Source organism: Dermacentor variabilis, chromosome 6 (genome assembly GCF_050947875.1).
Source record: "Dermacentor variabilis isolate Ectoservices chromosome 6, ASM5094787v1, whole genome shotgun sequence".
Taxonomy (NCBI): Eukaryota; Metazoa; Arthropoda; class Arachnida; order Ixodida; family Ixodidae; genus Dermacentor; species Dermacentor variabilis.
The window spans coordinates 16,445,046-16,688,838 of record NC_134573.1 but is presented as its reverse complement, the minus strand read 5'-3'; the positions used below and the strand labels follow the sequence as shown (position 1 = coordinate 16,688,838).

General features: G+C 47.0%; 1 protein-coding gene across 1 annotated transcript; it reads left to right on the top strand.

Moving 5' to 3' along the window:
* The first annotated feature begins 678 nt into the window (after positions 1-678).
* On the top strand, positions 679-162,877 carry SamDC (S-adenosylmethionine decarboxylase). Its single transcript, XM_075694810.1, has 10 exons — positions 679-949; positions 79,239-79,325; positions 110,631-110,757; positions 117,023-117,097; positions 117,334-117,361; positions 117,424-117,466; positions 122,914-123,154; positions 126,262-126,336; positions 142,506-142,586; positions 161,056-162,877. Exons 1-10 carry the CDS (start codon positions 834-836, stop codon positions 161,188-161,190), a joined length of 1,008 nt encoding a protein of 335 aa, XP_075550925.1. The 5' UTR covers positions 679-833; the 3' UTR covers positions 161,191-162,877.
* Positions 162,878-243,793: the final 80,916 nt, after the last annotated feature.

The window sequence follows — 243,793 nt, the reverse complement described above, 5'->3', positions numbered from 1 at the left end:
AGCCTCTAAACACTAGCTAGGCATATCATTCGAGGGCGAACGGCAGCGAACGGCACAGGCCAGTTGGGGGAAACGACCCACCGCAGAGATCACATCGCAGGAGTAGACGACGCGCGCTGCGTGAGAGATATATACGTCACTGTAGCGCCGATAGTGCACAGACACCGTGAAGTCACCGTTACTTAAGCGCGGCAGGTTTGTCACAAAACTCAGACTACGTATCTAAACTACATTTACCGACGGATAAGCGTCTACAGGCCAGTTGGTGCAAACGACGCGACGCAGCAGGAGCAGACGACTCGCGGCTCATGACATGAGATGCGACCGCAGCGCCGGTAGTTTCAGTGACACCCGTTGCGGCCCCGTCGGCCAGTGGGCTCGCATAGGGAGCTGCTAAACTGAAGTATGCTTTTGCTATTATACGACGCTAGCGACGCTATGACTGTCTATGACGTCACCTATGAGCCGTGGATTTAGACACCACCTGTATAATTTATAGCATCTATTCATATATTGCACAATCTAACTGAATTAAAAAAAAAGAGAGAAATTAGGAGTGCTTTAAAAGAGATCATTTTGTAAGTGACAAAGCCTTCGCGACATGAGCGTGTTTTTCCCTAGGATGTGACGCACGTCAACTGATCGACTTCCGGCGATCAGTCGTCTGCTCAGTGTGTTGTTGCTGCCCGCACATCAACCGGCATTGGAGCTTGCGCACTCGGTTCGTCCAGACTCGTGTGCATCGCCGTCGTTCCACCGCCCGTTCGAACCTGCGGCCGCAGCGGCAGCGTGTGCTCCCGTCCTGAGCCCGTCGCACGCTTCAAGCTGTCGAAATGGATGTGCAGAACAATTATTCTGACTTTTTTGAAGGAACTGAGAAATTACTGGAGGTGTGGTTCAGCCGCAGTGACGGAAAGGATGATAACTGCGACCTCCGCAGGATCTCCAGGTAAACCGTTTCTGCGCATTTGAAGCTTTCTTGTTGCGTTATTTAAGCAGACCACATCGCAAATGTACTAATTAAATCTCGGCAGTTAAAGTAGGCTCACGAGGCGCATTGAGTGCGTGGATGCATAGGCCTACGCCACTGCTCTGAAGCCGTGCAGTGGAGAAGTCGGCGGGCGCTCTGCCCTACGCGGCCCCCATTCATTACTGGCGTTTACGTACCTGCACACTGCAAGGCTGGGGACCTTTCGAGTGCGCAGCCTTTCTCGTAGTTACAGTGTGCGGTTGATAGCGGACAAGACTTTCTGTGCGCGAACGTCAGGCCTTCCGCGCATATATCACACGGTCAGTGCATGCAGCTACGAACCCGTCCGACTTGATTCACGTTTCGATGACCGCCGTATTCCTACGTAGGCAGCCGAGTACTGCTATCGCGCGCTGCACGTGCAAGCTTATTTCCGAGTCATCGTTCTTATCGTCTGCGAGAGCAACACGGCCGCCTGAACAAAAAAAAAAAAGTATTATAAACGTTGGCCTGAACGGCGCTGCCCGTTTTTTTTTTTTTTTTCACGCACCGGCCTTCGCCGGCCAGAGTCAAATCTATAACTATTCGCTGGGACACGTAATGGCCAATCGCCGACCGAACCGGTGCTGGCGTCATGCGTGGCGCTTATCGCCCGCCTATACCGAAGGGATCACTGCCCAAACCAGCTGTTTCTAGGCTATACCTTGAAATGTGTATCGCGTGATGTCCGCATGATTGCTCGTAAGCTTGCCGCTCGTCTCACGGCTTGCACGCTTCGTGTGGCATAGAGACAGCGCTCCCGGTTTCACTATTCGCATCGTTCGATAGCCAGCAATCGCGAGCTCGCTGAGGAAATTATCTACGAGTGGCTTTATATACTTGTACTGATTACGGCTATCGGCATTTATTCTCGATAAGGAACGGCCCACCATTGTCGTACGCTGCTAGCCTTGTGCGTGAGGGCCCATCCTGAATGCAGCTGCGCATTGCTGACACAGGGCGAACCACGAAGCGCGACGCCGTTCTATCTCGTCGCGGGGATCATGCGCGCTGGCGGGTCCAGAGGCAGAACTCAGCCCCCGCGAGTTTCGATGCGCCCTCGCACCTAGGTGACGGCGCTTTCAACAGACTGCACTAAGCCTGCGCCCCAACAAATTTCAGGTCGCGTGTGCTATCAGTCTGCAACGCCAGAAAAATGCGTTTTCAAGTTGGTTCAACTACTGGATGTCTTTCTTACGCTTTCAGATAACCACCATCTGTATATTCCGCCATATCATTAAGTCATTTTGCTGTGGACCTCCCTATACTGTCCTGCCTCGTCTGTAGGTCTTCCTTGCGTACCCAGAGCTAGCCTTCCAGCACCCCTTTCAATAAAATCCGGACCAGTTTCGGGTATCTCGCTAGATGCGTCACGCCATCTTGCGACTGGTGGACGCCTTCTCGTGTTACCGATGAAACAAAGGCGAGGGCTCGTTGGTACAGGTGACATGTGCGCCTGAGAAATACGCAAAGCGTCAACAAAGAGCAAACGCATGGTAGTCTGCTTAGGTGCAATCACACGCTGGTGCGGGCACGCCATGTCTCTCATTGGCGTATACCAGACGATCGCCATAATGGATCCGTAGGAGCGAATCTGTTGCTTTCCTGGCGCGCCTTTGAGTCCGCACTTGCTCGGAATGGCCGGTTTTCCCCGCTCATCCATCTGCGCCCCTCGCACGCGTGGTCTGCGGGGGGGGGGGGGGGGGGGGGGAGGGCGCTTTTGGGCTCCAGGAAGTCGCCTGCCCGATCTCGCCGACTGTGGGACGTAATGTTTGCTTCGGGCGGCGCACGGTTGGACCAAACCGCCGTCAGAAACATGGTGCACGTGACTGCCTCATTTGAGTGCCAACCCGATGTAAACTTGCGAAGTGAAGTCCTTTTCTGTATGGAATGCCCTGGTGGCGTCTATACTGCTGCTGGAAGGGTTTGTCGGCGATGTCTACTCGATGCACACGTGCAGTGTAACAACTGCTTTCCTAGTATTGGACCCTTCTTCCGCGCCGCTCGTTAGTCGGTTTACACGAACGACATAAAAATTGTAACAGCGCCAACACATGCATCCACAAAGTTCCAAGGACGAGACACAAGCGCTGACTGTCAACTAAATTTTATTGACGGAAGACGGATACCTTATATAAGGGGAAAGGCAGAAGTAGTTTGAATGAAATTACACGAACGAGACGCAAGAAATCGCTCGCAACTATTTCTTCGCCATATTACAAACCAAGTTGATTTACGTATTAATAAGGCGCGCAGTGCGGCACCGTTAATGGTGATGGCTCACAGGGGCATAACCACGGGGGGGGGGGGGGGGCTTATGGGGCTTCAGCCCCCCCCTCCAGAAATTTTGTCGTGCTGTCATGCACTGCCGACAAAAACAACCCCGGCGCCGGAAATCATTCTGGGTTTTGTCTAGAATGGGTCTTTTTGATACTCGAAAAAACTCGAAAAAGGATTTCGTCCTTGCACCTGCGGTCACATAACTCAAGGAGCCCCATCCGAGCACAGTTTCAGGGGCGTTTAGATGGCGAGTGGGCTCGTCGCGGCATCTCGCAGAGGCCGCGGAATCTACGGAGAGCATGGATTTCAATTTGGAAACATTATGGGCATAAAGTTCTCAAACTTTTGATGCAAAAGGACCATTGACATTTCCAAAGTCGATATTTAGATTTTTAATTCCGGAACATTGGAGATTTAATGTTCTCATAAAACATTTGATGCCAAAGGTTGTTGATACTTCGGGGTGGAGGAAGAAAGACGGGCTCGTTCCGCAGACGAAGAAGAAACGAAAAACTTTACATAATAGTTACGGATAGTGGATGATAGCGCACAGGCAGCATCAGACCGACTGCGCGGCTGGAAGCGACTCTCCCTCCTCACAATGGGCCGGTTCTCCCTTAAATCCCTTCGGCGACCCCACGTCGGCAGGAACCAGTGTGGGCGAGTTCTCGTCGGCAGCAACCAGGCGGGGCAGGGTGATGACGTCGCCCGCGTGGAATTGATTCGTCGCGGAGATGGCTGGGCGCTTCTTGAAGTCGCCTCCCGTGTCGAATTCTTTATTCGTCGCGGAGAAATGGGAGCTCCCGTCGCCTCGTGGTAGCCACGTGGTTCCATAAATACTTCGCAAAACAACGGACACAAGAAAAGGCGACAGGACATTGTGTCCGTTGTTTTGCGCTAAACGAAGTATTTATGGATCCGCACCAACTAGTCCGCCAACACATTGTGCTGAGCCACGTGGTGCTGGTAGTATGGCACAAGGTCCATTGACTTTTCTAAAGTCGTACATCGGACCATACAACGAGACAAGCCCAATCAACACACTATCAGACAAGCTGGCAAAGCACGCAGAGAGGTCCGATGAGACGAAGTGTTGTGGTGGTTCATTTGTGCCGTCATCTCACAGAAGTGAATATCATTCTTTTTTTCACCTGTGCCAAAGCATACATGGCAATACACTAAAGCTAGGAGAGGTAACTACACTTTTTATCTCTTCAATTTTCTTGTTCTCGCTACCCGCGGGCTGCCAGAGACAGCTAGAGCGCATGCGTTTTTCTCGTGTTACCACCGCGCGGCGCACTTCGGTACGCGTTTGTTTTTCTCTGGCCAAGGATATTGTTACCTGGCAGAGTTTTGGACGCTTTCTGGCTAACAGATCAGAAAAAGAAACAATGGTCGCTCGCCGTCATGACTGTGGGGATAAGACGGATTCAAACGTGTTCGCTTGAGGGCATCACCTTCACTTCGATGTTATTGCAACCTCTCCGGAAGGTCTTTTGTCGTAGGCCACTCATCAGTATGCGTATGGATCTCTGTGGGCCAAGCGTCTCTCGTTTTCTTCGATATTCCTTCGGTAGCCACATCAGGTGCCCACAGTAGGCATTCGATTGTGGCCAACATGCGTTCCTTTGCGTTTTTTTTTAAATCCCGGTGTCCCCGCCTCACAAAAGAAGAAAGGACATTGTTGCGGCGCAGCAAATTGGGGCAAGCTTCAATTTTGTTACTTCTTCTTTTGCGGAAAGTGACGGGCCACGGGGCTCCCCATTTGCTGGATACTCTTTTATTATTGCGATAGTAATTATTCGTACAGTCCAGGCGCGTTCCTGCCGTCGTGTCATGTTGAGTATAAGCTCCAAGGGCGATAACATCATGTATGCGCGAGTGAAACCGTTGGGGGGGGGGAGCAGGGGGGGGTGAGCCGACGATAGTGGCTGTCTTGTGTCCGCAAGAGGGAAAATTTGGAAGACGTTTGAGATTCGCCTTTAAAAGTGGAACGCGATAACATTTGAATATCTCCGACTGCTTCGCACGCTTCCCGGCAACTGGAGCGTATGTAACCGTAATGTTTACCGGGAAATGCTGGCCGCGATGCATCAGGGAGGGGGGCGGGTATAATGATTCTTTGCTCTGTGATTGCGCAACGTTGGCCTTTTTTGACGCATTATATAAACTGGCTTTCGCTTAGATACATCGGTTTATTGGAAACTTATACGTATATGTAAATATCTTGCTGCGAGGTTTTGTGTATGCATGCATTGAACTTTGTTTCCAGTGAGACCTTTTTGCCATTTATCAAGCTGTATCTTCACATTTGTATATTCCATTGTATATTCGCATTTCTAATGTATATTTTGCAGAACTCCTTCTTTCTGTATGTGATCTCTGTTGTGACCATAATTTTGGTGCAGTTACTCGCAATACACGACCGGTGACAGCTGCTCCTGCGCAATACATTCGAACAAAGGATAGCGTCATTGAAATCTTTCCATGGCCGTTGCATATGTACAAAATGCGAAGGGAAGTCAAAAAGTGAAGGGACTTTTGCAACTCCTCGCACTAGGGTTTGGTAACACTGGCAAAACTTTTATGGAACGTGTCACTCTTATTCCCGCGTCGTTAAACATGGCGGCTCCATTGTCGATCTGCACCATGGAGGAAGTGAAGGCAGTGATTCGTATTGCGGAAGGTGTTAAACCTGCGGAAATTATTCGTCGAATGCAAGCGCAGTATAGTCGTTATCTCGAAGCGATATCTAAGAATGGATAGAGCGTTTCAGACAGGGAAGAACTTATTTGTGTGACGAGGAAAGATCGGGCAGGCCATCGATGGCAAAGACTGAGGACAATTTGAAAGTCGTTGAGAGTATAGTGATGGAAAACAGACGCATCACACTCGACGAAATCGCCATTGCTTAACATATCAGTCATGGTTCAGCGTATTCCGTCTTGCATGACAGGCTAAATTTTCTGAAAGTGCGTGCAAGGTGGGTCCCGAAAGAGTTGTCAGCGCAGCATAAGGCACAAAAGTTGGACTACTCTCGAAGCATTTGGCCCGTTATCGTGCGTGGGAGATGCAATTTTACAGCAAATTGTTAATGTAGATCAAACTTGGATACATCATCATGAATCGGGAAGTAAGGCCGCGAGCATGGTTTGGAAACACTCATCATCACCAGAAATCAAGAAGTTTAAACGTCGACCATCAGCTGGTAAGTTTATGCTAACACTATTCTGGGACATGGAAGGTGTGGTAGCCGTTCATTTCACCCTACTGTGGACAGTGAGAACTATTGCGATGTGTTGCGAACTAAACCGAAATCTGCAATCAGATCCAAACGTCGTGGAAAACTGCGAAAAGGTGTTATCCTGCAGCAAGATAACGGTCGGCCACATTCCGCCATATGGACGGCCGAAACAATAAAGGATCAAGTTGGGATTCGAATTGCTAGAACACGCGCCATACAGTCCAGACCTGGCTGCAAGTAATTTTCGCATCTTTGGACCATTGAAGGGGATTTGAAGCCGATGCAGAAGTCATTGAGGCGGTGCAAAATTGGTTACAAATGCAACCAAAAAACTTTTTTTCCGACGGAATAAAACATTGTGGAATGTTGGGCAAAGCGCGTTGAAGTGCAGGGTGTTTACGTGGAAAGATAATGTATGTTTCAGTTTTCTATCGTTAAAGTAAATGTACCTTTTCTCCAAAGTCCCTTTACTTTTTTACTTCCCCTCGTATAAACAATTAAGGTTCTTGAATTACAACCTTCTTTAAATATTTGTCCTCAATTTGTTCATTTCATGGCCTTGACGTTTTTCATATCAGCTTTATGCACTGCCTTGCTGGTTTCGAACTTGTATAGTTGTAAAGTTGGTGTGATATTTTGTTTACTTATTAAATAGGCAAAAAAGGTGGAAGCATTGATATCAGTTACTTCTAGCACAATTTTTGGGACGTACGAATATATTCTTCTATGAAAAAATACATATTTTATAGGTCTTGACAGTGCGTAGCGTTCAAGAATTCGTTTGCAGCATCTTTGGCAGTGACGATGCAGTTATTATTCATGTATTTGATCCCTCGACAACGTCTATAAGGAGCAGGCCCAGCTGGAACGTGTGAGCCCTTCCGGATCGGAATGGCCGGCTCTTGTGGGCCACCCCGTGCCGCTGTTTCTGAACGGGATGTTTGACGCTTAGTGACGCAAAAGGCGAGCGCCAAACTGTTTCTAAACTCGGCCGGTACGAGTCTACGCCGGCTGGGACAAAGACGCTGATTGGCACTACTCAAAAAGGGGCGTAACACAATTCGTCCGTGCGACATCGTGTCCCAATAGTCGTGCAGCGTTTTGTAGACAAATAGGACATCCGTCCAATGCCTAATTTGGGGTTTATTCCACTACAGACGTCCCCGGAACGTATTTCGGCCAACGCTTCAATAGTCGTGCTTCCAGATGGTTCGGCGTTCAGTTTCTTTGTGAAAGAACTGTTTTCTACCGTGTTAAAAAGCTGAACCAAAGCTATCCTTCCTGCAGATATCGTGGACATCGTACCTTGCCTATTTTTTCAACTAATTTACCTTAATTAATAAAGGGAAAATTAGACATCTACCCAATCGTAGCAATTGCTACAAAGCAGGCACGTATCCAGGATATTATTTCGGGGGGGGGGGATCATCATCATCAGCCTGTTTTATGTCCACTGCAGGACGAAGGCCTCTCCCTGCGATCTCCAATTACCCCTGTCCTGCGCCAACCGATTCCAACTAGCGCCCACGAATTTTCTAATTTCATCGCTCCACCTAGTCTTTTGTCGTCCTCGATTGCGTTTTCCTTCTCTTGGTACCCATTCTGTAACCCTAATGGTCCAACGGTTATCTAACCGGCGCATTACATGACCTGCCCAACTACATTTTTTTCCTCTTGATGTCAATTAGAATATCGTCAATACCAGTTCGCTCTCTGATCCAAACCGCTCTCTTTCTCTCTCTTAACGTTATGCCTAGCAATCTTCGTTCGATCACTCTTTGCGCGGTCCTTAACTTGCTCTCAAGTCTCTGCCCCATATGTCAGCACTGACAAAATGCACTGATTGCACACCTTACTTTTCAATAATAATGGTAAGCTTCCAGTCAGGAGCTGGCAATGTCTGCCGTATGCGATCCAACCGATTTTTATTCTTCTGTGAATTCCCTTCTCATGATCAGGGTTCCCTGTGATTAGTTGACCTAGGTAAACGTACTCCTTCACAGTCTCCAGTGGTCGACTGGCGATCCTGATCTCTTGTTCCTTTGCCCGGCTATTTATCATTATCTTCATCTTCTGCATATTAATATTCAACCACACTCTTACACACTCTCTGTTAAGGTCTCCAATCATTTGTTGTAACTCGTCTGCATTGTTGTTGAATAGAACAATGTCATCGGCAAACCGAAGGTTGCTGAGATATTTGCCATCGATCTTTAGTCCTAAGCCTTCCCAGTTTAATAGCTTGAATTCTTCTAAGCACGCAGTGAATACCTTTGGGGAAATTGTCTCCCTGTCTGACCCCTTTCTCTATAGGTATCTCCCTGCTTTTCTTGTGTAGAATTAAGGTAGCTGTAGAACCTCTGTAGATATTCTTACGCGAAGGACGAGTCAGTAAGACGAGAAACTATTTACATATTATATTTACAACAACGGTTGCAGCGAAGACCGGTCAGATTCACAGCGCGAGCCCAGTTCGTTCTTCCTCCTCTTTTCTGGAGTGATGGCGCCCACGCACCTCGGTCCAACAAACAAATACCACACGCATGTAGCAATATTTTCGAAGCTTTTTATGTAAGCGTTCTGTACTCCTTAAATACGTAGTGCCTCTATGACGGCTGGTAACTCTACTGAATCAAATGCATTTTCGTAATCAATATAAGCCACATAGAGAGGCTTATTGTACTCTGCAGATTTCACGATAACCTGATTGATGACATGGATGTGATCCATTGTATAAGGTATCTCTTCCTGAAGCCAGCCTGTTCCCTTGGTTGGTAAAATCGAGTGTTGCCCTTATTCTATTGGAGATTATTTTGGTAAATATTTTGTATAATACTGGGAGCAAGCTAATGGTCCTATAATTTTTCAATTCTTTACCGTTTCCTTTTTTTTGTGGATTAGTATAATGTCTGCATTCTTCCAGTTTTCTGGGACCCATGCAGCCGATAGATACTTCGTATCAAGAGCCGCCAGTTTTCCAAGCATTATTTCTCCTCCATCTTTGATTAAATCGACTGTTATTCCACCTTCTCCTCCCGCTCTTCATCGTTTCATGTCTTGCAGGGCCCTTCTGACCTCATCGCTAGTTATAGAAGAGTTTCTGTATCCTTTTCATTACTGTTTCTAAGTGAGGTATCGTGACTCCTCTGGGTACTGTATACAGGTCAGCTTAGAATTTTTCCGCTGTTTTCACTATATCTTCGAGATTGCTGATCATATTATCCTTCTTATCGTTTAGTGCATACATCATGGTTTGTCCTATGCCAGGTTTCTTTTTCACTGATTTCAGGCTGCCTTGATATTTTACGGTTTCTTCAGTCTTTCTCATGTTTCGAATATCAGTTATTTTCGCCTTGTTGATCAGTTTTGACAGTTCCGCGAATTGCGTAACGCTATGCGGCCGCCAGCCCCATACGACCGCGTAGAGCGCAGGACTCTGCGATTCTAGACGTACTGCGCTCACCGCGAAAGGTTAGAAAAACACCCACATAAGCACAGCAGAGAAGTGGCTACGTGAGGCGACTCGACCGATAACTGTAGAAGCGTTATTCAAAACAAGTAATTGTTCTCCACTTCCGGCGGCGTTTCCTCTACTTCCTTCTTAAATAAAAAGATGTTGATCCATAAATATTCTCATAAACAATGGTTAACTTTTCTTATTATTCGCTTTTCCTTGCAGTTTGGTTGTTGCCTTGGCTCTCTCAGTAGATCGCTTAATTTCTCAACACCTTGCGATTTTTGTTTCCAGTTGCCAATTTTGCACGAAAAGTGCTATACAATAAGGGAAAAACAGACGAGGTAACGGGCGACAGTCATCTTGCTTATGGGTTTAAGGGTTATTGCAGGGTTATTATTTTATTTTATTTATTTTATTTATTTATTTAGGGTATTATTTTAAATTATTTTATTTCCCAACTCATCTAACCTATATCACGTGTATATGGTTCCCGGCATCTGCCAGCGTCGCGGCGAGCCGTAACTCGAGAAAATAATGAAGCAAAGGGAAAAGTTAAACGCAATTGGCGTTTTCTCCGGCCGCAACTCGTTCCACGAGAGTACAGACCAGCTGAGTAACAGCCGCATCCCTCTCCTGGTCCCAGGATCAGCCTAAACAAAGAAGGTTGAACTAACAAAAGCAACAGGTATGCGCGTGACGGTTGAATAGATGGTGACAACTGAACGCATCTCGAGTTAATCGCGCGGGTGCGGAATCTATGAGATAAGTGTCCTTCACATTACAAGAGATGCCGATAACTACCGCCATCTAAAAGGAGTGAAAAAGGCAGCATAATGCTGACCGATGAATAGCTGCCAAGTCTCAACATTGATCTGGCGGCGCTTTAGGAATGTGTGAGGAGTAGTGGCCTGGGTGGGGAGGGGGGTGGTATGCCACTTGATTTCGGGGGGGGGGGGGGCGGGCCCCCCCGGACCCTCCCCCCCTGGGTACGTGCCTGCTACAAAGGAAACCCATACGGGTTCCTCGAAAGAAAAGCCTCGCAGTTGAAGAAAAATTCATCCTGATGCGGTACTCGAACCCGGGACCACCGCCTTTCCGGAGCAGCCGCTCTACCATCTGAGCTAACCAGGTGGCTAGCAGATGGCAGGGCGAAGTCGAATTTGTCAACTCGAAGCAAAGGCAAGAGTTTGACGTAATAGTTATGCGGAAACGCCCCTTAAGCAGTGTTCAAGCCAGGTAAGCAAGCTATTTGGGATTCCGATAGATGCGAGTTTTTGAAGTAGGTGATTGTGCGAAACACAGTCGAATGCTTTCGAGTAATCGAAGAAAATGGCTTCAATCTGCAAATGAAGGTCCATGAATTGCAGAATGTCATGGGTGAACTCGGCGAGTTGGGTCTCGCATGAAAATAGTTTTCTGAAGCCGTGCTGGTGAGGGTAAAACAAGTTGATAGATTGCAGGTTAGCCATCAGGTTGGATGAGATAATATGCTCTAGTAGTTTTCAAGGAATGCTGGTCAGAAAAATGGGGCGATAATTTATAGCCTGGGAGTGGTCGCCATTGTTAAAGATTGGTACGACATGGGCCTTTTTCCAGTCGTCCGGCAAGTTCAGCAAGGTCAGACAATGCAGCGGTGGCGTGGAAGTAGAACACCCGGCTCGCGTGCAAGAGGTCCGTGGTTCGAATCCCGGTGCCGCGCAATTTTCCACCGGACTAAGAAAAAAATCCGCGTGTTGATAAAATTGCATAAACAGGCCTGGAGTGCGGCCTAATCCCGGTGACCAGAACCGGTAACGCACTCCTTCACCAGAGCAGGATTGGCCACCCTGGTGCAGTACTTGGCCACAACCTCCTATATGAACACAATTAAACCCCGGCCCTCAGTCCCCAGCAGCTGCGAAGCAACTGACTACAGCGGCAGTCAGACCTGTGACGCAGCAGATGGTGTTACGAATCTCTGGATCCGGACAGGCCGCCATTGGAATCTGAACCTGGCAACGTTTAACGCTAGAATGTTGTCTAGTAAGGCGAGTCTTGCAGTGCTATTGGAGGAATTCGGGCATTAAATGGGATATAATAGGGCTCAGTGAGGTTAGGAAGACAAATGAAGCATATAACAGTGCTAAAAAGCGGTCACATTCTGTGCTACCGGGGCTTAGTGGAGAGACGAGAACTAGGAGTCGGCTTCCTGATTAATAAGGATATAGCTGGTAACATACAGGATTTCTATAGCATTAACGAGAGGGTGGCAGGTCTTGTTGTGAAACTTAATAAGAGGTACAAAATGAAGGTTGTACAGGTCTACGCCCCTACATCCAGTCATGACCAGGAAGTCGAAAGCTTTTATGAAGACGCGGAATCGGCGATGGGCAGAGTGAAAACAAAATACATTATACTGATGGGCGACTTCAATGCCAAGGTAGGCAAGAAGCAGGCTGGAGACAAGGCAGTGGGGGAATATGGCATAAGCACTAGGAATAGCAGGGGAGAGTTATTAGTGGAGTTTGCGGAACAGAATAATGTGCGGATAATGAATACCTTCTTCCGCAAGCGCGATAGCCGAAAGTGGGCGTGGAGGAGCCCGAACGGCGAGACTAAAAAGGAGACTTCATACTCTGCGCTAACCCTGGCATCATACAAGATGTGGACGTGCTCAGCAAGGTGCGTTGCAGTGACCATAGTATGGTAAGATCTCGAATTAGCCTAGACCTGAGGAGAGAACGGAAGAAACTAGTACATAAGAAGCCGATCAATGAGTTAGCTGTAAGAGGGAAAGTAGAGGAATTCCAGATCAAGCTACAGAACAGGTATTCGTCTTCAACTGGGGAAGAGGACCTTAGTGTTGAAGGTATGAACGACAATCTTATGGGCATCATTAAGGAGTGTGCAATAGAAGTCGGTGCTAACTTAGTTAGACAGGATACCAGCAAGCTATCGCAGGAGACGAAAGATCTGATCAAGAAACGCCAATGTATGAAAACCTCTAACCCTACAGCTAGAATAGAACTGTCAGAACTTTCCAAGTTAATCAACAAGCGTAAGACAGCTGACACAAAGAAGTGTAGTATGGATAGAATTGAACATGCTCTCAGGAACGGAGGAAGCCTAAAAGCAGTGAAGAAGAAACTAGGAATAGGCAGGAATCAGATGTACGCCTTAAGAGACAAAGCCGGCAATATCATTACTAATATGGATGAGATAGTTCAAGTGGCTGAGGAGTTCTATAGAGATTTATACAGTACCAGTGGCACCCACGACGCTAATGGAAGAGAGAATAGTCTAGAGGAATTTGACATCCCACCAGTAACGCCGGAAGAAGTAAAGAAAGCCTTGGGAGCTATGCAAAGGGGGAAGGCAGCTGGGGAGGATCAGGTAACAGCAGATTTGTTGAAGGATGGTGGGCAGATTGTTCTAGAGAAACTGGACACCCTGTATACGGAATGCCTCATGACCTCGAGCGTACCGGAATCTTGGAAGAACGCTAACATAATCCTAATCCATAAGAAAGGGGACGACAAAGACTTGAAAAATTATAGACCGATCAGCTTACTGTCCGTTGCCTACAAAGTATTTACTAAGGTAATCGCAAATAGAATCAGGAACACCTTAGACTTCTGTCAACCAAAGGACCAGGCAGGATTCCGTAAAGGCTACTCAACAATAGACCATATTCACACTATCAATCAAGTGATAGAGAAATGTGCGGAATATAACCAACCCTTATATATAACTTTCATTGATTAAGAGAAAGCGTTTGATTCAGTCGAAACCTCAGCAGTCATGGAGGCATTACGGAATCAGGGTGTAGATGAGCCATATGTAAAAATACTGGAAGATATCTATAGCGGCTCCACAGCCACCGTAGACCTCCACAAAGAAAGCAACAAAATCCCAATAAAGAAAGGCGTCAGACAGTGAGATACGATCTCTCCAATGCTATTCACAGCATGTTTCCAGGAGGTATTCAGAGACCTGGAGTGGGAAGAATTGGGGATAAAAGTTAATGGAGAATACCTTAGCAACTTGCGATTCGCTGATGAAATTGCCTTGCTTAGTAACTCAGGGGACCAATTGCAATGCATCCTCACTGACCTGGAGAGGCAAAGCAGAAGAGTGGTTCTAAAAATTAATCTGCAGAAAACTAAAGTAATGCTTAACAGTCTCGGAAGAGAACAGCAATTTACAATAGGCAGCGAGGCACTGGAAGTCGTAAGGGAATACATCTACTTAGGACAGGTAGTGACGGCGGATCCGGATCATGAGACGGAAATAATCAGAAGAATAAGAATGGGCTGGGGTGCGTCTGGCAGGCATTCTCAGATCATGAACAGTAGGTTGCCATTATCCCTCAAGAGAAATGTTTATAACTGCTGTGTCTTACCAGTACTCACGTACGGGGCAGAAACCTGGAGGCTTACGAAAAGGGTTCTACTTAAATTGAGGAAGACGCAACGAGCTATGGAAAGAAGAATGATGGGTGTAACATTAAGGGATAAGAAAAGAGCAGATTGGGTGAGGGAACAAACGCGAGTTAATGACATCTTAGTTGAAATCAAGAAAAGGAAATGGGCATGTGCAGGACATGTAATGAGGAGGGAAGATAACCGATGGTCATTAAGGGTTACATATGGGATTCCAAGGGAAGGGAAGCGTAGCAGGGGGAGGCAGAAAGTTAGGTAGGCGGATGAGATTAAGAAGTTTGCAGGGACAACAGGGCCACAATTATTACATCACCGGGGTTGTTGAAGTATGGGAGAGGCCTTTGCCCTGCAGTGGGCGTAACCAGGCTGATGATGAAATATTATGCATAGTACCTGGCTGGATATGTTACCTGTGTTAACACGTAATTTGGCGTTAATGCCATCACACCCAGCTGAGGTGGTTAGTGAATTAATGAGGCTACATTTAACCGAAAGTGGTGGTGGTGTTGGTTCAATGGGAGCCCCATTAGAGTTGGAGAAGACTGAGGCGAAGTAGTCGTTTAGAGCTGACACGCATTTCTCAGAGTTAATGAGATCCGAATCGGTTAGTTCTGTCTGCCTAGTATGTGTCTTCACTGAAAGTAAGCGCCAGAATTTATTGGGATTTGATCGCAGAATAGTCAGAAGGTCATGATTAAAGAAGTTATCTTTGGCTATCGTCAGCTCCTGAATATATTGGTTAGCGCAAAGTTCGTATTTTCCCGATGTTCCTGAATTATTTGTAAGTTTGGCTTTTCTCTAAAGCCTTTTCTTTTTAGTATAAGCAGAGCTTTGAGCCGTTTATCGAGGCAAAGTTGAAAACTACCGCCCTATATCAGTTTTACCTTGTATAACACAAATCTTAGATAAACATATGCTGCTCACTATGAATAGCTTCCTTTATACTAGCAACATGTTATCTCCGCAGCAATACGGCTTTATGAAAGGCACTCAGGCACGTTTGGATGATTTTTCCGATTTCCTGAATTTGTTTCGAAACTAACCAGGTAGTGTGCGCATTATTTCTTGATGTAAGCAAGGCATTTGACAGTGTCTGCCACGACTTGTTGTTAAGGAAGGTTTCGATGATCGGATTCCGTGGTTTGTTTCTGTCTCTTTTCGATAATTTTCTCCGCGACCGGTTTCAGTGCGTCCCACTTGAAAACATTCACAGCAGCCTTTCGCCAATCAAAGCCGGTGTTCCACAAGGTTCAGTATTAAACCCTCTTCTATTTAACATTTACGTTAATGATCTTTCTAATGCAGTCCGCATTAAAATATTTCAGTATGCAGACGATACAGTGTTTGTTTCTCCTGCAAATCGGTATTCTGATGCAGCTTCTCATTTACAAGAAGCAGCAACGAAGGCAATAGACTGGTTCGCAACAAATTTAATCGACGTTAACGTATTAAAAACGGAACTTGTCTGCTTTCGAAGTCCTTTAAAGAGAGTACACTTGACTAGGGAAGTAATACTACATAATTCAAATTGCAATCCTTGTTCTTGCGATCCTATCGACTATAAATAATCCCTATAACGTATGTTGGCTTGCGTTTTGACAGCGATCTTTCATGGAATTCGCATGTTTCTTGTGTCTGTCAGAGGATTCGCTCAGTGCTTTGCTTGCTCTATAAAATCCGTCGCCTCATGCCGATATCAGTCAGAAAAACCACAGCGCATGCGTTGTGTTGTCCGATACGGAATCCGCCTCTTTCATGGCGCGACGGCGCATGCGCCCTGCCCTGGCGGATTAGTCGTGGAACGTTTTGGCTCGCCGGGAAGTCCCCCGAGAGAGAAAAGCGCTCGGACGCGCACTGCTGCAAACACTGGTGCCGCGGACCGCGTTCAAACTCCGCTGGCAGCTCGACGTCGGTGCGGTGCCGAAAACGTGCGTAGCGTCAGACCGCAACTCCACTTTCCAGGGCATCGTCCAAGTTGTCCGGACTGCACCGTGAGCCAGGTAGTTGCCGCCTTTCATGAATGGCTCGCTAAGTTAACGAAAAACCCGTGCGTTACACTTGGGCGACACTTAAGTACATCAAGTTGCTGACGAAGTCTTTTTGCAGCGTCCGTCCTCACTTGCTGCTGGTGGTGGCAGCGCGTTCCTGACTGCACGTACTCGTAAGGCGCGGCAACACTGGGTCGATACGAGACCGACAAGACGCTCACTCCAATGATTGACCGACTATTGTGCGTCACTGAAACCTTTTTATCATACCGGCTCGACAACGACGCAACCGACGAGCGCAAGTTGTACTGTGACAGGCTTTCTTGTCGAAGGCACCGGCAAAATCAGCGTGCCGACCATCGTTCGACCGAACCCCGCGCGATCGGCCGTCGAACGGACAACCCAACAGCGGCAGCGTCTTCGCTTGTATGTATAATTAATCGTGCTCAAAATGAGTCGAGCACGCCTACCAAGTTGAAATGCACAAGCTTTAACTCTCTCAAGCCGCGCCCACGAAGTGTGAGCCAATGTCGATCCTGTTCAGCGAAGGTTAACCTGGCGCCGTCGAGTTCGTGCACTCGCTACCGGCGGACCGGAACCGAAATGTAAGCAGTTAGGTCGAACGAAACTGCTTTTATAGTTCAATTCTGGCCTTAGCGATTTGAAATCAGCTACAGTTCACTTCGCACGGCGCGTACACAATAAGCGGTAAGCGGCGACACAGCGCTGTGCCAACATCTGTACGTCACCGTACCTGCAAGCTGTCGGCCGCATTCACTACGTATATGGGTGGGCCTGTAGTTGTTGCTTTGCCGACACATTTCTCATTTTCAGAGATGCACTGTTTGCCTCTGCGTCAAGCGGCAAAAAAGAGACGGTGTATTCAGTATACAGCCGCATAAACAACCGCCTCGCTCATTTATACCAACGCCGTGTGCGCGATGTCATCCGCGCGTTTTCGTTAGAGAACAACATGGCCTGCAAATGAGCACTTATGCGAGCACAGTTTTCTCTAATATTGCTCTATGGCGCGCTAAAACTGTAAGTATGATGGAGTTAAAGAACAGCGAGAATGAGTTAATTAACCGCCCGTAATATATGTATCTGGATCGCAGTTGCTGTTGTTTAAGTGGTTCGGCCGCTCATATCGACTCGTCTCAGGGTGTAACAACATGGCATATATGCTCAGCTATGCATGTTTTGTTACATTTTGACACTATTTCATATCAGCGATGGACCTTTTCCACAATATTTGACGATAACAACGACCTGCGGCCGTACACGTCGATGTAAACAAGTGCACCGCTTTAATAAATCCGACGCAGAAGGCAGCGCTCGAAGACTTTTTGAATGCGCGTCTAAATAATGTGTAAAAAAGAATACAAAGAGCGATGTCCAAGTGCAGAAATCAGTGACAAATTCCAAGGCAGCCGTGCCGCCAAACGGAACTCGGCGTGGCTTTATCGGCCTTTGCAGAACAGCGCACTGAGGCCTGCTCGCCCAGTAGTCATTGCGTGCTACATGGCTTCAGCAGCGACGTGCTGTCCAGCAGAAGCCATTAATAATGATTTGCGAAACGCACAACCGGGCGCAGCTACACGAATAAGCCGGCGAAAGTCTCGGGACCCTTCCAAAACATATTCAGCGGCAGAGGGCAGCACAGGAAAATGAAAGAGGCGGATTACTGCCTGCGGGCATTGGGCTCTTAGTTGGCAAAAAAATAACTCACTAACGCTCCCTTTTAAAAGTTATGAGTTGTCTTGAAGGCAACACCGACATTTTTAAGGTACTATCGATGCCAGATTTTTCTTCGGTTTTACTGCATACAATAGCCCTGCGACATTCCTGCGACAATCGCTTTAAGGTACCTTATGTAACTCCCCGTATCCTTAGACCAAAATGCCGTTATCAAATACCTCGTCGTGCAACAAAATACCGCAAAAGAATGCGCGAGTACTATGTTCCTGCATTGTTTAATTAATTACCTTGTAACGTGCTGCAGTCCACATCAAAATGCAAGCTCAACAAAGCACTAAAACGTGCGGATTCGAGCGGTTATAATATGCGAGGAAGTAGTCATCACTCCTCCTGTATTACGCCTATAGAGTGGCTTTGGTCAAAAATGTGAAGAGACAGTTTGTTTCTGCAAAGGTTTCATTGGAACCTTTCCGTTTTTTTTTTTACTCATTCTGTTTATAATCATGTACTCCTTTTTAGTGTGCCGTGCAATCTAATCGTGTGGCATGGTGCTAATCGTACGCGCTAGATGTGCTTCTCAAGCCTATATGTGTGCGTATACGTACATCTAATTATAAATGCGTATAATGTGTGTATCACTGTATGCATTCACATTTATCGCTTCCCTGTCTTTCTATTTTTTCTTGATATTGTAACAGTTTGTATGCTGCCTGTCATGCTGTGTCAGTAAGCCCAATGTGGCTTTGGCAGGCCTGATGAATGTATTAGGTTTAATAGAAATACTAAGAAATTATTATTATTATTATTATTATTATTATTATTACTACTACTATTAAACCATTGATTGTTAGTCGGATTTCGCGAGAACTGTTGGTATGTACTTAGCTTCCAAGTTGAGCAGTACATTCTTATAAAGCTCCCAGTTGCTATGAAAAGTTCTTTCGTTTCACTTTATTACTTTAAAGATCCCTTGCGGGGTATTACGTAAGGGGTAGGTGTACAAAAATAATACAGGAGCTTGCCCACTATGTAACACTTCTTGCTTCCATGAAGGCAGATGAGGTGGCGATGCCAGGCGACGCGGAGGGTGTAGAGGGCGTTCTATATGTGTGGTTGTCCAGTAAAGCTGTGGGGTTCGGTCAACGCGACTAGCGCCCCGCACGGTGTCGGAAGCCGTTCGCTCCGGCGGCGAACGAGCGTTTGCCGGGCACTCCAAGCAGCCCTCGAGCTCCGACCCATGTGCATGGTCTACCTGGATTGAGCAGTTCGAGGACTATGCCTAGGCTACAGGATTTCACCAAGCTTATCGACGAGGTTCGGGTACGAACGCTTCTTTACTGCTCGGGGGTTCAAGCTCGACGCTTGCTGGCGTCTTTCAACTTGTCGGCCGAAGTTCAGTAGTACAGCGTTGTTAAAAGCAAGTTCACCTCGTATTTCGTGCACCCGCCAAACGAAGTTCGCGAGAGTTATCGTTATCACAAGCGGACGCTGCAAGGAGACGACAGCGTCAACGCTTTTGATTCCGCGTTGCGAAACATGCCAAGAAGACGCAACTACGGCTCAGCGTCCATCGAGGACCGGCTCGTTCGAGACCGATTTATCGTTGGTCTGCTGGACAGCAGGTTATCGGACCAACTCTGCCGCACTTCCGACTTGACGCTTGATAAAACGCTTCTGCATGCATGGCTGCACGAACATGCCAAACGAGAAAAACGTGAACGAGAAAGCCAGATATCTGGGCCAGTCGCCGTTGATGTAGCGAAACACAGGCCAACGACAAGGCCGTCACGTAATCAAGCATCGGGATCAAGAGAAGCGCCCCTTGCTGGCGCACATAGGTCGTGTCACTTCTGCGGACGAGAAGAGCATCAGCGTAAATTTCGACCTCCCAACAAAGCTGTCTGCAAGTTTTGCAAAAAGGACACTTCGCAGCAGTTTGCTTAGCCAAACAACGCTCGCAAAGCCGACAGTCACATGCCATCGAGATGCATGCTATCAAGAGCTGTCGTGAGACAAACGCTTTGTTTGGGTCCACGTGAATGGAGTCCCACTCAAGTTCAAGGTCGACTCAGGAGTGGACGTTACCGTCGTTCCAAGCACTTTTTCAGGAGTACCTTCGCGACTCGAAAAACCGGAGGGTCATCTAACCGATCCAGAAAATGGCCCTTTGAATGTAACAGGCCAATTCACAGCTACGTTGGAGTGGAAGAGCCGCACCTGGTGTACAGTCAGTATACGTCATGCCTTCGCAGTCTACACCTCTACTATGCTACCCTGCTATCATCGCATTGGGAGTGGTGAAGTTTATCGACGCCGCACACCGACCTGAAAAGCAAGCTAGCGCGGCAAGCGACGTAACCCCTGGCCGGGACATCTTCGAAGGGCTTGGTACCGTAGGGGAGGAGTACACTAATCGACTCAAGCAAAATGCCACGCCATTTGCTCTCAATGTACTTCGCAGAATTCCCATTCCTCTGTACAACCAGGTAAAGGAGGACCTGGACCAGATAGAAAAACAAGGTGTCATCAGGCGCATTACGAAGCCGACGCCATGGTGTGCCGCTCTGGTCGCATGCAATACCGAAGGCATCAGGCGGCATACGAATATGTGTGGACTTAACGAAGCTCAACAAAGTTCTCCGTGAAAAGCATGTGCTTCCAACGGTCGAATGGGTGCTCGGGCAACTGGGCGACGCCAAAGTGTTCTCGAAGCTGGACGCGACAGCATGATTTTACCAAGTGCGATTATCCCAAGAACGCCAAGACTATACCACACTCATCACACCATTTGGACGCTACTACTACTGTCGTCTACCTTTTGGCTTCACTTCAGCACCGGAATATTTTCAGAGAGGAATGGCTCGAATTCTGGAGGGGAAACCAAACGTCGTCAAGATGATAGCGACATCCTGGTTTTTAGCAAAGATCGAGAAGAGCACGACAAGCGAGTTGTGGAGATTCTTAAACGTCTGAAGACAGCCGGAGTTAAACTCAACAAGTCAAAATGCTGCTTCGGTCAAGACAGAATTTCTGGGTGTGGTGATCGACGCCAACGGTATCTCGGCAAGTCCCAGCAAACTCGAAGCACTGCATACCTTGGAGCCACCCGAGGGCGTTGCTGGGGTTAGGCGACTCCTCGGCATGGCTAATCATATTGGTCGCTTCCTGCCCAACCTTTCGCAGGCAACCGCCCCTATTCGCGCCTTGCTAGGTGAGCAAAATGCATGACAATAGGGACCGCTTCAAGAGACCGCTTTTAATCGGGTAACAGCGATGTTCACCTCGGACCTGTGCGTCGCTAAGTATCATCCTGGTCGTAATACCATTGTCTCATGCGACGCGAGCTCGTTTGGATTGGGCACAGTTCTGCAGGAACAACCATCAGGCGAGCGACTTCGCATCCAAGTCGCATACTGAAGCGGAACAGTGCTACAGCCAAACAGAGAAAGAGGCGCTGGCGGTAGCATGGTCAGTGTACCGTTTTAACCAATACGTGCGTGACCTAAACTTCACGGTAGAAACCGATCACCAGCCGCTGGTAACACTTCTTGGAAACGCTGACTTGGACACGATGCCCCGCTTATTCAAAGGGTTCGCATCAAACTTATGCGGTACCAGTTTAGCGTGGTCTATGTTCCTGGAAAATAGCTAGCCACTGCGGATACTCTTTCAAGGGCTCTGGATGAGAAGCCGTCGGTCAGTCCGGTAGATGTGGTAGAGGTTGAATTTCAAGTTGCTACGGTCACAGACACGAAGCTGGTTACTGCAGATGATGTTCGCAGGCACCAAGAACTGGACTGGGAATGCAACCAGCTCGTCAAATACTGCACTCAAGGCTGGCCTCGTCGAGACAGGCTTCTGGAGCACCTCAAGAAGTACTGGAACCATCGAGGCGATCTCTTTGTGCAACGGCGTCCTGCTAAAAAGTAATCGCTTTGTCGTCCCGGCTTTGCTGCAAAAGGATACGCTCGAACTTATCCATGAAGGCCACCAGGGAATTAACCGATGCCGACTAAGGGCCCAGGATTCCGTGTGGTGGTATGGACTTTCGCAGCAAATACGTGAGTCACTCGCTGCAGACAGTGCGCAGTCAGAAGAGCGCAAAGAAGTGAGCCATTGGTGGCAACGAAGACTCCAGAACAACCGTGGCAAGAAGTAGGAATGGACTTGTTTATTTACAAGGCACACAACTATCTACTAGTAGTTGACTATCGTTCTCGCTGCCTTGAAGTCATATACATGCGAAGCACGAACTCTGAGGCGGTCATCAATGCAGTCAAAATCATTTTTGCTCGTTTTGGCATTCCCGCAGTAGTACGAAGTGATAATGGACCGCAATTTTGGTTCACATGTCTTTGCAGCTTCTGCGAAGCGCTATGGCTTCCAACACATCACCTCAAGTCCAAACTACCCGCAGTCAAATGGGGAAGTTGAAAGGATGGTGCGTACGATGGAAGAATTGTTTGCGAAAGCAGACGATCCTTTTCTGGTTCTTCTGTCGTACAGAGACACTGCAGGCGTAACAGGGTTCAGCCCAGCGCAGCTACTGTTGGGTCGCAGCTTGTGAACCAGGCTTCCCAAGACAATGGACCGCCTGGAAGCGAAGTGACCTGCGCCAGACAATGTGAAGTGCCAAGGCGAAGAGGTGAAAAGGCGGCAGAGGAAAGACTTCGATCGCCGTCATGCCGCGACCGGCCTTCCTCCGCTGCAGCCGGGAGATAGGTGTGGGTTCGAGACATCAAGGATACGGCGTGTGTTCTCAGCCCAGCCTCCAAGCCCCGCTCGTACGTCGTGGAAACACCCAACGCGGTGCTTGTGCGTTATTGGATACATCTAGTGCCCTATTCAAACACAACGATGAGCCACCTCGGAGTGAAAACCGCGGGAGCACGAAGAGCAGACCACGGCAACAGACGCCACGGCAACGGCAACACTACAAGTCTCCAATAATTGTGGAGTGAGAGTCACCAGGTTTGGCCGTCGAGTCAAGACTCCAAGAAGACTTGACTTGTGAAGTGTTTGGTGTTTCTTGTGTGCATATCTCGGGGGGAGAAATGTAGAGGGCGCTACGCGCCATGCGTTCTATATATGTGGCTGTCCAATAAAGGTGTGACCATTCGTTCGGTCAACGCGGCTCCGAGTCACTTGGAGTCTGTCAGTACCCCACATCGTACAGTGGTGAATGCCGTTCCAGTCTTTAGCTACTTTAGCTACCCACTAGCTACCCACTTTAGCTACCCACTAGCAACGTTTAGTGGGTGGCCTGTGCGCAGCGATATGCTTGAAGGTGGTAAAATGTAGGGTGCGTGGCGAAGCGAATTCTGGTGTAGAATTTCTGGAATGATAAACTCGCGATACGGTGACGGTGCGCTAGTGTGTCCAGTCGAGACTCCACTTTTAATGGTGATACGCTGATATCTTAGAGTATGACGAGTGAATGTATCTTGTGTGGATTCTAATGCGCTGGCTGAGGTAAATCTGGTGAGGATGCCATATGGGTAAAGCGTATTCGAGTTTCGGCTTAACGAGTGTTCTATGTGCTAGTAATTTTACCTGTTGAGGAGCATTGCGGAGGTTGCGTTTCAGAAATTCCAAGGTTAGGTTTTTTAGCAGATGATATGTTAGTTACATGTGAGCACCAGTTTAAATGACGCGTGATCGTAATACCTAGGTAATTAAGTTTACAGTGCCGATTGGGATGTCATTAATTGTGTGGAAGTCATGCCGATTATGGCTGCTGGAAATTGACGTAGATTTACTTATTAGTGTTTAGGACAGGCACGTACCCAGGATTTTCCGGGGGGGGGGGGGGTGTGAAGAGAAGCAGAGAAGTGGATACGTCGGGTGACTCGACTGATAACTGTAGAAGTGTCATTCAAAATACACAGAATTGTTCTCCACTTTCAGCAGCGTTTTCTCTACTTCCTCTTTAAGTAAAAAGAAGTTAATCCATAAATATTTTCATAAACAATGGTCAAATTTGTTAATTTTCGCTTTTCCTTCCTGTTTGGCTGTTGCCTTGGCTTAATTTCTCAACTCCTTGCGACTCTTGTATCCAGAGGTGGCGTGGGCGGGGAGGGGGGTATGCCGCTTAATTTCGGAGGGGGGGGGGGTCGCCCCCCTATGTACGTGACTGGTTTAGGACCATCAACCAGTGATTACACTAGGCTGTGATGTTGTTCAGGTTATTTTGGAGATAAATGCAGTCATTACTGTTAGTGATAGTTGGATAGACAACGCAATCATCAGCAAACATACGAATCTGAGAGGAAACATGCAATGGAGGATCGTTAATGTATATTAGGAACAGGAGGGGACCTAAAACTGAACCTTGGGGGACGCCTGATGTTACGGGAAGAAATTCTGAGGTAGTGTTGTTAACACTGACGGACTGTGATCGGTTACTAAAAAATTCTTTATCCATGTTAGGATATTGGGGTGGAAGTTCAAGCGAGAAAGTTTTAATAATAAGCGTTGATGAGCTACGTTATCAAACGCCTTTGCAAAGTCAAGAAAAATATCGATCACAGTGTTAGTATAGAGTTTGAGTTATGGTCTTGAAGAAATGTAGCTAATTGAGTGTCACATGACAGGCCTTTACGGAAACCATACTGCGACGGATGGAAAAAAGTTATTACTGTTTAGGAAATTAATTACGTGTGAGTTTATGACGTGTTCCATTATTTTGCAAGGGATACTAGTTATGGATGTGGGACAATAATTTAAGGGTGAATTACGGTTACCTGATTTGTAGACTGGAACGACCTTGCTCTTTTTCCACTCGTTTAGGAGCGTGCCTGATGATAGTGATTGGGAATACAGCAGGGTTAGACACATGGCAGAGATGCGCTTCGTCTTTTTTAAAAGCTTTGAGGTGATATCGTCAACATCGGCTGATGAGGATAATTTATGATTATCAATGAGTGCGAATATACCATCTGGTGAAAAATAATATCCGGCATTGGAGACATGACAACAGGGAAAACAGGAAGAGGCACGTGTAGTTCGGTAGTGAAAACAGATAAAAATGCATGATTAAACAGTTTGGCACAGTCAATATCAGGTAAAATTTCACCACCTTTAGAAATTCTGACACCAGGGGATAACTGGGGATTGATTACCTGCCAAAATTTTTTTGGGTTACTGCTGAGCATGCGGGGTAGGTGTGAACGAAAAAAAGTGCTTTTGTTGCCGGATAGCTATCAGGCAGGCGCGTTCAGATACGTAGTATTTTTCCCAGGAGCTGGGGCTTGGCCTCAGTTTAGCGGAGCGAAATAGACTTTCTTTTTTTAACGCGACAGCGTTAAGGAGCCCATGTTGCAGAAAAGCCGGTGTCGTCGGCGTCGGTGTCGGTGGCGTTGGCCGTGAGCGATAAATCCCAGCAGGCACTTCATGAATAAAAAACAACTTGCAAGATGGGCTGGGTGGGAATCGAACCAGGGTCTCCAGAGTGTGAGACGGTTACCACTGAGCCACGAGTTCGATGCTTCAAAGCGGTACAAAAGCGCCTCTAGTGAACGCGGTGTTGCCTTAGAAACGAGCTGCTTCTAAGGCTCAGGCGTGCGTCGCTTGCTCAGGCGCACATTTCGTTGTCGCGCCGAACGCTGCGTTGCTCGACGCTCACCGCGTCCGATGCGGGGCGCGTAGTCGCTGCGCCGTAGCCCATTGTCTTACACCCCTTGGCGGGTCGACGGGAACGCTGTCGCGTTCCACTCTTGAAGGCGAAGGTTAAGCGTCCTCCAATTTTTTTTCTTTTTGACCCGCCGTGGTTGCTCAGTGGCTATGGTGTTGGGCTGCTGAGCACGAGGTCGCGGGATCGAATCCCGGCCACGGCGGCCGCATATCGATGGGGGCGAAATGCGAAAACACCCGTGTACTTAGATTTAGGTTCACGTTAAAGAACCCCAGGTGGTCCAAACTTCCGGAGTCCTCCACTACGGCGTGCCTCATAATCAGAAAGTGGTTTTGGCACGTAAAACCCCGTAATTTTTTATGACTTTTCTTTTTGTTTTCCAGTTTTTTTAGTGCGTTCGTGAACCATGGTTTGTTGCGGTTAAAGCGAAGTAATATAGTTGGTATAAACTGCACAACGAGGTTAGTCATCTTATTTTGGAAGAGCAACCTGTTTTCTTGTATCAAGCTATTTTCAAAACCCAATTTAAGTAATGATTGATAGAATGCGACTAGTTCGTTGTTTATCGTGGTATAATCCCCTTTTTCGCACAGGCGGATTGTTTTCCGATCCCAATGGTAGGTGAGAAAACAGCATGAGTCACTTTGTGGTCACTCATTTCGCGCATAGGACGCGCTTTCCGGACGTTGGCAGCAGCGCCACGAGTTGCACGCGCTGGCTGCTCTGTTGTCATCGGGGAGAGGTGGGAATTAAGGCGAACAATTCCCCTGCAGAAGGGGCAATTGAGATCCCCGAAAAGCAAGATGCAAGCGTTCGGGAATTTTTTTGTTAAATGGTTCAGGGTGTTGAGACCGCGGGGGAAGTCAGGATTACTGTTGGGGGGACGGTTAAGAAGTAGTAGCTGCCGATTAGCGCGAACGATAAGCCATAGAATTTCTAGGTCAGTGGCCACATGGACTTTGGAGCACACTAGATGTTTTTTTACTGCGATAAGAACGCCACCGCCCCGAGTACCCCGCCTACCTTTACGAAAAAAACATCGAAATTCGGTAGTTCGCTAAGAAATTCATTGTCAGCGACATCATTGGTAAGCCATGTTTCAGTTAGTATAAGTAGATCACTGCCAGACGAAGATACTAGATCTCATTCTTGTTCTCTTTTAGGAAGAAAGCTTCTTATGTTAGTAAAAATAACAGATTGAAAAAGATTCTGGAGGGGGGGTGCAGCCAGAGCACGTCGAGACGAATGACAACGCGGTAGCCATAGTTCTTCTACGCATTGGGATGCTCCATCAAAACTGCAGCGTTTTGAACCTATGAATGTTTTAAACCGAAGAGAAAAAGGAACCGATTGGCTTTGTGCAAAAGCGACTAGATTTTTTCGCGCGTTCCGTACCGGCTTAGAAAAACCCGTGCTGTACGAAGTGTGTTTAAGCTTGCGGCCATTCGGCAAGGTGGCTTCTTTTGTTTTAAAGAAGGAAAGTTTGACAATGATGGGCCGGTTACGACCAGGGATGTATCGACCAAGGCGTCGCGCTCGCTCGATTTCTCTTGGCTCTAGGGAAACATTTAATTGGTCGGAACACAGCCGAATGACCGGTTCTTCTGGCTGAGCAAATGCTTCAGATATGTTAGCATCCGTAATGCCATAAATGATCAAGTTATTAAGCCGAGAGCGGTTATCGGCATCATTAAGGCAAGTTTCAGGGTTGCAAACTCGAAGGACCGTCTCAGCGGTGTTGGTTTGCACGGTTCCGAGCTGCTGCCTCAAGGGCTCAATTTGCTGGCAGTTTGTTTCAACGCTCGTTAGGCGTTTACTTAGCTCGATCAGGTCGTTATTAGTTGCCAGGAGCTGATGTTTAAGGTTCTGGACTTCCGAGAGACGTTTGGACTGCCCAGAAGATAATTTCTTTAGCTCCTCCAAGACTGCCGCTGTATCGGGTCCAGGACAATATCGCCTGATTGCAGCAACAGGAAATCCGCAACAGCAAAGCACTCACACACCATAGAAAACACACTGGTGGCTCGGCAGCTGTACTAAGAGGTAATTGCTCGTCCCTTTAGCATATAAACTGTGTGGCGGACCAACCTGCATGGCGAAGAGCAGCGGGTTAGTGGACTCGCCAAAGGCACACCCACTGAGTCCAAGTAAGGCTGCCGAAAATAATTTTAAAAAGTTTCAGTGCGTTATTTATGGCGTCTGCACTTCTGTAACCTTTGATTATTTTTGTCGTGGGTGACTTTTTAAGCGGTATTGTCATGCAGATATGGATGAGGTTATGATCGCTAAGACCGAGTGGTGTGGCAACGCTCTTTCAGCTATCACAAGCTTTGTGCTTCGACGTTGCCTTTTTTTTCCCTGTAAGATATCCGAAGGGGATCGCGTAAAAGGAATCCGACGGTAATTTTTTAAGGACGTACTTTCTGCAAAACGGTTGAGTGCGCCACAAGGACGGGAGGAACAGACACCTCTCCCTTCAGGAAAAAAAAGAGAACACGCTGCAACAAGACCTCGCATGATGCGTGCTTGGTCTATACAGAAGCACACCTATAACCCGAACACGCGCCTTTGCACACTGTATACGGAATAGCTATTTTATTTGTGGCTTGAAACATTGTCCGAAAACGAGGTAATCGCACAGTGCATCTCAAGACCACAATTTGAACGCTTGTCAGCATAAACTGTCAGCAGTAAAACAGCACAACTTATCCCGCATCAGAACGGTACTCACATGTTACGATCGTCATCCGTTTTGCAACTGCCCACTTCTGCTATACCACAGCTTAAAATTACTGCGAATGCTACAGCAAGGTCGCATTCGTGCCACGAATTTTCAGATTGATCTCCGAAGCTGACACGCGCATCGCCCGCAGAAACTGCCCGCTTGAATCGGGCGCCTCGCAGAAGCGTTTGCGAGAGGCTGCACGAGCGCGTGTATCAATTAAGCCAGCATGCGCCCGCAAATGGCGCCACTGCGCACCAATATGGCGGCGTCCACGAGGCCATTCTTGGGCGGAATCGTGGCGATTCGAAAAGTGAATGGCTCGCCGCTTGCGCTACCAAGAGGGCCGCTCCCAAGACGGAAGGACGCCATAGGACGCGGCCAGTAGACGAGACATTTCAAGTGCGCGTCGTCATATCGCCAGCTGGTCCAAAAGCTGCGCAATGTTTCTGATTGCTCACTAAATATAAAACATGAATGTTATCTGGAAAGTTTTCAGGTGTAAACGTGCGGTGCAGGCGTTTACGCAATGCTTGCAGTAATTTATTAATTTCATTCTTCTTTCATTCACATACACTATCGCAAGCGTAAATGAGTTGATAGAGCGCAGCGCTATGCCGTCTGCTACGATGAGCTCGCACGCACCAGGAATGCACTGCCAGTACTTCCTGAGTAGCGAGTGCCACAGAATCGTGAACTGACATGAGCCGCCTTTACGAGCGGCCCGTGTCACTTTTCCTCCGTTGTTCGCACTTCGTCATCGGCTCAGACATGACTCGCTCGCCGCTGCTGCGATCTGCCTCGCGGCGCGTGGTAGAGCGTGAAATCGAACATTGCCATATATGGGTCCTGCGTTGCCTGCGCCAAGTCAAATCGAAGAGCGTGGTGCTGACGGCGCGTGCTATACTGTGACGACGAAAGTCGTGCATTGCCGAACTATAGAGCAAAGAGGGCAGCCAAATAAGAGATCTCCACAATCTTCCTGTCCTGACTCTGCAGTTTTATCAGCCGAACAAGTGAAATGCTGGAGCTGCCTGGGTGAGACCCTTTTGACGCTGGCGATAGCACGGGCAATTCGATTTCGCCATGCAAATATCTTCTTGGCATTGGCTTCGACGCCGGGGTCACAGGAAAGCTGACCCTTCTACCGGCCGACACAGTAATTGCAGGAGCAACGTCGTGGACGACGAGTGACAGGCCGGTGGCGATGAACCGCAGCGCGCTCGTCCTTCCTCTCCGTGCAACGGCCGCCGGTACCCGAGTCTCCTCCAGTTCGTGGCGCGTATGGCCGGCAAAAGGTCCGCTCAAAAAGCCGACCGGCGCAAATAATTTTCCGTCATCGACTGCGCCTGTCGCACTTCAGCCGTGGGCGACACCGAGACTGCCGAGCCAACGCGTGACGCCCGCGTGCCGCAAGCCAAACCACTGCAATCGAACCCAAAGCGAAGTTCGCTGGTTCCGCTCTTAGCCGACTATGGGTTCGCTATGATTGGCAGGTGCGTGACGTACTTCATAATTTGCGGCGCCGCCCCGCGGTCTCCGACAGCCGTTGACGCGAGCGAACGGTTCGCTTTCCGAACGATTGCGCTCTCCTGTGCGCACGTTTAAATCGAATCATTTGATGTGCGGAGCCCGTGGAGGCGGAAAGTTGTGCAGTTATCCTGCTACAGGACACACTGCAGGGCAGTTCGGAGCGGTGCATACAGTTAGAGGGAAGGTTATTTCGAATACGACGGTGGAACCAAGTGGCCCGATTTTTGTGGTGTCTGAAAGTGTAGAAATATGCGGTATTCAATCGGTGAATATACACAAGTGCTCGGAGTGTGTCTAGATGCACGACATGAAACCCCTGAAAAAGAAACCTACTTTTTATTGCGGCCTTTAAACTGACATGTCGATAGTGCGGTTTCACTGTTTTAGGGATACACCCTGTCATGGAAGTGCTTTATTTAACTGAGCAACACGCTTGCACTGCTGGCAAAACCATCCCCGTAAGCAGGCATCGGCCTTTGTATAGCACCACATTACATACACTAGTTACTCCCAGACAAGTTACAAAAATATACTGCTTCAGAGCTCTTCCTTATGTTTGTTCAAGATCATCATCATCATCATCAGCCTGGTTACGCCCACTGCAGGGCAAAGGCCTCTCCCATACTTCAACAACCCCGGTCATTTACTCATTGTGGCCATGCCATGCCTGCACACTTCTTAATCTCATCCGCCCACCTAACTTTCTGCCGCCCCCTGCTACGCTTCCCTTCCCTTGGGATCCAGTCCGTAACCCTTAATGACCATCGGTTATCTTCCCTCCTCATTACATGTCCTGCCCATGTCCATTTCTTCTTCTTGATTTCAACTAAGATGTCATTAACTCGCGTTTGTTCCCTCACCCAATCTGCTCTTTTCTTATCCCTTACCTTAACGTTACACCTATCATTCTTCTTTCCATAGCTCGTTGCGTCGTCCTCAATTTGAGTAGAGCCCTTTTCGTAAGCCACCAGGTTTCTGCCCCGTAGGTGAGTACTGGTAAGACACAGCTATTATACACTTTTCTCTTGAGGGATAATGGCAACCTGCTGTTCATGATCTGAGAATGCCTGCCAAACGCACCCCAGCCCATTTTTATTCTTCTGATTATTTCCGTCTGATGATCCGGATCTGCCGTCACTACCTGCCCTAAGTAGATGTATTCCCTTACGACTTCCAGTGCCTCGCTGCCTATTGTAAACTGCTGTTCTCTCCCGAGACTGTTAACCATTACTTTAGTTTTCTGCAGATTAATTTTTAGACCCACTCTTCTGCTTTGCCTCTCCAGGTCAGTGAGCATGCATTGCAATTGGTCCCCTGAGTTACTAAGCAAGGCAATATCATCAGCGAATCGCAAGTAACCAAGGTATTCTCCATTAACTCTTATCCCCAATTCTTCCCAATCCAGGTCTCTGAATACCTCCTGTAAACACGCTGTGAATAGCATTGGAGATATCGTATCTCCTTGCCTGACGCCTTTTTTTATTGGGATTTTGTTGCCTGCTTTATGGAGGACTACGGTGGCTGTGGAGCCGCTATAGATATCTTTCAGTATTTTTACATACGGCTCGTCTACACCCTGATTCCGCAATGCCTCCATGACTGCTGAAGTTTCGACAGAATCAAACGCTCCACAATTCGAGCTGTAACTTCTAGTTCGCTCAAGTTTTATTTCTAACTTCCACTAGGGTGACGTTCGAAAGGCAGATACAGGGCACCGTACACTTCAATTCAGGGAAATGGAATTCGTTGTGGATCTACTGCGCTCGCCGAGCTGCTGTGGCGTCGCGCCGGACGCGTCTGCTGGAAGCGCTGCTTCGTGGACGAAGGTCGGGAAGGAACGTGACGCGGCCAGGTCTTGGCGAGCGAACGCTCCGCGAAGCCAGCCCGTTGCTCAGTGGCGGCCCAACACGTGAATGGTTGGGTCGAGATCACGGAGTCGTGATTTAACATGGACGAGTGTGGGTGCAGGCTAGTTGATGATCCGTTATTTTGGGAAGTTGCCGCAAGCGAAGCTCGAAGGAAGCGACGACGCGCAGCGCCACCGACAGCGGGCCGACTCGCCGAGACCTCACAGACCGGGCACGCGTGTGCGCCCGGAGAGCAACGCAAAAGAACGCAGAGCGACCTTAAACAGGGGCGCCATACAAATGCCAAGAAAACGCTGACAGACTACTGACGCACCGAACACTCGTGTGTCACGTGGAAAGGAACAAAAGTACTCTCTGAGAAACCGCCGCTGACGGCGAGCTAACGCCATCGCTAAAGCGCCGCATGGCCTCTGCCATCTCGCTTTCCAGATGGGCATTTTTTTTTTCTGCGCATAATCTCAGTCTAGGAAAATAGAGGAGAGCAGCACAAGCAACTACGGCAATGAATATCCAAGTTCGACCCTCCAGCAGCAGCCCCCAGAGAACGTTCGTGCCCACGCGGGCAAATGCACCTTTGTCCAATATGCCGCACTTCAGTGGATGCTCATATTATACGACACGTGTCCTGCCAGGCACGTGCGAATTTGTATGCTTCGCTTCACAGGAGGCCGAGCCCGCGGTTCCCTTTCCCGCCGTGCTGCACAACTTCGAAAGTTTACAAGGTGCTGAAAGGACAATATCGACCCCATCCAGAAATCTTCTTTAAGATTATGTGAGACCTTATATATGTGGGGAAGTACTGTACAATTTTTCTTACTAGCCTGTTCATTAGAAAGTGTTGGTTCTTTGTCCTTTTTCCGAAACTTTACAAGCAATGATTCGGCAACTGAAAGTAAGAAAGCTCGGAAAGCACGCCTTTTCCAGACGTCCTACTTCAAGTTGAAAACTAGAAAGCTGTTTGGTGTTGACATGATTTTAAAAGCGCTGATCTCAAACATGATGAGGCTATACCCCGCTATCACCCTAGTAATAAGTGCAGTAATATTTCATTGAAGGATAAAAACTCGCCTATTCCTGACAGTCAATGTCCGACAGCATTCAACTCAATCTTCACATCCGTCTTTACAAGAGTAGTTCTAACATACCCTTTTGTACACGATTTTGATTTCCAGTGCATGGATCCCATCACTATCACTTTGAAAGGCGTAGTCGATCTTATAGATAACCTTAATATGTCTTCATCCTCTGGCATAGATGGTAAAAATTCTAAAATACTAAAATACGCAATACTAGCACACAATACACACAATCGTGCAATATTCTGCTACACCTATTTAACCAATCAATCCCTCATAACCGATGTGCTTCCTACAGGCTGGAAGATAGCAAAAGTAGAGCCTGTCTTTAACAAAGGTAACAAGAGTTCTGGTGAAAATCACCGTCCTATATCACTAACGTGCATTTGCTGCAAAATGTCAGCACACATGATCGCATCCCACATATGTTCTCATCTTGAATATAATAACTTTTTTTATCCGTAGCAGCATGGTTTCCGAAAAGGATTTTCGTGCGAAACCCAGCTCCTATAGAATTCACGTCATACTTACATTTTGACATGAACAGCGATAAACAAATTGACTGCATATTTTTGGACTTCTCTAAAGCAATCGTCGTGTAGCCCATAGTCGCCTGGTATCAAAGCTATCTGCAGTTAAACTTGACTCTCTAACCCTATCATGATTTCGTAATTTTCTTTCTAATCGCGAACGCTTCACTGTAGTTGGTAACTTTTCCTCTGCCCTGTCTGACGTCACCTCCGGTGTACCTCAAGGCAGTGTACTCGGACCTCTTCTCTTTTTAATTTACATTAACGACTTACCGAATAATTTATCCTCTTCTGTCCGACTATTTGCTGACGACTGCATTGTATACCGTTCTTAACTGTTCTGCTGACCACGCAGCCCTGCAAAATGATCTTGCACAGTGATTGGTGTGCTACGCGGCTCATGTCCCTAAACGTGTCCAAGTGCAAAGTAGTTTCCTTTTCTCAAAAAAACTCTCACTTTTCTCATCACTTGCATTCTAACATAGTTGCCCACACCACAGAATATAAGTACTTAGGAGTGCTCCTTACGCACAATCTTTCATGGACTAATCACATTACCTCGACTTCAGCTATCGCCTCTAGATCATTAGGATTTCTGTGCCGCAACTTAAGAACTGCGCCTTCACCACTAAGAAAACTAGCATACAAAACTATTGTACGGCCACAAATTGAGCACGGCTCTTGTATATATGGTCTCCTCATCAAAAATACCTCATCGAACTCCTGGAGAGCATCCAGAATAGAGCAAGCCGTCTCATTAAAAAAATTATAGTAACCGTTCAAGTGTAACCCAAATAACTACTCACCGTGACATTTCCCTTCTATTATTTGATAGATTAATTCACATAGTTGCCCTATCCTTATCAAACATGAAGAAGAGCATCCTCGAGGTCACAAAGACTGAACAATCAGTTCAGCTACACCTGAATTTACGGCAATACACACTTAACTTTTCAGCTTTGCGCCGTGCGGTCCGTTTATGGAACGCTCTACCAGATAACATCGCTCGCCACTAAACACAGTGCATTTCGCAATCTTCTAATCGATCAACATGCTGTTTACGTGTTCTTTAATTTCTTTTCTGCATCTTTCTGCAAGCTAGCAAAATGATCTCAGGGATCCGAATCTTTTACTATAGTTATTACTGTTCACATGCAAAGACGTTTATAATGTTATGCTATTATGTTTACTGTTTTTTCGTCGATTTTTTAATCAGACGATTTTCTAATCTAGACACTAGACACTTGCACTAGACAACCTTGCAGAAGTGGCTCTCGAAATTTTGTCACTCTTTTCCAGTTGCTCAAGCTAGTAGAACTTACTCACGAGCTTCTGCACAATGGATTAATACAATTTTTAGATTTAAAGTTAGATTTTTCGTCCGCTGACCCCGCTTGCTGCGCCTTCGAGCCCAGGTCCAAAAAAAAAAAAAAACACTGCTGCCTTTCGATTAATCTCATTCATAAAGCTTATAAAGCGGGGTATAGCCTCATCATGTTTGAGATCAGCGCTTTTAAAATCATGTCACCACCAAACAGCTTTCTAGTTTTCAACTTGAAGTAGGACGTCTGGAAAAGGCGTGCTTTCCGAGCTTTCTTACTTTCAGTTGCCGAATCATTGCTTGTAAAGTTTCGGAAAAAGGACAAAGAACCAACACTTTCTAATGAACAGGCTAGTAAGAAAAATTGTACAGTACTTCCCCACATATATAAGGTCTCACATAATCTTAAAGAAGATTTCTGGATGGGGTCGATATTGTCCTTTCAGCACCTTGTAAACTTTCGAAGTTGTGCAGCACGGCGGGAAAGGGAACCGCGGGCTCGGCCTCCTGTGAAGCGAAGCATACAAATTCGCACGTGCCTGGCAGGACACGTGTCGTATAATATGAGCATCCACTGAAGTGCGGCATATTGGACAAAGGTGCATTTGCCCGCGTGGGCACGAACGTTCTCTGGGGGCTGCTGCTGGAGGGTCGAACTTGGATATTCATTGCCGTAGTTGCTTGTGCTGCTCTCCTCTATTTTCCTAGACTGAGATTATGCGCAGAAAAAAAAAATGCCCATCTGGAAAGCGAGATGGCAGAGGCCATGCGGCGCTTTAGCGATGGCGTTAGCTCGCCGTCAGCGGCGGTTTCTCAGAGAGTACTTTTGTTCCTTTCCACGTGACACACGAGTGTTCGGTGCGTCAGTAGTCTGTCAGCGTTTTCTTGGCATTTGTATGGCGCCCCTGTTTAAGGTCGCTCTGCGTTCTTTTGCGTTGCTCTCCGGGCGCACACGCGTGCCCGGTCTGTGAGGTCTCGGCGAGTCGGCCCGCTGTCGGTGGCGCTGCGCGTCGTCGCTTCCTTCGAGCTTCGCTTGCGGTAAACATCGTCAATCGCGACGTTTGGCTGCGCCTCCTTCAGGCGCTTCTAGCTGGCCAGTGCGCGTCCCTGGCGTCTTTCGGTGCCTGTCTTGCCGCCTTCAGCCGGTCCTCTTCTAGCTAGGCAGCGTCCGTATGGACCTGTGCATCGTGGCGCGACGGGTTGTGCCGTTGCGAACCTGCACGGCGCCCATTAAGATTGTGGCTGTGGTATCATCTCCAGCCAGTCTGCTATGCCGGTTGCCATTTCATGCTATCTACTCTCGGTTACGGGAGAGCCAGTTTTTAGAAGCCCAAGCCTGCCGTGACTCTCGCGTCTTCGTGGACACCACAGAGGCGCTGCTGCTAGGAAGGAGGGATTTCACACGCCCCACTGTGCCTTTGTCCAGGACTGGCGTGTGGTAATCCGGCGTTAAGCACGTGGGTGGTGGTGGAACCAAGTCTTTTTCGCTGACCGGCTGCCATCGCCTGTAGCCTGCTACGCAGACTCAACATTCGAACATCTGCCACTTGTGAATGCAGTTGCCTTTTGTTTTGAAAACGTTCGTAACCATTAAGCTTATGCAAGAAGCTCACTGGTAAACGTGTTGGAAAAATCGTCTCCCTGTGATGAAATGTGGAAGCAGCTGCGATCGATCACCATGCGAATATGTCCAACCGGCGTGCCTCGGAACCTTTTTCTCGGTCCTCAGATTAGCACTCTTTCGTTGAAGGGAACGAGGTGTTCATTCCATCGTTTCCGCATCCTCTGCGTAATTGTCGCACGTATTTAAGAATGCGTTGCATGAATAATAAATGTAAGCTATTTTTACTCAAGTTGAAATTTTTGTGTAAATTTCAAAAATTTCCTTTAAAAAGGACGACAACTTCTTTTTCCCGGACATCCTTATGCAGGAGACCTTAGGGTGCCTCGACGTCCTCCTCAACCGTAGTGCAGACAACCGCGGCGTCTTCTACGGCGTTGGGCACGCGAATGGCGGATACACACGAGCGCCGGCAACGCGTCCCTACGGCGTCCGCCAAAGGCGACGTCGAGGCACCCTAGCCTAAGGTGCTCTGTGGCGCACCCTGCACGTCGCGTCACTGCGGTCCGGGTGGCGTTCGATTCACGTCTTCCCAATGGTGTTTCGGCGTATGGAACGGCACATACATGCCTCGCTTATGTCCGTCATATGATAAACAGAAATCACTGGGAACTATAATGGCAGAATTAATGCGCCCATGATATGTGCCGGGGGCATCGCTAGTCGTCACGTGGCCGCCCTCAAGACGTTGGCGCGAACGTGTTGCTGCGTGTGCGGGTATACGCGGGGAGGAGGAGACGCTGGCGGCCGTGTGCACCGCAGCAGCTGCTCCTCCGTCAGATGTTCCCCACGGGCTCCTCGTCGTCTCGCGGTGCGACGTGAAGGCCGGCGAAATTTCCTCATTTCATTGTGCGCCTGTTTCTTTGAAGGACAGGTGTTCTCGATGGCGTGTGGGCGTTTTTCTGCAGCTGCACAGTGGCGCCAAGTGTCGGCGCTCGCATTCCCCAGCGGAGTAAACTGCGTGGGCATGGCCTCCGAGATCTGCGCGCGCCGACAGGTTTTGCTCCGGCGGTCCCATTCGCACGGTCAGAGCGTAAGTTCAGTGGTGGGACGTGGCCTGCTCCGCACCGCGGCTCTCGCAACTGATGAAAAATGGCTGAAAAATGGAACTGATGAAAAAGTTTACGTCTTGCCCGAAACTCTTCTACGACATTAGCAGCAGCCGCCTGCTATTGGCAATATTGTATGGGATGTGTGCAACACAATGACTGGGTCAAAGAAATGCGTAGGCATGCTGATTAGGTTAGGTGTAAAGGGGCAAAGGGCAAGAGGCTTGTAAGGAGCTGTGGAGGAAGGAAAAAACAGAGGCCCTCCGCGCGCTCGTAGAAGAGTGTGGAGGAAGTGACGTGTAGCTTCTCCTTTGCGACTTCTTTATTTTGCTGTATCGGCCATGTTCTCGGGCCACAATGGCGGCTTTGCTATGGTTGTATGCGCTCACACGGGTTGCTCCGTAGGTTTCGTCCGCGGCAAAGGCGTCGTGTGGGCAGGTGAAAATTTGCAGCTGGGAATGCAACTGGTTCATGGAACATATTCCCAATCCCCGTTGCAACTGGTCCCAGTTGGCCCCTTTGCAACTGGTCCGACTTAGTCCCCACCGGAACAGGTTTCAGTTGTTCCTGTTGCAAGGTATCGATTGGGCAGTAGGGATAGTGAGCTATGGCCAGAAGGAACCACAAGTAAACGTTTACCTACAAATGGGATTCAAGCTGGCCATAGCTTGTATGCTTCTTTATGGTTGCCATCGCATGTCGCAAAGGACGAGCGGGTTTAGTGAACTTTATGCAGCCGGAGCAGCTTGGTGTAGAAGCTTGACATTTATTGGAACACTTGCTGCTTGTGTTTAGCGATGAAGCAACCTTAATGCTCCCATGAAGACGTGGAACACGTTTACGTATTTCGTAGCTTTTGCACATCACAATCTGAAAGAAACGGTCGTTGTTCGCGGCCTCCAGTACGCGATCTTCATCGGCAGCTTGCGCTCGACGCGGACGGTTGCTTTCGTATCTGCTCTCGCTGACATTCTTCGAAGGCAAAGCCACTGGCCACATTCTCTGCTTCCGCACGGGCACGTTGTCGTTGGTTGTAGTCGTCTCTCCTCGTACTCGGCTTGTTCTTCGGCCGTGCGCACGATGCGTGGTCTTCCCATCCTTGTTGGAGTTGCAATTCCTGCAATAGCACAATCCTGTTCTTGCACACACCGCGCGGCGGCTACTGCGGCGCACTTCCCGCGTTTTCTCGCCACAGCTGCCGCGCACTTGCATTGAGGGCAGACGACCGCAGCTGGCAGCAAGGGCGGCAGCGCGGGTGCACTCCCCCACTCCGCACTTGTGGCGCGCGGTAAAGCCACGTGCCCTTTTGTTTATTCTACGCCATACTATCGTTCATTCTACCCTATTCGGCGCTCGCGCCGCCATATTTCGTTCACTTTACGGACGTTAGCCAACCTAGATAGCCCCCTTACGAGACCACGCATGCGGCTCATTCATACAGGTCCGTCAGGTAAACAGCTTCGCTGTAAAAGGCGGATTGCTTTACTGTATTGAGAACTCCAGAAAGCGTTACTTGTGGTGGTTGCACTAATCAAATAAGGATGGCATCCAGGTTCACGGCGGCTCTTTCGTTTGGTGCTGTGGTCACGTTTCTCTTTTGTATCGTCTAATTGAAGTGTTTCGTGGAAACCGATAGGGTGCTTGCTACCGAGAACCATATTTTTGATCGCGGTCTCGAGGAAGTAGTCTCAATTTCGCCCGATAGGCGAAGCATCTGTTGCGATAGCAAATTAGCAGACAGCCATACCAGGTAAGAACAACACTTCTATCGGCCGTATCAAGTGGCAAATATTCGCTTGCTAACTAATTTAACAAGCATGGTTTCAGCGCGCACAGCAAACACGAACACATCATACTCGATGACCGCGGGCACGCGCTGTCTGAACTCTGGGGCGAGCAAGCGCGGCAGCAGCAGCGAGCGAAGTGACCTCCGTGCCGTCCAGCGCTTGAACGCACTCGGCGCCGAGAACAGACGGCACGCGCGAAGCTTCGAGCCGCTGACCGACGCGACTGGCCAGTGGGACTGACCAATGCAACCGACCGGGCTGCCACATGCAGGAAATGTAACACGGCTACCGTGACCAACTGGGATAGCGTTGAAACGAGACACTGCAATCAAATCGCCTAAATGTACCTGGCACAAACCCAGGCTATCGAGCAAGGAGAGGAATGAGACTAGGTATGAAATTCGGGAATAAGAAAGCTTACGTTCAACAAAGAAACCACTCGGCTCTGCAAGCACTGAAGGACAAAAACAAGAAAATCAAATGCCATATAGCACATGGTGCAAAGGTTGATGCAAGACACATGCTGATGCCGCATCAGCTATTTTGGGAGCGGAATTGCACATGGCAATATACACTAGAGCATACTGCTGCAGATATGTTACCATGCTACTAGACATTCATGGGTATTAAGGATGAGCAAATAATTGGTTGACCTTTATGTTTGGATGAGGAAGGAGGATGATTTCGAATGAGAATGGGGAATGAAAAAAGCTTGCATCTAATAGAAAAAAAATATACTTGGTACAAATTGAATAATTTGACAAGGCCAAGAAGCTGATTAAAGAAAGGAAACCGAAAACCAAGTCATTGAAGCAAAAAAGAAAGGAAGTATTACGCTTAGTTTTGCAAGGAACCCTGACAACTACCTACTGCCGCTTCTTCAGTTTTCTTTTGGCAGATCATTTAAATGCTGTTGGCAATCTTAAAGAACCGCAGATTCCAATGAAGCCGGAGGCGGACATAGAGCTGCAGAAATTGCCGCTTGCAGTCCGAACTGCAAAATGGGGCATCGCCAGTCTCTTCGCCCACAGTGGAGAACAATTCACTTGTAACACCATGAAGGTGTGCAATAGCATCCATTGCATGTGTAAATTTGTTCTCTAGCGTCACGACATACCGTGTCGTAACTTCATGAAGTGTGTTTGTGTATGCTTGCCGTACTTACCAATTAACGTCTCGAAGAACTTGGTCTCTGTGAGAACACTTGTGAAGCGCCAAATTCGGGGGGGGGGGGGGGGGAGGGATGCGATGACCACGCATTAAGGAACATTCCGCATAAACACAGGAGAAATATTGCTACGGAACAGCCGCCACAGTGTGGCTGCACCGAGGAGGACGAAGACGTGTGTGCCGGCTTGATTTAGCGACGCCATTTTGGCCTCCGTGAGCTTCCCTGTAAATAAATTGTAAATAGTATTCGGCCTCAGCTTCACGTAACAATATTCCTTGAAAACCTTCAAAGTCTGCGTCTTCCGACGCGCTGTCAAAAAAAAATTCGCCGACGATACTCACTAATGCGAATTTTGAGCTCAGCTGTTTTGAATTCGCGATATGTTGCGGCAAAGAATTCGATTCTGAACGACACAGTCCGCTTGGGAAGCTAGTTTAGCAGCTGCGGCAGGCGCAGCACTTTCACCGGTTGTGTCGCTCATTGTTCAGAAAGAACCGGCTGGCACTATTTTGTATTATGATTATATTGACACGTGGTATTGAAAGTGAAGAAAGGCAGTGTCGAAACTGTGGGTTCTGCAGGTCAAGTGCGTCGGCTTTTATACATGAATTGTTGAAGGTGCCAGTGTAATCGGTGGTGCCCGCGTGGCTTCCAGAAAGTACTAAACAATTCGCTTCGCGTATACAATCAGATTACAAAAATCGCAAACCATGTCAATCGAAACAAGCCCGAACGGTATCCAAACCAAAAGAAACGCGAGCAGACGATAGTACGAAACCAGTGGTCGGGCGAGTCCGCATGACACCAGTTTCCAGTCACTGAAGCTCGGCCTCCGACGTTCGCGGCTGGCGCGTTTCATCTCGCTGCGCTCATTCGCGACGCCGCCGACTCTCGCCGTAGGAACGGGTGCTGCCCGAACGGCGGCATGCTGCGGCGCTGGGCAGCCGCCGTGCTCACAGTTAGAACTACTGTATATGCTACCGTAGGTAGCAGAGTTGCGCGTAGGTCCGCCATCTTGCCTGAGAAGCAACCAAGTCTATGCGGCGAAGCCGCACTCCGTTTTTGCAGGCGACATGCCTAGCGTATCGTCGATCGACCGTGGGCGCTTTTGCATCGCTGTGCACCGCTTTTCCGCCTAATCGCAAACAAAGCGCATCGAAACAGCTGACTGGATTAGATTGTGAAGAAAAAGGCGCTGCCCTTTTTTAGCGCGCGCCGTAAGATGCAGCGCGTATATTAGTTGTTTTTTGGACTTGCATTCACCTGTGCACTTTCTCCGCCCTAATAACGCATGGGCACTCGCGTATCTAGAATAGATTGTGTACTCTATATACGCCGATCAGATGCAGCATTCGTGAACCGCGACGGTAACGATTAGATCGCACCGAATAAACTTAGGGAATATGGTGATGTTATTTTATAGATTCCGGAAATCCTACAAAAAGTTTTGTGCGAAAAAGCTACTTCACAAGGTAGTATAAGGTTCGAAATAACATAGCGTATTAAAAGCTGGACGAACGTTAGTAATTGAGGTGAACAATCAGATACGTTAATAACCTTCATTCGCTTGAATACTGCTTGGCACTCAGGTTTTGTTTCAACAGAGATAAATACGCTACTAAGAGCAGTGCTCTTTTAGCATGTAAACAGTAACAAAAAGCACCGAGCCGCAACTGCCTCTTTTTTTGGCAATAAAATCACAATGCGAATTTCAGAGAAAAAAGCAAAAACACTAGTGTATGTGCGTGCAAATATTTTGATGTAGTGAGCTTTATCAAGTGGTGCTCTTTTACAAAGGGAACTGTACTAAATATAATGAGGCCCATACTTGCTTATGTGCCATAGCTCTCAACATGTAGCCAGTCTAAAATATTACTGGTCAATCAATGACCAACCATTGATATTTCGACTCTGGTACCCCATTAGATCTTGTGTAGGAACATATCCATCTACCAGCAAGCAATGGTTATCAGCTACACCTGCAAGTGTGATTTCATTATGTGCCTTTTCACTGCAGGGATTCCAAAAGTAGCCTTCTGTGGGAGTATAGCGAAAGTTTTTCTCACAGGATTGACATAGCTACATTATATAGGGAATAATTCAAAACACAGTTAGGCCCTTACCGTATATTAAATGACGACATTCATTCCTCTTGCATCCTGCTTCACATAAGCTGTAGTAGATTAAATATATTTACTTAAGTAGTAACCTCTTTCATATTCAGAAACAACCCAAGCAGTGCATAATCATGAAAATGTGAGCTGGCTTTCTTACGACACTTCTGTGAAAGCAGTGTGGTGCATCACATGCAGAAAACTGGTAATTCCAGCTAAATCTCCTGTATAACTCTACGTGCTTCCATTATTTAAAAAAAATCCAGACTTGCAGTAGCTTTTAATATTCCAGCTGTGGATTTTTTAGCACAGCCCAGAAAGCACGTAGCTGTTAGTCAAGCAATTTCATCTCATACACACTTGACGCAATAGGCAGTTGACTGAAAATTTGTTTGTTCAGGTGTCTTTACCTGAACACCCTTCACTAGTTTTACAAAGGAAGAAAAACAATTACTGCAGTAAGGCGTCACGAGGCAGGCCGACGAAACAAACGTGAGATGCGCTGCGCACGTTGCGTTGTTGCTACGCAGCTAGCACGCACGTGAACAGCGAACGGCAAGATCGGCCGGATTGGATTTGAATTTGACTGGCGATAACTTGTGTCAATCCAGTTCGCTGCAGCGGCGGCGTCGGGAAATACAAAAATTGGCCCGAACATCTGCTTCTCCGCAATGCACGGTTGCTTGGCTACCACGTGATGACGTTCTGCCAATAGAGGCGCTAGCGGCGTGATAAAACAGACGCGCAACTCTGCTACCTGCGGTAGGGTGGCTAGAGTAACTCTACTCGATGGATGGATGGATGGATGTTATGAGCGTCCCCTTTGGAACGGGGCGGTGGCTTGCGCCACCAAGCTCTTGCTACTATGCTGCCTAATATCCTACCTAGATTCACCAATGAAAAAAAAAACCACTATGAACTACCACGTCCAAATTTTCTGATACCCTATTGCGAACTGTGCTTTTGTACGTCTCCGTCTTTTGTCGTTTCCCTACTTTTCTTCCACCAATCCTCCAATCGCCTCTTACTGATGTCTATTGCGGACCTGTTTGCTTTACCACTGCTCCCGCTGAACCCAAGGGCTTCAAGGAGGCCAGTGGTGCCTAAATCGACCGCTGGATAGACGTCTTCACATTCTAATAAAATATGCTCCGTCGTTTCCCTAGCTTTACCGCAGCAAGCACATGCTTCTTCTTCCTTCTTATATCTCGCTTTATAGGTGCGTGTTCTAAGGCATCCAGATCTCGCTTCGAAAAGTAATGAGCTTCCCTTTGAGTTATCATAAATGGTTTCTTTCCTAATTTCGTTTTTTCCCCTTAAGTAGTTACTCATGGCAGGTTTCTTTTCCATTGCCGCCACCCATGAGATTAATTCAGCCTCTCTGACTTTCCGCTTGACCTTCTTTGTTGCTGTGTTGCCCACCCCACAGGCCGCATACTTGCTGGTAAGCTTCCTAGTTCTTTTCCTCCACTGTGAATCAATGTTTTGCCTGTACAGATACCTGAACACTCTCCCAGCCCATTTACTTTCTTCCATATTCCTCAGCCGTTCTTCATACTCAATTTTACTGCGAGCTTCCCTCACTTCAAAACTAGTCCAGCCCATATCCCCTTGCACAGTAGACGGCGCGCACCACCTACCGGCGCCACCTACAAGTGAGCGGGTCCCCCTTCGGACTCGACGGTCGTAGACGCCACCACCGATGTGGACTTCCTCGCATGGTGTGTGTGGCCTCGGAGAACAAGGATAGGTGGTCCATGTCGTGTCTCGCCACTGATGTCGACCTCGGCAATGCTGGTGGCCATCGCCTGCTTGAGTGTCGCGGAGATGGGTCGGTTGTCGTGATCCTCGTTGGCCGTGGCTCCGGATCGGAGCCCTGGGTGTTGGTCCTCATCCACGAGAGAGCGGCCGGAGGTTCGAGCGAGCTGTGTCGCAGGTTAAGGTGGTCCATTTATGTTCGTCACAGCCAGAGATAAGGAAGCCGGAGAAAGCTCACTGCTCGACAGTTCATCCTCGACCTCCACTCAGGACACAGCCGGTAGCGACCTCATATTGAGGTCTGGTCTTCGGCCTCATTTGAGTCCACTATCTCTAATGCAGGTACGCCCAAGGTCATGATACATTCTTTGACCAGGCGCCTAATCGAGTATACGTATCTAAATGTGTACGCGTATATTTCTAAAGATGCGAAAATGTACAGCATTTAATATTGTCTGCACCACGGACTCGTACTTAAAAACACAATCTCGCTGAGCTGCCTTGCCAAAGTCTGAAATTGTTGACCTCACCCTTCGGGGTTGCACGGTTGCTTGAGCAGAGCGGAGCACGCCTGAATGCGCGATGGAAAAAAAAAAAGCGTATCGTGTAAAATAAATGCCGCCGTTGTACCCGCAGTCACGAAGGGATTGGTCTAATTGCCAACGCTTAGGTCATAAGCGAGATCATTGCAGGCTTTCGTAACAACATTCGATGAAAACAGCGCCAAAGGGTATGAAACAAGTTCTGGCACATCCAGTCATGAACCATCGTAACCACATCCCGTGGCAGTCCACCCTCGTCATTTTCATGGAATCGCTGTGAAGCGATGCGCGAGTGTCGGCCGGAGTCGGAAAGGGGGCCGCCTCCTCTGTCTTATCGACCGTCATAGAGTGCGCCACTTCCGCCTGCCGCTCGATGGTTGGCATTTCGAGGCACGACAGCTGTCGCGACCTGTAGAGCAGTGGCGCCGTGGTTGCCTCACAGGCGCGCCACTGTCGCCACGCGGCCGTAGTGTTGGCGAGAGCGTACACACCGAGGTGTACTTTATATGTTTTTATTTATTTTTACTTGGAAAATACTGGCAATGTGGCCAAAGCGGCGCGCAAATGCATGGGACAGCGTTTTCCGATAAACAGCCGCCAGCGGCGCTGCTGTGTCAAGTCTCAGTTTTTCAACGAGATAAGAAATACCGTTTGCGTTGAATGGGAAGGGATGAGGAGCGAGAAGCAGCTTGATATCAACAGGGGACTGAGGCAAGGGTGCCCTCCATCCCCACTGCTGTTTATATGATGTACACGGTAAGGATGGAAAGGGCACTAGAGGGAAGTAATATCGGGTTTAATCTCTCATACAAACAGGCGGGTACTGTAGGAGAGCAGCAGCTTCCGGGTTTGTTTTATGCGGACAACATTGTGTTGCTAGCTAACAAGCGAAGTGATTTGCAACGTCTGGCTAATGTCTGTGGACAAGAAGGCAACTATTTAGGTTTGAAATTTAGTGTTAGAAAATCAGGTGTTATGGTATTCAGTGAAAACAGTGAACAGACAGTGGAGATACAGGGCCAAGAAATACCTCGGGTAACAGAATATAAATACCTTGGTATATGGATAAATGAAGGCAATGGATATATGGAAACACAGGAAGAAACCATAACAGTAAAGGGGAAGAAAAATGCAGCCATAATGAAGCACAGAGCGCTATGGGGATACAATAGGTAAGGTACGAGGTCCTCCGAGGTATGTGGAAAGGTGTAATGGTTCCAGGACTTACTTTTGGAAATACGGTTGTTTGCTATAAATCAGGCGTACAATCAGGACTCGACGGGAACCAAAGGTCAGTGGGTCGCCTTGCATTGGGCGCTGGCTGACGGGAAGACTACAAATGAAGCTGTGCAGGGTGATATAGGCTGGACTAGCTTTGAAGTGAGGGGAGCTCGCAGTAAAATTGAGTATGAAGAACGGCTGAGGAATATGGAAGAAAGTAAATGGGCTGGGAGAGTGTTCAGGTATCTGTACAGGAACAACATTGATTGACATTCGAGGAAAAGAACTAGGAAACTTACCAGCAAGTATGCGACCGGTATGGTGATTAACATGGCAACAAAGAACGTCCAGGGAAAAGTCAAAGAGGCTGAGGTAATGTCATGGATGGCGACAGTGGGAAAGAAACTGCCATGAGTAACTACTTAAGAGGAAAAAACGAAATTGGCAAAGAAACAATTTGATAACTCAAAGGGAAGCTCATTACTTTTCGAAGCGAGATAAGGATGCCTTAGAACACGCACCTATAAAGCGCGTTACAAGGAAGAGGAATGTGCTTGCTGCAGTAAAGCTAGGGAAACGATGGAGCATGTTTTATTAGAATGTGAAGACGTCTACCCAGCGGTCGATTTAGGCACCGCTGGCCTCCTTGAAGCCCTTGGGTTCAGCGGGAGCAGTGCAAAAGTAAGCATGTCCGCAGTGGGCATTAGTAAGAGGCAATTGGAGGATTGGTGGACGAAAAGTAGGGAACCGACAAAAAACGGAGACGTACAAAAGCAAAGTTTGCAACAGGGGGTGGAAAGGTTGGTTGTGGGAGTTAATAGTGGTTTCTTTCCTTTTCTATTTTTCACCTTTTTTTAACACTGGTAGGACGTTAGGCAGTATAATAAGAGCCTGGTGGCGCAACACACTGCCCCGTTGCAAAGGGGACGCTCATAGCATACATCCATACACACTGGGATGCATAGCGCAAAAAGTGACACAGGGACAAGCAGGAACACAGGACGAGCGCTAACTTTCAAAAATTGATTTATTGCAGCTGGTGAGTATATATATACTTACTGGGACGCCACTGCAATAGAACACACTGAAGGGAAGGAGGAAAAAACAGTCACGTGACTAATATGCCCAAAAATTCAAGCTCTTTCCTTGATAAAAGTATAGACGGCGCACTCGTCACCTGCTCTGGCTATCTCAGCTGCTTCCACAATTCCTCTCGCAATCTTATTCCTGTGGCGATAGACAACATCAGTTTTTGTTTTAATAGCGGGGAGCATGGTGCCTTCGCGTCACATTTTCTACAATGGGCAGCCAGATGCCCATCTATTGCGATGCTCTCCACTTTGTTACTATGCTCCGCCAGACGCACGTTTAAACATCTGCCCGTCTGGCCCACGTAGTACTTCCCACACGAGAGTGGGATCTTATACACAACATTGCGAGTGCATGTAACAAAATGATCCTTGTGCGCGGTAGCGCAAACAGGCTTTCGTTTCCTCATGGGACAGCTCAACACACTCAACCTCAAGAGTTTGTTAGGTGCTGTAAACACAACGTTTACACCAGAACGTTGCCCAACCTTTTTTAGGTTGTGGGAAACCTTATGAAAGTAGGGAATTACCGCCACTTTTCGTTTCTCTTTCTTCTTTCCTTTCTCTTTCGTCATCCGCTCTCTGCTCATCGCTCATGCGTGAAGTTAGTTTCCTTTGACGACGCAGGCCTTCAGCAACCGAGATAATGATATGTCTCGGATAGTTCGCTGCTTCCAGACGAGCCACCTGCTTACTAAGGCCTTCATCTAGCAAGTAAACACATGACTTAGATAGAGCGCATGACAGGAAAGAACGTACGATACTTCTTTTCATGAGTTTAGAGTGTGCAGAACCGTACCTCAAGGGCGGCTGATTAGCTCTGGGCTCATATATCCAACACACGTGTTCAGCTTTGAAATGCAAACGCAAGTCTAAAAACTTGATATTGCCCTGCGCTGGAAATTCAGTGGTGAACGTAAGTGGCCTATAATACTCATTGAATGAGGCAAGAATACAGCTAACAGCAGGGTTTGAACAGTCAAAACGGCAATCTACAAGCACTCGCAATGTTGTGTATAAGATCCCACTTTCGTGTGGGAAGTACTACGTGGGCTAGACGGGCAGATGTTTAAACGTGCGTCTGGCGGAGCATAGGAACAAAGCGGAGAGCATCGCAATACATGGGCATCTGGCTGCCCATTGTAGAAAATGTGACGCGAAGGCACCATGCTCCCCGCTATTAAAGCAAAAACTGTTGTTGTCTATCGCCACAGGAATAAGATTACGAGAGGAATTGTGGAAGCAGCTGAGATAGCCAGAGCAGGTGACGAGTGCGTTAGCACGCCGTCTATACTTTTATAAAGGAAAGAGCTTGAATTTTTTGGGCATATTAGTCACATGACTGTTTTTTCCTGCTTCCCTTCAGTGTGTTCTATTGCAGTGGCGTCCCAGTGAGTATATATATACTCATCAGCTGCAATAAATGAATTGTTGAAAGTTAGCGCTCGTCCTGTGTTCCTGCTTGTCCCTGTGTCATTTTTTGCGCTATGTATCCCAGTCTGTATGTATCCCACCAACACGCCCAAACTTCTTCCCTGCTAAAGTGCATACATCCATCCGTGCAGGTAAGAGATTGATACGACCGGATCCATTACAGGCATAGATATCGACACAGAAGTTAAGGAGATGAATACAAAAATGTATACAAAATGAATACAAAAAGCAGGCTAGGTGCCATCGCCTCGTTTCAAATGCGGTGCCAGTTAATTTAGGCACTGTAAAGGGTAACTTATTTTAGGTCAGCTCATCTGAATTAAATTTGCTGAGTGCGGGCACGCTTCCGTAATGTCTTGAAAACATCAGGCTGTAGTTGCGCAGATTTTTTTTTACGACTGAATTTCGTTGATTCCCTCGTTGCCTTGCCTGCTTCTCAGTTACTGACCACATTGTGTTGTGACGTTAAAGGCGGTATGCGCAGAGAACGCTGGCAATTAATGGCAGACAGCGGGGCCCAGGAGTGAGGTAACGCGCCACTGCCAACTGATGTGTACCCCCGCAGGTAAACGGGCGTCGCGAGCGCCAGCTTATCCCCTGGTGGATGCAAAGGAAGTCCCGCTGTCACGGTCTTGTTGGCGAGCGCGCGTTTTTCTCGGCAAACTTAAAAGAGTTGTTTGCTGTTGCAGTCTGTCTCGTTCTAACAGCTGTCATTTTCAGCCTGTTTCGTCGTGTAATGACAGTTTTCGTGTTTGTGTTGTTTCAAGTACAAGCAGCGCAACCGTGCCTAATATACCCGTTCAAAATGCGGGAAGCAGCACGCCGTTGTGTGCGGCCTTCGGCGGGCCATTATTAGGCCGAGGAATGTGCTTTATTCTCATTTTTATTAGCAAATTTTGCACAGCAAGACATACGATACACAAAACAATATTGCGCAGCTGGCTATTTTGTCTCTACAGTACCAACTGCACATTCTATAGGCGCATCAGTACATACAAACTTGTTGCAATTTCTGGGTAGCCAAGTCATATTATTTTGCTTTGCCTGTGAGTCCTGCAAAAGCAAATAGTTTGCCGTAACACTTGTTTGTCATTAATTGTGCAAAAAAATTACCAGTAAACAAGACGGGTTGAAAGGCTGGAACATTTCGCATATCCAGTGAAAGACGAAAGGTTCAGGGCAGGTGCAGTTGTCCGTTCTGGGGCTGAAATGAGAAACACATGGAAGTTATATAGGCTTTGACTCGGTACGATTGCTGGAACGAATTTCAGTGCTGTTACCACGAAATGGGGTTTTCAATTCGTGCAGGTAAACTCTCATTATATTTTATTGATTGAAAATGTGGCACAAAAATTTAACCAACAAAAATCTCATCTAGAATATTGAAGTAACATGTTTGCTAATGCTGCTTTCTGTCTATACAAATATGCAGATGAGCGTTGTCATCCATTCGATTTTTATTCACTCGTAAATGAGGCACTGGCGCAGGCACGTACCCAAGGGGGGGGCCCAGGCCACCCCCAAAATTAAGTGGCATACCCCCCCCCCCCATATCCGCCCAAGGCACAACTCCTCACGCATGTTCCTAAAGCGTCGACAAATCGATCTACTCGGCGGTCAACATTTTGCTGCCTTTTGCAGCGAAAGCAGTGTCTGATCAACTTCCGTAGTTTTTTTTCGGTGTCCGTTAACAGAAAAAATCATCATGTGGGCCGGTCCTGGTGATAGCGCAAAAAGGGTCCGAGATCAATGGCACATACCCCTTGGACTCGGTAACCTATAACGCGCCCTTCGGAATCTTCGGAATGGGCCCACATATGGGAAGTGCTTAACGCCTGCTTCACCTCCACCGCGGGTCGGCCCGGCATTGCACTGCCTTCGTGGTGGACCCACATGTGGGGTGCGCTCAACACCTGCTTCACCCCCGCCGCGGGTGGGCCCGGTATTGCAATATCTTAGGGATCGGTCTACGTATGGGGAGTTCTTGATGCCAGCTTCACCTCCACCGCGGGTCGGCCCGACATTGCACTGTATACCTTCGGGATGGACCCACGTGTGGGGAGCGCTTAACGCCTGCTTCACCTCCGCCGCGGGTGGGCCCGGTGTTGCAACATCTTAGGGATCGGTCTACGTATGGGGAGTTCTTGATGCCAGCTTCACCTCCACCGCGGGTCGGCCCGACATTGCACTGTATACCTTCGGGATGGACCCACGTGTGGGGAGCGCTTAACGCCTGCTTCACCTCCGCCGCGGGTGGGCCCGGTGTTGCAACATCTTAGGGATCGGTCTACGTATGGGGAGTTCTTGATGCCAGCTTCACCTCCACCGCGGGTCGGCCCGACATTGCACTGTATACCTTCGGGATGGACCCACGTGTGGGGTGCGCTCAACACCTGCTTCACCCCCGCCGCGGGTGGGCCCGGTGTTGCAACATCTTAGGGATCGGTCTACGTATGGGGAGTTCTTGATGCCAGCTTCACCTCCACCGCGGGTCGGCCCGACATTGCACTGTATACCTTCGGGATGGACCCACGTGTGGGGAGCGCTTAACGCCTGCTTCACCTCCGCCGCGGGTGGGCCCGGTGTTGCAACATCTTAGGGATCGGTCTACGTATGGGGAGTTCTTGATGCCAGCTTCACCTCCACCGCGGGTCGGCCCGACATTGCACTGTATACCTTCGGGATGGACCCACGTGTGGGGAGCGCTTAACGCCTGCTTCACCTCCGCCGCGGGTGGGCCCGGTATTGCAACATCTTAGGGATGAGCTTTGACTGTCGTCAGCTTTCTCTGCCATTCCATCTTCACGGAGTGGAATAGTTGTAAATTCTTTTGCATGGCAGTAGTTATTGGCATCTCCCGGGGTGTGGAAGCCTGTGTTGTAATCGATTCGTGCCCGCGCAATTAACTCAAGATGAATTCAGTTGTCGCCATCTATTGCAGCAGGCAGGGCGTAGTTTGTTGTTTTAATTATATTTTATTTTATTTATAATGCCCAACACAATTTTTATGTCGCGATCTATTCAACGATCACGCGCATCCCTGTTGCTTCGTTAGTTCAACCTTCTTTGTTTAGACTGATCCAGGGGCCAGGAAAGGGATTCGGTTCATAGTCGGCTGGTCTGTATGCTCGTGGGACGAGCATACAGACCAGCCGGAGAAAACGCGGCCGGAGAAAACGCCAGTGGCGTTTAACTTTTCTTTTTGCTTCAGTATTTCCTCGAGTGACAGCTCGCCGCGACGCTGGCAAATCCTCGGAACCAATATATCCGCGATATGGGTTAGATAAGGTGGAAAATAAGATATTGCGAAACAGCGTCGATTATCAGACCCTGCAATAAACCTTAAACCCATAAGAAATATGGCTGTCACCCGTTACCTCGTCTGGTTTTTTCCTAATTGTACAGCACTTTTCGAGCAAAATTGGCGACTGCGAACAAGAGTCGCGAGGAGATGAGAAATTAAGCTATCTACTAAAGTAGAAAGCCAAAGTGACAGCGAAACAGGGAGGAAAAGCGAAAACTGTTTGTAAAATATTTATTAACCAACATCTTTTTATTTAAAAAGGAAGTAGAGGAAACGCCGCCGGATGTGGAGAATAGTTCGGTGTGTTTTGAATGACGCTTCCACAGTTATCAATCGAGCCGCCTGACGTAGCCACTTCCCTGTTGTGCTAATGGGTGTGTTTTCTTAACCTTCCGTGGTGGGCGCAGTACGTCTAGAACCACAGCGTCCTGCGCTCTACGTTGTTGTACGGGACTGGTGACCACGCATCGTTACGCAACTTCCCAAATAACACGAGCCGGTTTGGCTACTTGGTAGAGCAGTAAACGAGGGATGCAAAAGAACTGTAGCCGTTCCGCAAATATACGTTTCTCTAATATTCTTCCAGAGCTAATTTAAAACACGTTACTAGAAATCTTTATTTTGCACTTTCGCTTGTTAACTTGTTCTTGGCAAGGTTCTTCCTGCGCATCTTTCATGCTCGAGTCCATTTGATGTGGTGCTTTGTTTGCCAAGTAAAGAGGAGGTGTATCTCACAGGCGTACCTGTGAGGTCCAGGTTATTTCAATTCTATTTTGCGGTTTTACGCGTCTTTATGCCAAATGGTGGGCATTATTCACATTTGTACTAGTAGAAGTACCCTCCACCTCATTTGCATAGATAAGTTACCTTCGGTTGCCCCCCCCCCCCCCGCGAAAAAAAATCCTGCGTACGTGCCTGCACTGGCGGATTAGTTGGTTGTTGAACTTTCCTCGTTTGGCGAATGCCAATTACAGGAAGACTGGCTTGCAAGCCGTGAGCCTCTACGGCACCGAACAACGCATGCTGACCAACAACACACCTGAGCGCGTGGCTCCTTCATAGGCGTGTGTGTGCAGCCATCACTGAGCGGTCGTATCCGGCGACGTTCATTTCTTTTTCAGATTTCGCTTCGCAACGCAAAATGCGCCCGGCGTCGTCAGCAGACAAGTGGGAGGAAATCGCGCTTGCAGTGCTTTTTTGCGTCGCGCAGTACTCCTTCGATTGGTTGCCGAGAAAAGCTTCAGGCATATAAAGAGAGGCCGCTTGCGACGTCGAACCAAGAACAGGCAAGCACAGTGTTTTCTAACCTGACGGCCTCGTCCGTGCAGCACGTATTCAGCAAAGATAAATTATCCTTAAGAAAAGAAACGCGAGCGAAGCGCAATTTCCGTCATTTAGCTCCAGCACTCGCTCGACTTGGCCGGAGCTGCTGCCGCCCATAGCTTCGGTGTCCACGCCACCGACAAATATACCACGTACGGTAAACTCCTCATTTCGTCCTTTAGCCCTTTCAATAAGGCTATTCGCTGCATATAACGACTGCTATAAAGTGCGCTTACCTTTCGTTTTCTTGGAAACGAAAAAAAAGGGGGCTTTGCTGTCCCGTGTTGGCGCCAATCACAGAGCCGCGTACAGAGGGTGCCCCACGTAACGAGAACCAAATACTACAAATATGCAATTACCACGTAACTGGACAGAACCATGGTAATGTTGTTTGCCGTCGCTTGGAGTTGCAGATATTATTTTTTTCATTCCGCCTAATTAGATGGTAAGTCTTAATTAGATAATCAACTTCCTATTATTATAATTAGATTAAAATTGTCAGTGAGAAAATTTTGGAGAAACACAAGAAACTCCCGGTACAGCTTTCTATTGCTCGATGCGGGCTACATAAAAGCGTTTCCATCACATCACCAATCATGGCATCACTCCGCTGCCTGACGAGGTTCAGGCCATCGTCGACTACCCGCCGCCAAAGTCCACACGTAGCTTGAGACGTTTTCGCGGACTTTTATCGCCGTTTCATCCTTGCATGCTCTTAGTGCAGCCTCTTGAAGCACTCCTCTCCATTTGGAAATCTCCTTCTTTTGCCGGTAGTTGCGTGACAGTAAACGCCGATACAATACTCTCGGACGGGAGACAAATTGTAATTCTTGCCGACCACAAACCACTGTTTTGGCTTTACGTTCCTGCAGTGCCACCCGTACTCTTGGAGAGCTCCGGCATCTTGCTTTTATTGCTCAATTCACGACAGCCATACGCTACGTCAAAGGCAGCCTTAACAGCGGATGCTCTCATTACGGCCGCCACAAGTTCTGTCCACCTTACCTTGTTTTCACTAGCGGCCGCTCAAGCATCTGACAATAAACTTCCACAATTCTGATCTTCTATGTCCCTCCGCTCGAGCAAGTCAACTTTCCCGACCACGACGTCACTCTGGTTCACCTAACAGTACCCGCATTTATGTTCCTGCTCTTCTTCGTCGTGCTGTTTTTGATACACTGCACTCAATGTGCCATCCAGGCGTACGTTCCATGCAACATCTCACCACCGAACGTTACGTTTGGCCGCGCGTACGCACTGATATACGCGACTGGATTCGCACTTGTACAGCGTGTCAACGTATCAAGGTACAACGACACACCAAGCCTCCATTGGGAAAATTCCCTCTCCCCGATACACGTTTCGACACCATTCATTTGGACATCGTTGGACTTTTGGCACCATGCCGTGGTTATACGTATTTGCTTACGTGTATTGAGATGTACACACAGTGGTCTGAAGCAGCTCCAGTGCTTGACATAACGGCGGGGACAGTTGCTCATACTTTTCTGCCTACCTGGATTAGCCGCTTTGGTGTGCCATCAAAGGCGAACACTGATGGAGGCAGCTTGAGTCTGTAACATCCCTTCTGTGTGGTGCGCGCATTCGCACAACTGCTTACCATCCTGAATCGCAACGGCGTCGACACGTCAAAGCTGCACTAGCCGCTCGGCCTCACGCAGAGGATTGGGTATCGCGCCTTCCAATCGTGCTGCTCGGCCTTCGGTCAACTATCAGACCAGAACTCGCCTGCTCTGTAGCGGTTTACGGTGGCACCCTCCCGGTGACCTCGGCAACCCCGTATCTACACCGAATGTTTCGGATCCATCATTCGTCCAGCGTCTACGCATTTTCATGCATAAATTGCGTCCATCGCCAACCTCTGCTCACACGAGTGATTACATTTTCCTATCCTCAAACCAGCAAACGTCCTCATACGTATTTGTCCATGTTGAAACGCCTCGTTCTCATCAGAGCCGCTACGACGGTCCTTTCTCCGTCATTAAGCGTTCTCAAATACATTTCGCAATCCTGCGATATAGGCGTGAAGATACAGTTGCCATCGCAAGGATCAAACCGGCTTCCATTATCAACATCTCCGTCTGACCACCGCATCAAGTGACCACGCCCACTTGTCCGGGGGGGGGGGCATCTGCGGAAAAATTTACTTCTGGTGCGTCGCTGGTTTTAGACACGAGCGATAGTGGGGTACGGCTTAAAGGGCCCCTGAAACGGTTCGGACAAACGAACTTGTGTGAAGCGTCTCATATTAAGAGAGCTATGGACGCTTACAAGTTACCTTCCTCCATAACCATGCATTTTCTCCTCAACTCGTTCGCCGAGTGATCGGGGCTAAGCTCCGCCTTCACTGGCTCTGCGTCATGATGGCACGTCGTGTGGTCTACTTCCGGTGATTGCTACTGTGGATGAATGGATGGAACGTAGGAGCGTCCCCTTTGAAACGGGGTGATGACCGTCAAGACATCTGAATGGGCCGCTCCCATCGCACCAGTCCTCATGCGAGACGGCAGTGTCAGAATCTGCGGGGATTTCAAGGTTACAATCAACCCCGTCGCTACCGTCGAGAAGTACCAGTTGCCCCGTATTGAAGATCTCTGGTCAGCGTTGTCTGGTGGACAGAGTTTACCAAGTTTGACCTCAGAGATGCTTACCAGCAGCTGGTGCTCCAGGATGCCTCCTGGAATTACGTCACAATATCGACAACTTTGGGGCTCTTCCAGTACACGCGCTTACCGTTTGGCGTGGCCTCAGCCCCAGTCATATTCCAGAGGGAGATCGACAACCTCTTCAAGGGCATGAGGCACGTGGCGGTGTATTTGGATGACATCCTGGTTACTGGCAGCGATGGCGGGGACCACCTGCAAAACCTGCACAACGTCCTGGCACGGCTGCAGGACGCCGGTCTCAAGCTCAAGCTGGAAAAGTGTTTTCCTGGCCCCCAGTGTTGAGTACTTCGGACATGCCATTTCCCAGGTTGGCCTAGCCCCGGCTCCCCGCAAAGTTGATACTGTGATCAAGGCGCCTAAGCGCCGGAACAAGGAGCTTCAGAGCTACATCGGCCTCATCAACTTCTACGGGAGTTTCCTGCCGAACCTGTCGGAGCATCTACAGCCGCTCCATCTTCTGCTTCGAGAAAGTCAGCAACGGGTTTGAAAGAAGGAGCAGGACCGGGCCTTCCAGCGCAGCAAGGAGCTAATCATCAAGGCTCCAGTGCTGGTACACTTCGACCCTGCCAAGCCTGTCATCTTGACCGTAGATGCATCGCCGTACGGCGTGGTAGCCGTCCTGATGCACCGGGACCTGGCCAGCACCCTCGACTGCCACTTCAGAGTCCCAGCCCGCAGGAGGACTAGCGGCAACACCAGTCGTTTCCTGCTGAGGACCGCCTACCTCAGAGGCGGCAAGCGTTGCCAGTGGTGCGGTGCCCCTTGGGCCGATGTCAAGCCCGTCACCACTCACAAGGCCGACCACTGCGGACCCCCTCAGATGGAGCGAGGCTGTGTCAGGCAGCACGCGGTGTTGCCACACCCGGCCCGTCAACACCGGTGCCCAGGCGGAGTACTCGACGGCGGAGGCCACCGGACCGTTACTCGCCTGGGTAGCAGGCACCGTTGACCCGGCTAGGACGGAGGCAGAGCCTCGTACATTGAACTTAGAAGTTTTTTGTTGGCGACAAACAAACTGAGGGTAAGCGGGTGTAGCAAGCATGTGACGCCCCCTCGAGCATTATGCCCCCTCGATTATGCGCCCTCGGGCATAATTTTCGTTGGCCCGCCAGGCTCGGTGGCCTGCCAGGCTCAGTTAGGCAACATTGGTCACTGCACCAGTAAACACCGGCGAGCACAGCTGGAGAGGTGACGCCAACGGCGGATGGAAACCGCTCCTCCATTTCAAGCCGGGCGTAGGTGGCGCTGTTGGCCGTAATGCGATGCATCGTACGCGCCGCTGGCTTTGAGCATACGCAAGGACGCAGGCCTGCCGTGCACGCAACGCGTAGGCCTTTCAGTGATGTTGTTGCAAGCAATGGTTTAGCTCATTAAACACTAGTCGAACGTGACTACGGCTGGCAGAATGCAATTTTAAGCCGTGGTGGTGCAGTGGTTAGGGCGCCCGATTGTTGTGCCCAAGGATGAGGGATGGCATCCCGGCCGCGGCGGCCGCTTTTCGATAGAGGAGAAAAACAAGGCGCCCGTTTGCTGTGCAATGTTAGTACACGTCAAAGAACCCCAGGTGGTCGAAATTTCCAGAGTCATTCATGCCTCCACTACGGCATCTCTCATAGCCTGAGTCACTTTGGCACGTGAAACCCCTCAAACAAAACCATTAAAATCGAGTGGTTGCCTCTGCAATACATCTGCTGTGTAACACATCGGCGTATCTAAAACGTTATTCGCGAATCCTTGCAGTTTCAAGAATTGAAGGGTCCGAATGAGTCCCATGTGGTCAAGATAGTGCATGACGACAGTGGGAGACACAGACCAAAATAATTAGGATGGAAATATGTTTCGGGTCCATGCGATTGCATTTTTTAAATAAACTTGTTTATTGCCACAGAGCATAAAGGAATATGTAAAAAGGAAATTAAACAGGGTATTAAATGAGAGAAAAAAAGGTTGGCTGTTCTTTGGCCGGTGTCTTCCACTCCCTAAGTTTCAGTAATATGAAGCGTCAGCTTCCTCCTAAAGAATGTGAACGGAGTTCAGAACAGGTAATACAAAGCATAGCAAAAATTTATTGCACATCGTAGTAATAGTGAAGCACTGCACATCATACATTCAGCGTAATTCAAAATACAAGATATCACATTTACACAAGCTTCTGTGTAATTTGAAAGAAAAACTTTAAACATTGAACACCCGCTAAGAAATGGGGAGGCAAGGATCTTGAAGAAATATGCAACTTAGAGCACCCGCCTAAGTTTCAGCATTTTCATTTTTTCCTGTTTAGCGTTTCGCTTGCAATTCTGCGCCTTGACATAGAAGTGGAGCCTAGTAAGAACATAAAACTTGATAATTTTGTTTGTGAGGGACACACTGTGATTACGGCAGCCAACAAGGGTCAGCTTTCTCAACTGCAGGAACGAAACCAAATCCATGATGCTGTCAGTGTTGATTTGCCTTACACTAAAGCAATGGGTGAAAGTGTTCTCAAGAGAGCTCACGAGAGCATTGAGCTTGGCTGATGGGTAGAGCAAGCCTCCTCGGTCAACAGCAGCAGTGAGGCATGCTGCAGCTGGAGCTGCTTCGTCCTCCCCTTGTAGAAGCTGCTGGCTGCACTCTGCACATTTTGTGTTTGTAATGCTCTTTCTTGCTACGTAGCCAGCCATGTAATGAATAAGTCTGGAATCGCTGGCTTGAACCACCATGGCAGCATGCTGGATGCCGTGGCCGCATTCACTTAGGACTTCATGTGCTTCGGCAAGGTTGCCTACATCCAGAAGCTCATCCAGTCTCCTTTGAGTGGTCTTGTAGTTTCTGTTTTCAGCTCCCAGCCGGCTCCTTAGTAGTCCTGAAGGTACATTGCTTCCCATTGGTGACTTAGCCAAATTCTGGAAGCTTAAAGCATTCACAGATATCGGAAACTGGGAGGGAGTTGGGTGGTCATTGCACCCAGACATTTGCCGGATGACTCCAAACAGTCTCTCCAAAGGGTCCTGACACAAACGGGAAGTCATCATGTAGCGGAAGTTCAACTTCGTTGTCACATAGCGGAGCAGGTGCAAGGTACTTGATAAGGTTACACGAAATCCCTCTGCTGTACTGCGACTAAGGAAGCCTTCAGGGCCAGCAGCTGCTTCCCATGCGTCCAAGTAAGCCAAAAAACTTTCAATGCACTTCTCGTGCGTCCCTCCAGGCCTGAGTGCATCTAAGCTGCACCTTGATGTCATGGCCTCAATCAGCCTTCTCATTTTTTCTACAAAGCTGACTGTTGCAGCTGTGCTCCCATGCTTTTCTTCAATCTGTTCATTATACAAGAAAAGACCTCTCAGTGTTTCATCACTGAAAAGCCTGAATGCGTAATTAACCCTCATTTTCTCGAAACCATTCGGCCGCACGACTGATTTATTAATATGAGGCATGGCTCTGAGGGTTGTGTCGTGCTGTTCATCAAGGTTTCGGGCACAATCAATAGGATCAACACTGGCACGGCCTTCTGGTAGTTTCAAACCTGTTCGAACAAAAACATTCCTCACACACTTCACGAGGTGCGGAAAGTCAGATATGAAGAACAGGAAGCGTTCTGGGTCAGTGGGGTGCTGCCTTCTACAGACCGTGTTTCCTTTTCGGCCATGTATGCCAAACGAGTGCCACATACACCTGTTCCACGCAGCTCCATCAGTAGTGATGAAATCTACGTGCAAGCCGGCATTTTCGCACATGACCACAGCTTCGAGGATTATTTTGCCTAAAGTGTCTGACTTCACATTGCTGTGGGATGCAAACACGCCAATAATCTGGTGCCACATTCCAGTAAAAGGCAAAAACAAAACGACAAGGCCATGATCGCATGTCATGGAGCGCTCACTTTCAGGTGTGAACTTTCCAAGATCCACAAAACCTTCGATGGTGCCATTGGGTACTAAGCTCAAGCTTTCGGATAGCTTGATCTCGTCAATTAGGAGTCCGCCATGGCGCTGGAATGAGTCCATTGATTTTGTTTTTTCTGCCACGGCACCAAACACCTTCTCGCTAAGGCCGAACCCACTCCTGTAATTCTTTAGATATCGGCGTAAGGATGTTCAAGAAGGCAAGGTCATTATTTTGTTTCTGCGTATGTGCTCATAGAGTCCGGGGCTCTTCATGCACATTATCAAGCACTCCAGCGCCCACTCACTTTCGTACTTCATTCCTTTCGTACATTTTCTCTTCAACGCTGCAAAGCATGCCTTGACCTGCTGCTGCTGCTTCATGGGTAAGGCCTTGACTGCTTCCTCAAAGACTGCAGAATCAAGCTGCGTATTCTTTTGCTTCAACTGCTGAATGCGTAATTTGGCTCGAAGGACACTTAGCCTGCGCCTTTTCGCTTGTGTTGTTCGCAGCTTCAACCTATACGAAAGCGACTGGACCCCGGTTTTTACTTTTCTTCTTCTGTAGGATGCCTGATTAAGCAGCTGTCTCCTGAGGTGCTTACAGTGTGTACAGGCTTTTTCTGGCGTCTGAGCAACTCCGCGGCAGGATGAGCTGAAAGTTCTGCTACCACAGGTCTTGTCTTTGCGCTTGGCGTTTGCTTCAAATTCGCCAGTTTTACCAAATCCTCTGCATGGGATCAAGGAGTCCACGTTGCGAAGCAACTCTTCTGCCATTTCCATGTCACTAATATGAACAGTGTTGACTTTTGTGGCTTGCACAAAAACCGTCGCCTGAACTGTCTTCTCATTTGATGTCATCAGCACATACTTTTCAAAATATATGTTCTCACCTTCTAGAGCGCATACGCTAAACACCGTGACGTTGCCGGCTCCAGCAATCAGGTGTCTAGCCCAGTAAGCTCTGGGAAGATTACACTTGCGAACATCAGGAATTTCTGGCACTTGGTTAAAATCGCTTTCTGCACTACACGAGTCCGTTGGTTCTGCACAAACAGACACGCTTGATTCCTGGCGCCGGATCTTCGAAGGCAAACCGCAGGTTGAAGTTCTTGATGTCCTTTTCTTTGGCACTTTCTTCGAGATATATGCGGGAACATTGGGGTATACGGTTGTAACTGCGTCGGGTTTCAGCACCGGCCGCTCTCGCAGAATCTGCACAGTTTCACCGTTTATCACGTGCGTGAAACAACGCTCAATAAACTGCTCGTCAAAATGACGCTCACATAGCGCCGACTTCGCGTCCAATGATTTGTCGGCACGGGGGACGGCTCGTCGCCAAGCTTCGAAGCGTGCGGGGTCCTTTGGCACAGAAAAGAGAGACACACGCTGACCCTGCTGCCTCGACGACACATAGCCGGACGTGCAGCCAGGGGCGAAGCAGTGACGCTGCCTCGCCTTTCTTGCGTTGGCATTCATCTCTTCGGCGAAGTCCGGCACTCACATTAACATGTCAGCAGCGAAACACATGTTGCCATAAACGAGAAAACACTCTCGCAGCCGCGAAGAAACAGGAACGCTGTCGCACCGGCCAGACACCGCGGGAAGCTGCACACGCTCGCAACCGCGTGACTGCATCGCCAAGCTGACCGCAGCGCCACCGCGGTCTTTGCGGCAGTGCATGAACGAGAGGATCGCGTTTTCTCGGTGGATATGCGGGCGCTGGCGTCACCTCTCCCTTCTAGCCACCATAGCACAGCTGCTCGTCGGTCAGTCATCGTTTACCACCACGCTGGGGAGCGTCCGTCTAACGGAGGGTGCCTCGAGCCCTCCTTCGTTCACGAACCCGGGCGGATCGTGACAGTTACCACCATGCTCAGCTTTTTTTGTATAACTATGTTGTAACTTATTGGAATTCGCCATTTTCTTTAAATACTTCTTCCTACACTTTTAACGTGATGTCACCTCTCTGCTTTTGAGCCACCAATCTTCCAATCGCTTTTTGCTAATTTACACCGCATATTGATTTACATGACTATTGTTATTTCTAAACCCTAGGGCTTCAGGAAGCGTGACTGTGCCCGCATCGACATCGGGATGGATACCACCACATTTTAGTATGAGGTGTTCTCTTGTTTCTCCAGATTTACCACACAGTACATGTCTTCGTCGTTAAATTTCTTTTTATAGCTGCGCGTTCTAAGACATCCTGACCTAGCTTCAAAGAGTAGGGCACAGCCTCTTGTTGCGTACTCCAGGGTAGCGTACCGTACTGCTGCCGAGAAGTAGCGACGCCTGCCTATCGAAACTCGACCGACATTACTTATTGGGTAGCGTGGCGTTGTCGGCGGGCTGCAGGCATCCGGTAGATCATGGCGACGAAGCAAGGGCGAGACGATTTGCTAGTGCGAAACTTGCACTGTTTATTCAAAGGCAGTTGAAAGAAAATAAGAAGAGCATGAAGTAAGAAGTATCAAGTAAGAAGTCTCTCAAGAGTACATTTCGGAGCTCCTTAAATAGGCTCTCTACAAGTGTGGGCGGGATCTTGCGTCCGTCGAAGGACACGTGACAGGCACGGAGAGGAGGCCCCTCCTCCTGCAATACCAAGCACGGGAAGGAGAGGTCGATCCTCTCATCGACGAATCCGGGGAGAAGGTCGGGTGAATGACCTCTCCGGCGTCGTGGGGTCCGGCCAAGAGAAGGTGAGGGGGATGAGGTAAGCACACACGATGCCACGACCATAAGAGGAGTGGAAGAGGTCGCCCGTGGGCTCCGGCTCAGGGGGTAGGGCGAATGACCTCTCCGGCGCTCGTGGGCTCCGGCTCAGGTGTAGGGTGAATGACCGCTCGCCACGTGGTGTCAGACGCCAACCCTAACACTCTTGAGTTATCATAAAACGTTTCCTTCCTGATCTGCTGTTACCAGTATCGATATAGTTCAACACTATGCTTCTTTTCCATTGAATTTATCAAATTTTTACCTTCCGCGTTTTTAACCGGTCTTTTAATGCTGTCTTTCTCCGTCCTCGTGTCTGGCATACTTACTGGTCAGCTTCCTAGTTCTTTTCCGCCATTGTGAGTCAATGCTCTTTCTGTATAGGCATTTAAATACCTTAGCTGCCCACCTGTTGTCGTCCAACTTCCTCAGGCGTCTTTCGTATAGGATTTTACTCTGAACTTCCCATGCTTCGAATGATGCCCAGCCCGTATCCAATATGCCCATATGTTTGGTTGAGCTCTGTGCCACGAGGTGGCTGCACCGTGCAGATCATTCACGTTTGCGCTTCTGCTCATCCCGTGAAACGACACGCAAGGGGATACGGCCAGGCCCTGTCCCCTAGCGCTTGCGTTTACCCTAATACCGGACTCGCGAAACGATATTGCGTTAGTAATCTTCCGGTGTAAAATGACGGCCGCAAACGCGCAAATCCTGGCGCCGATCGCATAGCGGCAGACCAATGCGCTGCAGCCGGTCCGCTCGTCTGCTGCCTTGCAGAGGGACACAGTGTCGCAGCTTGACATACTGCCAGTCTCTATGCTTGCAGTCCACAACGCAACAAAGTCGAATCATAGTGCTCGCGAAAAGACAGATTGACCGCGGAGCTCTCGTCAAAATGGAGCACGTTGTAACACAAGCAGACGACGCTTGCTGTGTGCCGGAAGTGCTTAAGTGTAGTGAGGAATTGCTGTTGTGCATTCTTTTTCAGTTACTTTCTGTTTATAGAAACAAATTAACTAACATTCCAACTATTACGAACATCCTTTGTTCACCATAAAGGTGGAAAAATTATAGATGACGTGGCCTGGGCAGCCAATCTGATATCTCGCCCTACTGACGTCAATTGGGTGATTTACGTCATATGGATATACGAGCGGCTGAAAATTCCGCCGAGCAGTGTGCTGCGATCGGTAGCGACGTACATTTTTAAAACATAATAAATTGCACGCTTTACGCGGAGCACTTAGATGCGTCAATGAATGATCAGAAGGACCTACTCCAACGACTCAGTACGTTTGTACAAAATAGTCAAAATCTTTCAGGGTCCCTTTAAGAGACGATCGAAGAGGAGTTAGAAACGATGGAGCAGATCAAGTGAAGGAACGTACAAATAAAAGCCCTGTTCTCTTAACTATGCTTAGTTGTTCCAGACTAGTGAACACACCTGACCACCATGCCCTCAGGCGAATCCTAGGGTTGCCTGCTGGGCGTGATGATTTCTCAAATAACGTCGGTGCCCCTATGGACCGGTATGGAATCACTTCTTTCAGAAGGAACGTTGACGTCTCCGCCGACCGTTATGCAAAGCACGGCCACAACAGCACCTCAGTACCTACTTCAGAATGTACAAGTGCCGATATGTTCCACGGAGATAGATATCTCCAGAAACTGAGCCAACCATAAAACTTGTTGGCTCAGTTTGAGCGCATTGCAGATATCAACGAGTGTGGCGACGTGACGAAGTTGAGAAACGTGTACTTCAGCTGGGAGGACCCGCTGCTCGCACTTGGTACGAGAACTGGAAAGCGCTCATCAAATCGTTGCTCTCGTTCTGCCGTTCCTTGCTGGAAACGTACACTGATCGCCGCAGACGGGCCAAACTGGCGCGTCCAATGAGAGCATAACGTCGTACGTGGAGGATATGACGCGCCTCTTTCGTCGACTGGGCGCCAGAGGAAAAGCTGCGCCATTTGATGCGCGGAGTTAACGAACAGCTTTTTGCTAGCCTTATTCGCGCGAGGCCCGTGGCTTAATCCTTGACCGAAGCCACCACGATGGAGAAGACGCTACAGCAGCGCTGAGCTCCGAACGCTGCTTCACCGACGGACCGGATTGCCTTCGGAAACATAGACTTTCTTCGGAACCTTGTACGCTTTGTGGTGCGTGATGAGCTTCAAAGATTCTGCTGTCCGCTTCAGCCCCCGCCTGGGTTCCATTTCTGCTCTCGCGAGAAATGAAGTTCAGCAAGCGACCCAACGCCCCCTCCAAGCAGCTATACGCCGCCTGTGTGAGCACAGCGTGCGTCGAACGCGGAAGTTTTGGGGCGAGCCTCTGTCCCCACTGCGAAGCCTTTCTTCGCCGTACGTCATCCGGCCCGCTCCCATCAGTGCAACCGATGCACCGCACGGAGGATCGGCGCCAGAGGAAAACTGACGTCATATACACCGCCATATACTGCGGCCTCGGACTCGAAGGTTTTGCCGCAGATTCACAAACGCCCCGATGTGGCGAAAGGCCTAGGGTCATTGAGGAATACTTGCACCAGAGTATGCCAATGTTCCAACGGCGTCAGTCGCGCTCGCGGTCTCCCAGGCGATCTTCCCCAGCACCTCGAACGCGCTTCGGGTTTACGCCGACATTTACCACCACGCATCCTGGCAGCGGTCATGTGCGACGATCCACGTGACGGCGAAGCTGAGGGCAGTTTCTCTCTTGTGCTGACTCGTGGTGTGTGTGGGCAGCCCGTTGTCTCGTCGCGCTTGCACGTTCTGCGCTCCTCGTGACGAATTTCAGCCAGGAACATGGGCACCTATTTCTTCGTACTTCTATCGCTGAGCCCATAGCAGACGCTGCTGAATGCTTTGCGTCTACGACAGTGGGCAGCCCAGCCCCGGCACTAGGCAATATCGACATCAGACCTTTCGCAGGAGAAGCAGAAAGCGCCGCGCGGATTGCTACTTCGGTGCTTCGCATCAAGGTGCGCGAGGTGCCCGTCGCGAGACACTGCAATAATCACGTACTCTCGTTCTATACGACAACTGCTTTACCGCGTTCCGGCGAAGGAGCGCAACGTGATTAATGCACAAGTCAAATAAATGCTTGACGGCGACAACCATCCCAAAGCCCTTGGTAGTTGCGGTCAAAAAGAAAGACTGAGCGCTTCGGTTCTGCATTGACTACAGAAAGTTGAATAACGTCACACACAAAAAAGATGTTTATCCGCTTCCGCACATCGATAGTGGCTAAAGATGTTTTTCATCCATAGGTCTGAAGAGTGGATATTGGCAAATCGAAGTTGACGAACTAGATCGCGAAAGAACTGCTTTTCGTAGCCCAGACGGACTGTAAGACTTCACAGTAGTCCCATTCGGCCCGTGTTCTGCACCGGCCACATTCCAGAGATGATGCACACGCCCAGCACGCTACGCCGAGACGATAGCTGTACAACGTGCCACGGCCTGCGAAGTCGCCTAGTTTTTTATAGATTGCATAGGTCCTCGGACATGGAGCCCCGTTATACGTCACCACCGACAAAGGAACTGCTTTACAACCCACCTGATAGAGGACATCTTGAAGTTGAGCTGCACGCAGCATCATCCACAGACCAACGGACTGACGGAGCGGTTAACCAAAACCATTACTGACATGATGTGTACGTGTGTGTGTGTCTAGACGTTTAGCGCAAAATATCGGATCAGGTCCTGCCGTACGTTATATTCGCGTACAACACCGCTGTTGAGGAAACCACACGATTCACGCCGTTCTGTCTTGTCTACGGGCGCGAGGTCCAGACCATGCTAGGCGCAATGCTTCTGGACGACATACTTCCGACGCCGAGCTACTTACTCAACACGCAGAAGCAGCTCGTCAACTCGTGCGCATACACATCACGATGCAGCAAGGTACAGACACCCGACGCTACAAATTTCGCCAAGTCAAATAAATGCCGGCCAGGTGACCAAGTCTGGGTGTGGACGTCGCCAGCCTGACAAGCTGCTTAGTCGATACTTTGGACCTTCCAAAGTGCTACGCCCCCCGTTGGAGAACGAGGCCATTCGGGCGTCGACTGCATCGTTCGGAGATGGTCCACGTTGTTCGCCTTAGACCGTATTTCGTGCGTTAGAATGTGGGCGCAGTCTCGCGCGACTTCGCAGAATGGGGCTTCCTGTGCGCGCACTGCTTTGTGCTTTCTAGTTTAGTAAGCATAGGGTCGATATTTTTCTTTTGGCGGCGGAATAATGCCACCAGGTGTCACGAGCCAGTTACGACTGAGGACGCAGGCTCTAGCGGCGTATGTGCAGCTCTAGTGACCCGTGATTGAGCTAAAGCGTACGACAGTGTCATACTCCGAGTCTTCATCGGTATAGTATAAATTGGATATGAATTTTTAAACTATTGGAAATTTTATTCTTATCAACGTGGCTAATTGACGGAAAAATACAATCAATCAAGACGAATTCCCCATTGATCTGTCCTTTCTCCTATTTTGTTTAACGTTTTATTAAGCTCAGTGACATTGTGCGACACCGTACAAGTATGTCTATGCAGGTGACACAGCATTCTTTGCGTCTGCGAGCGATATTCACTCATTACAAAAAAACACTGCAGTCACACTTAGGAATGCTTGAAGCTTGGTTCGCAAATATTCTGGCATTGCTTAATGTTAAAAGTTCCTTGATTGTGTTTCCATTGAATGTACCGGTTTATATATCTCCAATACCGTCAGGAAATCATTCCGCAAGTTGACTTTATCACATATCAATAAGTGTAATATACGACGCAAAACTGAGCTGGCGGAATCGCATTGATCATGCCAAATCCAGGGTAGCACGCGCCGTTGGCATAAGTAAAATTGGCCATCACCACCTTGGGCTACGCAGGGAAACTCTAATAATCATTTATCGCATGTACGTTCGACCGATACTGTTAACCCCCTGATTCTTCTAGGCTCTTGGTATATAATTGTCCTGGTATACCAAAATTTGTTGCTAACAATGTCTCAAGAAGCCTGACTGCCTAATCTTCCCCTCCGATTCCGCATTCTAACAATAAACGTGTATGTAAACATCTACGGATCTTCTTTAAGATGAGTGAAATGAGTGCTTTTTTCGATTAGCATTTGAGCCGCTCACACAAGCTGAGCTGTGTAAGCGAGACAAGCCGAGCAGATACACTTGAGATCATTTGCCCATACAATCCCTTGCATAGTAAAGGTTGAATTCCATCGAATGTCAAACTCCTGCCCGCTACTTATCATGCTACAAGATCATTTCAAGCAATTGGGAATAGATCGTGTGACCGTCACCGACGCGTCAATGAGTGAGGAGAAAGCGGGTGTGGGTATTTTCTCCTACTCACTGACCTCGTCGTATGCATAGCGCCTTCCGGATTTCACATCCATATTTTTGGCTCAACTATCGGCTGTTATCTTAGCTCTTCGAAAACTTCCTTCAATGTACTCAACAGTGGTTGTAGTGACTGATTCACTGTCAGTGTGCACATCACTCAGTTCATCTTCAAGCACTGCAGTTGCCAATAAATCATTAACTCCTCCAAACTTAAGCCTGGTGTGGTTAGTATGGGTTCCAAGCCATCGTGGTGTATTCTTCAATGAAATGACACACTTGTGCTGATATCTCTTGATGGAACAGTTATGTCCATTATGCCTACTTCGGCTTATGTCACTGCGGCTAGGTTTTTCTCTTCAAGTTTCTACAAAACTTAAAATCAATGTAAGAATTTAATCATTTGTCCTTTTCATGGGGACAATAAATGGTGTCCCACACGTAAATTAGAAATCTCCATAACAAAATTACGCTGCCGCATCCCACCATAAAAGGGACCCTGAAACGATTTTGACGATTTTGTAAAAACGTACTGAGTTACTGAGTCTTCTGATAATTAATTGACGCATCTAAGTGCTCCGCGCAAAGCGCGTAATTTATTATGTTTTAAAAAATGTGGTACATCGCTGCCGATTGCAGCACACTGTTCGGCGGAATTTTCAGCCGCCCGTATATCCATATGACGTAAATCACCCAATCGAGGTCAGTAGGGCGAGATATCAGATTGGCTGCCCAGGGCGTGTCATCGATAATTTTTCCACCTTTATGGCGAACAAATGATGTTCGTAATAGTTGGAATGTTAGTTAATTTGTTTCTATAAACAGAAAGTAACAGAAAGAATGCACAACAGCAATTCCTCACTACACTTGAGCACTTCCGGCACACAGCAAGCGTCGTCTGCTTGTGTTACAACGTGCTCCATTTTGACGAGAGCTCCGCGGTCAGTCTGTCTTTTCGCGAGCACTATGATTCGACTTTGTTGCGTTGTGGACTGCAAACGCAGCGATTGGCAATATGTCAAGCTGCGACATCGTGTCCCTCTGCAAGACAGCAGACGAGCGGACTGGCTGCAGCGCATCGGAGTGCCGCTATCCGATCGGCGCCAGGATTCGCGCGTTTGCGGCCGTCACGTTACACCGGAAGATTACTAACGCAATATCGTTGCGCGAGTCCGGTATTAGGGTAAACGCAAGCGCAAGGGGACAGGGCCTGGCCGTATCCCCTTGCGTGTCGTTTCACGGGATGAGCAGAAGCGCAAACGTGAATGATCTGCACGGTGCAGGCACCTGATGGCACAGAGCTCAACCACACAAAGTAGCAGTAACAAAATGTATTCTTTGCTGCTGGCGTACATTTTTTGCAGGAGTGCTATCGTTAAAGGGACCCTGAAACGCTTTTGACGATTTTCTACAAACGTACTGAGTCGTTAGAGTAGGTTCTTCTGATCATTAATTGACACCTCTAAGTGCTCTGCGTAAAGCGTGTAATTTATTATAAGGTTTTAAAAATTCACATCGCTGCCGATTGCAGCGCACTGCTCGGCGGAATTTTAAGCCGCCCCTACCCATATGACCGAAATCACCCATATGACGTCAGTGGGGCGAGCTATCCGATTGGCTGACCAGGGCGCGTGATCGATAATTTTTCCAACTTTATGGTAAACAAATGATCTTCGTAATAGTTGGAATGCTAGTTAATTTGTTTTTATAAAAAGAAAGTAGCATAAAGAGAATGCACAAGAACAATTTTTCAGTACACTTAGGCACTTCCAGCACAGCAAGTGTCATCTGCTTGTGTTACAACGTACTCCATTTCGACGAGAGCTCCGCGGTCATAGTTGGTCTGTCTTTTCGCGAGCACTATGATTCGACTTTGTTGCCTTGTGGACTGCAAACGTAGCGACTGGCAATATGTCAAGCTGCGACATCGTGTCCCTCTGCTAGGCAGCGTACGAGCGAACTAGCTGCTGCGCATCGGACTGCCGCGATACGATCGGCGCCAGGATTTGCGCGTTTGTGGCCGTCACTTTACACCGGAAGATTACTAACGCAATAGCGTTTCACGAGTCCCGTATTAGGGCAAACATAAGCGCAAGGAGACAGGGTCTGGCCGCTTGACTGTGCCGTAACGGGATGAGCCGAGATGAGCTGAAGGCCAAATGTGAATGGTCTGCATGGTGCAGCCACCTGGTGGCATAAAGCTCAACCATACACAGTAGCAGCAACGAAGCGTATTCTTCTTTGCTGCTGGTGCGTATTTTTCGCAGGAGTGTAATCATCAACACTTTGTTTTTATAAATGTTTAAAATGTTTTACACTTGGTTAGAGCAATATTAGCGCTTTGTTTGGCTGGTTAAGTGCTGCGCCAACAAGTGTCTGGACCGTGCAGACCGATCAGGCCACTCACGTACGTCTACGCCAAAGTTCCTTCATCAGCTTGAGTTTATGCCTCCAGTCATTTGCCGAAATGACCAGCTTGCCTGTGGTTAACGGAATACCAGACACGTTCGGCGCTACGACAGAATGCTCGCAACGCACGCTGCTTCGATAGCTCTCGCTTGGGGTCGACAGCCAAGCGACTAGTGGAGAGGTTTCGCGCAGGCGGGCTCCAAAACAATCGGAAGTGGACGATGTGACGTCGCATCGTGACGCGGGACCAGTGAAGGCGGAGCTTAGCCCCGCTCGCTCGGCGAACGATTTGAGGAGGAAAAGCGTGGCTGGGGAGGAGGGTAACTTCTAATCGCTTGTAGCTCCATTAATACGTAACGCTTCACTTAAATTGTGGTGCGAATGTTCTACTTAAGCTGTACCCTACGCGTCTACAAAATTTGTCCGAACCGTTTCAGGGGCCCTTTGACACGTTGTTTTTGTAAATGTTTAAAATGCTTTACACTTGGTTAGAGCAATATTAGTTCTTTGTTTGGCTGGTTAAGCTCTGCGCCATGGGTGGCTGGACAGTGGAGACCTATCAGGCAGCTCACGTACGTCATCAGCTTGAGTCTATGCATCCACCGTTCCGTAGAAACGCCCAGCTAGCCTGTGCTTACTGGAATACCAGATGCGTTCGGCGCTGCGACAGAATGCTCGCAACGAACGCTGCTTAGATAGCGCTCGCTTGGGGTCGACTGCCAAGCACCTGGCGGAGAGTTTGGAGAGGCTTTGCACGCTCGCTCCTAGATAACCAGAAGTTGACGACACGACGTGCCATCATGATGCAGTGCCAGTAAAGGCGGAGCTCGGCGAACCCGATCACTCGGCGAACGAGTTGAGGAGAAAATGCATGACTATGGAAGAGGGCAACTTGTAATCGTCCATAGCTCTTAATATGAGACGTTTCACACAAATTGTGGTGCGAATGATTAATTTTAACTGTACCCTACGTGTCTACAAAATTTGACCAAACCGTTTCAGGAGCCCTTTAAGTTTCTGCCTATACAGGTCTGTGGCACCGTCCCCTGTCTCCTGCCTGCTCGAGAACATTGATCACTTTCCGCTAGCATGCCGGTGATTTAGGAATCAAAGGAATTGGAATTTTTATTCCGAAAATTGGTTATTTAACTGTTCAACATAATCCTCTCCTTCGGGGCTTCTTCATTGTGCTTTAGCCAAAGGAACATGTGCGTCACCATTTGCGACTACCTCTGACACAATAACTGGATAGCTCATTAAATCGCTGATTGTGTGATCGAATTAATCTAATGCCACCAACCCCCCCCCCCCCCCCCCAAGATTTGCTGTTCATATATAATTAAAGATATATTTCTTTCTGTGTCCGCCAGGTAAATCTATTTCCTAATTATCATAAACTTCACCCTGATGTACTTCTTCATTTCGGTTTTCCTCTCTTCCATTTAACCTCTAACCGTCAGCTTCTTGGCACCGTAGTGGGTACGCGCCACAAATGGAGGCACAAGCAAGCAAGTATCCACGCCACCTAGTCTGTCTTGCCGGCGCTGTGCACATCTTCAAGTGTCATTTCGTGACCATGCATCAAGCGAACGAGGAGCGGTCACTGTACCCGCCGATATGAACAAATGTACCGGTCAGTGCTTTTGGCTAGGCGTTCTTGAGGCATACAATTCTGAAAGTCGGGCTCCACAACACTTTGTATGCGAAGCGCTTCCATGAGAAGGGGTAAAACACTTAAAATAGCAAGTGGCACGTATAAAATCGGTGGTTACCCTTGGTCTTCATGTTGCGCATGGGCGCTGGCTTCCGTGGTGGCGGGTCGACTGCGAACAGCGATTCGTGGTGATTGAATTTGTCAGAATCGTAGCTGTCACTGCTCCGAAGAGCTGGTGCAGTCTACATTGTCACCCGAAGGTCTAGCGCGGTCATGAATCGGCTGAGCGCCTGTTGCACGGTACGCATGGTAGCGAAGCTGCCATAGAAGCCCGCATTTCCTGCAATGCAAGCTTGATGATTTATTGGCATCCCCTTGGAAACGGGGTCGAGACAGTCACCTAGCCTGCTTGAGTTAGGTACGCTATGCATCGTTCTAGTATTTTATTGCGACAGCAGTTACATGGACGCTCCAGGCGCATTTCTGCCGTCGTCGTCGCCGTGACGTTCCGCATAAAATGCAACACCGTTGCCACGCGCCCTGTGCTGTGTGGGTGTGCGAGGGCAGCCAACGATAGCGGCTCAATCTCGCCCGCGCGAAAGGGAGGAGAGCGGGGAGGAAGCGCGCAGTCTTCCATTGCGTAGGAGGCACCCAAGGTTTCGAGGCTCCGGGGAGAGCGGAGGAGGGAGGCGGCACCCTACTCCAAGGAGGTTTAAAAAAAACTCCGTGCCCTTCCACTCTGTAAAGAAGGATGACCAGACAAGCTGCATATGTGGGCCCCTTAATGGCGAACTGCACCTCCGCCGCGGGTCGGCCTTCATTGCACTATCTTCGGTATCGGCCTACGTGTGGAGAGTGCTTGCGTCTCCTGCGATAGCTTACCGGTATCCTGTCTAACGAAGTTACCACCGACTTCTATTGCACACTCCACCCGCCGTGGTTGCTCAGTGGCTATGGTGTTGGGCTGCTCAGCACGAGGTCGCGGGATCGAATCCCGGCCACGGCGGTCGCATTTCGATGGGGGCGAAATGCGAAAACACCCGTGTGCTTAGATTTAGGTGCACGTTAAAGAACCCCAGGTGGTCAAAATTTCCGCGGAGTCCTCCACTACGGCGTGCCTCATAATCAGAAAGTGGTTTTGGCACGTAAAACCCCAAATATTATTATTATTGCACACTCCTTAATGATGCCCATAAGATTGTCGTTCATTGCTTCAACACTAAGGTCCTCTTCCTGAGTTAAAGCCGAATACCTCTTCTGTAGCTTGATCCGAAATTCCTCTATTTTCCCTCCTACCGCTAACTCATTGATTGGCTTCTTATGTACCAGTTTCTTCCGTTCCCTCCTCAAGTCTAGGCTAATTCGAGATCTTACCATCCTATGGTCACTGCAGCGCACCTTGCCGAGCACGTCCACATCTTGTATGATGCCAGGGGATTAGCGCATATCTATAAAGTCTATTTCATTTCTAGTCTCGCCGTTCGGGCTCCTCCACGTCCACTTTCGGTTATTCCGCTTGCGGAAGAAGGTATTCATTATCTGCAAATTATTCCATTTTGCAAACTCTGCCAATACCTCTCCCCTGTTATTCATAGAACCTATGCCATATTCCCCCACTGACTTGTCTCCAGCCTGCTTCTTGCCTACCCTGGCATTGAAGTCGCCCATCACTATAGTGTGTTTTGTTTTTACTTTACCTATCGCCGATTCCACCTCTTCATTGAAGCTTTCGACTTCCTGGCCATCATGACTGGATGTAGGGGCGTAGACTTGTAGGACCTTCAATTTGTACCTCTTAAGTTTCATAACAAGACCTGCCACCCTCTTGTTAATGCTAGAGAATTCCTGCGTGTTACCAGCTATGTCCTTAGTAATCAGGAATCCAACTCCTAGTTCTCGTCTCTCCGCTAAGCCCCGGTAGCACAGGACGTGTCCGCTTTTAAGCACTGTATATGCTTCATTTGTCCTCCTAACTTCACTGAGCCCTATCCCATTTACTGCCTCTAATTCCTCCAATAGCACTGCTAGACTCGCATCACTAGATAACATTTTAGCGTTTAACGTTGCCAGGTTCAGATTCCAATGGCGGCCTTTCAGGATCCAGAGATTCTGAGCACCCTCTGCTGCATCACAGGTCTGACCGCCGCCGTGGTCAGTTGCTTCGCAGCTGCTGGGGACTGAGGGCCGGGGTTTGATTGTTGTATTCATATAGGAGGTTGTGGCCAATCCTTGCCCTGGTGAGGGAGTGTGCGTTACCGGCTCTGGTCACCGGGATCAGGCCGCACTCCAAGCCTGTTTATGCAGTTTTATTACCACGCAGATTTTTTTTAATCTGGTGGAAGATTGCGCGGCACCGGGATTCGAACCACGGTCCTCTTGCACGCGAGGCGGATGCTCTACCTCTAAGCCACCGCTGCAGCTATTACAGGAACACTACTAGCGGCAGGGGACGGGACGCGTCGGGCGACCGGACGCATTTTCTTAGACGATGATCCCAGATAATCAGTCCCGGCTCTTGGTGCCGCATCGGATGACACCGTTTCCAATGCACGCGACCGGCCGCTTGTTTTTTAATAGCGAAGCTGTATACGGCTAGGTTTCCGTTACATTGCGTGCGTATAAGAGGTTCGCGTAAACCAAGAAATCGATATAGTTTTAAGTCCAGCACTCTGACGCGCCCGGCGTCGAACGACGCTCGCCCGCGCGCCGATAACATCTGACAAGGAGGCATTGGTCGGACTATAAACGCTAAAGGCGCGTTTATAGTTAGACCTTATGTGTGCACCTCTTTACTGTGATGTCGACATTGCCTAGCGACATAATCGGCAATGGCACTCTGGCCGTGTATTGTGCGAACCAAGGAAGAGCAGCGTGCCCTCCGAGAGCGACGGCGTGAGCGGGAATGGGCGCGAAAGCGGCGGGAAGCAGCTGACACCGAGTGTGCGTCGGTCGACGGACCTGGACCGTCGCGTAGCCGCCTACCGTCCGACGAAGAATAGCAGCGTGTCCGTGAAGATCGCCTTCACGAACCGAAACAGCAGGGCGGAGGAAGGAGGCCGCCGCCGACGAGCAGGCGGCCAACGCCAAGCAATACCCGTCGGGACCCCGGATACTGCGACGAGGATTGGTTCGGCATTCAATGCTCTACACATGCCAATGTACGAACTAAGCGTCATCGGTCATGTATAGACTTGACGTTTGCTAACACCCCTGTCACACGGGCACTCGAGTCTTTTGAACAAAAAGACTCATAGGCGCCGACTACGGGGGGGCGCTCGCTTGGAGGCCCGAGTCCCCTCCGGACTTTTCCGGGGGGGGGGGGGGATGAATGCTGGAGCCCCCTTGCCCCCTCCCAGTGACATTACCAGACCTTTGTCCTCCACATCATTTGAGGTTTCGTTTGACTTTCCTCGACCTTTTCACTTGAAATTTTATTGGGGCTAATAGCTTACTGCATCATTGTTGACATGAACGTTAATATGGCTTTTAAAGCATACTTTAGCTTCATTTCTGCAAATCGTCATAATAGTAAGGCAAGCGCATTAGAAGCGCTAGCGGCGGCTGCCTCATCCATACTTTCTAATTTCTACATTGTTCTAAATTTCCATTGTAAATACCATGCACGTATACAATGTATATTTAATTATACACACAGGACAAAATTTATTCTATTTTTGAAAGAGATGGAAGTAGCCAATTAAAAGTTATCTCTAAAGGTATGGATAGCCTATTCCTAGAGAATGAATATGTTCCTCTATGTCCACCACGCTTCATATTGCTTTGCGTGCTTTTTTTGACCATGAAAAAACCTATAGACTTCAGTGACCCCTTCGGCAGAGTCTTTTATCAATGGCATGTGAAATGCATGTGAATGTTGTGTGTCTCAGTATTGATCCTCTTTCCTGTAAGCAATACTTATGACTCATGAAAAAAAGTCATTTCTAATAATGTACAACATTTATTAGGGATGGAAACATCGTCAGTAGCATGCAAAGGTCATAAATATATACAGGGTGTTCGAATCAACTATCATGCACCAAAATAAAAAAATAAGAGCAACACGTTACTAGAAGAAAACCTAGTGCATATTGTTTACACTACAGTGGAGTAGCTGCCAGTAACTTTTTCATTACTGAGATTTAATTAGGTAATTTTAATTATGTACCTTATGACATACTATCCTAATTATCAAATTGTCAATGAGGGTCAAAAGCGTAGCAGTTTGGGCAAGTTGGTATGTCATAACTGTTTAAGGCCAGTAGCGCAGCTCAGGACGAGCAAAAAAGTAAAGAGGTAGGGGTAATCAAAGGGAGCGGAAAACAGGGTGAGCGTTAACTTCCAACTGAGGTTTATTTTGTGACACAAGACTACTTATACATTCGCAAACCATGTGACATCAACAAAGAAAACCAAGCAAGAAAACCGATAGCAACCAAGTGGTAACACATTCATACAGCCTGTGGCTGCAGTCGGAGATACGCCAATTCATTTCTTGATAATGATAATGAGGGTGAGCTTACACATGCATGGCCCAGACCAATGATAGCCTTTGCTTCGATGATTTCTCTTGTGAGTTGATTACGACTGCGACCAAGAATGACGCATTCCTCTAAGACAGGTACGCAACCACACGTTTTGCAGTACTGCGCGAGAAACCCCCCAGCTGGTCCTAAACTCCTAGAACTTCCCAGACAAGAATGCTTTAACAATCAGGATGCAGATTTTGCAGCCACTTCACATCAAATTATACGATTATCTTACACTATTTTTCAAAATGACATTTAAATCAAACTAAAAGTTTGTTTACATATTGATGCATTTATATAATGTATGTCAATCACCTAGCTGGTACATAAATTGAAAAAATGAACAGCGCTAAAAACGGGGCGATACAAAACCAAGACAGTGCGTGCCTCCTCGTTTGCAAACCTGGCTTGTTGCAGCCCAGGTAGCAGTGAAGATCGCCGTCCACCCAGGTCCGTTGAGTGGCGCGCCAACGGCCATGTGCGGAAGAGGGTGGTCACTATTCTGCAAGCTGCCTATCACTCAGTCGTGTTTTCGGTGCTTTGGGCAGGCTGTATCATTCTAGATTTTAAAAAACGGGAGCAAAGCTTTGCGCTAGAACTTCGATAGTATCGTATATGCAAGTTTCATTCACTTTTGGTGACCTGCTGCCTGGCTTGTTTGAAGAGATGCTTGGAAGTAACTTGTGATCATGGTTTTGTAGTCGTCACGCAACGCATATTGTTACTTGATCACACTCGGGAACTGATGCGGCAGACAGTCCAAAGCAGGGCTGCTTCCTGTTCAGTAGCCTTGATGAAAATTCTGGCATCCATTGTTAACAGTAAAATTCATTGGAAACAGTAAAGGGCCAGTGTGGCCATGCCTTTTATACTTTTTATAACATCTGTGATCCTTCCAAAGTAGCGTCGTGCTGCGACTGGTCCATGCAAATGGGTCACGTGGAGAATGGCCTCTGAGATCGCAATCTAGGAGCACTTCAACTGAGACTGGTTCATTTGGGAGGCCAGCACCCCAGATTACAGCTCCAGTAATGGCCAGGATGGGGCTCGGTCATTTTTCGACCATTTTAAGAGTGCAGCTTCTACATCAGAATGTCTTTTCAGTCATGGACGCACAAGTTTCCTCAGCTAGACATTCGGCTCAGATTGGTGCAGCACATCTTGCTCTTTCAAAACAGTCGATAGTATTGATGATGAAACATCAAATTTCATGATAGTGTTATGTTTAGGGCAGTCACCATTTTTCAATGTCATGAATTAAGGCTACTTTCTCTTCAAGGGACAGACATCTTTGCAATGTCTTTGGCAATGGCTTGGTGTCGGCTTGACTGTTCTCATAAGAAGCAGGCAAGCTGTGTCGTTACATTTTAAAAGCGCCCACAATAGTACATAGTATGTGGCCAAATGTGTCTTTCAAAGTAGTCTAAATTGTGCCTCTTAAATACCATCCAAAAAAGAAATACAAAGAGAGAAAGAGGAAATGGATTGGCACCGCTTGCACTATTGTAAAAAAAATTTAATAGGCAAGACTTCATTGTCTGATATGTACAAATATACAGTACACAAAGAAACCAGGGTTAGACAGCACCCCCCCCCCCTCTTTTCACACTCACACACACATCGTGTGTGTCTCATGGGTGATTTTGGTCAGTTTGCAATAAGTGGGGCCCCTGCCAGTGCACTTTTAAACTTTGTTCAAGACCATATATAATTTAGATTAGTGACAATTTGAGTAAAGTGGTTTCGGTGTAGTTAGGGTTGTACAAATATTTGAAGATTTCTAAAAACAAATCAAATAGTGCCTTGTTCGATCTGCTCTTTGAATTGAATGCACTATTTGTAAGTGCAAATATTTTTCCAAAAGTTTTGAAATATTTCTTGACATCAACTGCGCCCAAATAAACATAAAATTGCAACAAAAGTATGGTCAATTTTCATGCTCGCGGGCATAATAGAGAAATAAAACATGAGAGCTTGCATACTGGAACAGGCTACGTCATTTAGCAGGCTGAAAAGTGATAATTCGCACTCTGAAGAGCCCTGTGCATGTGAAGAAATGACTTGTTTGCTCCTAATGCTGCATTTGTGCTTTTAATAAACAATGCTTCATAACATACTTTGTAATGACAGAAACTTAACTTTAAGAATAGTACTGCAATGTGAACATATTGTGATAATGGCTATTCATTATTAGAAAACTATTTGAAAAGTATTTGATTCGATTCACTTCTGGCACTATTCGATTAGTGTTCAAGTCAGTCTCAAAAACGACTATTCGCACATGCATAGTTATAATGGATAAATGTACAGTGCTCAGCGATTGAAACGCGATACTCAGACGGCATGGCAGCCAGCCCTTTATGCAGTTATGATGCTGAACGCAGTTATGATGCGTCAAAACTTGTAACTTTCATGTGATACAAAAATGCATAACCTCAGTGTCGCCAGCACCTACCTGTGGAATAAGAAAGTACCGGCCGCCATGTTGTCTGAGTATCGTGTTTCATTTGCTGAGCGCTTTCCAAGTGTTCTTGTTATAGTAATGAAAATATCTTCAGCAGCTATTGGCACTCAGTTTTTTTGGGCCCTTGGTGAATGTTTGCTTCTATATTGTCATGAGATTGACTGGTCTTGCATGCATTCTATAGAAAAAACGCCATGTGAATGATCCCTGCGGCGTGCATTTCAGTATTTGGATGTTATATGGTTGTGGAGTAACATTGCGGGAATTGTGTTAAACTGCAGGTATACAAAGTTCTTTTTTTTGTGTAACCGTTTTACTGTGGTGTTCTAACACCTACAGAAACATGCACTAACTGACCCCCCCTCCCTTCTCTTTTACACTAGAGACCATTGGGAGTCGCTGCTGCAAGTGGTCAAGTGCGAGATCATCAGCTTCAAAAAGAATGAACATCTTGACTCGTATGTGCTTAGGTATGTCCATCCACAAAGACCCACTGAGCCATATATGTCATCTCTCCTAGACTAGTCTTTAAGCAAGCCTTCACTTTATTTCTAGTTTGCCACAAAGCAAATAGGTGCACCCCCGTGCTGTATACATCCCTGGTTATTCCTGTCATTTTTGCCTACTGTTAGTGACAAATCATGAATGCAGGCCCACAACAGCACTCTGTCCATGAGTAAGGCTACAATTGTCTATGGCCATTAAGTGCTTCTGGCCAGTGCTGTTGTGAATAGTGTATTCATCCTTTGTTCTTGTAATCAATTCATCACAATGTAATATTAAGCTGTGGCAGTACATGGGTGACTTCAGGATTCAATCTTGTTGTACCATAGTTGGTCATGTATGCCAACCTGCTGCATGAAATGCATTGCATGTCATTTTTGTAAATACAGAGAGAAAGTTACCCGTGCATATAATGCATTCCAAGGTAAATGAAGTGTTGGCCAGTGCTGCAAGATAAGCACAAAGCAAAGAGGGCAAGCAGCCCATACATTCAGCCTAACTGAATTAGTCTACACCTGAAAATTGCTACCACTACTTATCAGTATATTTGCTTGGCAATTTCTTTGATACTTCCTTTCGAAGCATTTTTTTTGCCAAGTTCGATATAGCTGTCATGTGCCTGTTACTCATGCATTGGTTTTTCATGTCTTGTGCCTCCATGTCATGTGTAATAGATCTCGGGGGCAGGCGGATGTTACGGGAGATGGGGTTGGGAGACGCAGAGAAGCACAGCAAACAAATTTTAGTTACCCTCTACCCCAAACTCAAAATAGAACTCACTCAAACCAAAACACAATGAAGAAATACCAACACTTATGCAACCTACTTAATAATTACTAAACATGTCCTTATTACTGGCTACGTTAGTGCTGAGCATTTCCTACGCGAAAGTTGGGACACCCTAGCCTATGGCTGCGACACTACTAGAAAGGATCGTTCTTACTGAATTTTGTCATCGCACGTATCTTCAGAGTCCGAAGTGTGTCTGATCTTCATCATAGTCAGTGTTCTCACTGACTACGTAAACATTGCTGCTTTGGTGTTGGTCAGTCAACTCATCCGTCTCTGATGCCGGTGTCCTGAACTCGATCAGTGACTTGGTACCCCAGCCTACCAGTTAGTCCTAACTAACCATGGGTAATCATGGTTAAAAGTGGGTTCCGCCGCTACTTCAAATGCCAACGAGACGTCCCGGGGGCTGTCATACATGCTGGTCTGCCTCTGAAGGGGGATCCTTGCTGGAGTGCCCGACACTGCCGTGAGAGGCTGCAGCAAGTCCAAGGAGCCTCGCTTGAACGTCGCCTCGAACATGACTCGAACATGACTTTCACATCATAATGCTGGGCCACTGTCAAGGTCTCAAGGTGTAATAGACAACGCAATGAACATTCAAACCAGGAAAAGAAGTTATGGAGCATGAACATAAAAAAAAATATCAATCTACAAGGAACACACACTACAAACCAAATAGCAAAACATACCAAACAACAAACTATATACAGAGCGTGGTAATTAAACGTCTAGTAGACCCTTTAGCAAACTTGTTAGGTCCCAAAAGTGTGTACTTTGAGATTTTATACGTTATTTATGTTAAATAAACTTTCGAACTTTAAAAATCCTCACACACGATGGGTTAGGAAGTTCAAAATATTTACATTGTATCCATTGATGTGGCCATGTTACCTCATCGTCACTGCTTCTGACAACACATTGATAGGCCAGCCAATGTGCCATGGATTCGACGCCTCTGTCCGACGTTTGGCCCATGGTTGACCTGGTCAAGCGGTCAGGGCAGCGTGGTGACAGAGGCACCTGGATCGCCCGGCCGGCTCTGCTAGCCTGCGGATCGTAGTTGCAGGGAGTCTTGGAGACGGTGCCGTCAGCCTGAAGCTGCGTGCTCTAGTGGGGCACCCACTTAGCTCACGGGTCATAGCTGCGGCAGCTGAAATACAGCTTCCACTAGGTTGTCGCTGTCTCCACAATCCTTCTACTCCGTTCGGCCTCCAGCTCCTTCTTTCCCCATCATTCCAGAGCATAGCTGTGCTGCTCTCTCTTTTGCTAAGTGTCCTTTTTGTCTGTTGTCCACGTAGCTCCGCATACGTGTTTGTGCTCCTTCTTCTTTCATATATTCAATTCTATATATTCGGACACTTTCTTATTTTCTCACTGTTTTTCTTTTTTTCTTCCACAGCCTGCTCATGCTTTCTTGTCCTCTTCATATCTCCTGCTTTTTCTTCTTCCCTTCTTTCTTGGCTCATGACAGCCACCTTTTTCAGATTGTGCAATAGCTTATGAATGTAAGGTACCACAGCTACCTTCTGCCTAAGCTGTGCATGAGCTTCACTCATTTGCAGCTTTGTGCACATCTTTTTTAGAAGGCCCTTGGCGGCCAAAATGAGGTGGTTCTGAGGATACCCGGCGCTCGGCAGTCTTTCGGCTTTATTATTTACTGCAACTGAGATACGATGCAGGCAAGATTTGCCAAGAACGTTCTTTAGAGAGCAATAGCTTGTTTAATGAGCTTAGTGTGGGCAGACTTGAAAGGCAGAAGTGGTTTGTTGGCGTGCAGTCATAGCTCCAGCAGACACCAACACATTTGATGTGCCTGTGGTAAACTTTTCTTCTTCTTCTGGTGCCTTACTAGTGTTAGGCATGAGCGAGTAGTGGGGTATGGCTTAAGATATGGGGAAGAGGAGTTAGAAACGACGGAGTAGAGCAAGTGAAGAGACTTACAAATAAAATCCATGTGGTCTTAACTGTGCCTAGTGGTTCCACATTAACTGGTGACCCAGACTTTGAATGCGACCTTCAGTGGATCAAACCCAGACTCCAGACGACCTCAACTCCGCTCCTACTACCTCTGCAATTGGTCAGGTACCTTCTACAGGTGTTATAGGAGCTACAGCTACCATTACGCTACTACAGCTATGGCTAGTCAATCCCTTTGCTGTAGGTCATACAAGCTGACAACAAGTTCCACAGTCATCGTGTCACGTTTGAGTTTCGCAAATAGGAACTCCTGCTTGAAGCTTTGCCACTACAGGCTATGGCAAAGATACGCGACATCCTTGTTTAGCCACATCAGGAAATGCCATGTATGACAATCAAAAAGGTTCTTCTTCACTGTCTCGTCCCGCCTGCACATTGGCATATTCAGCAGCTCTTGAACCATGAAGAGCATGGTGACCGACGTCCAACTCAGTTTCTATGTCACCTGCAATACCTCACTGGTGACCAACTAGACTCCTTGGACATGGCCGTATTATGCGAGTTGTTTTTACTTCCAGCCAATGTACACATGGCTCTCATCACAACTCAGCATAAGCCCTTGTCAGAACTTGCCGAACTTGCCAAACTCGCCGATGATATGGACGTCGCTGTGGCAGTCATAAAAGTTGTCCATAGCTCGCCACTTCCTGAAGTGGATTCAATTCAGGAAACAGTAATGGAGCTTGCTACTCAAGTTACCGACTTGTGTCAGGAGTTGCACAACACACGCAACTTCAGTGACCGACCCTATCCAACTCGTCAGCCGCTCATGCTGCTTTCTATGCAATGCCCATTTCAACAACCTGAGCACAGTTTTTCGTCACAGGGCCTGTGTGACAATCACCACCATTTCCATGCCACGGCTCGTCAGTGTGTGGCACCCTGTTCGTGGCACATGGGAAATGCTGAGGCCGGTCAGGAATAACATTGGCGGATAATCATGGCCATACATCAGGCCACCTTCTCCTTATAACCGACCGAACCACAGGACTGCGTTTTTTGGTAGACACTGATGTAGAGGTCAGCATAATTCCTGTGTCCAAAGCTGACTGGCGTCTCCGCGCAGTCAACCTCCCTACTAGCTATCGACTCTTCCTTCATCGCAACTTACAGACAGAAGTCTCTTGTCCTTGATCTGTCTTAAGAGAAGGTTGCGATGGCTATTTTGGATAGCAGACGCCAGCTATGCCATCTTAGGGGCTGATTTCCTGAGCAATTTTAATCTGCTCGCAGATATGAGCCGCTGTCGCCTGGTGGATAACATCACGGGTTCATCAGTGAAAGGTTTTCTGTCGCACGCTACTGCTGTCAACCTTACTTTCATCAAACTGGCTACCTCGCCATATACAGCTCTACTCAACGAGTTTCCAGAGATTACTACACAGTCTTTGATGGCTAAAACCCCTAAACACACTGTAACCCATTGTATTGTTACTGCCCATTCACTGCTGCCCCCACCGAGTCGGTCCTGATAAACTTAGAGTTGCCCACAATTCATTCAAGCATATGTTTCAACTAAAAATCATTCATCCGTAATCAAGCTCGTGGTGGTCAGCAATACACATGGTGCGTAAGAAGAACAATGACTGGTTTCCCTGTGGTGATTATCGCGCACTGAATGCGGTCACTGTTCCTGACCGATATTGCCAACCAACCCAATATTCAGGATTGCGCTTCCTTTTTAACTGTCACAACAATATATTAGAAAATCGATTTTGTGAAAGCTTATCACCAGATACCGGCTGAGCCAGCCGACATTCCAAAAACTGCTATAACAACTCCATTAGGCCTTTTTGAGTATTTACGCATGCCTTTCAGTTTGCACAATGCAGCTCAAACCTTTCAGCGTTTTATAAAGAAAGTCGCCAGAGGCTTACCATTTTGTTTTGCCTACATGAATGATCTTGTCACCAACAGCACTGCTGAAACCCACGAAGCACATCTACGTCAACTTTTCACTCAACTCGTGATTATGATCTCGTCATCACTGTTGACAAATGTCAGTTTGGGGTTCCGGAGATTGATTTTTTTCAGACATCACATAACCAGTCATGGCATCACTCTGCTGCCTGACAAGGTTCAGGCCCATCATCCACTACCCGCCACCAGAGTCCACACGTAGCTTGAGACATTTTCTCGGACTCTTCAACTTTCATCACCGTTTCATCCGTGCATGCTCGATGTTGGTGCAGACTCCTGAAGCACTCCTCTCCATTTTGCAAGCAGGGTCTACTGCACTTCCTTGAGACAGTCATTGATCACGCTTTCACCGCCGTTAAGAGTGCACTTGTACAAGCCGCTCTCCTACATCACCTTCCACAGACTGCTCGCACTAGCCATTTGGTGGACGCTTTTTTGGAAGCCGTGGGAGCCACTCTTTATCAGTGGATTAATGGCACATGGGCCCCCATCTTCTTTTCCCACAAGTTTTGCAACACTGAATGCCAATACAGTATTTAAGACCGGAGATTCTCATAGCCTACCTCGCAGTGAAGATTTCAGGTACTTCCACGAAAGGCAACAATCTATAATTCTTGCCGACTACAAACCACTTATTTCGGTTTTACATTCCTGCAGTGCCACCCATACTCCTAGAGAGCTCCGGCATCTTGTTTTTAGTCCCGAATTCACGACAGACATATGCTACATCAAAGGCAGCCTTAACAGGGCAGCGGATGCTCAGTCACATTACCACCAACGCCATGACAAGTTCTGTCCACCTTTCCTTGTTTTCACTCACACTGCCTCAAGCATCTGACAATGAACTTCCACAACTCTGATCTTTTATGTCCCTCTGCTTGGAGCAAGTCAACTTTCCTGTCCATGGCGTCACACTCTGGTGCGACGTTTCACCTAGCAGTACCTGCATTTATGTTCCTGCTCTTCTTCATCGTGCTGTTTTTGATACACTGCACTCAATCTGCCATCCAGACATATGTGCTACGCAACACCTTATAACTAAACGTTACATTTCCTACCCTCAAACCTTCAAACATCCTTGTACATTTTTGTCTGTGTTGACACACTTCGTCGTTCTCTTCAGCCCCGCTAAATGGTCTTTTCCCCGTCATCAAACGTTCTGAACACCATTTCGCAATCCTGTTCAATGCACGTAAAGACACTGTTGCTCTCTCAAGGATCAAAGTGGCTCCCATTATAAACACCTCCGTCTGACCATCTCTTCATGTGACCACAGCTACTTGTCCACAGGGGAGGCCCACCTGTGGCAAACTTTTCTTCTTCAGGCGCATCGCTGGTTTTAGACATTAGCAAGTAGTGGGGGTACAGCTTAATAGATGAGGATGCCGTAAACGTTCAAAGCTCGCGCACAGCGTAGGCAAAAGGTAGCTGATACCTTACGTTCACACGCTATCGCACAATCTGAAGGTGACCTAGCGTTACAAACTGAAAGTCGTGTTCTCTGCCCCCTGCAAGCTGAACCCAGCAGCGTGACTGCGGCACACAGCACAGGCGGTCTTTTGTTGAATGCACAGAAGATGTAGTCTATCAGATTCTTTTATAGTGCAGCAAAGTGTATGGCCAAACTGGGAGATGCATTACTAGTAGGTTAAGGGAGTGGGCAAACAACTTAAAAGATGTATGTGAAGGAAAGGATTTTGAAGGTTCTCTGGCAAGTCATTGTCTGACTTGCAAGGACTGTTCGCCCGACCTTGAAAACACTTCCGTTATCAAGAAGAGTAAAATGTGTGTGACATAGGAAGTGCTGGGCAGTACAAAAATACATGTCTTAAATACTCTTTGGGTACCTGGTATCTGTATAGTGATATGTCTGGCAAGACTTGTATCAGTATACAACCTGCACATTGACTTGTACCTTAAGATACAATATAGTGCTATCGCGACATCACGGTGCGAAACTATAAACGTTGGCTGAACTCCATTTCTCAAGCTAATACTGCTACCACTAAGCCGCCTGAATTTCCACATGCAGTGCATCTTCTATTGCCTGACCTTAACAGGTAAGATGACAATACTGCATGCTTAAGTGTCATAGCTATTAGTGGTGCTGCCTGTATCGTGTTTCTATGTATTCACTGTGATATTGCGATACGGAACCACCTTTCTATTTTACATAGATATACTTTTTTTTAGCTCGCCTTAAATTTCCTAGTGTTACAAATCACCAGGTAATCAGAGCTATAAGTGGCAGTAGTGTGAATAGCGGCGGTATCCTGCGATGGCTTTGCGCCACTACAATACATATGAAACGTTTTTCGTCTGCACAAGTTTTATAGTAGAAGAAAAATCATAGAAGGATTGCACATTAATGAATATGTCTCTAACAGACACTTTACGCCAGCAGATAAGTAGAATATGAAAAGTAATTGCAGCTTTATGTGCTCTTTAGATACACAATGAGTCACAAAAAATCATGTAGAAACTCCTGTGGGAGTTGTCTAAGTATGCATAAGCATTCTGCCACTTGCTAATCCCTGCGCAGCCTGGCGTCATTATCAATGTTATGAAACTTGATCCGGCCAGCGCAAATGACAGCGCTGCAGTGACATGAACTGGTGCGGACAGCGGCACAAGGTGCATTGATAACACAAGGAAAGTACTGCAGGTGGGGGCGCCTCATGCGCTGATTTCAATTTCAATTTATTTTCCCATCTTACAGTACAGATGGAGGGGTTGCAGAAAAAAGCTACACCAGGGTAGCTTGACAAGTCTACAAACCTAAAATTCAGCAGGGAGGCAGTACTGGAACTTGTACAAAAAACAAACAGATAATCACTGAAGGATACACGAAACAGCAATACGTGCACACAAGTAAACTCAAGCCATGTTATTTAAACACATAGTACGAAGCTCCTCGCGCGAACAAGAAAACAAATTAAAATTAATGAGACTATAACCATTAAGAAGAGATGGAAGAATATAGTGAAGGCGTTCTTGTCCAAGTTTAGTCGAGGTGTCGGTACTATCCGTTCCTCGCCATGTCTTGTTGGATAGCCTAACGTTTTTTTCTTTAGTTCTGCTAATTTCTTGAGATTGGTTATATTATTCCTAATTTCCGATTTAAAGACGACACTGAGACGATATTTATAGAGATTATGTACTTTAATTACTCTAGAATGACTAAATAAAGCTGCACTTGGATGTCGGTATGACGTATTATACACATGCCGGAGATACCTTTTTTGGATTAGGTGAATGCGTTCAAGGTTAGTGAAGGTTGTGGTACCCCAAACTAGTTGGCAATAATTCAAATGCGAGTTGAAGATTGAGTTGTAAACGAGCATTTTAGTTTGTGTAGGTAGGATGTTTTTTAAACAACCTATAGCGCCAGTGATTTGAGCTATTTTGTTTGAGACGTAATTAACGTGATGATCCCACGACATATTGGAGGAAAATATAACCCCTAGGCATTTGAACTGCTCTACTATTTCTACAGGACGTGAATTCAAAATAATATCTTCATGCGGAGAGATAAGCTTGTTTTTTGGTTTGAAAATGACTGCCTTAGTCTTACCCTCATTTATCTTCATTGAATTAGAAATGGACCAATCCTCGAGGGCAATCATTGCAACGTTGCATTGATCAATAAGTTCGGAAATGTTATTACCGGCAAAAAACAGACTTTTGTCATCCGCATATATGACAAACTTTGCATCATGGTTAATATTTATTATATCATTTATATAAATGTTGAAGAGTAAAGGTCCTAGCGTACTTCCTTGAGGGACACCGCACATGAGAGGTTTCGGTTCAGACTGCATACCATTAATTAATACCACTTGTTGCCTAGAGGATAGATAAGAGTTCAATAATGATAGTGCTTTCCCTCGGATACCATAGTACTGTAATTTATTAAGCAGTATTTTATGGTCCACCAGGTCAAAAGCCCTTGAAAAGTCCACAAACAGACCAATCACAATAGCTTTGTTTTCTAGCTGTGTTATTATGTATTCTTTTTGTTCGAGCAAAAATTGCCGAAAATCATCAGAATAACATCGCCGTCAATAACAGAAAAAGAAGGACAGAAAGAAAGAGCTTGCCATGCAATAGGCTACGTAAAGATGCAGAGCGGCAGAAGAAAGGAAATGTGGGCAGAGATTGAGCAGCACTTAAATAGAGAACAAATAGGGGTGTATGCGGTTACAGAAACGCACCTTAGAGATACGGAGGAGCCGCCAGTTATTGAGAATTATGTTTGGGAAGTGTGCAACATAACTAAGTCGGAAAGAAAGGGAGGGGGAGTTGGAATGCTCATCCATCAAGGAGCCAAATGGAAAAAAGTAAATTCAAATTGTCAAGAGCATCTTTGGTTATCAGGTACATTGAGTGGGGAAAAAACTTAGCTGGGCGTTACATATTTGTGGACTGGAAATAATTGCACAGCGAAGAATGAAGAGTTAGTGGAATGCATAAATGCTGATATTAAGGATTTCGGGAATGATGCTGAAATTATCGTAGTAGGTGACATGAATGCCCACATGCAGGTGGCTATACCCACATACAGATGGCTATACCGACAACAACGGGAAGTCAATGATAGACCTTTGTGAGCAACATAACCTTGTTATCGTGAATACAGGGCCTAAGCGTGAAGGGCAGTTCGTGAGGGAAATGGGAAACTGGCAATCAGCAATTGATTACTGTTTGATGACAGAAAGAATTGAGGACAAGTTGAGAGAAATGGTCATTGACAAGGAAGGGTATAGCAGTATAGGGAGTGACCATAAATGCATCATCTTGAGAATGGGATATATAGTAGCGAAAGAGAGCTAGGAGAGCAAAATGGCCAGTCCAAATTTGAACGCTGAACAAATAGCAAATATAGTCACTAGAGTTGAAGAACTTGGCCAATGGCCAAGAGTGGGAATGTGGTGAGCTTCTAAGTGTAATAATGACAGAAATACAGAAAGAGAAACATGTTCATTGGAAAGGAAAAAAGAAACAAAAAAGCTGGTGGAACAAGGAGATATGAGAAGCGATCGCCAAAGGACAGAAAGCACCTCGAGAGCACAGGCAGGCAAAGAAGGCGCAGTTGCCACAGGATGAAGTAGCCAGTAAATGGGAAATATATCAGGAAAAAAAAGTCTATGGTTCCAATACTGGTGCAAGCAAAGATAAAAGTTGAAAGTGAACATTGGTTGTCAGAAATACGTGAGAAAAAGAAGGCCGCATCTGAAATATTTTGGAACCACAAAATATTATTACGCAGGAAGTCAACAACAATACAACACCATATCCTAGACGAAGATGGAAACAAACTGGAAGGGGAAGCGGCAATAAATTACATCCGAAAAATGACAGCCGAATCTTTCCAAGGCAATGACGATGTTGTATTTGAAGAAAAGAAGAGCATGAAAGAGACACGGGTAGAAAAGGAGCTGGTGCAGACAAATTTCAACTGGAAGAAAGCCAAAGAGAAAATTCCTTAGCGCACAGCCACAGGGCTAGACGAGGATCCCGTTAGGCTGATTATCGAACTAGGACCAAAAAGTAAGGAAGCTCTGCTGAAAGCAGTGGAAAAAACTTTAAAAGATAGACGAATACCAGACAGTTGGTGACAAAGTAGAATGAATTTAATTTATAAAGGTAAGGGGGAGAAAGATAAAATTCACTCCTATAGACCGTTGACCATTACATCAGTAATATACAGGCTAGCAATGCAGGCAATCTAATTAAAGCTGCAAGCATGGGCAGAGAATAATGGCATTTCGGGAGAACTTCAGAATGGCCTCAGAATAGGTAGGCGTTTAGATGATAACTTATTTGTTCTTACTCAGTGTATTGAAATATCAAAAGTAGAAAGCAGACCATTATATGTGGCCTTTTTAGGCATTACAGGAGCCTATAACAACGTAGACTGCAACATTTTGTGGGATATTCTGAAAGGGGTAGGCTTAGGTGACGATTGTCTATAGCTTTTGAGAAAGATTTACCTAGAAAATACCGTTTGCATTGTATGGTAAGGGATGAGAAGCGAGGGGAAAGTTCATATTGACACGTGTACTCGTCTTTATCGGGCGACATGTTTTGCCGCCTAAGAAATGTTATCGCACAGCGCGGGACGCGCCTGCATGTATCCGAAGTTTCTGGAAAGTTATCGATGCTTCTATCCACTGTCTGTTGTCGCCAAACCTTGTGTTAACTGATTTCATCGCTTGACACGAATGGTGTAGAACTTTGTAGAAGGCATGCGGGTCCCAACGATTAGTCTGGAACATTCGATGACTGCTGTATAAAAGCCGACGTGCTTGACCCGCTGATCAGATTTTCAACGATCGCCGAGCGTGTTCGCCGCTATCGTTGTGCTATAAGTGTAGCCTGTTTTGTGGGCACAGGTTCGCCCAATAAAAGTTAGTTTTGTCGTTCACAGTATTGCTACTGTGTTATTCAACGTCACCACCACGTGACATCTGGTGGAGGTGCTTTACGTTCATGTACCGGACGCCCCCAACAAGCCGTAATTCAAGCCCGGACCGCAAAGACAACACCAGCGCCGTCCATGAACATCGAGCAAGCTGCCGTCTTCAACAGCTGCCCCCGGAGCACGGACTTCTACCTGAGACCAAGAAGATTGTGTCCAAGGCAACTCCAATGGCAGCCCCAGCGTCCCCCATTGTGCTGCAGCAGCCCAGGGAACCACCGACATTCCGCGGTTCCACATTTGAGGACCTGGAAAGCTGGCTGGAAACATATGAGAGGGTCGCTACATTCAACAGCTGGGCAAGCGACGACAAGCTGCGACATGTTTATTTCCCATTGGAGGACGCCGCCAGGACGTGGTTCGAGAATCGAGAAGCCACCTTGACGACGTGGGACCTGTTCCGAAGCGACTTTCTGCAAACATTTACAAGCGTCGTGCGAAAAGAGCGAGCCCAAGCTCTACTGGAGACCAGAGCGCAGCTGCCGAATGAGACGATCGCGATCTTCACTGAGGAAATGAACCGTCTGTTCCGCCACGCCGATCCGGAAATGTCCGAGGAGAAGAAAGTCCGCCTGCTGATGCGTGGTGTAAACGAGGAACTTTTCGGCGCAATGATACAAAGCCCACCGACGACCGTAGAAGAGTTCCTTCGCGAGGCCACCAGCATTGAGAAAACACTCGAAATGCGGAACCGGCAATTCAACCGCCGCACGAGCTCGACAAACTACGCCAGAGTTCAGTCACTGGCCACCGACGACCTGCGCGAGACCATCAGGGCAGTCGTATGAGAGGAGCATCAAAGGATCTTCCCTTCATCGCAGCCTCAAGTGTCCACAGTCGCCGAAATTGTCAAAGAAGTTCAGCGATCGCTCGGAGTTCCCGAGTTACAACCACAGTCATCACAGCCCCGGAAATGCGTGGATCGTCGTGGCGACGGACTACCTCACCCGCTTCGCTGAAACTAAAGCACTGCCGAAAGGTAGCGCCGCCGAAGTAGCGAAATACTTTGTCGAAAACATCCTGCTGCGACATGGCGCCCCAGAAGTCCTCATCACCGACAGAGGAACGGCCTTTACAGCGGAGCTCACCCAGGCCATTCTGCAATACAGTCAGACAAGAAACAGGAGGACAACTGCCTACAACCCACAGACGAATGGTCTTACGGAGCGGCTAAATAAGACCCTCGCCGACATGCTAGCAATGTACGTCGACGTCGAACACAAGACTTCGGATGCCGTCCTGCCGTACGTAACATTCGCTTACAACACGGCGATGCAAGAAACAACACAGATCACGCCGTTCAAGTTGGTTTACGGCAGGAACCCGACGACGAAGCTCGACGCCATGCTGCCGCACGTAACTGACGAAGAGAATCTTGACGTCGCTACCTATCTACAGCGCGCCGAAGAAGCCCGACAGCTCGCCCATCTGCGGATCAAAAACCAGCAGCGTACCGACAGCCGACACTACAACCTCCGACGACGCTTCGTCGAGTACCAGCCCGGCGACCGTGTTTGGGTATGGACCCCGATACGCCAATGAGGACTGAGTGAGAAACTATTGCGACGCTATTTCGGACGCTACAAGGTCATCCGACGTATTGGCGCACTGGACTATGAGGTCGTGCCAGACGGCATTTCGCATTCACCTGCGACGTCGCGCACGACCTGAAGTGGTCCACGTGGTGCGTCTTAAACCGTTTTACGGACGCTAACAAACTTTCCTTATATTGTTTTTTTCTTTGCTACGAGTGCTTATTTATTACTTTCGTTTGTTTGCAGCATCGGGTCAATGCTTTTTAAGAGGGGGTATTGACACGTGTACTTGTCTTTATCGGGCAACCACGTTTCGCCGCCTAACAAATGTTATCGCACAGCGCGGGACGCGCCTGCATGTATCCGAAGTTTCTGGAAAGTTATCGATGCTTCTATCCGCTGCCTGTTGTCGCCGAACCTTGTGTTATCTGATTTCATCGCTGGACACGAATGGTGTAGAACTTTGTAAAAGGCATGCGGGTCCCAACGATTAGTCTGGAACATTCGATGACTGCTGTATAAAAGCCGACGCGCTTCATCCGCTGATCAGATTTTCGACGATTGCCAAGCGTGTTCGCCGCTATCGTTGTGCTATAAGTGTAGCCTGTTTTGTGGGCACAGGTTCGCCCAATAAAAGTTAGTTATGTCGTTCACAGTATTGCTGCTGTGTTATTCAACGTCACCACCACGTGACAATATCAACAAGGGACTGAGGTAGGGGTGCCCTTTATCCCAGCTGCTGTTTATGATGTACATGGTGAGGATGGAGAGGGCGCTCGAAGGAAGTAATATCGGGTTTAATCTCTCATACAAACAGGCAGGTACAGTAATAGAGCAGCAACTCCCAGGTTTATTTTATGCGGACGACATTGTGTTGCTCGCAAACAAGCAAAGTGATTTGCAACGTCTGGCTAATATCTGTGGACAGGAAGGCAACAATTTAGGTTTGAAATTTAGTGTTAGAAAATCTGGTGTTTTGGTATTCAATGAAAACAGTGAACAGGTAGTGGAGAAACAGGGCCAGGAAATACGTCGGGTAACAGAATATAAATACCTTGGTATATGGATAAACGAGGGCAATAGATATATGGAAACACAGGAAAAAACAGTAACAGTGAAGGGGAAGAGAAATGTAGCCATAATGAAGCTCGGAGTGCTATTGGGATACAATAGGTACGAGGTCCTCCGAGGTATGTGGAAAGGTGTAATTGTTCCGGGACTTACTTTTGGAAATGCGGTTTTTTGCTTGAAATCAGGGGTACAATCAGGACTTGATGGGAACCAAAGGTTAGTGGGTTGCCTCGCTTTGGGCACTCATGGGAAGATTACAAATGAAGCTGTGCAGGGTGATGTAAGCTGGACTAGTTTTGAAGTGAGGGAAGCTTGCAGTAAAATTGATTATGCAGAATGACTGAGGAGTACGGGAGAAAGTAAATGGGCTGGGAAGGTGTTGAGCTATTTGTACAGGGATAATATTGATTCACAGTGAAGGAAAAGAACTAGGAAGCGCACCAGCAAGTATGTGGCCTGCAGGGTGGGCAACACAGGCACAAAGAACGTCAAGCAAAAAGTCAGAGGCTGAAATAATTTCATGGGTGGCGGCAATGGAAAAGAAACCTGCCATGAGTAACTACTTAAGAGGAAAAAATGAAATCAGGAAAGAAACAATTTATGATAACTCAAAGGGAGGCTCATTACTTTTTGAAGCGAGATCAGGATGCCTTAGAACACACACCTATAAAGTAAGATATAAGAAGGAAGAAGCATGTGCTTGCTGCGGTAAAGCTAGGGAAACGATGGAGCATGTTTTATTAGAATGTGAAGACTTCTGCCCAGTGGTTGATTTAGGCACCACTGGCCTTCTTGAAGCCCTTGGGTTCAACGAGAGCAGGGGAAAAGTAAACATGTCTGCAATAGAGATTAGTAAGAGGCAATTGGAAGATTCATGGAAGAAAAGTTGGGAAACGACAAAAAACTGAGACGTACAAAAGCAAAGTTTGCAACAGGGGTTCAGAAAATTTGGGTGGGGGAGTTCATAGTGTTTTGCTTTGCACCCGCTTTGCACCTTAACGCCCGCTCGGTAGGCAACAAGCAAGACGAAATCGTTCTACTTCTAAAACAATTCTCTTTTGAGTTTACGGTTTTTATGCTCACCGAAACATGGTATCAATCTGATAGCAAGATGCTACAGCTGCCTGGTTACAAAATGTTTTTCCTTAACAGATTTAACAAACGCGGTGGCGGTGTTGCTATCTATACTCTCGCGTGCAAAAGGTGCCACATTCTGCCTAACCTTAGTGACGTTACCGATGATTATGAAGTTCTAACAATACAAAATCGAAATCAAATCATTTCAGTGGTATACCGCCCCCCAAATGGTAACATGAAACATTTTACGGATTATTTTGACCAGATTCTAGAATATGCATCACTAAACAAATGTTCGTTTTTGTGCAGCGGTGATTTTAATATTAATATTCTAGACCATAACGCTACTGTACATGATTTCAACATGAAGATTCTCTCCTGCAGTTTTGTCAACTTAATAGAAACAGCAACACGCGTCACATGCGCTACTGCGTCGGCACTAGATTTAATAATTACGAACATTGAAACGAGTGTGCTCTCTGCTGGTACAATTGCTTCTGATGTGAGCGATCACTGTCCGGTATTAGTCATTTTTCGGCATGAGCATGCTAAGAGAAATACTGTTAAAGAATCTGTTACTGTGCAGCGCATAACCGATACCTCTTTGGAAGCCTTTAAGCACGACATTATGAACTTCGACTGGTCCTGTGTGCTGCAGAAAAGTGATGTCAATGATGCGTACGAACTTTTTTTTTCACCATTTCCTTCGTTTCTATTCCAAGCACTTTCCACTTGAAACATACACGAAAAATACGAAAAAGATAAGAAAACCATGGGTAACAAGAGAACTTTTCAAAATGATAAAGGACAAAAATCGTCTCTATCAAACGTTCCTTCGAACACGTGCAGTGGATACACTACTTCACTTTAGAAAGTTCAGAAACCGATTAAACTGTGAGCTACGGAAAGCGAAGACATCATATTATCAGGAGCTCTTTTGTAACGTCAGTTCAAGGAGACCAGATATTGCCTGGAAAGTTTTAAACGATGTCCTAGGTCGCCGTGCGAATAACTCTGTCGCAAAATCTATGCTAGTAAATGGCAACAAAATAAGAGGGAGGGCACTTGCAGAATACTTTAACAAGCATTTTCTTAATAACGTTTCATCTCAAGACCTCAGCGATATCACAATCACCACTTATCCTAGTCAGCTTAGTGACACTATATTTTTCAAGCCTACTGATGCAAATGAAGTTTATAACGTGTACATGGGAATTAGTAACAGTAAAGCCTTAGATATCAACAGTATGCAGATGAAACCATTGAAATATGTGCTACCCATAATTTGTCCCTTGATTTCACACATCTGCAATCTTGCATTTGAGTGCGGGGTTTTTCCCAATGCAATGAAAACTGCAAAAGTATCAGTCATTTTTAAAGGGGGCGACCAAAACGTACCAACAAATTATAGACCAATTTCAGTACTCCCTGTGTTTTCCAAAGGTCTGGAAAAAGTCATTTCTTCAAGAATAAGTAAGTTTTTTGACAAACATAAAGTAATATCTGAGTCACAGTTTGGTTTCAGAACCGGTAAATCTACAGAAACAGCGTTATTAACAATGAAGGAAATAATTTTGAATAATATTAATAAGAATTTGTATATGGTGGGCCTTTTCCTTGATTTTAGTAAAGCTTTTGACTGCTTAAATCACACCATTCTTGTTAACAAACTTAAAATGTACGGAATCCGTGGTAGACCACTCACATTGCTTGAAGGATATCTCCAAAACAGAAGCCAGTCGGTGTCTTTAGATAATGAACTCTCATCTCTTTTGCCTATCAGTTGTGGTGTCCCACAAGGGAGCATATTAGGATCCCTTTTGTTCAATACGTATATAAATGATATTGTAAGCATAGATCCTTCCATTGATTTTGTAATATACACGGATGATAGCACACTACTACTTTCAGGCCCTAACCTTAATGATTGAATGGTGAAATGTAATGACCTACTGATTAAATTGTCTAGGTGGTCAAGGATGAATAAATTAAGAATTAATCCTACAAAGTCCAAGGCTATAATATTTCGCGCAAGAAACAAACCGATAGTACCGCATTGCATGCTTCACTTTGAAGATCACCAGATAGAAATAGTTGAAGTGCACAAAATACTTGGAGTACATTTTTCCTGCTATTTAAACTGGGATGCCCATACTGACTTTGTCTGCAAGAAACTCTCTTCCGTCTGCGGGGTTCTATCGCGATGTCGTGAAACTTTACCTTTAAAATGTAAATTACAGGTTTATTACGCACTTTTCTCACCTTAACTACTGCAATTTAGTTTTGGCCACAATGACCAAAACGAACCTAAATAAGATTCTCGTACTGCAAAAGAAAATTGTTCGAATAATCGCCAATATTGATAATACAACTACCTCCAAGTATGCTTTTGAAACACATAACATTATCCGGGTCAACCATTTGTATCACTTTAAGTTGTTACAAAAAATGTATTTTTCGACGGCATCCATTGCCGATTTTTATTCGACTCTGGCATCTTTGGACATGCATCATGCTAACATACACACAAGAACTATTAATACTTGGAATATTCCACGTTTTCATACTAACTATAAATTACAAATGTTGTCTTACAACCTGCCCCATGTACTAAACACATATAAACACACAATAGGATATACTAAAGCTGAGCTGCGGAAATATTTTGTTGAAATGTGATTTTATGTCCTTTATGTTTTGCTTGATTATTCCTATTTTATTCTGAACATTTGTATGACCATTTGAGCGTCTCTATTTACGATTTTATTGTTTAATTTAATTTTTTTTTTGCAATAGATTGTTACACTCTGTATGTATAACTGGTGAATGATTTCTCTTTATTGACTACAACTATTGTATGTGTGCGTCTGATTTCTGTACCACTCGTGTGCTACTGCTTGTAGGGGTTTTCTGGACATAGTCAAGCTGCTCATGCAGCTTTTTGCCAGAAAACCCTCCAGTTGAACCTGGAAAATAAACTTACTTACTTACTTACTTACTTACTTACTTACTTACTTACTTACTTACCTTTTTTTCTTTTTTTCTTTCTTAGGTAGGACATTAGGCAGTATAATAGCAAGTGCTTGGTGGTGCAACCCACCACCCCAATTCAAAGGGGACGCTCATAACATCCATCCATCCATCCATCCATCTGCCTGCTCCGCTAAATGCATAGTTTCTCGTAATTTTACCTAGAGTGAAATCTGGCGCTGCTGCACTGTGGTATGCATGGGAATGCCAGTATATTGTGACTTTGGATTGGCATTTTTCTCGGAGAGCAGGACACCTGCCTGGCAAGCACCATTCCGTCTGTAACAATAATTCATTCTATACTAAAACAGCACGTAAAAAGCTGTTTTAGCTTTATTATTACACAAAAACATGTTTTGTTCAACTTTGAGAAGTTGTTATTGCATGTACAATTATACGAAACGTAAAAACTATCAGTGGGCCGCTAAAGTTGGAGGACAGACGACAAGATTCCCACTTGCTTTGGAATAGTTTATCGTGTGTTCGTGCTTTGTTTCGCTTGGTTATGCATTGTAGGTAAGTAAACTTCACTGGAAGATGTAATATGCATGAATGAACACCTTTTATGAAAATTTTACTTTAAGAACGGATTATTTGTGTAGCCATATCCTCATTTTAGACGAAGCCTCTTGTAACCCCAACCAACACAAGACGTTCATTTGAGGGATCGCCAGCCGTTTGTGCGCAGGTGCAAGTAAGAACGGCGCGAGAGAGAAAATCTGGAGGCTTTTGCTTCTTGAATATACGGTTCTGCCTAGGCACTACCGATGAGGTTTCTTAGCACGTGTTGTAGGCATTTGTCTCTAGGCATGCCGGCATTGTGTAGTGGGGTCAAGTTTCTTTATGCTCAGACACTGGCTGCCAGCGCGGTGAGGCAGTGGGCATGGACGCCCCTTGGTGATCGCTGTGTCTGAAGGGGCAATGTCCTGTGTCGCGTTGTATAAGTCACAGGTTACTTTTTCGTTGGACGATAGATTGGATTTTTTACAAGCACTGCCCCAGGAAGGCACATGTAACATGGAAGTAGCATGTAGCCGGCAGTCGAGTTGAACGCGTCAAACTAAGAGCATTATAAGAGCTACAGGGAAAGAGAAATGCGAGAGCAGTGTCTGCTCTTCCATGAACTATTGATACTGCCTGCAAGCATATGCCTGCAAGCCTGCAAGCACTGCCGTTCTGGGGGTGCCGCCGTGAATGGAACAGTGGCACTTCCATCAACTATTGACCCCCCCCCCATGAGTGTTGTGTGTGCTGTAAAACTGTAAAAAATGTTGAAAAATCCTTCTGAGAAGCGAACACACACGGGATAGGAAAAACTACGGGTAAGGTCATAGAGCAAACATAAAATTGTAACTACGTTGTAGTTCCACTGATATCTTGTTGGTCTTGCTTTTTTGGCAGTGACATGTTTTGGTTTCGATTGTAAGTTGACCCCCTACATCAGATTTTCAAATAAAAAAAAATAGGTCGACTTACAATCGTGTATTCAGGCTTCGTATGGCACCGTCGCGCGGACCATACCTTAAAAGTGATCTGCGATGCTGACACACAGTGCCGACTGCTCATAGCTTCACATGCTGTGTTCTCGTCACTTACTTAGCGTTGAGAGATATGCGGGCACATATCTTGAAAGTGATCTGTGAAAGTGGTAGTGTGTGGCACCTGCTGAGAGCTCCGTAAGCCCTGCGTTCTCGCCGCTTCGTTGCTGTTGAGGCAAGATGCAACAGGAATGTGAATTTGCTTGCTGCTGTAGGTGCTATCTTAAACGTGGTCATTTTACGAGATGGATGGAGGGACGGCTTTTCTCATTAGGTAAGCATAGAAATGCTTATGAATTAAAAATGTTGCTACCAGCATTGCTGCTGTACACCTGTCTGGTGATCTGGCATTGCGCAAATTGTATTAAGTTTTTGGGCAAGGTAAAATTCCCCAGCGGTATTTGTGCCATTGTGCTGAGGCTTCTTATAGACTTAAGACTCTGCCGAAGCGGCGTTGCGGAAAAACCCGTCACTAGCGTCCCCATCGCATCCTTGGCGCAAACTGAGTAGTGCAAGAAGAGCTGTCTGCAAGCGAAGGTACATAGGCCACAATGGACCGTCCTCTTTCGTTTGTGTTGAAGCACGGTTTCCTAAATATCAAGGACCTGGAAACCTTCTTCCACCCATCAACGCTTCGGAAAGGAAGCTCAGCAGGGCGAAGTACGTGTACAATATAAAAGAAGTCTCGGGTGTTATTTCGGCATGCTGCAACTCGCAAGTATAGAGAGCATCAGGTTTGTTTATAAGCATCTCAGCATAAAAATCTAAGTATTTCAAAGTGGTTCATATTGAATATGTCCTTAACACAAGACTTAAGTATCTCCTATATTTTCATGCATTTTATTGTAATGTTTTTTCTCGCAATTATTTAGAGAGCAAATCCTTCCATAGCCTTTTTGAGGGCAGCAAACAGAAAACGCTTTCCAAGGCAGCAAACAGCATGCGAACATAACGAAAGTAAGCTTCCTAGATGCCTGCGCGCTGCATCTTTCTGTCTCGCAGGAGCTACAGCGTCGCTCAGTACCTTTGAACTTTTCACAGACGCTTCAAGCAACACACGTGCACAAGTAAATGTAAATAAACACGACATGTTTCTTTTTACACACGTGCATTACTTCGCAATTACTCATCCAGTGCTCCTGCAGCAACTTTATTGCTCATATTTGAAAAACGCAGTCGAGCAGGCTCAGCACATTGCGAAACGTGCTTATTGTATTGGCGCAGGACATACAAAATACTGAAACTAGCAATAAGCTCGCGATACAGCGATGCTTTAGAACAGGATTTTGAATTCATAAACGAACCAATATATTTGGTTAAACTGACCAGCCAAATCTCTCCGTTCCTCTTGTTGAGTCAAGCGTAGGTGGACGGAAAATATCGATGGCCTATTGGCGGCGAGGAGTTAGTCGCCATCTATTGGAAGCGCCTCGCTGGCGTAGTATGAGGGATCACGCGGCGCGCTCCTCATAGGTTTTGCTGTCAGCACTCACTGAAAACACCACGCACGAGCCCTTCTGGACATTTCTGTAAGTACTTTCGAAACGAGAGAAGTTTTTTACTGTCTAAATAATAATCTTGGGCAAACTGAAAGCACAGAATCGTTTACAGACGCTATCCCTTTACCGAATACGTACAGTGAACGCCACTGCGTGCGGTTGCTGCGATGGAGTCTCCCGAACCGGCTATTTGCATGAAAGCTAGGTAAACACTGAGAGCAAACTATGTGAAATATGTTTTTATAGTGTTTGTATAATTAAATGGAGTGTAATAGAATGAAGCCTCAATGCAGCAACCGCAGAGATTCGCAGCGACCGACGGGGCGTCTGCATGCCTGTCCGCGCACTGTTTCAGTTTCGCCGCGTGCGCGTTTTCGCACCGTGCCATGAGCATTTATGAGCAGAATCAGAATCGGAGCAGAAACAGAATATGAGCATTTGACGGTGTACAAGCAACGATTTTTGCATGGGCGCTATGAAAATAATTTCATTGTAGAGACTTCAATGCCTACGGGGACTGGGATGTGCCGTCGCGATGATTCAATCTTTTTTTTTTCTTCTAAATTATTGGACATTTCAATATTATTTCTCGAGTTGCGTCGCACTGTATGTTTATCTGTGTTATCAGCGTGCGATTCCTCGCTGCTTCTTTCTTGTAATCCAGTGCATTAATTCATAACACACGCATGACCATATGCCATGCTTCTTTTTAATGTGCTTCTTACCGCTGCCTTTCCACCCCAGTGAACTTGACAAAGTTCACTGGGGTGGAACTGGGGTGGATCTATAGCATCGACAAGCTCATAGACCAAACCGTCATGACATTAGTCGGGCAGCGGACTCGGGCGAGCGTCTCAGTGCGCGTTTTCCGAACATCGCAGACCCGGCGCCCTAGCAGAAATCCTCCTCGGGTCTATGCTTGCTCCATACCCGAGTTGTAGCCGATGACTGTTTGCCGGTATTATGTTTCGCGAGCCAAGCTTCACGCAGCTTCTTGTCCTGCAGCTACATGTGAATAAAGCTGACACCAGGCTCCGTTGCGTACGTCCATCACTGTGGCACCGAGCAGTAGCCTACCATGTTGCGCGCCTTCAAATGCAGCCACTACCTATTGTAGTGCTTTCAAGCTTTGTAAAGGAGACACTCGAAGTGGGAAAATCTCGCCACTAAATGAGGACCGCAGTGTACGAGGAAATTTAAACTCTCGTTTTCAGCTCGCTTCGGCGCTCCCGAAGCAGCCGACGCAGTTGCTATGTCCACGTGATCCCTAATACCACGTCACACCGACAGTGGCGCCAGCTTTTTCAGTGGTGGAGCTCAAGGCCAATGGTTCGCAACATTGTTTTTTCTGTTGCCGATGAAGTGGTGGCTGCAGATTCTTGAGTTTTCGCTTGGTTGCCACGGTCCTCCGTCAGGGCTACCCAACGCAATTACAGCAGGACAACAGTATCGCGCTTTCTCATGCGAGTCGCTGTGTGGTGGGGAATGCAAGTAATTTGATTACCCAACACATTGAATGGCCCGTATCCAGCGCTTCGCCTTTCTCCTTCATACGATCGCAATGGAAATCAGTAAAACTGAACGTTGTTATTCAGTCCTTCACGTTCATGGCAATTTAGAACACAACAGTATCGTCAATTGTGGCGTTTCTTCGTAGTGCTCGAAGCTATAGAGGATGCCGTCACTTCCATCATCAGTGTGACGAGTGATCCAGCAAGCGCTTTATGGCAGTTTGGCGGTGCGTCCGACTAGCGGAGAAATTCATAGCTCTCTGTCTGGGTGTTAAATGTGCAAAACACTCGCAATATGAACCAAAATCTAGTTAAATCGTTGTTTCACAGTCGCTAGCTGCATAGGCAACTTAGCAAGGGAGTCGGGCTTCACACTACTCAATTACTGCCTCTTCGCACCGGTAGGTGGCGCTACGTGTCTTGCAAAACTCCAGAGTCTGACGTCTGTTGACGTTCTAGTAATTAGATGGCGACCCACTAGCTGGTCGGCCGGCAGAGCAGCGACTCCCATCAGTTACAAGCGTGACAAACAAAAACCGCTGCCAGCGCAATGTATAAAGAGCTTTCATGTTAAACAGCTAACGCAATCACAATAAGTTGCTTCAGCATGAAAATATACTTCTAGCAAGAAAGACAAATATTGAGATGCTAACACAGTCATTCAAATGAATCAAAATTGGTCAGTGTTAGGAAATTTCCAAGCAAACATTGTTGTGCATACACTTTTGCTAAAACATTATATAGATCTGTAATAAGAAATTTGCTAATGTATCGAAGCATCTTAACATTCAAATGGAAAGTATCATATCGGATACAATAATTGCAGTAGTATCTTGTATCTATCTCGTATATGTGTTAGCAGAGTATCTTGTATCATATATCATGATAGAATTGTAGAGTAGCTTTGTCCAGCCCTGGACAGGAGAAATCGCAGAATCTGAATGGATTTTTAGGCTTGGGGAGAGATGTGTCAGCATGGCCTTTGTCATGCTTTCAAAGAGCTGGCATACTTTCCCATGCGCAGATGGTAACCCTGGGCTCAGACAGCATGTATGTATTTGTGAACCATTCACATTGTGTTGTTCCCCGCAGGGGCGTCTGCGTAAGCAGGCGTTTGGTGTGTTGCGACACCACGTACCCGAGCACATGAGGGTTGGACCCTCCCGCGTGTAGCTGTGTCTGGGGGAAAAGGGGATCCTGGGGGTTGAGCCTATGCTGGGTGTTTGGACCTTTGAGGCCCCCCGGCGGAGGCAACACACCTCTTCGGCCTCTGCATCGCTAGATGGCACCTCCAGACTGACCCACCTGGAGGAAATCGGCAGTCGCCTTTTCCTGTCTCTCTCTACCCTCATCTTCGCCTTTCTCTTCCACTTTTCCATCTTTCCTGTCTTCTATTCATTTCTTTTAACTTCCTATTTTGTGGGCGGCAAGGGTTAACCTTGTGTAATATATCCAGTCTCGGGTATCTCTATATTAGGTTATAGTGGGAACGTACCGCTGGCGTACGCAGAATAGAATTTTCCTAATCCTGTGACGTCCCCAGGTTGGGCTCCGAGGTGGGCGGCGGGCATTCCTGCCGAATAAAGTAATCCTATATATGGCTTCTAATTTCCCTTCACTCCCTGATTGCTCCCTGAAGAGGGGGTACACCGACGAAACATTAAACTTTCTGATGAAACCAAAACAAATATTTCCCAAGTACCACGTCAACATGAAACCAAGACAGTCCGTACAATATCCCCATTTGTGGTTGCAAAATGTCTGACAGAAGCAATCGGCTCTGGTTACAAGATGGGAAGCGGCGACCTTCTTCTGGAAGTGCGTGACAAGCTTCAATACAGCAAACTGACTAAACTTGTTGCGTTTGGTGACATTCCTGTCTCTGTGGGCCCCCGCCGGTCAATGAACACTGTGCGTGGTGTCATTTCTGATGACGACCTCCTTGAACTCGGTGAAAGCGATTGGATGGATGGCAAGACCAAAACGTTGTAAAGGTGCAATGAATTAAGTTAAGACGTGATGACAAGGAAATCCCAACAAAGCATGTAATAATAACGTTCGGAACAAGTGAACTGCCTGATTCGATAGAGACCGGATATTGTAAACTTCGCATACGACTATACATCCCCAATCCCAATCTCAGAGCTGCCGAGGGCGTGCTGCTTGGGCAAAATGTGCATCTAAAGACCACACATCAGATAACTGTTCTTCCGCAACCCACTGTACTAACTGTGACGGAGACCGCCCCGCCTATTCGCGATCGTGCCCGTCATGGAAGAAAGAAAAAGGAATAATCGAACTGAAGGTCAAATTAAACATTTCTTTTCAGAAGCGCGCAAGCGTTTTTCTGTCCACCACCAATCGAATCCATCCTACAGTGATGTGACACGCCGGGGGGCAGTGCCACATCCTCTAGCGGCCGCGCAAGTCACACGGAGTGTGATGGCGGTTACGCCATCAGCCCCCCTGGCGGGAGCAGCTACTGCTATTCCGCCCCCTACCACGAAGGGCCAGCAGACCCTGAGCCTGCCAGTCCCAGGGCCACTGCTTGTGCAGACAAGCCCCAAAAACCCCAGAGAGTGCCCGCTGAGCGGGCGTCATCTAGCGCCTCTGAAGAGGCGATGGATGTAACAAAACTTCTCCGGCGTCTCAGACGCTGAAGGAATGGCGTTGCTCCCTGGAGCGCGTCAACAAAAAAGAAATACCCCGCATCAAGGGGCCTGCAAAGGTCTCTTGAGCCAACCTAATTGATCTCTTGACACACACCATAAAACACTTCCAATATGGACACACAGATAATGCATTGGAATGTGAGAGGTTTAATATACAATCTTGATGATATTAAGGAACTCCTTCGCAAGTTTAATCCAAGCGTGCTGTGTGTGCAAGAGACACCTCAATCCTTCACATACTAACTTTCTCAAACAATATGCCATTTACCGCAAAGATTGCAGTGACGCTCTCGCCTCGTCAGGCAGTGTTGCTATTATAGTTGATAAAGGTATCGCCTGCCAACATTTACATCTACAAACGCTCCTTGAGGCAGTGGCAATCAGAGCCGTGCTATTTGATAAGTTAGTCACGTTTAGCTCTCTGTACATCCCTCCATGCCATCCACTTTCCACAACAGAATTCCAGAGCTTTATCGCAGAACTCCCCGAACCTTGCATTGTAGTAGGTGATTTAAGTGCAGATAACACCCTCTGGGGAGATTCTCGTTGTGATACGAGAGGGCGCTTATTAGAAAAGTTCCTTTTATCCTCCAATGCATGCTTACTAAACAAGAAAGAACCCACATTCTACAGCGTGGCGAACAAAACGTTCTCATCCATTGACTTAAGTATAACATCAAGTACACTAGTTCCATACCTGGAGTGGGGCGTGATCAAAAATCCATATAGGAGTGACCATTTCCCAATTTTCTTAAATTTAGCAAAAGGCGATAAGTGTTCCCCACATCTGCCACGTTGGAAGGTTGACTGTGCTGACTGGAAATGATACAGAGAGCTGACACATTTGACGTGGGATGACAACTGTACTCTCTCAATTGATGATAGTGTATCATATTTGACGGGATTTATAACTGATGCTGCATCAATATGTATCCCTCAAATGAATGGATTACCCTCTAAACGGCGTATTCCTTGGTGAAATGAGCAGTGTAAGGCTTGGAGTCGCCTTTGCGACTGCCCAACTACCGAGAACTTGATCAGCTTCAAGAAAATAAAATCAGAAGGTAGAAGAATTCACTGCCTTGCCAAAAGAGAAAGCTGGCAAAAATACATCTCTTGTATTAATTCTTATACAGACGAAAGAAAAGCCTGGAACAGGGTAAACAAAATAAAAGACCGTGAAACTCATCCTCTACCATTGGCAAATACACAAGGAGACACACTCATTGACCAAGCCGACTCTCTAGGGGTACATTTTGAAAGGATTTCTAGCTCATCCCACTATTCAGATACATTTCTGAGATACCGGCAACAAGCGGAATGACTGCCTCTGGGTCGGAAAGGAAATAGCAACCAACCTTACAACTGCCCATTTAGCATGGCGGAATTTCAGGCTGCGCTCAATGGCTGTAACAAGTCCGCTCCAGGAAGTGACAGAATATTGTATATAATGATCAAACACCTACACCCTGAAACCCTCAAAACACTACTGTCACTTTTCAACTGTGTTCTCTGCCGGCTACATTCCATCCGCCTGGAAGGAAGCAATAATTATCCCAATACTAAAAGATGGCAAGGACCCAACTTCGGTCAACAGCTATAGGCCTATAGCGTTGACAAGTTGCCTATGTAAACTCTTTGAAAAAATGGTTAACCGGCGTCTCCTTCATTTTCTTGAAAGTAACAAACTGTTAGATCCCCTACAGTGTGATTTCAGGGAAGGTAGATCCACAACTGATCACCTTGTCTGCATCGAAATGAATATTTGCGATGCTTTTGTGCATAAGCAGTTCTTTTTGTCAGTATTTGTTGACATGGAGAAGGCTTACGACACCACATGGCGGTTCGGAATTCTCCGTGACCTGGCCGAAATGGGAGTCCGAGGTAACTTGCTGAATGTCATCCAAAGTTACCTGTCTAAGCGCACGTTCCGCATCAGAGTTGGTAATGTGCTATCTCATCTATTTACACAGGAAACAGGTGTACCACAAGGTGGCGTGCTTAGCTGCACTCTATTCGTTATGAAAATAAACTCACTTTATACTATCATGCCACGTACAATGTTTTATTCTGTGTACGTAGATGACATACAAATAGGTTTTAAATCATGTAGTCCTTCCATCTGTGAGTGACATCTACAGCTTGGGCTAAACAAATTGTCAATGTGGGCTGACGAGAATGGGTTTAAATTAAACCCACAAAAAAGCATATGTGTTCTCTTCTCGAACAAGAGAGGTAAATTATCTGAACCCGCTATTTGCCTTAATCGACAACAGCGCCCAGTGAGCCATGAACATAAGTTTTTGGGCCTCATGTGAGACACTAAATTAACATTTATCCCCCACTTGATATATCTGAAGGCGAAGTGCATGAAGACAATGAATCTTCTGAAGCTCTTGTCCCATACATCCTGGGGAAGTGACAGAAGATGCCTTTTGAGCCTGTATAAAAGTCTGATAAGGTCATGCCTTGACTAGGGTGCTATAGTGTATAGCTCTGCTACGCCTAGGGCCTTGAAGATGTTAGATTCGATTCACCACTTGGGTATCAGTATTGCTACAGGTGGCTTCAGGACTAGTCCTGTAGAGAGCCTGTACGTTGAATCCAATGAATGGTCTCTTCATCTACAAAGAGCATATTTATCTTTCTCTTACACCTTGAAAGTTAGATCAGATATTCAGCATCCATGTCATTTTGCAATTAGCGACTTGTCCACTGCCAGGCTATTCCGTAACCGCCCAGCCATCAGGCCTCCTCTGTCCCTCCGAGTGGAAGCACTGTCAGAAGAAACAGGCGTCCCTTTTCTAGACAATATCCCAATGGCTCCTACTCGGTTCCCACCGCCTTGGGAGTGGCAAACTATCCATTGTGACATATCTTTCATAGAAATATCGTAATGAGCTCCTGAGGCACATATACAATTGCATTTTCTTGAACTAAAAGAGAAGTATTCCTGTGCTGAATTTTACACAGATGCTTCGAAGTGTGCTGATGGTGTTGCTTACGCAGCTCTTGCACCATCATTTTCAATATCTGGGACACTAAACCCACACACAAGCATCTTTACAGCGGAAGCGTACACTATACTCTCGGCTATTAAACACATCAGGCTCACAAACGTCGCTAAGGCTGTTCTCTTCACAGACTCATTAAGTGTCGTGAGAGCACTAATTAGTTTATAAAAACATAAGAATTCCATTTTGAATGAGCTGTATAACTTATTGTGCGCCCTATATATGTGCAATCAAGGGATTGTCATATGCTGAGTACCCAGTCACAAAGGTATAAAAGAGAACGAAGCAGCTGACGAAAGCGCTACATCAGTAACTTTTAGCAACAGAGATGGAAATATTCGCATCTCTGCCACAGACCTAAAGCCTATTCTACACCGTTAATTAAGGAATCATTGGCAAGGCAAGTGGGATACACAAGTAATGAATAAGCTTCACATAATAAAACCAAAACTGGGGAACTGGATAAGTGGGAAAAAAGCACGTTACAAGGAAGTAATTCTTTGCCGATTAAGGATAGGCCACACATACTCTTATCTCTTGACTGGAGGCGATCCCCCGACTTGTGGTAAGTGCGGCAATAGTCTGGCAGTACTCCATGTTCTTATTCAGTGCCCTGCAATAGAAACAGAGAGCAAAAAGTATTTTCCTTCTGCATATCGTGAAAATACACCTCTTTACCCTGCATTTTTTTTTAGTGATGAACCGCTTTTTAACCTGAAATTAGTCTTACAGTTTTTATTGCAAACAGATATTCTCAAAATCATTTGGACAGGTAATTTTTAGCACACGACTAACAGCCCTTCTAATAAAAGGGCCCTCTTGAGGTTCTAATCACTGTTATGTGTTGTCTTGTTCCATCATGTTTTTTAACGAAACCCAATTGCCATCGTCCATGTCCTAATCAGTGTCATTACTTTAGTACCTATTTATTTTACACCAGTTACAGCGACAGTTTTTAGGCCTTTCTACAGCCATGTCACATTTACCATGATGAATCCGCTGCTTACTGCATTCGCGATACATTGTTAAAATTACCTTTTGGCATGACGCTCTTTGGCCATACTTGGCCCTTGCGCCATTAAAGGGCCCCTGAAACGGTTTGGACAAATTTTGTAGACGCGTAGGGTACAGCTTAAGTACAACATTCGCACTGCAATTTAAGTGAAGCGTTACGTATTAATGGAGCTACAAGCGATTAGAAGTTACCCTCCTCCCTAGCCATGCTTTTCCTCCTCAACTCGTTTGCCGAGCGAGCGGGGCTAAGCTCTGCCTTCACTGGTTCAGCGTCACGATGCGACGTCACATCGTCCACTTCCGGTTGTTTTGGAGCCCCCCTCGCCCGCGCGAGACCGCTCCGCTAGCCGCTTGACCGTCGACCCCAAGCGAGAGCTATCGAAGCAGCGTGCGTTGCGAGCATTCTGTCGTAGCGCCGAACATGTCTTGTATTCCGGTCATTTCGGCAAATGACTGTAGGCATAAACTCAAGATGATGAAGGAACTTTAGCGTAGACGTACGTGAGCGGCCTGATCGGTCTGCACGGTCCATACACTTGTTGGTGCAGAGCTTAACCAGCCAAACAAAGCGCTAATGTTGCTCTAACCAAGTGTAAAACATTTAAAACATTTATAAAAACAACGTGTTCATGATTACACTCCTGCGAAAAATATACACCAGCAGCAAAGAAGAATACACTTCGTTGCTGCTACTGTGTATGGTTGAGCACTGTGCCACCAAGTGGCTGCACCGTGCAGACCATTCGCATTTGCCCTTCTGCTCATCTCATGGCTCATCCCGTTACGGCAAAGTCAAGCGGCCAGACTCTGTCCCCTTGCGCTTGCGTTTTCCCTAATACCGGACTCGGGAAACGCTATTGCGTTAGTAATCTTCCGGTGTAAAGTGATGGCCACAAACGCGCAAATCCGGGCGCCGATCGGATAGCGGCAGTCCGATGCGCAGCAGCCAGTTCGCTCGTACGCTGCCTTGCAGAGGGACACGATGTCGCAGCTTGACATATTGCCAGTCGCTACGTTTGCAGTCCACACGGCAACAAAGTCGAATCATAGTGCTCGCGAAAAGACTGAGACCGTCTCTGACCGCGGAGCTCTCTTCAAAATGGAGTACGTTGTAACACAAGCAGACGACACACGCTGTGTGCCGGAAGTGCTTAAGTGTACTGAAAAATTATTCTTGTGCATTCTCTTTATGTTACTTTCTTTTCATAAAAACAAATTAACTAACATTCCAACTATTACGAAGATCATTTGTTTACCATAAAATTGCAAAAATTATCGATCACGCGCCCTTGTCAGCCAATCGGATAGCTCGCCCCACTGACGTCGTATGGGTGATTTCGGTCATATGGGTAGGGGCGGCTTAAAATTCCGCCGAGCAGTGCGCTGCGATCGGCAGCGATGTGCATATTTAAAACCTTATAATAAATTACACGCTTTACGCGGAGCACTTAGATGTGTCAATTAATGATCAGAAGGACCTGCTCTAACGACTCAATACGTTTGTAGAAAATCGTCAAAAGTGTTTCAGGGTCCCTTTAAACACCACATATCATCATCATCATCACATTGTGTTGTTGGAAGTTCAGCACTTGTCCTTGTCGTCTTGTCTCTGTCCATGTCTTTTTTGCACTGCCCCCTTTTCAAATATGTACCAACATGCCCAATTTGCCACATCAATCCCCGAACAGAGCTTTGCTCATGTGATCGGGAAAGAGGGGTGCTACTTATGTGCTAAGCCTACAGGTAAATTTTTGCTAATAAAGTATGTGTGTATTTTGCAAAAAGTATGTGCTCAGAGCAAACATAACGGTGTGCTTTAGCCGCCTACCCTGGTTGTCAGCCGAGCAAAGTGCACAGTGGCATTTTGTTTGGTGTAGGGCACTACTACATACATTATGATGCAATACTTGAAGCTCCCACTTGCTGTGTTTAAGCTGCGTTCCTTGGCCCATAGCTAGCACCTCATTGCAAGAGACAATGAATACCTTTGCATTTAGCAGTTCCTTTTTAATGTGATGTCCCATTGGCGCTTGCTGGGCAGCGAGTGAACAGAGGTGCTGGGAAAATTGGTTGCTCTGAACTCGCTTCTTTTGGCTGTTAAAGAAAATGGCGTGAAACAGAGTGTGGTGCCTTATTTCAGTGAGAGCAGCATGTTTGTGTCCAAGAGGTGCTTCATTCTCAAGACCTGTGGCTCCACCACATTGCTGAATGCAGTCCAGCCTCTGCTCTATATTGTCCAGGAGCTAACAGGCTTCAATGAAGTGCTGGTGAGTAGGATAGTCTACGGTATTCCTTGTGTCCCAACTTTTACAAGTTCACTATGAGATGCGTAATTTTTAGGGTTCCCTTACAATGGTTGTGTGAAACTAATAATTCTAAGAATTTTCATTGGCATCCAGTTTGGGATAAGACTGATTTCAATTTGGCCTACACTGATTCTTAAAGAATAACACTCTTTGACTGGCTTTTAGAGCCTTTCTTTTTTTACTTGCTTGATTATTCTGACCTAATCGTAGCAGCTCTATCTGCAAATAGAAATATATCAACTGAAATTTCTGCTGTTGTGTCAATGCTTCATGCATAAACTTAATGTTTCTGTTTGTCTGTGGCACAGATCCAGGGTGTGCACCAACCAGGAAAAGAGGGAATTCTCGGCGATTTTGAATAGTCTGGAAATACTCTGGGAAAACTCATGGAATTTGTGCTTGTATCAGGGAAAATTGGGTGTAATTTTTTTAAATAGAACGAAAGTTGTGGTATTGCTGGCTCGAGTAACAGAGAGGAATTGTGAAGAACCTACTTTGACGCCCTTTTGTCGGCTGGAGGAGTTTCTAGTGCACAGTCAACGATCGGCTTTCCGGATGCCCGATAATTCGGACAGTTTCACGGCACCATCACCTACCCGATAGTCAGTGTGTAAGAACATCTGAAATGCCAGATGCAAGAACCCCTAGAGTTTCTAAATAAATACCCCAGAGGGAAATGGGGCACTAGTGTCTATGGGGGCTTTCATGAGCGTTGCCTCAACCTACATGGGAATGATGGGAAGTACAGGCTTCGGATTGACTCCGGTCTTTCAAATAGCGGCGTTTGCTTGTGGTGCAGTAAACGAAGCTATACTCAAATATTATCACTTAAAATGTAATTTTATTTCTGCAGTGTCTTATATAATGCACAACACGTTACATAAATTTGTATGACTTTGAGATTGAAGTACGGTTTACTATGGTTCTTTTACCAGGGCACACCAGGATATGCATTCTTCTGCGACTCTATTCCAGATTTAGCGCCAGAAAATAATTATTTATTTGTTTTTACAACAGCAATAACAGCCGTGCATGTACTTATATAAAAATACTTGTCAATTATCTATGGAAATACAAATGTTGCATTGTGAGAAAGTGTTGCGCCCTTGAGAGGAATGCTACAAGTGTCGTCTGCTACGACGCCTGCTCGTTGCAAACGCGACTTTTCTCGCAGATGACAGGCACTTGCGAATTCTCTCGCTCTTTCGAAATGCTGCCTCGGCTTTCACGATTGCTGAACGTATTCATGTACTTTTAAGCACATCTGCTGCACTGCTAGCAGGGATGCTTGAGGCCTCCTACGAGTATGCTTCATTTTATTTTATGTTGACGTACCGCTTCCAAAGTGTTATGGCTTGGCTTTGCACTTAACTATTTTGTGACACCAGACTACAGCCAGGAAGCAGCAACCTTTCCTACCACAACTAAGCTTGTGTTCTCAAAGTGCCGAAACACGCATTTCAATGAGCACATAAATGAGCAATGCATAATGAAGCCCTCAATAAAATTTGATTGTCAAGCCACTAGAAGTACAACTGTCTATGTCTTGTATATGTAGTGCCTTCTTTTTCCTGTTCTGAAGTTTCATAAAGCACGTAACGCTACAGCGCCAACCTACCACACTTAACAAACCAAGGTCCAAATGCTCAGAACATGTTCTTTCAACGTTTACGATGCCGTCGCTCTCTGGTCAGGGCTTTGACACCATACCGCGACACAAACATCCCAGCCGCTGGCCCAGTGCACTATCGCCACTTCAAGCAACAGAACAAAAGCAGAGAGCTTTCCGTTGCACTGTCCCACTGTGGATTATAGCAACTGCGCTTGGAGCGAAACCAAAACTGCCAAAAAATACTTGTTGACTAGTTTGCCAGTCAACAGAATGCCAATTCGTAGCCTGTACTTCCCATCATTCCCATGATGGTTGAACGATCGCAGCACCAGATTTCCCTCTAGTTATACTAATATGAAACTCTATGCAAGAACCCTTTGCCATCCAGTTTTACAGACTTTTTGCCATGACCGCAGGTCCGAAATCGCATTAATCAAAGCCACGACCTACTGAACTCCAGACCTGCACAGATCTTTCTGCTACAGCACGTCTAGCCTAGTTTGCCCCTTTTGCCGCTAGGGATAGAGTGTACGAGCAGACTGGCACTTGTTATAACCTGTTTGCTGTAGTCTGCTTCTGCGTTCGTGCTGCCATTTCGGCAGGCACAAGGCGCTTGTATTGGTAGTAAATGAATAAATTCACAAATATAAAAAGAAAACAAAAATGTGCCAATTCCTTGCATTTGAATAGTGAAATTAGAGGAGGGGAAGGAGGAGCGGTGCAAGAAAGGTAAACAACGAGCATAGGTGGTGGCTGCAATGCTAGATGGCATAAATTTCCCTTTCCTAGTCTCCATAAGAGACTGGAAAAAGTGTTTTAAAAGATTCATAGGATAACCTATCTTTCTTGAGTTGAGTACAGATAGCATAATGTCGTAGATGACATTAGAATTTACTGCGGTATGCTGTAGTGAAATGCAGATGATCTGGTAAACGTGTTTGCAAGTAAGACCTGCGCCCGATATGTGCAATAGGTTGATGGAGTCTGTTTCAAGGAAAGGCGAGCATAGTTTGTTGTTAATGTTTTTGGCTGTCTAGCTCAGTAGAAAGCTTGCAAAAGATTCATCCCAGTGCTTTAAACCTACTACACCCGTTCTCTGTCACATTTTGGCATAAAAACGACTTGCGGCTCTTGCCAGCTTTCAGTGTGATCAAGAAACTCGTATGGGTCCCGAAACGCCGGTGTTATTTTCACCTTGACTTGGTTAGTGACCCCAATTTCTTCATCATCGTGTTACCTGACCAGACGAACTTTCATCGAACTCTTTACTACTGCTTCGGATGTGCCTGTGGCGATTTGAGTCCTAAAGGACTCCTCACGAGGTCTAGCCATTTTTAGCTGACAGGCTTCACACCGCAGCAAGAGAGAGGCACTTCCGTGTCATCTGCTTATTCCCACGTTGTGCAATCACCCACACAGGCACCAAAAGCGAGGGATCATGCTCTGTGATCTGCTTGTGTCTGCCTCAGTATTCATGTAGCACTGACTTGCACAGCTAGTCAGGTCTCCTCGTACACAGTGCGCAAAATCGTGCACTGTGTGACACCATCAACGCAAGTGTGCAGCATCACAAAAAAGAAAAAAAAAAGCGAGGAGAAAAGAAAATGAAGGCACGGCCTTTGTCGTATGTGTCGTGCAATCCTCAAGGTCCGGTATGGGAGAATGCAGGGAAGGAATTTCTCTTGCAGAGGTTAGATGGGGTGAGCAGAGAGAGTGTCTTGCTTGGCAGTGGAGCTCACCCTCCTGAAATCATGGGTTGGCGGCACTAAAATATATCTCTCGGCTATTAATGAGCTGATTTAAATTTTTCTTTCTGGCAGAATGGCTCCCTAGAGGACACGTAACTTCCAGCATATAACCAAAATTTGTTAGGGGACCTGGTGAAGGGCCCTTTAAGGGCAGTAAAATACATGCATTCATTTTTTTCGAACTGCCCTATTTTTTTCGGACGTTTTCATGGCCCCTAGGGAGTCTGAGAAATCGAACGTTGACTGCACAACTGACCAAGAGGATACTTCAAATGGTCTGTGGGGTGAACACACGGCAGAAGGAACACGAGAACAGAAAGGACCTACACATGAAGAATGAACGGGAAAGGAAGCGTGCCACCGTTTCTTTGAAGGAGCTTGAGCTCGCATAAAAAAAATAAAATGTTGGCTGATGCCGAGGTGCAGGTGCCCCTCGTGCAAACAAAATAAACTCTTTGAAGCAGTGAAACACAACACTGAGGCATTGTGCACGGGCTGAGAATGTGTGAGAACAGTTGAGGCTTACTTAAAAGCTTTTGTGAGGGAGAATATTACGTGAAAGTTCTGACCTCATACGAATGAGCTTGCTATCAATTAATAGAAATAGCTCATATTGAAAATATTTGCTTCTACATGCATCTCCTTTTTATTCGTATTTTAGAATGTTCAAGTCGATTCGCAACGGATTTTACGTTTTTTTTTCGAAGGTATTTTATTTGCTATTTATTTCACTAACCCCTCTCTTCTGTTTTCTTTACACTTCTCCTTACTATTAAAACTCTATTAAGTAGTTTTTCTTTGTTTTTGAGATACTAGAGAGTGACAGCATCGGGTGATATAGTGTCAGCACGTCTTGAAATAAAACAGAGTTCTCTGTCACACTGGGAATTTTACGAAGCCACTCAGGGAAAACCTGGAAATCTCAGGGTATTTGGAAATATCAACTTGGTAGACACCCTGCAGATCATTCTTGCTGCAAACAGAATGCCTGTTCATAGCATCTGTACAGAAGAAAGTCTGCAAATTTTTTAATAAATGGAGATTTGAATTGTGAAACAATATTTAGTGTTCTTTCTACAAATTTTAATACTTCTTGGCTTTGACTGCAGTATTTTACAACTGCTGTGGTTGCTAGGTCTGGTTTAACAACAGCAGTAATTTTCCAGTTTATTATTTGCATTCAGTTCAGGGAAAATCTTAATTCAAAAGAATAAAAACACAGTCCCGGAGTAATTTTCAGGGCAGCTTTTTTTTTTCAGCTATTGGTATTTTCCACCAAATGCTTCTTGACTTCAACTGTAAAGTTTGGTAGGTCTGTTAAGGCAAAGTTAAGCACCCCATCACTAATGATCGTCAGAATAGTGTAGTGTCTTTGGTTCATTCATTTATTCACCACTCTTGAGCATTAGTGTGAAGGTATACTATTCCTGCACGTAAGCAATAAAATATATATACAGTAAACTCTCAGTTGTACGAACGTCGGTTTATCGAATATTTCAGAATAACGAACTTTTGAAAAATCCCCGGCAGTTTTCTTATAGATTCTATGCAAAAACGTTTCACTTAAACGAATTTCAGAGCAGTCAATATTTCAGTTTAACGAACTCGCTCAGACGACCAAGACTCATTTTTACGATCAGAACTGATGCCCGCCCTCATCAAACCGCCGCTCCAGCGGCAATATAACGTCACTGGCGCTACAGCGCCCCTGGGGCAAAGCGGTGGCGTGGAAAACGAACAGCAACGAGGCATGACCTCCGAGATTGCCTGCACAAGACGAGCAAACATGTAATCTCGGAGGCCACGAAAAAAGTAACATCGCCGGCACTTACAACGCTGCCAGAGCAAAGCTGCGATCTGTCACACCACAAACTATGTGGTGGGTGTTTCTTTCTGACCGGCTAGTCGTGGCATGGTCGTCGTCTCCTTCTTTTGAAGAAGAGGCGAAGAAGACGGAGAAGAGGCAGCAGCCTAGCCAGTTTCAAGCCCTATAACTCTAGCTGAGGTTGGAGGGTGCATTGGAAAGTTGAGAGACTTTGTGCCTCAACAGCAAGCTGTGCCAAAAGAAGTGTACAAAAACATTGACTCTTTGGACAGTTTTGGTGCTTCCTGTGCTATAAAAGTACAAGTGCAGAAGAAGGTTACAAATTTTTTTCTAAGTGAGAAAGGCAGCATTATAACTGTTATGCACCTTGTACTTGTTGATATGGACAAATTCCATTTCACACATTTATAACACTATGGATGCAATGTCTTTTCCTCCATGAATTTCACTTCAAACTTTTGACTCTGTATGCCATGTCTTATGTTGGTCTAGTGAATATTCAGTTTAATGAACTTTCAGTTAAGTGAACTATTTCCTTCGGTCCCTTGAAGTTCACTTAAGTGCGAGTTCACTGTATATATAATGCAGGTACAATGTAGATTCAGTGTTAAGGACATGAAAAAAAAAGCAAAAACAAATGTAAAGCTGAAGTGCATTGATAGCACTGAACAGTGCCAGAAAGCAGTTACAAGGGAACAAATGCTGGCAAGAACTTCGAACTGAGCATGCCAAAGATGGCCACAAATTTCTGTCATCACTGCATCAGAAAGTGCTTTGAAATTGAAGAGTTGCTGTTTGTTTGCTTGTGCCAATTTCTTTAGTTACATCAGGCTTTGCTTCGTATAAGGAAAGTGTAGGAGTCAAGTAAGCATTTGAAAACCTTATTATTTGTCCACCTGCATGTTGGTTGCATAATTTGTCTCTGCATTCTTTCGCAATAATTTTTTTTTTTTTAGTGCTGCAGAACAAAGGTTCGCGCAGCAGGTTCTTGTTTCCGTGTGTGGCAGTTTGTTTGTGAAGTTTGTTGTCAAACTCTTGCAGGATATTTTCTACTCCCGCAAGAACTTCATGAGACCAGAATTGCAAACCAAGCCACACACCAGCTTTGAGGATGAGGTGAGGCACTTTGTGGCTAAAGAATAAGTGCATCACTCACTGCTATCCGAGTTGTTGCCTGGATACATATGCATGCGAGGCACCATTTGAATACTGGGTTACTCGCGTAACTTGAAAAGCATATGCATGCTTTTTTTAATGCTAAGCAGAGAGAAGGCTTCAGTACATGCAGCGAAATATGTGCACACACTGGGTGGTGCTGTCATAAAGCAAAACTGTTCTCTTTTTCATGACAGGTTGAGGTTTTGGATCGCCTTTTTCAGGGTAAGTTGATTTTGCTTCATGATCCTGTTGTTCAGACTGATGTGATGACCTCCTTGTCGCAGATGGTGCAGCCTACTGCATGGGCAGAATAAACCACGACTGCTGGTGAGTGCTGCTGTTCTCAGTGCTGCAATATCAACGTTGGTGCCACAAGTATGATTTGCAATACCTTTTGCTAGCACTTGAATTTATGTTGCAGTGATGAAGTGAAAGATATGAGCAGTATTGTTCTTGGCAATGCATTAGTGAGCTGCCACTTTTAGTTGCTGCTGCAGGAGCATGCTCCTTGTTCCCACGGACAGGGTATTTCCTGTCAGTGCAGTGGTGGTTTGTTGTGAAACCAAGGTAGGAAATAAAGGGCATCATAGCTGTCTCACTTCTCAGTGAGCACCTGAGCTGTCCTGTAGAGATAGAAGAAAGTTGCAATGAAATAGATGTAGACAAAATAAGAAATAAGCGGGAAGGGGACTTGCGTTAAATGCATGACTATACATGAAAGAAAGAAATACTCAGAAATGTAGCTGGTGCTCTCCATAATGGCGTTTAACTTTGAGAGCAGATTTGGCTGAATGTAGAATCGGGGTGTCTACCAGCCGGGAAAATCGGGAATTCTCAGGGATTTTGATTACTCTGGAAAAACTCAGGGAAAACTCAGGGAATTTGTGCCTCTATCAGGGAAAATTAGCTGTAATTTTATTGAAAGGGTCGAAAGTCGCGGTAATGCTGGCTCAAGTAACAGACAGGAATCGTAATGAATAGTCTTTGACGCCCTGTCATCGGCTGGAGGAGTTGCCAGAGTACAGTCAACGACCGAGTTTCTGTATTCCCGATAATTTGGACGGCTTCTTGGCACCACCACGTACCCCATAGAGTCAATGTATCAAAATGTGTGAAATTTCGGACACAAGAACTCTTTGCCGTCCGATTTTCCGGACGTTTTGCTGTGGCCACATGTTCGTAACGGTGTTAATCAAAGCCACCACGCTGCCATTTTGATTACCTCGCCACCTCGAACCGGCGCTCTCGCATGCAGATTGGCTGGCAACCATAGCAACCACTGTGGCAACGCTAGGCCTAGCTGCTTCAACGTTCGCTATGAAGCTTCTTGCCATTGGGTGCCTTGTTTTTATTAAAAGAATTCGCTGCTGTCAGCAATGGCACGGACTCCGCCTTTGTGGTGCTCGCGATTGGCTTAGAAGCTTGGAAAGCACAGTGCGTTGCATAATGCCGGTTCCCAAAAGTCAGCTTTGCCTCTGTACAGAAATCTTGGTGAAGCATACGCAAAAGTATTGCAGTGAAGCATAAGAAGCATGGGAATGGCTATTGCCACTGAACACAGTAAGTATTCCTTAATTATACACACGTGCACACCGTTTTTCCTGTCACAGTACGAGCACCGATATGCCTAATACGTGTACCGACAGGCCTTCAGAGCGTTTTCGAATGTGCCTGTGGCGGTTTGAGCCCTTAAGGGCAGTAAATGACATGCATCTATTTTTATACAACTGGCCGATTTTTCGCACGTTCTTGCGGCCCCTAGGGAGTTTGATAAAATTGGTGGTGGACTGTGCAAAGGACCAAGAAGATGCTTCAAATGGTCCGGGGGGCAAACGAGTGGCGGAAGGAGGACAAGAAGAGAAAGGACTTACGCATTGAGGAATGAACGGGAAAGAGGAGGCATGCTGGCGCTGTTTTGAAGGAGCTTGAACTCGGAAAAAAAAAAAGCAAATAGTTGGCTGATGCCGAGATGCAGGTGTCCCTCGTCCAAACCATAATAAACTCTTTAAGGCAGTGAAACACAACACTAAGGCATCATGCGTGGGCTGAGAGTATGTCAGGACAGTAGAGGTTGACTTACGAGCTGGTGAGAGAGAATCTCAATTTTGACAAAGCTCGGGCCTCAAATCACTGAGCCTGCTATCAGTTGACAGAAATAGCTCATATTTGAAAATATTTGCTTCTGTATGCGTCTCCTTTTTATTCGTATTTTAGAATGTCTGACTCTATTTGAAATTTTTGCGAAGACATTTTATTTGCTGTGCATTTTACTAACCCCTCCCTTCTATTCTCTTTTTAATAACATAAACAATACTACTGAGTATTCAAATTGGATTAGGTCATTCTTTTTAAAATTTTCTTCATATGCTTACTAGAGTGACAGCATCGGGCGATATGGTTTCAGCCTGTCTTGACATAAAACATAGTTCTGTGTCACTCAGGGTAAACCTGGAAAACTCGGGGAATTCGGAAATGTCAACTTGGTAGACACCCTGAGAATGTTTTTTCAGCCACTGTTGCATGTGCAGGCAACTGCCTCAAATAGGGACACAGTCAGGCTGTTGCAGGTTTTTTTTTATATCTGCAAGTAATAAAGGCTAACACTTGTCTCAGTCCTGCAGAAGCATGTTTGTTGCAACATCATGGCCTGGAGCCTCTGAGCCATCTTTGCCTTAGCATGTTTGGGGGGGGGGGGGGTTATCCCGGTTGTTGAGCCAATGATAGTATAGCAGTTTATTCAAACATTCCTAAAATGGTCCAAGACCACAGCTTTGCCTGACGAGGCCCTTTAAGCACTCGTGCAGTCATTCTTGCACTCCTCAAGGTGTTGCAATGATTGTGACCAACAGCGAGAGCCACATTGCAAATTATCATAATGTGAGAGTTTGATAACAAAGAGTATGGTTTTATTACATTTAATTTGGAGATTTCATGTCATGAGACATAATGTGTACAAAAGGGAAATGGTCAAGAAAGATAGCCATAGCATGTTTGCTTGAGAACCATGCTGAATTGCAGTACAATAAACCACACCTCCCTGAAGTTTTAAGCATTACATTCCACATTTATGCATAAATGCCCGAGGGTTGGTGGAAATTTGAGTGAGAAACAACCCTAGATAAGCACTGTGTATTTTGCTGTGCCTTCAGTATGTAAACGTGAGAGGCCTTACTGTAATCATCATCATCAGCCTCGTTACGCCCACTGGAGGGCAAAGGCCTCTCCCATACTTCTCCAACTACCCCAGTCAGGTACTAATTGTGGCCATGTTGTCCCTACAAACTTCTTAATCTCATCCGCCCACCTAACTTTCTGCCGCCCCCTTCCCTTGTAATCCAGTCCCATAACCCTCAATTACCATCGGTGATCTTCCCTCCTCATTACATGTCCTGCCCATGCCCATTTCTTTTTCTTGATTTCAACTAAGATGTCATTAACTCGCGTTTGTTCCCTCACCCAATCTGCTCTTTTCCTATCCCTTAACGTTATACATTTATGCTTGCACAATTAAATTCTGCACTGAAAAGTGAATTTCACAGGCCTCCACTGTAACTAAATGTGCCAGTGAATAAAGAGTTCCTAGGCATCATATTTGATGGGATCTTGTGTTGCACTGTAGCTGCTACAGATTTATCTACTTCTAGTGTAGCTATGGTGCTCAGCTTTGATTCCTAGTCATCGTGCTTTCAGTTACTCATACAATCAGGTGCGCATTGAAGGTGGTCAGAACTGATCTGGAGCCTTCTAGCCTCTGTGTTTCTTTAGAAGCTTATGCGCACTAACAATAACAGTGCTGTAGTTTGTGGGTTAGCAACACATCTGTTGAGTGCACTACATCGCAACTACAGTTGTCAACTGGTGCCTCCTTACAGCAACCACAGATGACAGCGTACATCAACAGTGCTTGAACAAGAGACAACACCTTTGTCAGGGCAACCACTGCCAATCATTTCAAGTCCTCCTGTGAGCTCTGTTACACTTTGAGCTGTTTTAAAGACGTTGTTATCAAGACAACTAGGTCTTGCTCTGCAGGAAGTGGAATCTTGAGTGCATAAGTTGTCGGGAAGTTGTGTAACTAAGTGGTGGATCACTACTATTTCTACAGCCAAGGTATGCACACTATGGCTAGGAGTAACCACACCTTTGCATTTGCGAGTTCAATTGGGCTGGTTTGTACATTACTGAACTTGAAGGAAACAGTGCTATGAAACAGGATGGTGATGAGAGTAGACAAACTCGGTGCTGACAAACAACCAATTTTTATTGCGTGTCAGCTGCATTGATATATACTGGAAGTACAATCTGTAGAAGGGGAAAGAAAGCAAGGGCATAAGATACCATAATCGTGGTCTGCTCGTATTCTTAATCTGTCCTAGTAACTCACCCCTGCATGTAGCCTGTAATACTATACACACATTTGCCAATAAGCATATTATCATACGATACTCAATGCCATCATCTCAGAATGGTGTAACACTTGGGTAATGGCACTAATTGTTAACAAATGCAAAACCATGTTTATCTGCAGTTCCAATTCTCTCAGGTTTTTGTATTCAGTAAATAGGCTCCCTCTGGAATCAGTTGATATGTGCATGTTTCTAATATCACTTTATCTGCTGCCAAAATGCTAGGCTTCCGGAAACATATACGCAACAGTCCAAAACATGCCTGCACTTGTATGACCTAAACTGGAATATGCCTCTGCATATGTCATTGACATTCTCGAATCTGTTCAAAACTGCATTGCCCGTTGATTTTCTTAATACTGGCATGACAGCAATGATGCATCACGGAAATTAGTATTCGGTCTTCCAGCACTGCCTCTCCATCAGTGCATTGATAGCCTTTGTTTTTGTGACAAATTATTTTGCAGTACATTGACACCCTGTATCACCCTTACATTGCACATATCATATTGGACCTGCAGCTAGTTTTGTGGCCACAAGTTGTGGGGAGCATATGCATGTTATGAACGCATTAAGAACTGGCATAGACACGGGAGAGGTGCACTAGCTATGCCCTCTCCCAGTTCTATCCCATGACGCACGCACCCTTCCCCCAGCCTGCAGGAGAGGAAGAGGTCCCCGGCACATGAGGACGACACTCCTCTCACAGAGGTATCAAAAGCGTTGCCAGGGGAGACGCTCTCTCTGGCGCCCCAACCTTGAACCTGGCCAACAACCTCTGGGTGTACCTGCTGTAACCCTTTAAATGACCTTGTTGCCTGACTATCATTCGCAATGATGCAAGCGTATTGCCTATTGCAGAGTGGACTTTCCCTCTGTGTTACTTTCAAGCAGTTACTTTCAAGTTCAAACATTCTTTGCCTTTTTTCCTTTATTTTTTGGCTTGGTGGCAGACTGGAACGGCCTCCCTTTTTCCATTGTTGACATCACCTGCCCATCCTTATTTTAATTTGTAAGCATTCTTTGCCAAATACCCCAGCCCTGTCACGTAAAAAGTGTAATGCCTTGTATCTGCACAAAAATGCACGATTTGCAAAGTGAAGACATTTAATTGTTATAGTAGTCTAAATGTAGATGATTGGTAGCTTTGTAAGTGATAAAGAATGATTTAAGCCAAACATATAAATAAACAGAGAATACCCATAGGAATACATAAGGCTCCTTAGAAAATGCATGGGGAAGCTTGTAGGGTTGGGCCAACTTGAAATTTACGGGTGGATCAGCTAATGGCTTGAGGGTGGGCCAACCAGAAGTTTGGGGTATGCTTAAGCAACTACAGTTGTAGGCAGACTTACATTGGTTGCGCAGGTACCTGTACACTTTGAACACTCCTCTGGGCTACCGTGGATTTCAAGTGGCTGATCAGACCCTGGAGGTGATCATGCAGGACTTGGATCAGAAAGTGATGAGTATCTTCACCCGAGAGGGCTCTTCAGGTGCCAGGGATGCGACGCAGAAGTCTGGCATTGACCGATTGTACCCAACAGCCACACTTGACGAGTATCTCTTCACTCCCTGTGGATACTCGGTTAATGGTATTCTCAAAGGAGTACGTACACCTTGTTTGCTTAACTGCACTACTGATTGCAGCTGGAGTTTGAATGCATGCCATGCCAATGTTTCCCACATACAAGTGAGGTATTTTTACTGGCTCATGTCCAAAGAAAGGATGGACATTTCCCATGATTCATCAGCTGACCTCTCTATCCAAGTATGGTGACAATACGGAGACTGTTGTGTATCATCCTGTTGAACAATGTGTGCTCCTACAAATGTAAATTTGAGTGCTGAGGTTCAATCAAGTACTGTTGTTCCAAAAAGAAAAGCAGTCCTTCCAAGGAAATTCATTGCAGAATTAGCAGATGTCAGATCTCTCCAATCACACCCTATGCAAAACATCCCATGGGCCACGTGCTTCAAAACCCAGACACGGTGATTAGCAAATGCAAAACTTACTGGCTGTTGTGTCCTCTTTTTGACCACAACAGAATAAGATGTCTGCACACACTGTAAGCAAATGCAAATATTTTCAATCTGTATAAATTGCTGATCAGTACGAGTATCAATTTTCAATCACCCATAAACTCTCAGCGTCTGAGCAGACTTTAAGAAGTGGCCATGGTGTATGTTAGTGAATGCCCTTTCAGAGTAGCTCGTTGGCTCACAAATTTAAATTCAGTTATGTTCGCATGCATGACTCATACTGTTTTTCAGTTTGCATAATAATGCATACCAAACCCACATTCGTACATTGTGCTAGCATTCACTGCAAATGCTTGAGGCAATCCTGGAAAGGCAGCAGGGATTGCTGGCAGCAGGCATCCTGCCGCACAGTATCCCAGTTTCTCACATTGCCCAGGCTGCCATGTGGAAATGCAATTTGGGAACGGATCTGGAAAGCAACCTCAAGGTTTCTAACAATGTGCTGCAGCTTAAAACTCGCTGAACATAGAAGCGATTCAGCAAGCAAGAGGAAAGTTTTTTTTGCTGAGTATCCGAAATGTTGCCTACAAATAAAGTAAGTCAGTGCGTTTTAATAGTGCCATTTTCTTTTCCAATACACAAACATTCAAGAAAAATTACCTTGGAATGTTGAATCAAGTACCAAACATTACCTACCTGTCTACACACTGATATTGGTGAACAAAAATTGATTGGCCAGCATAGGGTACCTGCGGATATAGTGTCTTGTTTTTGGCTTGCTGTGCCGATACCTGGCAGGGGGACGTTAAATTACATTCGATTTGTATCATTGCTAATATGCAAGAAGGATAAATTGTTGGGCTAGTTGGTTTTGCATAGTTGAGCAGGTAAATTAGCGGGATAAACATAAGAAAGGAAGGCAAAGACGAGCACTACTCGGAGCTGTTTAATGGCAGGGAAAGGTTCTAGATACTGTATATCCTCTGGTCAAGCTTGCACATACAGAACAATATAAATGGGCAAATGTACATCAAGGGCGGTTGTGCAAGAAGTAGAATTTAGTTTCAAGTAATGCGATAAATGGCTCACTCACACACCATTCTTTTTGATATATATCATGTCGTATATCAGCTAAACCGAACATTGTGTGAACGACCTCTTAAGGGAACATGTGCAGAAAAAAAATGTTAGGCAGCATGTTATGCTGCTGTAACACGTGAAGGCAAAATCCTGCTGCACACGTGTTAGTGCATTAAGTTGTACGATCGGCGGGATCAGACTTCTTGCAAGGCATTACGAGTTGCAGTGTGATGCAAGAGAATGGCGCTGTAGGTTGAACACCTCGACTGCACAATGCACTACCTAAAGGTTCTTTCTTTCTTCTTTCGTTTGTTCTTTTACAGCAAAGCTGTTTACGGCTGGAGTTCCATGCATATTTTGCGCCTGTCAACAAATCTGTAGTGACTATGCATGTTCAGTCGTATTGGCTTCTGCATTTAGATTGCTGTATAGATTGCTTTGCAATGTAGGCCAATATAAAGGCAGATAAACTGGCATAAATTAGAAAGCCACAAATGCGAATATTGTCAGACCATCCCACGTAGTACTATCCATTTGCATTCAGCTGAACAATTGCAGCTCCAGAGTTCCCTCTAGTGAATATGAGTACAGGAAAGTCAAGGGGTAAGCCACAGGGGGAAATCTACATCATTGCACAGGTCTGAAAAAATGAGTTGGTGAATATATTTGCAACTAGAATACATTTTTTGAGCCACATGCAAGCCAATATTTCATGATCATCAGCAGCGGCCTATTTTATGTCCACTGCAGGTCACCAATATTTGCTGCTTTGATGTAACTGATCCCACATCGTCAGCATTGCTACAGTGGGAGTCATTATTTCTAGCAGCATAGCAGCAGACTAAATAGGTGCAAAATGAGCAATAAATCTTAATGATGAACCCAAAAAAATTTATGTAGTATCCATTTATGGGAAATATTCAAATTTGATTTTAAATGTTGGTTTCTATGAAAAATTCAAGGGAAATACAATTACTTGGTCATATGTTATAGTACTGCATTTCTTTATTACATGGTTTGGCTGCACATACAATTTGTAAAAAGTGCAATTTTCCATTGCTTGTGCCTCTTGTGATCGAGGAAGAACTCGGCTTTGTCAGAAAAACGAGTTTATAACTATGAGAAGATGCTTTGTAATTCTGCAATTATCCTCTTGTCTGGCATAGGCGCAGGCATAGGCCAGATATAATGTGAGGTATGTTCGTTAAGTCATAATTATACTAATTTGTACTGTCATTGTAGCAATAACTATTCTGATCTTTTAATCGAACATGCCCTACCTCAGTGTAACAATGTTTCAAAGCCCAAGTGTCTAGAGCATTACCTGTATGCAAACTAACACACATCACATCTACACCAAGCATAAAAGTGGTGCTTTGATCTACATTTGCTTATGGCATTTGTTACAGCCTGCAGGCAGGAACACATACTGTGTCAGTCACTTGCATGACAGCTGGTATGCAGAAAGTGAAACTTTGGGTCCAATGGTTTAAGTTGATCATGCCTTGTTTTCTTTAATGCAACCTTTAATGTTATGCTTGCCTCGAAGAAAGCCATGATTCTGAAACATTAAAATAGAAAAGCATCTTTCCCCCTCGTACTGCAGTTGGCTTGTTACATTTAGTATTTCAATTGAATGCAATTTCTTTTCAGGGTTATTACTTTACGATCCACATCACACCCGAGCCACACTGCTCCTATGTGAGCTTTGAGACCAATGCTCCACAGGTGAGCTATAGTAGCTTGACAAGAAATATGCAATACCTTTGACAATTGTGTAATCTCTTGCACAATCTTGCTATAATAGCTCCATCCTATAGAAGCGGTAAATGAAATAATAAGTTCACCTAGATTACAGTTGTGGAATCCCAAATAGGCTGCACAAGTCTGGAGGAATGCTGAAAGCAATACAGCAGTAGTGGTAGTGCTTACATCATTGTCATGTACTGCATTTATTTGAATCTAGGCCGATAGTTTCTTTCAAATAATCGTATGCCAAACTCTAGGGTCGGCTTAGGTTTGAGAATTTTAAACAAATGCGCCAGGTTGTAATTTAAGATGATAAATATGGCGCATTGCTATATAATGAACTAGAATATTTCTAGTTCACTACAATAGCTAGCATCATCTAGAAAAGTCAGTATCACAGCTGCTATTAGCTTTGCCAGTAACCAACTGAAGTACACGAGCAACGCCGCTATTTTGACCTGTGTTGTATCGGTGTGTGGCGTGGCCCATAGCGTGGTGTTATCATAACGGCACCAAACAGGCGATGTCACTGCAGTGCTGCTTTCAAACCAAAAGTTGTGTTAGCCGCAGAGGCATCGTCAAACGTTCCAGCCGGGCGAGACTTCAGCATCGATGAGAAAAATTTGGAGGACACTTAAGCTTCGCATTCAAGAGTGGAACGTGATAGCATTCAAAGAACCCTGACTACTTCTCACGCTTCCCGGCAACTAGAGCATATGTAACCCTAATGTTTACTGGGAAGTGCTTGCCGTGAACGCTATGTATGAAGGCGGGCTTTGTGGTGGAACCGCGGCCTCTTGCGTGGGCCGCAATGTAGCAGAGGCGAGCGCCAGCTGGAGTTATTGCAAGGAACCGGTTTCACCGCTCTGTGGGCCCCAAGACACCCATCGCGCCTGCACACGCAAAATGTGAAGGGGTTTCTTTGAGTTTTTACGTGACAGAATCATCTTTTCTCGTATAGTCAAATTACAATCCGAGAGCTATCATGTCTGTAGGTAGTGTGCAAGTCGTAGTTTACGATTTTTCTACGTATTGTCACGGTGCCACGAGAGGGACAAAGACGACGATCACTAACAAGACGAAAGAGATGACGTAGTGGGGCTAACCTTACGTTCGGCCATACTGGTTGTACTGGCCATATCTTCTGCAGAGTAAACATGGTCCCATTTAACCTTATATCTATGCCCGTTTCATTTTTGGTGGAGATGCTGGGTATTGCACAATACGGAACTCCGCAGTGGGCTCATCCTCGGCCGTCCTACCACGCTGACAGACGACCGGGCTGCTGGATTAAGTATGGCGTCGGCACCCGGTGCACGTGGGCTGTCAGTATCAGCGACACCGCAACCGTTAGTTGTCTTGACCCATCCGTGTGACCTCGGCACCTTCTCTGGTAATGGCACCGACAAAGTCAACATCGAAGAATGGCTTGGCATATACGAACGCATCGCTGCACACAACTGACGGGACCCGACAGTGATGCTTGCAAATCTTCTCTTCTACCTCCAGGGACCAGCATGCACCTGGTATGACACACACGAAGAAGGGTTGTCCAGCTGGGACTTATGCAAGCAAAAACTTCGCAACCTCTTCGGCAAGCTCGTTGGTCGTAAGTGCGCCACTGCGAAAGACCTATCCTGTTGAGCTCAGACAGCTACCGAGTCTTACGTTGCATACATCCTTGCTGTCCTAGCTCTTTGCCACCGCATCGATACCAGTATGCCCGAGGGTGACAAAGTGAGGCACATTCGGAAAGGCATCGCTGATGATGCGTTTAACTTGCTCATTTTTAAGGACTGCTTTATGATAGATGAAATTATCCGTGAGTGCAGACGTTTCGAAAACTCGGAGCCGTCGCATTGCTGGACAGTTCATGCGGCTTCCCATCACCGGCGCCTACCTGTCAGTGCCCTGATCAACACTGGCGCACACATCTCGGTCACGAGCGCTGGTCTCTGGAAGTGGCTAAAGAAAGCGCTCACTCCTGCCGAGTCCCACGTCGTACGAGTCGCTGATGGGGGAACTCCCACTGTGCTGGGAATGTGTGCCGCTCGTGTCAGCGTCGCCGGTCACCATACATATGTATTGTTCCATGTACTTGACCATTGCCCTCACGACGTGATCCTTGGCCTTGACTTTTTATCTGCCCACTCGGCCATAATTGACTGCTCGGCTGGTGAAGTCAAACTTGATTTCCCTGATGTTACAGACACCGTACCGATCCAGCTCCATTGCGCTGACTTTGTTCGTCTATCTCTGCAGGCACTAACCTATATGACTGCTGTGCCCAACCCCTGTGTACCGGATGGTGACTATGTCGTCACTCCCTGTGTCAATGCCTTACTTTCGCACGGCATGTCATTTCCTCATGAAGTAGGGACCATATCGGCTAACAAAACTTCCCTTCCACTCCTGAATTTCAGATTTTGCCCTCAGATTTTGCCCTCAGATTTTGCCAACAGAGGTCCCAAAGGGACCTCTGTCGTCACACTGTCGCTGTCGTGCGAGTACAACCTTTCTTCCCTCTCGCCCACCCGCCATGGTTGCTCAGTGGCTATGGTGTTAGGCTGCTGAGCACAAGGTCGCGGGATCGAATCCCGGCCACGACGGCTGCATTTCAGCCCCACAGAAATGCGAAAACACCTGTGTACTTAGATTTAGGTGCACGTTAAAGAACCCCAGCTGGTCGAAATTTCCGGAGTCCCCCACTACGGCGTGCCTCATAGTCAAAAAGTGGTTTTGGCACATAAAACCCCATAATTTTAATTTTTCTTCCTTCTCACCCCTTCCATCTTCCTCCAACTCTTTCACCGCCTGCAATTCTCATTCCGCCACATCACCTGCAGCGCGCGACAACATTACTAAGATGATGGCCCCGGACGTTACCCCCACACAAACCCAACGATCTTCATCATCTGCTCACATCTTATTCCGACATTTTTTACCTTGATGGTCGGCCTTTGGGACAAACCTCCTTAGTTCAGCATCGCATGCATACTCGCGATGCACCGCCTATTCAGACAGCCCTATCGCATGTCACACGGCAAGCACAGAGTAATACAACAGGAGGTTGATAAGATGCTTGCTAAAGGCATTATTAAGAAGGGTAAAAAAGAAGCACGTCCTCTATTTCATTGTGAAAAAGGCTCCCGTCAGGGGAGCCGAAACATCTTTTTCTTGTATTCTTTCAGTGGTCGGTGTCCTTCTTTTTACCCTTCTTCATGATGCCTCCCAACCAGACGGGCTTCCCTCAAAACCTTGACTTCAAGGGCATTATTGAACCATCGTTGAGCCCGTGGGCTTCTCCTGTTGTCTTGGTAAAAAAGGACAGCACCTGGCGATTCTGCATAGATTACTGCCATCTAAACAAGATCACAAAGGATGTCTATCCACTGCCATGCATAGATGACACATTCGATTACCTACATGATGTGACATTTTTCATTGATAGGCCTGTGCTCCGGTTACTGGCAGATTGCCATCGATGACATGGACTGTGAGAAGACTGCATATGCTATGCCAAATAGGCTTTATCAATTTCGAGTCATGCCATATTCAGCTTGCGCAACGCTCCAGCCATCTTCGAGTGCATGATGGACACGCTCTTGCACAGCTTTAAGTGGTCTATATGCCTTTGTTACCTCGACAATGTCATCGTGTTCTCGCTGACCTTCGCCACACCTTGAACACCTTTTGTCTATTCTTTCCATCTTCCGTGCTGCTGGGCTACAATTAAATTCTTCGAATTGCCACTATGGTCGCTGCCAAATTACTGTCCTCAGTCATCTGGCGTCTGCCCCGATCCCGCAAAAGTTTGTGCTTTTGTCGATTTTCCTTTGCCGACCTGTGCCAAAGATGTCGACAGCTTTGTAGGCTTATGCTCTTATTTCCGTCTATTTGTCAGAAATTTTGCCTAGATTGCTCGGCCTCTGACTGAACTGCTGAAGAAAGGCGCCCCCTTTTCATGGGGTCCTGACCAAGCTGCTGTCTTCCAATGCCTTATCACCCTGTTCACTACTCTGCCAATTCTTGCTCACTTCGACCCATCTGCCCCAACTGAGGTCCATACGGATGCTAGTCGCTATGGGATTGGCGCGGTTTTAGTTCATTGTCAACGTGGGTACGACAAAGTTATTGCATACCCAAGTCACCTGCTTTCACACGCTGAATGCAATTACTCCATTACAGAGAGCGAGTGCCTTGCACTCGTATGGGCAGTGAGCAAACTCCAGTCATACTTATACGGTCAACCTTTCACTGTTACCACGGACCATCATGCTCTCTGTTGGCTCTCAACACTTAAGGATCCAACGGGTTGTCTAGGTCGCTTTTCACTACATCTTCAAGAATTCACCTACACAGTGGTGTGCAAATCTGGTAGGCTACGCTAGGATGCCGACTGTCTGTCTCGGCCCCCCATCGATGCTCCTGACTTTAGTGATGCAACTGCTGGAATATTCACGCTCTCCACCTTTCACCACGTCGGTGAGGAGCAAGCACGTGATGCATCCTTGCGTGACCTCATTAGCTGCCTCCGTTCTGGCCTGTCAGACCCCTCGCTTAGCTTTTTCCTCGTCTTGGATGGCATCTTATACTGTCGAAATATGCGCACAGAAGGACGTGAATTGCTGATAGTCGTTCCTTCTCATCTCCGGGCAACTGTACTCGTGCAACTCCATGATGACCCCTCCGCTACCTGGGTGTTTCCAGCACATGCGACTGTGTCCAGTGACCACTTTCTGGCCTGGACTCTACCGTACCATACGACGTTATGTTGCTGCTTGCAAACTATGCCAACGTCATAAGCAGCCTGCTTTACTTCTGGCTGGAACTCTCCAGCCAATTGTTATACCCACCGCACCGTTTTATCGTGTTGGCCTCTACCTGCTGGGTCCTTTCCCTACCTCCAGAGCTGGAAATAAGGTCATCGCCATTGCAGCGGATTATTCAACTCGCTATGCCGTCACACGAGCGATCCAGACCAGTTGTGCTACCGACGTCGCAGACTTCCTGCCCCAAGATGTCATCTTACACCATGGAGCTCCTCGCCAGCTTCTTACAGACAGGGGCCGCTACTTTTTATCTCAGATTATTGAAGATCTACTTTGCTGTTGTGCCATGAAACACAAGTTCACGACAGCATACCACCCTCAAACGAACGGCCTCACTGAATGCCAGAACCAAACACTTGCAGATATGCTCTCGATGTATGTCTCCTCAGACCAGTGTCACTGGTACGCTGCGCTTCTGTTTGTGACATTTGCGTACAACTCGTCATGTCTCGACACCGCTCTCTACTCCCCTTTCTATCTCCTCTTTGGTCGTGACCCGACATTGCCTCTCGACACTCCCCTGCCAACTGCTCTCGCGTCCCCGTCTGAGTATGCTCGCGAGAGTATAGCTACAGCTGCCCAGGCACGTCAGATTGCCCACCATCGCCTTTCTGAGTCGCAGGCAAGATAGAAGTCTCTTTATGACAACCGTCATCGTGTTGTCCAGTCTGCTGGCGACCTTCGGACTCCTCCACGGCGTGTGAGCCTATCGGAAAAACTGCACCCTCGGTACTCTGGCCCTTACCGCGTCATCTACAGCTCAGTGACTTATGGAGTAGGACTTGTGAAGTAGCTCCAGCCGATGCTTTCCCATCGTCCATGTCAACTGATATTGTCCACGTGGGTCGTCTCAAGACATATCATGTGGCCGCCATCTAGAAGGCGCCGGGTGGGCGCTTTCACCACCGGGGGTTATGTCACGGTGCCACAAGAAGGACAAAGACGACGATCACTAACAAGATGAAAGAGATGACGTCCATATCTTCTGGCCATATCTTCTGCAGAGTAAACACTGACCCATTTAACCTTATATCTCTGCCCGTTTCAGTATTTTAGCTTGAGAAATTCAATTCCTGCAGTCAATTCCATGCGTCACATGGAAGGCCTGGGTATATGTGGTAGTCCCGTATAACCTTACTATATCTCTGCCCGTTTCAGTATTTTAGCTTGAGAAATTCAATTCCTGCAGTCAATTCCATGCGTCACATGGAAGGCCTGGGTATACGTGGTGGTCCCGTATAACCTTATATCTCTGCCCGTTTCAGTAATTTAGCTTGAGAAATTCAATTCCTGCAGTCAATTCCATGCATCGCATGGAAGGCCTGGGTATATGTGGTTCGAAAATCTTTTCACCGAAACAACGCCGGATGTCGGCACAGGATTCCGCCGCCACATTTTCTGCGACATGGGCTCCTCCTGGTGAGGAGCCCCCTCACCAGGCCCCATAGCAAATTTTGGTTATACGCTGGAAGTTGTTATGTGTCCTCTAGGGAGCGTCCGTCCACAAAAATTTTTAAGATGAGCTCATTAATAGCTGAGGTAGGAATATTTCAGTGCCGCGAACCCATGATTTCAGAAGGCGAGCTCCACTGTATAGCGAGACACCCTCTCCACTCGCCCTGGCTAGAGTCTGCAAGTGAAATTCCTTCCCTGCGTTCTCCCATACCGGACCTCGAAGATTGCATACGTCACGGGCCCCGCCTTCATTTTTTTTTTTTTGCTGCTCGCTTTTTCTTTTCTTTGTTTTTTCTTTCTTTTTTGCCACTGCATATGAGCTGTTGTGATTGTCTAGTTTCACGTTGCGCACGATTTTGCACGCTGTGCACAAGGACACATGACTAGCGGTATAATTCAGTGCTACGCGAATACTGAGGTAGAACAAGCGTATCACAGAGCATGATCACGCTCTGGAACATTGTAGAAAATGGCATAGTTTTTGTGCCTGTGCGCATTACTGCACGACCGTGGCGACAAGTGGACGGAGTCGAAGTACATCTCTCTTGCTTCGGTGTGAAGGAAAGCAAAAAACACACAGACATTCCACTTGTGTGTGTTATTATTTCTCTAAACTTCAATTCGTCAATTCAAGCAACAGATCATACAAATAACAGATGTTCCCTTCAATAATTCTCGAAGTCACTTGTCACCACGAGCGATGTCACACTGTGGACATGACTACGTAGGCGCAGGGATGTGACTATGTCATCGTCCGGCTTGGAGTGCGGTCCCCACATAGGAAAGGGAGAACTGCATCTGGATTGAAATTTCAGGCCTTTCCGCGGTGCGTAGCGATGTAATTCTTTGCAAACATGATCGTTAGTGCGCATTGTATGCTCTGCGCTTGTACGCTCAAAATGGCCAGACCTGGTGAGGGGCCCTTTAACGATCTCGCGTTAAAACGTCAGTCGTTGGAGGGGGGCAACGGGAAATGCTTTTTGCATATGCTGCAACAAGAAAATGGCAGCGATAAGGAAAATAAGCGCATGATAACAGAGAGGAGCTGTTCACCGAGATCGCGCAACGTTTTGATGCATGCGAGCCATGCCACACCTGCATCTGCGCATGCATGGGCGTGCGAACGCGAGCTTGTGCCCGTCCGCAAGCGTGCATGTGGTTTGAGCTGCAGGCTACCTTCAGTGGTCGGCAGGCGCAGTGATCAGCTCAGCCGTCAGCGCCGCCGTGTTAGTTCCGCAAAACACCGAGGCGGCTACTGCTACAGAGGTATACTTATACGGCACTCATTTGAAACATATCGATCGTTCTGAATTGGGGTTTTAAGGCACTCGAATGCGTCGAGGCCCATTTTGGACCATCGATGCTTCAGAAAGGATGTCAAATTTACGACTGCAACCATGTATATCTTGCCAAAGAAGTAAACAGCACATACATCCCAGCGAAGCGCTTAAATTAAATTACGGGGTTTTACATGCCAGAACCATAATCTGATTATAAGGCACGCTGTATTGGGAGACACCCGAATAACTTGGACCACCTGGGTTTCTTTAATGTCCACATAAATGTAAGTACACGAGTGTTTTTGCATTTTTCCCCCATTGGAATGCAGCCGCAGTGGCCCGAATTTGATCCTGTGACCTCGCGCTTAGCAACCCAACGCCACAGCCACTAAACAACCTCAGCAGGTCGCGAAGTGTTTGTCACAACAAAGCAAGCATGCTTTCATCATTGAACTCAAAGGAAGTTAACAAATCGTCATTTTATTCCACTTAAGTGAGCAAATGCAGCCGTAGACATTTTTCACCTGTCATTTGTAGCTTCATTACTTGGAGCCTGCCTTGTACCTCACAATTGTAGAGGTTTTGGCAAATTGGCAGGTAAGTGCTTTTTCTCAGTTGACAAAGTGCCTTGAGCATATTCTCTTATTGTCGTTTGGGCTCCAATGTGAGAGGTTGTCACCACTTGAAAATAAGAGAGAAATTAGCTGAGACTAAACAACGTGAAGATTGAACAAATGTGCACTAGCATGCGTGAGAGAAATGCTAATTTGCATACACTTGACGTCTGCTATGGTGCATTCTGTCAGACGCGCATCGTAGGGCGGTGATAAAGGGAATTCCCCGTTTATTCCGATGTGCAATATATACAGAAGCGCTAGCCACATGACTTTTGTGATAAGTGCGGGATGACAGCCAAAGAAGTGTGCTCGTGTTTTATCTGCAGGCTGACGTCACATCTTTCCCTTTTTGCAAGCTAAGTACATTCACAATAACTCAACAACACAGTTCATAGTTAATCATTTACTCCAAGTCGTTTCGGCGTCTTGATTATGCGACCGCAGCGGGTGGTTCTACGATGTCCGGTGGTTTCGCTGGCGTGACCATCCGACGGCTGCTGCACACCAGCATACTTCACTGGCGTTGTAGCCGGTAATTTGGCGGGCAGTTCGGGAATTTGTGGCTTCGGTGTTACGTCGATCTCTTCTTGATGGTGATCCCGTTGAACCGCCGATGGAACACTGTCATCGTCTCCCGTCTCTGGCAGTAGGAGGAGATGGCGTCTGTTCCGGCGAACGGCGCATTTGTTGGTCCCCACCCAGTAGGACCATGGCGTTTGGGACGGCTGCAGGATAGTTCCGGGAGCACCCTTGTCTTTCAGCCACACTCGATTTCCTGCAGAAAGTCTGGGCAAAGACCTGGCAGCATGACGCTTGTCAAAGTATCTTTTCTGCCTGTTTCTGTCATGTCATTTTCTGCCATGAAGAGCTAACGACACAGGGTTTTAGCAGAGATTGAACGCAAGGTATTCTTGAGCGCAATCGACGGCTCATCAAAAGTTGTGCTGGACTGTAACCTGTGGGACCCGGCGAGTTCCGGTAGTTCAGCAAAGAAATGTAGGAGTCCTCTGCTTTTTTTCAAAAGTAGCTTTATCGTTCTTACCATGCACTCAGCTTCGCCGTTGGCTTGCGGGAAGAGCAGGCTAGTTGTGACGTGCTTGAACCCGTACACGCTTGAAAAATGCTTGAAAGCAAACGAGACAAATTGTGGTCCATTATCGGATACCACGGTGTTTGGGATGCCGTGCCTGGCGAAGATGCTCTTCAGATGGTTGATAACCGCTTCTGATGACGTATCGCCTTTCAGCAAGGCCAGCTCTGGATATCTGGAATGATAATCCACAACAACAAGATACACGGCGCGTTTTATTTCAAATAAGTCCACGCCGACTTTTTGCCATGGTAGCTCTGTCGTTTCCGAGGGAATCATTGGTTCCGCAAACTGAACACGTTCACTCGCACACACATGGCAATCGGCTACAGCTTTTGCTATCTCTTTGCTGAGCCCTGGCCACCAAACAGATTCCTTTGCTTTTGCTCTGCAGTGAACGATACCTTGGTGCCCTTTGTGTAGTCGTTCGATCATTTCCTTCCGCAGACTTCGCAGAACAATAATGCGAGCATCTTTCAGCAACAGGTTCTTGCAAACTGAAATGTTAGCACGGACGGGCCAAAATTGCCTCAAAACGTCTGGGAGCCTTTCTTTTCTTGGCCACCCGTGGTGGCAGGCTTTCAGCAATGACAAGCATTCCTGGTCTTTTTGTTGCTCAGCTCGTATGAGATTAAGCATGCTTTCTGTAGCCGGTAGGCCCTGAACGATTCCATCAACGAAAGCAGATACGTCTGAGTCTGTCAAGGCGCCTAGAGTATGGTTAGTAGCGTTTGCTCGTGCTCTTGATAAGGTGTCGGCTGTCGCAATGCTTTTGCCGGGAACTTGCGTTAGTGTGAAGCAGTACCTCATCAAACGCATTCTGAATTTTTGGATGCGAGGCGGCATAGCGTCCAGAGGATCACGACCGAGCAATGGAAGTAGAGGCTTGTGATCTGTTTCGAACAAAAATTTCATACCTCTTAAAAATTCGTCGAAACGTTCAGCTGCCCACGTCAGAGCTAACGCCTCCTTCTCTATTTGAGAATATTTTTGTTCCGTCTTTGTCAGCGATCTCGAGGCATAAGCAACCGGTCGTCGTTCCCCGGATGGTTGGATCTGAAATACAGCACCAAGACCATACGATGAAGCATCAGCTGAGACTATTGTCTCGTAGAGAGGGTGGTACATGGCGAGGCACCTGTCCGAGCTGATGGTTTCCTTGATTTTGCAAAACGCTTGTTCCTGTAGCGGTCCCCACGACCACTCATTGTCCTTGCACAGAAGGCTGCGTAGAGGCGCGCTCATAGACGCTGCATCTGGAAGAAACCTAGCAAGATGGTTCATCATTCCCAGAAGAGAGCGAACTTCCGTTACGTTCTGCGGCCTCAGAAATTCTGTGATGGCCCGCACTTTTTCAGGATGCGGCCGCACGCCACCAGCGCCAAAGATCATGCCAAGGAAGGATACTTCTTGCACTGAAAAACAGCATTTTTCTTTGTTCAGCGTCACTCCTTCCCGCTGTAGTCTTCCGAGCACCTTGTGTAAGCGAGAGTCGTGCTCTGACTTATTTGTGCCGAACACAAGAATATCGTCCATGTAGTTCAAAACACCGTCTAATCCTTCCAAGACTTGCGTGAACTTCCTCTGAAAAACTTCTGGTGCCGAGGTTGTACCAAACGGTAGTCTGCGATAGCAGTACCTGCCGTATGGTGTTATGAAAGTGGTGAGTGTTTGGCACGACTCCGCAAGTTGGATTTGGTAAAATCCTGAGCTTGCGTCTAGTTTCGAGAACACAGAGGCTTCCTGAAAGCTTCCCATGATCTGCTCTTTGGTTGGCAATTGGAGGCGCTCTCTTCTTACGAAGTTATTTAGTTGAGTGAGGTCGACGCAAATTCTGACTGAGCCAGATGGCTTCAAAACCGGCACAATTGGCGCACACCATTCCGTCGGATCCTCGACCTTCCTAATCATGCCTTCCCGCTCAAGCCTGTCAAGTTCCTCCTTAACCGCTTGCTTCATCGGGATAGGAATCCTGCGCGGGGTTGACACTGCGTAGGGGATTGCATTTTCTGCCAACCGTATCGTGTGCTCTCCTGCTATAGATCCGATTCCTTGAAATAGCCCTGGGTACTGTCTCGTGACCTCGTTGGACGTTTCTAGTTCGTCTAAAAATCGAACTACCCCAAGGGAATTTATTGCAGGTAGCCCTAGTAAAGGCATGTGCAAGTTTTTTACGACATACACTGTCTGCTCGCAGCGATTGTCCTTCCATGTGATTTCAGCTTGAAACTTTCCGCACGTGTCAATGCTTGCGTCACTTGGTCCCCTTAGATTTCCTGCTTTCTCAAGATAGCTTGGCATTCCTGGGAAATTTTCCCCCACGACCGTGACTTCTGCTCCAGTATCGACTTTCATTTTTACTTCATGGCCGTTTATCTGTACCGTCACGAAGTGCGCAGACAACTTGCTTTGTCACGGTGTAACTGTGCCGAGGAATTGGCGCTCGTTATCTGAGCAGCCCAGTGCCGTTACCCCGTCAAGTTTTCTTTCTCTGTTTTTAATTCGACAAGCCTTTTCGAAATGCCCTAGCTTCTGGCAGTAAAAGCATTTTTGCTGCTTCGCTGGGCAACTAGTTCGCGGGTGCATCGAACCTGCGCAATAAGTGCAGCTTTTTACAGAAGCGGTCTTCTTGCGACGTGCAAGTGTAGCATTCCATTCTCTCTTCTGTTCTGTTTTCTTGTTCTTTACCACTGCAACATGTTTCGGCACTCGTACCTTCCCGCTGTTTCAAGTCTGCTTGCTGCTGCTTTATCGTTTCGCTTGTTCGGGCCCTTGCTAATGTGGTGGCCAATGTTAGCTTAGGGTCCATTTGAAGCTCTTCCGACAGCGCTTCATCTAGAAGGCCAACTACAAAGCGATCCCTTATTAAACGGTCCTTCATGTTATCGAAGTCGCATCGCTCTGCTAACTTGTGGAGGTCGGTTGCAAATTCGTCTACAGTTTCCCCTGGCTGTTGACGACGTCTGTTAAAATGGGCGCTCTCATACACTGTGTTCTTCGTGTGAACGAAATAGGCTTCAAACTTTGCCTTTAAGACCTTGAAAGTCTTCAGGTCTTCGTCTTTTACCGCTGACGAGCGAAGAATCTCTCTTGCCTTCCGGCCCACTGTGTAAAGAAGGGTTCTTACTTGAATTTCTTCCGATTTCTCGCTGAGACCAGATGCGAAGCTGTAGTCTTCGAATTCCTCAATCCAAGAGAACCAGTCTGCTGCGTTGTGGAAATCAAATGGCTGCGGAGGCTTTATCCCAGCCATTGTTGCTCGTTGCTGGACGCTCGTTGCTGCCGTGCCTTCAGTGAAGACTTGCACCACTTGCAAGCTATTGCTCCGCTCTGTCGGACTGCATACGCCCCTGACGGTCTATTTCGGGAACGGCCCATCCCACTTCTGACACCATGTCAGACACGCATCGTAGGGCGGTGATAAAGGGAATTCCCCGTTTATTCCGATGATGTGCAATATATACAGAAGCGCTAGTCACATGACTTTTGTGATAAGTGCGGGATGACAGCCAAAGAAGTGTGCTCGTGTTTTATCTGCAGGCTGACGTCACACATTCCAACCTTAGTTCGGTTGTTTTAAGGGCGAGGAAACATCAGCATGAATGATCCCGGTTCCAGCATCCGCGTCTTGATCTTGCCACAGAAAAAAGCTCTGCATTGACTTATTAATGCAGAACAATAAGCACAGTGCAATTAAGTTCCAACACGGAGTGCTTTCGAAGCTGGATTTGACAAAACCACCACTGCACATTTGTATCGGAGCAAGACGAGCTAAACAACTATTTCAACCAATTTGCAACAGCGGGAATCAGTTCTTGCATTTTTATGCAGTTGTCGATTTATTGCACCTTTTTACGGATCCTGCTAGTAACAGCGCAAAATGTAGACAAGGGACGAGACAAGAAGACACCACAAGCGCTGACTTTGTTGAAAGTCAGCGCTTGTGGTGTCTTCTTGTCTCGTCCCTTGTCTACATTTTGCGCTGTTACTAGCAGGATGGAAAACCAACAAGCCCAAGCTGCTATTCTAGCGAAATACATTTTTACGGATGCTGCCTGCTGTTTTTTTTTTGTTTTTTTTTTTTGCATTTACGTCTTAGTTAGTTCAACAGAAATTCGCAAGAGCGACACGAACTGCGATGATCCACTTCAGCCGCCAGGTTGCTTCCCATGGTTTTGACAGGAAGCGGTAACATTTGATGCCGATGTGCATCCCCTTTGCGACTGTAACAACCCTTAAAGCAGCAGTATCTACGCTTGTTCTTTCTGTTCACACTTATCATGGAGGAGCTGCCGAGAGGCCGCGGTGAATCCATTAAAAAATTGGAAAAGGAGACTTTCAGGCGGGTCTGAGCGCAGTAGGGTTAATGGTGAAATGGCAGGAGCGGCCTACTCGCGGGTGCTAACCGGTGCTGTTAAGTGGCGCGACATGTATGGCCAAACTTTACTGCAGTGTGCCTATAGCGACGAGGCTAGCAGCGATGATAATGTAGTGAGCTCTGCATGTTCATATTAAATACATGCTGTTTTCTTTTTGTGAACACTGCCCTCACTTTTTTTGTTCAGCCTATATTTGAGGTAAGTTGTTTTATTCGGCGGTCGGCTCAGAATTGGGACTGGCTTGGATTCAACTAGATGTGGTATGCTTCGACAGTGCATGCTCTACACTAGCCAATCGTTTACTAAAACATTAATGGTCAGAGAGTGTTCAGAAGTAAGCAAGGACTCAGTGGAGGCTTCTAGAAACTGTGTGCACAAAAATGTTGTAAATGTGTGAAAATACCATGAAATACATGCAGATATTGGCAATTCTATAGGTTGTACTTGAAAATCAAGATGATTGGCCATCATATCCTGCATTAATAGCTTACTTCTCCCCCCCCCCCAAAAAAAAATATACAACAGCAGTTCCAAAATGATTTTACTAGTCTAAACTGATTTAGTGTTTCTTTTTAGTGTAGTGTGAATAAAGGGAAAATCGGACATCCACCCGCTCGTAGCAATTGCTACGGACGGGTGGATGTCTGAAGACACATGCCAATTTCTGATTTTGGCATGCTAGCATCATTTCAGCACCGTTGTTGCTGTAACTTTTAACTGTCACTTTCATGTGCTGTCTTGCCATCCTTTCACTGTTGATCTGTTCAGTTAACTGCTGATGCAATAAGTTCACTGGACTGTGTAGGGTGGAAGCATTTCAGTGGGACAGCTTCTTAGAACATTGCATATTGGTCACTGAAACCACTCTGCACAGACATTGCGCGTAATCTAAACCCCTGTACTGTTCAACATAATCTTGCATTCAGGGTGTCAAACTGGGGCGACAGTTTCAGTTTCACTTCACTCTGCTTTGGAGAAATGAAACGGAGAGTGAACAAGTTCAGTGCAGTGCACTTGATGCTGAGCCTCAAGAGTGGCATGTTATACACTGCACACGGTGAGCAGTGCAGTCATGCAAACACAGGCTTCTTCCCCTGCTTCTCTGCTGCATGCCTGCCATTCAATGGTAATGTGATGTGACAGACAGCAACATTTCCAAGGTCGTATTCTTAGCAGCCATGCACTGCTTTTGAATGCAGCATAGCTGACACATTTGTTGCACTGTAACCAAGCTCCTGCAGTCGAATAATGCATGCTGTGCTTTAAATGTGAATACCCGAGTGCACTGACCATAGCTGAGTTGTGCAGAACATTTCAATCCTAACTCCATTTTATTTCACTCGAGTTTTGGTTTGGGTTCAAGCACATTCAGAATATCAACTCAAGTTCAGTTTGTGGAGATGGGTTTACGCAAGGTTCGCCCTACGAGTGGGAATGAGGAAAGGGCATGATGCTCCTCCACTCTCCAGTGCACAATGGATGCTACTGCTTGGTTTTTCAACTCACTGAAACAGTGTGGAGAATTCTCCGGAGTCAGATGGCCAACAGACAGCCTTGTTAACCTAAGGAACATCACACTGTGACAGTCGCGGATGGAGTGTGTACACCCACTGCACAGCCTGTGTTGGGTCCACCAAACACTTTGACGTAATAGTTGTGCAGAAACCCACAAGGTGGAGAGAAGTAATTAAGGAAAAATTAGACATCCACCCAATTGTAGCAATTGCCACAAAGGAAACCCTTACGGGTTCCTCAAAGGAAAAGCCTCACAGTTGAAGAAAAATTTGTTCTGGTCTGGGACTTGAACTTGCGACCACTGCCTTTCTGGGGCAGCCGCTCTACCATCTGAGCTAACCAGGCAGCTAGCAGATGACAGGGCAAATTTGTCAACAAGTCGAAGCAAAGGCAAGAGTTTGGCATAGCAATTTGTAACAATTGCTACGATTGGGTGGATGTCTCATTTTTCCTTAATTAAGTTCACCAAGCATGAAAAGTCACGGGAGTCCCATGTAGCCCACTCGTCAGTGGGCCTGTGAACATTTGCTGTGGTGAGGAAGCACTCTACAGTGGCCAGTCGGGGTACATCCCAGTGGCATGTGCTTTCACGTGTGGCTCAATGCCAGGAGGGAGGATTTGTCCTGGAACATGGCACAGTAGGCGCTAGCCGTTTTGCCACCGGGGCACCTGGAGCTTCTCAAGTGGCCATCGCCACACTGCAGAATGTGGCATGGGGAGGCAACTTGTTCGCCACAAGTTCCGACTAAAACTCCACTTTAGGTTAAACACTGTGCTTATGCATTGCCAGCCATCTGCAATGCTTGACTTGCTCAGGCAAGTGTACCAGTAAAATTCTTTTGCCTGTTTACCCTGCCTGTGACTGGCCATCAAGTCAGAATAACCTGCAATGTTTTCACATCTTGCAGAAAGTGTATCATGTGTGAGTCATCACTGCATTGTGTTAGAATGGTACTGATACATCATTGCTATTTTTTTAGGACAACTACCATGACTTGGTTACTACTCTGCTGAAGATGTTTCTTCCAGGCAAATTTGTGATGACACTGTTTGCAAACAAGGTAAGTGTACACAGGAGCAATACTCTCTTTAGAACAAACTTCTACGTGAAGCTGTGCATGGTACAAATGAATGTCAGAATGAGGACTTTGCACCAAACCCGGTCTTTGTGAGCAAAATCCATAAGAAATGAGGTAATAATTTGGAGCATTATAGACCCATTTAGCTTGCTTTCTGTATTATGCGACAGTCGGCTGACCCTCATGCTGCTTGCGAAGCATTGTGTCCACATGGGGACTTTGGGAAGTTTTGGTGTAATCGAAGAGCTCTGTTAAAAGCTTGGTTATTGCTGGAAAAGAGGGGTTAGTTGTCGGAGAAGCAGATATGCTTGTTTTAGTGGCTCTTGAACTTCTGGCTCATCTGAAGCAAGGAAGAAGACCAGGAAGAGGATGCATAAACAGCACTTGAGCTGTGTGCAGTAAACAGAAGAGAAGCAAGACAGACCAATGTTTACACTCATTTTATAAAGAAATAAGGAAAATATAATTACGCAGAATATAACTGTCAAATGAAAACATAAAAACTATTCATGTTGCAGAATAGAGTTCATTAAACAAGCTTTGTTCTGACCAGAGGGCATAGGCACTCTGGTATACATTTTCATCATTAGCAAAAGAAAGATTCTTGAGCTTCCTTTGAAGCCTGTGGATTGCAAGGTATTAGAACTTGTGGGTAGGGCATGGCTATACTTTCTGTGGCTAGGAAAATGAGTTCGTCAGCAGGATCCAATGTATAGGGATTCCCAGCTAAGTTTAGCCCAGCTGTTCAATGAAAAAAAGTACAAAAAATCACAGCACAAGATACGATTATAAGACCTACGGTCGTCAGAACGACCAACCACCGTAGGTCTTGAAATCGTGTCTTGCACTGCATTTTCTTCAATCTTGCAGCAAATGCAGCAGAAATAGGGCAGACTGTGATGTCACCTATATGTTTGTTCGAGATACCTGCAGCCAATGGATAGTGCATGCTTGCAGCCATATCACGATTTCAGTGATCCCGACAACTTCACAGACAGGCTGTGTTGTGCTACATTCAACCTGTATCATGTGATAACAAAAAACATCGACCAACAACAACAAAATATACAATGCAAAAACTTATGCCGGGAACTAGCAGCATATCCTATAAGAAAGTTAGATGAAAGAAGGCATGTTGTGTTGAAAAAGGCAGGCCAACTAAACTGTTTATTTCCGTGATGCTACTCAAGTGTCGGTACTGCTTTGTTGCAAATCTTGCTGTGCAGTTTTGAATGACTTCCAAGTTCTTCAGTACTTTAGTATGTGGTTCTGAAACTGCGCAAACATATTCAAGAATGGGCTGAGAAGAGTGTTTGAAGTTTAATTTAATAAGATTCACGACTCAACCAGCTTTAGCTGGTTATATATAATGTCCATGTGTCCAATGTATAATGTCCATGTATAATGTGTCCATGTATAATGTCCAATGAAAACATTGCGTCTAAATAAGTTGTATGGTTAAATTATAGAAGTCTTCTATTACGTAAGCAATACCCTGAGCTCGTAGTGGTCTGTTTGCAAGTGAAATGTGCCTATTTTCACTTTTGTTTTACTTCATGATCCATTTGTTGCACCATGAACAGATCTGATTTAAATTGAACTGTAAAGTAGTTGTATCAGAGTAATCCTTAAAGTTGCCCTGAACCACTTTTTATCGAAGTGGAGAAAGGCACTTGAAGTAAAAGTAGGCTACTTTTACTTGCGTTACCACAAATGCATTACCACAAGAAGCGCACCAATGCGTTCAGTTATTGGCGGTCAAATACTGCCTCTGCCATGCTCCCGTTCTTTCTTCAGTGCCTTGCACTGCAAAGGCAGAAGGGGGCATGCCCACACAGCTCTTCCTTCTAGATGTCACCACGGGGCGCAGTTCAAATTTCATTTATGATGTTAACAAAGACGTCATGACTTGCGCCTTTGGTGCCTACGACGTGCTAAACATAAGCCAAATGCGGTTTGTGGTTGTCCCTAGTGAGCCGCAGTGCGCTTCGCCGATGGACTTGTGGCGGCACCCCATGGCGACCACAGTATCTACGCCATGTAGCCGACCGCAGCTTGATGTCAGCTATCGGACAATAGCAGTCGTGTAAGGGAATGACAGAATAAAGCGTCCAGAGGGGAGTGAGGACAAGCATTTGAGAGAAAGGTGACTTACAATCCGCTTGCGAGGTCCACGCACCGCGTACCACAGCAAAATTTGGCTGAGATGTTCACAGCAGCGTATGCTACCCGCGAACTATGTTATTTGACCAAGCCCAAGGGGTGGTTCAGGGCCACTTTAATCTCATGGTATACAATGCAATCATCTGCGTGTAGCCTAATCTTTGAGGCAACTTTATTGCTAATATTGTTATGTTAATATAATATAATATAATATGAATATATAATATTTTTTATATAATATAAACCATATATATAAATTATATATAATATAAACATTAATATAAACCAAGAATAACAGTGGACCGAGCAGGTATTCTCACGGGACCTTAATCAGTACCTTTTGAGATCTATTAGATAATTATGGAGCTCAGAAAGAATGCTACTGGGCAGACAGATAGATTCGGTAAAAGATTGGTGCGAGACCCTTGATCGAAAGCTTTATGAAAATGCAGAATAATGCAGTCAGCGTGTAAGCGCTTATTAGATGAACAGGATATGTTGTGTGGAAACTAGGGGTGTGCGAACATAAAAATTTTCAAATGCGCATCGAATACAAATACTTACAGTCGGCTACAACTTTAGAAAAAAAGGGGGCGTTTACTCCTCCGAGGCGGATGCACACGAGCATCAACCAATGGGCGCGCACTCAGGAGTGATGTCATGAGCTGGGTGGCCGGTGACCCTGCCCACGGAGAAGATGGCCGGCGAGCTTCGAACTGGGCCAAGTCGCGTCAGCTGTGAGCATCAGCCCCTCGTCACAGTGAATTCCCAAACTGTTTGTGATTGTCTGTCATGCCGGAAATATTACTGCGAGCTTACGATGCAGCATTTGTGCCACGTGCATTTATTCTAAGCTGTGATCAGGCGAGGAAACCCTGCAGCGAGCATCCCTGACGCTGCACTACGCTTTGCCTGAAAACGGGATCCCGCGGCGACCGCTACGAACACACATCCTGCGTGTTTGTTCCATGTTGTTTTATTTCACCCCAAGTGAAGTTACGACGAGAAAAGTTTTCCAAAGACTGGTGCCTGCTGTCAGCGGCGGGCGTGTTCGTATACTGTGTCGCTGCATTTTTCGTCGGACGGGGTGAAGTGATGGAGCAAAACCATTCTCAGGAGAAATGAGAAAAGCGTGCGCGCATGGAACAAACCTACGAGCGACTCAACAGAAAATGTTTGCAGAAGAAGCCTTCAACGCAAAGATTTGTCGCCGTCAACTTAGCGTGAACGATCATTGTCAGCAGTGAGATAGCCGAGCGTCTAGCGACGGTGTTCGAGCATTGTGCAGCACTGCCGATTGATTGCTTTCCATCAGTGCTCACCGCGCTCGCAAGCTGCAGAATGTGCGCTGTGGCACAGTCATGCATAAGTTTTGTTGCCAGCGCTAGATATGATGGTTTCCCACAACACAGCTTCGCGCTGCTTTTTGATCCTCGTGATATGTTGCAATTAAAAATTCCCAAGACACTGTTAAGAGAACGGTAAAAAGAAAAAAAAAACATACAAGAAGGTTAGCACAGCAGCTTGTGAACCCGCTCCTAATACCTCTACCCATGTCTGTTTTCTTGCATTTGTCTAATTATTTTTATTTCTCTTTTTATTTCTTTATATTTGAAATTTTCTTAGCTTTCGCATTTGTGTGTGAATGTTCCTGCTTCCATGTGTCTTTGCACTTACTCTTATTTCTGTCCTTTTATTCTATATTAGCATTTGCTTTTGCTAGTTTTCTTTCAGCAAGGTCTTTTTACACATTTTCATTAACCAATCTCATTCAAAGCACTAACTCCTGTAGACTGCAGGGCTGGCCTCTTCCATCTCGCTAAAGCCTTTCCCACTGGTCTACCTCGTCTTTTCAATCTGCCTACTCTCTGTGTTTTCTGTCCTTGCTTCTTGTGTTGTTGCCGCAATGTGATTAACCAACTGGGTCAAAACAAATTTTTACCTATGAAAACAGAAAGGCTTACAGATACATTTTGATAAAAGCGTCATGTGGGTTGCAGAGTAACTTTGCCTTTTACCTCTCTTCATGCTTATGCATCAGTGCATGTGGCAGCTTGCCAGAAGTGCACATGAAAGGCTGCATATTGTGAAACACCTTGCTATGCTGTTGCATTTTTCATGCTTTCAATCTTAGTAAACAGACGGTTTCGCTGCCCATCACATATGCCGGTAAAAATTTTCAACATGAATAACATTGTCAAGTGGGGTGTCATTTCCTGTCTGACGCTTTCATCATTACAAAGACATTTTTCAGTGAATGGAACCCAGCAAAGCAGTGTACTGAGAGCTTTTGCAACTTTCACCATTTATTACTTCACCAATGTCATTGTCTGAACCTGGCTGTCGATCGCTATGCTGATGGCCTGTGAATGCAATAATTGCCTCAATAAAACACATTCAACTTTACTCAGCATTTCTTAGTCCAAACAATGCTTGGAGAGCTATTCAGGGTGAAAAATTGTGCTTACATTTGTGTTACTTGCCCGGTCAGATCAACAAATACAACAATGGCTGCGGCATGACTGTGATTTGATGTGCAGACTGCAAACGGTGCCTTTCAAGCCCGCCCTCGACTACTGCTATTAGAGCTACCCAAATGAGTTTTCTGGGCTTCACTAAGCTAATGATGTTTGATAATTATTTTCTTATCTGTATGACTTGCCTGAGCCATTTAACCAAAATAAGGAATGCGACCACATGAATGTTCTTTTGCATGCAAAATGCCAAAGTGGCGGTCAATTTCGTGTTGCCTACTGCCGTTTCTCCAACAATGGCTACGCATGGCTGCGCTTTGACGTGCAGACTGCTAATGGTGCCTTTTAAGTGTGCCCTCGATTACTGCTAATAATAGCTGCCCGAATGAGTATTTTGGGCCTCACTAAGCTAATGATGCTTGATAATTGTTCTATTATTCGCATTACTTACCTGAACCAGATAACCAAAATAATGCAACCACATAATTATGCTTTGGCATGCAAACTGCCAACAGTGGCTGTCAGTTTCGCATTGACTGCTGCTATTTCACCTACAATGGCTATGCATGACTCCACTTTGAAATGCATACTGTGAAAGCGTGATAGCGTGCCCCGACTACTGTTATTTCATAACAGGGCCCGTCATGCTCGATGGTGGCTGCCCAATAGAGTATTTTGGGCCTTCTGAAATTGGCATTATTCATCTCAACAGGCTGGAACAACTACCTGGAAGCAGGCCGCCTAACAGGGTCGTTTTACTCTGCATTGTTCTTATTTGTTCAAGTGGCTTGATGAAATTAAATGACTGTGCGGTGGAGTAAACCAAGCCGACAGTATGTTTTAGTTATTGCTTGGCTGCATGTATTGGCCTTTAGGGGCTTGTAATCTTGACGATGGCTTCAACACGACTGCTATTGTTTTCCTTTCGACACGCAGGCTGCCAATATTGGCAGTCAATTTCGCCTCAGTTGCTGCTACTTCACCATAGGGCCTGTCAACTCGAGAATGGCTGCCCTAGTGAGCACTTTGGGCCTCACTAAGCCAATGATGTTTTATAACTGTTCTCTTATTCATATTATTTGCGTGAGCCAGATAACCAAAATAAACAATGCAACCACATGAATGTGCTTTGGCGTGCAGGCTGCTAAGAGTGGCTGTCAATTTCACGTTTACTACTGCTTTTTCGTGTGAAACTGGACAGTGGCTGCCCGAGTGAGCATTTTGGGCCCCCACATAGTTATTCAGGGTTAATAATTGTATTTGCATTCAGATTTTCCAGCATTTCGGCACGTTTACATGCCAATACTTATATTGAGCACAATCTGTGCAGGACGTTGCTTTTTCAGAATTGAGCTTCCATTAAAAGGAATATGTCGCCAAATGAACTGCTTATTTTTTTTAGATGTAACTAGAGAATGCTTGGCTGCTACGAACCCACCGGCAAAATTTTGGTAGCCCTAATAAGGGCTGTTTAGTTAATAAGAAGCTGTTAGGCTTCATCGAGTGGCTCAATGCCGGACAGCTCGCAGTCGGAGTCTCTTTCTTCACCCAGTTGGATGACGATGGGTTCGATGTGGTCACTTCCAGACGTATCAAGCCCGAACTTTGCCTCCACGTCCGTCACGTGGTGAATGTTTTTCCTCCAGTCTTCCGCCGTTACATGCTTGATTATTTCTCTCGAGATGTCTTCAACCGCGGACAGCTTGAAGTCGCTGTTGTCCGCAGCGATGCCATTTTTCACCTTTGCCCACAAGAGCTCAATAGGATTAAATTCGCAGTGGTACGGTGGGAGCCAGAGTACAATGCAACCGGCCCTTTAAGCTGCATTGTCTATGATGTAGCTCAGAAAGTGTGGCTTTACAGATGCTACCTACTCAAGCAGCTGCTTTTTAACCATCCTTTCGCTGTAGGTGATGTTATTGCTTTTGAGCCACTCCTGTATTTTTTCCTTCTTCCAAGCTCTCGTTGGTAATTTCTATTCTCGCCGGGAATGGAAAGGTGCATTGTTCAAAACAATGACGCTACCAGCAGGCAACTTCTGCAGAAGGTCATTAAACCACCCCTCGAAGCAATTGCCGTCCATTGCCGGCTTCGGAATGTATCTAAGCAGCCATTGATGAAGCCATCCTCGCTGCCGATGTGCGTCACAATCAGGCGCTGGCCTTTTCCAGAAGATTGTTTCAGACCCGTCGACAGGCCATTTGCTCGAGCGTATAGGTGTACGCACTTCTGCACCACGGTGTCTGTCCACACGATCGACCAAGTGTGTCCCGCCGTCACCCACGTCTCATCCAGGAAAAAGATCTTTCAGCCTTCCGCCCGGTAGCGCTCCACGTCACGAAGGTAGCGATTCCGCCATTCAGCGATGTCATGCCGGTCGATAAGCAGCGAATTGCGGCTCCTCTTCTCGTGCTTGAATCAGATCTCTACAAGCAGGCGATGCACAGTACACCACTTCAGTGATGGGAGATCCATACACTTCGAGAACTCGTTAGTTATCTGCTCGATCTTTGGTATCTCGTTGCGGTGAAAGAAATTGTGCACACATGACCACAGCGCACACAACGTGAAGCTCTCATACTTCGTGCTGCGTCTTCTTTTCTCCACATTTCGTGGGTGCTTTTGCGAGGGCTTTGACAGTTTGCCACCCGAAATATGCGACTCTTTGACCTCTCTCCTCATCTTGAACACTGTGCTTTCGCTGACACCGAGCATCTCAGCGACAAATTTTGACGTCGCCTCGACACTGTGTTCAGGCTCCCTGTTAAGCCAATACACGTAGCAGTGGACGATAATGTTGCGTGAATCGCTGTTCAGGATGTGGCCACTCTTGTTCTTGACGAGGTTCCTTGATGGTGTGGACATTGAGGCGACACAAGGCTAGTTCGGCAACAAAGGATCGCATTCCGATGTCACCTCGCTGGGCTCCATGTCGGGAAAACTCGCACGGAATGCCTTGCACGAACTGGCGAGATTGCAGGCTTGCAAAAAAAAAGTGAGAAGGAAAAAATTTGTCAATACACAAAACCAAAAAATATAAATTTTACGTTATTTAAAGCCAAGAGTACTTATTTAAAACGATGAATGAAGCATTTTTGCACCTTTCCTGCCTCCAGTATTCGCGCCCCAGGTTTGTAATGGTTGCAATAAATGCATTGTTTTATATAAGTACTTGTTCAATAGCAACTGATTCATTTTAAGCTCTTAAAAGGAGTATTAAAGGTGCCGTGTACATGTAAACAAGCGCTAAAGCCATACAAAGCTGCACTTTCTACTTTTGTCACTTGCAATGAAGCTAAAGAGCAGACGACAGGCAGTGTTGTGGAAGGCACAGGGTTATATTTCTATCGCGATCTGGCATGGTGCTGTAGCATATGAGAGCTCTACTAAACCAGTCATCAAAATAAAAAAGTCTTTATTTATACCGAGAATTGCGTATTTCAGAAGCATGATTTTTTGAGTGGGATTATTTTGGTCACGGAGGCTGTCGCACTTCTGTAATCTGGGCGGGGGCTCCCCTTTCTTCTAAAGTTGTACCCAACTATAGTATCGAATAATGATTTGCACATGCATTTTTTAGGAAGTTGGTTTATTTTAACATGATGTTGAAACATTGCAAATACATAGTCCTTGGTAAAAAATTAAACTAGTGAGTCGTTATGCTAAATTTGGTATATTTGGCTCATGTTAGCTTCGGAAAATTGAGTAATTTCTGCTAGTTGCCTGTTTCCGCTAATCTGTGCCTTATTATACTGCATCAGTTTCCCGTAAACTCGGAGGTATTTGACTCTCCATCACTCATCGCATTTGCTGTCAAGCGATAAGCTCAAAATTGGGGGTGGAACATTAAAAAAAAAAAAAAAATGCACCCTCGCTGTTTGCAAACTCGTGCTCCTTGCTACTGAGAGGCTGGTTTTTTTTTGCGGAGCTTAGATGCCAGTGGCTAAGCCTGTTTCCCAGACGAGATTTTGTTAGCAGCATGAAATTATTGTAAGATACAGCACAAAATCAAACACACTAGACAGTTTTAGTTTAGTGATTGCAACCGAACGTAAAAGCATTAGGTACGTAAAGAAATAGCGTCGTCCTAACCGTGCATGCTCTAAACGTTGTTGGGTTTCTGCAGCTTATGTGCGCTATGGTGACTTGTGTTATTTGGCGAGTTTAACATCTAATGTTTACAGACGCTAAGAAATAATGTTGTCAAACATGGTGGCCCCCATGGCTCCCACTTCAGTGTGAATTCTCGTGATGGCTACGTTCTCACTTGCATTGATTGCCAGTAACTATTGTAATGAGCTTTCGCGTTCTCTAAATTCACCTAAAAGGTTAATTATGAGCGCATAGTATGTCCATTTTCTGAGATCGTTTGGCGATTCTGGTGCCCATACGCCTAACAAGACGCGTCCACATAGCAACAGCAGGATGGTTCCTAATGGATCGTCTTGGCTTGGATACGTTTGGCACGAGACAGAGCCCTGTTTGATAACGTTTTCTTTATGTTTGTGTTTCCATAAGGTAAACTAAAAGACTTGAAAGGACATGCACCGTAACGTCCCGCAAAGGTGTTACATTCAACGTACGTAAGGTGGCAAATGCTATTCTAAAACTGTCTACTTTCTTAGACCGGCACTAATTCCTGCCTCCGCCCCTAACCCTTATGAACGGGCGCTGCATTCACAATTTCCCATCAAGAGGCTTGTCATGAATTAACTTGCACAGCAGTTATATCTGAATTCTGTCAGGCATTGGAGAAGAGTTGTTTTATTTCTTGAAGTAACTTATATATTCCATTGCTAGGTAACAGTAATTTTGGAGATGGAATGAAAAGTGCAACTTTTCGGTAGATTCGGTAGATCAGTTCGGTAGATCAGTTGCCCCAGAAGTAATGAATACTAAAATGTGTACTTAACCCATTGGACCACCGATGTCCTACAAATGTCGACCACATGTCCCAAACGGGACAGTTCAACATCCCTAGGACATACTTAAGAAGCCTGTGGATGATTCTTGGATGTCCATGGGATTTTCAAAGGCAAGGCTCTCCCTTCACTTGTCAAGGTGGGCCACTTTACATTCCCTGTGCGACCATTTCTCCCAACGCCACTCCAATGCCACAATTGTATGAGGCTGGGACATGTGAGTGCCGTGTGTGAGAACATGAGAGTTTGCTCATGCTGCAGCGAGCCCCATGCTGCAGACTCTTGTGCAGCCACAGTTCTGAAATGCACCAATTGCCTTGGGTCCCATGATCCTTCCTTGAAGGACTGCCCCAAAACGAAGAAGGGAAACGCGGTCTTGAAGCAGATTGCGAGAGACTGCTCATGTTGTAGGAAAGCTGTTGCGGCCGTTAGAAAGCGACACTCCCAGCACCGTCAGACTTCAAAGAACGCTGATGCCTCTGTGAAGAGTACGCCCCATCCGACAACACCACCTCGTTTGCCCCCTAGGCCTGGCGGAATTGAATCTAAATCTGACAAGGTCATGGCGGAGACTAGTACAACTTAGTCTGCCCTACTAAAGCCACAGCCAATGCCACAGCCAATGCCACAGCCGGAGACACGTCAAGTTATACAGCTGTGCACCTCTGTAGAGCGCACAGCGCAGGTTCCTGACAAATTGCCTGAAGAAAACCGGCAAGTGGTTATGATGTTCCGGTCTCTGATTAATACTTTTCGAATGCTCTTGAATAACCTGCACACTTCGTCAGTGCGAAGTGCAATGCAAGTGCTGGGGGGGGGGGGGAGGTAGCTCTCAATTCACTATTTGCAAGTCTTGAGTAGACATCATGGCTCACCCGCAGCATTCTATTCGCACTGAAGTCAAGAAAGCTGGGTTTTACTTTAACAATATACTGCCATGTCCAGCAACATACTGCTGATGACCAGTGGCTCCTTGGTCTTCACAAGTGACTTCAACATACATCACCAGCTATGGGGAAGCACCAAGATTAGCATCAGACAGCAGAATGATGGCAGCCTAATGTATCAGCAGGGCACTTGCTTGGGCTTGAGTGATTTCCAGGCGCTTTGCTGTGTGCACACAGTGTTCCCTCTATCCCGCTTTCCTCTTTCTTTTCCCCTTTCCCAGTGTAGGGTAGCAAACCAGACGTTCGTCCAGTTGACCTTCCCGCCTTTCCTCTCTTTGCTATCTTTCTCTCCATGGGATCGTCTCATGCACACAAATCAACATTCCTAGAAATGTCTTGTGAACATCATAATGGGATATTGGGGCGTCCAAGAGATGTTTAAATATAGATTATCCTTACTGTATAATCCAGAGTACATCTGAAGGACATTTTTGTATGGATGGAGGGCGCTTCTGGGACATTTTGTGTCAGCAATTCTCCAAAGGACGTTTGTTGGACATTTGGTTGTGGATTTAGGATATCTACAGGGGATCCATATTTACTATAAATCAACATAACAGGGACCTTCCTCAGATTGTACACTAGTAGTGCAGCAGGCCTGCTGCATTTTTACATACCATTAACAAAGTATGCTTGGCCTGGTTTTGTGTTGGCTTGTGGGGCAATGATGAAACGGAACTGCATGGCTCATGAAGATCCATCCTAGCAGTCCAATAAGGCGACCAAACATTTTTGTCATTCTAAAGCTGAAGTACCGAGAAAGGCCAGGAATGCAGCCTACCGCATGTCAAAGCAGGCTAAAGAAGGCTGCAGTGCATCTAAGCACTGTACATAATTCCCTGCTACGGTAAACTAATACATCACATAGAACTTGATAAAAATGCATATCGGAACATATAGTATAAAATATAATCAGTCGGGACATGCAAGCTGTACCTTTTTTGTTCTAACACAAATGAAGCTACAGAACTAACTTCCACAGGCTGCTGAATCATTGACAATCTCTGTAGAAGTACAACATTTAGTTCAATAAAACAGCTGCAGGAAGTCGCAAGTTTCACTCCAAATGCACTCATTTGTTTGCATTGATGTGCTTAACTGAAAACTGCTAAGACTCAATAATTTGATCATACAAGCTCAGCCATTAGAAGTTATGGCACACCATGGCAGGTAAAAGAGTGAAGCAATTTAACTTGCAGAAGCACTTTGGCTAGCAAGAAAATTTAAAAACTCGCGGTGAGGCCACTACGGAAGTTATCGCGAGGCTTGCTGCGGGCTCACTTCAGCGGTCTAGGCACATAAACGAAAAATTTGCTGGAAAGTTCAGATATGTCAGCCACTATACAGAACTTACAAGAGCCTTTCTGCAGGCTGTCTTCAGTAGTTACACACACTAACATAAGTTATGCTCAAGATGTCACAACTACATTAGGTGATAACGAAGTTACTTGATACTAGTTCAGCGGTAGTAGAAACACAGCTGCTGTGTGGTTACCCATTTATAGTGCAAATTCACTCTGCATCCCTGACACATTCCGGTGAAGGTCACCAGAGAAAACATTTTGGAGTAGTGATGGGACTATTCAGTTGAGCTAATATTTTGCAGATGAACCTCGACCAGTAAAAGAATATTAAAATCTCTTTGTAAGGGTGGAGAACAAAGATAGTTCATAGGAGGCCTACTGCAGGCTGGCTCACTTCAGCGTTTGAAGGCACATACAGTCGATGACCGATTATTTGGACTCCTGAAAAAGGCTTCAAAGTGGGACACCAGGATGGACAAACACAATCATTCGAACGTGAAACCATTCACATGACTGTACAGGTAAATGATTAGTCACTGGTGTCCATAGCAGCGAACATATTAGTTCGCTAACATGGACGTCTGACTTTGATTTGTCGTGCCCCCATCAGGATGTTTTATGGGTAGTCATTCAGCTACCAGGCATTAGTGTATGAAAAGTGCAATGAATGCCCTTTTGATTGTTTGCACTACTGTGTTGTTGTTCCTTTGTCCCAAGAGCATGTTTGGCACCCCACAAATTAAAGGCAGCATGCAAAGAACAAGAAAAAAGTACCAATGACTTGTCCTTCCAGTGAACGTCGGGCATGTTAAAGTCCCCTCTAAACAGAAAGTAGTCTGTTGGTACCCTTTGTGTCAAACCAAAAAGCAGATTGAAAGACTCACCACTACAGTTGCACCCACTTACAATTTCAAGTGCCATGAAAATTCCATTGTTATAACCAGTAAATTTTGTAGCTGGTTTGCATAAAAAGAAAGGAAAGGAAAATGGGGGATTGCAGAGCTGTTGTGAGAAAACTATAATAGCGCTGAGGCCCGCGCCCATCCCCAACACCTTCCTCCATCTGGCTGCCGAATGTGTTGACTCATTTAACTGCTTAACTCTGCTTCCTGCATGCTCCAGTCGCATGTAACAAGCCTTCGCGGCTGTTGGCATTCAAAAAAATGGCACTGCTGTAACAACTGCAAAGAGGTGTCATGGGCGGCAAGCGACATGCAAGCTTCGCCGTGGTATTGGTTTGGGGGCCGCAAAAGTGGCCCTTTAAGAAATGTAAGAAAGTTGCCACAGCAGCCTCTCAGATCGAGAAATGCAGAAAAAACGCTGGGGCAAGATCACCACAAGCACCTCGCCGTGTACTTCTCACTGGCTTGCATGAAAAAACCCCATGGCCTTCGAGCTTGCTTGCTTTATGCAGAGCTTGCCAGCATCCTTCTTCCAAGGCTTCCAACTGGTCCATGTAGTTCCATGCTCCATGTAGTGCAGCGAAAGGTCCCCTCGTAAGACGAAGCGCCAGAGGGACTGAATCATCTACAACTCTGAGTCTTGGAGCATCCTCATTGACTGCAGACTGAAGTTTGGGCATCACTTATCGGTGGAAGCACATAAGCCACTGCTGTCTTAGACAAAGTGTGCTTTCCTAAAGCAGTCCCGCACCGTAGACGCGCTTGCTTTGGACCATGCACCAAAGATAAACTGAATGGCCATCAATAGCTTGATCTTTGTTTGGTTGCTCCCGGCTTATGTGGCCACGTCCATCAACAAGACTAGCTTAACTTGTTCAAGAAATGGTGACAATACATGACCTCAAATTTGGTGATCACGCCGGCATCCATGGGCTGCAAGCCTGCAGTCATGTTCAGTGGCAGGAAAAAAAACTTCCACGCTTAAGAGCTTATGGCCATGGAATGGTGGGCACTACAATTACCTAAGATGAGTGCCACCTTCATCTTAGATCCCTCAGCATGTTGGTTGAACTCCAAGAGCCACTCGCGAAAAAGTTCTCGCATCATCCATTCCTTGTGGCTGTGAATGGTAGTGTACCGGCATCCTGGCAGCAGTGGGTGTTTTTCTATTTCCGAATGACAAATGCGAGTCACTTGTCACTCCCGTTCATGTTGGTGCACAAAAAGAGCAAGGCACAGCTAGCTGTTTTTTGCTGCCTTTACAAGTTTCCTGTGAGTGCATGTGTCTTGGACAGCAGCACCTGGAAAAAGTCCTGTTTTGTTGCCATTATATTCGTCGGTGTCAACGTAGTTGTCGAGGATGCAGGGCAGCGTTTCTTCTACTCACTTCTACTTTCACCTCTATGTCAAGCGAAGCTCCCTCACCATTACAGCTTCCTTTGAAGCGCTGTACCCAACCACCAGCTGGCTGGAAGTCCACATTGTTGATGAGTAAGGGCAAACCGCTTTGCCTTCGTGGCCAGAATTGGCCCAGTGATGGGCAAGTTCATGGGATGGGCACCAAGAAACCACTCGTACAAGGACTTTTCCAGCTCCTTATAGGCACCTTGTTGAATGTGTTTGCGCCTGTTGCCTATCGAGCAGTTTGTCAAACTTCTCTGCTGAGCAGATGATTGTCGACACTGTTGGTTGCGATAGTCCGTACTTCAAGTCACGCACCTTTTTATCGTCTTTGTAATCTTTCACGATACTGCACTTCGTCCCCAAATGTATAGCAGTGCACATTATTTTCACTGGCAATGTCGTGCATTGCCAATGATCAGTAGGCAGATCAGCCATCTTTCATTTCGGCGGTGAATTAAGCGAGGCAGAGGGACCACATGGCCAGGAATGACTTCAACACAGCCAGCAAAGACGAGCACAAGCGACTTCATCTGTTGAAACAACTGTGCAAAATGAGGAGTGAGCAATCTAGGAGCGGTGCTGTCGGCGTAGTACATGGGTGTTTGGGTGGGCAGCGCGTCACATAGCTATGGGCCCACCCCATTTGTGTTCTGAGGGGTGAAAGGGCAACGGAAGAGAGGCGTGCGAGGCTGGAAATGCGGAGAAGGTTGGAAAAGAGGTTCTATTGTAAGAGTGCGCGGCAGCCGTTCGGACAGCGGGCGAGGCTACAGCGGCTTGAAATTCATTCTCTTTTCAAGGATTTCGCATTCCATTACCTTTCGGCTCAGACACCCAGCAGCCAGACTTAATTGTTACAACCGATAATGCGGCTTGGGGGCATTGTAATAAGCAGGTTATTCACCATAGAAAATATACAAACGTTTATGCTGCAGCAGCTTTCTCATTGTTATGACCGATATGTTGTTAAAACCAGTATCGTTATATAAGCAGGTTCAACCGTAGTGTCACTGTGTGTAAAATCGAATACAGCAATATTAAGGTCTTCTGAATCTATTTGGCACAAAGTAGTTCTGGGAAATGAAGCTAAAGTCAAGTGGCAAGTGCTTTCGCAAGCAAAAAGACTCTGCCACCACCATGCAGATTCCTGTCTTATTGAAATTTTATTTTTTATTTATTTCAATACCCTAAAGGCCCAGAGAGCATTACATAGGGGGGGGGGGATTATTATACAATCAAAAAGTACAACAAGGTTACAGACACCAAGGAGAATAACAACTATAACGAGTACAATAGAAATGGAGCATTTACAAATCAAAGCAGAAGAGCACTACAGATGTCTCGCAATCAAGAGGTATACCATATAAAATATCGATTTCATGCATATTAACGGATTAGGGTTACTTGACCCAGATACATCAGCAATTCAGTCTTAAAGTATGACACATCAGTAAGAATAACTGTTTGTTCCAGCAGATCATTCCGCTCGTTTACCGACAACACAATGGGCGAGTTCTGATACTTCAGTGTTCTCGGAAAAAATTAGTTGTACTTTCAGACGATCTCTGCATGAAGAGATACAATGCACCAGGAGAATATTCCTAGTCACAAAATCTGTATTGCTGTAGTACATTGACTCTTAGAATGCCAGAAAGCTGAGCTGGTTGGCTGAGCTGAGCTGTCTAAAAATTTCTAGACATTTCTTTGGTCTTCAAACAAAATCACGTTTGTTGGCAGTACTCCCCAAGATCTTCGACACCGTTGTTAGAATTTCAATCCAAGCATTCCAAAGTAGTAAAAGACAGAATTGCCATGTCGTGCCTTAAGTCTTCTCTCACCAGATCCTGCATGCACAAAATGAGCGCCAGTTTTAATGCACAGGTCTGGCGTCTATTAGAAGCAGGTTTTCCTAGCATAACAGTGGCCACTGTGGCTGAACGCCTAAAGAAGTCCGGACGTGATTACAGAAAGCAGCAATAGCAAAAAAAGAGTAGTGGCTATTCCGTACATTCATTCAGTATCGCACAGGCTTAAAAAAGTTGCAAGTAGATATGATGTTAATGTTGCTTTCACTGCTCCCATTAAGCTAGGTAAGATATGCGCTGCCATGCAAAGGAAAAAGGAGCAGGTGAAAGGCAAAAAAAGAACAGAATTTTGTCCAGTGCAGCACAATAAGAACAGTTTTACTGACTGTCGTATGGGTGTGGTTTATAAAGTTCCCTTTAGCTATGGCCAGTTCTACGTAGGGCAAACGGGGAGGTGTATCAATCGGAGGCTAATGGAACATAAAAGGCCGTTAACCGGTGGATCACCTTCTCATCTTTCCTTTCATTGCCAAGATTGTAACTGCACGGCAGAGTTCGATGAATGCGCGATATTGTACAGGCATAAGAATGAAGATACGCGTCTTATGGTAGAGGCATGGCATATCTATAATGGTGGAAGTGCGTGCGTGAGTCAACCTTCGATTACTTTACATAAGGAAGAGATTAAGTGCCTTAACAGCTATCTCTCGCGTGGACACATGTACCTGACTGACAGGTTGTGATACCATTCCAGAGCTTGCGCAGATGACTTTTGTGTCTTCTTTCTTTTTTTGCCTCAGTGCTCCCTTCAGTTGACAGTTGGCGTTCATGTTGTCCACTTCTCTTCTCTTGTGTCCTGTCTGCACGCCTCACCTTTTTTGCATAATGAATACATTGACTCGTCGCGTGCAAGAAGGACAAACGAGATACCCTGCGTCGGGTGTAACGCTTAGAGAGTTTTTAGAATAAAAACCAGAACAGCGCAACTCAGGACGAGCTAGTAAAGAGCACAAGGCAAAGTTCTGGCTAGCTAGTCATCGCTCTGTTCTATGCTCTTTACTCACTCGTCCTGTGTTGCGCTGTTCCTATTGTTACGTATTATAAAGATGAACCAACCAGCCCCATTGAACACACTGCCAAGATTAGAGAGATTAAGATTAAGTGTAAAAAACAGACTTTGCAAAAAGCAACCGCGTTTTACACTACGATACAACAAACTACATCTTCACAGCAAGACTTACACATCTGATGCGCTTTCACAAAGTCTAAACCGAATAGTTGCACAGGGAGGGTGTCATGAACAGTGACAGGAAATTCAATGCACAGTAGAAATAAAGAAACGGTAGAAAGTTATTATCCTCGCCAACTTCTGCAGCATACTCCCAAAAACTGTTTTAGTAAATGCAATGATAAACAGGTGTTCTGAAGATATCATTATCTTAACTAAAACGTGGTTTTCGGCAGATGTTGAAAGCAGCGAGCTATCTCTGCCTGACCGCTTCTCAATATTTTGTAAAGATAAGAACAAGGGTAGAGGAGGTGGTGTGATGGTTGCCATTGTGGTTTGCCTCAATATCACCTGTGCGAAGAAGTAACAAGGCAAAGAACGCGGCTGAGAGCAGAAAGCATGGTTGTGGCAGTAGCAAACTAACGAGCGCGGCGGCTACGTGACACTGATTGATTCCAGTGCCTTTGCCGCACTGCCATAGTCCGTGGGGAAGGCATTTTTGGTTCATACTGATTCGTCTAACCATGTCTCGCAGCCAATAACAACATAAAGATGTAGAGAAGATAAAAACCCTTCAAGTTCATCTGTTTTATTTCTGATACTTCGAGAGTTTATCTATAGTACGCTAATATTGACGGCATGACATAGAGAGGGGCAGCGGAAATGTGATGTTGGATGAGATGCTGAGGCTGCTTTTGTGATAAAACAACGAAGTTCGAAGAAGCGCCATATATGTAGCGGCCACTGCCAACAAGAACCTTGTAAACACGCAGTTTGAACTGCGAAAACTGCCTCTTGCCAAGTTCAAACAGTTCTTCTTGAGCGTAGCAAACTGACTTCGAAAAGTAGTGGCGAACAGAAAAATCTGTTCCCTTCAGTCTATTACAGGTCGCCAACACCACTTGCGTTTCTTTAAATCTGATTTTTATTTCACTTAAATGTGCCAAGTCTGTATGGTCATTGTTAAAGGGATCAATCGATACTTCAAGAGTGGTTTCCTTTTTTGCACCATCTGAAGTGGCCTTCAAAACAAATATTTCTGCTTGCTTGTCATGGAAAATGATGGTGCCAGTGATGACATCATTGCCTTGCTCTAAAGTAATCACTCTGTCGGTAAGGTTTTCAGTCTTGCTGAACAGATCGCATGTTAGATAGGTGACATAAAATTTTGACTTGTCCTGCCTCAATCGTTGCTACAGCCAATATAAAAGCAGGTGTATCAGATGATTTGGTACAGCAAAGTATGGTGTTTAAGTGCAAAGGTATGGTGACAACACAAGAACATGTGCTGCTTGTTCTTTACAGCTTTCAGTGGCTGCCAAAGGGATGAAGGAGAGCTGCAACACAGAGTTCCGCAACTACAGCCGCAAAGAGCTGCAGGTGTGCCGCTTCAATGCGTACGACCTGACATATGCGCTGTTTGCCAAGGCCCCTAGTTGAGGCCCATCGAGCCACCTTGTCTGGACATGCCTCTTAACTGCCAGGTGGCAGCCTTTTCTTGTCACCACAGCAGATGGGTGGTGAGTGTCACCCTGCTGTTCCAGCTGTAAGCGACAAGCACTGGCGTTCCTCACCCACCCCAGAAAGACCCAGGACCATGTCCGTAGGATTTTGGACGCCGTGCTTCAAGGACAGGGCGGGCCTTGGACAGGCTCGGCCTCATTCTCTTCTCGGTCCTTTTCTCCTTTTGCGATGTTACTTTCGGGCATTCCATTTTGGCTCTGAAGATGCTTGGCATGGTAAATGAATTGGGCATTTGTGAGAATGTTCATGATGCCCAGTTAAACCATCCCGTGGTCTTTCACTAGGCTGTTTATAGCAATCTGGCCCCACACTTTGTGTAGTTCCTCTGCATGTGTCTAATGCGGGTTTCTCTCCAGCCACAATGTGCTGGCTGTGGTGCTGACAGGGACTGCTGCACCCCAGTCCCACGTCGGAAGCCCCTGCTGTGTGAGCAGCCTTCTACTATAAAGATCTAAAAACCAAAGAACCTTTTATGTGTCTCATGCCAAGCTCTCTGTGCCAGTTACAAAACATTTGTTTCTCTACAGTGTATCTTGACATCCCTCCTTTTGGTTTTGTTTTCTGCATCCAAGCTGTTTCTGTGTGTGCGTGTGGGTGTGTGTGCATATATATATATATATATATATATATATATATATATATATATATATCCTGCAGCAAGCTTTCTTTATTTACGTGTATCACCTTTCCTTTCTTTGACTCTTTTTTAATGAGCGCAATTTTTGCCCCACTAAAGCTGTTCCTAAGGTTCACGAGGAATAGCAGCAAGGCAAGCATTGTGTGGCTGCAGCCAGCGTCATCCCATTTGCTCACCAATTACCTTTCAGTCTAACTTGAACGAGATGCAGATGCCTGGCTCACGAAGTTGCCAGGTCATTTTGCGAGCGCACAGTTTCCTCACCTGTGCAAACAAAGCAAATGATGGGGATCCACATAAAAGCCAGAATTAGCATTGGTCGGGCGTTATTAGCAGGTGGACTTGCATATAGGGATTTTCCATGGGGTACATTGATGGATGCAGCCATGCACTGTCAGCATTGACCAAACTACTCAAGAGGCACGGCTTTTTAGATGAAAACCTGTGGAGGATGTCAGCAGAGCAGTAGGGGCCTTGAGACAGTCCAGCGCAAAAACAATGCCCTCAAGCGTAGCAGTTGTTTTCCAGGTTTTTCTGCTCAGTCTTGACGACCTATAGCTGCATCAAAGCTGTTCCTAGGTACACCGTCAAGCAATAAAACATAACATATAGGACATCTTGATGCTGACTGTGCCGACATTCCTCCTGACACTTCTTGAGATCATTGTTCCTAGATTTTTAGCTTGTGTGTTTGTCTGTAATCTTTTCAACGTGAGTGTTCTGAAACGCGAGGCATGTCCAGACGAGGTGATGAGGCTGATGAGGCATTTTCGGGGAAGCTTAATGTGTTCTTCCTTCTCGAATAATTCTCTTACTCTTAATGTGGTATTTTTATTTTCTAGTGATAGTGCATTGGGCCTGTATATGCATAATGCTTATATACAAGTGTAACCTTGATGATGAAAATCAAAAATGTTCTCCATGGTACTTGTATGAGCCTTGTGTTTCAATAAATGACAAAAGCAACTCTGTGCAATTTTTTATGCTGCAACCCAATATGGCATTGTTAGATTAATTGCATTGTACTGCAGGTTTTCCTGCTCAGTTTAATCCAAGCGCCATTGAAAATCCATGTGCCGGCAAATTTAATCTGAGCACCAGCCTTTTTAATCCAAGTGCCAACAATATAATCCAGATGCTACATTTAATCCCAGTGGCCTCCAAATTAATCTGCGTGCCAATTGATTTGATCCTTGCACCAGCCATTTTAATGCAAGTGCCACTGGTTTTAATCCCAGTTCCACTCAATTTGATCCTGTTGGAAACTAAGGAATGAATAATTCTTGCTGAAGAGGTCGTAACAGCCGTCATGAATGCCATTTGATGTCTTCACTGTATTGACGTTGGCACTATGGGAGCACAGTACCCACGCTACCAGTGTTGTCATGGCTGCCTTACAAACACTCACGTGTGGTGTCTCGCTAATTTCGTCCTTTTGTATAGTCTTGTTTCCAAGTGACAAGAGTTACTTGCATTGTGTGACTTGGGTTGCAATCGTTGCATGCGATTTCCTTCCGTATCGTCATGCATCTTGATCAAAATGGTTTGCAAGGGTAAAAACTTGCTCATCATTACTCAGGCACTTGACATAATCGCTAAGCGACTCGCAATAGCTTTCTAAGCTTGTACCTTAGCATGCACTCCTATGCTCCTGACACGCATATCAAACTAGATGTTTCTGAGTCTAACGTTTTATTCTTGAGTGACATGATTGGGTCACTAGTGACTTGCTCAACGTCGCCACCTTTGCATCATTGCTAGCCTTCCCAACTAGCATATCAGACGAAACTACTTTTAAAGCCGAACAACCTGTTCACTATCAAGCAGTCGAGTGACATGATCGCTAGTGACTCGCGTGATGCTATCACGGTTCTCACCCACGTATGCACTGTCCTGACCTGCTGACGTGCATAACAAAATGGCTTTCAAAGGATAACAATCGGCTCACTATCACTCCCACGACATGATCGCTAGTGACTCGTGTGACGTCACCACAGTTGCACGCGAGCATGTATATCTAAAGAAATGGTCTTGAAAAGACAGGTAGCTGCTCACTTGCTCATTAACGTGACATGATCACTAGTGACTCGTGCTGCGCTATTCTGGGCACTCGCGCTTGGGACCGGGCTAAAGGAGAGGCGAATTGACAGGTGCAATCCGTATTATGGGGACTCATGTGACGTCACATTGAATACTTGGCATGCACTCTCCCATAAGGGTGGCATTGATATAAAACTAAGTTATTGTTAAAGGACAACATGCAACACGTTTGTCTTACAAATGAGTTGGTCATAATAGAACCATTGTTTTAATATGACCAGTAACCTTTTTATGCTACAAACCTGATATCAAAGCGAATGTCTGTGCAATGATATTTTGTTGATTGCCGTGTGTTAGTCAAATACAAATGGAAAATTAGCTGAACTAGCTGAATGTTGGATGTGTGGGATTGAGTGCGCATTCTTGCAACGCTCAAGGATGGACTGCAAGAAGGTCAACCTGCAAAATAGCATAGTGATGTGTTTATCGAGACATCTCCCTCGACACCAGATGTACAAAAATATGGTGAGGTCTCCTGAACCAAAACGTAAATTATTAAATGCGGTATTTGATTGCATGAGAGACCAGGACACTTCCTGGATAAGTTTATACAAACAAACTAAAAACGACTATGCGTCCTCCTCTCTGAATGCACCCTGAACAAAAGAAAAGTGCCTATCAAATGCCACACAATCCACGCATTGAACAAGTGTCATTACGTGTTGTGCAGCATTCACAAGCAATGAGCACCTGCGCTCCTTTTGTGCGACTCTTTGTGGAGTCGCTAGCACTGCGTCGCGCTGCTCACTAAGGTACTCTTTAACTTTAACTTTAGTTTAACTTTAACAGGTGCTTGATGGAATGGTTCGAGTCTGTCAGGTTTGCCTGTCCTGTGCGCTTGTGAGCAGGAGAGTTGTCGAAAATGAAGACAGTCTCTGTGTCCAACTCCTCAGAATCAACATAGGCAGACATGTCGGCGAGAAAGTCATTGAATGCAATCCAACAGACCCTTTCAACAATTTACCAGTGCAGCACACTGTTAGCCGACATGTAGGTGATGATATTGATGTTCGTGCTTTTCGTCGAAATTGTCATCTGGAGTGCTGCAGTGCCCTTTTATTTTGCGGCCGAAATTTCTTGAGCACCATATATTGTCATTTCTACCGTCGACATAAAAGCAGCAAACGCGGAGCCCATTCGTCTGTAACCATTGGGCATACTTCTTCACATCGGAGCAGTTGCAGTCCACCGGTCTCCGAGTCGCTAATTTTATGGAGTATGTGTGTGTGTCGAAGAGGAGGTCGGCTGAACTGGTGCCGATTGTGAGGCCAGGTATTTCTTGTTAAACAATTCACATTATCTGTTTTGGTGTGAACGTTTGGTTGTTGTCGACAGTTCTTGTTCACCACGGTGACAACGTTGAAGCCAAACTTTCTGACAGAGCCCCCAGTTTTCAGAGGCACTTTACTGTCTATTGCGACAATTGACCTGGCAGTTTTTACGTTTATACCGAGCGTCTCGGTGAGTTCTTCCACATATCTGCTGCACCTAGAAGCATCAACAATTCTTGCTCATTCGACATCGGACACCCTGCTGTTTTTCTTTCGCGGCTCATTTTGGTCCTTGAACGGAGTATCCCACTTTCGTGCGACGCTCGCATGTTTGTCTGCAGGAGTCCCATCTTCTATGGTGGTCAGGTGAGGCAAAGAGCAAGCACAGAAGTAGCACCGGGAGTACAAAAGTAGAGGTCAGACCGCCAATATTACGGAGGCACCATGAACGCCATCTGATAACTCCCCTGTTTTTGTCTGAATGCCATCGCGGGAGAATGGCGGGTGCAGTTTTGTCCGCAGTGATGCACACAAGTTCCCAGGAAGCATGCAGCTAGCTAGTAGACGCCTACCTTCCAGCTTGATCTAGGCAAGGCCATAGTCAGTAGCCACCTTTTGTAAGCTATACTCTAGACCTAGACATCTACAAGCCAGCTGGTAGCTCAGCTAATGCTCCCTCCACATATGGCTAGTAGCCACCTTGGGAAGCATTGCTTAGCTGCAGTGTAGACATTCAATATGCAGGTTTGTTTTAGCTTCACAGGTGCTATAATTAGCTCTGCTTACCATGTTGACTGTCCTGAAAGGTTGAATTCTTATTTTACATGACACTACGATAGCACAAGAAAGGCAATGGCCACAGTAAAATTTTCACTTTGACTGTGGTCAGTGTTTTGTGCCAAGTTCATTCCCAACCAGATGAGCTGTTGTTTAGCTCTTGATTTCATGCCGCTGAAGTGTTACACAAATATCAAATTTATAGTCATTTAAAGGAATAGTAGTGAAATAGTTATCCCAGCGTCCCAAAGAAATGCATTTGTGTATTGTTCTCCCTCTCCTTGTAAACTGCAGGACAACAGTTTTTGCTTAAGTTCGTGCAAGTATATGCATTTCTAGTGATCAAATGTCGTCAGCACTAACCAACTTTAATGTGTAGCAAAGTTGCTATTGAAACATAATTGGAGGTCTTCATACAAAGTATGACATCTGCCGCTACACATGTGCAGCAGAACAAGCGACTCTACATTATGCTCTCTTAAGGGGAGATGCAGGGCTAAAATGCCGATTTCGGTGGGAAAAAAAACGTTTCTTGTTCCGAGTTCGGAATTGCTTGTTTAATAAAAAAAAATCTCACCACTTTCGTCAACTAGCTAAGCCGGGAATCAAAATTCTTGATGAAGCTGGTCAACTCCCTATGCAGGCACCGCTCAACCGAAACCCCCTGTTTAAATTAGCCCGTGAAGGTATAAAGGTTGAGCCCGTGCCGAGGAACATCCACCCAATATATAACGAAGGTCGCAGAAGAGCGCGGGCTAGAGTCGTCCTTCGACGAATCGATCCTTACGGGGCAGATGCATTCTTCGTTGACGCCGCGAAATATGGCAGCGACGACAGGTTTGCAATCACGGTCGTTGACGCGCGCGGAACACTTATCAGCGCCGCATCAATCTACGCCAAACACGTGAACGAGGCGGAGGCAACCGCGATAGCCTTAATTGGCTCTTCAAGCCGCAGAAGGCCCGGCGTCCATTTTCTCCGACTCGCGCACGGCGGTCAGGGCTTTCTCGTCCGCTCTAGTTTGTAAACACGCAGCCGACATCGTTAACAGATGCTTTCGTATTAATACGCGAGAAGAAACTGCAGGTCATACCATAGCATGGTTCCCGGCCCACATGGCCGGTGCAACTAACCGAGCGGGTTGCAACCCTAACGAGCGGGCCAACTGCCTGGCGCGTGAATTCACGAACCGCGCCCGAGCTAGCGGTCCGGCGCTCCCGCAGGATTGCCCCTTCAAATATAAACTTACCTTTCACGAAATTACGTCACATTACAGACACAGCAGGAGAAAATTCCCTCCCCCCAGCCCGAAACTGAACAGGGCTCAGGCTGTTACTTTCAGGCTTTTACAGACGGGATCTTACCTCACGCCGAGAGCGCTTATAGTAGGATAGACCCGAACTTTCCGCAATCGTGCTCCAAATGCGGTCACGCGTGCTGCTCCTTCGACCACATGCTCTGGCTGTGCCCGTACAACGCGGGCTCCGGCTTTCATAACAAGTCCAAGTGGGACGCCTTGCTGAAAAGCTCGGATTTCCCAAGCTACACAGGCCAAGCTACACGGCTAAGCTACACAGGCTAAAGCTACACAGGCTAAACTACAGGCCGTCCAGAGGGCCCGCGACGTCGCGGAGAGTCACCATCTCCCTGTCCCGTCGTGGGCGGAGCCACCAACTTGATCGGGGAGCCTTCGGTTCCCCCCACTCAAGTTCCTCAGGACACTCTAATAAAGTTCTTGTCACTGTCACCAAGATTGGTAGTTATCTGAGCAGTAGAAAGGAAGAAAACGAATTTTTTTCACAAGTTGGTGGTGCGCATTTCCCGTCGAACACGACTCTGAACGCTGTTTTTCCAGACGCGGTCGCATAGTGGGCAAGAAACGAAACGCAAAGTGAATGCAGACGTTAGGAAGTTTGTATTTCGCGCTTTTTAGGAACGGAGTACCTTCTATCGAGAGTACACCGGAGCACTAAGGAATAGCAAAAAAAAAAAAGGAAAAAAGAAAGCCTTATTTTTGGCCGCGGCAACTGCAGAGTGGCTGGGAAATCGAAAATCAGATTGGCGGAAACACGCCACGTGACCACGCAGCGCTGTTTTCTGGCCATTCGACTTCTCTCGCTTTGGATGCGTTCTGCGCTGGTTGTATGCTTCTTTTTTCCTCCTACGACTTTGTTTGAATGAGTGGGTGGTTGGTGGTTTGACAGAGGTAACCATAGGCAGGTAACCATAGAGTTTCATATTAGTATAACTAGAGGGAAATCTGGCGCTGCGGTCGTTCGACTCTCACCCGAAGTGTCTGCCACGTTAGGAATGAGCTGATGAACTGCCGGAGGCAGCCCACGCCAAGTTCATCCAGTGCGTTCTCGATGACTTCATGCCGCAGTCCATCGAATGCACTCTGTACATCCAGCAGGATGACGAGGGCTACCACCCCCTTGCTTCTTGCCTCCTCCAGGGTGGAGATCACGTCTGCAATCGAGGCAACGAGGCATATGGCATCGGTGGCGATGGAGGCCTGTTTGTTGCTCCGGCAGGTACCCTATACCGCTTCTGAAATCCAGTTTAGCCGTCCGAGTGCTATGGTCTTCATCAGCTTGCAGACTGCTGAGGTCAGTGATACTGGCCTGTAGGAGGTGATGGCCGTGGCTGGTCGCCCAGGCTTTCGGAGGAGTACCACAACTGCGGTCAGCCAAGTCTCCGGTAACGAGCCGGTCTCCCAGATGTCGTTCAAGGCTCCTAGGAGACGACATCTGACCACCTCGTCCAGGTTTCGTAGCATCTGGAATGTGATGCCGTCAGCTCCTGGGGTGCTGCGGCGCTTGGATTTTTCCAGAGCTGATATCAACTCGTACTCCTGGAGTGGATCATGGCAGAGGGCATCAATCTGGCTGGATGTCCATGCTGGATGGAAGCCACAAGGCTGCCTTGGGGACGGAGAATGCAATATAACCGCTCGTTGAGTGACTGGGTGGGCTGTGAATCGGTCGGCCAGGGATGCCTAGCTGTTGCCTAGGCAGATGGCCGCTGAGAATACTGGTTGTAGTACCTCTGGGCCAGAGAGCAGAGACCGCAGGAGCCTCCATGCTCGAGGTCCACCATGGTTGACAGAGTTGCAGAGTCCTTGCCAGCTCTGTCGTCGGCGACGGTTGGCATGCCGCCGGCAAGCAGCATCGATGCGGTTGTGCTCAGTGATGTTCTGGTAGCCATGTTCTCATCGCTCTTCTTTCTGCTCGGCGTCTGGCGCCAAGGATGTTAAGATGTCAAAACTCAGGAGCAGGATCGCCTTCGGGCATGAGCGAGTGGACTCTGCTACGCATAGAAAGAAGTCGCACTCCTTTAGTATGCACGTGACTTGGTTCCTGAAGGCCCCCTAGTCAACTCCGTAGTGCCTAGGCAGAATCATATACTCAAGGAGCGAAAGTCCCCACATTTCCTCTCTCGCACTCGCTCTTACTAGCGCATGCGTGCAAACGTCCGCCGTCTCCACAAGTTCCACGCCCCGCTGTACCAACCCGTGCGTCTAAATGGACGCAGGGTTCTATGCAAAGTTGGGACGAATGAATGTGTATATGGTGTCTGCAATAACGTCACCGCAACACATTTGTGTAATGCAATGAAGCAAACAGTGTATTACGGTGACGGGATGTATGACAGCCCTAGTTCCAGCTTTGATGTCCCCGTTACCCTGAAGATACTGCTCCACCCGCTTTACGATAAATCTCAGGTGCTCTCGAACTCCCTATTTGCCGGTATTTTTATTTTCACATGCTGAATGATCCCACCCAGTGGCGTAGCTAGGTAGGCTGGCACCCGGGGCCCATAGGTCTTCTGTCACCCCCCCCCCCTCCGGGTGTTGTCGAGAAAGGCGAGGATATCGACAATTTCCGGGTTTCAGCACCAGTACAGCCGCCTTGTATACCGCGCACGTCCCCGGGGTCACCCTCTCCTTCGCTTTCTTTCCCAGAGATGGCGAATGCAGCTGGTATACACGCTGTTTTTTCTGCGCTAAATAACACAGGGTGTTGCACTGATAACGTGTGATAAGCGTATGTGCACATCTTTTGTCAGACTGTAAGGCTTGGCAGCCAATACAAATGCGGCATCGTGGCAAATACGGCTCACGTCACAAGTAACAAAAAATATCTTTCCAAAGTTTTAATTACCAATTTTAGCGGCAACATTGCATTTGAAAACTTGAAGGCCGACATTCATATCTGGCCCAACAACTTCACAAAAATCATCGTAGGTACTATGGCGCGCAGTATTTTGTCTATGGGCAGCCCTGAACAAAAACGAAAATTAAATTGTGTGTCAGTGACTGTGATCTCCCCACAATATTAGAAAAACGGAAAACACCATCTGCCTCCTTGCTGCGCGGGCGCCAATGCTATGACAATTACGAGTTCTCTTCATTCTGATCAATTGAGCCTTGTTTTTATTTGCTGCTATACGGACAAACGTGATTATCCGAGCTGCGGTACCACCAAAAGATTGGGAACAGAACAGAGCATGCTTCGCGTCGATTCTTGGCGTCCCCATAAAAAAAAAAAAAAAAAAAGAAAAAGAAAGGCCGCGATGAAGCCCATGCCAGCGAAAGCTCGCACTACTTTCGGTCTGCACTCGCAATAGAGAGGGTTGAGGGATCAACGTCACTGGTCCACTATTTCATATTTCTTTCCCTGCTGCCATACTGGGCGCCGCCCGCAGTGCCAAAGTACTGTAGGTTGTAGCACCCAAAACGATTTTGTTTAAGAAGTTTTTGTTGAGTTAATAATATCACTTTGAGTCGTCAATTCTCGCATTGAAGTGCTTCATTTATAAGTACTAATTAAGGGATTATTAAGGATATGGTTATTACTTATCTGCCATATTTTTCACGCTACCGAGTTCCTAGTAATCACAAAGACACATAACTTCGTAGAATATCGGGAAATATCCTTACAAAATTCACCTTTCTTAGATAAAATTCTGTGCAGCTGACACAGACATTGTACTTGTGACATGAAGTCACACAAGAACAACAGTTTTCTGAAACTTTCGAGAGTAAGAAGGAAAGCATGAAACATAACGGCAGGTTTCGCAGCGACATCTCGGAGCGAGCGGGAGAGGGGAAGTAAAAGCGAGCCGAACATCGCGGCGGGCCCGCGACTTCAGCATGTCGAGACATATGCCGCCAAACTCTTCCGCCGCACCGAGTCTGAAGACGATCCAGAAGACTTATCAATGAAGACTTATGAAGACTTATGCAACGTCGCTCTCAATGTACGCTTCGCCGTAAACGCAAGCGCCGGGCGCGCTGGTTGAACGCCCTCTTGCTGATGTCCTTGTTCGTCTTCGCTGGGCGTTCTGACTCCTGTGACTTCTGCTCCCAGTATAAACGCACCGCACGAGCGCACCCCACATGAAACGTTCCGCTAAGGCGAGTAGATTAGCGACCATTTTGCGAATTAAATTTTTTAGCCCGCACACTCGTGCAATTATTTCGTGGGGTGTTGACAGAGCTGCAGCCGACAATTCTGCGGCGCAGCGCATCGGGTACATGAGCTCGGGCTACTGGATACCGTAGCATTCTTTGCCATTTGCGCCAAGTCAAGCCAGCGGAAAGAGGGGTGTTTTCAGGCGTATATGACACCCCCCCGCCTCTGGCCCCTCGCCCCCGGGTCCCACGGCCCCCCGGCTCCCCCTGTTGCTACGCCACTGATCCCAACGCAATACATATATGTAGTGAGGTGTAGTGAGGTGAGGTGAAGTTGACAAATGCTTTTACAGTCAGACCAGCAGTTTTAGAATGTCATGGCCAATACAACAGCCCAGACCTTCACTTTAACAATTTTATTAGAATTGTCAAACTGATCTTACAGCACAGAAAAACAATGTAAACACCTCAAGAGTTGATTAGCTAGTAATGCTGGAAAGCGCAAGTCTAGTGGCCATGGGTGAGGTGAAGCTAGTGCTTTAAACACTCGACCCGACACACCTTAAGCGCTTAAAAATTTCTAGCATATTGATGCAGGTTGATCAGACTCACTGCGATATTGGTTGCTTTACAATGAAAATAAAAGTATTGGATAAGAAGATGCAACTCGTGTGCTGCTTGGTTATGCAAACCACATGGGTCTCAGAAATACCCAAACAGGGTTCTTGTTTACGCATTCTGCTCGCGTCCACTAATGTAAAGCTCTCTAATGTCAGCAGTATAAAGAGAAGCTGTAAAAGTAGGGCTTTGAACTTCACACCTTCGATTTTGTTTCTTCTATACTCATACAACCTAAACACTACGCTGTCGCGACAGCATCTGCCTAGCTCATTGCCATATTTTGCGACAAATGCAGTGATCACTCAGTGAGAGTTGCCTCTCCTATTAGCACTCCAATAATTCTTTAAATAGTTCATTTTTTTTTAACCACGAAGGATGTCATGCACAACTATAGCTATAGAACATTAGCCAGACAATAAGCTACCAGAAATAGCTAAACATCGGCAGTCTTCTGAAGTCAGCTTATTTTGCAGCTCCTAAAATCGGCTATTAATTGAATTAGGGCAAGGAAAGAACAGCTTGAATAAACATATGTCTCACCAGAAAGTTGTGGTGATCTGCAGGCTAAGGCAGTGAAAGGAAGCCGTTTTTGCATTGGTCTACCTCTGTCCCAAAACTAGGCACCGCAGCCAAGGCGATTTCACTAGGCTTTGACATCTGCAAATTCTCTTTCCCGAGTACAGCATACTCTGTCGGGTTGAGCTCAATGCACATAAGCCACATTAGGGATGCAAGGACATACGGCGAAGAGGATGCCCCCTCGACGAAGCAGACACCACAGACCTCAAATTAACAAGTGACACCAACTTTCCCAACTGCCACCCCTCCGTTAAAACAAGAAGGGCAGTACACTTACCTAGCATGGGCAGTTGGGGCCTTCATCCTGAGTGTCAGTGCCCCCAAGAGGCAGCGACCGTTATCCGATATAACACTTATTGTAGGGGTGAAAATGTGCCACATTCAGAAAATCAGGGTTTCAGGGTGGGATCATTTCCATGATGCACTTGAGTCTGCAGAATGTGAAGGTGTTCAATCGCTAGCAACACGCACCTTTTACACACTTCAAAGAGTGACATGGGAACTAGAGCTTACTAGGGCAACATCCAGCCCTGACAAGCACCTGCTGCAACTTTGGGGTGAGCAAGCCAAGCTGCATACTGCATAATTAAATTGTGGCTGCACGCAAGAAATCTTGATCAATGTTCTGCACAAGACTGAGCAGGCTAGATGTCATGTTAAGATACTTGCCAGAGGCTAGTAGATGGACCACTGCGCGTCATTTGAACATATAGGTCTCAGTAAGCTGTGACACATTCTTGGCTATAACAAGATGAACCAAATACTGTAATATTATTGTTCTTCAGTGCTACCTCGATCTTCAGTGCACGTCTGAGAAACTTGAGTAACAAGCTGCAGATGCTTTCCCCGACCGCCTCACAGTGACTGCCCGTCACCAGGCTTGTACGCTCCTTAATGACTGTTATGTTATTGGGGCCGGATCACTCAAGACGCAGACGCAGCGAGCAGAAGCACAAACACACATCAGACATGTATTGACCTACATAACACAAATAACGGCACACACACATGACAGTTCCCCAAATACCCCATAGATGACATGCAGGTATAGCTCTGTATCGGTGACTTATAATTGGCCTACAGTTCAGGCGGAAGCGCGTGTCGCCGTGTCGGAGACCTCGTGGAACAGATGTCGGCCAGCGGGGTCGGACAGCAGTGTCGGCCGGGCGGGTTGGACAGCCGCGTCGGACAGCCGGGTTGGACAGCCGGGTCGGACGGCCGGCTTGGACCGCCGGGTCGGACGGCCGCGTCGGACGGCCGCGTCGGACCACCTCGCGGGGCTCAGGTGGCGGGCCGCAATCACCGGGTTGCGTCCACAGCTGGCGGGGTAGCCCTGTGGCCGCTCACCCGAACGCTGGTCCAGGACCGCCAGCTCTCCTGGACCAGTGCCCAGCGGAAGAGCGGGGCGAGGTAACCTACCAGCGGGCGACAGCGTTGACTGGGGTGTGGCGTATTGGCGCGGGCGGCGATAGCTCCTATGGGCCAGACGCCCAGCGAGGAAGCTGTTTTCCGTCGACCGCCGAACCTCGCGCACTGCTCACGCCACGGGGCCACGGGCCACACTCTCGCGCCACGCTTTTTGAGGCGCCACTGCCGGCGCTTCCAAATTGGTGTCGATGATGATGATCATCCTCTTCGCCACCGCACGGCGCGCTGTCTTCATATGTTTCGGCTTCGCACTCCCGCGTACCATATATTATGACAATGACCACTTGCCAGGGAAGGAATGGAAAGCCTCTTTACGATGGCAGAACTTGTCGTTTCTCTCGAGCATGTCAACACTGAAAGCGCTGTGGCAAAGATGGAGTCATTTTGCCACTATACCGAAACCAAGCAAAAAACCTGACACCATATAGCCAACATTCGATCAGTATCACTCACACTGACAGTGTGCAAATTGACTGAAGGAATGTTGCTCACGAGGCTGAACCACCATCTGGGAAAGAGAACACTATTTCCACCTGTGCCACATCGGTTTCTGGCCTAAGGTTGACACGTGCGAAGATAACTTCTTTCTGCTTCAAAGCATCACCAATAGCAGCCGCTTCGGAGGAAAGATATATTGGGTTCTTAGTCACAGTCGAACCAAGAAGGATGTTGAGTACAGTCTGCAACGAGGAGGCACTGTTGACCTTTCGTGAAGCCTGCCCAGGCATTAGGGTTGCCAGTGTTGCCAAAGCCTCTTATGCAACCTAATGTTTGCAATATGAAGTTACAGTAAACAGCCAAAGACTATTACCAACTGCACGGATGCAAATGTAGGTAAAACCCGGACCAGCACACTTGGTTGCAGGAGTGATTCGCTGAGCTAAGAAGGCGACTTAACAGTTGGTGGTAAGGTATACCGAATGTAGGTATGTGCAGTATGTATATATACTGTTAGGCCGAAACAGATGAATTTTCTCCGAAGCAATATGAAAAGCTCATTTTTTAGGATGCCACTCATGTGTTTTAGGTAACTGTGGACAGGGTTATATAAAGCTGCATAAGCAAAATGATACTACTAGATACAGCTGTTAAGCGTACTATTTTTCTGGGCTAAATTCTTGCTCCTCGAACTAATTAGAGATCATCAAGTGTAGCACCAAAGTAGTGGACCACTACCAGAACAAAGGCTTGTAGTGTGCCTATCTCAATTCTTGTGCTTATGCCAGTCATTTTTACAGCAATAGCTGCTATGGGCTAACTCCCCTGATTGTTCTGATGTCTGCTGGTGTTGTCACTGGAATTCCCAAATTTCTTGATAGAATATTGAAAATAAACTTATCGTTGTGCTACGAGGATTCAAACATACGATAAAAAGATTGGCAGCCCACAATTCTATATTTCACCGACTCTGCTGAAGGTAGTCATAGTGAATACTGATCCTGGAGAGCGCGATCTAGCCAACAGGTGCCACGATTGGCTAACACCTGCTAACACTGTACATAGAGCTGACGTCCAGGCCTTCAAGTTCTGACACATCACCTTCTCACTTGTGAAGGCTATGTTAAATTTGGTCTTACATGTAATGACAATGATTGCGCGCATCTGCTTCATTAATCTTCTTCTAGTGCTTGGCTTCTCAGATGTACTGGATGGGGCTGTTGGTGTCTTGTTTTCCTTAAGCACAGCGCGATACCTAGCAATGAATAGCCCAAATATAGATTTGAGAAAACCAAAACGAATTCAGCCGTAAGTAGCTAAAGGGTTGTTTTGGTGGAGGCCATTGGCCAAGTCCAGATATGAAAGAGGAGGAAGAAAAGTCGAGTATTGCCACTTCAACACTGGGAGGTACAACTCCCACAAATAAACACGACTCATACTTATTTTACTTCCTCAAAGGAGATTACTGACTTGCATTGGCAAGTGTTCACTTCAAGAAACACCGCATGAAGCAAGCTTCCTGCGCATATTTCACCAGCTACTGCATCATTGTTTCACATTACGAGTCAAACTGCTATTTTCTTTATGCCGCAACTTGCCCAATTTTGTGTTTGCCAGTAGGATGTCAGCAGTGCTATTAAGGCACTTAAATATTCATGAATAGTAGTAGAGAAAAAAAATAAAAGTAAGAAATCAGCGGTTTTTTGTGTGTAGACTATGCATACACCTGGTGCTCTTATGGTCATTTTTCGCTATCTGCTAAACCATTCCAAACAAGAAAGGCTTATACACAATTATTGTGCAAAGTCAGACCACAACTATCCAGTGGTATCCTTGGTAAGCAAAGTACATTTATTTGTTGGCATTTTCTCCTGCCCTGCTATTGGGCTTTCATTCCTTCCTTTTCAGCTGTGCATGTTCATTAAGAAGTGAAGAGACAGTTTGGCAATTTTAATCACTGAAAGACTTAGCGAAACCTTTTTAGTTTGAAACCGAATTAGTTTGTTGCCTATATTTGCTCTTTCGTTGCATTTCAGATTTAAATGGCTATTTTAGTTGAGATCATTTAACCGTATTGCACACAATGTGGATGACATGTACTTGGAATATATGGCCACCATAAATATAATTAATACAAGTTATTAATTCAAGAATAGCGCCTTTGCATGGTAGTGAAGTTGCTAAGAGATTTATTAGCAACGGGCGCAGGATTATACGAGCAAATCATAATTGGATTTCTCCGCTCTTGCTGCGCATGCGCGAGGAGCAGTGGTTGCGAGAGCGAAATGTGGGGACTTTCGGTCCTTGAGATTTGTCATCGCCTAGGTACTAGGGGCAAGAAAGTTGTTCGCTCCGTTTGTCCCTAGCCGAGCTGGCAGACAACGCGTGGCCGGCAAGGCGATGAAGCCGCGTCCGAGGTGAGTTTGTTGCTTTTTTTTTGCGGCGGTAGCATATTAAATTCTGATAGTCGCAGCGGGGTACGTTTGGACGTGAGGCGTTTTTTCGCATGACTTTAATGGCAAAGCATTACGTCGTGCCGATGCATTGCTCATTAGTGTCGTTGAACATACCACACACTTCAGGGGAATCGCGGGAAAGGAAAGTTTATGAATTCAATTGCCTTGCCGATGCATTAGTTCTTAATGTAACTGAGGATATAACACGCTTCCCACGAAACACGCAAGCAGATATTTGATGTCTAAAAGATGTTTTGAACGGCTAATTCAAAAGCCTAGTAGCTGTCTTGATCAAGACATCTTGTAGCCATGGACGTCTAGAAGTACTTCAGTAAGCCCTGCTAACGTTACGCTAAAAGTTGGCTAATGGACAGCTTGACAAGAACAACTGAAGACTTTTATTAGGCATTCCTTCAAATTTTTGCGGCATCTGTTACAGCAACACGACGTTTGCCTACAGATACAATTTATTTTAAACGAGGCATGGACATCAGAAAGAAAGTATATATTGTCGGATAGAGTGATGCACAGGTAGTTTTTCCAGATGTGAACCATGGGAATATTGTAGTACAGCCTCATTGGTCAATTAGTGCTTTTTAATTAGACCAATCAATCGAATGCCGCCTGTCAGAATTATTTTGCAAATGAAACAAAATCTGTATTGTATGCTATAATTCTAATGTTCACCCACTGACCTAAACAAGAACATCTCTGCGTGAAACACGTCATTACTGACAAAACTTCGCCCTGCTGGGTCTCCACTAAATTGAAATAGTTTCTAGCAAAGAAAAATTTTGTCAGTGATGCTGCAGTTCAGGCAAAAATTACATCCTGGTTTCATCTACAGGGAGCACAATAGCCTTACACCAGTATACAAAACAGAACACTGTGCTGCAATGAGTTAAGAAATAAAGGATAGTACACATCTGGAAAAACACTCTGCGAACCACTCTAACTATCAATATAAATATATTTTTTCTGGTGTCCATGCTTCATTTAAAAGTAAATTGTAACTTACATTGTGGGTGCCTCTTGTAAGGTAACGCCACATGCTTGCACAGCATCACGCAGAAATAATGGCCAGTTCTTCAGCATACCATCCATTAGTGAATTCCTTGTACGTTGCATGTTACCAGAACTGAAAGATAAATCATAATATGCTGTTATTTTTTTTCATCAACTGTGCGATGAGCTTTTCATGCATAAAACATGATTGCAAGCGAAAATGCAGCAAGACATCAACTTCACACCATGTCACATACTCATACTTCATTACCTAATAAATTAGAAAAGATGCAGAAAGTGTAATTAACAAGAGTGACAAATAGCAGAAAAGGTGATCATGGATAAATCTTGAAGATGACTGCCGCTGCTGCCAGAGTAGGCCAGCCTTTGTAGGAGAGCACTTGCTGCCAACAAAAGCTTGCTGTCCCAGGCCACGCGTGATGGTTCTTGTAGACAAAGGCAAGCAATACCTGCACAGAACAGCGGAAAAAAGGCGAGGGAGGAAATGGGAATATTGAAATTGGATCTTCAATTAGCAATATGTGCTAAGAAGTTTGGCTCACATTAAAAATAAATTTAAGCACTCCTTTCTCTTAAATTACAGGTATCTTAAGGTATGTATCCGATGATGTTTAAAATGACTAGTATATTCCGTATCATAAGAAGCCAACAAACACTGACACCAAGGACAACATAGGGGAGATTACTTGTGCTTAAAGGGGTTGGGACACCAAATTTTGAGGCTATAAAAAGCATGTTGTAGGCTGCTTCCGTATGCAAGGACACCCAGAACGAGGTATTGGACGCTGCAAACATTTCAAAATAATTTTAATTCAGCTCCAAAGAGTCATTAAAAACTCCTTCTCGTAGTCGAGACCCATCGCTAGCGCGGCAGTTACTACGTCACAGAGGAGGAACGAAAATATTGACGTCATAGCACACCAGCACAAAAACGTGACGTATGATGAGTAGCGATGAAATGCCGATTACGGAGCCTGCTGAGCCGAGCAACCGAGCATAGCCTCCACTACGACCGAGCTACAGGCATATAGAAATCCTTTCTTAATGCAAAGAAGGGGTAAGGCGTGCAGACACGGACACAAGAGGAGAGAAGTGGACAACACGAACGCCGCACGCCGGCCCGCGAACGGCAAACTGCGTGCGGCGAGTTGCCCTGCGGACGGGCCTTTACACGTTTGAGTGTAACACTAGCCGGCCGACTCCAAAAGGGACCAGGATATGCGGCGTTCGTGTGGTCTGCTTCTCTCCTCGCATAGTCGCATAGTTCGGCAGCTCGGAGCGGACTCTCCTTCGCTTGGCCTTTCCACGTTACCGGCACGGAAACTCGCCGCACGCCGTTTGCCGTTCGCGGGCCCCCGTGCGACGGCGGTTTTGCTCGCGAACGGCGAGATTTCCTTGCCGTAGAGAGGACGGGCCCGGGACCCATTTGTGCGGCAGCCGTACGGCGAAGCGGCCAATCAGCGACCGAGGAGTGGTCACTCTGGCATCGACGGCAGCTTCACCGCCTCTGATCGTTCGGCGCCGCCGATATCGTCGATAGGCCTTTTCCAGTTCACTTCAAAGCTAAAGCTTACGGCGCTTCGGAATGAATCACCGACTCTCACAAGCCGCAATATTTTCTTACCGTTGTTGTCGCTCTTCGCAATAATTATAATAATCGCGACATGCACTTCGAATCGCCAGTGGTTAACCTCTGCTGGCAGAGCACGCGTATGCGCGAGCAGAAGACGCAGCATAGTTTTACGTCACTATTTTTTGTGGGCCACGTGACCAAGCCATGTTGCGTTTCCTCCTCTGTGACGTCATAGCATCCCCCGGAGCCAAGAAACCGAAACCGAAATCGCTCGGTATAATAATGCTATTTTTAAATTATTTATCGGATATATATGAATCCCGCTGTGTGTATCGTGCTCCCTGAAGCATGACGCAACGTTTGAATCAACAAACGCATGAACGAAAATTTTGATGTCTCCACCCCTTTAATAAATGAAATAAAGAAACGATAAATTAATGGAAATTAAAGTGGATGAAAAAACACCCTGCCGCAGGTGGGAACCGAACCCACAACCTTCGCATTTCGCGTGCTATGCTCTACCAATTGAGCTACAGCGGCGTCGTTTTCCCATCCACTTTCTTGGGTATTTATGTGTCCTAGCAGAACCCTGGGAGTGTTAGCCAGCGCCACAACTCAGAGACCTTGTTCCTGGCATATAGTCATTAAGTTGCATAGCAGCGTCAAAGTCAGCCTTTAAATTATTATATGGTGTTTTGTGGCTGAAAAGCCGCTTATCAACCTGTCAAACAAGTCTGAGAAGCTTCCTGCAAAATATAATCCGTTTAAGACAGTAATTCACTGTGCAAGTAAATGTACTAACTTAATTAAAATGTTAAATAGCGTTTTATATTGTTGAACTAAAAGCAAGTTTGGAGTTTTGTGCTGTTTAGCTGTTGCCTTTCTTTCAAACTTAAACATGACACAGTACAGAGTAAGCAGGTAGCATGCAAAGGAGGACTGGTGATAAAGTAGTGTTCTAAAGCAACACTCCTAGCTGGATCAATCACTTTTGTTGATATATTCTCATGTGACCCTAATTGGCTTAGGGCAATACCTCACACAAATGATGCAACACCTTGGATGATGCGTCATACAAAATTGAAAGTATCTCATGATGTGATCAAACGATAACACTGCCCACTGTCTTGGAAGTGTTAACATGCTGTTTGCGCGAGAAAGTGCAAAGTGATTCGTATGGGTGGCAAATTCATCAGTGCATCTATAGCGTCAGGTAATTCTGAGCGTCTATGTTGACTTGCAATTGAGAAGCCACTGTACACAAAAAGGTGTATTCAAGTAATGGTCCATGCTGAATAATTGCCCACCTAGTGACAAGGCAAATGTGGCAGGCTAATGGGCCAGGGCAAATAGATTGCTAAATTGTGATAACACCTCCAATGATATTATTGAAATAGGTGATAAAAAACAGCACAGGCAAAATTGCAGTTACCTCTGCAAACTGCTGGAACCCTCAGCATCATGCCTGTTCTACACGCACATGTTGCAGCGCAATCTATATCTCAGACGCAGGTGCCTCCACACATCACTTTGTGATCTCCTCACAATAAGGTTAACAGTCTGGCACAAGCTACCTGATGTGATTCATTTTGCAAGCGCCAGCCAAGTGCTGATGGTGGTAGAGCGAAATTGAAGTTTGTCCTAGTATGGAAGCCTCGGGCCATGTCTTATCAATTCTAGCGGCAAAGCACACCTTTTACAGTACACATAAATCTTAAATTAGACTGCTTGCTGATGCTGTACAGTAAATTCCTGTAAAGAAACTAAATCACACAGAAAACATTTAGAATACCAAACTAATCAAATATTGGCTTCAATACATTTGTGCATTAGGTAAGCAAGGTGTAATGTACACTGTTGTCGCAAATTTTTACTCATGTATGGAATACTTGTATGACACAGCAGAGCTAATTTTTGAGTTCTTGAATATCGGTGACTACCTACAGGTACATTTTGTTAGGCTTAGGGAAACTAATTATTAGTAGAACTGTGTATGTACACTGGCACTGAGAAATTGGTTATAATAGTGGCAGCTTATAATGGACCAGTACAACAAAATGCCCGTTTGTGAGACACCAACTAGCTATTTTAGCACGAAGCGCTCCCTGGCCTTAACCCATATAAAGAGCACTAGGAGGACCAGAGAGGGTACAGTACATTGGCTTACACTGATCATGATGAGGTCCCGTCATCCAGCTAGCGCCAAGGTACAAGAAGCATGTCCAGCCGTCTATAGAGTGAAAGGAACAAAATAAGATAGCATCAAGTCAATTGAAAGGCAGATTTGCAATTACAAATAAGGTGACCCAGTCACAGTCATTCATTAATAAATGCCAAGCTGTCGTGATTTCACCCCCAGATGAAGCACCTACTAGGTTAAAGGTTTTGCTGCTTATTTAGAATAAAGCACAAGTGAAATTTGTACATCAGCAGATGATTTAATTTGGAATTGTATAGATGAAGTAAACATTGCAGTTATATTTTTGTTTTGCTATAAAGTGGGAACGCTACAAACTGCATAGTCACTGACACACACATGCGCGCACACGCAAGAACAAAAGAACACAAAATAGGGCGAGTTCAGTCTGGTTGAGCATTGCAGTCAGCGCGTCGTCTTCGAATGCACTCCTTTCGGTTGTTTCGTGCTACGTTAACCACAAAGACTAACAAGCAGGGCAAAGTTCTGACTGCTGTTGCGGAAGCCGTGGAGCGCGGTAGTGCTGAACGGCTGAACACGAGAACCCTCGTACAAAATAAATGACGAAAACTCGCAGGGCAGAAGCGCCCATATATCAAGAATTGTCGCGGGTAACACCTAAAAATATTCACATTGTTGATGAAAAACGAAGTGCAATGTATTTCACTTACCGGAAAAAGTGTTATCCGAATGTGCGACGTACAAAGACGCACCGAGACACGAAGGCGGCGAACGCCGATCCCGCCATTGTGGTAGTAAGCCGTCGGCAAAAACACGCAATACAGCCGATGTCACGAAGCACTGATGCAAAACACATAGTAAACAGCATCAGCACAGCTAAATGACTCCAGTTAATATCCAGTATAAATGTACAGAACGGCTTAGAATGACGCACAACTGGATAACGAACCCACGACCGAGACATTGCGGGCGGCAGTATCCGTTTTTTCAAACTTCCTGCCTCCCAGTGTTTCCAGCACAGAATGAGATGTCTGACAAATTTGGATTGTGCCGCCGAAGTGATCGTAGCGCGGTGGCTCTGTCACACCGCTGTGCAACGCCGGCGTTTCGCTCCTGTTGCTGTCAGTATACCTGCTGCGCGAGCATAGAATGGTTTTCAGGCGTCGTGTGCGCGCCTCGTATGGAAAACAATAACACGCCCTTGATTGTTGAAGTTCTGGTGGGAAATTATTTAATATTACAGCCAATTAACTTATGTTGCTTCCAACGAGTTCGACTTGCCTGTGGCGTCTTTTATTCGCTAACGCCGACGGTAACCGCACTTTTAACACGTCGTTTGGAATTTTACGCACTTTTAGACAAAAAGACCTAGAAAAGCTCTTGAGTTAGACATTCTGAATGTGTTTACCAAAACAGACTCTAGTGGCACCAGTGGGTTTTGCCGCAGATAGAATATATACTAGCATATTCCAAGTGCTGAGGTTATGTTTAGAAGAAATTCTATTTTCAGTCTTATCACAGGCCAAGACGTCTATAGCCGTTTGTAGCCGTTTCAAGAAGTTTTTAAGAAGTTCTGTGTTTCGTGGGTTGGAGATTCGGGGGACGGGAACATTTTGTACTCTGTATTTGAATGTACTAAAACTTGCGTCGCCATGCAATCTGAGTCGTAGATAATTGTGAGAGTTGTGCAGCCCCACTGGCAAAACACTACGCCCTGCGGATGAATATGGAACAAATGTATGCTAAAGAAAAATGGTCGTCATGCAATTTTAGAGCAGTAGACCCTTGTGAAAGCTGTACAGTAACACTGATAATGGCTACGGGGTGCAGATTCGTAGCGATTCTTAGGTGCTTGTGCGCAAGGGTAATTAATGAAGGAGCGCGTATTACTAATCTCTGCTGTTACGATGTCTAGCTCATATGGGGCGCTCTATGTGGGCGAAACAAGGGCTCAGATGGCTACAACCCCGTGCGAAATAGCTCTGAAGGCCTGCCAGTACACTTCTTCGGCGTCTCCGTGCTCGCACTGAGACAGGAGACGTGACGGCAGGTGCGCACGTATATCGCACCATATCCTTTAACAGTGGCCGCTTTCCAGTCTTGCTATACTTCGCCGCAATACATTGTGCAAGCTTTATTGCGCGACACTGGTGCCTTGCGGCAAAGCCATCTTGTCCGTCACTGCGGATAGAAAACGCATACACGTTCAAGCTAGTTAAGCTGCATCATTTTGTCCATGTTTACATCCCCTTTATTAAATGAAGAGGATAACGTACGCCTGTGTGGGTGATTTAAATTATTGATAAAATCCCTGGTAACCTATGTGCAGTCAGTCAAAAAACACTATTTATGCAGGTGTCCACGCTCCTGTAAAAAATATGCAATTCAGTGATGACCCTCTGGAGGTGGATCGGCAGCTATATAAGCACAGCCGGCTCATCAGTCACAAAGTAGGAGTTGAAGAAAACTTTTTAATGCTCATTACACGGCATTGATTGCGATTAATTTGTGGTCAGCCAGTGACAAACGCATTGCACTAAACAGTGAGACCTGGTTTGTTTGTTGGTATGTTTTCGTACAAGGCAAGTCATGCATGTAGTGAAATTGCGTTTATCGTTGATGTAATGTTGACTTACTTTCTGGAGTCCAACTTTTACTACAACTTAGTTTCCCTTGGCGCAGGTGCTTCTACTGGAAACAACCAAACTATGATTTATGAAATCAGTTAGCCGTCTTGTAGTTTTAGAAATTTTCCTCTGATCTTAAGTTTTTTTCTGAATCTGAAAGCGCTGGCTGATTGCACATTTCATCTCGAGATAACTCACACACTTCCAGCAGCACAGGTTACCACACTTTGTTGAGTGCGGATGAGCACTGCAAATTCAATCATTTTGATGAGGCACCGATCTAACGCCGCTCACTCTCGCCGCAACACTTTTTCAACTTGTACTTGTTTCTTCCACCTTCCATTTGCAGCGCCAGGGCTAAGGCACAACAGCAATAACATTTCTAGCAGAAAAGATTGGCAAGGAAATGTTCTGTCCTGACAGACGCGGGTACAATGATGGGGCCGATTACACCTGTGTGAATCAGGCCTTCGCGAGGAACATAGTTGTCAATTTGTCTTTAGACCAGTCTGGCAATGTCAAGAATTGCTGGATAAAACACACTTTTCTCTTTCAGAAAGAGATAATATAAGTGTTTTGGAGGTTGTCCTAAATTTCTGCCTCTGACTTGAGCAGGTATGCAAGATGCAAGCATTAGGTCCATAAAATTGACTGCACCATTTGAAGGTGCACCACTGCAAATGTTCGATTTGCCTGCAAGGCTGTAATGTATGCTTTGTTAAGAGTCTGATGGCTTAGGTAATTACCTCTCAACGTGCAGAAATATGTCTCAAGACGTTGAACTTTAGAGGGGTACTGCCATCATATTTTTGACCATTCATTTCTTGTGCTAAATCAAGGTCCTAGACTTCTAAACTCTAGAAAAAATTGTGACAAGCTTCAGAGCGCAGTTAGTAATTTACTGACTTTTCTACAGCCAGTTCTAGTGTCGTTTCTTGCTATACAGTGGAACCTCGATTCGATTCTGCTTACTATGTTTTTCGGGATGTTAATTTTTTTTTACTTTTCCCGAAAATGCGATTTGGTTGTATAATACGTTGGATGATATGATTTTCATATGATACACTTTATTTTCCAGTTCCTGTGAAAATTGTATCAACGAGGTTCTGCTGTATTTCAGTTTTTAATGTATTTCTCATTGACCCTTTTGTGACGATTGTTGCCTACAATCAACATACTAGGAAATTTTTTTGTCTTGCCTAGTTTCATTATTGAGGACCAAGATTCTGGCTAGATGTGTTCGGCCAACACTGAATGAGAGGCAACAACTGTCATTTGTTGGTTTAGAGTAGGAATACTCGACGAGGAAGAAGTTTGGCATGTGATTCACTGTCCTTTGAAAGCAAGGTCAGAGGATATAGGCCGATGCAAGATATCCAACTGCGGTGGTGCCACGCATGTAACGTAAAGCAAAAGAAATATACTCCTTTGGTTCACATATTATGAGAGCTGTCTATACAAATTGAAAACGAAGCATCAGGTGTCTTGGAGTGAAGCCCACTTCCAGATTCCTGCCTGAGGCTATTGTATTAAATAATTACCCCTTCAAATCAGTAAAACTATAAAACTTTCAACGTGTTTATTCATGAGGAGGAAATGGGCACATCAGCAGCTGTGAAATAACATAACCTCACCGAGCATTCGACCTCACTCAATCTCAAGTTCGTCCATGAGGTTGTCATTGCCATAGCTAAAAAATTTTAACAGCCAACCAACGTCGCATTACTTTGGGAGCTTAAGATCAGCTTAGGTTGACTTCATTACGTCTGCCTTGTGAACCTTGTGAGGTTGGCCATCTTTGCATGGATGTCTACATTCTATGGCCCCCTGTAGAGTCCTGGGGCGCTATAACGTAAAATGGTTCCAAACTTTTCTATTCCAATTCTGCAATCAGCCCACAACGATTGGTCAAAACATTCTTCGGGCCACTCCCAACTTCGCCTGTCTGTCACGTGACGTCACGAAAACCGAGAAGGCTCCCCATCTGATATAACGTGTACACACTCATTATGCGTGATTAAACCACACAAAAGAAAAATAATTACTCCTGATTCGACGCCTTTTAACCATTAGCCATCTGCTATTGGTTCAATATTTTCGGGTTATACCCACTTCGCCTGTCTGTCACGCGACCTCACAACACCGTGAAAACTCACTGCATCAAAGTAACGTGTACGCGAAAAAAATGCATTAATATGAAGAACAAAACTGAAATTTATTCTGAATAGCCAGAGACTGCCCGGTTCCGAAAGGAATAGAAGATGGCTGCCCGCCGATCGCTCAGGCCCTCGCTACTCGCATCTGCCGGTGAGCATGTATTTATTTGCACCTGATAAACCTTTTTGCGTCGCAGTAAAACATTATCAAGCCCTTTCGGCACCTATGCGGCATCGTTCTGTCAACTCTTCCTTGCTGAGGATCCGTTTTAGAGCCATTCTTATCCTTCCGTTGCACGCCGCCGCGATTTTCGACCGGCCACCGCAAGCTAAGGCGAAGCGGACCAACCGGAGAAGCTGGCTCCACTCCCTTCATGCGGTTATCTATTTTCACTGCTGGCTCAGCCCCATGGAAACCTTCTCCACTAGACCGTGCTCCTCGCCTCTTGTCAGACAATTAGATAAGAAAAACCGCTGATTGTAGGCAATGTTATTGGTTTTGAAAGCGAACAAAGGTGACCTCCTATAAACGAGGAGAGAGTTTGATTGGGTTGTTCGGACAGCGCTGCGGGTCACCGCCCGATGCTTGCGCCGGTGGTTACGTCAATTTGACGTCAGGAGATTTAAATCAAAACAGTTTGGAATCATTTTACGTTATAGCGCCCCTGAACGTGCTTTACGTTAGGTGCGTTCGATTCGCCTGCACCACCTGAACCAATTCACGAGGTGCTGCACCCTGCCATTCGTTCCACCGGTGCAGCAATGGCGCCCGCTGAATCACTCCGTTCGTTTTAAAAGGTGCAGGGCTGGTTCATGATTTTGCTGCACCTACTCCGCTGTCGGTGCCGACTTGGTGCAGGCGTACAAGTGCGAAGCAGCAGTGCAGCAGACAACCCAGCACACGGGCGCGAGCGAAATCACAAGCCCGCTTACGCACGTCTGATGTGTCTACAAGTGTGGTTTGTAGTTACGGCCCACAAGCCGATCACACTTCTAGTTCAGGATCTTTCAAATCTACGCACTCTGTGAACATTAATTGGGCATAACGTAACGCCTGTACCACATCTGCTCCTTGGCATTCATTTCAAGTGTTGCGCTGTGCCTGCACCGCAGAAATCGAGCTGCACAATTTCTGAACTTCTCGTGAACCGCGATTAACTGGTTTACAGTGGTGCAGGCGAATCTAACGGACCTTTTAAGTACTTCCACACGTAGTTCTTATTTGCCCTTAGGTTGCTTGGTGGCCTGATGGCTGCTTCAGGTATTGTAAAGAATGTTCGATTGAACGTTCAAAGAAAATTCAAGAAATTGAATGCTCATGAAGGCCAAAGTTCAGTGACATACAAACGCTTTAATTCTGCACAGAAACTAAAAATTGTCAAATTTCCTTCTTCCTAGCTGCATTCGGTTAAGCGTGCTACTAAGTTGGAATTATTGAAAAATTGTAAAAAAGGCAATTCTCTTTTATAGTGTAGAGTGTCGACTGATAACTGGCCTTAGGGCCAGAAATGACGCGCTTACCTTGAGGAGGATTGCTTTAGTTCAGTGACAGCTCCAATCTCTCTATTCAAATACATGTACAATGCAGAAATGCTTTTGAGAGAGCTACTGGACCAATTTCAATGAAGGTTGTTGCATTTGAAAGAGAAAGTTAAATTTTAGTCATTCTAGGCAGCACACTTTTGATTTCAGGCCCTGAATATTTAGGAAGAACTGCTGAGTTAGTAAGCTTAAAAAATATAAGCACGAAGTTACAATTTCATAGCTTTTGTATCAAGTTGTGAACTTCATACGGAAGTCCTTTTGATTTCGCAATTTTCAAAATTTCCTGCCACAGAAATTGCCTCTTAAAACAGTCGCTACATTTCAGCTTTTTTTTTTTTACATGTAACCAACCTCATTGAATTCCGTGCGCTGACTTCAGAGAAAACTATTTCTCTGTTCCCATGTATTCAGATAGGAGCTCCCGAGATAAAACTGCCTCCAAGTCAGGTAAACCATTGTATTAAAGAAAATAGTATAAGGATGGTGTAACAAGAATTGTGTTCTCATCTGAATTACTGAAGTATCCTTTTTCCTTTGTCATAGGTGGAAAAGTAAAGTATTAGCAACGTTCTCACACTTACCTGTCCTTATTGGTATGTAGTGTAACTAAATTCTGCTTCTGTATTACTTGTGTTGATAGCATGCTTGTTCCAAATTATTATTTGTTCCTTTTGCAAATTTTCATTCTGTTCACAGAACTTGCCAAAAGGGGAATGTATCCAATAAAATAAAGCACTAATTTACTTTCATGCTGAAGATTCATAAGTCTTAGAAATTGACGTGGTTTCTAACTGGTAAACTTGACTGCACTAAAGAGTTATGATCTAGGTACTTGGGTATCCCAGCAACATCATGCGCAAGCAACACCATCTTCTCTCATCTCTTAGAGAAAAAAATTCGTTATAACTTTACTTCACTCTGCAAAATGATTAAAGCATAAAAATATCACTCCTTTTTTATTTTTACATATTATAGTAAACAAGCGCATATTAAACAATGAACAGTACACGTCATCGTCTTCTCCTATCCAGTCATCTCTGGCCCAAGACTACGCGACTGCCAGGTCAGCAAGGCAAATTAAAGAAAGTGTACCACACATGATATAGGACGCTGAAAAACTTCTAGATAAAATATGTTGCGTTGTAGTGGAAGGTTCGAGGGTAATCGCTGGTGCCCGCTTGCCTTCCAGAAAGTACTTCACAATTCGTGTCGTGCATGCAATCTAATCACACAAAGTTAGGCGAGAACAGACATAACAGGTAGAATCAACAATAACATTTGAGTAAGTTCCTATCATGCAGGTGCCTCTTGCGCTGAGCGATAACTTCGAGACGTTGAAATAACCGTTGAGGAAGGCATATCAGATCATCGGCTTGTGTGCTTCACATGTAGAACAGATAGTTCAAACAATAACGCGCTTAAAGAATGCAAATCCGTCAAAAATTATACTAAAGCAAATGACGAGTCCGTTATCGATTACCTTGAACTGGCACTGGAAGACTTCTCTGGCGATGATGTTGACTACCTATGGCTAAAGCTGAAATCCATTTGCCACTTCTGTATTGATAGCTTCATCCCTAGTAAAACGAAGAAGGTGCACCGAAAAAATCCTTGGACCAATCGAGAAATAATCCACCTCGTTAGAAAAGTAAAAAGATTCCGAAGGCAAAAAAATTTGGCCCAGTATTTGACGAGTTAAAACAAGCACTCACTAAAAAAATTAGAGCAGATAGGCAGTTTTATTGCTCCCACACGCTCACCCAATTTCTTAAGCATGATTACAAAGGCGGCGCCGAATAAAACAACACACGAAGAAGGGGGACACGAGACAGCACGTAGGCGCTGCTGTCTCGTGTCCCCCTTCTTCGTGTGTTGTTTTATTCGGCGCCGCCTTTGTAATCATGCTTAACCAACTAGCCCACCAACACATGCTCAGCAATTTCTTAAGAGTGACCCTGAAAATTTTGGCGACATTTGAACTATAAGAAGAGGCAAGCTCTTGACCACTTAAACATTGATTGTCAGATAATTCAAGACAAGCAACACTAGGCATCCAAATTTAATCATTACTTCCATTCTATCTTATCTGAGTCTAATCAGTGCTCTCCGGTCATTGCTGAAGATGTGGGAAACGTAAATTCTGATTTTATAAGATACGAGGGTATATTTTCTATGCTCTTAAATCTAAACACAAAAAAGACATGCGGTCCTGACGGCATTTCTAATGCTTTTCTTCGTCGCTATGCCGAGTGGCTTTCACATTTTCTTGTAATTTTCCGCTCGTCCATATCTTGTGGCATCGTTCCATCAGACTGGCGGGTCATTCGTGCTGAGCCTGTATTTAAGAAAGGCGACCCTACATTACTATCCAACTGTCGCCCTATATCACTGACGGTTACATCTTGCAAGCTTTTAGAGCATATGATCTCAAATTACATGATGGAATTTCTCGGAAAACGTGGCATTCTGTCCCCGTGCCAACACGGCTTTCGTAAGGGGCTGTGTACCACTACTCAGCTTCTCTCCAGCGTCTACGCTTTTGCCTCCGTTCTTGATAAAGCCGGCCAGGTTGATGTTATATGCCTCGATTTCAGCAAAGCCTTCGATAGGGTCTCTCATTTTGGTTTGATAACAAAACTAAGCAACTATGGGTTTCTCCTAACATTGTAAACTGGATCTGTGCATATTTGAGCATGCGCAGACAATTCGTCGATGTTGAGGGCCATTACTCTGGATGTCTCCCCGTGAATTCGGGAGTGCCGCAGGGAAGCGTGCTCGGACCGCTACTTTTCCTAGTATACATTAATGACATAACAGCATGCATAGACGATAGTGTGAGTATTAAATTGTCCGCGGACGACTGCTTACTTTACAAAGAGATTAAAGATGCCAGTGATCAAGTGATCCTGAGTAAAAGTCTTACTGCGATTTCTGACTGGTGCGACACCTGGGAAATGGAACTTAATGAAGAAAAAACGGTTTTTATGCGCATTACCAACAAAAACACCCTCTAGCATATCAATACACTATTAATCAATTCGCGGTCTCTGAAACAGACTCCTTTAAATATTTGGGTGTAACCATCAACAGTCGTCTAACCTTGTCGCAACACATTGATAATGTTTGTGCGTCTGCTCGACGTAAACTCGGCCTACTCAGACACAAGCTGAAACATTTTTCTGCATCCGTGTAACAACTGGCATTCAGCACACTCGTAAGGTCGCGATTATAATATGCTTGCGTCGTCTGGGACTCATTCACGAAAAAAAATATTAAAAACTGGAAAACATAAACAGGCTTGCCGTCCGCTACATATATAATTGTTATGGACGTTATGACTCCCCCTCTCAATTGATTAATGAAAATAATATTGCCACCCTGGAATCCCGAAGAAAGGTAGCACGCCTAACATTGCTTTTCCGCCTTCGGAAAAGGGAACTACAACTTGGTCATTCACCCTGACTCCAGCCGCTACCAGCTAGAGCTGCCAGAAATTATCACCCCGACAAGATAACCCCTATTTTCGCGAGTACAAATTGCTCTAAATATTCCTTCTTTCCTAGAACAATAAATGATTGGAACTCTGCCGGCCGATGTATTCCTGTCCAATAACATATTACATACCATTGAAAAACTGCACTTCAAATAAACGTGTGACCGCGTGAGTACTTTCATGCGTGTTAGCATGAAAAAAAAGAACTCGTGTAAACTGGTACTGTAAATATTTCTCTCCTTTCAATTCAATCCCTTGCATTGTATGCTTGTAGAATGCGTTTTGTATGCATTTATATCATCCTTCAATGTACCTCATATGATTCAATGTATTTCATATTTCATATGCACTTCTTTTCTTTGAACGTATTTAATTGTATTACTGTATGAACGAATTCCCTCCTGCCTGGATCACTAGTTGGCCTGCAATATTCTGTAAATAAAATAAACAAAAAATAAGTTGTTAGCGGGTGAAATGCAGTCCCCCAGAAAAAGATAAATAAGTACACGTGTCAATGTTTTGGTTTCGGAATGTAAAACCACAAATTAAGCTGTTGTATTCCCTCTAAGTGGCATTGGTTGCATGCATTTAAGGCAGTGTGGCTCTACTCAAGAGCCATATATACAGTCGAGTCCCGTTAATTCGATCATCTCTCTGGGGTTTTACGTGCTAAAACCAGTACTGATTTGAGGCACGCCTGTTAATTTATCCTGACGGGAACATTGAGGCTGGTCGAATTAAACAAAAGGCATAAACAAACATCGAAACATGCCATTGCTTCACTTGGAAATATTTGCCTTTAATGTTAACTTTGGTCGCATTTCAGTTTAGCGCTACCCCTGCAACCATGAACAGCTACCAACTCGCCGAGTTTACTGTTTTTCTTAATGTTAGCTTCACTGCAACACAGCCGTGTTATGCATAGAAGCGTACCAAGCAGGAAAAGGCGCCATTGCTGCAACACATAGCACGTGTTCCCCTAATTTATATACATGCACATGTGCAGTCTCCAGTCACAGTATGAGCACCAAGACGCCTAATACGTGTATGGACAGGCCTTCAGATTTTCAGATAGATTCACTCTTTTGTTGGCTTTTAACATCTCCTTGACTTATCGCAGTTTTTTCAACTTACTGCCATCCTTTTTTCTAGCTTTCCCAAAGCACGATAAGTTTTCCACTTCTCCGTGCACGGCACATTTAATTAAGGAACACGTGCTAGGCCTCATTAACGGTCTCATATACGAGACACGCTTGGAAGGTGAAACAAGTGCTCAAATCACCACTGAAACGTAAGAAACAGCTATGAATGGCTGCCAGTATGCTTATTAGATGGCTAGATGCTCCTACTGTGTCAGAAAACTGCGTGCCTGTATAATCAAGGAACACATACTATGTCCTGTGACAGTGGCCATTTTCCATTCTTGGTATGGTTCAGCACAATAAGTTGCGTATGCTTCAGCGCATAACAGGGCTGTATTGCGGCGAATCTGACCAGTGAGGTTCGAATTATCCGGCGAAGGCCAATTTTGAGATTGAAATAACAGAAATTTGGGCCCCTAGAAATCTATTTCATTAAATAAAAACTCATCTGCAAGCAACCTTATTTGAATGGGGTGACTGACTACTACTACAATATAATTAATATATATTAAATATAACAAGAGGGCAAGCATGCTGCCTTGAGCAACACTGGAAATAACTGGCACTTCATGGGAAAGGCAATCGCTTATGCTGACGAATTATTTGTGCTTAGTTAAGTATGCAGGGATTCAGCCAATTAAGTATGGCGGAAGATTTGTGATTTCGAGCTTCTCAATTAGTTTAGAGTGACAAACAAGCTCAAATGCTTTTCCGCAATACAGGAATATAACATCAATCTGGCCAGGTTTATCAAGAATGCTAGCAAATGCTTGCGTGTATAAACCCGTGATCCAACTTCCAATAAATCATTGTTGAAAGTACCACTTCTGTTTGTCTCTTCTGTCGTCTGCCTCGTCTAAGGTTTCTGCGCTAAGCACTAAAAAAATGTTGCACCAACAATGTTAAAAGCCAACCCTGGCAATAAAAGTTTCTTTTTTTTTCCAAATATACTCCGCACTTTCTGAAATGTGAACATATTTGTTCAATATTCAATAGGCCAGTTTCCTCAAAAATTCATATTTAATTCTATCCAAAAATATCAGAATATGAAAACGCCTACTACATATGGGCCTTGAGTGGAGCAGTACGGCCTTAAATGCATGCAACCAATGCCACTTACAGGGAATACAAGAGGTGAGTTTGGGGTTTTAAGTGCAAAAACCACGACATGATTATGAGGCACACCATAGTGGGAGACTCCGGATTAATTTTGACCACCTGGAATTCTTCAATGTGCAATCAATGCGTGGTACACAGGTGTTTTTGAATTTCTTCCCCATGGAAATGCAGCTGGCGCAGTCGGAATTTGATACCGCGCCCTTGGGCTTAGCAGCACACCACGCCAAAGGCACTATGGCTGGTTTTGACACTTGAGGGGTGGAAAACAAACCTAGAAAAGCACTAGAAGAGATGTTTTCTTAGATTGTTTGACACATGTTATGCCAGTCACAACCAGGCTTCTGGTCAGCTGAGAAGTCTGTAAATGAGAGTGACTGAAGAGTTATAGTATCTCACGCACCAAGATGACATCAGGAACATGTTCACATCGTCCAAATGATAATTTTTACAGCTCCAATTGAGAAAAAAAATCCGTTGGCTGCCTAAAGGCGAGGCATCTTTACTGCACGACTGGAAATTACTGAGCAAAGCAAAGATTATCTACTGTATATGTCCGCTCAGGAAGTTGAGAAAGGTCACCACATGCACCTGACTTTCTCCTGAAAGATTCCAGTATGTGTCATTATTGACAGAAAGGAAGATTTGATAACTTCTAATGGAGTGTTCTCCAAGTGAATACAAGTCAACTGGTCAACGGCTATTTAATTTACATTTGAAATTTGAATATTCGCACAGCACAAATATATACTCCAGCTATACTCGAGAAGAACACCATCAGTGCAGGGTGTTAAACACCTGACGAGTAGGCAAAAAAAGCGTCGTTTTCAGGGCTCTGAAATTATTTTGAGTTTTGTGCAAGTGCACCGTCAGTAGGGTACCTACTGGGGATCAAGGGTTCAGCATTTATTGTATCTGCTCTTACCAACACTAACAATACGTGATTTCCCTCTAACAACAGTTCTTTCCTACCTCGAATAAACACTAATTATCAATGTTTACTGCTCTTTTTATGGCGATTAAATACTGGAACAAACTACCACCCCATGCTGAAGCCTGCCGCACATTAACATTCAAGAGAGATGTGAAGAAGTATTTGCTATCGACACTACTGGCTACAGACTCATTACTATGAACATATATTGTATACAAATTTATTTTACCACTTTCAATTCTTCTGTATTTGCCTAATGTATCGTTTTTATTATCTATCTCTCATTGTCTTTATTTTTTTCTTCCTTCTTTTTAGAAATTTTGAGTTTTTTGTCGCACAGTATATATTGTCACGTGGTAGTGACGGTGAAGAAAGCAGCAATACGGTGGAATACAAACTAGCTTTTATTGGGCGAACCTGCGCCCACAATAACAGGCTAGACTTATAGCACAACGATAGCGGCTAATACGGTCGGCGATCGTCGGAAATCTGGTCAGCGGGTCAAGCTTGTCGGCTTTTATAGAGCAGCCGTCGAATGTTCCAGACTAATTGTTCCGACCCGCGTGCCTTCCACAAAGTTCGACACCATTCGCGTCAGGTGATGAAATCAGGTAACATAAGGTTCGGCGACAACAGACAGCAGATAGAAGCATCGCTAACTTTCCAGAAACTTGGGATACATGCAGGCACGTCCCACGCTGTGCGATTACATTTGTTAGGCGGCGAAACGTGGTTGCCCGATAAAGATAAGTACACGTGTCAATACCCCCCTCTTAAAAAGCATCGTCCCAATGGTACAAATATGAGAGCGAGACACAAAAGGACACTTATTAAACATAAGTAACAAAACAACGAAAAGAAACAAAGTCCGAAGGTCAGTTACGCGAAGCCCCAAAGTTCATTAACGCTGGTGGTACGGCTTGAGTCGCACAACGTGGACTATTTCAGCTCGTGAGCAGCGCCGCTGTGATAGCGAAATGCCGTCTGGCACGACCTCATAGTCCAGTGCGCCAATACGTCGGATGATCTTCTACGGTCCGAAATAGCGACGCAAAAGCTTCTCGCTTAGTCCTCGTCGGCGTATAAGGGTCCAAACCCAAACACGGTCACCGGGCTGGTACTCGATGAAGCGTCGTCGGAGGTTGTAAGTGTCGGTCTTGGTCCTCTGCTGGTTGTTGATTCGCAGGCGGGCGAGCTGTCGGGCTTCTTCGGCGCGCTGGAGATAGGTAGCGACGTGATGATTTTCCTCGTCAGTGACATGCGGCAGCATAGCGTCGAGCGTCGTCGACGGGTTCCTCCCGTAAACCAGCTTAAATGGCGTGATCTGTGTTGTTTCTTGCACCGCCGTGTTGTCAGCGAATGTTACATACGGCAGGACCGCATCCCACGTCTTGTGCTCGACGTCGACGTACATTGCTAGCATGTCGGCTAGGGTCTTGTTCAGGCGCTCCGTGAGACCATTCGTCTGCGGATGGCAGGCAGTTGTCCTCCTGTGACTTGTCTAGTTGTATTGCAGAATGGCTTGTGTGAGCTCTGCTGTAAAAGCCGTTCCTCTGTCGGTGATGAGGACTTCTGGAGCACCATGTCGCAGCAGGATGTTCTCGACGAAAAATTTCGCCACTTCGGCTGCGCTGCCTTTCGGTAGAGCTTTAGTTTCAGCGAAGCGGGTGAGATAGTCCGTCGCCACGACGATCCACTTAATTCCGGATGTTGATGTCGGAAACGGTCCTAACAAGTCCATCACGATCTGCTGAAAAGGTTGGTAAGCAGGCTTGATCGGCTGCAGTAATCCCGCTGGCCTTGTCGGTGGTGTCTTGCGTCGCTGACAGTCTCGGCATGTCTTGACGTAACGGGCGACATCGGCGGTTAGGTGCATCCAGTAATACTTTTCTTGTATCCTCGATAGCGTCCGGGAGAAACCGAGGTGCCCAGCGGTCGGATCGTCGTGTCGGGCATGTAGTACTTCTGGACGCAGCACCAACGGATCAACAAGAAGGTAGTTCGCGCGGACTGGTGAGAAGTTCTTCTTCACGAGTAGGTTGTTGTGAAGCGTGAACGAAGATAATCCACGCTTAAATGCCCTAGGGACAACGTCGGTGTGCCCTTCCAAATACTCGACTAGGGCTTTTAGCTCCGGGTCCCCTCGTTGTTGTTCGGCGAAGTCTTCCGCGCTTATTATGCCAAGGAAGGCGTCGTCATCCTCGTCATCTTGAGGCGGCGGGTCAATGGGGGCGCGTGATAGGCAATCGGCATCTCAGTGTTTTCGTCCGGACTTGTATGTTACAGTGATCTCGTATTCTTGTAGTCTGAAGCTCCACCGTGTCAGCCGTCCTGAAGGATTATTTAAGTTAGCTAGCCAACACAACGCGTGGTGGTCGCTGACCACTTTGAATGGCCTGCCATAGAGGTAAGGGCGAAATTTCGCTGTAGCCCAAACAATGGCGAGGCATTCCTTTTCGGCTGTAGAATAATTGCCTTCCGCTTTTGACAACCACCGGCTAGCGTATGTTATCACGTGTTCATGTCCATCTTTTCTCTGGACTAGGACGGCACCGAGGCCTAGGCTACTGGCGTCAATGTGTATTTCGGTATCGGCATGCTCGTCGAAGTGCGCAAGTACGGGTGGCGACTGCATGCGTCGTTTTAGTTCTTGAACTGCGTCGGCCTGCGGCGTTTGCCACTTGAACTCGACATCAGATTTGGTTAGATGCATTAGCGGCTCAATGATGCGTGAAAAGTCCTTGACAAAACGCCTGTAGGCTGCGGGAACATTGCAATGGCAGCTGTCTTCTGCGGTTTGGGGCGGACTCCAGACTTGCTGATGACGTGGCCTAGAAACAGAAGCTCATCGTAAGCCAAACGGCACTTTTCTGGCTTCAGAGTAAGCCAAGATGACTTGATGGCCTCTAGTACTGCTGTAAGCCACCTAAGGTGATCGTCGAAATTTCCGGCAAAGACAACGACGTCATCCAAGTAAACGAGACAGGTCTGCCACTTCAATCCTGCTAAAACCGTGTCCATCACGCGTTGGAACGTTGCAGGCGCCGAGCACAGTCCAAATGGCATAACCTTGAACTCGTAGAGGCCGTCTGGGGTGATGAAAGCGGTCTTTTCGCGATCTCTTTCGTCGACTTCTATTTGCCAAGAGCCAGACTTCAGGTCCATCGACAAGAAGTATTTAGCGTTGCAGAGCCGATCCAATGCGTCGTCTATCCGTGGGAGGGGGTATACGTCCTTCGTGATCTTGTTCAGACGACGATAATCGACGCAGAAACGTAGGGTTCCGTCCTTTTTCTTCACCAGGACCACAGGGGATGCCCACGGGCTATTCGACGGCTGGATGATGTCGTCGCGCAGCATTTCGTCGACTTGTTCTCTTATAGCTTCACGTTCTCGCGGCGAAACGCGGTAAGGGCTCTGGCGGTGTGGTCGAGCGCACTCCTCGGTGATTATGCGATGCTTAGCGACTGGTGTTTGTCGAATCCTCGATGACGTCAAAAAGCAGCCTTTGTATCGTCGGAGCAGACTTGTGAGCTGCTGTTGCTTAATCACGGGGAGACTGGGATTAATGTCGTAGTCTGGTTCGGGAAAAATGGTCGCCGGGGTAGATGCGGCGGAATCCGAGAGGACAAACGCGTTACTGGTTTCCAGAATTTCCTAGATGTACGCGATCGTCGTGCCCTTGTTGATGTGCTTGAACTCCTGGCTGAAGTTTGTCAGCAACACTTCGGTTTTCCCTCCATGCAGTCGAGCGATCCCTCTTGCGACGCAAATTTCGCGGTCTAGCAGTAGACGTTGGTCGCCTTCGATGACGCTTTGTACGTCAGCGGGTGCTTCGGTGCCGACCGAAATAACAATGCTGGAGCGAGGCGGGATGCTCACTTGATCTTCGAGCACACTCAAGGCGTGGTGACTACGAGGGCTCTCCGGCGCGATCGCTTTATCTTCCGACAGCGTTATTGACTTCGATTTCAGGTTGATGATTGCGCCGTGTTGGTTGAGGAAGTCCATACCGAGAATGACGTCTCGTGAACACTGTTGGAGGATAACGAAGGTGACAGGGTAAGTCCGGTCATGAATGGTTATTCTTGCCGTGCAGATTCCAGTCGGCGTGATGAGGTGTCCTCCAGCGGTACGAATGTGAGGGCCTTCCCATGCAGTTATAACTTTCTTCAAGTGCGCGGCGATGGGTCCACTCATGACGGATGCGTGGTGTGAAGGAGGAAGTTTTGGCTGAAATGGTACGAAGCCCACCGAAGACCGTCGACGAGTTTCTTAGCGAGGCCACCAGCATCGAGAAGACACTCGAGATGCGAAACCGGCAATTCGACCGCCGCACAAACTCGACAACCAACGCCGGAGTTCAGTCACTGGCCACCGACGACCTACTCGAGACTATCCGAGCTGTCGTGCGGGAGGAGCTACAAAAGATGTTCCCATCATCACAGCCTCAAGTGGCTTCGATTGTCGACGCCGTGCGTTAGGAGCTCCAACAACAACTTGGAATAGCCCCTGAATCGCCGCAGCCTGAGCCGGAAGCGATGACCTACGCCGCCGTCGCACGCCGTCAAGGTCCCCCTCCGCGACCGCGCCAGGGCTCTGTCACGCCGCAGTTCCGTCTTCCGCCGCCGCCGCCGCCAGCACGACCACCCGTCGCACAGCGCACCTACGCGAGGAAGAAGGACATTTGGCGCGCTCCTGACCACCGCCCGCTCTGCTACCACTGCGGAGAAGCGGGTCTTGTCTACCGACGTTGTCCATACCGGGAGATGGGAGTGCGAGGTTTCACCGTGAACGCTCCGCGTCCGCAGCAAGGTGAACGCCCCCCGCGATATCGCCGACTACCTCGCCGCTACTCAGTGGAGCTCTCGACGACCGTCGCGTTCGCCATCACCAGGCCGCTACCTGTCGCCGCAGCGCCGACCATACACTGGCCCAGCCCGGGGCCGGTCAGCGAGCCCATATCCGGAAAACTAAAAGCAGCAACCGATGGAGGTGCGGTTGCTGTTCGTCGAACTGACAAAGATCCTCCGCCGCCGACGAAGACACAGAAGAAACTACCTCGACAACATAACGACATGCCGCCGTCCCGACGAAATCAGGAAGCCAAGACTACACCGACGAAAGACAACTTGACGACGCGACGTTCCAACTTCAGTTCAACACGACGCAGCCATTATCCGACGCCAAGACGTAACTGTAACGCAAGACCAAGAACCATCGACCTCGACGTGTTTCTCGACGGCCACGCAGTCACCGCCTTAGTAGACACAGGAGCCGATTACTGCGTCATGAGTGGACCCATCGCCACCCAGTTGAGGAAAGTTAAGACTGCATGGGAAGGCCCTCAAATTCGGACCGCTGGAGGAGACTGATCACGCCGACTGGGATCTGCACGGCAAGAATTACCCTACATGACCGGACTTAGTCTGCCACATTCGTTATCCTCCAACAGTGTTCACGAGACGTCATTCTCGGCTTGGACTTCCTGAATCAAGATGGCGCAGTCATCGACCTGAAGTCGAAATCGATAACGCTGTCGCAAGATCAGACGATACCGCCGGAGAGCTGTCGTAGTTACTACGCCTTGAGTGTGCTCGAAGATCAAGTGAGCATCCCGCCGCGCTCCAGCATTATTACTTCCCTCGGCACCGAAACACCCGCTGACGTAGAAGGCGTCATCGAGGGCGACCAACATCTACTGCGCGACCGTAAAATTTGCGTCGCAAGAGGGATCGCTCGACTACACGGAGGGACAGTGGAAGTTATGCTAACCAACTTCAGCCAAGAGTTCAAGCACATCAACAAGGGCACGACAATCGCATATATCGAGGAAATTGTGGAAACCAGCAATGCCTTTGTCCTCTCTGATTCAGCCGCATCTACCCCGATGAGCATAGTCGCCGAACCAGACTTCGACGTGAATCCAAGTCTTCCTATGAGTAAGCAGCAACAGATCAGAAGTCTTTTCCGACGATACAAAGACTACTTTTCGACGTCATCGAGGATTCGACAAACACCAATTGCAAAGCATCGCAAAATAACCGAAGAGAGCGCTCGACCACTCCGCCACAGCCCTTACCGAGTTTCGACGCGACAACGTGAAGCTATTAGGCAACAAGTCGACGAAACCCTACGCCTCTGCGTCGATTATCGTCGGCTGAACAAGATCACGAAGAAGGATGTGTACCCCCTTCCACGGATAGACGACGCATTGGATCGGCTCTGCAACGCTAAATACTTCTCGTCGATGGACCTCAAGTCTGGCTACCGGCAAACTGAAGTCGACGAGAGAGATCGCGAACAGACTGCCTTCATCACGCCAGATGGCCTCTACGAGTTCAAGGTGATGCCATTCGGATGTGCTGGGCGCCTGCAACGTTTCAGCGCGTCATGGACACGGGGTTAGCCGGACTGAAGTGGCAGACGTGCCTTGTTTACTTGGATGACGTCGTTATCTTCGCCGGAAATTTCGACGATCACCTTAGGCGGCATGCGACAGTGTTAGAGGCCATTAAGTCATCAGGGCTCACTCTGAAGCCGGAAAAGTGCCGCTTCGCTTGCGATGAGCTTTTGTTCCTAGGCCACATCATCAGCAAATCAGGAGTACGCCCCGCCCCACAGAAGACAGCCGCCATCACAAAATTCCCGCAGCCAACCGACAAGAAGGCAGTGCGCAGATTCCTAGGCATGTATGCCTACTATAGGCGCTTTGTCAAGGACTTTTCACGCATCGCGGAGCCGCTAACACATCTAACCAAATGTGATGTCGAGTTCAAGTGGCAAACGCCGCAGGCCAAGGCATTTCAAGAACTCAAACGACGCATGCAGTCGCCGCCTGTACTTGCACGCTTCGACGAGGACGCTGATACTGAAATCCACACTGACGCCAGTACCTTAGGCCTCGGTGCCGTCTTAGTCCAGAAGAAAGAAGGACTTGAACAGGTGATATCGTATGCTAGCCGGTCGCTGTCAAAGGGGAAAGCAATTATTCTACGACTGAAAAGGAATGTCTCGCCATCATTTGGGCTACAGATAAATTCCGCCCTTGCCTGTATGGGAGGCCATTCAAAGTCGTCAGTGACCATCACGCGTTGTGTTTGCTAGCTAACTTAAAGGACCCTTCAGGACGGCTGGCGCGGTGGAGCCTCAGACTGCAAGAATATGACGTCAGGGTAATATAGATGTCCGGAAGAAAACACTCCAACGCCGACTGCTTATCGCGCGCCCTCATCGATACTCCGCCGCAGGACGACGTGGACGACGACACCTTCCTTGGGATAATAAGCGCGGAAGACTTCACTAAACAGCAACGAGCAGACCCGGAGCTAAAAGGCCTCGTCGAGTATTTGGAAGGGAACACCGACGTTGTCCCTAGGGCATTTAAGCGCGGGTTGTCTTCGTTCACGCTACAAAACAACCTTCTCGTGAAGAAGAGCTTCTCACCAGTCCGCGCCAGCTACCTTCTTGTTGTACCATCAGCGCTGCATCCAGAAATTCTGCACGCCCTACACGATGATCCAACCGCTGGGCACCTCGGATTCTCCCGCACGCTGTCGAGAATACAGGAAAGGTATTACTGGCCGCGTCTGACAGCCGACGTCGCCCGTTACGTCAAGACATGCCGAGACTGTCAACGACGCAAGGCACCACCGACAAGGCCAGCAGGATTACTACAGCCGATCGAACCTCCTCGCTGACCATTTCAGCAGATTGGGATGGATTTGTTGGGGCCGTTTCCGATGTCAACATCCGGGAATAAGTGGATCGTCGTTGCGACGGACTATCTCACCCGCTTTGCTGAAACTAAAGCTCTACCAAAAGGCAGTGCAGCGGAAGTGGCGAAATTTTTCGTCGAGAACATCCTGCTGCGACATGGTGCCTCAGAAGTCCTCATCACCGACAGAGGAACGGCTTTTACAGCAGAGCTCACCCAAGCCATTCTGCAGTACAGCCAGACAAGTCACAGGAGGACAACTGCCTACCATCCGCAGACGAATGGTCTCACGGAGTGCCTGAACAAGACCGTCGCCGACATGCTAGCAATGTACGTCGACGTCGAGCACAAGACGTGGGATGCGGTCCTGCCGTATGTAACCTTCACTTACAACACGGCGGTGCAAGAAACAACACAGATCACGCCGTTTAAGCTGGTTTACGGCAGGAACCCGACGACGACGCTCGACGCCATGCTGCCGCACGTCACTGACGAGGACAATCTTGACGTCGCTACCTATCTCCAGCGCGCCGAAGAAGCCCGACAGCTCGCCCGCCTACGGATCTAGAACCAACAGAGGACCGACAGCCGACACTACAATCTCCGACGACGCTTCGTCGAGTACCAGCCCGGCGACCGTGTTTGGGTTTGGACACCCATACGCCGACGAGGACTGAGTGAGAAACTATTGCGCCGCTATTTCGGACCCTACAAGGTCATTCGAAGTATTGGCGCACTGGACTATGAGGTCGTGCCAGACGGAATTTCGCATTCACACCGGCGCCGCGCACGATCTGAAGTGGTCCACGTGGTGCGTCTGAAACCCTTTTTTTTTTGTTTTCTTTGCCACGGCTGTTTTTCTTTATTACTTTCATTTGTATGCAGCACGGGTCGATGCTTTTTAAGAGAGGGAGTATTGACACGGTGTACTTGTCTTTATCGGGCGACCACGTTTCTCCGCCTAACAAATGTAATCGCACAGCGCGGGACGCGCCTGCATGTATCCGAAGTTTCTGGAAAGTTATCGATGCTTCTACCCGGCTGTCTGTTGTCGCCGAACCTTATGTTATCTGATTTCATCGCGTGACGTGAATAGTGTAGAACTTTGTGGAAGGCACGCGGGTCCCAACGATTAGTCTGGAACATTCCACGACTGCTGTATAAACGCCGACGCGCTTGACCCGCTGATCAGATTTTCGACGATCGCAGACTGTGTTCGCCGCTCTCGTTGTGCTTTAAGTGTAGCCTGTTTTGTGGGCACAGGTTCGCCAAATAAAAGCTAGTTTTGCCTTTCACAGTATTGCTACTGTGTTCTTTGAAGTCACGACCACGTGACAATATAGCATGGTGAAATAAAGCTTTTTTGACTAACCATTCGAGGAGAAATATTGTGTATGTGTAGGTAACACACAACTAAAATCGTTTCAGGGACCCTTTGAACGATGAGGTTACCGTTTAGTTTTTTTATTTATGCACCCACAAGGTTCTATTACACATGTACAGTTTTTCCATGAACATTTTTTTTTCCTTATCAATTTTTGTCTCACCTGTTTTTTTCACCAATAAACTTGCAGTTGTGAATAGGTGCTCGCGTGTGTTCCTTACTTTCCTCGTATGATTTTGTTCTGTTTTCTTCAACTTCAGTCATTCCTCTGCGGCAATGCTGATGTCATTTCTACTTATTTTGGGTGCTTTAAGCTAATATGGCCAGCACTACACAATAGAGAAAGAGTGAAATAAAGAAATGAGCAAGACATACATACTGGGAAGTGAAGTGGTTGCTTACGATGGAGCAGGGTGGGCACCTTAGGAAATGATGGCTGGAACATGTAATAAATATTTTATTTTTCACACTTTCTCAGTAGTCTCAACAGCATTCTGCTTACATTCTCACCAGCATCAGCAGGTCTACCGGTAAATGATCAACAAATTCTGACAAGCCAGCTAATAGCTGCTGTGCTCAAGGTGGACAACTGAGATATTTCACAATAGGAGTGTTGGGAAACTTGCATCAATACCGACTGAACAAAATGCTATTTTGCTTCAGCTACCTGGAAAGAACAAGCATTAGTGGGTTTGATCTCTTGAAGATGTCCTATGGTAAATGAATGGAGGTGCATTTGCCAATTTAGAGTGAAAATAGTGGAAATTAATGGGACATTGAAAAGACACTTCAACATTCCGACTGTTGTTGCAATTGTAAATGGCATAACAGTTCCCGTAGCATTACTGTTCTTCTTACCGTTTAAAGGTTACCAGCTTACTGCTGTGGTTCGCACATTGGACTCTACATTTGACCTCACATTGTGTGTTCTTGTTGTACCTGCCTTGAACCCCATCCTTTTCAGTGCACATACGAGGTGTGTTCAAAAAGAAACCAACTTTTGCTATAACACCTTTACTGCTTACGGTACAACGTTTTAGGTGCTGTCCCCTTCAAAGTAGTCCCCTCTGCTGGCAATACACTCTTCCCATCTTTTCTTCCATTCTTGGAAATCCTCCTGGAACGCACTTTCTGCAATGGCACCCAGGTCTCTTCTCGTATTGTCCTGGATCTCCTCTACGGTTTGGAAACGACCTCTTTTCAAGGTGGTTTTCAGTTTGGGGAATAGAAAAAAGTCTGCTGGGTCTAGGTCCGGAGAATAAAGTGGGTGGAGCACAACAGGAGCGTGGTGTTTCGCTAAGTAGCTGCGGACAAGGAGCGACACGTGAGCCGGGGCATTGTCATGATGCAACATTCAAGCCTGATTTCCCCACAATTCAGGCCTCTTACGGCGCACAGAATCTCTCAAACATGCTAGGATTCCCTGGCAAACTTCTCTGTTTACCGTCTGACCATGTGGCACAAATTCCTGATGGGCAATGCCTTTGCATTCAAAAAAGCACAACCAACATCACCATTTTTGACCGACTCATGCGTGATTTTTTTGGACGAGGAGAACCTTTGACAGTAACCCTGCAATGAACACACCCCATTATGTGCACTGCGAGTCCCTATTTCATTTGGCTTCAAGCAAGCAGGGCATAGAAATCAACAAACACCCCTCCTTCCTGGGAGCCAGACTATCACAGATGTGTCAAAACACTCGCCTTATTAGTCACAATAACCTCCCCACGTCCAACAAGGACCTTCCAACAAGGTGCAAGAATGCATACTGCAGGTGCCAGTGGGCCCTGCTCAAGTTGCCCCATGATGGCCTCAAAGAAAACGAAAAACTTGTACTGAAAAGCTGAAAGGAATGCCTCCTCATCATTTTACATGCTGTCACTTGGCTGCCAAATGCCTGCAGAATAGTCAGAAGGCTATTCACATTAAAGAGAATAGCTGCATCTCGTCTGTGTTAAATGTGTGCCGGTTTGAACGTCACGCTGTCGCGATGCTGACACGTGCTGTCACACGGACTGGAGGCAAATAACGATTGACGCGAAGGATCAGACATCGTCAGTCACCCAGTTTCCCACACGCAACGCAACACGACGTTGGCCATGCAGGGTCCCCAGAAGAAAAGACGAGCCATGCGGGGTCATTGTGAAACCACCGCTACGTCCATGCGCACACAGTTCGCGATCAGTGTTCGTACAGCAGCAAGTCAACGATGAGCGAGACACACTGGTGGGAGCGACAACGGAGCAAATGCCAGTGCGCGACAGCGGAAAAGCCCGAAGGACGCGCCTTATGATGCGAAAGCAATTACTGGGCCTCGACCAAATCAAACGTTAGCGAATGATCTGCGATCAGCTGTGATTGCGAAGAAAGAGGAAGACCCAACCGTGGAGGCGCCACGACTTCGGGTGGTAAAAAATTGGAGGACGCTTAAGCTTCGCCTTCAAGAGTGGAACGCGACAGCGTTCCTGTCGACCCGCCAAGGGGTGTAAGACAATGGGCTACAGGGCAGCCATCACTTACGAGGCGCCCCGCATCGGACGCGGTGAGCGTCGAGCCATATGGTCGAGCAACGCAGCGTTCGGCGCAGCAACGAAACGTGCGCCTGAGCAAGCGGAACGAACCAAAGAACTCGGTGTCTCGGAGGGGGAAATGATGCACGCCAGCCAAACGTCGTGATCGGCACGGGCCGAAAGATAGACAGATAGTGATCTAAAGAAAGGAAGGCCGCATGATTCTGCAGAGGGAGCAAGGCGAAGCGTTGTCAGGGGAGAGAGAGTCCATGCCGCGACCCGCCTCGCACCGGTCCTCGTACAGCTCCAATGTGGCGATCCGCAGCCTCGAACTCTGCTTTAGCACGACAGACGCAGCAAGTACGACCCGTCCGCCAGGTCACTCGAAGCCACTCGTAGACGCCAAAACACACTCCAGTTGCAGTGCAGCAATCGGGCCGAGAATGACATGCGCGCTTCCAGCGGTCGCCGCCTTTGTTGGTTCGCTGGCGGGCGCGGCGCTGGGCATGTGGGAATTACGGCAAAGCGCGGGCCCGAGCACCGCCGCCTATGTGCACGGGTGATCGCTGCCCGTGCGGTTGTGGACGGTGGATGCGAGCACGGCACCGTGCGTCGCCGATCGAGCGCCGCTGCTAGGTCGACGCGCTGCGTTCGTGGGTTCGCGCTCGCCAGTGCCCGCTGTGAAGCAGAGATGCGTAAGCAGCCTACCTCGCCCGACAGTGCAACCCTGTCGTCCTGTTCGTAGCTTGCAGGTGGCCAGCTCAGTCCCAAAGGTGGGACCGAACCGTTGTATGGTTGCTCGGGGACCACGGCCATCTTAGATCGCACAAATAGCAAAATGGCCCTTGGGTCACGTGATTGTACGGTGCTGCCACCCTTTCCCCCTGCGGCTTTGCTCCCTGTTCGCCCAGCCTGCACGGCTGCGGCGGCGGCTGCAGTTGGGGTGAGTTGCGTGTGTGCAGCTGCATTCAACTGATCTTGCTTTTTGCAGTGGATGTTTGAACGGTCGTACTGGCCCCCTTCACTCAGTGTTGGAAGTTACTAAGTGAAGCTTGGGCCACACGGCAAATTCGTCAGAGGTTATGAGAAAGCGCTTAAGCTCTACGAATCTTCGATTGCAAAGCAGCGACAAGCTTGCACAGAATGTTGCGCATGAGCGGATGTTGCGCCGCGCGCGTTTTGCATAGATATCTTAATCGCTGTGGATTATTTGGAGCCGTGGTGACTCCATAAAAATGTGTGCGCGCGCAAGCAAAAGTGCTCGTGCCGCCTTTTGCTTGCGCCGCCGCTATAACGCGCCCGACAGCTCGGGGGGGGGGGGGGGGCTGTTTATACCCTTTATCGATATAAGCTCTCAAATCTTTCTTTTCTGCTCTCAACTTCAATAGTCGAGCCTTACCCTGTAAAATGTGCATGCCCTTTACCGTCAATGCGTAAATTTGCTCACCCACTGCCAAACTTAGGAAAGTTTTAATAGAAAAACTAAAGTATATCGTTTAAGAATACTTTGTCATATATAAAGTATTTATATATAAGTGTATATCATGTAGAAGTTATCCTCGAGAGAAGCTGTTTTGCAGCATTGAAAGGTCGTTCAAGGACGACCAGTCCCTTCTGCCCAACGTTCTGCCCAGCGCCTACCAGGCGAGGAGGCAGAGGCAACGCTGGACGGAGGCAGCCATCGGAGAATAGGGACCTGACATCCGCCAGGCGCCGCCACCGTCGAGGCGATGCTCAGTCGAGTCGACTGCCTTCCTGACAGGGACGCGCGCGCGTCGCGCCGCAGTAGATGCGCAAGGGGGTGTCCCCATTGGCCGCCCAGTAAAAAAGAGAAAAATCCCTTGGGCTCCTTTGGGTTCTTCAAATAGCACCATTTGACGCCGATTGGATTTCAAGTGGTTCAAGTGAAAACCAATTGAATTTGTGTAAACCAAATAAATAGTCCAATTGGGTTCGCGGAAACCGATTGCTGAGTCCAATTAGGTTCGCGAAACCGAGTGACGTGTCCAATTTGGCTAGCGAAACCAAATGGTGTGTCCTGTTGGCTCGTCTAGTTTCCATTTGGATAACTGGACATTTGTGCTTTCCAGGGGCGCGATCGGAGATCGTTGTTCGATACGCGTTCTATTCGGTTGCTGCAACGTCACAAAGTGGCAGTATGCAAAATTTGTGAGAACGGAGCGAATAATAAGAGAGCAGCCAATCGGCAAGCGGTGAACTCCCCGGATGTTTGCTTCCCTCGTTTGTCGTCTGCTCGCAGACAAGTATGGTACAAAACGAAACGCTTCTCGTCTTCCAATGAATGAAATCATTGTCTAAAAAATGTATTTTTTCTTCTCAAGCTTAAATATGTTTTGAAATAGTAGTACGTGTGACTACTACAATTTATAACTATTAGTTTCTCTGCGTCGTCCCTAGGTGGTGTTGCGCACAGCCAAAAGAAAAAAAGAAACGACGCGAACAGTGGCGCACGCGAACAGTGGCTCGCTGGCACCGATGATGGGGTCGATTTCGCTGTACAACCAACGCGCTATTTCTTTCGAGAAACTAAAGGGACGCCAGAATTCGCTCCTTTCTCCTCGAGCAACGCTTACAAACAAGATGCTGCGCAATATGCCACACAACTGGAACAGCTCCTGGCTATCATTAACCGAGCTTGGGAAAGCGGTGACATATCGGAGACCTGGAAAATGACTACTGTGATCCCAATACCAAAGCTCAATAAGACCCCAAGCGCCATTGGCCACTTGCGACCCATTTCTTTAACATCATATCCGGGAAAGATTATGGAACGAATGGCCCTTACACGACTCCTGTGGCAGCAGGAATGTTGTACTTCTGTCGATCCTCGAGTCATTGGTTTTCGAAAGCACATGTGCACACAGGATGCGATGCTTGCCCCACAACAAATATACAGAGCACAGAGCAGCGGCCAACTCAGAGCCGTAGTGGGCTTGGATATCAAAGGAGTATTCGATAACTTTACCCACCAAGCGGTATTTGAAGGACTGCAAACCATGCAACCAGGTCAAAAGCTTTACAACTACGTAAAAGAGAGAGAGAGAGAGACAACTTCATGTAGTCGCCTGCAGAACGACACCATGACTAAATGGCGCCGTGACGCGGGCCCTGACGTCTTCTCAGCGGGTGGTCTCTGCTCAACTCCAGCGCGTGTTACTCCCGCGGTCGGTCGCCCTGAGGGGCAACGTTCCGTCGGCTTCGCTCGGCCTTTGTCTTTCAAGAGCCGCCGAGACCTGCTGGACGGCCCAGGTTTGCCTTTCGCGGTCGTAGCATTCCGCCGCAGACGCGAGTCGTGGCGGAATCGTTGTACTTGTCGAAGCTTCGTCGGGGAACTTGGTGCAATCCCATAGGATGTGCGTGAGGGTGGCCCTCTCCCGCTGGCACACGCGGCACACATCACTCACATATAATGTAGGGTATAAATGAGTCATTAACACTGGGGTGGGTAAAGAACCAGTTTGCAATTGTCTGAACAGCACCGCCTCCGCTCGGCTCAGCCCCGGGTGCGGGGGTGGGAAAGTACTTCGAGCCAGGCGGTGGAACTGTGTAAGTTCATTGAACGTCGTCATGTGGTCCTGGCGCTACACCACGTTGGACGGTCGGTTGCAGCAGCGCGGTTGGTTAGCGCTCGCGCCACTGCGTGTGCCGTCTCGTTGTGGTTATCGTGCTTCTCGGACGCATCGTTGCCCGCGTGCGCCGGGAACCACTTGATTCTAACATGCCGATTCTGTCGTTTCAGGTCAGCCGAGCACAGAACCAGTGGCATAGCAACAGGGGGGGCCGGGGGGCCGTGGGCCCCGGGTGCAAGGGGTAAGAGGGGGGGGGTCATACGCCTGAAGACACCCCTCTTTCCGCCGGCTTGACTGGCCGCAAATGGCAAAGAATGCTCCAGTAGCCCGAGCTCATGTACCCGATGCGTTGCGCTGCAGAATTGTCGGCTGCAGCTCTATAAACACCCCACTAAATAATTGCACGAATGTGCGGGCTAAAAAATTTATTTTGCGAAATGGTCGCTAATCTACTCGCCTTAGCGGAACGTTTCATGTGGGGTGCGCTCGTGCCGTGTGTTGATGCTGGGAGCAGGAGTCGCTAAACATGCAGTGAGGCGTAGTAAGGCGTTGAGGCTCTTGAGTCCCTCTTCCCTTCAGAACGCGCAGCGAAGACGAACAAAGACAGCAGAAATAGGGCGTTCAACCAGCGCACCCGGCGCTCGCGTTTACGGCGAAGCGTTCGTTGAGAGCGACGTTGCATAAGTGCGGCCGTCAAAAGTCGCGAATCGGATTCTGTGGTTCGTCTTCAGACTAGGTGCGGCCGAAGAGTTTGGCGGCGTATGACTCGACAGGCTGCATATAGTCGCGGGTGCTGCGATGTTCAGCTCGCTTTTACTTCCCCTCTCCCGCTGGCTCCGAGAAGCCGCTGCGAAACATGGCGGTATGTTTCACGCTTTCCTTCCTACCCTCGAAAGTTTCAGAAAACTGTTATTATTGTGTGACTTCATGTCACAAGTACAGTGTCTGTGTCAGCTGCACAGAATTTTACAAAAAGAAATATGAATTTTGTAAGTATACTTCCCGATATTCTATGAAGTTAGTGTCTTTGCGATTGCTAGGAACTCGGTAGCGTGAAAAATATGGCAGATAAGTAATAACCATATTCTTAATAATTCCTTAATTAGTACTTATAGAGGAAGCACTTCAATTCCAAGAATTGAGGACTCAAAGTAATATTATTAACTGAATAAAAACTTCTTAAACAAAATAGTTTTGGGTGCTACAACCTACAGTACTTTGGCACTGCGGGCGGCGCCCAGTATGGTAGTAGCGAAAGAAATATGAAATAGTGGACCAGTGAGGTTGATCCCTCAACCCTCTCCATTGCGATGCAGACCAACAGGTTTCGCTGGCACGGGATTCATCGCGGTCTTCTTTTTTTTTTATGGTGACGCCAAGAATCGACGCGAAGCGTGCTCTATTCTGTTCCCAATGTTTTGGTGGTAACGCAGCTCGAATAATCACGTTTGACCGTATAGCAGCAAATGACAACAAGGCTTTATTGATTAGAATGAAGAGAACTCGTAATCGTCATAGCATTGGCGCCCGCGCAGCAAGGAGGCAGGTGGCGTTTTCCGTTTCTCTAATTTGGTGGGGAGATCAGTGTCACTGAGACAGAATTTCATTTTCGTTTAGGGCTGCCCACAACCAAAATACTGCGGGCCGTAGTACCCACGACGACTTTTGTGAAGTTGTTGTTGGGCAAGATATGAATGTCGGCCTTCAATTTTGCAAATGCAATGTTACCGCTTAAATTGGTAATTAAAACTTTATAAATTTTTTTTTATTTGTGACGTGAGCCGTATTTGCCACGATGCCGCATTTGTATTGGTTGCCAAGCCTTACAGTCTGACAGAAGATGTGCACATGCGCTTATCACAAGTTATCAGTGCAGCACCCTGTGTTATTTGGCGCAGTAAAAACAGCGTGTATTGGCCTCGAGCTCCACCATGGGAAAAGCTGGCGCCACCGTCGGCGTGACGTGCTAGGATGGATCACGTGGACATAGCGGCCGCGTCGGCTGCTTCGGGAGCGCCGAAGCGAGCTGAAGACGAGAGTTCAAGTTCTCTCGTACGCTGTGGTCCTCATTTAGTGGCTAGCTTTTCCCGGTTCGAGTGTCTCCTTTAACACGATTGAAAGCACTACAATACGTAGTGGCTGCCTTTGCAGGCGCGCAACATGGTAGGCTCGGTGCCGCAGTGCAGGACGTACGCAACAGAGCCCGGTGTCAGCCTTATTCATACGTAGCCGCAGGATAAGAAGCTGCGTGAAGCTTGGCTCGCGAAACATAAAACCGGCAAACAGTCATCGGCTAAAACTCGGGTATGCAGCAAGCACAGACGCGAGGAAGATTTCTGCTTCGGCGCTGGGTCTGCAATGTTCGAAAAACGCGCACTGAGACGCTCGCCCGAGTCCGCTGCCCGACAAATGTCATGACGGTTTGGTCTATGAACTTGTCGATGCTATAGATACTGGCAAGTTCACTGGAGTGGAAAGGGAGCGTTAAGAAGCACATTAAAAAAAAGCATGGCATATGGTCATGTTTGTGTTATGAAATAATGCACTGGATTACAAAAAAAGAAGCAGCGGGAAATCGCACGCTGAGAAAACCGATAAACATATAGTGCGACGCAACTCGAGAAATAATATTGAAACGTCGAAGAATTTAGAAGAAAAAAAGATTGAATCGTCGCGACGGCACTTCACAGTCCCCGTAGGCGTCAAAGTCTCTACAATGAAATTATTTTTGAACAACTCTGATAGCGCCCACGCAACAATGGTTGCTCGTATACTGTGAAATGCTCATATTCTGCGGCCTAAAGCTCATGGCACGGAGCGAAAACGCGCACGCGGCGAAAGCGAAGCAGTGCGCGGACAAGCATGCAGACGCGCAGTCGGTCGCTGCGAAGCTGTGCGATCGCTGCATTAAGGCTTCATTCTGTTATGCCCCATTTGGTTATACAGACAGCCCACTCTAACAACATGTTTCACATAATTTACTCTCAGCGTTTGCCTACCTTTCACGCAAGAAGCCGGTTCGGGAGACTCCATCGCGGCGACCGCGCACAGTGGCGTTCACTGTACGTATTCAGTAAAGAGATAGCGTCTGTAAAAGATTCTGCGCTTTCAGTTTGCCAAAGATTATTATTTAGACAGTAAAAAACGTCTCTCGTTTCGAAAGTGCTTGCAGAAATGTCCGGGAGAACTGCCGCGTGGTGTTTTCAGTGAGCGCTGACAGCAAAACCTATATATATATATGAGGAGCACGCCGCGTGATCCCTCATACTTCGCCAGCGAGGCGCCAATACCTGCCGCATTCGTGATCTCTGGGAAAGAAAGCGAAGAAGAGGGGGACCCAGGGGACGTGCGCGGTATCCGAGGCGGCTGTACTGGTTGCTGAAACCCGGAAATTGTCGATATCCTCGCCTTCCTCAACTACAGCCGGGGGGGGGGGGTGACAGAAGACCTATGGGCCCCGGGTGCCAGACGACCTAGCTACGCCACTGCACAGAACGCGCACAGCCTCACCACACACTTTACCCTTTGCATAATTCCGCACTGCACTTCGCGAGTCGCACCACACCGTCTGGCACCCGGGGTCGGCAATGGCCAGGGCAATGGCCACCTCCTCCGCCTGACACGCCTCGGGGACCCGTAAGCTCGCCGCTGCCCTCGTCGCGCCGGACGACGCCTCGATGACGTTAGCGACGAACGCCGCGCAGTCTCCCAGGTATTCTGCCGCATCCACGAACCTTGCGTGCTCGTCCTTGGCGTGAAAGTCGATGAGGGCCTTGGCCCTCGCCGCTCTTCTCTCCTTGTTATACTCCGGGTTCATGTTTCTCGGGATGAGGTCCACCCGAATCCGGCGCCGGGTTCCGTCCGGGACAGAAACGTCGCTACTCGCCGCTTTCGCTCCGGGCGTGAAGCCCAAGTATTGAAGTATGCGCCTGCCGGCTTCGGTCATAGAGAGCCGCTCCAGCTGGGCGGTCCGTTGCGCTTCCGCAATTTCGTCGAGGGTATTGTGTACCCCCAGGCTCAGGAGCTTGTTGGTGTTCGTACACAAGGATAGTCCGAGTGCCGCCTTGTAAGCTCGGCGTATCAGGGCGTTGATTTTATTCCTTTCACATTGCATCCAGTTGTGGAAGGCTGCAACGTAGGTGACGTGGCTGATTACGAAGGAGTGCACAAGCCGAATCAAGCTTTCCTCCTTCATCCCGGCCTTGCGGTTGGCAACCCGTCTGATGAGACGTATGGCGTTGGTAATCTTGGCTGTAAGGCGGGAAATAGTCTCGCCGTTGCCCCGTCGCTTGTCTATAATCATGCCGAGCACCCGGATTTTGTCAACCTCCGGGATCACGTGGCCGTACCTTGTCACGATCTTGATGGCCTCGTAATCCCTCGCTTCGCTCTTCTTACGCCTGACGTACTTCGGTGGTAACACCAGCAGTTCTGACTTGCTCGGTGAGCAGATCAAACCGGAACCGTTCAGCTGGTCCTCAATCGCGTCGACGGCTTCTTGCAGCGTGCTCTCAATGTGACCATCGCTGCCTCCCGGAACCCACAGCGTGGTGTCATCGGCGTAGATGGTGTGCCGGACGCCCTCGACGCGAGAGAGTCGCTTGGCCACCCCGATCATAACGAGGTTGAATAAGAACGGCGATAGATAGAACAACTTTATTGAAGAATAAAACGCTCAATGGTTGGAGCCCCTAGACAAGGGCCCCACTGGCTTCCGCACGCCGTTTCGCTTGTCGGATGATGGCCCTTTGGACCTCTTCCTGTGAGCTGGACAGCGCCGCCTCCCATTGTGTATGATCCGTAATTTCTGTGTTTGTCTTTTGTGTATATGCCGTGCATGCCCATGAGATGTAGTCTAAGGTTGGCGTGGCTCCGCACCATGGGCATGTGTCCGCATATCTTTCAGGGTGAATTTTATGGAGAATGTGCAGGTTGTTATATGTATACGTTTGCAGCTTTCTTCATATAACCTGTTCTTCCTTACTGAGGTTTTTATCTGGGGGTGGTAGTTTCATTCTATTTCCTCTGTGGTAGTTTAAAATTGCAGAGTAGTTCTGGTCAATCGGGATCAGGTCTTCAGAGGTGTCCTGTGAGCACCCGTGGTGTGTAGCATGCGCACGAGCTACTCTGTCAGCCTCTTCGTTTCCCTTGATTCCCTCATGACTGGGTACCCATATAAGGTGAAAACTGGCTCGGGGTTTTATATCTCGTAGAATCCTATAGGCTGCGGTGCATACTCGTCCCCTGAGGTAGCTTCTGCATGCCGCTTGAGAGTCTGATAGGATGGTTATTTGTTGTTGGTTTGGTTCCGTCGCTTTGATAGCAAGGGCTATTGCGATTTCTTCTGCTTCCACGATAGTGGTGTCGCGAGTGGAGGCGCTAATGATTTCTCTGCCCAAATAGTCAGTGACAGCAGCTACCGTTCTTTTCTGCCTGCCTGGGTATCTTGCCGCGTCCACGAAGCGGGAGTTTGGTTTGTCGCCGTGCGTTTTCTCAATGTATGCAGCTCTGGCTTCTCTTCTGCCTGCATGTAGAGTTGGGTCCATATTTCTGGGTATTGGCGCCACTTTGATGCTGTTTCTGATTATTGTGGGGATGGGTTTAGCTTGGTTGTGTTTTTCTAGGAACTCGTGATACCCGAGTCTGCCAAGGAGTTTCCCACCCGTGGTCGTTTGTGCGAGTCTGTTTCTTTGAGTTATCAGTTGAGCTTCTGCCAGTTCTTCGAATGTATTATGAATTCCAAGAGACATGAGTTTTTCGGTTGAGGCGCATTGCGGAATTTGTAGGGCGATCTTGTATGCTTTCCGTAAGCATGAATTGATCGCATCCCTCTCTGTTTTCGTTATCTCGTAATACGGCAAGCTGTAAATGAAGCGGCTAACCACCAGACTTCTGATTAGGTGAAGGGTGTCTGATTCCTTCATCCCCGTCCTTTTAGTGGCTGCCCGCTTTATCATTCTTGAGGCTTGTGTTGCCGTCTTGATGAGGTTAAGCCCGTGTTGGCAGTGTTGATTTGATTGTAGCCACATGCCCAGTACCCGGATTGTGGTCTTCTCAGGTATTGCATCATTGCCAAGTCTGATTTCCAGTTTAAGGGCAGGGTCCGTCGGGACGTTACGATTCCCTTTCCCTCTCCAGACTCGTATAATCTCAGATTTCTCTGACGCGCATTGCAGCCCTCTGGCTCGCACGTATGTCTCGATTTCACAGGCAGCTGCTTGTAATCGTTCTTCTTTTTCACGTAGCGACCCGGTGACACACCAGACTGTAATATCATCCGCATATAGGGCGTGCTGGATACCCGGGATGGCTTGTAGTTTCCTTGCAAGGCCTATCATCGCCACGTTAAATAGCGTTGGCGAGAACACTGCGCCCTGGGGAGTGCCCTTGTTGGGTGCCTTGAAGGTCTTCATTTCTACTGCGCCAAATTTAATCTCAGTGGTTCGTTGGTTTAAAAAGCTGCGAACATAGTTGTATAGCCGCTCTCCGCAGTTTGTTTCAGCCAGGCCATCGAGTATTCCTTGATGGCTTACGTTATCAAAAGCGCCCTTTATGTCGATGGCCATGACAACGTGTTCGCTTGATCTTGGTATATTTGTTAGGACTTCTTCCTTCAACTGTAGGAGGATGTCTTGAGTTGAGAGCTTGGGTCTGAATCCAAACATAGTGTCTGGAATGATTTCATTGTCCTCTAAGTAGTTTTGTAATCTAGAATTCACAATTCTTTCAAATAGTTTCCCCAGACAGGAAGTTAGGGAGATTGGTCGAAGGTTACTAATTGCTAATTTCTTGCCAGGCTTGGGAATTAAAACTATTTGAGCGTGCTTCCACTCCCTTGGAATAGTACCCTGTTGCCAATGTTCATTAATAAAGGTAGTATATGCCTGCAAAGCCTCATCGCTTAGGTTTCTAATCATGGAGTTAGTTATCCGGTCTTTGCCTGCCACTGTGTTTCGGGTCATTTTCGCTATGGCAGCTCTAACTTCTTCGATGGAGATGGGTTCATCGAGTTCAGGGTGAGGCGCTCCCCCGTATTTCCTCTCACAGGGTGCGGGAGATGGGTCTGTTCCGAAGCACTTGTTATATAATTTCGTTAGGGTGTCATCGTCAATGATATCTTTCTTCAACAGAATCATCGCGTCTTGGGTGCCGAGGGAACGCCGAAACCCGATGATCGTGGAGGGGTATAGTCCCGACTCCTCCAGGTAATCCTGCCACCTACACATGAGGACGTGCTCCAACACCTTGCCCACGCAGGACGTGAGCGAGATGGGCCGTAGGTTGTCCGTGTTCGGCGGCTTGCCTGGTTTGGGGATGAGTATGCTCTTGGCAGTCTTCCACTGCTGGGGCAGTGACCCCGCACTCCAGCACTTGTTGTAGTAACCGGTGAGGTTTTCGATGGCCACGTCGCTGAGGTTCTTGAGCGCTCTGTTCGAGATGTGATCCGGGCCGGCCGCCGACTTGCTGTTTAGTTCGTGCAGGGCCGCTCGCACCTCCTCGACGCTGATATCGCGGTCGAGCTTCTCGTTGGCATGACCGCCGTAGTCAGGATGCCTTTCCGTGGGTGTAACCGGAAGGTACTTGCTGTTTATGCGTCTGATTACTTCGGTTTCCCCGTTTTCCTTGACTGCTCTGTGAATGATCTTCGCGAGGCGGTCGCGTTGGTGGGATTTTGTTTTAGTCTCGTCGAGCAGATGCCGCATCAAGTTCCAGGTTTTGCCGCAATGAATCTGCCCGTCCGCAGCATTACAGATTTCGTTCCATTGTTGCGTGCAGAGCAGCCGACAATGAACTTCGATGCCGCGATTCAGCTCCGCTACCTTCTTCCTTAGGCGCCGATTTAGTCGCTGCTTCTTCCACCTGTTTAGGATAGATTGCTTTGCTTCGAATAAGTGCGCGAGGCGGCTGTCAACCTTGTCGACCTGCTCATCCGTTTCTATGATTTTGGTTGCCTCCTTGACCTTCCCCGCGATGTGGGCGGACCATTCTTCTATGTTCTCGATTTCCTCCATCTCCGTTGGTAACAGGCTACGGAAGGCATCCCAATCCGTAAAATTATGTTTTCTGGTGTCCTCCGAGGCCTTGACCTCTTCCGGTATGATGACCTCTACGATGTAGTGGTCGCTGCCGAGCTCTGACCCCGTGTTGCGCCAGGAGATATTCCCCTTCTTGTCGTTCTTCACGAACGTGAGGTCCGGCGTCGTATCCCTGGACACAGAGTTCCCAATCCTTGTAGGATCAGTCGGGTCTGTGATGAGGGTGAAGCCCAGGTCCAATGTGTCTTGGAACAGGTCTCGCCCCTTGGCCAATTGCTTGTTATATCCCCATGCCGGGTGTGCCGCGTTGAAGTCCCCGCAGGCGACGAGCCTGTGAGTCCCCGCCACGGTGCTGGCTCTGTGAAGGAGCGTCTTGAATTTTTGCTTCCAGTGTGAAGGGCTACTGTAGACGTTAAGCAGAAAGGTGCTGTTCTTTTGTTTCTTGCCCGTAACGACCTCGATGAGAGTGTATTCAATTTTACTATTGTGCAACTCGTGCTCAATGAAGGTGAGTCCCTTGCGAACCAATGTGCATATCCCTCTACCGCCGCTGACTTTAGGAGACTTGGCGTATACCCGATAACCGGGTAGCGACACTGCATGAGTGCGAGTCTCTTGTATCATGATTATATCAGGCTTACTTGCTACTTGTGTTATGTGTTGCTGCAAGACTGCCTTCTTGCTAGCGAAACCATTACAGTTCCAGTGCCAGGTCACGAGACCCTTCACTGCTGTAGTTGTTGCTGTTGCCATAGCGGCCATGATTGTTGGTGATTGTACTGCCGCGCTATTTGCTGTATTGCGTTCGTTAACTGCTGACACGTCCGCTCGATGGCGGCGAACCTGTCGTTAATCATCGTGGTGAACGTTGCCTTAATATAATCTTCGAGCTCGTCGAGGTGTTCCTCGATTTGGTCGACCTTGTCTTTCAGGTTGTCCACCCGGTCGTTGAGCTTGCGCTCCTTCAGGTTCTCGATCGCTCGTCTCTTGGGTGCCGGTTCCTTCTCAGCCGATGTTGATGGTACAGCGCTGCTAATGCTGGGTGTTGGTTCACATGATACCGCTTGGGGCGTTTCGTTATTGGTGGAACGGGTCGTCAGAAGCTTCTTGATTTCCATGATCTCGTTTACCATCTTGCTAATAGTGGCCTCTTGCCCACTGACTTTCGTCTCGAGCTCGTTGTTTTTGCGCCTGAGTGCCTCGTTGGCTTCCTTCAACGTCCTCATCACCTCGTCTTCCCTCGTCTTGCTGTTGTTGTTGCCATCGACGGTCTTGTTGGTGCTAATTGTCTTGGTCGTTGCGGTGGTCGTTGCGGTATTGGAGGTGGTGGTGGCACTCCCCTGCGCTTTCTTGGCACCGTGCCTTGCTGCATCGGCCCAGCTCACGCGGTCACGTGACTGCGATCGCTTACGGCTAAGGCTACGCTGTCTACTCTCGCTGGCCCTGCGCTTCGAGACGGAACGTGACGCTCGGCGACCAGCTGGGCCGGCAGGTGTTGCGGTTGCTGACATCAGCGATGGAAATTCCTCAGCTCTGAGAGATGCTCGTTGTTGCTGCTGCGCTTGTTATTCGGCCATCTTGAGCTCCCATTGTCTCCTTGTAACTACGTATGGGACCTTGAACCTATTCTTGCAAACCTTGTCACCGGTCAGATGTGGCCCTCCGCACAATCTGCAAGTGGGGGTACAACTATGGGCTTCCTTGGGGTCAACGGCCCCGCAAGCAAAGCGAGCACTTACGTGAGGGTTTGGACAAACGTCGCGGCGGTGGCCCACCTTTCCGCACTGCTTACATACATCGAATTGTTTTCGATATAGGCTGCACTTGGTGAGAACGGGACCGTAGCACACGTAATTCGGGACCTTCAGGCCCTTGAAAGCCACGATGACTGTGGTCGAGCTACCAATCCTCTTCGCGCCAAGTGCCAAGGGATTTCTCGAGTTAACAATGTTCCGGTCGATTGCGGCCGTGGAGTCCTCTATTGGGATACCTCTAATAATGCCTTTAACGGTGCCATATGGCGCGGTTTGATATGCGCTAGCCACGTGTTCCTTGCCACCAATGCAGATCGATTTTATCTCGGCGTAACGTGAAGCACGTATATCGTCGGGGGTACTCACCACCATGATGTTTTGTTGCAAGTCGGGGCAGAAGGTGTCCGCTGCTCCGTCCTCCCTTGATACGTTCGCCGCCGTCATGATGGCTGATGCCACGGTGGCGGTCTGAGTCCTCGCGATGTTAAGGCCTCCCCGAGGCCGCACTATCACCTTGGTCTCCTCCCTCGGTAGAGCGTCCGGCATCCTTGCTGCCCTCGTCACCGAGGCTTTCACGTTCCTGGCAAAGTTCTTCGTCGTAGGTCTTGACTGGCGAGCGGCAGTCCCCTGGCTGGCCAAGGTCTTTATACGCCGGCCTACGTTCGACCAGTCTGCATCGTCGTTGAATTCCTCGGAAGAAATTTCTTCCCCTTGAATTTCAACACACATCTGGCTAACGCCGGAATTCGCCGGGTCCCGAACAATGGACGTCTCCATCTCGGTCGACATGTTTGTATAGCCGCCGCCCGAAGACGACGGCCTTTCCTCGCAGAGGTTGGGCCTGGCTATGGGCAGATCCAAGCTGGTCGATTAGGCTTAGTGGAACGGCGCCGGCCTCCACGGAAAGTCCCGGGAAATAGGCGAAAAATCGTACCTTTTGGTAGCCACCGGTACCGGTTGATGACCCGCGCTCTCACAGACACAGTGGTAATAGTTATACTGCGGTAAAAAATAATTAGCACTGCAAAATTGGTCATAAAATCCGGAGCCGATGTGAACACGTCAGCTCAGACCATGGCTCATACCCGCCACCCACTACGTAAAAGGGTTTCTTGCAAACCGCACAGTTACCGTGAAGGTAAACAAAGAAGAGTCCGAAGAAAGGTACCTGACAAGAGGTATACCCCAAGGGTCGCTTCTTTCACCCACACTATTCTCGCCAGCATTAAGCAAGATCTTGAGGCGTGTAGAAGACCTTCACTTTACAATTTATGCGGCCGATATCACGCTCTGGGCCAGCAGAGGATATCCAGCTGAAATTCGAGAGACACTGCAAGCAGGTGTTAATATCACGGCGCTATACCTTCAAGAAAGGGGCCTCGCCCTGTCCAGTGCCAAGTGCGAGCACATAGTGGTAACCAACCAAAGAGAACCGCAGGCAGAAGATGAACGAGAACTGATAACACTACAAGTGAACCAAGATATTGTCCTGAGAAGAACGCGTATCAAGGTCCTGGGCTTTTGCTGCAGGACAATGGTATAGACGGACGTTTGGGTGCGACAAACAATTCAGCAGCTCCATGAAGTCAAGAGGCTACTTACAAGAACAACAGAAAGGGTGAGAAGCAGAGAGAGAGAGAGAGAGAGAGAGAAAATCACCTTTGTACTGAGCCCTTAGTGACGGATGGTGCGCGCTGGCACCAGATGGGGTGGAACCTTCTTCTCAGGTCCCATATGCGTCCAGCAGTTCCTGACCCCTAGCCGCCAGCGCGAGCTGGTTCGGTAGGTCGGGGCTGGACAACAAGGTCTCCCATCGCTCGGGGGGGGGGTTGGGGCTGGAGAGGGTGGGGTGTTCTTGAGCTTAGTGCACTCTGCAAGGATGTGTGCTAGAGTGCCTTTTGACCGTCTGCAAAACGGGCATGAAGTGTCATGCTCTGTAGGGAACATCTTGTGCAAGGGCACGGGATGCACTAGCGACCCCCACTTGTGTGCGCCGCACGATCGTTTGCTGCATTCGGCTGAGCTGCGGATGCGGACGGGGAAGCCTACATCGGCCGCTCCTGTACATTTGCGTGATTTCTTCGTAACTTGTCACGGGGTGCGGCAGCTCTGGCTCGTCCTCTGCCCGGATTGACAGTCCTCGGGCATAGTGGTCGGCGAGTGCGTTGCCTTTCACTTGCGAGTGAGCCGGGACCCACACGAGCTCAACGGCCCGTCCCGTTGATTTGCATTTGGTGACGATCGTTAGTGCCGCGGGAGAGATGTTTCCCTTGCGGTAGCTTGCGTAGGCAGTCTGGGAGTCTGTGACATCAGTCCTCACTCCCGGTTGTGCGAGTGCGAGGGCCACGGCCACTTCTTCTGGTTCGGCTGTATTCGTCGTCCGTATCGACGCGCCTGTGACCAGTTTATCGATGGTGGTGACGACCGCCGTTGCTCTGGTTCCGTGCTTGGGAAGCAAGGCGTCCGCGTAGAGAACCTCGGGGTCCTCTTCCAGCTGTCGAGCCAGTACCTTGGCCCGCGCAGAGCGTCTCTCGTTGTTCCTCTCCGACTGCATGTTCCGGGGGAGGGGCTTGGTCTTAATAATGTCTCTCCACGTTGTGGGGAGCTGCTCCGTTGTCGGTTGCTGTTCAATTTGCCATCCTATCTTGCGTAGGACGGCCCGACCGTGCTCTGTCCGGCTCAGCCTTACTCTCTGGTGGGATAAGTATGCTTCCACCAGCTCTTCCACCGTGTTATGGGCACCCATTTCCAGCAGCTTCTGCGTTGACGAGTAGACCGGGATGCCCATGGCGAGTTTGACTGCTTTCCTTATCGTCGTGTGCAGCGTCTCGCGGTTCACCTTCGCAAGCTGGAGGTACGGGGCGGAGTACGTTACGCGTGACACGACGAATGCCTGCACCAGGCGCAGTGGGTCTTCTTCTTTGATTCCTCTGTTCCGGTTGGGGACTCTCCGGATCATGCTCTTGCTCTGATGTGGTCTTGATTTTGTTGACTGCTGCGTGCACCTTGCCGTCGCTGCGCAACAGCAGGCCCAGTATCCGGATCTGCTGCGTTGGCTTGATCTCTGTGCCGTCGATGGTGATGATTATGTTCGGCGGCGGCTCTTTCTTTGGTCTTCCGGGCTGTACCATGAGCAGCTCCGATTTCTGTGGAGCGCAGCTCAGGCGGCAGGTCGTGACATACTCGTGGACGGTCGTTGCCGCTCTCTGCAGGGCTTCCTCCGCCCAGGCATCGGACCCTGCGCGGTTCGTCCACACCGTTATATCGTCGGCATAGAACGCGTGGTCCACGGCCTCGATCTGATTGAGTAGTTCGGGCAGGGGCAGGAGTGCTAGGTTGAAAAGCAGAGGTGACAGGACAGACCCCTGTGGGGTACCCCTGTCTCCGAGCTCCACAGGCTCTGACCGTTCATTTCCTGTCCGGATAGTTGCTGTTCTATTGGTTAGGAAATCTTTAATATAGCCGTAGGTCTTGCGGCCACACCCCGTCTTGCGCAGGTTCTCGAGCACGCTGGCGTGGGACACGTTGTCGAAGGCCCCTTTGAGGTCCAAAGCCAGTATACCCCGGGGTGCGTGCATCGTTGCTCTTTTTATCACTAGTACGTGTGATTGGATCAGGACGTCTTGGGTGCTCAGGTGCTGGCGGAATCCATACATGGTTGCCGGCATCTGATTTATCTCGTCCAGGTGTGCTTGAAGTCTTCTGAGAACCATGCGTTCCAAGACCTTGCCCACACAGGACGTGAGCGAGATAGGGCGCATGTTCTCGATCGTCAGAGGTTTGCCGGGTTTAGGTATGAACCGTACCTCGGTCTCTTTCCATTCTGCGGGCAACTTCGAGCTTTCCCAGGTTTTGTTGATACGACCCAGGAGCCCGCGTGCCGCCGCATCACTCATGTTATTGAGCAGCTTGTATGTAATGGCATCCGCTCCGGGTGCGCTCGTCTTATTACTTTCGTCTATGGCTGTTAATAACTCCGTGATGGTGAACGGTTCATCCAATGCCAGATTTTCCGGTCCCCCGTACTCCTCCGGTATCGGAAATCGCCCTCTCTCCGTCTTGAGGTAGATCGCCTTGAGGTATTCAATGAGCCTTTGGCCGTTGCCATCGTGAGCGTTCAGAACTTTGGTGAGGTTGCGGTTGGTTGCGGTCTTGCTGCTCAACGGGTCGATCAGGTGTCTGAGCAGGCACCAAGTCTTGTACGCCGACAGCTTTCCCTGCAGCCCGTCGCACGTACTCATCCAGTTCTCTCGGCACCGCTTGGTTACGTATTCAGCGATCTGTTTGTTGAGGAACGCGATGCGTTTGACGAGTTTCTTGTTTCGACGTTGACGCTTCCATCTTCGCGTGAGAGAGTGCCGCGCCGCCCACATGTGTGCTAGTTTGGCGTCGACGAAGGGCGTCTGCATCGTTGTCACAACTTCTTGAGTAAATCTGTTGAGCGCGATCTTTTGTTCTCGCGCCCATTCTGCGTACGTTTGATGTCTGCCCTCCTCCGCATTTTACCCGGAGGTCTCGTTTTCTTCGTCCGTGTGCTTGCGCATTCGGTCCCAGTCGGTGATCCGGGCTTTGCCGAGGGCTGCCCGAAACCTTGGTCCCTTGATCGTTACACTAATGATGCTGTGGGCGGAGCCCAGGTCTACGTCTTCGTTCCGCCAGGCCACTTCTAGGGAGCCCGCCGTCCACGACAGGTCCGGGGTGGTGTCCCTGTTGACGCTGTTTCCCTTTCGGGTGACGACGCCTGGTACAATCATCATCATCATCAGCCTGGTTACGCCTACTGGAGGGCAAAGGCCTCTCCCATACTTCTCCAACAACCCCGGTCGTGTACTAATTGTGGCCATGCCATGCCTGCAAACTTCTTAATGTCATCCGCCCACCTAACTTTCTGCCGCCCCCTGCTACGCTTCCCTTCCCTCGGGATCCAGTCCGTAACCCTTAATGACCATCGGTTATCTTCCCTCCTAATTGCATGTCCTGCCCATGCCCATTTCTTTTTCTTGATTTCAAATAAGATGTCATTAACTCGCGTTTGTTCCCTCACCCAATCTGCTCTTTTCTTATCCCTTAACGTCACACCTATATATCATTCTTCTTTCCATAGCTCGTTGCGTCGTCCTCAATTTGAGTAGAACCCTTTTCGTAAGCCTCCAGGTTTCTGCCCCGTAGGTGAGTACTGGTAAGACACAGCTATTATATACTTTTCTGTTGAGGGATAATGGCAACCTGCTGTTCATGATCTGAGAATGCCTGCCAAACGCACCCCAGCCCATTCTTATTCTTCTGATTATTTCCGTCTCATGATCCGGATCCGCCGTCACTACCTGCCCTAAGTAGATGTATTCCCTTACGACTTCCAGTGCCTCGCTGCCTATTGTAAATTGCTGTTCTCTTCCGAGACTGTTAAGCATTACTTTAGTTTTCTGCAGATTAATTTTTAGACCCACTCTTCTGCTTTGCCTCTCCAGGTCAGTGAGCATGCATTGCAATTGGTCCCCTGAGCTACTAAGCAAGGCAATATCATCAGCGAATCGCAAGTTACTAAGGTATTCTCCATTAACTTTTATCCCCAATTCTTCCCAATCCAGGTCTCTGAATACCTCCTGTAAACACGCTGTGAATAGCATTGGAGATATCGTATCACCCTGCCTGACGCCTTTCTTTATTGGGATTTTGTAGCTTGCTTTATGGAGGACTACGGTGGCTGTGGAGCCGCTATATATACCTTTCAATATTTTTACATACGGCTCGTCTACACCCTGATTCCGTAATGCCTCTATGACTGCTGAGGTTTCGACAGAATCAAACGCTTTCTCGTAATCAATGAAAGCTATATATAAGGGTTGGGTATATTCCGCACATTTCTCTATCACCTGATTGATAGTGTGAATATGATCTATTGTTGAGTAGCCTTTACGGAATCCTGCCTGGTCCTTTGCTTGACAGAAGTCTAAGGTGTTCCTGGTTCTATTTGCGATTACCTTAGTAAATAGTTTGTAGGCAAACCCTGGTTCAATAAGGAGCGCCATTTCTTGGTCCTCCGTTGCCTTTGCTAGAGCCTTGCCTCGTTTAGATTGGTGTTTGTAACTCCATGTATAGTGTGAGCGGCGTTGAAGTCGCCTAGGACCAGGAGCGGCCTGTTCCCCGCCAACCTCTTCGCCTGGCTCACTGTTGTTTCAAAGTCGTACTGCCTTTGTGATGGCCTGCAGTATGCGCTCATCACAAACAGGTTTCCGGCACTGCCAGTAGTCCTTGCGTGAACCTCGACCAGCGTGTGTTCGCAGCCCTTTTGCACCGTGAGGTGCTGGGTGGCTGCTATGTTGGTGCGCATCATTAACGCCGTCCCGCCTTACGTCGGATCCGTGTAGGTCACGTAACTCGGGAGTGTGCCGTGTGTCTCTTGCAACGCGACCATATCCGGTTTCTGGTCGAGCCCATCTATGTGAAGTTGTCACTCGGCTTCCTTGGTGCGGATGTCCCTGCAATTCCACTGGTAAATGATCGTTGTTCCCCCCCCCCCCCCTCGCGGATTTGCTTTTTACTGTTCGGCGTCTGCGCCATCTTCCTTTGACGTTTTGATGCGACCGCGCCCGTACGCGATCGACTCCTTGACTTTATTGGCGCGTTCTTTCCTTAGCGCTGCGAACTTGTTCTTCACGGTTATCGTCGCTGTCTTCGCCGCCAGTCGTTCGTGCTTGACTGACAGGATCTTTATTTGACCCTCGAAGACCTTTAACCTGGCATTTATATTGCCGAGATTCTCGCTGATTTGATTGATGGCTGCGAGTATCGCTGCCAGTTTGCCCTGTTGCGGCGGTTGCTGTTGTTGATGTGACGTCTGCGGTGCCGCTGCTGCCGTCTTGCAGTCAGCGGTGGTTTCAGCGTCCATCGCTTCTTGAACATTCAGTGCTTGTTGCATGGGCTGCGCCTCTCCTCTCCGCTCTTGGCGGGGCGAAAGGGGGTCCCTCCGCGGCATCTTGCGTTTCTCGTTGGCGTCCTCGGGCGCCGTGCTCGTTTTGGTTATTTTAGTCGCTGAGCTGCCGTTAGCTAGCGCATCTATTTCACTCATGAGGGCTCTGATCTGCTCGTTATGTTCCTGAATCTTGGCGTTTTGCCTTTCGATTAGTCTTTTAAGTTCTGTACATTCGCCGCACTCTTGGCGTGTTGCGGCGTTTTGGTTAGAGGGGGGAGGTGGGGTAGGGTTGAGGGGTGGAAACTCTCTGTCGTTCGCTAGAGCGACGGAAGACCTGTCGGTCCAGCCCACCTTTCTCTCAGCGAGTATCCCTCGTTGGTTGGACTCTACCCGGGTTCTCGATCTGGTCCGGGACCTCGAACGGGATCCCCGGCGTCTTCCGCTCGAGCTACGACTGCCTCCTTTCCCCATCGTCTCCCAGCAGCGGCCGTCCTTGGAGCCAGCCGATGGCGCCTGGTCGGCCGGCCGTTCGGGCCACCCCGGAAACGGGATCTCCATCGTTGGCGGCTTTGGTGGCTGCCCTTGCGGGCCGGCATTTCGAACGGCTCCGCGAAGGGGTGCTGCGTTGGGGTCGGCCTGCAGGACCTCTTTCCTCTTGGCTGCTGTCGTCGATGGCCCGGCGCCGCTTCCAGCGCCGGCGCCGCACCACGTACGGCGTCTTAAATTTTGCCTTACAGGCCCGGTCGGCGGTGAGATGCTTGCCGCCGCACAGGCCGCACTTGGGCACGCACGAATGCTCTTTGTCCGGGTTGGCGATGCCGCACCCCCGGCAGATGCGATTTTTGGGATTGGGGAACACGTCCATTCGGTGTCCGACGCGGCCGCACTGGTAGCAGACGTCGATCTGCTTGCGGTGCAGTGAACATTCAACGAGCAGGTTCCCGTAACGCACGTAATTGGGAACCTTGGGTCCCTCGAAGTCGATCACCACGGACCTGGTCTTGCCAATCCGTTTCGCCTGCAACGCCGTCGGGTTGTGCTTGTGCACCACTAGGTCTTGAATTTCTTGGGCGGTGTCCTCTAGCGGGATGCCCGGTATCACTCCTTTAATTGTTCCGTGAGGCGCCGATTCGTAAGTGCTCACCTCGTGGGCCGTTCCTCGAATGTCGATGCGTTTCACCATGGCGTACTTGTCGGCGTGCTCCCTCTTCGAGGTACTCACGACGATTATGTTCTATTGATGGTTTGGACAAATAATATCTTCTCTTGCTGCAATTGCATCGACTTGGGCCGCCCCAGTAATGGCTCGGCTGATTTTGACCCGGGCCACATCGCTCACTTGAAGCCCGCCGCGTGGCCGCATTCCAATCTTCACGTCTTCGCGCGGGAGGTCTGGCATTCTCGCGCCCTTGAGCAGCTTGCCCTTGTTTACTCGCTTCATCCTGTGAAAAAGGCTCTTGTCGGTGGTGCCATCGATGTCATCGCCACGTTTGTTGCTGACGTCAACTGCGACTTCGGCGTCATCTTGGCTTGTGTGGCTCCTTTGCTTCAACTTCTCGCCGGCGGTTTTCCACCCCTCGGCTCTCGTGAGCTGGTCCGGCGAAATTTCTTTGCCATCGACCTCAATTCTCATAGCGGTCGACATAATGTGTCACTGTCCGCTTGCCAAATTAGCGATTGGTCGTTAATTGGCTGCGGCTCTATGCGGCCTGAGAGTAGGCCTACCGCTTCCCTCGGCCGAAGCCGAGGCCGGTTGGCGCTCTTCGATCGGCTCTAATTACCGAAGAAATGGACCCCTACCTCGGAATTGGGTATCCCGGTGGTCCACGTAGGTTCATACATCCGATCGACGCACTTTCATGAAGATCCGAGTTGAATAACCGGCGCAATTGCTGAAAATTCAGACAGCTGACGTGGAACACGTTCATTCAGCAACGCAATGGCTAAGGCAGGCACGTAACCGGGGGGGGGGGGGGCGCCCCCCCAAATTAGGCGGCATCCCCCCCGCCCCCTTTTCGCCCCCGCCACCACCGTCACACACATTCCTAAAGCGCCGACAAATCAAAAAGTATACTCGGCGGTCAACATTTTGCTGCCTTTTACAGCGAAAACAGTGTATGACTAACTTCCGTAGTTTTTTTTTTTCGGTGTCCATTAACAGAAAAAATCATCATGTGTGCCGATCCTGGTGATAGTGCAAAAAGGATACAAGATCAATGGCACATACCCCTGTGGACTCGGGAACCTGTAACGCGCCCTTCGGAATCTTCGGGATAGGCCCACGTATGGAGAGCGCTTAACGCCTGCTTTACCTCCGCCGCGGGTGGGCCCGGTAATGCAATATCTTCGGTATCGGCCTACGTATGGGGTGTTGTTATTGCCTGCTTCACCTATACCGCGGGTCGGCCTGGTATTTCACTACCTTCGAGATGGACCCACCTATGGCGAGCGCTTAACGCCTGCTTCAGCTCCGGCGCGGGTGTGTGCGGTATTGCAATATCTTCGTGATCGGCCTACGTATGGGGAGTTCTTAATAGACAGTTTTAGTACTGCGTCATGACGATACGCACGCAGCACGCAAGTGCTTTGCGGAACGTAGGAGCACGTGTCGCGTTAAGGCTTTTAGGACTGCGAACTGCCTACGTACGTCAGAGGGCGAGCGTTAGACGCCGGGCGCGTCGGAGCGCATTGGCCGCGTCCGCCAGTGCGTCGAACCTTCGGTCGAACTAGACGCTGTTGACCTCGCTAGCGTGATGCGACGTGCGGGCGCGTTTCCACTTCGTCGAACTATATTTAGGCCTTGAAGAGACTACTTTTAATACGGATGAAATTACCGAATCATATCGAGAAAAACAAAAACCGAGTACTTGCTTTCTCAGGCTGGCACGGTCATTTGCGATGAACTGCGCCAAAAGCAGGTCGAGCCTTTCGCGTGAACAGCACACACTGAACACTTTCTCAAAAGCAAGGTTTCTATTCTTGCCATGCATTCCCACCGGTGCAGGATCTGGAAATGGCCTCTGCGCGTTCATTCACGCAGCAAAGCCAAATCGTATAGGCCATTGAAAAGTACAGCCTTCCGCTGGTCGCCTTGGACGCTGCCATTTTGGGAAACTCTTTTGTTTCGCCCTCTCCCGAACAAACGAGAACCACGAGAGCAGCACGCAAGGCCCCCTACGTAGGCACGCAAGAATCGGATGCGTGCGTACGCATCACGTACCGTTCATGTTGCGTTCTGCACATGCGCACTTTGCAGAACGTAGCAATCTTACGTACGCAACGCAGTTCCGTACGCTACGTACGCAGTACTAAAACTGTCTAATGCCTGATTCACCTCCGCCGGGGGTTGGCCCGGTGTTGCACTATCTTCGGGAGCGGCCCAAGTATGGGGAGTGCTTAACGCCTGCTTCACCTTTGCAACGGGTCGGCCCAATATTGTACTATCTTCAGACCGACCCGCAGCGGACGTGAAATACTTTGCTTTTCGTTTGAGAGCTTTGACTGTCAGCTTTCGCTGCCACTCCATCTTTACAGAGTATAACAGTTTTCAATTTTTTCACTTCTTCTGGATGGCGGTAGTTATCGGCGTGTTCTGGGGTGTGGAGGCCAGTTTTCTCATTGATTCGGTGCCCGCGCGATTAACTCAAGATCAATTCAGTTGTCACCATCTATTGCAGCAGGCTGGGCGTAGTTTATTGTTTTAATTATAGTATGTTATTTATAATGCCCAACACAATTTTTATTTCACCATTCGGTGCCCGCGCGATAATTCGAGATGCGTTCGGTTGTCAGCATCTATTTAATGATCATGCGCATTGCTGTTGCTTCGTTAGTTCAACCTCCTTTATTTAGACTGCTCCAGGGGCCAGGAAAGGGATTCGGTTCATAGTGAGCTGGTCTGTATTCTTGTGGAACAAGTTGTGGCCGGAGAAAACGACAATTGCGTTTAACTTTTTTTTTTTGCTTCAGTATTTCCTCGAGTGACCGCTCGCCGCGACGCTGGCAGATCCTCGGAACCAATATATCCGCGATATGCGTTAGATAAGGTGGAAAATGGAATATTGCGAAACAGCGTCCAACTTCAGACATTGCAATAACCGTTCAAACCATAAGCAATATGACTGTCACCCATTACCTCGTCTGGTTTTTCCCTAATTGTACAGCACTTTTCGAGCAAAATTGGCAACTGCGAACAAGAGTCGCGAGGAGATGAGAAATTAAGCTATCTACTAAAGTAGAAAGCCAAAGGGACAGCCAAACAGGGAGGAAAAGCGAAAACTGTTTGTAAAATATTTATTAATCAACATCTTTTTATTTAAAAAGGAAGTAGAGGAAACGCCGCCGGATGTGGAGAATAGTTCGGTGTGTTTTGAATGACGCTTCCACAGTTATCAATCGAGCCGCCTGACGTAGCCGCTTCCCTGTTGTGCTAATGGGTGTGTTTTCCTAACCTTCCGTGGTGGGCGCAGTACGTCTAGAACCGCAGCGTCCTGCTCTCTACGAGGTTTTACGGTACTCGTGACCACGCACCGTTACGTAACTTCCCAAATAACAACACGAGTCGGTTTTGACACTTGGTAGAGCAGTGAACGAGGGATCCAAAAGAACTGTGATTGTTGCAAAAATAATCATTTCTCTGTCATTCTTCCAGAGCTAATTAAGAAGACGCTACTAGAAATCTTTATTTTGTATTTTCGCTTGTTAACTTGTTCTTGGCAAGGTTCTTCCTGCCCATCTTTCATGCGCGAGTCCATTTGATGTAGTTCGCTGTTTGCCAAGTAAAGAAGAGGTGTATCTCACAGGCGTACCTGTGAGATACACGTTATTTCAATTCTCTTTTGCGGGTTTACTGGTATTTATGGCGAGTGGTGGGATTATTCACATTTGTACTAGTAAAAGTACCCTCTCCCCCATTTGCATAGAAAAGTTACCTTGGTTTGCCCCCCCCCCCCCGCCCCCCGAAAAAAAATCCTGCGTACGTGCCTGGTGAGAGGTATCAATGAGCATCCACTCAGAAGACTCACCATGGCCCTGGCTATACCTCGAATAATGTACCAATATCCGTACTTACAAGTCACCAAAACACAAAAACGCAAACTTGACAACATGCTCCGGCAGATAACGAGAGTTATTCTAGGCACCCCTGCATATTTGCGATCCAACCGAGTCGATGAGACGGCAGCGCTGCCTAAACTGGATGAGCTGAAACAACTGCACCAAGAGGCACAATTTAGTCGCCTGAAGATATCTAGACAGGGACGGGCATTTATGCGTAATCTAGGCTACGATAACCCACAATGCCAAGACAAGGAACAACAATATCCCCCGTGGGACACGCTAGACCGTATTGCCGTCGACCCAATACCTCGAAATATGGGGGCAGACGCACAACCAGAAAGAAGATAAAGTCGAGCACTACACCTCAAGGCCGACACCGAGGACTGGATCCTATACACGGACGCCTCTCCAAATAATCAAGGCTTCTGCGCAGGGGTGGCAACCGACTCTACACATTTATCATGGGGCCTACACTGCAATATTACATCACAACATCAAGCGGAACTTAGAGCCGTGGTGGAGGCCGCGACCATGCCAAATCCACACGAACGAAATCTGGTCATTCGAACAGATAGCCACGCTGCATGCAGAGCACTCGCAGCCAGAAACGTTTCCGCGGCACTACACTCAGCATTAACAACGCACCTCAACGCACACCCTAACATTAGAGTGCGGATTCAGTGGATTCCGAGTCACACCGGGATCAGAGGGAAACGAAGTGGCACATGCGACATCCCGCGCAAATCTCCCGGGCCCTCCTCTGTGGTGGCCGGACCCACTGAGTCTGAATGAGTAATATGCCTTCGCGCGGGCGGAAAGGCGCGAAAAACTTGACGATTTACGAAACAAGTCCATGAAATATCCACAACTAGACACACACATGAAGCGAAGAGAGGCAGCGCTATGGAGGCGTGCACAGACGCACTGGTGCGTCTGTGCACGCAAGAGAGAGCTTTCTCTTGTGTGCGTGTCTCTGTGTGTGCAAGATAGGGCTCTCTCTTGTCCCCACACTTCCAACACTACATGCAAGGTTTGCCTGGTAAACCTGCTTGCATGGGATGTGGCGGCTTCCCGGATAATGCTCACATTCTGTGGGATTGTCCGGGACTATGGATTGTCCCGCTATGCAGGCTAGCCTTGCCAAATTCTCACCCACCCGTAGACCTGCGACACTTGATGAGTGGCTGGCGGACTCCTCCGACTACGTACGTGCCACGATCGAGCTCATCACGACGCTTGGCTTGGCAGACAACTAGAACAAAGCGGGTGAACCCGGACCAGGGTTCTTGAATTAACTTTATTCTCTCTCTCTCTCTTTCTCTCGAGCAACGCCAGTGTAACAAACTAAGTTCCCAACGCAAGCGCCATTTTCTCGTATTAAACTATGGATTGGATCCGAACGTGCCATTGCGCAGCCGTAGCCGCCGGTTGGATCCAATCTAATCCACCAGACACGCCATGCGAAGCCGATCTTGCAACGAGTGTATGATCGCTCCAAACTTCCCCACTTCCATCGAGTTCGGCGCCTAGCAGACGACGTGCTCGGTTGCCCGATGATTGACAGGAGCGTGTCGTCATTTTGACGTCACCAAAAACGTGGCCGCGCCCCGCGGCTGGCGACGTCGGCGCGGAGTATATCGCGCGCGCCGGTAACCGAACGAACGCGCCTAACAACGATCTCCGATCGCACCCCATGTTACCAAACAGAACGAGAAAATGTTCGTTGGCAGGTTCATTAACAAAAATGTTCTCGCAAGATACGTTCTGAGAGCGTCAGGAATTAAACCTACGTTTCCTTGGAAGTGCTTCTGCGACTTTAACGAAAAGTAACATGTTATACAGTCTTAAATACAATGCAATATAAGAATTACTAATAATAGTGCAAGCAGATGAAACCGACTTCAAAGTTTTTATAAAGAAGTACTACCATTGAGTGTGCCAAAAGCTTCGGTGCCGAGGGCGAATAAGACTGCCGGCATTATCGCGACGCTGCGTACGGGTCAATGAAAGGTACATGCTCGATGATTTCAGTTGCTTACTCCAAATTATGACGAAAAAAAGGATGTGCAGTAACGGGAGCCTCGTCACTTAGATTTCACTTCAGAGAGAGTGGTAAAGAAATATGCGGAAACCGACCACGGAATTAAAGCAAACGAGCGCTTTTGCTAAATTAAATTATGGGATTTTACGTGCCAATATCACTTTCTGATTATAAGGCACGTGGAGCCGCTTCTGCTACCGTACGGGTGTTCTCAATGACCACAGATGAGGTTTGCATGCAATATACATCTAAAAAATGTGATGCAAACAGCGTGCTTAGATAGAAGACCTTAAGCAGCATTGCTATGAATTCATCAAAAGAAATACTTCGGCAACTGCTATCGCTGAGCATGCTGAAACGTTCGGCCATATTGACTGAGCTAACGCACACAGGACTGAGCGCCAATGGGTGGCACGCCTTCGTCGGGAATCATTCAAACGACTGCGCAGACGCTCACTCGCAATGACACTCTTGGCTGCTCGCGCACCGATGCAAACTTCACCATTGCGAACAGGGCCCTCGCACTGGAGCCGTCGAGTCTCGCTTTTTGTTTTCATGCAGGCTGTTCTTTACGATCCCCGACCAGAGGAGTTTTTGTCTAACCCTCGATTTGCATGGAAAACAAATGAAAGAGAGAGAAAGAAAAATGTGGGGATTAGTGGAGTTGGGTCAGGGGCAAGAGGATATGTGGGCTCCAGAGGAACATGCTTCAAGTGGTCGTCAGTGCTTCCGTCATTTGTCCCGTGCCAATATATTTTGCTTGCTTTCGGTAAAGACGGTAAAACTTCACCACATTGGTTGTCCAAGCGGTCAACTATGAGAAAAAGCAATACAACCAATCACAGGGAAAAGCTCATTTCATCATATCCACTGCCAGAAACCACCATCCCATGTTGGTTGCCCTCGCTGTCATAGCAGCTGAGGCGTCATCAAGACGAGTGTTAGATGCTAACAGCGAGAGAGAAAAACTCAGTGCTCAATATATACGCTGTGAGGTCAATATCAAATGGCAAAGTGAAATACGGAGGTAATAGTACTTAATTTTATTTTCATAGGTTGCGTAGTTCATACATCCACAATTATTTTTTTTAGCTCACGCCAAACGACGGTCACAAACCAAACGCAAGAAACCTAACCGTTGCGCTTCTAATGCCTTTCGAGCCAGTGCCGGATGACTGCCGAATGTGATATATTTGTTATTTCCCATGATAAGAATTCATTTGTTAGTTACAGCCTGGTCCCGTCGTCTTGCCTGTGTACATTGTGTTTCTCGCTGGTTTTCCTCTTCATTCATAGCGGGCTTTCGGAGCTACTGTAAACTTTGCAAGAATTTAGATGGTGCTAATTCACATTTCATTATGGAAGGTGTAAAGCTTGAAAGTGCGTTCTAGTGGTAAGCGCCGATGCGCGCTTCTGAAAACAAATAATAAGAGGGAATAAAAAAATGACCGCCCTTCCAGTAGTGTGATGAGGGGTGCAAGCGAAGCCGAGATGCGCGACTCTTCCTTGTCGTGGATGGATGGACGGATAGATGCTATGAGCGTCCCCTTTGGAACGTGGCGGTGGGTCGCGCCACCAAGCTCTTGCTATTATGCTGCCTAATGTCCTACCTAGGTTAAAAAAGAAAACGCACGATGAATTCCCATAAAAAAATTTTCGACCCCCTATTTGTTTTTGTACGTCTCTGTTTTTTGTCGTTTCCCTATTTCCACCAATCTTGCAATAGCCTCTTACTAATCTTTATTGCGGACATGCTTACTTCCCCCTGCTCTCGCTGAATCCAAGGGTTTCAAGGAGTCCATTGATGCCTAAATCGACCGCTGGGAAGATATCTTCAAATTCTAATAAAACATGCTCCGTCGTTTGCCTAGCTTTACCGCAGCAAGCACACACTCTAAAAACAGTTGCACTATTTGAGGCGTATATTTGCGACAAAACAACCCATGAAACACGGAAGCACCTATTTGATGTCTAAAAGATGTCTTGAACGGCTAATTCAAAAATCTAGTAGCTGTCTGGATCAAGACATCTTGTGCTGTGGACGTATAAATATACTTCAGTTAGCCCTGCTAACGTTACGCTGAAAGTTGGCTAATGGACAGCTTGACAAGAACTACTGAAGACCTTTATTAGACATTCCATCAATTTTTTGTGGCAGCTGTTACAGTAACACGAGGTTTTCCCACAGTTACAATTTATTTTAATCAAGGCACGGACATCAAAAAAATGAAGCTTACATCGTCGGTTAGAGTGATGCACAGGTAGCTTTTCCAGATGTGAACCATAGTGCAGTAGTGCAGCCTGAGTGGCCAATTAGTGCATTTTACTTAGACCAATCAATTGAAGGCCAACTGTCAGAATAATTTTGCAAATAAAACAAGGTCTGTATTGTATACTAATATCATGCCAATGTGCGCCCATTGATTGAAACAAGAATGCCACCCCTGCATGAAACACGTCATTGCCGACAAACCTTCGCCCTGCTGGGTCTCCACTGAACTGAAATAGTTTGTAGCAGGGAAACATTTTGTCCTCGATGCTGTGGTACACCCTGGTTTCAGCTACAGGCAGCAGGATAACATGACACCAGTATACGAAGCAACGCTGTGCTGCAATGAATTCTCGAGAAATAAAGGGCAGTTCACATCTGGAAAAACACTCCGCGCACCACTCTATCGAGTAATGTAATTTCTTTCGGGATGTCCATGCCCCATTTAATTTGTGGGTGCCCCATGTAAGGTGCCGCCATACGCTTGCGTAGCATCTCGCAGAAATACCGGTCAATTCTTCGGCATACCACCCATTAGTGAATTCCTTGCATGTTGCATGCTATCGGAACTGAAACATAAATCATAATATGCTGTTATCATTTCTATACACTGTACGTTGAGTCTTTCATGCAGTGCATAAAACATGATTATAAGCGAAAATGCAACAAGACATCTACTTCAAACCATGTGACAAAGTCAAACTTTATTAGCTAATAAATTAGAAAAGATGCAGGAAGTATACTTAGTAAGAGTGACAAATAGCATCAAATGTGGTCATGCATGGATCTTGAGGATGATTGCCACCGTTGCCAGAACAGGCCAGCCTTCGTAGGAGAGCACTGGGTGACCCCAAAAGCTTGCTGTCACAGACCACGCGTGAAAGCTCTTTTTGTGTCTCTACACATCAGTTCTTGTAGACACATGCAAGCAATATCAGCACAAAAGAGGTAAAAGAAAGGCGAGGGAGGAAATGAGAATGTGCAAATTGGAACTTCAAACAGCAATATGTGTAAAGCAAGAAGTTTGCTTCAAATAAAAAAAAATAAATTAAGTACTTCTTTTCTCTTAAATTACGGCGCTCTTAAGCTATGCTCGTGATGATGTTTAAAATTATTGGTATATTTCCTGGCATATAGCTATTAAATTGCAGAGCAGAGTTAGACAGAGTCAGCCTTCTAATTATTATAGTGTTTTGTGGCTAAAAAGGCACCTATCAACTTGTCAAACAAGTCAGAATCTTCCTGCAAAATATAATCAGTTTGAAGCAGTTATCCGTTCTGCAAGTAAATGATGATAAGGTAGAAAGTTAAATAGCATTTGATATTGTTAAACCAAAAGCAAGCCGGAGCGGATTCAACGCAGTGCGTGGCCGATGGATTCAGCGACGCATCATGCACCGTATCAGCTGTGCTCTTGGCTGCATGATATCAACATGACAGCTGCGCCTCTATCCCATGTGACTTTTTCGGATGCCTTCATAAGGGACATGCTGCATTGCTATGACTTCAGTGGGTGCGGCGGACCGAGCCTCGCAATGTGGCCTCAGAAGCCGTTCTTCTGCTTTGTGCGGGTTAATGTTCACCATAGCCCAATCAAAAGTGACTACCGTGGCCTCCTGGTCCTGCCGGTGCCCACGCCAGTGCGTTGAGGTTGCATGCGAAGTTCTTTGTGCATGTAAACTTTTATTGTGTGGGGACATTGAGGTGAATCCGGGTCCTAACACGGAAGCTTTATTGACCAAACTATTGGAAGTACAGAACAAGCTAGTCACAGAGATAGCCACTCTTAGGAGTCGGCAGAGGAACATAGGAAAAATGATTTCTGACCTTAATGAGCGTTTCCGTGATTTGGAAAGGCGTGTTTCGCGAGTTGACAGGCTAGAACGGACAGTAAAGTTGCTTCAAGCTAAAGTAGTAGACCTTGAAGAGAGGAGCATACGCTCGAATCTGGTTATCTTTGGCATACAAGAAGACAGTGGTGAAAATGAGACAGCTCTTCGCGCTAAAGTGATAGATCTTTTTTGTAAGAGACTCAATGTAACATGTTGCTCTATCGCAAGAATACATCTCATTGGAAAGGCGGAAAGAAAAGACCAGAGATTGTATTGTTTCAAAGTTACAACAAAAAACAGGAAGTCCTAAAAAACGCGCGAAAGCTGAAGGGAACAAAAATTTCCATTCAGAATGATTCTTCGGCGGACACACTAAGGAAACGCAAGCTGTTATGGCAAAAGCCAAAATAAAAAGCAGCCGGGCAAGAAATTGACTTTTCTGCATGAGAAACTGCGCATATACAATGACCTATACGCATCCCAGGTAGCACACAAAGTCTTGAAAACGTCGTATTAAGGGATTCAACGTCTGAAACGGATTTTTGACCAAAATCGACGCATCAAAGACGTTCCACACAAGATAGCTTAAAAACGAGGGGTGAATACGTTTTGATAACGTTGGAAGCCAGACAGCTTAAAAACGAGGGGTGAATACGTTTTGCAAACGACTCAAAACGCCACGCCACGGCGCGTCAGCCTCTTTAACGGCTTTTACAATATTCAACAACCCATCAAAGCGATCCCAACCTTGCGCAAGGTGGCGATACCATCGTCAAATCATGTGACCAAAGTGGCCACGTGATTCGTGATGCCGGGCAGCCGGGCGATCCGGGGCATAGTCGCGTCGTCATGGCGTCGTCGCGTCACCGCACTCGCATTGCGCTGTGGTGTTTGCGGCTGTTCTGAACGTGCTGCCGCTGCCCTTTGCTATGTAAGTGTTGCAGTGTTTTGCTGTCAAGAAAACGATATTCTGTGATCAGTTTGGGTTGTGCGATATGTTTGTGTGGTTTTAATTTGGAAATCAGTAGTGTTTTCAATTGTTATGTGATCAAGGCGGCCACGTTATTCGTGAAGCCGGGCATAGTTACGTTATCGCACTCGCATAGCACTATGGTCTGTTTGCGACTGTTCTGAATGTGCTGCCGCTGCCCTTTGTCGTGTAAGTGTTGCAGTGCTTTGCTGTCAAGAAAACGACATTCTGTGATTAGTTTGGGTTGTGCGATCTGTTTGCGCCGGGCATAATAACGTTATCGCACTTTCATTGCGCTGTGGTATGATAGCGGCTGTTCTGAATGTGCTGCCGCTGCCCTTTGTCATGTAAGTGTTGCAGGGTTTTGCCGTCAAGAAAACGACGTTCTGTGATTAGTTTGGGTTGTGCGATCTGTTTGTGTAGTTTAATTTGGAAATCAGTAGTGTTTTCAATTGGAGGGCGCGGAGTGGAGGGCACTAATCAGCTCTTCAAGTTCATTGTCATGTTATGTGAGGCGCCTTTTCACTGACGCTGTAATTAAGGCGTTAAGGGCAGTATAAGGACGAAAGTTAGAGGGACGAAATCGTGCCTGTGTGTCCCTAGCGTCGGAGTCGTCCGCTATGCGTGATCCTAACAAGAAAGCATTTTGTAGAATGCGAAGAAAGGCGGCAAAATTTCTGTCTGTGCGCACCTTGCCGATCTCCGCAATAGAGCCATCATCGTGGTATTTTAGTCTCCCGTTTAGCAAGAGTGTTGCAGACAAGGGAACTGGTTCAAACAGGCTTTTCTTTAATGATTCACTACTAGTGCGGTATCCCAAAAGATAGGTCAAGTGCTCGCCCTACTTTCTTCCCTCGCGCTACAGCGCACTGACAGAATTTTGCGTGCACCATACCGTGCTTTTATCGTTTGCGCTTCAGGTTCTCGATTGTGTTTTCGCCCCCTTTACCCACGTGATGGGTATTTCATGGTATTACCGGGTACCACATGTGTCCATATATTGTGTCCAATATATGAAACGGCCAAATTCGATTTTATTTAACGCCTCAAATGGTAGTAATGTATTGAGTCCCTTGTAGCTTTGTGCTTGTTATCAATTTTACTATTTGGCGAATGGATACAGCATGTACGCTGCATATCTCGCTTGTGCATACTGCATACGTGAGTCGAGTATGCCCTTGGTATAAAATAACTTGTATGCTTTAGGTAGTACGATTGTTTGCAGTTTGGGACATGTGTCGGAATGTACGCTGTGCGCCCTTCGCGCTTTACGGCGGCCTGCCGAGTTCGTGCGGGTGCCATGTGTGCGCATGGAGTTCGCGAAGCGCTCTCGCAGTTCTTTTTATATATATATACATGTGTTCTGTTCGCGCGCTTCGCACAACAGGGCATGTCGCAGTCCTTTGTCCTTGTGCAACACATTTTCCTAGCGTACGTCTGTGCATTATTTGATACCGGTTTCACACGGGGCTCTTTTAGCCGCTATCCAGTCCGTTACAAATCGAATTTCTCGGTCGTGATGGCTCCTCTGCGCAAGCTACGAGAGTGAGCCAGTCGCATCGATAATTTCGATCCGGATCGGGCTTGATCGCGATCGAGAGTGGTCGTGTGACACCGGTTTTACACATGGCTCCCACATAGGGAACACTTTAAGTTCAATGCTACTGAGTGAAGAGCAAGTGCATATATATGCCAGTGGTGGTATGTGGGCAAGTGTTTCTGGTGAAGTCAATACTTGTGCATTCAAACATTTCAATTACCAGCGTACTGCATCAATGTGTCTACTTCGACAAAATGGAGCACCAGTGCAGATATCTGAACATACCTGTCCAGGGCAGAAAGTGTGTCTACATTGAAACCACTACCAGCATGTGCGGCAGTTCTATTTCCAGCAGCGGGACTGCACAATAATCAGTAGGGTGCTCTCAAGCTGTTTATCTATGAAGCTCTGCCTGGACTGTGTGCCAAATATTTTTGGACGTGAAAGTGGGGGTGAATTGGTAAACATCAGTGGAACTGTGCCTGGACTTTGTGGCAAATTTTCTTGGATGTGAAAGTGTGAGTGAACTGGCAAAGAATTTGCTCTGGGCTACATGTGTTAAACGTTTTTTCTCATTCAGAGTGCTTTTTTTTACTTTAGGAGACTGGAGATGTGCGCAAAGTGTGACATGTCAGTGTGCTAATTAATGTATTTGCTGGTTTGCAAATTATTCGTTGCAACTTTATTTTTGCCAGAGAGGTACAACTTTGCCTCTTGTAAAGGGATTTTTAGATAAAACACTTACTATTTATTATGACCATTGCTTCCTTTGTTACACAAATGCAGCTTCCAGTGCATTCCATTTTATTTCCATGTTTATGTGGGTTTCTAATATGAGGCTTGCATATTCATTTCTCACGTTCTGGAGTGGCAAGATGCAGCATTACTGTCTCATCGTTCGCTGTACTACAGTAGTGTTCACTTGTTACACTGAATCCCCCGTTTAAGTATTCTGTACTAATTTCACTTTATTGCTTTTTTGTTGTATGGTTATTTTTCTCGCCATTACCTTCTTTGATATATCCTAAAGGCAATATTTCCAATTTTGCATTGTTCCCATTTTTTTATTTCTGTCACAGGATTGTTTTATGATGGTATGCGGTGGTATTTCTTTTTGTGCTCTTTTCAAGCTTCTAGATGATTGGTAACATTGCTTGGAGGCAGTTACCATCCAATTCATACTCTTGCATTTTTCAGTCTACTTCTTCCATTCGCTCCGATGTCACTTCTCCATAACTCTAGTCCATCTAATAGCACGCGCACTTTACTATGATAAACTAGACACTTTAGTACACTCCAGGTTTTTCTGTTCATTTTTGTATGTGTACTTGGAATTTTGTTTATGTGCTAGTGAATGTTCACTTTCGAGTTCATTACGAATCCTTTCTGCGACTTTTGTCATTGTTGATGTACTTTTATTTCTATTTGCATTTCTCACACAGTTTGTTCGAACCTTGCATAAGCATTACATTTTAATAAAGTGTTCTTGCTTTGTCACAATGTTCTCATTTCATGCACTCTTGGCATGAAGGGCTTGGTCTGGCCACCTGCCAAGACGTGGCCATTTGTTCTTTGCAGGACGTCATTCCCATTGTGGTTGTAAGCATCGTAGCTTACTAAAGGCGGTATTAAGGATTTATTATTCCTAACAGGCTCATTTCCGTGCGACTTGGTAGAGGATGCGCCGGCCATGCGGGGAACAGTGCTTGGCACTGCGCCATGGCTCTTACAGTCAACACCGACGCTTCTACTCATCTGGGGCGCGATTGGAGATCGTTGTTCGAAACGTCCGATCAGTTTCACCTCACGCGATTGGCCTAGGCCGTGCCAACGGGTGCGGCTGACGACGTCTGCGCGGCATAGGCCAGTCGCGTGAGGCGAAACTAAACGCGTGTTTTGAACAACGATGTCTGATCGCGCCCGTCACCCGCGAAAATTAGCTTCAGATGATCGTAAACCTTTCAAGACCGCTTCTAGACCAGCTTTTTGATAACGTCCTAAAAACGTTTAGAAATTGGTTACGAATAGTTTTGGCAAAGGGATTACTTGTGTCTTTCCCAATCCTATTTCTAGACCAGCTTTTCGAATACGTCTTGCAGACCTGTTCTAGATCGTCTCAAGAAAGTAATTAAGCCGGACATTAGCAGAGATATACGACGTTTTCCCACCGAAGTTCTCTCATTCGTGTCTTCTTTAACCCGTTTTTATCGTCTTGGATAAACGCTACGAAAACGTTACGTATCTCTTTTGTGCTACCTGGGATGGGACGATGACGCCAATTCTAGGGTAGGATTGGTTAGCCGTCAAAGAACCTCCAGCAAAAATTGTCAGGAAACTTCATGTACTGAACAGCTGCGTCTGTTCAATATAAACGCGCGCAGTGTTGTGAATAAAAGTGATCAGCTTGAAGCCATCATTTTGGGATACAGCCCTCATGTCGTCGTGACCACGGAAACTTGGCTCCGTGATGACATTCATGACAACAGCATCTTTCCACCTTCGTACCAAATTTTAAGGCGGGATAGGAATACAAGAGGGGGTGGCGTTGCCGTCTTGGTTAAACATTACATTCCACAACTCTTCTAAGACAAATCGACAATCATGAAAGTATTTAATTAAAGTTGTCATGCTGGGGCTTTTCTTTATTACTATTCGCAGTGTACCGTTCTCCCTATGCGCCCCCACAGCTTTTACATGATCTATACGAACACATGTCGAATTTCGCAAAGGAGAAAGTAATTGTTAGTGGCGATTTCAACCTTCTTGGTGTTGATTGGAACGATACTTTTGCTTCTCGTGAGCATAGCGTGCACGTTCTAAGTGTACTAGACTTAATGTTGTGTAGGAACCTGCAGCAAGTGGTTAAGCAACCTACTCGTATTCAAGGCAGTTCGTCCTTAATATTGGATCTTGTTTTTGTAAGCCGATGTGTGGAAACGTTTTCCGTGTCAGTCGAACCAGGCCTTTCAGATCACTACATGGTGAAGTTCTCATGCCCTCTAAAAGCACGAAATAGTTCTCCTATATAAACAGTCGCTGTTAAAAACTTTTTTCGTGCGGGAGATTGTGAAGTGGTACAGAGTAGAGAGAAGGACTATGCCGCCACCTCATCCGTACTTGACACGTAAGGAAGCGACAACTTCAGACGGAGTCGTTATTCACCCCGGTGCTGATGAGGCACGTGTGTTCGAGTGTTTATGTGAGTGACCTGTGTTGTGTGTGCCGAAATGAAAGAGCAGCTCACATCCTTTGCGACTGTGCCAAGAGCCCGCACTAAGCTGCAACGATCCCGCCGCGGTTCGAGGCCGCAACGAGGTGCTACGATAACGAGGCCCAAGCCCAGGCCGTCCAGCAGTTCTCGGCGGCCCTCGAAAGGCAACGACCGAGTGAAACCGGAGGGAGGCTGCCA

Excerpts from the sequence above, each read along its gene's own strand:
- SamDC (XM_075694810.1), top strand. The coding sequence starts at position 834 with ATGGATGTGCAGAACAATTATTCTGACTTTTTTGAAGGAACTGAGAAA. Across the intron at positions 79,326-110,630 it reads CTTGACTCGTATGTGCTTAG|TGAGAGCAGCATGTTTGTGT; the intron begins GTATGTCCATCC and ends GCCTTATTTCAG. Across the intron at positions 123,155-126,261 it reads TTAATGGTATTCTCAAAGGA|GGTTATTACTTTACGATCCA; the intron begins GTACGTACACCT and ends ATTTCTTTTCAG.